Genomic DNA, 280,492 nt, shown 5'->3' with positions numbered 1-280,492 from the left:
GGGTTTCACTGCATTAGCCAGGATGGTCTCAATTTCCTGACCTTGTGATCTGCTTGCCTCGGCCTCCCAAAGTGCTGGGTTTACAGGCGTCAGCCAGAGCACCCAGTCAAGAGAGTAACTTTTACCTCCTTTTCTACAAAAGAAAAAAATTAAGAACCACTAATCATGCTGAGGCAGAGACAGACAGAGATCAATCCACTGCACTCCAGCCTGGGCGAAAGAGAGAGACTCAGCCTCTTAAAAAAAAAAAAGGGTAATCCCCTTTTATCTGCGGGAAGTTGCGGGGGATATGTTCCAAGACCCTCAGTGGATGCCTGAAATCATGGATAGTACTAAACCCTATATATACAATTTTTTTTCTATGCATACGTTCTGTGATAAAGTTTAATTTATAAACTAGACAGATAACAATAAAATAGAATAATTATAACAATATACTGTAATGAAAGTTATGTGAATATGGTGACTCTCTTGAAATACCTGATATTAACAAAAATAACTATGATTTACTGTGGATAACTGAAAACACAGAAAACTAAACCGTGGATAAGGGGCTGGTGCTGTTGTACTCGTGTGAAAATATTACTGTTTAGCACCCTCCAGGGCTTCTCTGTAGCCACATCAGAACGTTAAATTCATTGAACGCAAACAATGACAAGTAAAATTACCCTCTGGCAGGAGGGAAAAGGAGGAAGGACTGTTGGTTTCTTGCTTTTAAAAGAGAAACTTCAGCCAAATTAAATTTAAAGGAGTTTAATGGAACGATGAACAATTCACAAATCAGACAGCCCCCCAGAATCACAGCAGATTTAGAGAGATTTCAGCACAGCCACGTGGTGGAAGAAGATTTATAGACAAAACAACAACAACAACAACAAAAGAAACAGGAAATGATGTACAGAAATCGGAAGGGAGGGACAGAAACAGCTGGATTGGTTACAGGTTGGCATTTGCCTAATTTGAACACCGTTGGAACAGTTGGTTACATTTGATTGGCCAAAACTCACTGACTGGCACATGTGTGGACGGTCAGTTTACACCCCTGCTTATTATAGTTCACAATGTACAGAAAAACCTTTAGGCTGAACTTAAATATGTAAGGAGGCAGCTTTAGGCTAAACTTGGTTAACATTGTCCACCATGACTTTGATGTCTTTGTCTGGCTTAGGCTCACCCAACGCATCCTTTAAAATGCTTTATGAGTTAGTATCATGTCCTAATGTATGAGTGCTTCAGAGAGTACGTTTTTAAAGGTTCCACCTGTTTTATCTTTATGTTTGGATTGGCACTAATTGATGCTCTTCAGCAAATTAAGCAGTCTTTTTTCCCTTTTGTGACCTAGACAAGAAGGCAAAGTGCATTTTAATGATAGGTAGTCTGGTCCACCAGCTTCTTTAACAAGTCGATGCTAGCCCACTCAGTCAGAAGGAGAACGTCTGGGGTTCTTCCTCAATTATACAGAAGAATTGAAACTGCTGGATCTGATGGGGCTTGTCTGCTAGTCTTAACTACCCAATTAAACTACACTGTGCAAGGTAACTGTGCATTTTCTCCAGAATTTTGGAGGAAACTTGCTCTTTTGTGCTTTTACTGGGTGCTATGGTTTGGATATAGTCTGGCCCAGCCAAAACTCATGTTGAAATCTGATCCCTAATATGTAGTGTTGGGAGGTGGTGCTTGATGGGAGATGTTTGGGTCACAGGGCAGAGCAGATTCCTTATGAATAGATGCTCATGCAGGAGTGAGTTCTCACTCTGTGGGAATGGATTAGTTCCTGCGAAAGCAAGAGCAGGATGTTAGAAAGAGTGTGGCTTCCACAGTTGCTCTTGTTTCCTCTCTCACCATGTGATCTCTTTGCATACACCACTCACCTTTCACTTTCCACCACGAAAGGAAGCAATTGAGGCCTTCCCCAGATGCAGCTGTCTAGTTTTGAACTTTCCAGCCACCAGAATCATAAGCCAAATACCCCTCTTTTCCTGATGAATCACCCAGTCTCAGGTATTCTGTTATAGCAATGCTAAATGGACTAAGATGCCTGGAAATGGGGAGATTGAGCTCTTACAGCCAGGCTAAATCTGAATAAGATCCTGGCCTAACCTGGAGGGCACTTCAGTTCTGCTTAGGTTTTTGTTTTGGTCTTTCCTAAGATTCAATTCTGGACAGGAGATTATAAAATAAAAAGATAGGATTTCATATAAGTGTGTAGTACAATAAAAAACAAATTAATCCTACTGGATGCTAACTTAATGTATGATTTTGAGCAAAAAATTCCTCACTTCCATTTTTTTTGTTTCTTTTTCCTGTGAAGTAGGGACAATAATAGTTAATTTCTACAGAAGATTGTAAGGAGATACACAAGGGAATGAAAACACTGAGCAAGTTAATCACTAAGTTTTTACTCGTACATCCGTTTATACCCTCATCAGTCTAAAATTTGGTTCCAAATACAATTTAAAGTTAAAAATCTAGCTCTTCTCAGGTTACAGGTGTAAATCATATAATGAGGGATTATCTTTATCCATTACATGAAGACAAATAAACTAATGCTTAAAAAAAACTGACATTTTTAAACCAGATTGCTCTATCCAAGGAGTTGTTCAACACTAGTTCCATCTATGAGGCCACCTCTGTGTGTCAACAGCAGTGATTGCCAGAGCGTGACCCGTGAGCGTTAACTGGCAGAAAGGTCTTCAGCATGCTGCTCTTGCTGTTTCCCTTCTGCCCTGCTGACCCTGTATCTATCTGCTTCCTGGCATACTTGGAGATCAGAGACTACTGGTACAAAAAATAACGAGAAGAAGAAAAATAGGAGAGGGGAGAAACATCATGAAATTATAATGTTTTAATTTTAAATGCTCAATCATGTCACAGCCTATGTAGGTGTCAGAGGTGTTTGAAGCAGAGCAACTTCAGTTTAAATAGGAGCTGGGTAAAATGAAGCTGAGATCTACTGGGCTGCATTCCCAGATGGTTAAGGCATTGTAAGACACAGGATGACATAGGAGGTCAGCACAAGATACAGATCACAAAGACCTTGCTGATAAACAGGTTGCAGTAACGAAGCAGGCCAAAACCTACTAAAAGTAAAATGGTAATGAGAGTGATCTCTGGTTGTCCTCACTGCTACACTCCCTCCAGCACCATGACAGTTTACAAATGCCATGGCAATGACAGGAAGTTACCCTACATGGTCTAAAAAGGGGAGGCATGAATAATCCAACCCTTGTTTAGCGTATAATCAAGAAATAACCATAAAAATGGGTAACCAGCAGCCCTGAGGGCTGCTTTGTCTGTGGAGTACCCATTCTTTTATTCCTTTACTTTCTTGGTAAACTTGCTTTTGCTTTGCACTCTGTGGACTTGCCCTGAATTCTTTCCTGTGAGAGATCCAGGAATCCTCTCTTGAGGTCTGGATCAGGACCCCTTTCCCCTAACATAGGCATGTGATCATTATAAAAATACATAAAAATATGTTCAAATATATTATTAAATGCATCTAAGTATGGGTCTCAGAACAATCCACTGGGTCCCCTGTTTTAATGCAGAGGTTAAAATCTCAGCCTCCTTGCGAGACCTGGCAGGTAATACCAAAGTTTGAATTTAGTTGAGTACCAGACAATAGTGAGGTACTGAGAGAGTGGCTATGGAACTGAGAAAGTATTTGAAATGCAAAACTTGAAAAAAAACAGGCAAACAGGTAATATGCAACGGACGCTGAAAATGTTCAACATCTTCTCTAAAGTTTACCCATATAATCATGTGGTCAATGGAAATCACTTATGAAACTGATTTTTAAAACCTCAAAAGCTGACTTCCTCATTTGTAACAGGCTTTGTAGATATTTAATTTTCTGTAATATTCCAGTAGTGTATTCCCTTTAAGGTACTGTTTTGCTGATTTTTAAAACAAATAGAAAGCTTAGTGTATATTTCAAAAAAACGACAAAAGTGTATTTCCCATGAGAAACTCTACTTGTTTGTGTGGGAAACTATACAAAGGAGTTTATTAGCAATAAGATTGTGCATGATCATCAAAATGGCAAAGTAATCTTTTTTAACTGAGTGCATATTCTAATCCTCCTGTATGATTTACGTGAATAAAATGTTTGAAGTATTGTTGAGGAGGTAATCTTGACTAAATTGAACTTGACAGGAGCCCTTTATCCAGTTCCAATGTGCTTAGACTTTAAGGCGCATATAGAATCGGAGAGAACACTGGTTTAAAATATGACTCAGTGGGTACATTCCAGCAGTACATAAAGTGCCTCGGGGCAACGAAAACTGCATTGAATAAAATTAGCTTCAACATCCATAGTCTAACATTTCTTTTGGGGCTGGGGAGCACTTGAGTTTGATGGACTGGCTCACTTCATTTTGTATCGTGGTGATGATGTCTAAGGAGATAGATAACCATTTGCAAATGCATGTTGTAAATCCAGTTGTGCCAGAATTCCAGAAGGTTCCAGAAGATGTGGGCTACAGGTTGCAAGTCACCCTTGAGCTATGGAGAATACAACTTAGACAGCCTTATAAGCAGCCTCATCCAGGATCTAAGACTTAGATGAGCTGATCTACATAGGGAAGATTCTCAAAGAAAAGAAATTTGTCCTTCTAAGTATCCAAATTTAAAATGGCTGTGTGTGTGTGTGTGTGTGTGTATATATATGCAAATGTGTTTTAAATGGATTTTAAAGTTTAGTGTACAATTTGAGCCCTCTCAAAGAACATTTTCTTGCATCATTTGCAGAACATTTGCTTGCATCTTTCATTCATGACTATGAGCATGTAAGCAAGTAGACCACTGCTTTGTAGGATGTTATCCCAGCAGTTATTGAAGCGTGTGTGGTGGCTGGGCACTACAACAGTGTTTTTAAAATGGTAACATGCTTTTTAAAGAGAAAACAAAATTTCAAGGACACTGCCTTAGTTTGGGTATTCATAGAGACACTGAAACAAGGATTTGAGTGCAAGAACTTTATTTGGAAGGTGTAAGGGAGCAGGTAACAAAGACAGAGAAGGGAGGGAAGCTCACTCACGAGTAGAAGAGTCTGTTTTCAAGAAAAGCACTGCAAGGACAACTGGAGCTTAACCCTTCTTGAGAACTTTGGAAAACAGTGTGGATCATGTGTCTCGGAGTTAAGTAAGGGTGAGAAAAATGAGATGTTTATACAACAAATTCCATCAGCTTTGGATCAGAGCTTCTTCTGGGAGGTGTTAACTTCTCCAGAACATGGACAAGCGTGCTTTACTGGCCAGAGAAAGTCCCTAGCAAAGGGTCACAGGACATAGTCTTCCCCGCCCTTATAATATCATAGCAACCGTGTATCCTCATTAATCAGGGCTTCTTTATTGCATCTTGGTCAACTGCAATAAGAAGCTGAAAATGCCAAGGGAGAAGATATAACTTTAAATTTGGTGGAAACTTTATTCTAGAAGGATCCCTCTCCCTACCAGGAACCAGAACCTCTGGCCTAGCATGGCCAAAAGTTGTGGAAATGAGAAGCACAAGTTCTCCAAGTGGTTCCTTGACCTGTGCCTTTAAAATACGGACACTATGGTGGGCTAACTTGTTAAATTAACTTAAAATGGGGTATGAAGGGGACCATAGCCCTTGTGTCTGATCATCCTGCCCAAGATGTGATATTACTTTTGTTACTGTGGATGGTGGGGGCATTTTCAGGTGGCTTCCATTTGGCCTTTCATACTATATAGACCAGGGACTAGTGTGAGGTTTGCCAGCTATAAATATAGCCATTTTGATTACACATTTGGGCAACAGAGAAATTTCTCCTTGGCAGTTCCATAGATCTGCTGGATCTACTGTAAGATGAACTTAGGTCAGGACTTCAGACTTCATTTGTCCTCTAGCTGCTGTGTATCCCTTCTTTAAAAAGGGGCCCTGATTTGCCTTAGGTCCACTGCATAACTGTCCTGCATCCAACAAATGGAGCTGCATCCTGCTGAGGAAATGTAGGCAACAGCGTAAATGTGTACCTCAGAATTATTTCACTCACCTGGAGGAAGAGCTGAGGTATTTACACTCCAATTCCCTTCAGTCATAGATTGAGGACTGCTGCCACGAGGGTTAATTCTTTTCAGCTTATCTGGCCTGCTATGTGCACGGTGGCAAAAAAAAACAACGGCCTCAGTTGGAGGCATTGGTAGTTGGAAATTAGTACTGTGTGCGCTACTAAAACAGTAAGAGCCAGGGAGATACGCGTGGAACACTGTCATTACCTGCTATTTTTAATCAATTTAAAAAAATTTTTATTTGAATTTTATTCATTATATTTAAAAAATACCTTGTAAACATAAAACTAATTATTAGCTCTTTTGTTTATATCTCTTAGAAAACTGTAAAACCTACCTACATCATAAATTAAGAGCAAATAAAATTGCAAACCAAGAAATTAACATGAATTTAACGTGAAATCATGGTTTGCTAAAAACTAAAATGCCACATAAAATTATGGATATGATACTGACTACTAAGACTTTTCTTAGTTTGTGTGCTTTCATTATATATGAAGACTCAACTTTTCCTGCCATTTTTCTTTTCTTTTTTTCCCTAACAACTAAAGAACTCTTGTTCTGTAGTGAACCATAAAATCATTTACTTTCACTTGGCTTGAATGCATTATTTATATATTAAGCCCTTCTCTGTTCTTTTCTTCTCCAACAATTAAGGTATTAGAATAACATAAATATAAATTCAAACACTGGAAGAGAAATTTAATAAAAATATGGAAGTTTTACATTTTTATAGATAACTTGCATACTCTAATATGAGAAACAGTGTTGAGTTGAATTGTTAGTGAGAATTATATCCATTCTAAGAATTCTAAGTTGGTCACTACGGAAATTATGGTTACTGAATAGAATATGAACGGTATACTTCTTGACTATATATAACATACATATTATATAATACAATATACAAATTTATTTTAAAATATGTAAATATGAAAACCCTTTTTCATATTAAGAATCTAAAGTTATCTTTAGGTATCTAAAAGTATCTAAATATTAATAAATAAATAATAAGTTATAAATAAGATATCTAAAGATTCCAAGAATATCATAATAATACCATGAAGTTGAATATTACTCAAACCTCTTAAACATTTTATTGTTGGCCGGGCGCGGTGGCTCACGCCTGTAATCCCAGCACTTTGGGAGGCCGAGGCAGGCGGATCACAAGGTCAGGAGATCGAGACCATGGTGAAACCCCGTCTCTACTAAAAATACAAAAAATTAGCTGGGCGCGGTTGTGGGCGCCTGTAGTCCCAGCTACTCGGGAGGCTGAGGCAGGAGAATGGCGTGAACCCGGGAGGCGGAGCTTGCAGTGAGCCGAGATCGCGCCACTGCACTCCAGCCTGGGCGACAGAGCGAGACTCCGTCTCAAAAAAAAAAAAAAAAAAAAAAAGATTTTATTGTTGGCCAGATGCAGTGGCTCATGCCTGTAATCCCAGCACTTTGGGAGGCCAAGGCAGGCGGATCATTGGGTCCAGAGATAGAGACTATTCTGGCCAACATGGTGAAACTCCGTCTCTACTAAAAATACAAAAATTAGCCGAGTGTGGTGACTCACACCTGTAGTCCCAACTACTCAGGAGGCTGAGGCAGGAGAATTGCTTGAACCCAGGAGGTGGAGGTTGCCGTGAGCCAAGATAGAGCTACTGCACTCCAGCCTGGCGACAGAGTGAGACTCCATCTAAAAAAAAAAAAAAAAAGAAGAAAGATTTTATTGTTTTTCTTAATTTTCGCATGATTTTTAAGGAGACATGTTTTACAATAAAGAAATATTAATCTCAAATTTGTTAATCCCTTCCGTTTTACTTCAGTATCTTTTTCATTGGTGGAATTAAAATTAAATTGAATAATATTAATTTTGAAGTAACAGGTACACTGTGATCCCTGGTTTTTGAAAATTTTTTTGTCTTCCTTCCTTCCTTCGTTCCTTCCTTTTTTTGTTTTGGCTGAAATTATATTTACTTCAGGCTATTACTGTTTTGTAATGATGAGAATTGGGGGAATTTTAAATTTTCTTCAGTTTTTATTATTAACACATATTTTTACAAAAATTGGAAAAAGTGTTAGAAAATATAGTGCAATTAAACTTAATTTTCATTATTTTAAAAAATACTTCACAGCCTCTGTACTAATCTAAAGATCTAGACATAGTTTTAAATGAATCCGCCTTATCAACCAATCTGATTTCTAGAAACCAGCTGTTCCAGACACAAGCGATATTGCAAAATACATATCTATTTTATGTATTATGTATATACTTTACATATTTAAAGTAAATATATATATATATGTATTTTGCAAGGGTCAAGAAGGAGGTGTTTAATTAATTGAGAGTTTCTCTCTTCAACCTAAATAAATGGAAGAGTTTCCTTATTATTCTCTACCCATTTATGTTTAAAATCTATAACACCTTTATGGTTAAACCCATGGTTTAGGTCCCTGAAATTTAGGGTTATTATTAGTGCATTTCGAATTAACAAACAAGAGCCAGTGTGACCATGTGACAAGGTGATTATATTAGAAGGCACAGGAAACTAAGAAGTTAATCCTCTGTGTAGTTCTTGAAGTGAAATGGAATGAAAATCAAAACCATAGAGAGAAAAAAGAAACTTTTAGGAAAAATATGACCTAAAACCTTAGATACTAATGATTTCTATTCCATGGGAAATTAACTGCCTTTGAAGTAAGGTTGATGTAAAAGTAATCACGGTTTTTGCATAATGGCAAACCCACAATTACTTTTGCACCAACCTAATATAATGTCCTAATTATTTGCTAATAAATAGGCAACAAGGATCAGGAAACCTTCAACTGACCAACACCTAAAAACTCCATATAACTAAAAGATTATTTTACTCAAAATCTAATGCCAACCTCAGCAACAACTGCAATTCCATCCCTTGGTTCAGCTGATTATGCTAGGTGATATTTAGCCACTGATGTTCACATGTTAGAGCTTACTAAGATTCAGGCCTATTAAAAACAGGCTGGACAGGTTGTCTTGAGTCCGGGAGTTCAAGACCAGCCTTGGTAACACAGAGAGACCCTATCTCAAAAAGCACTCTTTTTTTTTTCCTGAGCAGTAGGTCTCAACACTGGGCTTAAAATATATATTCGGTAAACCATGCTGTAAGTAGATGTGTTTCACTTAGGCTTTATTGTTCCACGAACAGCACAGGCAGAGTAGATTTAAGCATAATTCTTAAGGGCCCTAGAATTTTTGAAATGGTCAATGAGCACTGGCTTCAACTTTAAATCTCCAGCCGCTTTAGCCCCTAACAAGACAGCCTATCCTTTCCAGCTTTGAAGCTAGGCATTGATTTCTATCCATGAAAGTTCTGGATGGCATAGTTTTCCAATAGAAGGCTGTTTCATCTACCTTGAAAATCTGTTGTTTAGTGTAGCCACCTTCATCAGTGGTGATAGCTAGATCTTCTGGAGAACTTACTGTAGCTTCTATATCAGCACTTGCTCTTCACGTTGCACTTTAACGTTATGGCGATGACTTCTTTCCTTAAACCTCACGAACCAGCCTCTGCTAGCTTCCAACTTTTCTCGTGTAGCTTCCTCACCTCTCTCAACCTTCATACAACTAAGGAGAGTTAGGGTGCTTCTGTGGATTAGGCTGTGGCTTAAGAGAATGCTGTAGCTGGTTTGATCTATCCAGACTGCTACAACTTTCTCCATTTCAGCAATAAGGCTGTTTTGCTTTCTTATCCTTTGTGTGTTCACAGGAGTATCACTTTTAATTTCGTTCGAGAAACTTTTCTTTATATTCGAAACTTGGCTAGCTGACACAAGAGGCCTACTTTCGTCCTATCTTGCCTTTCGACATGCTGTCCTCACTAAGTTTAATCATTTCTAGCTTTTGATTTAAAATGGAAGATGTGTGACTCTTCCTTTCACCGGAACGCTTAGAGGCCATGGTAGGGTTATTAAATGGCCTAATTCCAGTATTGTTGTATCTCAGGGAATAGGGAGGCCAAGGAGAGGGAGAAAGATGGGAGAATGGCTGGTTGGTGGAGCATTCAGTACATACATGTATCGATTAAGTTCTCCGCTTTACATGGTTGCCCAAAACAACTACAATAGTGACGTCAAAGATCCCTGATTAGAGACCACCATAACAGATATATTACAATAAAAAAGTTTGAAATATTGAGAGAATTACCAAAATGTGACACAGAGACACAAAGTGAGCAAATGTTGGAAAAATGGTACTGATTGACTTTTTCAATGTAGAGTTGCCAAAACCCTTCAATTTGTAAAAATGTAGTACCTGTGAAGCACAATAAATCACAGTGTAACAATACAAGATATGCCTGTGTTGATACACACATCATCATGGATGAATCTCAGAAATACGCTTTGTGAAAAAAGCCAGATCAAAAAAATGCCTGCATGCTGTACATGGAAAGGAGGTGTGGATAGGGATAGGAGTAAGGAACTACAAGGTGAGAGGAAATTTTTTTTCTTTAATTTTTGAGACAGAGCTTCACTCTGTGGTCCAGGCTGAAGTGCAGTGGTGTGATCATGCTCACCGCAGCCTCAACCTTCTGGGCTCAAGTGATCCTCCCACCTCAGCCTCCACAGTAGCTGAAACTATAGGCACGTGCCACCATGTCTGGATTATGTTTTAAAAATTATTTTATAGAGATGAGATCATACTATGTGGCCCAGGTTGGTCTCAAACTCCTGAGCTCAAGCAATCCTGTCCCCTCGGCCTCCCAAAGTTGTTGGGATTACAGGCATGAGCCACCACACTCGACCTAAGAAGAAACTTTGGAGGGTGATGAATCTATGAAACTATCACCACAATGAAGATAATGAACACCACTCTTTTCAATGTGGTCAGAATATCATGGATGTTTGCACGTGTCAAAGTGTACCAAACCACACACTTTAAACATATGCAGTGCATCATATGCCAATAATACCTCAATACGATGAACCAGACTGAGGCTATAAGGAATGAAATAAAACTGATCTAGTAAGCAAAGTTATTGAAAAGTTATGGGATTAAATTGAGAGAGAGTTAGGAAAGTCCTTTGGGCAGGAATGTGGTGAACTAAGGAATACAGTAAGAACAATCATTATTCATTGTGCTCTAGTGAGTTGAGACTTCACAATGTATCGGTTACAAGAGTAGCCACTCACCTGCAATCAACAAATGCTGTTGCCAACCCAGGAGTTTCATTATCTTTACATGCTATCTTGATTACCAAGTGTGAGTTCCACTAGTGCATTTTAAAGTCTCCTGGCGGCCGGGCGCGGTGGCTCAAGCCTGTAATCCCAGCACTTTGGGAGGCCGAGGCGGGCGGATCACAAGGTCAGGAGATCGAGACCACAGTGAAACCCCGTCTCTACTAAAAATACAAAAAATTAGCCGGGCGCGGTGGCGGGCGCCTGTAGTCCCAGCTACTCAGGAGGCTGAGGCAGGAGAATGGCGGGAACTCGGGAGGCGGAGCTTGCAGTGAGCCGAGATCGCGCCACTGCACTCCAGCCTGGGCAACAGTGTGAGACTCCGTCTCAAAAAAAAAAATAAATAAATAAATAAATAAATAAATAAATAAATAAAGTCTCCTGGCTAAAGCATCATGTGCTTGGGCTTAAGAATTAATCTCATTTCCTTTCCCTCAGAATTCTGAGCCGACTGAGAAATAGACACAGATGTCGGTTGAGTATTAGCTTTGACTTATTGTAACTGATTGGCAGACTTAGAGTCCAACACCTTCTCTTAGGATATAAATGTATCCTACCACCACCTGGATGACTGCAGTTCTTCCCACAGCTCTCCAAAGCAGGGACGGTCGCAGCAAACTCACATTTTAAAAGTAGGTTCAGAGGGAGAGTGACGGAGTCTGTCTGTTCAAGCGGCAAAAATGTCACTGAGAGAGCTGCTTGAAAAAATGTTTGGAATTGTAGTTTATTGTCATTATAGACAGGAAGCTAATGATGAACTAGAAATACTTAGAAAGCACCACTATAGGAAGTGTACTCTAGTGAAAAGAGTTTTACCTTGATTGCTTTTCCTTCGCACAGACAGAAAAGTCACACAGTGAGTGACCACTTCCACACTGAACCAAGATTAGGAGGCATAGTTTTGAATCACCAACTGTTCTCTGTAAATAAATTGGTGAATTAGTATTCAGGTGCAAGTCCTTTCTTTCTTTCTTTCTTTCTTTTTTCTACACTGGTACCAACACTAATCTCAGTACAGTTTTTTCTTTTGATACCTGTTTATAAAATCGTCTTTAACAAACTGAATTGCATCTTCTCCTGTATTTGCAGGACAAATAAAGATGACAAAACTAATTAAACACGTATTATGTATTTACTTTTCTTTTCTTTTCTTTTCTTTTCTTTTTTTTTTTTTTTGAGACAGAGTCTCACTCTGTCACTGGAGCTGGAGTGCAACGGTGCGATCTTGGCTCACTGCAACCTCCACCTCCCAGGTTCAAGCAATTCTCGTGCCTTAGCCTCCTGAGTAGCTGAGACTACAGGCATGCGCCACCATGCCCAGCTAATTTTTGTATTTTTAAGAGAGCCGGGTTTCACCAGGTTAGCCAAGCTGGTCTTAAACTCCTGACCTCAAGTGATCCACTCACCTTGGCCTCCCAAAGTGCTGGGATTACAGGCATGAGCCACTGCACCCAGACCTCACATATTATATACTTCAATTTAAAAATGAGTGTTATGTTTCTGTTTCATAATACAGTGGGATACTTTTGCGTGTCTGCTTATTTTTCCTTAGTAATACTATTCTGATGATAATCATACTCAATGCATCTAAAAAAGCAGGAAAGATAACAGAAAAAATATCAGGCTGGGCGTCGTGGCTCATTCCTGTATTCCTAGCACTTTGAGAGGCTGAGGTGGGTGGATCACTTGAGGCCAGGAGTTCAGGACCAGCCTGGCCAACATGGCAAAACCCTGTCTCTGCTAAAAATACAAAAATTAGCCGGGCTTGATGGCATTACAGCCTGGGCAACAGAGCAAGACTCTGCTTCAAAAACAAAAACAACAAGAAAAAGAACAGATGAAAAATATTAAAAACATTAAACAAGATAGAAAGTTGTTTAAATGATCCATATAAAAGGCAGAGATTATAAATTAGATTAAAATTAAGTCCCAACTATGTGCCGTCTACAAAAAAAATCTACTTTAAATGTGAAAATTCACATATGCTAAAAGTAAAAAGATGAAAAATAATATAGTACATAAACACAAATGACCAAAATATCCAGAATGGCTAGTAATATCAGATAGGATAGAAAGAACAAAAAAATTAGCAGCCATAAAAAGACACGTTCCATAATGAAAACGATGACAGTTTACAAAGAGAGCATAAAACTCCTATGAGCATAATAAAGAGTGTCAAAATACACAAAGCATAAAACCAAGGAGCTGAAAAGTAAAGTACATAAGTCCATAGTTACAGCTGGATATTTCAGCCCTCATTATCTTAAAGAGCAAATAGACAACAAAATCAATAAAGACATAAAAAATTTGAACAAAGCTATAACCTGACCTCAACAACTTTTATGGAATACTCTACCCACAAATTGCAAAGTACACATTCTTTTCCAAGGTACCCAGATATTTTCAAAGATGTGCCGTATTGAAACCATACACATTACATTCTCTGTTAGCAATATAATTAAATTAGTAATAAAGATAAAAATATCTAGAAAATCTTCAAATGTGAAAATTAAAGAGCACAATCATAACTGTAGGTTGAAGAAAAATATCACACAGGAAATTAGAAAGTATTTTTGAATTGTATGAAAATGAAAATACCTGTTAAAAATCATGTGACACAGTTTAGAAAATGCTCAGAGATAAATTCATAGAATTAAATTCTTATATCAGAAAAGAAGAAAGATCTCATACCAAAATTCTATGCCTTTACTACAATAAACTAGAAAATGAAGAAATTAAATTCAAATAATAAAAAATAGAATAATAAAGACAATAGAAGAAACCAATAAAATGAAATTTAGAAAAGAGCAAAAAATAAGAAATAAAACCCAAACTGGCTCTTTGAAAACATAAAAAAATCATTAGTTACAATTATTAGAATAGAGAAGATGGAGAGGGAAAGCAATGGGAAGATAGAAACTGAATACACGATTGCAAATATTAGAAATGAACAAGAGATCAATTCCTACAAATTATAAAATGTTAAAATGATAAGGGACTATTATGAACAACCATATGCCAATAAATTTGTCAGTTTAGCTGTAATAGAATATTTTATATAAGGATTCAAAGTACTGCATGTAAGCAAGACGGCAGACCAGGAGGTCCCAGCCCTTGTAACCCCCAACCTAAAAACAACTTTACAACCATCCACAGATGAGAATCAGTCTGTGAGAGCTCTGGAGTCCAGTAAAGAAGCTGCAGCAACCAGTGAAGCAGAAAAAATTGAGGATAACTGCAGAGAAAGGGGTAGAAAGAACAGTCTAATTTTACTTGTATTACTCCATTCTTCAGACTAACAAAGCTCAGCACTGAGAGGAACCCACCAGCTGCAGGTTCCCCAGTGGGAGAAAAGCAGAGCAAGAAAATCACTGAGGACCTCATCTGGCTTAGCCGTTGCCACTGTGTCCAGAGTTGATTCCTTCCAGTGGGTTCATGGTCTTGTTGACTTCAAGAATGAAACTGCAGATCATCGTGGTGAGTGTTACAGCTCTTAAAAGTGGCAAGGACCCAAGGAGTGAGCAGCAGCAAGATTTGTTGTGAAGAGCAAAAGAACATAGCTCCCACAGCACAAAAGGGGACCCCAGCAGGTTGCCGCTGCTGGCTTGGGTGGCCAGCTTTTATTCCCCTATTTGTCCTCATCTGTGTCCCGCTGATAGGTCCATTTTACAAAGTGCTGATTGGTCCATTTTACAGAGAGTTGATTGGCTCATTTTACAGAGTGCTAATTGGTCTATTTTACAAACCTCTAGCTATCCACAGAGCATTGATTTGTGAGTTTTTACAGAGCACTGACTGGCGCATTTTACAAACCTCTAGCTAGCCACAGAGTGCTGATTGGTGTGTTTTTACAGAGCACTGATTGGTGCATTTTACAAACCTCTTGCTAGCTACAGAGCACTGATTGGTGCCTTTTACAATCCCCTTGTTAGACAGAAAAGTTCTCCAAGCCCCCACTGGACCCAGGAAATCCAGCTGGTTCACCTCTCACCATGGTTCCAGATCCCTGCAGCCCTCACTGCTGAGGGTGCAGTCTTTGCTGATGTGAGCTTAGCTGCTGGAGTCACTCAAAACCCATGTTGCTGCACTTCCCTGACACTGAAGCTCTTGACCTCTCCCTAATTTTGACAGCTGGCCCCACTGTACAACCCCAGAACTACTGACCTTGTGCACCCACTGAACTACCATTGCCATGCGTCTCTGAACCTGCCATCACCACAAAACTTACATAACCTGTGCCCTCAAGTCCATCACAGGTTAAGGTCTTTCTCTACTGAAACTATCTGTAAAGTCTGAAAGAAATGCTTGCTTCTTCTTCATATGTGCAGACACCAACACAAGGCTATAAGTAACACTAAAAATCAGGGAAACATGAAACCACTGAAGGAACATAATACATTTTCAGTAACCAACCTCAAAGAAATGGAGATATATGAATTGCCTGCCTGACAAATAATTCAAAATAATTGTTTTAAAGTTCACCAAGCTGCAATAGAACACAAATAGATAAATCAGCCATTTAAGGGAAACAGTATGTGAACAAAATGATAACTTCTACAAGAGATAAAGGTCATAAAATAGTTCCAAACAGAATTTCTGGAACTAAAAAATACAATGACTGAAATGAAAAATGCAATGGAGCTTCTAAAGCAATCAAGCAGAAGAAAGAAATAGTAAACTTAAAGGCAGGTCATTTGAAATTACTCAGAGAAGAAACAAAAAAATAAAAAAGAGGAAAGAAAGCCTATGGGAGTTAGGTGACATGATAAATAAAATCAGTATATGAATAATGGAGTTCCCAAAGGAGAAGAGAGAGAAAGGAGCAGAAAGCTTATTGAAAGAAATAATGAGGCCGGGCGCGGTGGCTCAAGCCTGTAATCCCAGCACTTTGGGAGGCCGAGACGGGCGGATCATGAGGTCAGGAGATCGACACCATCCTGGCTAACACGGTGAAACCCCGTCTCTACTAAAAAATACAAAAAACTAGCCGGGCGAGGTGGCGGGCGCCTGTAGTCCCAGCTACTCGGGAGGCTGAGGCAGGAGAATGGCGTGAACCCGGGAGGCGGAGCTTGCAGTGAGCCGAGATCGGCCACTGCACTCCAGCCTGGGCTACAGAGTCTCCCTCTGTCTCAAAAAAAAAAAAAAAAAAAAAAAAAAAGAAATAATGACTGAGAACTTCTCAAATTTGGAGAAAGAAATAGACATTCAGATTCAGAAGCCCAAAGGACCCCACACAGGGTTTTTGAATTTTGAAAGCAACAAGAGAAAAGCAACTCCTCATATAGGAAGGAACCGCCATAAGATTATCAGTGGATTTCTCCTGAGAAAGTGGGAGAGAGTTCAAGAGACAGTGGGATGATATATTCAAAGTACTGAATGAAAAACAACCTGCCATCCAAAAGTACTATACCTGGAAAAGCTATCCTTTTAAAATTAAAGAGAAAGAAAATCTTTCCCAGACAACAAAAACGGATGGAATTCATCACCCCTAAACCTTCCTTACAACCTAAGCTGAAGAGAGTTCTTAAAATTGAAATAAAAATATGCTAAATATCATATATGTAAGCATATGAAAGCATACATCTCACAGGTAAAGGTAAATATATAGTAACATAACACTGTAAAAATGGTGCATAAACTAATGTTAACTCTAATATAGAAGTTAAAAGACAAAAGTATTACAAATAACTATAACTATAAAATTAATTCACGGATATGCGATATAAAAGGAAGTGAACTCTAACTGCAATAACACAGACTGGGTGGGTGAAGTGGAAATGTAGAGTTTTTTAACGTGATTGAAGTTGTTATAAATTTATATAGGTGGTTATAATGTAATTACAAGATATTTATGCAAACCTCATGCTAACCACAAAAAACTGTGACATATACACAAATGATAATGAGACAAAAGGAAAATCATTACATATATCATCAAATAGGAAAGGAAGACAACGAGAGAAGAAACCTAACCACTGCAAAACAACTGAATGACACTAGTAAGTCCTTATATATTAATAATTAATTTAAATGTAAATATATTAAACTTCCCAATCAAAAAGCATAGTGTCTATAAATGGATAAAATACAAGATCAAGAGATACACTTTCTATGCGACTCACGTTAGGTGTAGGCACACACAAGCTGACAGTGAAAAAATGGAAAAAGATCTCCTATGCCATTGGTAACCAAAATAAAGCACGAGTGGCTATATTTGTATCATAGAAAATAGACTTTTCCTCAAAAACTGTTACTAGAGACAAAAAAATTATATGGTGATAAAAGGGTCAAATCAGCAGGAAGATATAATAATGTATATACACCCAGTATCAGAACACCTAAAAATATAAAGCAAAGATTGATAGATCTGAAGGGAGTAATAGACAGAAAAACAATAATGTGAGACTACTTCAATACTCCACTTATAATAATGGATAATCTATCTAGACTCAAAAAAATCAGAAATGAAAGAAAAGACATTACAATGGATACCTCAGAAATTAAAAAGATCATAAGGAACTATTATGAATTATACATCAATAATTTAGACAACCTAGAAAAAAATGGATAAATTGCAAGAAATATGAAACATACCAAGACTGAATCAAGAAGAATTGGAAAGTTGGAAGATACCAATAACAAATAAGGAGTTTGAATGAGTAATCAAAAAGCTTTCATAACAAAGAAAAGCCGAGGACCAGGTGGCTTCACTAATAAATTCCATAAAACATTTAAAATATTAACAGCAATCCTTCTCAAACTCTTCCAGAACATGAAAAAAGAAAGATCACTTCCAAACTCATTTTATGAGACTGGCATTACCCTTATACCAAAGACAAACAAAGCCACCACAAGAAAAGAATGCTACAGGCTAGTATCTCCAATGAACTTACATGTAAAAATCCTCAATAAAATACCGCCAATTCCAATTCATCACCATTTTAAAAGAATCATACACTCTGACCAAGTGTGATTCATTGCTAAGATGCAAGGATAGTTCAACTTATGCAAATCAATCAATGTGATATATCCCATTAACAGAGTGAAGGATAAAAATCACATGATCATCTTGATAGATGCAGAAAAAGCTTTTGACAAAATTCAACACCGTTTCATGATAAAACCTCTCAACACACCATATATAGAAGGAATTTACCTAAACATAATAAAGGCCATATAAGAAAAAACTGGAACTCGCGTTACACTTAATGATGAAAGATGGCAACTTGTTTTCTAAAATTAGAAACAAGAAAAGGATGTTCACACTATTCATTTCTATTCAACATAGTACTGGAAGTCCTTGCCAGTGCAATTAGACAAGAAAAAGAAATGAAAGCCTTCTGAATTGTAAAGGAGGAATTAAAATAATCTCTCTTTGCAGACAACATGATCATATATGTACAAAACTCAAAAATTAAACACATATATACACACAGGTTAGAACTAATGAATAAATTCCTCACTGACTCAAGAAGTTTAAACACAGCTTCTTATCAAATGCATGCTATACAAAAAGCCACCTTCAGTATTAATGAAGAGACAGAAATTGTATGTATCAAAGAACTAAATGGAAATTCCTAAAATTAAAAGTATAGTAACCAAAGTAAAAAGTTTCATAGAGGAGAATAGAATATTTGAACAGACAGAAGAAAGAATAAACAAACTTGAAGACAAGTTATTAGAGAGGACACAACGTGGAGAAGGGAAAGAAAAGAAAAATAAAAATTTAAAGTGCCTCTGAGAAATATGTGGCCCACTATCATGCAGTGAATGGCAATATTTTCTCCCTTTTGAAAAAATTGCCAACAAACAGCTGTTTGAATATTATTTCTATTTAGTTATCTCTTTTTGCTTTCTCTGGAACTCCAACATTAGGATTGTTAGAACTGTTCATGTATTCCATACACTTCTTGCTTTCTTATTTTTATGCTTTTTTTCTGTGTGCTTTGGAGTGGGGATTTTTCCACTGGTCTGTCTTCCATTTAAGTTCTGTAATTTGACCTGTACAATCTACGGTTCATCTACTGAGTTCTTATAATAAATTGTGATTTCTAGTTCCAAAATATCCATTTGATAATTTCCAATTCACTGAGGAAACTCTACATTCTCTTTTACATTTTGTACATTTTTCTCTTATTTTAAAATGTATTTATCATAGTCATTTTTTCATGTGTCTGGATTGTCTCGACACTATTAAAAATTTCTCCTTTTTTTCCCTTTTCTCTAATTACAAGTAATAATTATTTTACTCTTAACATGAATATAAGTGTTTTATTGTATGCAGGAAATTGTGTAGAAAAAAAACTGTAGAAGCTCTAGGTGTCTTCACTAGAGATTTTCTCGTCTTTCTTCTGTTAGAAAGATATCATGAGGCGATGATTACCTAAACCAGTCATGGACCGAACTAGGTCACCAGTAAATGAGTTTTTTATTAAGTCTTGGACTAATTCTCTTTTATTAATACTTCTCAGGCCTGGGTCTGCTAGACCCTCATCTAGGAGTCTACCCGACTCTATTTCCTCAGCTTTGAAAGATGATGGGGATGAATCACTATCGCTCAAAGGTTTCCACCCCAGCTGTCCAGCCTTTTGCTACATGAAAGTTCAAAATCAGGTAAGCATCTTAAAGAGACAGTACGTATGCTGGAGACAAACCTGTGCCTTTTGTCCAAAATATAACATGATTTTAGTGAACTATTCTTTTTGAGAAAATGTAAGCTAGCTCACCTGCATCCCACAACATCCTTAAATTCAACAAATGGGACTTGGGGGGAAATCGTTGCAAATTGAAGGTTCCAAAATGTCTAGTGTATGAATTTAATCCTGTGTAGTAATTAAGAGGATTGGTGGGTTCTTTTCTCGGCAGAGGTCCTCCGATTGAGCTAAGCCTAATCCTCACTTCACATCCAACATCAGCAAGCAAACCGGAGGAAGAAACAGCTGGCACACTCAACTCATTTCACAATTGCTTTCTATGCCTGAAATTTAGTTTATCTAGTCCTCCTTGTTGCTACAGCTCTCTGACGGCTTTAAAATATGATTTTTAAAGTTTAATTGGGATTTCCCAGTTTTTTTTTCACCCTAGAGGAAACAGGATTTGCTAAAATTTATTACATCCTACATAGAACTGTAAGCATCTTCTTTATCCTATTTTATAATCAAAGTTGCAAAGGAGTTGAGTGGCAAGTGTTAATAGGCTCTTTTTAGATTTTGAAGAAATAGAAGGGGATGGTGGGAAAAATTCCAAACTTTCTGATGTCTGACTCCTTCCTCTGTTCTCTGCTGTACCAACGTAGGTACTGTATCACGTAGAGTTCAGACACAAAATGGCAAACCACACCACTGAGATAGCCACGGATTACTAACAAGCTGTAGCTCTCATGACTAGAGTGGAGATCAAATGGAAGAGATTGGAGTTACTGGAACCTAAAGCTTTGGAAAAGGTCCCCTGGTTCTAGGACTCCAACCTTGGAGGAGAGGATCCAGCCAACTTGGGGTTGTAACCTTTGAAATTTGGTGTAGGGCTCAAAGGCCTGGGACTCAGAACTCTGAGTGTAAATTGTTTGTAGCTGTGCTGGTATCTCTGGAGCTGGCAATACTGTTGGTTCTGGGAGTTCCTAAATACATACAAAAAATAATGCACAGACTGAAAGCTACTGCTGCTGCCAAGGTGAAAGCTGTTACTGTGGCAATACTGACATAAACAGGAATCAAACCGTTCGCTTAGGTTTCCAGTCTCTCTCATTCCTCTGTTGGCAGAAATGAATACGAAGAGGACTGGCAAAGAATTGCGATTTGTGGGTTCCCATTTTCCATGGGGCGAAGCATGGTAGGGACAGGAAAAGGGCTTAGAATTGAGACCTAGCAAGTTCACACACACACACACGTGCGCGCACACACACACACACCCTCCGCATCCACAAGCCGTGTCTTTGCTCAGAAAAAACAAAGAGACAAGTTCCAAGAAAATTGTTTAAAATGATGAAAACTAGAAATACACTGGGAATTACCTTTCTTTAATGGAGATTGTTAATCCTGAAACATAATAGATCTCTGGGTTTTTCCGTCGGTGGCCTCTGGCATGGGCAATAACATTTCTACTGCTAGGACACTAAAAATTAATACACGGGATATTTCATTAGGGATTGAGTTTCTTTTCTGAAATTGTAAAAATTTCCTATTCTGTCTCAGATGGAGTCTGAATGCTTTTCTTTCTCAGGTGAAGTATGAACATTTTGCTCTCCTTTCTGATGCGGTTTTTGCCTCCTACTAAGCAATATTAACAAATGTAAACACATACAGGAATTAATAAAAGTAGTATCAACAAAATTTTCTTGTGCAACCATAAGTTTTTTCTTTTTCCTAGGGGATGGCATGGCACTGTCAACACTTCCTCCTGTGCCTTTTAACAGGCAGTAGGGTGGGGCCCACTTACAGTTGCAATGAGACTGATGTTTATTGTTGCAGATGCCTCTCATATTACGGATCTTAGGCAAGCAAGTACTTTCCTCAAATGGCAGAGGGACACACTTCCTACGTGTACACACATGTTTTGAACCACAGTCTGTGCCATCTTTCACTTCACCAATATCAGGTATGGTCATTTCAAAATGGTAGTCAGTACTCCAGCAGTTGATGCCATTGAAGTGAGCCCAGTGCATAGTAGAATGAGCTCTCAACATGGGAATCTCTGTCACATTCTCACACTGAACTCTCCCACACAAGATATCTGAAATATTACATCTTACATATTTAGTGTTATCGAAACCATAGTGGCCAAACGGTCACCGTGGGTGTTCACCCTGTAGCAACTCTGATTTGCACTCTTGGCTACCTTGCCAAAAATGTGTCTACACTGTCCATCACGGTTCTTACATCCCTTTTGATAGCAGTAGCCACTGTCTATGCAGTTGAGGCCATCCTGCACACACACATCTTCTGGACAATTATGCGAAGTTCCCTTGTACCATTCTGGAAGATCACGTTCATTGTGCTTTTCTCTACACAAGTGGCCTGATGGAAGGAACTGGCAGTCTTTGCAACAAAGCCCAAAAGCGCAAGCAGCCGCAGGTTTCAGAGTACAGTCTGCCAAACAACACAGAGCTTTTGTACACAAGGATAAGGATCCACAGTCACACTCCTCTCCTTCCTTAACCATACCATTCCCACCGTACTTGTGTGTGAAGATCTTCTCTGGATTTGGCGAACCATGCAAATAGTTCGCTTTCACAGTGGTTGTGAACAACATCTCATAACAGCAGTTGCTGAATCTATATGTGATGTTTACTGTTGGAGACATTATGCATATTTTCTCCCCACATGTACATGGACTTCTATCATGTGGCATACCCAAAGTATGGCCAAACTCACGTGCCGTAATGAATGCAAATCTAAGCATTTGGTCATCCAGGAAACTAACAACTCAACAATTACCAGCAAGAGTACATCCTGTTCCAAGATGGGATAAGCCAGCAAATCTACCATATCCTTTCTTTACAATAAGATGTACAGCATCATATTTTATGCGGGAATTTAAGCTGACCTTCTTCCATTTGCAAAATTCTGGCAGGACTGCATCTAGGTCATTTATTGCTGTGGGGTTTCCTTCAATCCAAATCTTGATTCCAAGTAAAACCATATCAACTTCTACTGAAGAATAAAAGGCATCTACTTCATTGATAATAAGGCTTACATCCCTTTGCACATTTGAAATATTCCTTTTCTGATAAAGGAATCGCGTGTAGTCTACCACCACTGCCAGTTCAAGAAGCCGTCTGTGGGTCCACTAGCCCTCGTAGATGCTTTGCATCAGAGTGGAATTATCACTCTCTTGAAACTTCAATTGTCATGCTATTTCTTCTGTTAATCCACATCTTAAGAGTGGGAATTGCGTCTCCTTGCTATCTAGCTTATATACCAGATGTTCAAATGTGGCAGAAAGCCTTTGGGCTTGATTTCATAAACAACATCATTTACTCGTGCTATTCCTTGAAAGCCCCCAAAACAGGTGCTAAGAGCAACCAGGGACTCTGGGTCCCCTTCCATATAACCACGGTAGTAGCAATCACTTTGGACAAAAGGCTGGTTCTCAAGGAGAGCACCCTCATCAGTGTAGGTGAACACAGAGAGGTATCTAGATACCAGATTGCTCTTGGCCTTCATGTGGACAATGTGTCTCTGTTCTCCAAAGCACAGGCTATATGACAGCCAACCCGGAGCCTTTATGTTTCTACCAATGCCAGTTACCCTGACAGCTATCACCACTTCTGGGGAGCTGTGGTATTGACAGGGCACAATCTGGGGCCATCCAGAAAGGAACAGAAACACTTCCAGCCAGAGCAGCAAGAGAGTGGTCCTCACCTGCACCAGGGGCTCGCCTACAGCCATTGTGGAACCACCATGATGGAGCTATATGGATGAGATCACAGGAGGGCAGGGCAGGAGGCACTGTTGGTGTCTCCCTCTCTTTGAGTCATTTGTATGCAGCACTGACCTTCACAGTCTGTCTTCTGGCAGACTCAACCCATCAGAGCAGCAGCACTAAATGAAAAAACAAGAAGGACAGTGACAATGGTGATGTTATGAACAGGCCATGGTGGAGGACAAAAGCACGGTATGGGAGAAAATGAATTAATGTTTGACTCAAGACATGACTCGATATACTGTCTTGGATTTGCTCTTACATTTTGGGAAGGCAGAGTCAGACTTGGTGGACAAAAGAATGACAACTGGCCACAGGCTGATAATTTCTGAACCTAGACGAAGGGTACATGGATTCATTACGTTGATCTCTAAATCTACATCTGTGTGTGTGTGTGTGTGTGTGTACATTTCCATAATAAATAAAGTACAAGGGTCTTAATGAAAAAAGAAACATATTTCTTGTTTCGAATCTTGATTTTCGGATTCTTCCTTTTGATAATAAATTATGTAGTTACATTATTCAGGAGAGATACATTAAAAAACACATATTTTTATTCGTATAGTCCCTAATACATACTCCCATGCAACAAATCATTACCTGTTCCATCTTCATCTAATCTTGTCAAACTGCAAAGTTTCAAAGTATCAGTTGTCCTTCAAAAATAGTAGCATCACCAGGAGCAGTGGCTCATGCCTGGAATCCCAGCACATTGGGAGGCTGAAGTGGATGGATCACTTGAAGCCAGGAGTTCGAGACCAGCCTGGGCAACATGGCAAAACCTAGTCTCTACAAAAAAAAAAAAAAAAATTACCAGTGCATGGTGGTGTGTGCCTGTGGTCCTAACTTCTCAGGAGGCTGAGGTGGGAAGCTCTCTTGAGCCTGGGAGGCGGATGTTGCAGTGAGCCGAGATCACACCACTGCACTCCAAAAAAAAAAAAAAAAAAAAAATCCATTACCACTGTAATGGATACCCTCATTCAATTCGATAAAACAATAAACAATGGTGGAATTGGAGGGTCGACTACCCTGGGTTGATTATACTTTTAAGGAAAATAATGCTTTTCAAGGCTTCTGGTCATAGAAAATGGAAATGAAGTCAAACTAGCTATGAACATAATAGCTGGAGGGGACAATACTGAAGGCAAAACTAAGTGCCTTCGGAAATGAAAAGGAGCTCACTGAACTCCCAGTGGAGGGAAGAAAGCTTTGGGAAAGTTAATATTGTTGTACCTGGGCAAAGGCATCAACATTTCTAGCACTTTTGGAATTATAAAATGACCAGCTCCTGGGATCCACCCTGAAATGTATTTGTGTCATGAAAAATATAAATATATACAACCTGGACAACATGGTGAAACTCTGTCTGTACAAAAAATACAAAAAATTAGCCAGGTGTGGTGGCGCATGCCTATGGTCTGGCCACTCGGGAGGCTGAGGTGGGAGGATCACCTGAACCTGAGAGGTTGGGGCTGCAGTGAGCCGTGATAACACTATTGCACTCCAGCCTGGGTGACAGAGCAAGACCTTGTGTCAAAAGAAAAAGAAAAAAAAAAAATATATATATATATATATATACCCTTATATCATATAAAATATTATCTCAATAATACAAACGTATTATCACATATTTGTGAAAATGAAAAGCCTGGTTCTAGCACAGTGCCTGGCTAGCAATACTGTTTTGTTGCATTGTTCTTGAATAAAATATTAGTAAAACCACATAATGTGCAGACATTATACTGCACACTTGACAGACATGAATGAATGCTACTCAGCTCAATAAGTTAATGGTCTGGAACATAGGTTTAGGCAGAGTGTTAGGGTGAAGATGCACTTAAGAATTTGTAAAGTTGGCCGGGCGCGGTGGCTCAAGCCTGTAATGCCAGCACTTTGGGAGGCCGAGACGGGCGGATCACGAGGTCAGGAGATCGAGACCATCCTGGCTAACACGGTGAAACCCCGTCTCTATTAAGAAATACAGAAAACTAGCCGGGCGAGGTGGCGGGCACCTGTAGTCCCAGCTACTCGGGAGGCTGAGGCAGGAGAATGGCGTGAACCCGGGAGGCGGAGCTTGCAGTGAGCTGAGATCTGGCCACTGCACTCCAGCCTGGGCCACAGAGCGAGACTCCGTCTCAAAAAAAAAAAAAAAAAAAAAAAGAATCTGTAAAGTTGCCTTCGATATTTTACATATAAAATGCCTATTTTCATTTATCTAGTGAGAGTGTTTACAGTCTTCATCAGATCCCTAAAGTAACGAGATTATTAAAGTAACGAGATTTAAAACTACTAGCCTATTTGAGGGGAATGAAACACAGAGGAAAGTGAAATCTGCTCTGAGAGATCTAAACCACACTGATCAAATACCGTTTCCCATCACAGGTAATACAAAAATGAAAGGTTCCAGATTTAGCACCTATCATCTCCTGGACCCGGACTCCTTTCTCCTTAAATATTCTTTTATCTCGATTCAAAGTTCTTTGACCACTTCTGTCTAGAATCATTTTCCTGGCACTTTATGGAAACTTCCTTTGGTGAAAAACAACAACAATCTCTCCTCTCTTCATGCTTCTTTACAGAGAGCTCATTATTGCTATTTAATTTTACAAAAACGTAGAGCTCAACAATGTGAAACCCAGCAAAAGGGAAGTTTTCCATTCCCAGTATCCCCCTATGCCCCATAGACCAGATGTTTTGTTGTAATTTGACTTGGTTACAGAAGCCACTTCCAAATCACCAAACTGGCAGCCATCTCATTATACCATTATTTACCTTTCTTCCTTATGATACTAATCTCCCAGATCAATCCTGCACTAACCTCAAAGAAAGGCGTGTCTCATTTACTATTTCCTTCTCCACTGGTAATCTCATTCAGTCCTTGCTGTGTTGAACAAGAATGTGGACAACCCATACAGCACCCAATATGTTTCACCTTTACAACTCACCTTCAATGATCTTTAGCCATCGACCTAGAGCCATGACCTGTATTGTATTATCATCTACAACCATCCTGACTCTTACATATTAAACAGAGAACCACAACTTTTATTATGCATCAAATTTATAGAGAACTCAAATAATTTTTTCTTTTCATTTTACCATTTTTCAAGTACCCATTCTTGTTCCTTTTGTTCTGTAACCTGGTTCTGGACTCCATCACTGTAACCACTGTTAACCAAAATCCTCAACCCAATCTAGATTAATCCTTTTGTCTGCCTTTGCCACTCCTATAACACAATGGCAATACTGTGAGGAAAAGAAATCACAGGGTTTATATTTAGAGGGACGCTTAAAAGGCAGAAGTACACAAAATTAGAATAAGATAGCCGATAGTTCAGCATAAAAGATGAAGTCATGAACAGATATTTATTTCAAAGTCTCCTGTACTTCTAATAATCTGCACTTTGTTGTCCACATTATTTCTCTATTTTCAGATTTTCCAAATTTCCTCATCAATACGCAGGACCCTCAGCTGAAGTTGACATTCTCTTGTTTTTTACAGATTGCTGTTATTATCAAATTTCAGTAATGATAGTTTGAATTGGAAAACCAAGAATCCTTCATTTAATGCTTAATACAGTGTGACTTTTTTTTTTTTAATTTGTTTGTTTGTTTGTGGTTTGAGACAGAGTCTTGCTCTGTTGCCCAGGCTGGAGTGCAGTGGTGCGATCTAGGCTCACTGCAAGCTCCACCTCCCGGGTTCATGCCATTCTCTTGCCTCAGCCTCCCAAGTAGTTGGGACTACAGGTGTCCGCCACTACGCCCGGCTAATTTTTTTGTATTTTTTTTTTAGTAGAGACGGGGTTTCACCATGTTAGCCAGGATGGTCTCGATCTCCTGACCTCGTGATCTGTCCGCCTCAGCCTCCCAAAGTGCTGAGATTACAGGTGTGAGCCACCGCGCCTGGCCCTTTCTTAGTCTTTACTTTGTCATTGCAGATTGGTGGCAGGGGACTTGTTTGAGGCTGAACATTATCCTCATCATGAAAGGGATGAGAGTTCCTTGATGGCTTAGGTAAAATAACCAAGTGAAATAAAGGAGAGGCTCACTTCAAAAAATGCTAAGAGCCCACAAGAAGAAAGCAAGATCACTAGAAGAAATCTTTGAGGACAATACTTCTAAATTGTGAGTGAAATCGTATTTGCTGATTTGCTCTTCACGTCTCTCTTGATATATATTTGGTAATTTTTATGGAGTGTGGTTTTTTTTTTTTTTTTGATGAAAAAGGATTATTTATTTATTTATTTATTTATTTATTTTGAGGCGGAGTTTCACTCTTGTTGCCCAGGCTGGAGTGCAATGGCACGATCTCGGCTCACCGCAACCTCCGCCTCCCAGGTTCAAGCAACTCTTCTGCCTCAGCCTCCCTAGTAGCTGGGATTATAGGCATGTGCCACCAGGCCCAGCTAATTTTGTATTTTTAGTAGAGACGGAGTTTCTCCATGTTGGTCAGGCTGGTCTCGAACTCCTGACCTCAGGTGATCCACCCGCCTCGGCCTCCCAAAGTGCTGGGATTACAGGCGTGAGCCACTGCGCCCGGACTAGGATTATTTATTAATAAAATAACACTGTTGAGAATGAACTTGGCCAACATAAACTGGTCAGAATTTGTTCCTAAGACTTCATCTTGTAAGTAGATAATGAGAAAACAAACTTGAAAGACTATTTGGGCCGGGTGCGGTGGCTCACACCTGTAAACCCAGCACTTTGGGAGGCTGAGACAGGTGGATCACTTGAGGTCAGGAGTTCAAGACCGGCCTGGCCAACATGGTGAAACCCTGTCTCTACTAAAAATACAAAAATTAGCCAGGCATGGTGGTGCATGCCTGCAATCCCAGCTACTCAGGAGGCTGAGGCAGGAGGATCGCTTGAACCTGGAAGGGAAAGATTGCAGTGAGCTGAGACCACACCACTGCACTCCAGCCTGGGTGACAGGGTGAGATTCCAGCAAAAGAAAGAAAAGAAGAGAGAAAGAAAGAGAGAAAGAAAGAGAGAAAGAGAGAAAGAAAGAAAGAAAGAGAGAAAGAAAGAAAGAGAGAAAGAAAGAAAGAGAGAGAGAGAGAAAGAGAGAAAGAGAGAGAGAGAAAGAAAGAAAGAAGGAAGGAAGGAAGGAAGGAAGGAAGGAAGGAAGGAAGGAAGGAAGGAAGGAAGGAAGGAAAAGAACGAATGGAAGAAAGGAAGGATATTGAACTGTCTTTGCACTCGTTCTATTATGTTATACAAGGACTCCAGAAACATCTGTTGAGAGGATGTAGCATTTTCATTCATAAAGTGGTAGAATACTATAATTGTACAGAGAATTCAAGATTGACTGTCATACATCATCTTTTATAAATTCTGTTTTCTTCTCTCCCAGCTTCATCAAATTCATCAATATCTGATTACCACCTACCTCTGATTACCACCTACCTCTTACAGCCTAATTCAGTATTTTTTAAACTATGAGTAAAACTCCATTAAAAGCAATTTGGAGGCTCTGAACTAAATAAATGGAATAGGAAATGGTAAAGGACATAGAACTCCTATCTGAACACCTGACAATGATTTGTGTGTGTGTGTGTGTGTGTGTGTGTGTGTGTGTGTGTGTGTGTATTCATGCATGCAGCAGTGCTGGTGTTCCCTTTCTTTAGAGCTAAACTCTTAAATGACTTACTTATAGGTGAATTAGTAATTCCCATGATCCTTTCTACTTATAGTCCTCTTCACAGATCATTTGTTCCACCCACCTCTGTGAACAAAGATTTTTATTTGAGACCTCACATGACACAGAGAAGTGTAAATCCTTTCCTTCATTTGCCTCTCTTTTGAATAGGTTCTAGATTGAGCTGCATGGCAACCTGAATCTCTCAGTTCAATAGAACATGGCAATTGGATAAGGTTCTTCCCCACTCAGCTCCAACATCTCAACTAGACTGTTTTCTAATTATTCTTCAATATGAAAAAACCTGATTTCCTTGGCCGGGCACGGTGGCTCACACCTGTAATCCCAGCACTTTGGGAGGCCGAGACGGGCGGATCACGAGGTCAGGAGATCGAGACCATCCTGGCTAGCACGGTGAAACCCCATCTCTACTAAAAAAATACAAAAAACTAGCCGGGCGAGGTGGCGGGCGCCTGTAGTCCCAGCTACTCGGGAGGCTGAGGCAGGAGAATGGCATAAACCTGGGAGGCGGAGCTTGCAGTGAGCTGAGATCCAGCCACTGCACTCCAGCCTGTGCGACAGAGCGAGACTCCGTCTCAAAAAAAAAAAAAAAAAAAAAAGGAAAAAACCTGATTTCCTTATCCCCATTCTATATGTTCCTTATATACAGTATAACCATTTTACCTTTTGTGCTTTTGCTCAACGGTTTCTTAGCCCCAGATGATTTTCTCAACATTGAACCATACTATGAAACACTGGAAGTATTTCAAGTTGCTGACAAAAAAATTCAAGTTCATTTAAAACATATTCTGAGGAATTCAGACATCAGTAATCATTCGTATCTTTTTCCCTAAGGTAAAGAATATCTCAGAGACATTTCAAATCTGTACTTAGACATGCTTCTGCCCACAGACATGCTTATTATATATTTTTTGAGACATAGTCTCACTGTGACACCCAGGCTGGAGTGCAATGGCAGGATCTTGGCTCACTGCAGCCTCCACCTCCCAGGTTCAAGCGATTCTCCTGTCCCAGTCTACCAAGTATCTGGGACTATAGGCACGTGCCACCGTGCCCAGCTGATTTTTGTATTTTTAGTAGAGACGGGATTTCACCATATTGGCCAGGCCGGTTTTGAACTCCTGACCTCAAGTGATCTGCCCTCTTTGGCAGACTTGGAGTACAAAACTGTCAAAACAGACAAATAATAAAAGATCAATTTGGCCGGGCGCGGTGGCTCACGCCTGTAATCCCAGCACTTTGGGAGGCCGAGGCGGGCGGATCACAAGGTCAGGAGATCGAGACCACAGTGAAACCCCGTCTCTACTAAAAATACAAAAAATTAGCCGGGCGCGGTTGTGGGCGCCTGTAGTCCCAGCTACTCGGGAGGCTGAGGCAGGAGAATGGCGTGAACCCGGGAGGCGGAGCTTGCAGTGAGCCGAGATCGCGCCACTGCACTCCAGCCTGGGCGACAGAGCGAGACTCCGTCTCAAAAAAAATAAATAAATAAAAAATAAAAGATCAATTTATCAGGAAGATATACAATAATTACATATGCACCCAACCTCAGTGCACGTAAATATATAAAACAGTGGCAGATCTGAAGGGAAAAATAGACAGCAATATAATAATAGTAGGAGACTTCAGTACTTCACTTTCAATAGTGAACAGAATAACCGGACAGAAAGTCAATAAGTAAACAGCAGATTTGAACAACACTGTAGAACAAATGAACCCAGCAGACATGTATAGAACATTCTACCCAACAGGAGTAGACTACATAGGCTTCTCTAGTTCATGCAGAACATTCTCCAGGACTGATCATGTTCCATCACAAAACAAGTCATAAATATTTTAAGAAGATTATAGAAGGAATTTACCTCATCATAACAAAGGCCATATATGTAAAGCCCAGAACTAACATTACACTTAGTGATGAAAAGATGCCAGCTTGTTTTCTAAAATCAGAAAGAAGAAAAGGATGTTCACACTCTTCATTTTTATTCAATATAGTACTAGAAGTCTCAGCCAGTGCAATTAGACAAGAAAAAGAAATAAAAGCCTTCTGAATTGGAAAGGAAGAATTTAAATGATCTCTCTTTTCAGATAACATGATCATGTGACCATATATGTAGAAAACCCTAAAGACTCCACAAAAAGAAACCTGTTAGAACTAAAAAGTTCAGTAAGTGGCAGGATACAAAATCAACATACAAAATTCAGTTATATTTCTATACACTAACAAGTAAATTCTTAAAATGAAATTAAAACAAACCCAATCATAATAGCAATAAAAAGAACTGAATTCTTAGGATTAAACTTAACCAAAAGGGTGAAAGAATTTTACATAGAAAATTATAAAGCACTCAAGAAGGACATTAAAAAAGACACAGATAAATGGAAAGATATACCATGTTAATGGATGAGAAGATTTAATACTGTTAAAATGTCCATGCTACCCAAAGTAATCTATGGATTCAATGTGAAGTCCATTAAAAATCTCAATGTCATTTATTATTGAAAAAAATTGAAAAAAATCCTAAAATTTGTAGGTAGCCACAAAAGACTCCAAATAGCCAAAGTATTCTTGAACAAGAAGAGCAAACCTGGAGGCATCACATTTCCTAATTTTAAAATATATTACAAAGTTGCAGTAATCAAAAGATATGATACAAGCATATAAACAGATATATAGAACAATGGAACATAATAGAGAGACTAGAAATAAACCCATGCATTTATGATCAATGACCTTAGATAGAGGTACCAAGAATATATTATGGGGAAAGGATAATCTCTTCAATAAACGGTTTTGGGAAATCTGGATATTCACATGCTAAATATTGAAATTGGACCCTGATCTCACACTACATACAGAAAAATCAATTCAAAGTTGACTAATGACTTAAATGTAAAACCAGAAACTTTGAAATTACTGGAAGAAAACGTACAGAAAAACTTCTTAACATCGGTCTTGGCAATGATTTTTGGATATGACGCCAAAAACACAGGCACAAAAGCAAAAATAGAGAAGTGACATTGCATCAAACTTAAAAGCTTCTGCACAGCAAAGGAAACAATCAATAGATGACAATGAAACTTAGGTTTCTTAGTCACTTTGAGCTGCTATTACAAAGTACCATAGACAGGATGATTATAAGTTGCAAAGACTCACTTTTCACAATCTGGTTAATGGAAGTCAGAGATCAGGATGTCAGCATGTTTGGGTCCTACTGAGAATCCTCTTCCAGGTTGCAGACTTCTGTTTTTTCCTTTATCCTCACAAAGTAGAAAGAGGGCTGTAGAGCTCTCTGGGGTCTCTTTCGTGTGGTTCTAATCCCATTTGTGTGGGCTCCACTGTCACAACCTAAATTGTCCTTCAAAGGCAATACCTCCTAATAACATCACATCAAGGGTTAGGATTTCAAAATATAAATTCTGAGAGAACACAAATATTAGTACATTGTACTAAGGAATGGGTGAAAATATTTGCAAACGGTTTACCTGATAAGAGGTTAATATCCAAAACATATAAAGAACTCACACAACTCAATAGCAAAAAAACCCAAATAACTCAAAAAATGGGCAAAATCCCTGAATAGACATTTCTCCAAAGAAGACATATAAACAGCCATTGGGTATATGAAAAGGTGCTCAGCATCATGAATCATCAGGGAATTGTAAATCAAAACCACAATAAGGTATCACCTCATATCTGTTAGGATGGCTATTACCAAAAAATAAGAGATAAGTGTTGGCAGAGGATGTGGAGAAAAGGGACACTTGCACACTATTATGGGAATATAAATTGGTGCGGCCATTATGGAAAACCAGGATGCAGTTTCCTCAAAAATTAAAAATAGAAATACCATACGATCCAGCAATCCCATGTCTGAGTACATAGCTCCAAAGGAAAAAAGTCACTGTTCCAAGGATCTATCTGCACTCCCTTGTTACTGCAGCATATTCACAAAAGTCAAGACATAGAAACAACCTAAATGTCTGTCAACAAATGAATAGATAAAGAAAAGAAAATGTAAACACACACATGCACACACACATAAACACACACTATTATTCAGCCTTAAGAAAGAAGGACATTTTAATACAAGCCATAAAGATGAACCCAGAGGACATTATACTAAGTGAAATTGCACTTTTTTTTTTTTTTTTGGACAGAATCTCGCTTCATCACCCATGCTGGAGTGCAGTGGTGCGATCTTGGCTTACTGCAACCTCCGCCTCCTGGGTGCAAGCAATTCTCAAGCCTCAGCCTCCAAATAGCATGCACCGCCACACCCGGCTAATTTTTGTATTTTTAGTAGAGATAGGGTTTCACCATGTTGACCAAGCTGGTTTTGAACTCCGGACCTCAAATGATCCATCTGCCTTAGCCTCCCAAAGTGTTGGGATTACAGGCGTGAGCCACCACACCCAGCCTCATCTCACTTTTATGTGAAATCTGTAATAGTCAAACTCATAGAAGAAGATAATAGAAAGCAAGTAGCCAGGAGCTGAGGTGGTGATGGTCAAAGGTTACAAAGACCCAAATGGTTTCACTTGTAAATTCTATCAAACATTTAAGATGCCAATAATTCTAATTCCACACAAATTCTTCCAGAAACTCGTGAGAAAGAAGAGAAAACACCATCCAGTTCTCTTTATCAGGTCTACACTAACTTGTACAGAAAATAAAATGAAAGCATAAAAGCAAACCAACAAATAACCTCCCAACCCATACCTTTCCTGGACATTGACCTAAAACTCCTTAACAAAATATTAGCTAATCAAATCCAGCAATGTATAAAAAGAAAAATGCGGCCAGGCGCGGTGGCTCACGCCTGTAATCCCAGCACTTTGGGAGGCCAAGGCGGGCGGATCACAAGGTCAGGAGATCAAGACCATCCTAGCTAACATGGTGAAACCCCGTCTCTACTAAAAATACAAAAAAATTAGCCGGGCATGGTGGCGGGTGGCTGCAGTCCCAGCTACTCCGGAGGCTGAGGCAAGAGAATGGCGTGAAACCAGGAGGTGGAGCTTGGAGCTTGCAGTGAGGAGATTGCATCACTGCACTCCAGCCTGGGCGACAGAGTGAGACTCCATAAAAAAAATAAAAATAAAAATAAAAATAAAGAAAGAATAAAGAAAGAAAGAAGGGAAGGAAGAGAGAGGGAAAAAAGAAAAATACATTATGACCAAGTATAAATAATCCCAGGAATAAAAGGAGCTTTAAGTTTGAAAATCAATCAATGTAATTCAGCATGTGGACAGACTAAGAAAGGAAAGCCATATGATAGAACGCATTTGAGAAAATGTAAGATCTTTTAATGATCAGCAAACAAGAAACAGAAGGGAATTTCTTCAAACAAATGTGACATCTACAAAAACACACTATATCGTGCTTAAAAGTGAAAGGTTGAATGGTTTAGTCCCACGATCCAATACAAAACAAAGATGTCCACTCTTGTCACTTGTATCAAACATTGGAAGAAGTCAAGAAAAACAAAAGGAACACAAACTGGAAAAAAGTAAAATTCTCCAAATATTATTGCAATGATAAGAAACGCATGAATAATAAACTTTTACTATCTTAACTTCATTATACTATTTCTTATGAAAATTTACCTCTAATTTTGTTCAAGTCAAATAACTAATCTGAATATGTTGATGGATACCATGAATACCTTAACTCTACATTCCCACTCAGACGTCTTTTGTAATAGTTCAAAAGTAAAGTAGGACTGGGCGCAGTAGCTTATTCCTGTAATCCCAGCACTTTGGGAAGCTGAGGCAGGTGAATCACCTGAGGTCAGGAGTTTGAGACCAGCCTGGCCAACATGGCGAAACCCCATCCCTACTAAAAATACAAAAATTAGCTGGGCATGGTGAAGGGCACCTATAATCCCAGCTACTTGGGAGGCTGAAGCAGGAGAATCACTTGAACCCTGGGGGCTGACGTTGCGGTTAGCTGAGATTGTGCCACTTCACTCTAGCCTGGGTGAAAGAGCAAAACTTCGTCTCAAAAAAATAAGTTAAAGTAGGTCCACCATCCTAAACCAAGACGACCTAAAACCAGTTGATCCTGTCTAGAAGCCCTACCTGTTGCTTAATGATTGGTACTTTCTTGTGTTTGGTTGTGTTTTGTGACAAGCCAAGCAGCAAGTCAATATTGAATTACTTTCCAAAGATACTATCGGTGGGGAAAATGTTCTTTGAGGAATATTTAGAGTACAGAACAATTATGCTAATAAACAAAATATACTGATGTTTGTGATACTGCTTTCATTTTGTAGCAACACAATGTACCAATGAACTGTAACTCATATTTTTTTTGTAGCCTAAATTTAACTTTCACTTAATCTTTTTCCTACATGTTGTATTTTAGCTATGAGTACCTCCAAAATGACTATCTGTAGAACAATGGGGTTTTATGTCCTATTTTTTTAAACAGACTAATTGTGATAATTAAGTTTCCTAGTACCTTTAACAACCTGAGAATATTAAAATAAAAAGTGTATAGTCTGACCTCATAGCATATGCTGAAGTGTGAATATAAGACACTGACTTTGAGTGACACCTCAAGAGCCAAAGAGAGCATATGGAAGAAATAGTCAACCCTGCTCTGCAATTTTAAGTGGCTTGTCAAAGTCTTGTAATGTGTAGTTCTTATTGGATTTCCGAGCACCTTCCCTGCCCATCGTTCTCAAAATCCTATTATAGGGTTGATGACTAACATTTGAAAAGTTTTACAGGAAAACTACAGTTCCAAAATGAGGTCACACACAATTAGGTGGCAAAGTATCTTTTCCTTTTTCCCAATCCAGAGTTCTGATTTGTGATCCTGTGACCCCAATTATAGGTTGGTGTGAATAGGTAGGTTTTCTCTAAAGCCCTACATTTAAAACTCTCTTGCTGTTTTCTCTGATTTCAAAGTCAGTGTTCTCTTTGGACTCTGCAACACATGAAATCATGTTCTCCTCTTAGCTGATTTGCAGAACACAGATTTGCTCATGTTCTTCAGTCTATGGCTGAATAAATGTTTTCTAGCTGCATATCAGCCTTCCTCACTTGCTCAGTCACAGACACATCCCTCAGTTAAGTCAAAGGGAATGATATCCACGAAATTTATCAATAGTTTATAATGCCTGAATGTCTTAAACATACAAAGAAAAGCGTACATAGTTTTTTCCAAAGAAAGAGGACAGATAATATTGCAATATCAATCAGCCTGTTCTCACACTTTGCATGTTCTTCCCTTTAGTAAGGTATTCCATAGGTAAAACTCTTAATATTATTTTGTGTATGCCTTTATTTGTTATAAAGTGCCTGCAAATAATACTAGCACTAACTCTGGAATTAGGAGACTAAGATTTTATATTCAAGCAAGATGGCAGAATAGGAATCCTCCAGCTTCACTCCCTCCATACAAATCCACCAGCAACTCCCTGCAGACAACAATGCCCCCATGAGTATCACAGAGTGCAGAAGTGAGGCTGAGACACCCCCTTGAACCACAGAACTGAGAAGAGCAGCGCACAAAGTGTGAGAGGAGTGGCTTCACTTTTCCTTCATTCCCTACCCTGCTCCCAAGCTGGCACAGTGCCGCACACAGTGGATTTCCCAGGATTACAGAGGGAGGACAGAGCTGGAAGTGAACATTCATCTTCCTGACCATTCTGGATGCATTCTGGATGCAACAGGGTTCTTTGTTTCACATCAACCAGCTCAAGGATCTTGGCAATTGCTCTGCATTCTGACCAGTGGAGGCACACTTCCAGAAAAGCTAGCCAACAGCAGCACTGTGTGGGAAGCATGGTGGACAGGTCACCCAGGCTCGGATCCCTGGCCAGCTTCCACCTCCAGTCCCAGTGCTCTCCTTGAAACTTTCCCAGCCTGTGAGGTAGGAGCAGGTTGGCGATTATCTGCAAAGGGAGTATCTGGCCCTGCCTGGTCCAAGCTGCTGAGTTTTGACCCGGCCAAGTCCTTGATATGCTCATTAATCCTTTCTCAAACTGAAAATCAGAGGCGGGGCAGTGATTAACTGCAGAGGGAGTGTCTGGCTCCACCCAGGCCCAGCAGCTCCAATTCTTGGTGATCTGCTTAAGGCTACCCTGGAAAGGCCGGTAAATCCATGTCTATCCATATCTGTGGAGTTTAGCCTCTGGCCCTACCTACCCTGAGTTGTTCAGTAGCCATCCTAGATACCTTGCCCAACCTCAGAGACCAGCACGTGGCCCTGCCCAACTACAGGTCCCAAACTACATTCTGGCCAGCCAGGAAGGACAACCTCCACCACTGCCCAATCAGAGGCACTCAGAGCCCAGTCGGCAGATCTGCCTTGCTACTGAGTTCAGCCAGTGGTCTCACCAAACAACAGACCTCAGAACTAACCTATGAGCAGGTCTCACTGTACCCCAGAGCAGTTCCACTGAACCCCAGAGCGTAAGTAACATCCCAGCCCAACTAGAGAACACAGTAGTAAAGTCCACCTCTCCGAGGTTGCCACCACCTGGCCCCACCAGAATCAAAGACTGGATTAAATAATGAAGGTTTTTCCACCACCAGAGAACACCAGCAAAAGCTGGAAGGGATGGCCATTTCCTCAAATGCACAGGCACCAATGCAAGACATAAAGACTATGAAAAATCAGAGTGAAATGACAACACCAAAAGAAACTAATAAAGTTCCAATATTAGACCCTGAAAAAGCGGAGATCTATGAAATGACAAAGAATTCACAACAGTCCTCTTAAATTCAGAGAACTACAAGAAAATAAAGATAGAAAATTAAAATTTGGAAAATAGCTTATTGGCAAAATGAAAAGTTTGATAAAGAAGCAGAAAGAAAAAAATCCCAGGCATAAAAAAATGCAGTAAACTGAGTTTTTTCAATAAAAAGCTTCAACAGCAGGGTTACTCAAGAAGGAGAAAGAATCAGTGAACTTGAAGATAAGACATTTGAAATTTTCTAGTCAGAGGAGTGAAAAGAAAAAAAGAATGAAAAAAAAGGAGCAGGCCTATGGGATTATGGGAAACTATCAAGAGAACTAACCTATGTACAATAGGAATTCCTGAAGGAGAAGAGAGAGAGAACGCCCCAGAAAGCATGTTTAAGACAATAACGGTGGCCAGGCGCGGTGGCTCACGCCTGTAATCCCAGCACTTTGGGAGGCCGAGGCAGGCGGATCACGAGGTCAGGAGATTGAGACCATCCTGGCTAACATAGTGAAACCCCATCTCTACTAAAAATACAAAAAATTAGCTGGGCATGATGGTGGGCGCCTGTAGTCCCAGCTACTCAGGAGGCTGAGGCAGGAGAATGGCGTGAATCCGGGAGGCAGAGCTTGCGGTGAGCCGAGATTGCACCAATGCACTCCAGCCTGGGCGACAGAGCAAGACTCCGTCTCCAAAAAAAAAAAAAAAAAAAAAAAAAAAACAAAAAACAGCAGCAACAAAAAAGAGAATAATGACTTAAAAGTTTCCAAACCTGGGGAAAGATGACAACTTTCAGGTACAGGAAACTCAGAGGTCTTCCTTTAAATTTAACCCAAAGAGGAATTCACCAAGACATATCATAATCAAATTATCAAAAATCAAAAGACAAGGAAAGAATACTGAAAACAGCAAGACATAAGAAACATAAGGCCAGGTGTGCTGGCTCACACCTGTATCCCAGCACTTTGGGAGGCTGAGGTGGATGGATCACGAGGTCAGGAGTTCATGACCAGCCTGACCAACATGGTGAAACCTTGTCTGTACTAAATACAAAAATTAGCCAGGTGTGGTGGCACGGGCCTGTAATCCCAGCTACTCAGGAGGCTGAGGCAGGAGAATCACTTGAATCAGGGAGGCAGAGGTTGTGATGAGCCAAAATCACGCCATTGCACTCCAGTCTGGGTGACAGAGCGAGACTCTGTCTCAAAAAAAAAGGAAGAAAGAAAGAAAGAAAGAAACATACTACATTCAAGGGAGTCCCTTGATGACATCACTACTCTCATAATGAAGATGGCAGATATCCTGTGGGTCAAGGCTGAAGCACTTGGCAGGAGATTAGCACCTGCCTCAAATATGCTTCCCACTAGATAAATACACTATTTCAGTATTTAGGACAACTTGTCCTTAACTTTGTGATTTCAGAGATGTTAGTGGAAATGTAGGTGGAAACACAGTAAGACAATCATTAGGCATTTGTCAAAACTATTTGTCAATGAGATGAAATGTGTTACAAGCCTGCAAAAATACAGAAGGTAAAATACTTGGGGTACTTACTTTAAAAGGCAAAATTTCTTTTAATTTGTAAAATAAAGTAAATATTTTAAAAGACAGATTTTCTAACTTTGCTTTATGTATTCCTAATATGTTGCCTAATTTTTTCTCCGAAGGGAAAAATTGATTTCCTTATGGTTAGTTTAAAAGAGAATATAATACAAAGGGGGCAAAGATTCAAACAAAATTTAAGAAAAAATAAAGTAAATTTGAACTGTTTGTCCCATCTGGCAGCCCTGTGATTAGTGATACCGAGGGGCGTGTGGAGGGGTGTGACTGGTGAATTGCAATCATTGCTTTCTATCTGGTGTTGACGCGGGTGTCAAAAACCAGTTGACAAGTGATGTGTGTTGGGCAATTCTTTTGATAACTTAGTTCAAGTTTCTGCTCTTAGCAAACACCTAAGTGAAAAACACTGTAAATATCCACTAGCTGGAATGCCTGAAGGCTAATCAGTTCCTGCTCCATGTCCTATATGCACTGCATCCCATCAGATGGTTGAGATGAAGTAGTGCAGGATGGGATATGTGCTCTTATTCAGAGACCCACCAGTGACAAATTCTCTGCTTTAGGCAGTTAAGAGTAGTTTGATGCCATCCTGCAAATAAATGTCAGGCTAATAATAAATAATGTCTCCAGGAAAATCTGTAAGACCTAAACCACTTTCCTTAAAATAAATCTTACTGGTGGTAACTTGATTTTATGAGAGTGAAAGAAACGCTATTGGATTCTGAAAGAAGCTGACATACGCCTGGCGCTTAAAAATTAAACTTTGTAAAAAAGGAATAATGAATTATTGGAGTTTTGGGGTTTTAAAAATAAATATGAGACCTTATGCTTAGAAAATAATCTTAATGTAATTGCATTGGTCATTACTCAATCCATAGAGAACAATGGGTTTTCTAAACACTGTACTGACAGATAAAACTTACACAGTCTCTGCTCTCCAAAAGCTTTCATTTGAAGATTGTTATCAATTAAATCAACATGTAGGACAAAATTTGGATATGAAACTCTATCGCAGACATAGGAAAAACACGGCAAGATCCACGCTCTTGAATCTCCTTTCAAACACAGTAATTGGTTTAATATAAATAAAATGTTTTATTCCCACCCATCCACTTACCCCTAAAGAAAGCAAGCATAAACAACCTCATTTCCATTTAAATCAATAAATCTGAGCACAGAATTTTTTAAGTCTCATGTATTCAATAGAAAATAATAAGCAATGCAGTGGTCACCTACAAAATGTCCATTTTAAAGTGAGGGGTAATCCTCAAATGAAACTTTAAAATAGGAAAGAGTAAAATTCAACGCCATGCCAAGTTATTACTGGAATTCACTAGGAAACAAATGAAAGTAATTTCATTGGGTTTGATTGAGAGAAATACTGTGCCAGGTTTTTCCCAGAAAATGTTTGACAATCACTGTTCCATTTGATTTTTAAGCTCTTATGCATTGCAAAGAAAATGAAATCCATATGTTTCTAATTCACTTACACTCAACTCATCAAATGTGTGCTGTAGGAGTTCTTGAAGTTGGGCAGCTTCTAAACCATATTTCATCCTTCCTAAATAGAGCTCAAAGACAGAACTGACTTATGTTTAACTCTATAATTAATTTTTATGCTATCAGAGGAATGCCACTGAACTCACGTGTTTTAATATGCATTATTATCCTCCTCTCGGATATAGGCAAGGGGTACAAAATGTTTAGCTAAATAAATCCTCACTGTCCTTTTTGCCTGTTGCCTTTTTGTTTCCATTGTTTTTCAAGAGAAACAAAAGGAATTAGACTTGCAAAGAAAAACCTGTTCTTTCCTCAAGGAACAAAATGTATGTGATTACTTTCCTCCCTAAGTCTTCATGTAAATAACAATGCTAGTCGGCAATGGAGCAGAGTCATTCTCATGTCTAGTTCTTGGTCAGACTTTTATTCAGAGGATTTTGGTGAGAGCTCGATTACTGTCTATAATCACTTAGCTGTAATGGTAACAGCATGAAAATAGCGACTGTGTTGTTCAGTTTTGCATTGTCACATCTGGCACGACACCTGGCTGGTCCTTTCAAGGTGGCTGGCACCCTGCCCAGTGTTCTTTGTTACTCAATGGAGTGCGAGTGGGTTTTACCATCCATTTCTTTGAAGCAGGCATGTTTGGGGATAAAATAAAGATGTAACACTAAATCTGACATTGGGTTTTGCAGATTTAAAACATTTTAACTACTCCAGTCATTATAACATAAAAGTTCTTCAGTCTTTCAAAGCTGCTGTATTATAACCCAAATGGGATTCGGGAGAGTTACCAAATGAAAAATCCACTGCACATGTTTACTGTGGCATCAGGAACATTCCAAACTGCCCCCTGAAATAAGTTTCTTTCTCAAATACAGTGTTTCTAAGATCAGGGCTTTCTCTGTCCTTTCTTCCATCACTGGTGGCTGGAATTCAGCCCCAGTCAGCCGTCTCCTAGTACGTGAATCTTTGAAGTAAGGACTTTATAAAATATATATTTACCGCATTAGGCTCTTTTTCTCCATTATACTTATTCCACAGATGACCCCACAATTATTTTCCAGTCCCTTCTAAAGGATATTTTATTATTAATTTTCTTCCAGCAGGGCTTAAGTTGGCAGTAAGATATAGAAAACAAAACAAAACAAAACACCATAAGTACTTAAGGTTAGATATACCTGATAAGATAAGCTGTGCAACCTTGGATAAATAGCTCAACCCCTCTGAACTTTGATTTAGTTATTTCAAAAGCGATCCAAATAGCTAGTTTAGCTGCCGTGCACAGTGGCTCATGCCTTGAATCTTAGCACTTTGGGAGGCTGAGGTGGGTGGATCACTTGCAGCAAGGAGTTCAAGACCAGCCTGGCCAACATGGCGAAACCCCCTCTCTACTAAAAATACAAATATTGGCCAGGCGTGGTGGCACATACCTGTAATCCCAGCTACTCGGGAGGCTGAGGCATGAGAATTGTTTGAACCCTGGAGGTGAAGATTGCAGTGAGCTAAGATGATGCCATTGCACTCCAGCCTGGGCAACAAAGCGAGGCTGTTTATCATAAAAAAACAAAAACAAAAACAAAAACAAAAAACCCTAGTTAAAAGATTGTAACACAGGCTGGGCACGTGGCTCATGCCTGTAATCGCAGCACATTGGGAGGCTGAGGCAGGAGAATTTCTTGAGCCCAGGAGTTTGAGACCAGTCTGGGCAGCATGGGGAGACCCTGTTTCCACAAAAAATTTTTTAAAAAGCCAGGCATGGTGGTGCACACCAGTGCTCGCAGCTACTTGGGAGGCTGAGGGGAAGGTAGCTTGAGTCTGGGAGGTCAAGGCTGCAGTGAGCTGTGTTCACGCAGTTGCACTCCAGCCTAGGTGACAAAGTGAGACTCTGTCTCAAAACAAAACAAACGAACAAAAAAATGAAAAATAAGTGAAGATTGGAGTACAAATTAAATGAGAAAAAACCCACAGTGCCTAACACATAATTGATTCTCATAAATATTAATGTTTTCTCTCTACTCTGACAGCCTGAAGACTATCTCATCTACCTGCACTGTCATTCTTATTCTTTCAGTGCATTTTTGTCAGGTATGAGCAAGGTAGTATATTAGGCGACTCAGACATTGCAGCGAAGAAAAGAGACACGATCACTTTCTTTTCAAATGGAGTGGAGGAGAGAGACATTAAACAATCGCACAAATAAATAAACATTTACAAATTATCACTAACTATAAAGGAAAAGTAGAGTACTATGAGCATTGTTATTACCAGACACATACCTCCTGCTCAGCCAGGTTTTTCCTGGCAAATATCAGGATTCATAACATCCAGTAAATTTTCATCGTCCTGGCTACAGTCACATGGGATGCTTTGAAATCCTATCTGATTTTTTTGAAGTGAGGAGGGATCAATATTTGTGTTTATCAACAATACATGCCACATACAAAAGAGTGTGGGATCCATATTAAAACATCAGTGTAAAGAGAGACTAACATTATCATTAGTATTTATTTATTACAAAACTGTTGAATTATTACTAAGTTCACGTCTAGAAGGCTGTGTGATGCATCTGTTTGCACTAGGGATATCCTATGCACAATATTTTTGTTATCAGTAGAAAGTAGATAGTAGCCTTCATATTTTGCTGCACTGGAATGATTGTGGTCCTGTCAATTTTGTTAACAAAGATTTGGAATTCGGAAACAATGTCATGAGTGGTGATCAGGGACCCAGACCAGCCAAGGCATAGAGTTTCCATCACATAGCTGAATCACGATTGTAAATAATGTGCTCAGCTTGGTTCTGGGCCATGTGAAATAGAACGTAGAAGACAGAGAATACCCACCCTTTCTCCAATATAGGGGTGATCACAGGCCAAATTTAAAAACAGGTAAGAATGATCTGTGTACTTTTCAGCTTGCCCTCTGTGTCTTTTCCCCAAGCTCTCAGAGCCAGGATATTATTTAAAGTTACACACCTGAGCCTGCTCAAAGTGATAAATGTTCTAAAGCAAATGAAGGAGGATTTAATTTTGTTATTTATAGTTGTAAAAATAAACTCATATTTTAAAAATGTAGAACATACAAAAAAGAAAAAAGTCCCAGATTTTCATTATACCAACATACATGTCGTTCTTATATATTTCCTTTTCCCTCTTCCCATATTACGTAAAGATAATACATACTATTTGGTCTCCTGATCTTATACCATTTTACTAACTGAGGCATTTCTCCTCTTGCAATTTTGTATTTTTCAACATCACATTTAATGGCAGCTGGTATTTCACTGGCTAGATGTGCATCTTGATGTCGTTAATCCTTCCACTTGTGCTGGAAAATTAGATTGGATCCAATGTTTTTTGTTACTACAAATAACACCATAAAAATTCCTCTTGTATGTAGCTTGTTTTTCTTATTTAGGATAATATCCTTAGAGGTCCCAAAAGGGAGACTTCCAGGGGAAAAGTTTGGGCAAAAATATGATGCCACGTTGTTTTCCAAAGATTATGTCTCTTTCAGCTGACTTGAGAAAGATTTGAGAGCATCAGCTACACTTCTTTCTTTCTCCTCTTGCTTATTACCTTGTTATTTTATTTTATTAGCTTTCTACTTTGAAATAGTAGATAGAGTCTCAAGAAGTTGCAAAGAAATGGACAGGGAGATACCATTCAACCTTCAGCTAACCTCACCAAATGTTAACATCTTCATAACTATAGCACATTTTGTTATAACCATAGTATTAAAACCAGGAAATTGACTGGCTATAATTCACAGAGCTTTAGATTTCACCAAACATGTAACTCTGTGTGTGTGTTTGTACCCACATCTCTATGCAAATTTATCACGTGTGTAGCTTCACATATCCAATACCACAATCAAGATGCTTTACCGTCACCAGAGGCTCCTTCCTATTACCCCTTACTGGCCACACCCACACCTCTGTTCGCATCCCTAATCCCTGGCAACCATTAACATGTTTTCCATGTCTATAATTATGTCATTTCAGAAATGTTGTGAGTGGCAGGGGGCAGCCAAATGCCTAGGTAGATGGCGTGGGTCCCCAGTGAAACACCGCTCCCAAACTGAAGACAGTTTAAAGCCTGAAAGCCAAGCTACAAGCTAAATCCTCGGACCAGATTGAGAATTTGTCTTCCTGTTTGGGGTGCTTTCCTGATCGATCCCTACCCTTCACCTATTTTACATATACCTACCCTTTCCTAATTGGTTTTCTATTCTGTTGTGCCCACCTTTGAGTGGTGTCTTTGCTTCAACCTTTTTTCCATACTCACAAACCAATCAGCACACACTCCCCATTTAGGGTCCATAAAAGGCCCTGGACCCAGCCCCACAGGGAAGTTTCCCACCATCAGGTAGGGGAAGCCCCCTCACTCCCTGTATGCTCTCTTTGCTGAGAGCTTTCCTTTCACTTAATACATTCTACTCCCCTCATTCTCCTCCACTGTCTGCACATCTAATTCTTCCTGGTTGCAAGACAAGAGCTAGGACCTAGCTGAGCTAAGGAGCAGAAAGATCAAAACAATATTACATAATGGGACATAGCAATATATATCCTTTGAATTGGCCTTTTTTTCACTCCAACATAATTTCCTGGAAGTTCACCCAATTGGTTGCATGAATCAGTAGTTTGTACCTTTTGTTAATGAGTAGTGTTCTATGGCGTGCATGTACCACAGTGTGTTTAGCCAATCACCTCGTAAAGGACACTGGTTAATTTCCAGTTTCAGGCTACAATGAATAAAGCCTCTGTAAACATTTATTTACAAGTTCTTTCTACAAATAAGTTTTCATTTCCGTGGGATAAATGCTGAAGGGTGCAATTGCTGGATCATAGGGTATGTTGTGTGATACGCTTTATAAAACACGGCCAAACTGGTTTCCAAAGGGGTTGTGGCATTAAACACTTCTACCAGCAACCTATGAGTGATCCAGTTTTTCTGCATTCTTGCCAGCAGTTTGTGTTATCACTGTTCTTTATTTTAGCCATTCTCATAGGTATATAGTAATATCTCATGATTTCAATTTGCATATTTCTAATGACTAATGATGTTGAATATCTTTTCATGTGCTTATTTGGCATCTGTAGATGTTCTTTATGAAATATCTATTCAAGCCTTTCCTCCATTTTCTAATGGATATTTTTAAACATTCAGTTTTGAGAATTCTTTATATATTATAGATATAGGTCCTTTGTTGGACACGTGATTTGTAAATATTTTCTCCCAGTTTTTATAATTTTTATTTTCATATTTTTAACAGGGTCTTTCCCAGAAGAAGAGTTTTTAATTTTACTAGACTTCATTTTACAGTTTTAAATTAATGAATTATGTTTTTATTGTCAAGCCTAAAAATCTTTGTGTAGTCCTAGTTCTCAAAGGTTGTCTCGCGTATTTTCTAGAAGTTTTACAGTTTGTTTTGTTTTGTTTTTTCCCCGAGATGGAGTGTTGCTCTTTCGCCCAGGTTGGAGTGCAACGGGGCATGATCTCAGCTCACTGCAACCTCTGCCTCCTGGGTTCAAGCAATTCTTCTACTTCAGCCTCCCGAGTAGCTGGGATTACAAGCACGTGCCACCATGCCCAGGTAATTTTTGTATTCTTAGTAGAGAAGTGGTTTCACCATGTTGGCCGGGCTGGTCTTGAACTCTTGACCTCATGATCCGCCTGCCTCAGCCTCCCAAAGTACTGGGATTACAGGCGTGAGCCACTGTGCCCGGCCCAGTTTTATAGTTTTATATCTTACTTTTAACTTCATGACCTATATTGAGTTACATGTTGTATAAGGTGTGAAGTTCAGGTTGTAGTTTTCTTTCTGTGAACGTCCAATTCTTCCAGTACCATTTATTTAAAATGCTCTGTCTCTTCTATTGAATTGATTTTTTTCCTTTGTTAAAAATAAATTGGATCCATATTTGTGTGGATCTGTTTCTGAATTTTTATTCTGTCCCACTGATATATGTTTATCCTTCTGCCAGAATCACAGTCTTCGTCGATTTAGCTATGTAGTAAGCCGTAGGTTCAGGAAGAGTGATTACTTTCAATTTATCCTTCTTTCTCAAAATTGTTTTGGCTATTCTAGGGCTTTCCCTTTTACATATAAATTTTAGAATCAGCTTGTCTTTGTGTACAAAAAGCCTTGCTAGATTTTGATAGGAATTGTGTTAAACCTATAGATTCATTACTATGTTGAGTTTTCCAATCCATAAACACAGCATGTCTCTCCAAGTATTGAAGTCTTCTTTGATCTCTTTAATGAGCACTGGAATTGTATTATTTAGATCTAGTATGTGTTTTGTTAACTTTATACCCAAGTATTTTGTTTTCTTTGGAGTAATTGTACGTGGTGTTGCATTTTTAATTTGGTTTGTATATAGAAATGCAATTGATTTTTGTGGGGTGATTTTGTAATCTGTTACCCTACTTAACTCATAAATTCTACAATTTTTTGTAAATTCCCTGGTATCTCCTTTATAGACAATCCCCTCATCTGCAAATAGAGACAGCTTAATTTCTTCCTTTTTAAGCTGCATGCCTTTTATTTCTCTTACCTTATTGTCACGGCTAGAACTTTTAGTAAAATGCTGAGTAAGAATGGTGAGAGCGTATATCCTTGCCTTGTTCCCAATCTTACAGAGAAAGCAATCAGTCTTTCACCAATAAGTATTACGTTAGCTATAGATTTTTCAGAGATGCTCTTTATAAGGTTGAGGACATTTCCCTGTATTACCATTGTATAGAAAAGTGTTTTTTATTTTTTTCCTTTTTTTTTGAGGCAGAGTTTCACTCTGTCGCCCAGGTTGGAGTGCCGCGGTGTGATCTCGGCTCACTGCAACCTCCACCTCCTAGGTTCAAGTGATTCTCCTGCCTCAGCTTCCCGAGTAGCTGGGACTACAGGCGCCTGCCACCACGACTGACTAATTTTTGTATTTTTAGTAGCGATGACGTTTCTCCATGTTGTCCAGGCTGGTCTCAAACTCCTGACCTCAAGTGATCCGCCCACCTGGGCCTCCCAAAGTGCTGGGATTACAGGCGTGAGCCACTGCACGTGGCCGAGAGTTTTTTTAAAATCATGAATTGTTGTTGAATTTTTCTTCAAATACTTTTGTTGCATCAATTGATATAATTACGTAAATTTTCTTCTTTAGCCTGTTGATGTGGTGGGTTACATTGATGGATTTTTGAATATTGAACCCACTTTGCATGTCTGGTATAAATTCTACTCTGTCAAGGTGTTTTATTCTTTTTATACATTGTTGAATTGCTGAAATTTTGCTGAAGATTTTTTCATCTAAGTTCGTGAGAGTTATTGGTCTACAGTTTTCTTCTCCATATTGTCTTAGTCTGGTTTTGCTATCAGGGTAAGTATGGCCTTGTAAAAGGAATTAGGAAATACTCCTTCCTCTTTCTGGAAGAGATTGTGTAAAATTGAAGTTAATTATTTAAACATCTGATAAAATTCTCAAGTGAAAGATTTTAAAATACAAATTCAATTTCTTTATGGTTATAGGACTATTTGTGTTCTCTATTTCATTCTTTTTGAGTATTGGTAGTTTTTGGAGTGTGGGAAAGCGAGGAAGGAAAAAGTCTTTGGGTGAAGGTGATATTACTACAGTGGTAGGCAAACTACACTTAGAAATCAGCCCCAGGTTAAACACTCAGGACCAGATTCCACTTGTTACGTTTTTCACCAATAGAGTTTCCAAACTCACAGATTTTCTGAATTATCTTTTTTTTTTTTTTTTTTTTTTTTTTTTTTTTTTGAGACGGAGTCTACCTCTGTCGCCCAGGCTGGAGCGCGGTGGCGCAATCTGGGCTCACTGCAAGCTCCGCCTCCCGGGTTCACACCATTCTCCTGCCTCAGCCTCCCGAGTAGCTGGGACTATAGGCGCCCGCCACCGCGCCCGGCTAATTTTTTGTATTTTTAGTAGAGACAGGGTTTCACTGTGTTAGCCAGTATGGTCTTGATCTTCTCGTGATCCAACCGCCTTGGTCTCCCAAAGTGGTGGGATTATAGGCATGAGCCACCGCGCCTGGCCCTGACGGATCTATTTTTATTCCTGTGTTTCTTTTTCAACAGTACATGTGACTGCAGACAGCTGAGAGTGGGTAACTGTGGCAGTAGCTATCAGTCTATAAGTGTAGTCTGGAAGTCAGTATCTGGTTTTATAATTTTAATGTGTGCTGATACAAGCGCTCCACCGATGGGAATCTGACGCACTGCAAAACTCCCAGTTTTATTGCACTACCCCCTCCAAGGTGCACATAAACTGACTCATGTACAAATACTGGACAGTGACAGAGTAGCCAAGCATCTGCCACACAATAGACTAAGGAGGAAAAATTAAACATCCTTTAAAACCCAATAAGCACTTTAAAAGGCAACTCTAGGAAATTTGCTCTTCATTTTAATTTAAGAATACTGATTACAGGCTGGATGTAATCTCTCACACCTCTAATCCCAGCACTTTGGGAGGCTGATGCAGGAAGATCACTTGAGCCCAGGAGTTCGAGACCAGCCTAGGAAACATGATGAGAACCCGTCTCTATAAAAAATAAACAAAATTAACTGGGTGTGATGGCACACACTTGTAGTCCTAGCTACTCAGGAGGCTGAGGTGAGAGGATCACTTGAGTCTAGGAAGTCAAGGCTGCAGTGAGCCATAGTCACACTACTGCAGTTCAGCCTGGGTGACAGAAGAAGACCTTGTTTCCAAAGGAAAAAAAATACTGATTACAAAAAGAAAAAAAAAAAAAAGGCTGAAATTTCTTTCTCAGGAACCTGATCTAAATGTTGAGAAAACTGTTGCTGGTTTTTGGAAGGGCAGATCCATGTTCCATGTTCCATATCCCTCTTTCAGCAGCATCAGAGCATTCTGGCCAAGAGTTTCTCAGTGCCACACCCTTGGAACCATGGTCAGAGGCTTTTCCAATGTTTCCAGCCTCTGTGGCACCCGTATTCCAGAAACAAGGGTTTGTTTGCTGAAACCTTTGGCTTTTTAATCAGATAGCTGGCAAGGTTGCTATTTGTTGCTCACAAAGAATCCTGTCTTTGTGAAAAGCACACCTGTAGATTTAGAAAGGTCTTTTCCTGTTGGGGTTTCATGTGTAACATGTCTTAGCAAGAATTCACAGCGTAGGTACTCCCCTCCAGAAGTGAATATGACCATCCACATTCATGAGGAATCAATTTTGTTAAGCCTGCTGGAAGAACACAGGACCTAAGGCTGTCAACCATGCTCACGCCTGGTTGTGAGTGGTCATTAGACCATCAAGTGATCAAGGACCCTAGCTGGTCATAAATACCAGCCAGGAGTATCCAAAGTTATCCTGTCTCATTTTACAACTACTTACACATTACTAAGCCAGTTCTTGACCAGAATCCCTTTAAAAATAGAATCTAGCTTTTATAGGCCACCATATTAGAGATTTTATTTTTAGTTTTAGAAGAATAAGACAGTGGTGACTATTGTAATTCCAAACATCACGCATTGTAGGGGTTTGATCCTATAATGTTAAACATTATAGAAATTAGATCACTATAATGCCAGATAATTACCAGAATCTGAAGCTTGTATTTTATTTACCTGTTTGCTATTGTGTTTAAGACATTTACAAAATAAGAATATTTAAATCAGGGATCCACTTCTAACTTTTTCTTTTTTTTTTTTTTTTGAGACAGGGTCTCACTGTGTCACCCAGGATGGAGTGCAGTGGCTTGATCTTGGCTCACTGCAACCTTCACTTCCCGGGTTCAAGTAATCCTTCCACGTTAGCCTCCCCCGTAGCTGGGACTACAGGCACGTGTCACCATCCTGGCTAATTTTTGTATTTTTTGGTAGAGATGGAGTTTCACCATGTTGGCCAAGCTGGTCTCAAACTCCTGACCTCATGCAATCCATCCACCTCGGCCTCCCAGACTGCTGGGATTACAGGTGTGAGCCACTGGGCCAGGCCCTCTAACATTTTTTTTTCAGACTTACTTTTGCTCTTTCCTGGTAGATCTTTTTGGTATTATTTTATAAAGTGAAAGGCAAAATGGTGAGACACCTACTCTTTAATTAATAAGTTTATTAACAGATAAGCTTACAGCAACTGAAAGTGTTTAATATCTGTAGGTATGATGACATGAAAAAGTTTAAATTTATTTCATCTATCACCTTGCACAGTATGACAAGTGAAAAGAGGCACTGTAGGTGCAAACCCAACAATTATAGCTGCTTAAGCCTAAAACTACAAGACAATATTCCCAGTTTCTTCTTCTAGGAACACATGTATCTTGTTTTGGATTATATTTTTCCACTGCATTTTGACCTTCATAAATATTTTTCAAGTCTGCTCTTTCTGTCCATATTATTATGTCTTTCTATTCCATTCTGGGAAGCAATAAGATCTGGAGTAGAAAGATGGCTCTGATTTCCCCAGGCGGAGAGAACACACCAAGGAGAAAGGCTGCGTTAGTGTTTTACCACCCTTTAAAATCGATGCTTCCCAAATGCCTGATCGAGACACTTGTTAAAAATACTAATTCTCAATCTGGGCCTTTGAAGAGTCTGATTTGATAGGCTTAAGGTGGTACCCAGGGACTTCTCTCTCTCTCTTTTTTTTTTTTTTTTTTGAGATGAGGTCGAGCTCTGTCACCCAGGCGAGAGTACGGTGACGCAATCATAACGCACTGCAGCCTTGGCCTCACCAGCTCAAGCAATCCTCTGGCCTCAGCTTCCTGAGTAGCTGGGATTGGAGGTATGTGCCACTAAATCTGGCTAATTATTTTTTATTTTTTATTTTTATTTTTATTTTTAGAGATGTAGTCTTGCTATATTGCCCAGGTTGGTCTTGAACTCCTGGCCTCAAGCAATCCTCCCACCTCGGCTCCCCAAAGTACTGAAATTGCATGTATAAGCCACAGCGCCCAGCTGGACCCCTCATTTATTAAGCTACTGGGACGTTGTTATCATCAGGGCAGTTTAGGGTGAATTAAAGTAGGTTCAAAGAACATCTTTAAAGGATCAGGACCACTGAGGGAGGCTGTGGAGGTTGTACTCTGCCTAGCCAAGTAGGGAGGAGCTGGACTGAAATTTTACCAGCCCTGATGGCCAAAACGTTCTCACTGGCAAGGCTGTGGGGGAACCTGAGAAACAAGGCCTTTTACATTGGTCCACCCACTGGAGGCACGTTTTTCTCAATAGCACCACTCTGCGTGTGTGTCAGCTGCTGGCCTGATCAGAATGGACTACAGCTCTGGTTATGTGCACAGATTCCTGGGTTCTGACCCCAGATCTGTCGAAACACCATCTCTGGATTGGTTGTATTTTAAACCATCTCCTGCCACTCCCCACCACTGTGACTCTCATACGTATAAAAGTTGGAGAACCAGGCCGGGCGCGGTGGCTCAAGCCTGTAATCCCAGCACTTTGGGAGGCCGAGACGGGTGGATCACGAGGTCAGGAGATCGAGAGACGATCCCGGCTAACACGGTGAAACCCCGTCTCTACTAAAAAATACAAAAAAAATAGCCGGGCGAGGTGGCGGGCGCCTGTAGTCCCAGCTACTCGGGAGGCTGAGGCAGGAGAATGGCGTAAACCCGGGAGGCGGAGCTTGCAGTGAGCTGAGATCCGGCCACTGCACTCCAGCCTGGGTGACAGAGCAAGACTCCGTCTCAAAAAAAAAAAAAAAAAAAAGTTGGAGAACCACCAAGTGCTTAGATCCAAAGTCTTTTTTAAAAAAAATTATTTATTTATTTATTTTATTTTGTGACAGAGTCTCGCTCCATCACCCAGGCTGCAGTGCAGTGGCACGATCTCAGCTCGCTGCAACATCTGCCTCCTGAATTCAAGCAATTGTCCTGCCTTAGTCCCCCGAGTAGCTGGGATTACAGGCACCCACCACCACACCCATTTAATTTTTTTTGTATTTTTGGTAGAGATGGGGTTTCACCAGGTTGACCAGGCTGATCTCAAACTCCTGACCTCAGGTGATCCGCCCACCTCTGCCTCCCAAAGTCCTGGGATTACAGGCATGAGCCACCGTGAGATCCAAAGCCTTTAAGTAGCAATCTCTTTGACAGACATGACTTCATATTCTTTTCATCCCTAAGCTTTGTGGACTTTTCAATCCTCATCAGAAGTTGCAGGCTTGAACCCGGAGGTGGAGGTTGCAGTGAGTTGAGATCACGCCATTGCACTCCAACCTGGGCGATGGATGAAACTCCATCTCAAAAAAAAAAAAAAAAAAAAAAAAAAAAAAAAGAAGAAGAAGTTGCAGGTGGCACTGAACAGAAATTAGAAAGGACCTGGGACTCTAGTGCTCTAATAGTACGACCTGAAAAACCAGAGTCCATGGACGCTCAATCCCTTGGACCAAAAGGCACGCTACCAATTCCTAATACCATTAGACCTGGAGCCTACTTATAAGAAACACATAGACCCCAACTGTGACTGTCACTACTGGAGGCCAATGACCACTCCTCCTAACTGCACTTCTATGTCAATGTAGAAGCTACGTCTCCCTCAGTTTCCTCTTAATTTCCACACTGTCCTGGATTCTGTTCCTTATGCTCCAGTCCTACTGCAGCTGATTTCAAAGTTTGTCTCTATTCTCTACAGTTTGCAAGGTCCCTCAACCTCATCTCCTTTGATATTTCATCTTATACCTGCTGCATTGTTTTCCAACCATTGATTCCCTTTGTAGCTTTTCCTCCCCACCTCCCTGACTTTTCACCACCTGATTAACCCTTATCCACCCACAGTATTCAGCTTTGTCCAATAAGTGCCAGGGACATGGCTTCAGGACACACTGGCTTCCTTCCTGTGGGACAGAACAAACAGTTTTGGATACCTACAAAACAGTGAGGCTCCATGGGGGCTACTCAGGTTCAGCTCTCCAAGAAATTGTTTACAATTTATTTATTTAGTTCTCTGACTCGGATATTGTTGTGTCTGAGTCCAACACATTTCACAAGGTGGTCTCTGACTGAAAGCTTAGAGAAATGAGACACCAGAGAAAGGGCAAAATTGAGACTCAAAGCAAAACGAAATGAACATCACTTTAGGTTTGCCTGTGGGTCTTCCACTGTGATTGAAACACCGCTGCCCCTTTCTTCGAATATTTTGTTAGAGTTTTCTTTTGAATCTACATTGCATGGTCCCCCTCAATCCCTGCCTTCTGAAACAGTGAATGCCTGGAAGTGCTTGTGGTTTTAGCCACTTTGAGACGCAGGGAGGAATTTCTTTCCTATTTTCAGACTCGTTTTTTCATATGACTTCAGATTGCTGCTGACTCTGCTAGTGGTAACCAGGTTTCTCCTACTCCAGAGTTTAGACGATTTTACTAGACATGTCTAGAAAGTAAGATACTTCACTTCTGCAATAAACTGGTCTTTAATGTGTTTTTGCTTGACTTTATGTAACAAGAGACATAGTAGGAGATCAAAAATAATTCCTTAATGTTTTTAAATAGCTTTCCAGAGGTTAAAAAAACCCTAGATTTTGTGGAAATCATTGGTGAGGGGGAAAAAAACACCACTGCAATCTACTGATTCGTCCTACAAACAACCATCTTGTCCCCAAGACTGGAAAGAGTGACTCATTATTAGCAAAGGATAATTAGAAAATGGCCATTTCTGAACATGAAAGACTACATATTTCCTATTAAATGTTATTAATGAAGTTCACTGTTTGCTTCTCTAATACAAGTTTTAGTCTTACTAAGCAATTATTTTCCCTAACACTTCCCCCCAGAAAACTGAGTAATGGATGGATAACCGTGCTGATTTTCCATGTAACTGGGCTCAACTGACTATTACCGACTCTCCTTAACAGAGTTAAACATCCTGTGACACAAATTTCCTGAAAAGCTTTGCTACGTGATGCACTTTCAGCGGCCCTGCATGCAGAGAGCAATGAGCAAAAACCAGCCCTTAGACTGAAAGCGAACCTCACCCTGGAACAGAAGCACCGGCCACCAGACAAGGTTCTACGCGTGCTTAAGGGACCAACTCCAGTCACGGGGATGACATACCAGTGCAGGGGGTAACGTTTCAAAGGAAGAGAAGGGTCAGGCCATATCCAGTCACCCTGCCTCAGAAGAAGGGGACTGGCTTATGCAAATTACCAAATTTGGTTCAACTGTTTTCCTCACCTGTAACTGTTTGTCTTTCATTATAGAACTAACGCCACATGTTCTCACTTACAAGTGGGAGCTAAACAATGAGAATTCACAGACACATACAAGGGAACGACAGACACTGGGGCCTTCTTGAGGGTGGAAGGTGGGAGGAGGGAAAGGAACAGAAAAAAATAACTATTAGGGCCTATGCTTGGTACCTGGGTGCTGAAATAATCTGTAGAGCAAACTCCCATGACGTGAGTTGTATATAAGAAACCTGCACTTGTACCCCTGAACCTAAAATAAAAGTTAAAAAAATGTACCCAGAGAATACGTCATGGAAAGGGAATTTCTCTTTTATTTGCAATACAGAAGAAAAGAAAAGCCCTTCTCTTACTTGGATAATGTGAAACATATTTCACTGCTGTCCACACTGTGATAGAGTGGATTGAGGGAGAGGAGAGGCAGGAGACTGGGAAGCCTGGAGGAGTCCATAGAGCATGGCTCCTCCGCCTGGGGTATCACCCAGCCTCGTGTTCTGTCTCGGGGAGAAAGTACATCCATGCTCAAATATTAACAACCATTCTCCAGAGAATGGGCTTCTGAGCAGAATAAGATTTGAAAACTAGAATTGATATTTCGATGACTTTGGAAAAGTGATCTCTTACCTTTCTTTGTTGGTTGAAGGAGAAAGCTAGGAAACCGGTGGGAGTGTTTTGATTAAAAGTTTTGCCAGGGTAATGGGTGGGCTTAGAGTTTTCTTTTCTTCTTTCAGTCTCTGGTATAAAGACACAGCAAGTCAAATCTAGGGGGATGTGAGGAATGAAGCAATGGGGAGTCAGTGCTTAGTGTAACCGTTCTGGTTCAGATAACAATTCAAAGTTTCTAACAAGCCCATAAACATCTGGAATCCATGCAACTGGCCTGGCGGGGTTGCAAGAAAGGCTCTCCTGAGATTTGTCAGTTACTTCCTGCCCTAATCAGGACATGCATGTGTGAATATCTTTTCCCAGTATGTCTCTACTTTCATTTCCAGGGGAAATGGTATATGTAAGTATGACTGGAATGTGGAATGAGAAAACACATTTCCTACATTATTATTAGATGATTATTTCTATAGGCCTCCCCTAGTCAATAAGATCTGTCTGGTAATTTACTTAAAGTGTAATTTTAATAGAGCTCCATTTTTCATATATTTGTACATATATATGTATGTGTATCTTACACACATATGTAATATATATATACTACATATTATATGTGTGTTTAATATATGTGTATTATATATATCATATATAATATACATGTGTAATGTATGCACATATATTTAAAAAAATAAGGAAGAGGCAGGGCACAGTGACTCACATCTGTAATCCCAGCACTTTGGGAGGCTGAAGTGGGTGGATTACCTGGGGTCAGGAGTTCGAGACCAGTTTGGCCAACATGGTGAACCTCCATCTCTACTAAAAACACAAAAATTAGCTGGGCATGGTAGCAGGCATCTGTAACCTCAGGTACTTGGGAGGCTGAGGGAGGGGAATCACTAGAACTCAGGAGGCAGAGTTTGCAGTGAGCCGAGATGGTGCTACTGCACTCCAGCCTGGGCAAACAGAGTGAGACTCTCTCAAAGAAAAAAAAAAAAAAAAAAAGAAAGAAAAAGGAAAAAGAAAGGAAGAGAGCAAAACATTCTTGTGTGCAGAAACACAGATACAAAAATGCTAAAATCTTTTTGTGTTTCAGGAAAAAGAATATGGTAGCCCCATATATGAAAAGACATGATTTTAACTCATGTCAAACTCTTTATAGGAAAGTATACGGTAAAATTTAAAGACTTTTTTTTTTTTTGTATATCTAAAAATCAATTACGGCAACTGGCTTAATGAAGAGAAAAAATAGGTAAGAATAACACTTAGAATTTCTGTACTTTTCTCTAGGGAGCAACTGCTTAGTACTCTAAAGAATTGCAAATGTTAGTATTTTCTATTTATAGGGAAAGCTTGAAAGTTATACCAGAAATTTCAAAGACTGACTTCTGAGCCCTGAGCCTTTGCCAATACACTACATTTATTTTTGGCTCCGTGTGTGCTTACAGTTTGCTTATACCCCAAGTTCTATGTAGCCTTTGATTTTTTTCCCAAAAGATCTGTCCAACACTCCTCAGGAATTCTCCGCTCTGACAGGTTAGTGACCTTTCCATAGAGGCTGAATGCACCAGGTTGGCTCATTTGAAACAAACATATAAAACCAGTGACGGCAATGGAGAGAACACCCAGGAACCCAGTGCTGGGGCCTCCTGTGACAGCAGAAATGATTCATTAGCAATATAGTCAACGTTCCCAGGGCAAATAACTTCCATTTCACCATTGGACTGGAAGACAAAGAGAGAGATGATTTATTGAAATTAAGTTTTAATATTTTAACCTCTTGTACTTGGTAGTACCTTTGACGGAGATATATATACGTGTGTGTGTGTGTGTGTGTGTGTGTGTGTGTGTATACAATCTTAGACTCTATCCTTCCTAGTCCGTAAAATATGTGATGGGAGATTTTATAAGTGAAGGAGTACTCTTCTGGGCCAAATGTGTGGATAAAATAATTACAAAAAGCAACACCCCAATTATGATGCCTAATTATATCTCGTTAATAAAGGACAAAGAAACTTCTAACAAAAAGACAAAAGTAATCAAACTCTAATTTTATTTTACTTTAAACTTGCCCAGCCCAGTGATTAAATTTTTCGAAGGTGAAGTCTGAATGGCCCTGTATGCCTTGAATTTAACAAATAGTAGGTTGCGGTGAATAATTTATTCAGCAAACATATTAAAGAGGCTTGGATATGAGAAAACAAGCTAATATTTAGTTTACTTTTCAAAAGGTGTGAGACTGAGAATGATTATTAAGGTAATGATTTTAATTTAGAGAAGATATGAGAACGTGTAGCCAATCTTTTGGAGGCCAGGAGACGAGTTCTGGCCAATCATTCAATTATCAGTTATTAATTATTTATGTGGCAAGTACTGTGCTAGGCAATGGATATATACAAATAAAGAACTCAAACACTCATAAGCTAGTGAGTAGACATGGAACACATTGTTGTAAGGCACCATGCCAAGTGCCATGGTAGAGATGGCAGCAAAGTACTCTAGGGGAACACAGAGTCACAAGATACTACTGGCCTCAGAGCTGGGAAAGATTTTTTTTTCTTTCTTTTTTTTTTTTTTTTTTTAAAGAGATGGGATCCTGCTCTGTTGCCCAGGCTGTATTGCAGTGGCACCATCACTGCAGTCTCAGACTCCTGGGTTCAAGTATTCTTCCCAGGTTCACCTCCCCAAAGCACTGGGATTACAGGCGTGAGCCACTACATTTGACCAGATGTGATCTTTGAACTGGGTCTTGAAGGAAGAGCAGGCATGTTCACGATGACAGAAGAGCCAGTCCTTCCAGGCAAGAGGAGTTCCCAATGCCAAGACATGGAGTCCTAAAATCACCAGATCTTTTAGAGAAGCTTAATGCTGCTGGAGTGTAATTTGCTTGTAGGTAAGTACAAGGTAAGAGTTGAGCTCTGTGGATAGATTTTCCCACTGTTTCCCTGCATTATCCTTGTCTCCTTACTTAGTTTATAAAGTTAGACAGAAGGGTCTCTAAGTTTCAAAATTTTATGATCCTATCAAATTTGGGGAAAAAAATCTGTTCCTAGTTGGATGAAAAGAACTCTTTGGGGTGAACAAGGGTGTGGGATTGTCTCCATGAAAATAAAGGTTTGCAGCTGCCTCACACAGCTACATTAAACAAAAAAGAACAACAAGACTTTTTTTTTTTATTTTTAGCACATCTTCTTGACATGTGCTTCTAGCACTATTCAGAAGGCAAATAATTTTTCCTCCAATAATGAATAAGTTTCTTTTCAGTTTCTTTAATTAGACTCCCTCAGCAAATGGAAAGTTTTCATCCTGGTATCATTAGATGAAAAAGTGTGTGTTTTAAAAACAGCCAACCTACTTCTAAGAGCAAGATGAATACATATTTATTGTCATTTAACTATAGATATGTACAAATGCAGGAAACTGAGGCTCCAAGTTCTGGGTGGAACTTTCTGATCACAAGTTCTTTGCAGACTTCAGAAACCACAGTGGACCTCAAGTTATTGAGATGAAAGGAATGACCTGTAAAATTGAGCTGCTAATTAATGAAAGAGAAATAAACAGAAAACATCTATTCCACACATAACATATAATCTCAATTAAAAACATAAAAGTTGAAAAAATAAGGTGAGTTTATAAAAGATAGTCTGACATTTGGGATTTTTTTTCAATACTTAATATTGAAAATTATTATGACTTGATTATTTAAGTAATTTCACTTTAACTCATAAATACAGAGATTAGCTAAACTTTAAATTTTAACTCATACACAAAACTCCAGGAAAAGATAACTGCTAGTATTACAAAGTCATTTTTTAAAAAATCAGAAAAAAGCAATTATCTGCTGTTTAAAAATTTTAATTTTAATTTTTTAATTTTTAATTTTTTTATTTTTTGAGACTGCGTCTTGCTCTGTTGCCCAAGCTGGAGTGCAGTGGCACGATCTTGGCTCACTGCAACCTCCACCTCCTGGGTTCAAGTGATTCTCGTGCCTCAGCCTCCCAAGTAGCTGATACTACAAGCATGTGCCACCATCCCTGGCTAATTTTTGGATTTTTAGTAGAGATGGGGTTTTGACATGTTGCCCAGGCTTGTCTTGACCTCATGAGTTCCAGTGATCTGCCCGCCTCGGCCTCCCAAAGGGCTAAGATTACAGGCATGAGCCACTGCACCTGGCCATAATTTGTTTTATTTTCATCTCCAAAGTTTTAAAGAGTACTTGAGAGTTTTTGCTTCTTTGAGATCTGTGATTAAAGACCACTGATTGCTCTGACATAAGCAACTTCACCCCAAACACCTTTTTTACCCTCTCTGAAATGGAAAAATGTGTGTTATATAGGAAACCTTTGCGTTTCCCTGTTCCAACGCTCTCATAGCAACTGGCCCACCTGCCCAAAGCATATCCACCCTTTAACATCAGATTCGAACTATCTCCCCTGTAAAACATCAGCTTGGTCATCTCTGCTTGAATAACCACTACCTTCTGCTCAGAAGTTCATTACCTATTCCCCATCACTTAACTGGTAATTAGACCCATGCTGGCTTTTTAATAATTATCCTCGGCTCTTTCATTGGTGACTCTAAGTAGGTTCTGGTGTTAACGCCTCAGCCTACTCAATAAGGTCATTGATGCTTGGGGACACAGACCTTTTCTTTTTGGCACCTCCACAGAGTTTACCTCAGTAAATATTTGTTGATTTTGAATAACTGGTTAATTCAACAAACATTTGCCAGGCAGCTACCATGTGAAACTAGCATAGGTCCTGTATCTTTTTCCAGGTTTGTCATTAAAGGCTGCCAGCAAACTCAAAGAAATTTAAATGTAAAAATCTGTATCCCTTATAGATGAGTTATTTATGTAAGTTAATGATTTGAAATTTTTTATTTGGCAAAAAAGAGGAAGAAGGAGAAGGAGGAAGAAGAGAAGGAGGAGGAGGAGAAAGAGAAGGAAAAGAAATGGAAACATTTATGGGGCTTTTACAAATCCAAGTGTTTATTTTCTGTATGTTTATTTCACAGCATTACTATTTATGTCATAGGTTTATGGCTAATGGTGTGATGAGAAAAGGAATATATGCTATCTTTCTGAACTCAGGGACCTTCCATGGCTCTCTTGAAAGAGTTGTGAGCCTCCTTCCAAAAACGTCCAATAACCTATGTGATGTCAATATGTCAGCATCCTCAGTGGCATGATGACTGTCTTTGTTCATTTGGTGTTGCTGTAACAGAATATCTGAGACTGGGTAGTTTATAAAGAACAGAGGTTTATTTGGCCTACAATTCTGGTGACTGGAAAATTCAAGATTAAGCTCCTGCAACTGACGAGGGTCTCGGCTGTTTCAATTCACTGCAGAAAGTGGAAGAGGAGCCAGCCATGTGCAGAGATCACATGGTGAGAGAGGAAGCAAGAGAGTAAGGAGAGCTGTGGCAGGCTCTGTTACACAACCAGCTGTAGAAGGAAGTAATAGAGTGACAATTCACTCACTGACCTATGGAGAGTGTTAATTTATTCATCAAGGATCCACGCCCTCCAGGACCCAAACACTTTTCACTGGGCCCTAAGTCCAACATGGGGGATCAAATTTCAAAATTAAGTTTGGAGGGGAAAAAACATCCAAACCATAGAAAATGACCTTATCAATAACCTAGTGGAAATGACAGGGCAGGGGAATTTGAGTTCAAGAACCCATTTTTTAATCTAGCTGTATTGCTTAGCTTAGGCACTCAGCTTCACTTCTTGGAAAATCAGGGAAAATTATTATCATGATAATTATAATAAAGTTATCTTCATAGGGTTGATATAGAAAAAAAGAACATGAGTATGCAAGAAAAAGTATTTGATAGCCTTTGAAAAAGTAGTTAGGCTAACAAATTTCACATTGGCCCATCAGTCCTCTGCAATCATTCAAAAAATATTATTGTCCCATGTTATGATCCAGCCACCACGGATTTTGAAACTTGCTTAATTATGGCACTCAATAACAATATCGCCACATAATCTTGTTTTGTTCCTTCTAGATGAACGTTTTTTCTTAGAGGAACGTGTTTTTCTTTATATGGAGGACAGCTCTGTCTCTTTCATTTCCCTGTATTTTAGGTAAGTTCCAAGGACTTAATAATAGACTTACGTTCCTCATAATTGATGTCAAATCACAGCATTAAATATATTGCAAAAAATTATAAAACAGAGGGCAGCACTTTTTTAAAAAACAAGGAGTTTTAATGCATGTAAGCTATGCTATAAGAGATAAAAGTATTGGATCATGCAGTTCAAATCTGCAAAACCACAAAAAGGAGTTTATTTATCTGGTAATAGAAGGCTATGAACAAAAAGAATTGTGACTAAACACTGTACCCAAGTTGGTAAATTTCTTTCTAACAGGGAGTGGAAATTAGCGCTTCTGAAACTACTTTGCATGTGTCCCAGGTGTGAACAAATGGGTACATATGAGGAACCAGATTTCTCACGGTCAGATATGAAGTTAAAAATAAGGAAGAGGTGAAGCTCAGAATGAACCCTGTGGCTCTAGATTAGAGTCAGAGATATCAATATAAGCTCCTGTTTATGTTTATATATATGCAAATAGATAGAAAAAGAAATAATCTTAGATGTGCATATGTATGAGTTAGTATGCATACGTATGTTGACTCAGCAGCAGTTGCACCCCAATGGCAATAAGCACACTCAGTGCCCAGATTTTGGTTTCCACATATCATTCTCCAGTAAAAGGAAGCAGGGCTCTTTGGAGAAATGGCTGATTCTAGAGCTGGGGCAAGGAAAATACAAGACAGTTGTGGAGCATTTTGTAGTGCCAGAAAGTAAGGAAGTACTAATGAGAAGCAGAAGGAGGAGTGGACGGGTGGGAGGAAGAGGAGAAAGGGGGAAAAGGAAGGATGGAAGGACCAGAAGCAGAAGGAGAAGGGGAAGAATCAGGAGGAAGAGGAGGAGAAAGAGGAGGCGGAGGAAGAAGGGTAAAGAGAGGAAGGAGGAGGAGTGAGGGGCAGGAAGATGAGGGGAAGGATTAGGGGGAGGAGGACTAGGACTAGAAGGAAGAAGAAGAGGAGGAAAAGGAAGAGGAGAAAGAGGAAGAGAAAGAGCCATATTAAAAGGACCAAAAAGCCAACCTGGAAGGGCTCCCTATTGACAAACCTGGAATAATTTGAGCAACCAAATAAATAATGATAGCATTGGATTATAACACAAACAATAAAATAAGTATTGATGAGTCCATACTGGTATAAATGAATGAATGAAGGAGTGAGAAGGGGCATGTCTTTCTTACAGAAGAATTCCAAACAGTATATGTAGATACTCCCAGCTCCAGGAGGTAGACCTTAATTTCCTTATCCTTGAGTGAGGGATCAACTTAGGGACTCAGTGCCAAACACAGAGAATGGAAAGGAAAGACGTAACTTTACAGAGTAGAAACTTGGAAGATACCATCTTAACCAAGCGGTAAGTCATGTGAATATCACCTACCCCCTAATATGATGTGAAGAGAGCTGCAAACCTCATCTCTGAGGTATTCTTATGAAAAACAAACCCTGGGAGCAATCTTTTTTTTTTCTTGAGACAGTCTCATTCTGTCTCCCAGGCTGGAGTCCAGTGATGAAATCTCGGCTCAGTGTAACCTCCACCTCCCGGGTTCAAGCGATTCTCCTGCCTCAGCCTCCTGAGTAGCTGGGACTACAGGCTCACACCACCATGCCCAGCTAATTTTTGTATTTTTAGTAGAGACAGGGTTTCGCCATGTTGGCCAGGCTGGTCTCGAACTCCTGACCTTAGGTGATCTGCCTGCCTTGGCCTCCCCAAGCTGGGATTACAGGTGTGAGCCACCGCACCTGGGCCCCTGGGGGCAATAATGAAGAAAAAACATGGAACTAACCCAAATTGGGGGAAATTCTATAAAATACCTGGCCTATACCCTTCAAAATTTCTGGATCATGAAAAACAAGGAAAAATAAGAAAATGTTATACACCAGAAGAGAAACTAAGGAGACATGACTACTAAAAGCAATGTGGTTTCCTGGATTACATTCTGAAACAGAAAAAAATACATTTTATTTTAAAAAAACACAAATAATGTCTATAGTTTAGTTAAACAGTACTATTCCTTAGTTTTGTCAAATGTACCGTGGTCACGTAAGATGTTAATATTAGGAGAAACTGGGTGAAGAGTATGAATATTATATTTGCAACCTGAAAGTATTACAAAATAAAAAGTTTATTTCAAAATTTTTTTCATTTTGGCAATAAAAAAATGAGGTACTGATACATGCTACAATTTGGATAAATCTTGAAAACATTATGTTAAGTGAAAAAAGTGAGTCAAAAACGACCCTGTATTACATATGAAGTTTCCATTCATATGAAATGGAACCATCCGTTTGTCTGAAACAGGCAAATCTCTAGAGACAGAAAATAGATTAGTGGTTGCCTAGGGCTGGAGGGAGAAGAGGAAGGGGAGTCACACTAATGGGTGCAGGTTTTTCAGAGAGTGATGAAAATGTCCAAAAATCGATGGTGGTTATGGTTCATATTTAAATATGAATATCCTAAAAATCATTGAATTGTAAAGTTTAAAGAGATGAATGATATGATATGTGAATTATACCTCACTAAAGCTGTTTTTAGAACAAATTCTCCTGGGCAGGTTTTTTCTGTGACTGGATGTTGAAGTTCAAACAACATCATTAGACCTAAACTTGATTTTTCTGCATTTCTTGGTTCTACCTTCCTTTATGTTGGTGACCCCTCAGCTCCACATGGCCCCTTCAGGCTCAAATTATATTCACTTCTCAACATTCTGGTGGCATGAGCATGTCTTTCTACCTACAGTCCCAACAAAAATCTCATTTCACTTGATTTTTTATTTTTTGAAGTGAGGGATCTTGCTATGTTGCTCGGGCTGGTCTCAAACTCCTAGAATCAAGCGATCCTCCCACCTCAGTCTCCGGAGTAGCTGGACTACAGGTGCAAGTTCTGATTGGATGATTAGAAACTTTCTAAACCAAACTCCTCCCAAGTTCGTGTAATAGGATAGGGGTGGGAGGGGTGGATAGGTTTGTGTGGCATTGATAGTTACTCAGATGACAAACAAAGAAATAAACAAAACCCATCGTTCTGCTAACAGGAAAAATGTGAGTTAATGCTGAGTAGCATAATAATATTTATCTACCCTTTCTTGGTAGGTATGTAGAACTCAAAAGAAACAAATCTTAACTTAATGAAATGAATGGGTTTCCCTTAAAAAATAAATAAATAAATATTTATGCTGTATTTCTAAATTTTTCTCTTGGTATGCAACAGAAAAAAAGAAAAACCAACAGGAATAGAAAAAAAAATTGTACCCCTTTTGAGATACTCTGAAATACAGTATACAAAAGTACTGGTGCTTTTTCTTTGTAGCAATTTAATTGATTTCTAACTTTACTCAGACGGGGAAACATGATATACCGCCAACTAAAATGCAGACTGTTTCATGACAGGATACAACTGTTCACTATTGCAGCCATTGGCCACAGGTCACTATTCAAATACAAATTGAAATTAGTTACAGTGAAATGCAATTTAAAATTCAGTAACTTAGTTGTGTTAGTCACAGTTTTCAGTGTTCAGTGGTCACATGGGACTAGTGGCTAATGTGTAACAAAGAATATTTCCATCATGAAAAAAAAATTCCACTATTGAACAGCAACAGTTTAAACTATTTTATTTTTTATTTACTCATTCATTCATTCATTTTTTTAGAGATAAGGCTGGAGGGCAGTGGCACAATAGCTCTCTGCAGCCTCAAACTCAAGCGGGTTCAAGCGATCCTCCTGCCTCCGCCTCCTAAGTAACTGGGACTATGGGTGCAAGCTGCCACACTCAGCTATTTTATTTTATTTTATTTTATTTTATTTTATTTTATTTTATTTTATTTTATTTTATTTTTTGTGGAGACAGGGCCTCACTTTGTTGCCCAGGTTGGTCTCAAACTCTTGGCTTCAAGCTATCCTCCCACCTCAGCCTGGCTCTGGGATTTACAGGTATGAACTATCATGCCCGGCCCTGTTATATTTATTTCTAGAGTTTTCTCAGACATCAGGTTCTTGAAAGCATCTCACATACGACAATTTTATTAGGCAGATAAAAACAAAGAAAGATGCACAGTTACCTTCATCTCCTGAATATTCAGATGACTCCACTCTTATGAGGTTAGCTGGATGCCCTTCAGTGGTTACTGTTAACTGTCCATCCCGATGTGGCATTAGAGTCCTTGGTGGCTAGACCCCAGAGTATCTCTGTCTAGCAAGCAGTGAGTATCGCTAGTTCCCTTTCTTACTTCATGCTCTATCCCTTGGTAAGTTCATTTGTGAGGGCGTCGCTCACTGTAGACAGAGCCCCAAAATGCTCCCTAAAGTGGAGCAAAAGACATTTGCTCCTGGTCACAGCTGCTGTCACCACAGATCCACATGGCCCTTTGCATGCCAACATTGCCAGTTCAACCAGCACATTGAATCTTTTATTGAAATTGGCAGAAACACAAAAATCAACACAACACATGCTTGGATCACCTTGATCCCTTTTGCTCTTCTCAGCTTCTCAAGCAGACAGAGGACACCAAGGGTCTCACTGTTGTGGTCTTTGCATGCCCTAGCACAGGGCTTTCTGGTTGTCTTCCCACAAATTAGAAGAGCCAAGCAAACATGCAGTTGGTCGGACAGCGCCCCTCACTCTGTGTAAGTGGATGGGATGAGGAGTGTCGTCAACTCCCGGAAGACTCGGAGAGAATACTGCCAAGGCACTATTTCCATTCCAATATTCCAAGCTACCAGCACCACGTTCTCCTATCTGAGCTTTTCCTTAAGATCCCATCCTCTCTGGAATATGTAAATCTCCTGAGCCCCTAGAGACAATGCCTTTGCACATTTCACCCACGGACCTCTACATAGCACCAGGTTACGCTGAATGATAGCAGATCGTTGTTGACAGAGATTTGCCATCTAGAGACCTTACTGTACAGTTTTACTTCTTTAGTCAGACCATTAAATGTGTAAATGTTCCTCATGCCTGTAATCTGAGCACTTTGGGAGGCCAAGGCAGGGGGATTGCCCCAGCTCAGGAGTTCAAGACCAGCCTGGGCAACATGGTGAAACCCCGTGTGTACTAAAATACAAAAGAAATTAGCTGGGCGTGGCGGTGTGCGCCTGTAGTCCCAGCTACTCTGGAGGGTGAGGCATGAGAATCGCTTGAACCCAGGAGATAGAGGTTGCAGTGAGCCGAGATTGCACCACTGCACTCCAGCCTGGGAGACATAGTGAGACTCTGTCTCCACAAAAAAATAAAAATAAAAAATAAATAAATTTAAAATGTGTAAATGTTCTTGTGAAATTGCCGCTTAAAGCACTTCCAAAAATAACTCAATTTTGGATTTTAAAATATAGGAAATACAAATAGGCCCGTGCGGTGGCTCACGCCTCTAATCCTAGCACTTTGGGAGGCAGAGGCGGGCGGATCACCTGAGGTCAGGAGTTCGAGACCAGCCTGACCAACATGGTGAAACCCCATCTCTACTAAAATAAAAAAAAAAAACCACATTAGCTGGGCGTGGTAGTGGGTGCCTGTAATCCCAGCTACTTGGGAGGCTGAGGCACGAGAATCACTTGAACCCAGGAGATGGAGCTTGAGGTGAGCTGAGATCACACCACTGCACTCCAGCCTGGGCAATAGAGCAAGACTCCATCTCAAAAAAAAAAAAAAAAAAAAAAAAGCAAAAAAGAAATAATCCAGGTCTTTCTCAATTGAATAAATTAAAATCATAAAAAGGTTTTTACATAACAGCTTTACTGAAGTGTAATTGACATACACTACTGCCATGTTCAAAGTATGAATTTGATAGGTTTGGACATATAGGAAACCTTTGCCATAATCAAGATAATGAATTGCCATGCTGCAGTGGTGCAATCACGGCTCACTGCAGCCTCAAACTTCTGGGCTCAAGCAATCCTCCCGCCTTGGCCTCCCATGTAGGTGGGATTACAGGCATATGCCACCATGTCTGGCTTTTTTTTTTTCTTCCATTTTCAGTAGAGATGGGGTCTTGCTGTGTTGCCCAGGCTGGTCTTGAACTCTTGGGCTATAGTGATCCTCCCACCTCGTCCTGTCAAAGTGCTGGGATAACAGGCATGAGCCACTGCAAGCTAGCTCATATGTATTCTTTGGTGAAGTTTCTGTTCAGATTTGACCATCTTTAAAAGTAGGTGTTTATTTTCATATTATTGAGTTTTGAGAGTACTTTATATACAAGTTCTGGACATGAGTCTTTTAACAGATGTGTGATCTGTAAATATTTTCTTCCAGTCAGTGGCTTGTCTTTTTAATCTCTTAAGATGTTTTTGAAAGAGTAGAATTTCTTGACTTTGATGAAGCCCAGTTTATGATGTTTTAGTGCATTGTACTTCTGGTGTTCTAGATAAGAAAAGTTCACTTAGTCCAAGGCTATATAGATTTTCTCCTGTGTTTACTTCTAGAAGCTTTATAGTTTTAGGTTTCACAATTACATCTACTATCTGAGTTAATTTTTGAGTGGTGTGAAGTACAGATCACAGGCTTTTTTTTTTTTTCATCCAAAAATTAACTTTTCTAACACTGTAGTTGGAATGACTCTCTTTTTACCACTGAATTGTTCCTGCGCCTTTGTTGAAAACCAACTGACCATATATGCACAGGTCTGTTTCTAGACTCTGTTTTGTTTAGTTACTCTCAAATAACTGATCTCAGGTCAAAACTACATTGTGTAGGTTACTGCAACTTTGTAAGTCTTACAGTTTGGTAGTGTGTTGTTCTACCTAACCACAAGACTTATTATAAAGTGGTTCTTATTTTTCAAAATTATTTTGCTATTCTAGGTTCTTTGCATTTCCATATTATAAATTCAGTTTGTCAATTCCACAAAAACAGCCTGCTAGAATTTTGACTAGGATTGCACTGTATCTCCTATATGTGGAATACATCATAATAATATTGAATCCTTCAATCCATGAAAATAGTACAACTCTATTTATTTTGGTTTTCTTTAATTTTTCTCAGCGATGTTTATAGTTTGTAGTGTACAAGGGCTGTACTTTTTTGTTAGATTTATCTCTATTTCATATTTTTAACGTTATTATTAAGGCATTTTTAAATTTTCAATTTCCAGTTGTTATTTGCTAGCATACAGAAACATAACTTATTTTTTTGTGTTGATATTGCATCCTACATCTATGCTAAGCTTACTTACTAGTTCTAATAGCATTTGTAGAGTCCATCAGATTTTCTGTGTATGGAATCATGTCTGTCTGAAATAAAGAGAGATTTATGCCTTCCTTTCCAATTTGGACATCTTTAAATTTTTATACTTGCTACTGCATTGGCTAGACCCTCCAGTACAGTGTCAAATAGTAGTAGTGGCATTGGACGTCCTTGACTTGTTTCTGATCTTGGGAAAGCGTTCAGTCTTTCATCATTGAGTATGTTAACTGTAGTTTCCTTGTGGATTGCTTTATCAGATAGAGGAAGTTCCCTTCTGTTCCACATTAGCTGAGAGTTGGTTTTTTTTTTTTTTTAAATCAGGAATGAATGCCAATTGTTGTAAAATAATTTTTCTGTATCTTTTGAGATGACAATGTGGAGGTTTCATTAGTCTGCTAATATGATGAATTACGTTAATTTGCTATTTTTAAATCAACCTGCATTTCTGGGATAAACAAAATGTTTTTTAAAACAGAAAAATCTGGCTGGGCGTGGTGGCTCACACTTATAATCCTAACACTTTGGGAGGCTGAGGCGGGCGGATCACGAGGTCAGGAGATGACAACATCCTGGCTAATATGATGAAATCCCGTCTCTACTAAAAAATACAAAAAAACTAGCCAGGCGTGGTGGCGGGCACCTGTAGTCCCAGCTACTCGGGAGGCTGAGGCATGAGAATGGCGTAAACCCAGGAGGTGGAGCTTGCAGTGAGCCGAGATCGCACCACTGCACTCCAGCCTGGGCGACAGAGCAATACTCCGTCTCAAAAAAAAAAAAAAAAAAAAACAGAAATTCATCGGGTTGGATTTAAGTTAAATTAATCTGACAGTTTGGTTATTGCAGCACAATGTATTAAATCATGTAAGATGAGTTATTTTTCTAGTTATGACTGTTTTCAATAAATCTCAAAAAATTTCTTAACTTTTCAGTGAAGTTATATTAAAATATGTGAAATTTGTAGTAATCATTAGTTTACCAAGGTAAAATGCAATATATTCTTCTCTTCAATCTATTTAGATATTAGAAAATAACTGAAGTGTCTGCTTTTCATGAGATCTTAGGCATTTCCAAATACGTAAGTTTTTAGTCTAGGGCAAAGTATTTTGTGTGGTTCTACCTGTTTACACAACCCTCTCTTTTCCCTATATTTTATGAAACTATTAGTTGAGAACTAGCCTAAATCAACTCCTTTTATGAGGTATCTTCTACAAAGGAGGTTGCAGGATTACTGCCTTGGGTGATCTTGGTAGCCCACGGAGGGACGTGAACATCAATGCTTAATTACTAATACCACCCGTTAGCTACTGCTCATAAGAGAGACGGACAGGAAATATACATGATCAAATTTCACTTTAAACTCAGGGCAGGAAGTGACTATCCTCATCAAAAGGGAATTAAAAGATTCCCTCGGGCCTCAGAAGACAGCGAGGCTGTTTGTACTACCGAGAAAGTTGCCAAAGTGAGAAGGCAGATAATGAGCTCTTCAGATGTGGGGACAGAGCCAAGCAGACATCAGCTCTTTCATTAACCAGTCAATCAGGTGAAGCAGATTGGAAGGAATTCAAGCCTTCAGAAGAAGGAAGACGATCAAGACTTAATCCTCAAGGTTGTTAAGCAAGTACATAAGCAAAGCCAGGAATTTTTGCCTGGTGGCTGGTGGTGCAGGATTTGGGAACAGGGAGACCAGGGTTGAGTGGGGACTGCACAATTTCTTACCCGTCTCTCCTTTCATTTTCTTTCTGGGCCATCCCAGTTTTCTTATTTGTGTTGTTGTGAGATGAAGTAAGTAAAGCAACTCGCGCGCTACTGGTACTTCACATGTAATAGAATAAAGATGCCATTCATAACCCTGACTGGCTTCTAGAAAGGATTCTGTTCAATAGAAGGCCGCTTCATGCTGCTGTAGGCTTAACAGGTTTGTGTGTGCTGAGAGCATGAGCTGGGAAGTGTTGACTTGCTTTGCACATTAAAGAAGCAGAATGTGGAGTTCCCAAGGCAGTCTTGGTGGGAAAGGAGCAGAGAAGTGAGTATGAGTAGAAAAACGCAGTGAGGCTGGGCATAGTGGCTCACGCCTGTAATCCCAGCACTTTGGGAGGCTAAGTTGGGTGGATCTCAAGGTCAGGAGTTCAGAGACCAGCCTGGGCAACATAGGAAACCCCGTCTCTACTAAAATACAAAAAAATTAGCTGGGTGTGGTGGTGTGCGCCTGTAATTCCAGCTACTCAGGAGGCTGAGGCAGGAGAATTGTGTGAACCTGGGAGGCAGAGGTTGCAGTGAGCCAAGATCACACCATTGCACTCCAGCCTGGGCGACAGTGTGAGACTCCATCTCAAAAAAAGAAAAAAAAAAGAAAAAAAAAAAGAGAGAGAGAGAAAGGAAAGCCAGTGAGAGGGAAGGCCAGTGAGTGACAAACCCTCAAGGGTTAGGGCAAGAACACCTCTAACAGCCAAATGCCACATGTTGTGGGTGAAAATGTCATAGACTTTCCCCATATGTTGCAGAGGTATGCAAAATGGAAAGTGTTCATTTCTCTGCAATTGAACTAGAATTTGAGTGCCCCTTTCCACCTGGTAGTGAAAAAAGTAATCTGAGTCAAGGTCAGTTCAGACACTTAGGATTTAAAACTCAGTGAATAATTGCTGTCTTCCCAATCAAGTCCACTTCTTCCTCAGCTCTTCTCTCCCTTCTGCCCAGGAGGTGATATAAATTCCAGAAGGAAAGGATTTTAACTGTCATCCAGGTAAGGGAAGAGAATGCTTTATCCCCAGTCATCTTTTATCCTTCTCTGGCTGCTACTGAGCTGAAACTTATCCCCCCAGGCCGCTGGGCGCATGACCCACTGCTTATGCCAAAATGACCACTGTTCTCCCAAGGACTCTGATTACCTGTTCCATGCAAACCACCTGTGTCCTCCTCACTGGGACATAGAAATCAGATTCGTTCACATCTGTATTAGTCTATTTTGCATTGCTATAAAGGAATTCCTGAGGCTGGATACTTTATAAAGAAAAGAGGTTTATTTAGATCATGGTTCTGAAAGCTGTACAGAAAGCATGGCACTGACATTTGCTCAGCTTCTGGTGAGGCCACAGGAAGCTTTTGCTCAGGGCACAAGGAGAAGGGGGAGCTGGCATGTCATATAGAAAGAGAGGAAGCAATAGAGAGAGCAGGAGGTGTCAGGCTCCTTTAAAAAACCAGCTGTTGCATGAGCTAAGAAAGCAAGAACTCATTCATGACCATGGGGAGGCCATTCTTGAGGAATGCATCCTCATGGCCCACCTCTAACACTGGAAATCATGTGTTTCACATGATTTCAACATGAGAATTAGAGAGAACACACATCCAAATCCTATCAGTGTCCACTAGTCTAGGTGTCATCCCCATCCTCCTCTCGGGGGCCACAAGCAACTTTCTGCCACTGTCCCCTTGTCACCCTGGAGGTCCATGAGGCCAACTGTCAGGGTGTCTCCCTCAGAATTTGCTGGCTGGGATGGATGCTGAGTTTCTCTCTGAAATTCACAGTCTTCCCAGGTTTATCCACTGAGAAGGAAGGCCAAGTCCTTTCTCGTGTTGGCTCCCATAAACCCATCTTAGATTTTCAGTTTTCTTCCCCAATTCAACATGGCCTGGGGGGAGGTGAAGCCAGGGGTCAGAGACACAGGCAAACCCACTCTTTTGTTCTCCTCTCCTCTTTGAAGTTCTTTCCCCAATTCAAGCAAAAGTATTTTATCTTCTTGTGTGGCTGGAAATGGGCTCTTCATCTTTCTCCTTCGCAAGGATTGTTTATGGGTAAACACCGTGTTTTCTGCCTTCAGGCATTGGCTCTTGATAATAAAAGCCATGTTTTTGGAATTCAGAAAACATTTTCGTCTTCAGGTGCCGTGGCTCTCAGCTCAAGTCTCTGCTACTCCAAGGCTTTTTGTCTGTAGCTTCTCTCTGACTCCCTCTGCAGCGTAGATGAAAGATGCTACAGGTGCTGGACCAGTGAGAAGAAAGGGGAAGATCAAAGGAAATGTAAGGAAAGAAAACTTCCACTGGCGTTTCAAACATTATTCACTACACTAATATGTGTTTTTAGGTTGGTAGTACTGTGTGGGATGAAGTGACCCTTCTATGGAAGCTAAACATCTTCGGTATAGTCTATATTTTTGCAAATATTTGGTTCGAATTGTTTTTTATTGGAAATCTAGAAAAAAGCTCGGGTGTAAGTCTGAGATGATATTGTACAGAAGAGCAGCGATGGAAACCTGGAGCCCACACTGACCTTGAGCATATAAGCTCCCCCACACCCATCTCAAAATCTGCAGACGTGTGGACTTTCCAGTGGTATGGACTGTGGACTCAAGCTCATTCTACCTCAGAGTGAAGATTTCCTCGCTGACATCTGGGCTAAATAAGAAATGGCCAAAAAATGTTAGGTAACTGTAGTAGTCATAGCAGAAGTAGGAATTGTGGTGGTAGGAATGTTCCTGAAGAATCAGACACTCCAATGTGGACTGGCTGGGGAAAGAACAACGTGAAACAAGATCAGGACAGGAGGCATCTCTTCAGCAAGGCTGGTGTAGGGACCTAGACAAGAGAAATGGGACCTGATACCCTAACTCGCCTAATGCCACCTGTAACTCATTATCTTCAACAGAAATTAGTGCTCTCAAGGGCCTCAGTTGGTAACCAATCAATGTCTGGTTTGCTGACCTTCCAGGCAAGTGATATCACTGGGCATCTGGGTAGATGTGTTGCTATGAATGAATACTTCGGGGTTGTCTGAAAAAGGATAGGATAAGTGTATTAAACAGGGTTCTCCAGAGAAACAGAACCAATAGGATATATTAGTTTCATATATATAAATGAAATTTATTTTAAGTAATTAGCACACACGATTGTAGGGGCTGGCAAGTATGAAATCTATAAGGCAGGCTTGCTGCAATTCTGGCAAAAGTTGGTGCTGCATTCTTTCCTCCTAAGGCAGTTTTGAGGCTGAATTCTTTCCTTTTTAGGGATCCTCAAGCTTTTCTCTAAAGCCTTTCAACTGATTGAAAGAGGCCCACCCATGTTATAGAGGGTAATCTGTTTTACTCACTGATTTAAATGTTAAACACATCTATAAAAATACCTTCACAGCAACATCTAGACTGGTGTTTGACCCAGCAACAGGGCACCATACCTTGCCCAAGTTGACACATAAAATTAACCACCACAATAAAGGTTTTTATTTTCTTTAGAATAGAAACGTCCGAGTAGGGCAGACTGGGAAGATGAGGACAGGGCTAACATGGCCTAGTGTTTGTCCCCCTCTGGTTACTCGGGTTTCAGCAGCAATGGAAACATGGGTGAGCCCCAAACTAGGAGAGCTTCCTGAGAAATTCTGTGGACTCTGGGCTCAGGCAGAGCTGCACTGAGGCTGAGAGATTAAGATGCGACCTAAAGTCGGGAAGAGAGGCATCCTCCTCACTTCTATAGAAAACCCAGCATGGCACTGGCCCTTCAAAGTGGTCAGTCTGAAAGTTCCAGAAAGCAACACTCTTGGCATGGATGTTAATCTTCTCACTGAAGGGCCCAGTTGCACTGGCAAAGATGAGGTATCCCCCAGTAGGAGTTTCCATATGGTAGAATCTAGAGTGGAGCGTGAGGATAACAGGTGTTCCCGGGCCTGTCTGAGCAAGCTTCTAGGAATGCCTAGATATGCCTGTGAGGAGTTTTTCTGGAGACAGGAATTTGTGTGTTTTTGTTTTGCTTTGTTTTGTTTTGTTTTGTTTTGAGACAGTGTTTCACTCTGTCACCTGGGCTGGAATGCAGTGGTGCCATCTTGGCTCACTACAATCTCTGTCTCCTGGGCTCAAGCGATCCTCCCCCTTCAGCCTTCCTGAGTAGCTGGGACTACAGGTGCATGCCACTATACCTGGCTAATTTTTTGTATTTTTGGTAGAAATGGGGTTTCAGCATTTTGCCCAGGCTGGTCTTGAACTCCTGAGCTCAAGCGATCTGCCCGCCTTGGCCTCCCAAAGTGCTGGGATTACAGGCTGAACCACCTTGCCTGGCCAGAGACAGGAATTTCTGAATGAGCAAGTGGAAACAGTGGGCCAGTGGAAGCCATATCCACAGGTTAGAAAGACCTCAAGACTTTTGGGTTATACTCTCCTTTACAGACTATGAATTCAATTGGGCTCAGTAAAAGTTTTGTGGATTTCATAAGAATTCTTACAAATCTTGTTATCTGTATCTGTCTGATATGCTTTGGTTCTGTGCCGCACCCAAATCTCATCTCCAATTGTAATCCCCACCTGTCAAGGGAGGGAGGGAATTGGATCATGGGGACGATTTCCCCCATGCTCTTCTCATGATAGTGAGTTCTCATGAGAGCTGATGGTTTTTTTTGTTTTGTTTTGTTTGTTTGTTTGTTTGTTTTTGAGACTGAGTCTCGCTCTGTCGCCCAGGCTGGAGTGCGGTGGTGCGATCTCAGCTCACTGCAAGCTCCGCCTCCCGGGTCCACGCCATTCTCCTGCCTCCGCCTCCCGAGTAGCTGGGACTACAGACGCCCGCCACCTCGCCCGGCTAATTTTTTGTATTTTTGGTGGAGATGGGGTTTCACCGTGTTAGCCAGGTCTCAATCTCCTGACGTTGTGATCTGCGTGACTCGGCCTCCCAAAGTGCTGGGATTACAGGCGTGAGCCACTGCGCCCGGACGAGATCTGATGGTTTTATAAGCATCTGGCTCCCTTGCTCGCACTTCTTTCTCCTGCTGCCATGTGAAGAAGATCCTTGCTTCCCCCTCACCCTCGGCCATGATTGTAACAGGCCTCTCCAGCTATGTGGAACTGTGAGTCAATTAGACCTCCTTCCTTATAAATTACCCGGTCTCTGGCAGTATCTTTATAGCAGTGTAAAAACAGACTAATACACCATCTACAAATTGAATTCCACCTAATAATTAAAGTCAAGAGTCCAGGGTACAGGGTGAACAAAACCAGCTCTGTTCAGGTATACCGCATAATTGTATAACTTTATACTTGCCCAACTTTACACTTGCCCATAATTGCAGGTATACTGCATAATTGTATTAACTTTATACTTGCCCAAAATCTGTTCTTCGGTCAAACTGATGGAGCTGTCCTAGTTTAACTTAAAGCAGTAAGTGATTTAGTTTTTATGAACAAGAGCATGTGATTTGGAGTAAGATAACCATGAATTTGAATTCTTGTACCACCTTGACACCTTTGTGACTTGGATTAGTTAATTACTTTTTTCATCTCAGTTTCTTTCTCTCCTTATGAGTCTATTATGAGCCCTGGACTATAGTAAGGACTCAATAAATAGCAGTTGTTAATATCATTGCCTACTTCACCCACTACAATTTCCATTACTTTCCCTTAAACTTTAGTTACCATCAATAAAAAGGAGGGTTAAATATCTGCTGTGGTTCTTAACCTGGGTGGGCATTTGGAACCAAGGGACAGGGCAGGGGGTGGGTTGCTGTTTTTGACTGTCAAAAAGATTGGGGATTTCTGCTGGCAATAATATAATAATAATAATAGTGCCCAGAAATCAAGGATGAGACACAGTCTGCAATTTGTCGGTCAGCTTTGCATAATGAATTAACTGTCTCACCCATCATACCGCTAGGGACCATTAATGAGAAATGCTGTGTTTTTGTTTCTGCCTATTTTGAGCTAGAAAAGAGAAATGAAATGGAAGAGGAGCTGAGCCCAGCAAGAAGGGTTTGTGAGAGCTTACAGTATGTGGCAGGCACTCTTCTATCTGCTTAGGATGCATTACTCTTTGATTCCTCACAACTCAGTTATTAATTCCCACTTTACAAGTGAGGAAACTGAGGCACAGAGATTAAGCACGTTCCAGGCCTGCACAACTGAAATGGGGGAGCCAGTATTCAAGCCCAGGCAGTCTGGCTCCGGAGCCTCTGTGCTATCAAGAGTTAGTGAAATAAAGCAAAACAAAAAGCAAAGATAAATGACATAAAACACTCACTGTGGGTATAAATAGTTTTAGAGTTTCCAATGATAAATGAAAATTCTTTTTTTTAAAGCCCAAAAAGATTAAAATAAAATTATTTTCCTTGGTAGTGCCTCCCATTTCTCTCTCTCTCTCTCTCTCTCTGTGTGTGTGTGTGTGTGTATAAATTTAAGGGGTACAAGTTCAATTTTATTACATGGGTATTTTATTTAGCGGTGAAGTCTGGGCTTTTATGGTGTCCATCTCCCGAATAATGTACATTGCACCCATTAATTTCTTACCATCCACTCACCTGCCACCCCTCCCACCCTCCTGAGTCTCCAATGTCTATCATTTCACATGCTATGGCATGTGCACACATTATTTAGCTCCTAGTTATAAGTGAGAACATGTGGTATTTGCCTTCCTGTTTCTGAGTTGCTTCATTTAAGATAATGGCCTCCAGTTCCATTTGTTTTGCGGCAAAAGATGTTGTTTCACTCTTTCTATGGCTGAATAGTATTCCACTGTGTATATACATCACATATTCTTTATCCGTTCATCCATGAATGGATACTTAGGTTGATTCCATATTTTTCCTATCATGAATAGTTTTGTGATAAACATTCAGGTGCTTATTTTTTAAATAGTTTTGTGACAAACATGCAGGTGTCTTTTTGTATAATAATTTCTTTTGCTCTGAACTGCTATAGAGAAAGCAATTTGAGGAAGTCATTAGTAATCTTAGTGGTAACATATGCACTTTGCTACAATTTGCAAGAGATGTCTCCTCCTCTCAGTGCAGTGAACACTGTGTGTGTGTGTGTGTGTGTGTGTGTGTGTGTGTTTGGGTATGTGTATGTGAACATGTATTTTTATATACTCTATAAAGATAAATTTATATTGAAGGAGTATTCATTCTACATAGCATTCTAACGAAAAGTTTGGTATTAATTTTTTTTAGAAAATAAAAATATACATTATTGATTGAAGCAGAAAATAAAAGTACACTTTATTGATTGAAGGATAAGACAAAAGAGTAAAGGTAATAATGGACTTAAAGCAATCTGCACTTTTATTACATTCTATGATGACCTCAATTTGCAGACTTTGGACTTTTACTTATCAACTGATAAACACACATTTAGAGTTGTCCCATGGTGATCTTGCTGGCCAATTGACATACTACTTTAAACTATATTGCTTCCTTGGTTTGTTCAGAAGTGTTCATGCAATACTTGAATATTGAATATATTTTTGCATTTTGCAATTATTCTTAATAATTAGTAATAGAAAAATGAGACTACTTTTATTAGTCCATTTTCATGCTGCTAACAAAGACATAGCTGAGACTGGGCAATTTACAAATGAAAGAGGTTTAAATGACTGATATGGTTTGTCTCTATATCCCCACTCAGATCTCATCTTGTAGCTCCCATAATTTCCACATGTTATGGGAGGGACCTGGTGGGAGATAATTGAATCATGGGGGTGCCCCTTTTCCATGCTGTTCTCATGATAGTGAATGGGTCTCACAAGATCTGATGGTTTTAAAAATCAGAGTTTCCCTGCACAAGCTCTCTCTTTGCCTGCTGCCATCCATGTAAGACATGACTTGCTCCTCCTTGCCTTCTGCCATGATCGTGAGGCCTCCCAGCCATGTGGAACTGTGAGCTTCCTTCTTTCTTTTGTAAGAACCTCCTTCTTTTGGCTGGGTGCGGTGGCTCATGCCTGTAATCCCAGCACTTTGGGAGGCCGAGGTGGTCAGATCCTGAGGTCAGGAGATTGAGACCATCCTAGCTAACAGGGTGAAACTCCGTCTCTACTAAAAATACCAAAACTTAGCCAGGCGTGGTGGGGGGCACCTGTAGTTCCAGGTAATCGGGAGGCTGAGGCAAGAGAATGGTATGAATCCAGTAGGTGGAGCTTGCAGTGAGCCAAGATTGCACCACTGCACTCCAGGCTGGGAGACAGAGCAAGACTCCATCTCAAAAGAGAAAAAAAAAGGAACCTCCTTCTTTTGTAAATTGCCTAGTCTCGGGTATGTCCTTATCAGCAATGCGAAAATGGACTAATACAATGACTTATAATTCCACATGGCTGGGGAGGTCTCACAGTCATGGTGGAAGGCAAGGAGGAGCATGTCAGGTCTTACATGGATGGCAGGAGGCAAAGGGAGAGAGATTAAGCAGGGAAACTCCCCCTTATGATACCGTCAGATCTCGTGAGACTTATCTGCTATCACGAGAACAGCATGGGAAAGATCTGCCTCCGTGATTCAATTTCCTCCCACTGGGTCCCTCCCACAACACATGGGTATTGAAGATGAGATTTGGGCGGGGACACAGCCAAACCATATCACTAGTGATATGACAATTATAGCAGATATAAATAATTAAACATGATAAGGCATTTAGCTTTAGTTTCAATCACACACTTTTTTGAATTTCCATTTTTCAACTGTGTATTAAATAGTGAGGAAAAAGAAAACAATAAAATGTGCACAATTCTAAAAATAGACTGTTGATGTTTAAGAATCATAGTTGAAGTGTGCTGATGATGGGAATGGAAAAATATTTAAAATTAAGGATTGGGAACTAGCACTGAAGACACTCCAGAAATCGGAAGCTATAGGGAAGCTCACAGAGCCACTGCCAATAAGTTGGCTAGCAGAAGCTTCCTCTTTCAAAGCCCGAAAGAGTCAGGTGTTTGATGTCATTGATAAATATCTTAATACAGTCACTGAGCATTGTCACAGTCTTCTGTTCAAACCTAGGCATTTTCTTCCCTAGCAAGCGTCTCTTCCTAACATTAAAACAAATTGCTTTTATTTTATGTCAGGGTCACTAGTAACCCAAGTGAATGAGAATCAAGGTAAGAAATTACTGTAGAAAACTATTTTTCTTTATACATTTAACTTACTTTTTGGGATTTATAAGCATTATGTGTCCTGCAAAGAGACAAATACTATTCATTATACCACTATTAAGGATATTGTAATTTGAAAACTTTTCTAGTAATGGAAGTTCTATTGCCCAGTTTATTGTCCATCCCATTGTCCTACTTTGGTTTTCAGGGCTTCTGGACATACAAAGGTGAGTCTCTAAATATAAGGTCATGGGGAAATCATTGTTGAGTGAGTCCCTTCTCATTTCTCTTCTCTTTTATTCTTTAATTCAAAACTTTTAAAGTTTAAAACAATGATTTCAAAAGTGGACAAGAATATTATCAGTTAAACTACAGTAAGATCCATTTTTCTCAATATTCTAAAAAAGTTCATATAATTATCTCTATTTAATATTTTACTCTTGTAAATTTTCTTAAAATCTTTTGTGTTCACTGTTTCCAAGACCAAAATGAATACAAAAATGCTGACAAACATGACCATGAAAATCAGGAGCGGTAAGCTAAGGAAATGGATCCTTCATTGACACATTATTGTGTTGACATGATTATATTCTATATATAACTATAAAAACAGTGAGATACATGTATTTATATTTGATATATATATGGATACAGGGTTATGTGTATGTGTGTATATATATGAATATGGATATACATATATGGAGATATATATATGGATATGGATATACATATATAGGTATGTATATGAATATAGGGTTACATATATATGCATAGGAACTGGCTTGATCTTGCATTTTAGGAACAGACCTCCTCCTTCTACCTTAGAAATAAGAGGAGCCACTTCTTATATATATACGTAACCCCATATCCTGGTAGGATAGTGTTTCACAGTCTGCACAGACCATGGAATCTAAAGAGCTTTATGACTCTGTTAGCCTACAATGTAAAGATAAAGAGTTGTTGTAGGTCTTCAAGAGAAGCCACCTCTAATGGCACCCCTCCCACTTGAGAGCTGCCCAGTCCACCACCACTCTGGAGTTTGCAGAAGTGCCTCCTCTTGTTTCAAAGATAGAGGGAGGAAGTCTGTTCCTAAAATGCAAGGTCATGCCAGTTCCTATGCATTTTGCTGTAGACATATTATAAATTGGAGTTAGACACAGTGTAAGTAGTAGCAGGATTAGTACCATTGTTTGCAGGAGGACCTAGGAACAGCCATCGTTTGTGAAGCTGGAGCAGTGAACAAGCTTTTTACAACATAACTTTTGCAATATAATTCATTTATAAGTTAATTCTTTCTCCTTCTTATTGTTATAAGTCCATTTTGTGCTGCTATAATAGAATGCCTCAGACTTGGTAATTCATAAAGAACAGAAATTTATTCTCTCACAGTTCTGGAGGCTGGGAAGTCCAAGATCAAGATGCCGGCAGATTGGGACCTAGTCTCTCCATTTCTAAAATATTGCCTTGAATGCTGTGTCCTCCATAGGGGAGGAATGATGTGTCCTTACATGGCAGAAGAGCAGGAGAGAGAGAGAACCTACTCCCACAAGCCCCTTTAATAGCAGCATTGATCCATTCATGAGAGGGGAAGCCTCATGACCTAAACATCATCATTAGGCCCCATCTCTCAACACTGTTGCATTGAGGATTATGTTTCTAACACCTGAATTTTGGGGATACATTCAAACCACAGTATCGATTATCCTTGCAAAATGGCTGAATCATGAGGAACAAAACACTGAAAATAAACTTGATCTGCCCTACCAAAAAATAATGGGATTTGTGCCATGTTAAGTGCTTTAAGAATGTCTTTGCAGTGGCAATAGTCAGTAGCTACCGCCTAATCCAAATGCAAACATTTGGTGGTTCTCAGTAAGTTAGATCCAAATAAAATAGTTATGTTATTTCACCATTTTGAACAAATCTTCTTCACTGCTTTTGTTTACAGAAATATTCTCTCTGCCAAATAAGAGAAGAAAGAATATTTTTGCAGAGCCAGCATTTGAAATTACTCATTATCTCTACAAGAAAACCCTAATATAACCCAAGAATAACTTTAAACATCTGTTTATTAAAAATCTGAGCTTGTCCTGGTGAAAAGATCCATATTCATATACATTTTCCCAATACTTAGAATCTATATCAAAATTAAAAAGATGGTAGGGTTAAGGTAAGGCTTTATTAATTACATAAATTCTATTTTCTTAAATATCAAATATATATTCGTTACCCAAATACCAAAGATGCATTTCAGATGTATTACTAAAAGTTAATTTGAGTAATTTTAATAGAATATTGTCTTTAAAGCACCATAAAACATTCCTTTAAATCCAATTGGACTCATAGAAAAATCTTTTTTTTTTTTTTTTATTGTGGTGTTATAAAAACAGCCTTGCCAAGAGCTTGACAAATCAGGAGGAAACGCCCTCCTCTTTTCTTTTTCCAGCTATTGTTATACATTTGGGATATTTGCTTTTATTGTTTCCTCATGGCAAATATGCCTGATTTTGTTCTTGAAAAATAACTGCTCAGAAAGATTATTTTTGAATTGAAATTTTCGGAGGGTCTATCAACTAATCAGTGTCTAATTTGTGATTTGCTAAAAACAGTATTCTCTACAAAAATTTTTGTTTTGACTCATGACATTATGTTGTGATTAATATGATTGGTTTTTATTTTGAGATGCCTTTTTTAATATATTTTTTTTGAGATGAAGTCTCGCCTCGCTCTGGTGCCCAGGCTGGAGTGCAGTGGCAGTATCTTGGCTCACTGCAACCTCTGCCTCCCGGGTTCAAGCGATTCTCCTGCCTCAGCCTCCCTAGTAGCTGGGATTACAGGCGCCTGCCACCACCAGCTAATTTTTGTATTTTTGGTAGAGATGGGGTTTCACCATGTTGCCCGGGCTGATCTTGAACTCCTGATCTCAAATAATTTGCCCACCTCAGCCTCCCAAAATGCTGGGATTACAGGCATGAGCCACTGTGCCCGGCTTGAAATTACTTTTTAAAAATACTTGTTCTTTATAATTATTAAAATATGCAATGTGAATATTTGTAAAATATTTTTTAAAACTTAAAATTAAAATCAACCATAAACCCACCACCCAGATGTAATTGTTGTATCTGTTTATTCCTTTTTCTATTTTCTCTCTTTACACATACACACACATGCACACACATTTTGAAACAGAACTTAGGTCATATTGTATATACACTATTGTATCCAGGTTTTTGGCTTAAAATTTTGCTATGAGCATTTTTCTAAGTCATTATGTACTTTTTTTTTTTTTTTTTTTTGACACAGAGTCTTGCTCTGTCACCCAGGCTGAAGTGCAATGGTGCCATCTCCGCTCACTGCAAGCTCCACCTCCCGGGTTCACGCCATTTTCCTGTCTCAGCCTCCTGAGTAGCTGGGACTACAGGCACCCACCACCACTCCCAGCTAATTTTTTGTATTTTTTGTAGAGACGGGATTTCATCTTGTTAGCCAGAATGGTCTCGATCTCCTGACCTCGTGATCTGCCCACCTTGGCCTCCCAAAGTCCTGGGATTACAGGCATGAGCCACCAAGCCCGGCCAGTCATTGAGTATTCTTTGAAAAAATTGTAACGGCTATATAATATTGTGTATATGGCCACACCACGCTTTATTTAATAATTCCATTTATTTTTGCTATTGTTTCTAATCTTTCACTATTCAAAATGTGACAGGAAGTCTTAACTGGACTAGAGCTGGGATTCAGATGCTTCCAGAATGTTAGGAAAAATCCTGCCTCCCCCACCACCCCACCATGGGCCTATTGGAATACAATTATTTTTACAGGAGCTGAAGAACTTTCTGAATTTATAAAACTTGACGCTGAACAGATATTTGCAATTATCTGAAGAACTAGACAGTCTGTAGTGCAGGCTGCATATCATCTGCCCCACAAAGGTCCTGACTCCACCCAAAGAATGTGATAAACTCATCACAACTGCAAATAGGATAACCATGAAAAGCAAATTCTAGCATCAAGTTTTGATGTCAGAGGGAGAGTGGAGGCTCTAGTACAATGGGCTTACTGATTTTAGAATGCATCCCACTGATGCACCTCATGGGGAATCACTATGTGCATGAATGGAAGGCCTACGGACTCTGACACTTTGGTGACCCAGAAACTCTGCTGTGGGGCAAACCCTTACTTAAGAATGTCCTAACTTTCGCTTCTCAAGAATATCTGCAGTGGGCATATCTCTGGCACTGGGGTACAGTGGTAGCTTTGCGATTTCACAGGCATTGAGGAGAGCATGTTTTCAGCACTATTAATGACTATAACCACAGTGAAAGCAACAATATTGGCAATGGCAGTGACTAACCACAATGGAAGCTAAGTCCCAGTCAAGAGTTTGCACAGAATAGAGCTGTCATGGTGGGCCCAGCTTGGATCACCATGATGGGAAAAGACAAAACTCTTATACTTTAGGAAGTGAACATCATTGGATGGGGAATTCTCCAAAATGAGTGTGAGTTTGATTCTTGAGTCATGAGCTGAGACAGCCTTTTAGCTTCCCTGACATTACGTCCTGCAAATTCCCCACAGCTACAGAGGCAGTAGAGAGGAGCAGCATATTTTAGGTCTTTCTGTGACTACTGCAATGGAATCCTGAGCCAGCTGACAAAACTGCAGGGACCCACCAGGATTGGCTTGTGTATACATGTTGGAAATATTTATTAGGGAATATTAGGAAGAACAGGACTTTGTCATGAAGATGGAGGCTTCGGGCTGGTGAGATTTTAGGTGTTAATATTCATGTGACTGTCTTTGTACTCATAAATTCATGAAATCTAAAGTATTTAGATTTCATAAAAGCTATATTGTGATATATGTCTGTGTCAGGTCAAAATCAGTACAAGGAAGAAAATCCACTCTAAGTATTTATATTAGTCACCTAGGGCTGCCATAACAAAATGCCACAGACTGAGTGGCTTAAACAACAACAATTTATTTCTCACAGTTCTGGAGGCTGGGAAGTCCAAGATCAAGGTCCGGCAGAGTTCAGTTTCTGGCAAGCTCCCTTCCTGGCTTGCAGACAGCCACCTTCTTGCTGTCTGCTCACATGACCGAGAGAGAGAGCTCTGTTGTCCCTTCCTCATCTTATAAGGGTACCAATCCTATGGGATTAAGACCTGACCCTTATGACATTATTTAACCTCTATCACCTCCTAGCAGGTCCTATCTCCCAATACAGTCATACTGGAGGTTAGAGTTTCAAAAAATGAATTTTGGGGGAATATCCATAACAGTATTTTAAACCAACAGAATTTATTGCAAGAGATTAGCTTACAAAATTAATGAGAGGGCAAGAAGAAGAAGAAGAAGAAAGCTTAATAGTAAGAGGTGCCATAAAATGGATCATCTGTCTCTATAGTTATTGAGAATGTCACTACATCACTGAAGCAATGCCGTATGGTGAGTCTTTACATGGGACACAAGTATTTTCATACTCTGGGCTCTTTTGAAAGATCCATGCCTAAATATTTTCCTTATTTCTCATTGCCAATCTCAAATTTTGTTCCTTCCAAGTCCTGGGCATTGAACAAAATGCTGGTCACCCACTTCTAATTGGCATCAATCTGTATATGTGACCATCTATCCTTCAAGGTATTGAAGTTTCTAGAAAAACTGCACAGTTCTGCCCACCTGGAGAAGTTCCGCCCCCTCCATCCTTGGTGGCTACTCCTGAGCAGAGCTGTAATGCTGCAGCATTCCACTTCTGGCTGCTTTGAGTTTATTTTGCAGAAACATATGTAAACCAGGCTGGAACTTTTTCTTCTTTTGTGAACTAGGTGCATTAAATGCCCTATAACACTAAGTATGAATCGAGGGAGAGGTGGCATTGATCAACACTGGAAGAAGACATGGGAATCTGAACCAACTTCTCATGCAACTCAGTTGGACCTTTAGCATATGCTTCAGTGGGAGCTCTCTCTCTCTTTATTGTTTTTGGGACAGGGTTGCCTCTGTCACCAAGGCTGAAGTGCAGTGGTGTGATCATGGCTCACTGCAGCCTCGACTTTCCAGGGGGATCTCTTATGTCCCACTTCTGATGTTTGAGTGCTTCTGGGCTATGCAGAAGATGCATCCTCTGCATCTTTTTAACATGAGCACAGTGAACCACCTCATACCCATTAAGATGACTGCTATATTAAAAAAAAAAAAACTAAAAAATTCCTCCAGAAAAATCATGTATTTGTGATGATGCAGAGAAATTGGAACACTTTTGCACTGTTAGTGGGAATGTAAAACGCTGCAACCACCATTAAAAACAGTATAAGGTTTCCTCAAAAAATTAAAAATGGAATTACCATATGACCCAGCAATTCCATCTCGGGGTGTGTATTCAAAAGAATTGAAAGCAGGTGTCAAGGAGATTTTTGCACACTCATGTTCAAAGCAGCATTATTCACAATAGCCAAAATGTATGAGCAACCCAACTGTCCACTGGAGAATGAATGGATAAACAAAATGTGGTCTATCCATACAATGGAATATTATTCAGCCTTCAAGAGGCAAAAAATTCTGACATATGCTACAACATGGATGCACCTGAAGAAAATTATGCCAAGTGACATAAGCCATTCACGAAAGGACAAATACTATATGATCATATGGTATTTATGTGAGGTACCTAGAGTTGTCATATTCATAGCATTAGAATGTAGAATGATGATCGCCAGGGGCCAAGGGTAGGGAAAAATCAGGAGTTATTGTTGTGTGGGTAAAGAGATTCAGTTTTGCAAGATGAAAAGCGTTCTGGAGATGGATAGTGGTGATGATTGCAGAACAATGTAAATATGCTTAACACCACTGAACTATACACTTAAAATGGTTGAAATGGTAAATTTTATGTATATTTTACCATATTTTGAAATATCTTAAAGGTTAGCACAAGGGCACTGTATGGTTGGTGGTGGGCCATGCAGTAACCAACTATGAGTCTTCAATCAGAGCTTACAAGAGGCTCCATATCAACCTCTATCTGCTGCATTCATCTTGAGTTTATCTGGATCTGCTGAGGTCAAAAGGCCACTGTGGTAGATATGTATCCACTACAACCCAAACCAGCTGGAGAGCCTTTTTGTGCTCTTGGCTGTGTGCAGAGCTGGTAGCCTTTCTGGATAGCTCAGGAATAGGTTACATCATGTATTAGTAGGGGTGCAAAGCGAAGCAACTTGCCTTTCACATTGGAGAGGCTATTTTAACATGCTCCAGACTACTGCAGATCTCTAGAAATTCACTGAGATGTCATGACCCTGAATTTTCCCAGAGTGCATCTCCCACCCTCTGATATGCATGTGCCTTAGTTAGACATCTGCCACTTTCAGTTCAACAGGTCTAATCAGCACGTTATTATCAACGTAGTGGACGGTGTAGTATTCTTAGCGTAACGTACTGATCAAGGTCCTTGTGGATGAGTTGTGACAGATGAAAATAAACTGCTTTTGATAATCTCTGCTCATTGAAATGAACAGACAAGAGTTACTTTGGAAGAACCGCATCTGGTGGCAATGTTCAAATGAATTTTAACATGAACCTCAGAGAATTTGATAGAGGTGGAACAGCATGAGTGAAGACATAGAAATAATTTGTAAGCGCAGGTTATAGAAAGGGATTGGTTGACTAATTGATACATTTAAAAATATGTATGGAGGCTGGGTGCGGTGGCTCACGCCTGTAATCCCAGCATTTTGGGAGGCCAAGGTGGGCAGATCACGAGATCAGGAGATCAAGATCATCCTGGCTAACATGGTGAAACCCTGTGTCTCCTAAAAATACAAAAAAAAAAAAAAAAAAAAAATTAGCGGGGTGTGGTACCGGGCACCTGTAGTCCCAGCTACTCAGGAGGCTGAGGCAGGAGAATGGTGTGAACCCGGGAGGTGGAGCTTGCAGTGAGCCGAGATCACACCACTGCACTCCAGCCTGGGCGACAAAGTGAGATGCCGTTCCCCACCAAAAAATTAAATAAAAAATAAAAAATGTATTGAGCACCTACTAAATGCTAGTGACTTAATTGGCTGAGTTTGTAAAAGACAGTAGTCTGAGCCTTAAGTGACAGAATAAGGAAATAATTCACAGGGCAATTATAAACCACTTGAAGGTTTTTAAGCTGAAGAGTGATATGGTTAGGGTGGTTTTTCATGAAGATTAATCTGGCAGCAGAGGCTAATATTTCAGCCAGGAAGAAGCAGTAGGTTATGACCTAGAGTCTGAACTAGAGTTGAACTAGAGGATCTGAACTAGAGTCCTGACAGTGAAAAAGGAAGAGAAGAATGGGATAGAGAAATGCTGTAGAAGAGGAGACTACATCTGTCCTGATACGGGGGCCAGTAGGAGAGAGGAGCCAAAACAACTCCCAGGCTTTGAGCTTGAGTAATCGAGATCAATAAAAGAAATAATGAAATCAAGAGGAGGAGCTAGTAATAGGCAGGAGATAATAATAAGGCTGACATTATTACACTGAAAAACCTTGAGGGCAGGGACTGTAATTGTTTTGTTCATACTTTTGTCTCCAGTGCTTGGCATAAGATGAACACTCAATAAATATTTGTCATGCAATATGTCATATGCTCAATTTCAGTAAATTGACATGTCTACCCTTAATAAGGAAGTATAATGATCCCTCATTTTGGCTAATCTATTTTCATTTTGACCTACCTAAGGCATGTATAAAAATATAGGAAATACTATGATGAATACCCATATATAAGCCAACTATTCAACCTGAGGAACAGATTATTATTATTTTTACAGATACTATCATTACAGATATTATCTTAGTCCATTCAGGCTGCTGTAACAAAATATCATACACAGAATGGCTTATAAAGAATAGAAATTTATTTCTCATGGTTCTGGAGGCTGGGAAGTCCAAAATCAAGGTGCTGGCCAATTCAGTGTCTGATGAGAGCCTGCTTCTGGATTCATAGATGGCGGTCTTTTCACTGTAGCTTCACATGGTGGAATATGTAAGAGGTTTTTCTCAGGCCACTTTTTAAAAGGGCACTAATCTCATTCACGAGGGAAGATTAGTGAATCCCAAAGACCCCACCTCCCAAAGATCTCATCTCTTAATATCATCACCTTGGCAATTAACATTTTAACATTTGCATTTTGGGGAAACACAAACATTCAGACCACAGCATTTTTCTTGTCCCCATCCCTCCTGAAGGTTCCACTTCCCAAAGGTCCCATCTCCTGATACCATCCCCTTGGTTGTTACGATTTCAACATGTGCATTTTGGGGAGACACAAACATAGCATTATCATTATTCCATCTTATAGGCAAGAAGCCTAAAACTGAGAGTGGTTAAATAACTTGGTTCAGGTCACACAGCTAATACATGCCAGAGTGGTGATTTGAATATAGGTCTTTCTGCCTTCAGAGCCTATGTTCTTCATTTTATCTGGTTTGTAACATTAGAGTTATTGATGGGACATCCAAGTAGAGGTACTCAGCAGGTAGATGGAAATATAATATGGCATGTAGGAAGAGAATCCAGGACTGGAAATACTGATACGGGAGTTATCTGCATCCAAGTGATGATTGAAGAATAGAAGTGGGAAGGGATTAAGAAAATAAGTGTCCTGGGTGGGTGCGGTGACTTATACCTGCAATCCCAGCACTTTGGGAGGCCGAGGTGGGTGGATAACTTGAGGTCAGCAGTTTGAGAGCAGCCTGGCCAACATGGTGTAAACCTGTCTCTACTAAAAAATACAAAAATTAGCTGGGCGTGGTGGCAGGTGCCTGTAACCCAGCTACTTGGGAAGCTGAGGCACGAGAATTGCTTGAACCTGGGAGGCGGAGGTTGCAGTAAGCCTACATTGTGTTACTGCACTCTAGCCTGGAAAACAGTGAGACTCATCTCAAAAAAAAAAAAAAAAAAAAAGGAAAATACGTGTCCTGAAGACACAGACTTGAACTTGAGTGGTGTGCCTTCCTGGAGGGAGAACAAAATACAGGAGACTATTTTATTGCTATTTTAATTATTTTTAAATGTTAAAATATTTTATTATTAAAGGTTTTATTCTTATATTTAATCAACATATAATTGCACATATTTATGGGATACAGTGTGATATTTTGATACACGTATATACTATGTAATGAGCATATCAGGGTAATTAGCATATCCATCACCTCAAACATTGATCATTTCTTTGTGGTGAGAACATTCAAAGACCTCTTTTCTAGTTATTTTCAGACATACAATACAATATTGTTAACTACAGTCACCATACTATGGAATGAAACACCAGAACTTATTCCTTCCATCTAACTGTAACTTTGTACTCACTGACCAATCTCTTCACATACCCACTTCTCCCCTATTTTCCCTAGCCTCTGGTAGCCAGTATTTCACTCGGGACGTCCATGAGATCAGCTTTCCAAGATTCCACAAATGAATGGGATCACATGGTATGCGTCTTTCTGTGTCCTGCTTATTTCACTTATAATGTCCTCAAGGTTTGTCCATATTGTCACAAATGACAGGGTTTCATTCTTTAAGGCTGGATAGTATTTCACTAAGTAGCTCTACAACATTTTCTGTATCTACTCATCCATTGATGGATACTTAGGTTGATTTCATATTTGGCTATTGTGAATAGTGCTGCAATAAACATGGGAGTGCAGATATCTCTTCAACATAGTGATTTCATTTCCTTTGGATAAATACCCACTAGTGAGATTGCTGGATCATACGGTAGTTCTATTTTTAATTTTTAATTTTTTTCATAGACCTGTTTGTAGATCTCATTTTGAGAATTCTCTGTTCAGGTTTTTTGCCCATTTTTTAAATCAGACTATTTGGTTTTTCTGCTGTTGAGTTGTTTGAATTCCTTTTATATTCTGGATGTTAACCCTGTGGCAAATGCGTAGTTTGCAAATATTTTCTCCCCTTCTGTAGGTTGCCTCTTTACTCTGTCGTTTCCTTTGTTGTATAGAAGCTTTTAAATTTAATGTAATCCCATTTGTCTCTTTCTGCGTTTGTTGCCTATGCTTTTGAGTTCTTATCCCAAAAATCTTCGACCAGACCAATGTTTTGAAGAGTTTCCCCTGTGTTTTATTCCAGCAGTTTCACAGTTTTGGGAGGAGGCTATTTTAAAGCCTTGACTGTTCACAGAGTAAATACTCTTTTCATGCTGCCCTAGAATTTCCCTTTTGGCTCCTAGAAAAAGGGCAGAGCTGACTGCAATCCACTGAGTGTTTTTCCTCCACATCTTTGTTATAGGGCAAGACCAACAGAGACACTGATACATTGCATCATCGAGTTCATAAAAATCCTGAAGGAAGAGATGCTGCTTTTACTTTTCGCCAGGCAGAACCCCACATGCAGCTCTGACCCTGTCACACTGAGTGACTTCAGATGAGGCTGAGTTTGTTCAGAGATGTGTTCCCTCCTCCACTTTTAATATGGTCCGTTTGGGTTTAATTACGCCGAATAGGATCGTTTTGAGTTTGTAATCATCGGCAACACCATCCCGAAGGAAACAAGTTGTGGTTTCACTGCCAAATCAGAAGTTTGAGTTGCCTCAGGAGAAATGGAAGTATTTTGGAAAAAGTCTTACGAGTGTTTTTGATAAGAATTCAAATCTCCTCAGGCCATTGAAGATCACAGGATTTTGGGAAAGTGCCCAGTTGAAATCAAGTTTTTATTTTAAAATTCTTTTAGCAATAGTATTTGCAACTGAATTATCTATGTGATAAAAGTTGCATAAGAAGAATTCTCTAGAAGACGTTTTGTAACATGCAATCAAGTCGTTTAGGTCTTGCATATGGTTAGGTGTCCTTAGAGATCTTTAAAGGCATTATCAACTCCCTCTTTAAAAAAATCAGAAACACAAAGGTAGAGACAGTGTATTATTTTGACTGTCAAATTCCCTTTCCACTTCAACAAAGTATAGGCTAAATTGAGCGTTAAAGTTCAGTGGCTTTATGTGACAACAACAACAAAAGTGTTCTTTTCACTCACAAAAGAATCAGCTGTGGCTTTCCATAGTAGTTCTTGCAATAATGTAAGCTAATGGTAATAGAGATACAGGCTGTTTCTCTCTTGTCTCATTTCATTCGAATACTGAATAGTTTGGGGCCACAGTTACTTCAAACATGAAGAGCAAATTCTTTATTTTTTCATTTTTTTTTGTTTTTTTGTTTTTGTTTTTGACAGAGTTTTGTGCTATCACCCAGGCTGGAGCACAGTGGCATGATATTGGCTCACTGCAACATCCGCCTCCTCGTTCAAGTGATTCTCCCGCCTCAGTCTCCTGAGCAGCTGGTATTACAGGTGCCCACGACCACACTCGGCTAATTTTCATATTTTTAGTAGAGACGGGGTTTCACCACATTGGCCACGCTGATCTCGAACTCGTGAGCTCAGGTGATCTGTCCGCCTCGGCCTTCCAAAGTGCTAGGGTTACAGGCAGGAGCCACCACACCCGGTCTTTTCTCTTTAATCTCAACATGTGACCTCCATGTCATCAAGACAGGAGATGAGAGAACTGAAGGGCCACACAGGGGCTTCGTAGGGGTTTGGCCCGGAAGTGACATAAACCGCTTCCGCAGTCCATTGGCCAGAACCAGTCACATGGCCCCATTTAATAGCAATGGGGTTGAGAAGTGTAGTCCCTGTGTTCCCAGGTAGCATAGGAGAGTTAAATATTGATGTGCACAGTAATATCTACCATTTCACAAGGCAAAAAATCCCAGACACTGATGATAAAATGAGGACAACTACAATGTGCCCTGGCAAGGGAAAAAGCAGTTTGGTGCATGCAGATAACTAGATCTTAACTCTATTGTCTGACATTTGGTTGATGGTAAACATAGTTTTGTTGAATACACTTATTTTCCATCCAAGAGTCACAAATAGTAGAGAAAAAAATAGCCATTTTCCAATTCTGTGGACATAGGCTGATTTAGTGTAAATTTGAGTGTGGCTCCATCTGCAAATTACATAGTGTTGGAAGAATAAGCTTTTTTTCCCCCCTTCCCTTCTTATTTCTTGGCCTGGGGCCAGATGGAGAGATTTCTGCTCTGTGAAGACTCAGACTCACAGATGCAATATTCATCCTACTGGACTACGGTTCACTCCAGACACATCAAATACCAAACTTCAAGAAGTACCTGATTGTAAGTCTATTCACTGATTTTTCTCGAAGTAACAGGGAAAATGCAGTAAGTAGATCATTCTTCTTGAGGCTTCCTTTAGCATTGCCACATACTCTGTCACCACCTTAGTTGGTCTACCTTTTATTTCCTTGGTGTTGGCCACATCACAATGACAGGATCTAGTGTCCTTCTTACCTGGACTCCCCTATATCTTCCAGCATTTGCCATGATACCTTGATTATGACCAATAGTTAAATCATAGCAATATTTTCTGAGTAAATGAATGGCTAGTTTTCCTTTTCTCTCTAGTTAGGATTAATATAGCCAGACATTTCAACAACATACTCTCGGTTCCCTCACCTTACTGCCCTCCAATTCTTGCTACTTTTTCAGTCTCTTCTGCTCTGCTAGGTGGTGCTGGAACAGCAGTGAAGCTTAGGGGGCTATATGACACGGTAAGTACCAGAAAATTCTTTGTGGTTGTTAGGGATCAACACAGTTTGTGATCTAATATCTTAACATTAGGCTACTTAAATTGTTCAGACTTACCTCCCTTCAGCTGCCAATTAGTGTTTTTTTTTAAACCTAGTAAAAGCCACAGGTCAGAAACACTTTCATGCAAAAATTACCAAGTAGACTTTTAATGAGCTCACCAGTAGAATAGAACCCTGAAAGCACATAATTTCAATATCATTTGCCTATTTAGAATGTTCCCCTCCACAAAACTATGTAAGATTCTTTGTATTAATGGAATTTGGAGATGACGGCTAACTTTGAGATCATCTAAGCAGGCGACTTTCTCGTTTTATAAATGAGGAGGCTGAGGCCAGTGTGTGAGTTGGCAACAGAGCGTTCTTGACTCTATTCCCGGTCTTCTTCGGTAAACAAGAAATTATGCCCTGGGTCAATCATGACATATGCAAATGGTGGTTTATGGTACTTATTCTAATTGCCTCCCAAAGCAGTAGGAGGATGAAATGGTAGAAGACATGTAAAAGAGGGATCTGGAATTTTTAAAATAGGTTCAACACTGTATTAATTATTTGTTGGAAGGCTGTAATGTGTTCAGGCATTGGATAAAAAGAGGTAAGCAGAGTCTCTATGGTCAAACAAACAAACAAACAAAAATCACAATCCAGCCTGAAAGATGAGCAAGAGCGAGGAAAAAATTTAACAGAACTATGGAGAGTTCTACAAAATTTTACTTATGGTGGATCATTGGACTCTTAGGGCTGCAAGAGAAAAAACAAACAAAACAAAACAAAACAAAAAACTGGAGGGTGTTCTTCTCTTTGGCTTTTACCAAGGCGCCTAACACTAACAATGGCACCAACTACTGATAATATCATAAATAGGGAAATGGTACCGCATAATGGATGTTTTGTATCTCTCTCTCTCAGTTCAGTTGGAGCTAAAGATGGCAAATGCGCACCCAACACCGTGCCAAGGGAAAAGTCGCCTCCAACAGTGAAGTCGCAGGTGGATGTGAGATGCCTGACTTAGTAGCACACTTACCAGGGTGCTAACACTGCTGCTATTATTTCCACCCGCACCCCCCGTGCTATGCCGGCCGCGCCTGGGATGAAACACACACATCGAGCTCACGAGACCGTCCTGGGTCTGGAGTGTCTGTGGCAGCCTTTTCCGCCCCACCCTGAAATCCTACCTATCCTGGGACGCCCTGGAAGGAAGCCTAAGGGCGGTGTGGAGCAGCGTGTACTCCCCATCTCTCTTCCAGGAGGCCACACCCAAAACAAGGCCCTCTTTGTGTCTAGGGGAACAGTAGCCGTATAGTGCTTCGCCGACTGCCCCTCTTAAGAGAGAGCTACCAGCCCTCGCCCCGGCAACCCCAGGCAGAGGCCAGTCGCGGCGGCGGCGCAGGTGGGCGCAGGCGCAGAGGTGCGCTCTCTAGGGCCGCGCGGGAGCCCAGGCTCCGCACGCCGCGAGCGAGGCACCTGGGGGCGGAGCCAAGCCCGCGTCCCGCCCACGCCCGGGCGCGAAGCCCCCTCCCCGCGCCCCTCTTGTAGCGCCGCAGACGCGCGCAGGTGCGTCAGGCCGCGCCCGCCCGGGACCCTGCAGACGTGGGCCCGCCATGGAGCACATCCGCACGCCCAAGGTTGGTGGCACCAGCCCGGGCGGAGGAGGCACGGGAGGAGACGGTGGAGGACGAGGGATGCTGAGCGCGGGAGGCCGACTGCTCTGCGGGGTGCCGGCGGAGCCTGGACCGCGGGCTAGGGAGGAGCAGGCAGTGCCTGAGCATCCCGGGGTCTCTGCGAGCCCGGTTGTTCTCTTGCTACCTCCCAGGCCTAGCGTTAGCTGCTGCTGGGCCTGCCCTCTTGGTTTTGGGGGTGCACAGTGGACACAGGGGTGGACGGGAGGGAACCTCAGTTGTCTGCTAATAACTGGGTGTAGATCATCGCTTCTTTCTCCTGGCACGAGGCTTTCTCTTTTAGCTGTTGGCGGCTCAGAGTAGTTGAAAGGGAAATAAGCCGTTCGGTGACAGGTGCAAGGAAAACGAGCTGAATGCAGATGGGCTCCTGCGCTTGGAGGCTTCTTAAATCTAGGGTGTCAGGCCCACCCGATTCGGCCTTCCCAGTCCCCATCCCCATCCTTAGCGTAGCAGCTGCAAGGGGCCTTATACAGAACGGATGATCAATATTCATTGTAGATTGAATGATGGTGTGCTTTTGCCTTTTCCAGTCTGTTTTGTTCGTTAGAGAAAAGGATGCAGCTTATGGATTCGTCACGCACTGGTGTGTTTTAAACAACACGAGCTTTTGCTAATCAACAAAAGCAAATGGTCCCTGATCACTCCAGTAAATTAACATTGGAAACGTTGACCGCTGTACCAAATCTTCCTACTCATTTGTACTGATAATCTAATTTAGAACGAAAATGATGATCGACGTTACTGCCTGATAACCCTAAACGAGTGAAAGAATATCTTTACAAACCCTATTGGCTGTCTGTTGTTACTACCACCACAGCTCCTTGCGTTTTTGCAGGATGAACTTCCATTCAAAATGTAGGCCCCTGACAGGTCAAAGCTAGGTCAGAGTGGCCATAGCTCAGGTGGCTCCAGGGATCCCACACATTTAAGAGGGGTGGAGTCAGTTGCTTTATGTCCAGAAAGAATTCATTCCAAGATTTTGGACTGGTTCCTGAGTACCTTTTTGTAAAAGCAGATTAAAATGATCTCTTGTCATTGGAAGAAGAAATCTTTTAGTTTGCTGGAGAATGTCAGTTCCGACAGTAAATTTAAACTGTATTGATTTTGCACTAGGGAATTAAATTGTCGCTTCACAATCAGCAAATTGGAAACTTAGAAGACAGTGCTGTAAACCACAGGATAGGTAACTCAAAGCTTTCAGAGTTTAAGTGATACTAAATAATTTATTCCAGACGGATGAATTTAACTCATGGACTCTGCCCTTGCCAAGGGCATTCTTCCTCCTTCCATAATAAAGGGGGCCCTTTGTAAAAGTGATATCTGATGTGGATGTCGATAGCAAGAATGATAGGGTGATATGGCAGTGGATGCCACTTTGTTATAGAATATGAATTTGGGGGAGTCAAGGCCATTTCTGTTCTGTATACAAAGACACCTGGTACAAAGTCACATGTAAACCTGGGTCTCAAGCAATGTTCTTACTCTTAAAATTGGCATTTATAGATACCCTCTAAGCAGTGCAGTACTCGAAGTCAGAAATCGTTATTTATCTGAAAGTGGGAAGAAATTGGGGGAAAATGGAAAATTGTCAGAAGTGTTATTGAATTGAGTGGGTCATTCACATTTGGGATAATGCCGGTGAAAAAAATAAGAAATTACAGAGGTTGGATGGATCAGATTCATTTATTCATTTATTTTATTCCTCAAGCATTTAGAACCTTTCATGTGCCAGGCTCTGTGTTAAGTGCTGGGAGCATCCAGGAACTCACAGTCTGGAAGGGGAGGCAGTTGTAAATATGTCAGTGTATGATAGAGACATGTGCCAGGTGTGGTGGGTAGAGAGGGAGACTGGATAGAGGATCAGCTTTGCTCTCAAGGTCAGGGGAAGTCTTCTTGGAAGAGCCCTCTTAACCTGGAAGGACTTAAGAAGGACTAGGAGCATTTTCAACAGTGGTCATGTAGTTGTATAAATATATATTGTAATAAATAATGACAACCTAAAGAAGCTGAAAATAATAACAGCGGTCAAAGATAAATGATTCCTTGAGGTTAAATAGCATCCTTCTTTTGTTTTATATTTTTAAGGGCAATATTAATTTTCACAGTCTAAAAGAAAAAGAGAACAAGATTACTTCCAGAGCATGCGGAGTTAAATACATAGTTGTTACCGGTCATATCCATCTTTATTATTTGCTTACATCGTACCTGGTGAAACTATACGTAAATTTCCTTCGATTTCATGGTTTCATGTCTTGGGTTTGCCAGGAGTATATACAAAGTTTGATTATCTGGCCCATTGTGGATTTAAAGCAATATTTACCATGTGGGTAGGTAGAGTTTTAAGAGGAAAAGAATTGTATGCGTGTATAATGTACAGTTGCTTTTCTGTTACAATGGAAGTCATTCACTCGCTGTAGACTGTGTACTATCCATGACAGCCTCTGTGATCTGCTTGAGTCTCTGGAGTGCAGTTTAAGGAGACAGATGCACGTGCATAATCTGGAATGCTTTGCACATATTTCTTTCTGGGGGTGCATGTGTGTTTAACTGAAGCCTTTAACAGAGCATATGCTAAGCAGAGTGCCTCTCTTCCAGAATGGTTCCTTTAGAGGGAAAAAAAAGTTCCAAGGACAAGCTGGTTTGCAGTTGGGTTAAACGGGGGACACCAACTATTACCTGTGCTCATCCCAGTGAACTTCTAGGTTTCTACTTCACTATCTGGCTTTATTTACCGCTCTGAAAACTTGCTGGAAGCTTGGGCATAATTTGGGTTCAAGTACTGCTTAATTAAATGAAAAGACTTCAGGGCTCCTGGAAGTAGCTTGAAGTGTTTGTAGGATTTAGTTTGGTACTAGATTGAGGCAAAAGTTTCCAGGACCTGGTAAATGATCTCTACTTTATATGCTTTGGTCTTTCTGGAAGGCGTTTTTCCCACTTGTGTAAATTTGAATTATGAAATAGAATATGTGATAACCTCCAAAACAGACCTTGCAAGTGTCTTCTCTTCCTTTCTACGCCTACCCGCTAGTCTGACACTGACTGATCTCCTGATTTATTTTTTTTGCCCTTCTCTAATCCCTTTCTCACAGAGGGGCCTGGATGATGCTTTTATGTCTCAAATTGATCATGCTACTTCCCTTCTAAAATTCTTGAGTGGCTTCCCTTTTTACCCAGGATGTAAGGTCAGAATCCCCAGAATGGCTTGTAATGCCCTGTGTAGACTGAGTCCTTCCTACTTCTCCAGCCTCGTTTTGTGAGTCTTCTCATCCACAACCCTCTGACCACAGCTTGTCTTCACAGAGTTCTCCAGTGGGACCGATTCTTTCCTGCCTCAGGACTTTTGCACTGCTGTTCCATCTGGGGGGACATTAGTTCTCACTCTTCACCTGGCTAAATACATCATCTTTCTAGTTTCAAATTGTGATTTCTCAGGCTATTGTCCAGCTCCCCATCTAAGTCAGATCTGCCTGTTGTGTTTTATCATAAGACCTTGTGTTTTCCCCTTAGGATCCTCATTACAATTGTTACATTTATTTGAGTTATGTTCATTTAATGTCAACCTCCCCTGCTTGATGGAAGTCCTACGATGGTAGGGATTATATCTTGTTCGCCCTTTGTAGCTATAGCACCTAACACAGTGCTTGGGACCAACTAAGCATGCAGTAAATAAATTAATTGAATTAGTGAAGAATGCATAATTAATTCATTACTTTTTGTTTGTTTGTTTTTGAGACGGAGTCTTGCTGTGTTGCCCAGGCTGGAGTGCAGTAGTGTGATTTTGGCTCACTGAAACCTCCACCTCCTGGGTTCAAGTGATTCTCCTGCCTCATCCTCCCGAGTAGCTGGGACTACAGGCACGTGCCACTACACCCAGCTAATTTTTTTTTTTTTGAGATGGAGTCTTGCTCTGTCGCCCAGGCTGGAGTGCAGTGACGAGATCTGGGCTCACTGCAAGCTCCGCCTCCCGGGTTCACGCCATTCTCCTGCCTTGGCCTCCCGAGTAGCTGGGACTACAGGTGCCCGCCACCGCGCCCGGCTCATTTTTTGTATTTTTAGTAGAGATGGAGTTTCACCGTGGTCTCAATCTCCTGACCTTGTGATCCGCCCACCTCGGCCTCCCAAAGTGCTGGGATTACAGGCGTGAGCCACCGCGCCGGGCCCACCCAGGTAATTTTTATATTGTTAGTAGAGACGGGGATTTCACTATGTTGGTCAGACTGGTCTTGAACTCCTGACCTCAGGTGATCCACTTGCCTCAGCCTCCCAAAGTGTTGGGATTACAGGTGTGAGCCACTAGTGCCCAGCCTCATTACTTTATTTTTAAGAATTTGCTTTGTTGATCCAGGCCTCTTGTGCATTGTACAGTTGTATACAATTTTACTTGACAGTATAGTGAATCTTATAGTATTAGTGTTAAATATTTGTGGATGTCAGTGTATCTGACATGTGAGATATATATGAAACATATTTTGCAATTATATATATTTTAATGAGATAAAATTGAAATGCAAAATTCACAATTTTTATTAAAGTGCACAATTCAGTGGTTTTAGTATATTTACATATTATGCAACCATCACCACCGTCTACTTCTAGAACACTGTCATCACCCCCAAAAGAAATCCATTAGTAGTTAGCCCATTAGTAGTTAAACTGATGATGTCCATCGAATTACCCCTTAGTAGTTAGACTTGATGATAATATCTTATACTTATCTGTGTTGAATATTATCTCACTGAATTTAGACTTTTGCTTATCTCTTAGTCTTTTTTGGTTGCTGATACACGTCTGCTGTTCCTGTCAGTTTGGTACCGTCCACTATTTAATCAACTTGCTTTCTATTACCTCATTCATTATCTCATCCAAGAGCAGAAGTGACTTCTTAAGCCACTTGCCCCCTTCTCTCAGAGTCTTGATCCTGATAGCAGATTCACTAGTTCTCTCAGTTTGATGTCATCTAGCAGTTGATAAGTTTGTCCTTCATCATGTCGCCAAAGAGCTCATCCAAGAAAGAAAGGAAGTCTTCTGAAATGATGACAGCGAATCCATGATATTCTTGCTGATGGATGGTTTCCAGTTTTTAGGTTCGTACAAAGTTCCAGTAAATAACTCATTTTAGAACCCTGCCAGAATTAATGTTGAACTCACTGACTTACAATTATATAATGCTGTATTCACCATGGGAAAATAGTGGTCTCATTTTCAAGTTCTGTCTGTGATGGAGGGACATCAGTAGATCCATGAGGCTTGCTTTTTCTTGATCATTCACTGTCAGTATGCCATCAGCTCCAAGGGCTAGCTCTTCTTTTCTCTTCCTTTAGCAAATAATAATTTTCTGGTTATAAAGGTAATATGGACTGCATGTGGAAATTAACCGCTGTTAATATTTGGGTACATTTTCTTCTGGTGTTTTTTTCTTTGCATACACTAAACATTGTTTGCTTAGAAATTTAGGACCACCCATTCAATTTTGCGGTTTGCTTCTTTAAACGTACCATATTGCAGTGTTCAAAACTTACTTTTAGAAGATTATGTGGGGCTCTTTTTTTAATCCTATGGAAATTTCATCATATTTACCGTTTCCCCATTTTAAGGCTACTATAAGACTGTCATGATGAACATCTGATTGTTATCAGCATGTGATTTCTTCCCTAGAATAGAACCCTAGATGGAATTACTGTGTCAAATAAGATGAATGGTTTTATAGTAGTTATATATTACCAAATGACTTTCCAAAAATGTTATGTCATTTAACACTTTCAGTAATAGAATATAGACTGTCTTTCTTACTATACCATTGCTTTATTATTTAAGGTTGTTTTTCGCTAATTTAAAGGGGAGAATAGCACTTCATTCTTTTAGTGTATTTTTTTTTTTTTTTTTACTAGTGAGGTTGAAGCTTTTCCAAAAATATGTTTACTGACCCTTTTGTTACTTTTTGAATTATCTATATTTTCCCCATTTTAATAATGGGTGATTTAGTGTATATGTATAGTGTATGTATTTCAATAGTTTTATTGAAGTATAATATAATTTATGTAGCATAAAATTTACCTTTCTAAAGTATGCAATTCTGTGATTTTTTTGTATATTCACAGAGTTGTATCACTGTCATCATTATCTAATTTCAGAACATTTTCATTACTCCAAAAAGAAACCCTATCCCTATTAGCAATCAGTCTCCATTTCTCCCTCTCCCCACCCAAGGTAACCACTAAATATACATTCTGTCTCTATATATGCTTGTTTTTCTGGACATTTTAAATTTAATCATATAATATGTGGCCTTTTGTGACCTCTTATTTTCACTTAATGTTTTTAAGGTTTGTCTAAGTTGTAGCATGTACCAGTACTTCATTTCGTTTGATCTGTTCTGTGGCCAATACTGCATTTTGTTTATACATTTATCAGTTGAGGGAGATTCGTGTAACTGTTTTTTGGCAATTATGAATAATGCTGCTGTGAACTTCGGTGATAAGTTTTGTGTGGACATATGTTTGTATTTCTCTTGGATAGAATTTCATTTCTCTAAGAACAGAATTGCTGAATCGTATAGCAACTTTGTGCTTATCATTTTAAGGCACTGCCAAATTATTTTCTGAAGTGGCTGCACCATTTTAGAACCCTGAGAATGATGTGTAAGGGTTCCAGTTTTTCCATGTCATCACCAGCTCTGGTCATTGTTTTTTATTTTAGCCATTCAGGTGGGTGTGAAGTGGTATCTCGTCCTGGTTTTGATTTGTGTTTTTCTAATGACTAATGATATTGAGCATGTTTTCATGTGCTTATCAACCATTTTCCTGTCGTTTTTGGAGAACTGCTTATTCAATTCCTTTGTTTCTTTCTTAATTGAGTTTTTTGTCTTAAATTATTGGGTTGCAAAATTATATAATCTGGATACAAATCCTTAGTTATATGACTTGTAAATGTTTCCTCCCATTCTGTGGGTTTTCTTTTCACTGTTTTTATGTTCCTTGAAGCACAAAAAGTTTTTAAGTTTGATCAAGTCCAACTTATTTTTTCTTTTGTCACTTGTGCTTTTGGTGTCATATCTATGTATATTTTCTAGAAAGCCTTTTTCTGATTATAAAAGTCATACATTACAGGAAATTTAGTTCAAAGGAGCAGAAAGAAAATAGCAATTCTGCATAATTTCAAAATCTGGAAAAAATTGCTGTGTATATATTGGCATTTTTCTTTATATATATAAAGCAGTGCAACTTAAAAGAGAATCATGTCCATTTTCTCTGTGGGGGGTGTGTGTGTGCATAGTTTTGGGGAATGAGAGCTTGGTTTTTAGTATGTCAAAATATTTTTCTCATGTTATTAAACCTTCTGAAAAGTAATTTTTTTTGTAACCACATAGTCCACATTGTAATGATGACCATACGTTATTTAGTGTCTGGAGGCAATTCTCCATGGCCTTTTGCAGTTTTGCACTTTTGTTCTGAACTATCTTTTTCAAGGATGACTTTAGAGTGAACAGCCTTGAAAGAGAGGAATAGCTTCTCCCTTAGTAGCGGAGGGCAGGTTTATTTGCTGTCCAGGGTAATAAAGATAATGTTATCCTCAGGGACAAAGGATTACTTGCATCCTGTTTATGTGATGGGCATTTCTTAACTCTGAGTCTCTAAGGTTCCTTATCTAGGATGCAGAGCCCTGCTGTGTGCAGCATCCATATGGACTGCTCCATATTGCCCCTTAGACTAGGGAGGAGGAACATGGAGACGTAATATGAAGATAAAGCTTATCCCTCCTGGTGCACAGAATACTAATGTCCTTTGTCTCTGACCCAGAAGTCTTGTGTCTTCTGCCAGCAATGAAACACTGGGAGGCTATTTGTTAGGTTGTAAGCAGGCTAAAATTTCAAACACTTCCTAGTTCTTGACAGTTAATCCCCTAGTATTTGATACTTAATTTATCTCTATATTGTCACTATAATAAATAACTGATAGGCCGGACGCCGTGACTCACGCCTGTAATCCCAACATTTTGGGAGGCCAAGGCGAGAGGATCATTTGAGGTCAGAAGTTCAAGGCCAGCCTGGCCAACATGGCGAAACCCTGTCTCTACTAATATACAAACCTGTCTCTACTAATATAAAATACAAAAATTAGCCAGTCATAGTGGCAGGTGCCTGTAATCCTAGCTACTCGAGAGGCTGAGGCAGGAGAATCACTTTAACCTGGGAGGCAGAGGTAGCACTGAGCCGAGATCACGCTGCTACACTGCAGCCTGGGCCAGAGAGCAAGACTCTGTCTCAGAAAAAAACAAAACAAAACTAAAAACCTGATAAACATCAGTGTATTTGAATTGTTGTGTAAATCTCTATTACCTCAGATTAAATTTCTCAGGTATATTTTCTGGTTCCATTTCTATATATATTTTAAGGATTTTTGATGCTGTTTGTATGTTTTCCTCTAGGATAGTGTCTGCTAGTATGGCAGAGGAATACCCTTTAAAACATTCTTGAGAATTATAGATGAAGTATGGTTTCTCATCAATTTATGTTTATTTATTTACTGTTGAGATTGAATTTATTTTTTGCAATTATTTATAACAAGAGCAATACAACAGTAGCACTGATAATACGGATAAGATCCATAATATCCATAAGATTCATAGTACCTGGATCTTATTAAGAAAATAATTTATCTAATAGGTACCTCAGTTTCACTATGTCCCAAACTGACCTGATTCCCTCTCGCCTCACACCCAATTTTCTCCTCTTGTACTCTTTCCAGTCTCGGTGATCCACCCTTCCAGTGCTGGAGCCAGTAACTTTGGAGTTATCCTTCACTCCTCTTTTTCTCTCCTCCCGTATCTATTCTAATAGTAAATCCTCAGCACTCTACTTTCAAAATATATCCAGGTTATCCTACCTCCATTCCTACCACCCTGTTCTGAAATACTGTCAACTCTTGCCTGGTCCCCTTTCCATTTTTGCCGCTCCCCCACCAGTTTATTTTTGCCAGAGATACTGTTAAATATAATTTGGAGCTTGGACTTCTTTCGTGAGTCTCCTTACACCGAGAGCATCCAAACTGGAAAGGAAAAAGTCAAATTATCCTTATTTGCAGATGATAGGATCTTATATTTGGAAAAACCTAAAGACTCCACCAGAAAACTATTGGAACTGACAAAGAATTCTGTCAAGTTGCAAGATACGAAATCAAAATACAAAAAACAGTAGCGTTCATGTGTGCCAACAGTGAACAATGTGAAGAAATCAAGACAGCAATCCTATTTATAATGCTACAAATAATATAAAATACCTAGGAAACAATTTAACCTAAGAAGTAAAAGATCTCTAAAAGGCAAACTATAAAACACTGATGAAAGAAATTGAAGAGGACACACAAAAATGGAAAGATATTCCCTGTTCATGGATTGGAAGAATAAATATTGTTAAAATGTCCATACTACCCAAAGCAGTCTACAAATTCAGTACAACCCCTATCAAAATGCCAATGCTATTCTTGACAGAAATAGAAAAAAAACCTAAAAGTTATATAGAATAACAAAAGACCCAGAATAGCCAAATGTATTATGTGAGAAAAGAACAAAACTGGAGGAATCACATTACCTAAAAGGAAATCAGTATGTCCAAGAGATACCTGCACTCCCATGCCTATGGCAGCATTATTCACAGTAGTCGAGATTTGGAAGTAACTAAGTGGCCATCAACATGTATAAAGAATGTATAAAGAAAACATAGTACATATATACAATGGAGCAAGACTCTGTCTCAAAAAAAAAAAAAAAACCAAAAAAAAAAAAAACCCTGATAAACATCAATGTATTTAAATTGTTGTGTAAGTCTCTATTACCTCCGATTAAAGTTCTCAGGTATATTTTCTGGTTCCATTTCTATATATATTTTAAAGATTTTTGATTATGTTTATATGTCTTCCTCTAGGATTGTGTCTGCTAGTATGGCAAAGGAATACCCTTTAAAAAATTATTGAGAATTATAGATGACATGTGGTTTCTCATCAATTTATGTTTATTTGTTTACCTTTGAGATTGAATTTATTTTTTGCAATTATTTATAACAAGAGCAATACAACAATAGTACTGATAGCACTGATAGAAGAAAATCCTGAAATAACACTATAGCTATTGTGATAGGCACCATTCTATAGATTTACATTAAGACGCTTAGACCTCACAATCACCCTAAGAGTTGAGTGCTGTTGTTATCCCCATTTCACAGATGAGGAAACCAAAGTTAAATAAGTTAGTGAGCTGTAAGAGGCAGAGTGAGGATTCAAAACCAGGCAGTGTGGCCCCAGAGTGTGTGTTCTTAACAACTCTACCATTTTGCATTTTGATGTTGAGAACAGGAAAGAAAATGCAGTTTAGGTTCCCAGTGGCCTTAAAATGCTATTTCCAGGCCCTCTGGAGTCCTGTTTGCATCCTTGTCTCTAGAGTAATGGGCTGCCTCTATATTATCAAGCATTACCCTTGGTTTTTCTTGTCGTTGCAATTTGATTTTATCAAAAGAACAAACCTCAGTATTGTTTTGATTTAGATCTGTTTAAAGATGGATTATTATCTAATTGTCAGACTTTTATTGCACAGTATTTAACAGCTGTTGAGGAGGTGGTCACTGTAATCAAATATGCTCTTACTCCAAAGACAAGGCTGATACGTTTGTTGGAATGAAGCCATCCACTTAAAAGTGTAGCTGTGGCAGTATTTTTTTTTTTTTTAAAGTTTTCCAGGTAAGAATAGATTGTCTAAGCCAAGTAATCACAAGTTGTGATTAAACATTCCTCCAAAATCACCCACATTTCATGAAATCCTCACTTCTAACAAGTCTAGCAAAAGTTGAAGTCTGGTTGTCTTGCGTGGAGGCTTGGGTGTACAGAACACACGGTCTGTTATAGAACTTAATAATTCTCATTCATTCATTCATTCGTTCAGTGTTATATATAAATGCAGCTAGCTGTCAGTTACCTTTCTAATTCGGGGGATATGGACTGTTTCCATGTATGTGGTATGTGTATGTATGTTACAGAGAAAATGCTATGGAGAAAAATATAAAGAGATAAAGTATGGTGGTTGGGGTGAGTTAGGATTGTTATTTTATATGTGATGATAACTTGGCTTTCTTGATAAAATAACTTTTGAGCAAAGACCTAAAAAAGTGTGGGAACAAACCATCTGCATATTTAAGGAAAGCAAGTTCCAGGCACGGGAAACATCTCATGCAAAGGTGTTGAAAAAAGAGTGTGCCTGGGTATCCAGGGAGTAGTGGTCACGCAGTGAGGTCCAGGAGCAGGGAGTGGGGTAGTTGTGGGAAATGAGATTGGAGAGGGAGAAAGGGCAGATCATGTACAGAATTTCCCTCTGGGTGTGAGGAGACCCACAAAAGAAGTCCAAGTTCCAAATTATGTTTTAACAGTATCTCTGGCAAAAATAAACTGGTGGGGGAGCAGCAAACATGGAAAGGGGACCAGGCAAGAGCTGACAGTATTTCAGAACAGGGTGGTAGGAATGGAGGTAGGATAACCTGGATATATTTTAAAAGTAGAGTACTGAGGATTTACTGTTGGAATAGATATGGGAAGAGAGAAAAAGAAGAGTGAAGGATAACTCTAAAGTTATTGGCTCCAGCACTGGAAGAGTGGATCGCCGAGATTGGAAAGAGTACAAGAGGAGAAAATTGGGTGTGAGGCCAGACAGAATCAGCTCAGTTTGGGACATAGTGAAATTGAGGTACTTACTAGATATACAAATTATTTTCTTAATAAGATCCAGGTACTACGAATCTTACGGATCTTATGGATAAGTTCCTTATCTTAAGGAACTATGGAATGACAATACAAGACATATTTTATAGGATTATTTTCAAAATCATGTATACTTTACAAAGGTCTCAAATTCTTTTGAAAGTAGTCTGATATAAATAAGTCATAATAAATTCAGTCAACCAATGAAATTCTGGAAAATTCTTTAAAAATTTTTTTAAAAACTTTTGTGAGCACATAGTAGATCTGTATATTTATGGAGTACATGAGATACTTAGATACAGGAATGCATTGTGTAATAATCACATCATGGTAAATGGGGTATCTAGCTCCTCAAACATTTATCCTTTGTGTTACAAACAATCCAGTTATACTCTTTTAGTTACTTTAAAATGCTAAATTATTATTATTTAGTAAATTATTATTCACCCTGTTGTGCTATCAAATACTAGGTCTTACTCATTCTTTCTAACTACTTTCTGTACCTGTTAACATTTGCCACTCTCTGCCCTCACCTGCCCCAGACCCCACTCCCTTCCCCAGCCTCTGGTAACCATCCTTCTACCCTCTGTCTCCATGAGTTTGCTTGTTTTAATTTTTAGCTCCCACTAATAAGTGAGAATATGTGAAGTTTGTCTTTCTTTAGCTGGCTTATTTCACTTAGCATAATGACCTTCACTCCCATCCATGTTATTGCAAATGACAGGATCTCCTCCTTTTTTAATGGCTGAATAGTACAGCATTGTTTACGTGTACTACGTTTTCTTTATACATTCGTCTGTTGATGGCCACTTAGTTTGCTTCCAAATCTTGACTACTGTGAATAATGCTGCCATAAACATGGGAGTGCAGTTATCTCTTGGACATACTGATATATAACCAGCAGTGGGCTTGCTGGATTGTAGCCTAGCTCTAATTTTAGTTTTTTGAGGAACCTCCAAACGGTTCTCCATAGTGATTATACTAATTTACATTCCCACCAACAGTGTATGAGAGTTCCCTTTTCTTCTTAACCTTGCCAGCATTTGTTATTGCCTGTCTTTTGGATAAAAGCCATTTTAACTGGGGTGAGATAGTATCTCATTGTAGTTTTGATTTGCACTTCTCTAGTGATTCCTGATGTTGAGGACCTTTTCATATACCTGCTTGCCATTTGTATGTCTTCCTCTGAGAAATGTCTATTCAGAAATTTTGTCTATTTTTAAATCAGATTATTAGATTTTTTCCTATAGAGTTGTTTGAGCTCCTTATATATTCTGGTTATTACTCCCTTGTCAGATGGGTAGTTTACAAATATTTTCTCCCATTCTGTGGGTTGTCTTTTTGCTTTGTTGGTCGTTTCCTTTGCTGTGAAGAAGCTTTTTAACTTGGTAGGGCAAGAGATATGGGTCTAGTTTCATTCTTCTGCATATGGATATCCAGTTTTCCCAGCACCATTTATTGAAGAGACTGTCTTTTTCCCAGTATATGTCATTGGCACCATTTTCAAAAACAAATCCACTGTAGATGTGTGGATTTGTTTCTGGTTTCTTACTCCGTTCCAGTGATCTACATGTCTGTTTTTATGCCAATACCATACTGTTTTGGTTACTGTAGCTCTGTAGTATAATTTGAAGTCAGTTAATGTGATTCCTCCAGTTTTGTTCTTTTCTCACAGAATACATTTGGTTATTCTGGGTCTTTTGTTATTCTATATAACTTTTAGGATTTTTTTCTATTTCTGTCAATAATGGCATTGGCATTTTGATAGGGATTGTATTGAATTTGTAGATTGCTTTGGATTGTGTGGACATTTTAACAATATTCTTCCAATCCATGAACAGGGAATATCTTTCCATTTTTTGTGTGTCCTCTTCAATTTCTTTCATCAGTGTTTTATAGTTTGCCTTTTAGAGATCTTTTACTTCTTAGGTTAAATTGTTTCCTACAAATTTTATATTATTTGTAGCTATTATAAATAGGATTGCTTTCTTGATTTCTTTTTCACATTGTTCACTGTTGGCATACGTGAACGCTACTGTTTTTTTGTATTTTGATTTCGTATCTTGCAACTTGACAGAATTCTTTGTCAGTTCCAATAGTTTTTTGGTGGAGTCTTTACGTTTTTCCAAATATAAGATAATATCATCTGCAAACAAGGATAATTTGACTTTTTCTTTTCCAGTTTGAATGCTCTTTATTTTTTTTTCTGTTGTCTGATTGCTCTAGCTAGGACTTATAGTACTATGTTGAATAATAGTAGTGACAATGGGCATGCTTGACAATGGGCACACTAGCACTGACTGCTTGAGCAAACAGATGTGCAAAAAGAAAACTAATAAAAACTCTACACTTTCACTTCATACTCCCCTCTTTTTAACTTTTTGTTGAATCTCTTGATGTCTTATTGTACTATGTCTTGAAAAGTTGTAGTTACCATTTTTGATTGGTTCATCATTTAATCTTTCTACTTAAGAGTAGTTCACATACCATAGTTCTTTAGGTTGGGACGTTCTTTGTTGTTATCCCTTTGAATACACTTTATATTCCCATTTCTTTCTCTGCCTCCTCTGAGACCAATAACTCTTAGATTTACCCTTTTGAGGCTTTCTAGATCTTGTAGGCATGCTTCATTGTTTTTTACCCTTTTTTCTTTTATCCCCTCTGTGTATTTTCAAATAGCTTGTCTTCAAGCCCACTAATTTTTTTTTTTTTGAGTTGGAGTCTCGCTCTGTCGCCTAGGCTGGAGTGCAGTGGCCGGATCTCAGCTCACTGCAAGCTCTGCCTCCCGGGTTTACGCCATTCTCCTGCCTCAGCCTCCCGAGTAGGTGGGACTACAGGCGCCCGCCACCTCGCCCGGCTAGTTTTTTGTATTTTTTTTAGTAGAGACGGGGTTTCACCGGGTTAGCCAGGATGGTCTCGATCTCCTGACCTCGTGATCCGCCCATCTCGGCCTCCCAAAGTGCTGGGATTACAGGCTTGAGCCACTGCGCCCGGCCGTTAATTTTTTTCTTCTACTTGATCCATTCTGATATTAAGAGTTCTGATGCATTCTTCAATATAGCAATTGCATTTTTCAACTCCAGAATTTCTGCTTGATGCTTTTTAATTATTTCAATCTATTTGTTAAATTCATCTGGTAGAATTTTGAATCCCTTCCCTGTTAATTTGAATTTCTTTGAGTTTCCTCAACACTGCAATTTTGAATTTTCTGTCTGAAAGGTCACATACGTCTGTTTCTCCAGGATTGTTTCCTGGTGCCTTAGTTCATTTGGTGAGGTCATGTTTTCCTGGATGGTCTTGATGCTTGTGGATGTTTGCTGGTATCTGGGCAGTGAAGAGTTAGGTATCTATTGTAGTCTTTACACTCTGGGCTTGTTTGTTGTCATATTTATTGGAACTTTCCAGGTATTCAAAGGGACTTGGTACCAAAGCCCAATAATGCTGTGGTTTTTGCAGACTCACAGAGGTACTGTTTTGGTGGTTTTAGATAAGATCCTGAAGAATTATCTGGATTATCAGAGAGAGAGAGAGAGAGAGTCTTTTTCTCTTCCTTTATTTTTTCCCAAACAGATGGAGTCTCTCTGTGCTGAACTATCTGGAGCTGGGAATGGGGTGACACAAGTACCCCTGTGGCCACCACTACTGGGACTGCACTGGGTTAGACTTGAAGCCAGCACAGTACTGGGTCTTGCCCAGGACCCACTGTAACCACTACCTGGCTACTTCCAATGTTCAGTTAAGGCCCGAGGGCTCCACCATTAGCAGGTGGGGAAGCCAGTTAGGCGTGTGTCGTTCCCTTCAGGGTGATGAGTTCCCTCAGGCCCTGGGCAGGTCCAGAGATGTTGTCTGGGAGCCAAGGATTGGAGTCAGAAACCTTAAAAACCTACCTCATGTTATATTGTACTGCAGGAAAGTTGGCCTTCAAAACCCAAGATGAAGTCTTTCCTGCTCTTCCCTCTCCTTTCTGTAGGCAGAGGAGCCTCTTCCGGTAGCCACCACCACCATTGGTCCGTGGAGTTTCTGCTGGCCACCACCAGTGTTCACTTAAAGCCCAAGGGCTCTTCGGTCAGCCTGTGGTGAATGCTGCCAGGCTTGGAACCCACCCTTCAGGGCAGTGTGCCCCCCCGGCCCAGGGCAGGTCCAGAAAGGATGTCAAGAGCCTTGGCCTGGAATCAGGGAACCCAAGGGCCCACGTAGTGCTGTATCCCGCTATGGCTGAGCTGGTACCTAAGGTGCAAGACAAAGTCCCCTTTACTTTTCCCTCTGTTTTTTTCAAGCACAAGGAGTCTCTCCCCATAGCCCCCACAGCTGCAAATATATGCTGGGCTCACCTGAAGCCAGCACACCTCAGTCTCACCCAAGGCCCACTGCGTACTACCTGGGTATCACTGCTCATTATTCAGGGCCCAAGAGCTCTTTTGTCAGCAGATGATGAATCCTGCTAGGACTGAGTTCTGCTCTTCCATTGAGCAGGTTTCCTTCTGTCCCAAGGTGTGTCTAGAAATGTCATCTGGGAGCTAAGGCCTGGAATGGGGGCCTCACAACTAACTCTGCGTCGTGCCTGATCCTTTTGTAGCTGAGTTGTTATCCAAGATGCAAAACCATCCTTTTTACTCTTTGCTCTCTTCTCCTCAAGCAGAAGGAAGGAGTCACTTCCATGAGGCACTGCCTGGGGTTGTGAGAGGGGTGGCACAAGCATTCCCTTAGCCACCCCAGCTTGTGTCTCCCTAGGCTACATGCTACCCCAATCTACTGACTCTAAAACCAGCCCAGCACTAGGACTTGCCTAGGAGTTGCAGTCCTTGTGTCCTGGATTGCCTTTCAAATTTACTGAGGACCTGGGAGCACTTTAGCCTGCAGTAGTGAGGCTTGCCAGAATTCAAGTTCTAACCACTGGGACAGGCGATTTCCCTGTAACTAAGGCTGGTCCACATGCTCACTGAGCCCAACACAGCTTTGCTCTGCTATGATAGGGTGGCACTGAATTGAATGCCGAGTCCCCAAGTAGCTGTGCTCTCCTCCCTGCAAGTGCACAGATTCTTTTTCCACATAGGAGAAACGATCTGTGGACTTCACTGCCAGGGGATGGGGGACAGGTTGCCTTGGCAATTCAAGACTGTCTTTCTTGCCCTTGTCAGTGCCTTTTTCAGCAATACGAAGTTAAAACCAGGTACTTTAATAGCTCACCTGATTTTTGGTTCATATGACAGTGCTTTTGTGTGTGTGCGTGTAGTTGTTAAAACTTGGTGTTCCTGCAAGCAGGATGATCTGTGGAGGCTTCTATTTGGCCATCTCTCCTTCCATCCCCATAGTTTCTCTGGAATTTTTTTTTTATGGTATGATCAGCCATATCTCCTGATGGATATTATTATATTATTTAACATTGAATATTTTATTCTATATCATGTACATAAATATACTTATTTCCAGTAGTTTAATCTTTGGTCTTTGTCATCTTCCCCTATCATCTATTAAGATTGAAGTCATAGAGTCTAAATACGTTTCCCAGTATGAGAAAAGTGTTGTATTTAAGAGTATACTGGATGGCTCCTTTGTAATATGAAAGATTCTGCTTTGCTTTTTCTGGTTTCTATGTTTAGGTGTTTGCATCTGTTTAAAAAAGCAAACAAATATATATTTGTATACTTACGTACAGCACCACAACCAACCCAATTTAAACAATGGGCAAAGGACTTGAATAGACATTTCTCCAAAGAAAATATACAAATGGCCAATAAGTACATCAACAGATGAATAAACAGAATGTGATATGTACATGCACTGGAATATTATTCAGCCATGAAAAGGAATGAAATTGTGATACATGCTACAATATGGGTGAACCTTGAAGACATGATGCTAAGTGAAATAAGCCAGACAAAAAAAGGACAGATAATATATGATTCTACTTATATGAGGTATATAGAATTCTTAGAAATAAAAAGTAAAATAAAAGTTATGAGGAACTGAGAGTAGGAGAAAATAAGGGTTTTTGCTTAATAGTTACAGAGTTTTTGTTTCAGGGATTGAGAAAGTTTTGGAAATTGATAGTGGTGATGGTTACACAACAGTGAATGTACTTAATGCCACCGAATTATGAAGGGGTGGCCTGCCCCTCCACACCTGTGGGCGTTTCTCATTAGGTGGAACGAGAGACTTGAGAAAAGAAATGAGACACAGAGACAAAGTATAGAGAAAGAAAAAGTGGGCCCAGGCGACCGGCGCTCAGCATACAGAGGACCCACGCCGGCACCGGTCTCTGAGTTCCCTTAGTATTTATTGATAATTATCTTTACCATCTTAAAGAAAAGGAAGTGGCAGGATAATAGGATCATTATAGGGAGAAAGTCAGCAGTAAGACATATGAATAAAGATCTCTGTGACATAAGTTTAAGGAAAAGTGCTGTGCCTTGATATGCATATGTAAACATCTCCATAAACCTTTTTAGTGCATAAAGAGCAACATTGCGCTAGCAAGTCCCCACTTTTAACAGCAAGCTGCCTTCAGGCACTTGTTTAACAAAGCACACCCTGCACAGCCCAAAATCCTTTAAACCTTGAGTCACCACAGCACATGTCTCTTGCAAGGACAAGGTTGGGGGTAGGGTCACAGATTAACAGCATCTCAAATACAGAACAAAATGGAGTCTCTTATGTCTACTTCTTTCTATGTAGACACAGTAATAGTCTGATCTTTCTTTCTTTTCCCCACAGAATTATACACTCAAAATGGTGTATAGGATATCTTTTATGTGTATTTTGTGACATTAAAAAAATACATTTCCTGGCACATAACCAGTGCTCAGTAAATACTTATTAACTGAATAAATTTGTCGAATGAACTAATACTTAATTTGGCAAATGTATATCAACTATTAGCCTGATAGTGGGTGGCATTGTGGGTCTGAAGTCAGATACTCAGTTAAAATTCTTACTCTGCCACATATGTATATTTTTGATTTTGACATAATTAAAACACTAACATATTTACATATTATAAAATTCATTTAAAAGTATATAGTTAAATTGTTTTTGATATATTCACAACATTATGTAACCGTCACTACTATCTATGTAATTTCTGAACATTTTCATCACCCCAAAAAAGAAATCTGGTGTTTACTAGCAGTCATCCCTCCTTTCTCTCTCCCTACACCGTGGACAATCTCTAGAGATTTGCTTATCCAGGACATTTTATATAAATGGAATCATACAATTTATGGTCCGTTGTGACTGGTTTCTTTCAGTTAAGCATAACTTAAGGTTTTCAGGGTTCATCCATGTTGTAGCATGTATCGGTAGTTCATTACTTTTTATTGCTGAATAATATTCCATTGCATGGATATACCCCACATTTGTTTATGCATTCATCAGTTGATGGATATTCGAATTGTTTCTACTTTTTATTAGGAATAGTGCTGCTATGAACATTTATGTATAAGTTTTTTTGTGTGTGAAAATATGTTTTCAGTTCTCTTGGGTATATACTCAGGAAATTGTTACATCATATATGAATGTATGCTTAACCTTTTGAGAGGCTAACAGTTTTTCCAAAGAGACTGCACCATTTTATATTCCCAACAGTGTTGTGTGAAGGTTCCAGTATCTCCATATCCTCAACAACACTTGTTATTATCTCTTCTGATTATAGCTATCCTAATGGGTGTGAAGCGGTATCTCATGGTAGTTTGAGTTGTATGTCCCTGGTGGCTAATTATGTTGAGCATCTTTTTGTGTGCTTATTAGCTATTCGTATGTCTTCTTTGGAGAAATGTCTATTAAGATCCTTTGTTCATTTTTATTTCATTATCTTCAACTTTTGTGTTAAGGTCCGGGTTACATGTGTAAAATGTGCAGGTTTGTTACATTAATAAACGTGTCAGAGTGGTTTGTTGTAAAGATCATCTCATCATCTAGGTATGAAGTCCAGCATCCATTAGCTTTTATTCCTGATATTCTCCCTCCCCTTACCACCCCTCTGACAGGCCCCAGTGTGTGTTGTTCCCAATGATGTGTCCACGTGTTCTCATTGTTCAGTTTCCGCTTATAAGTGAAGACATGGAATGTTTGGTTTTCTGTTCCTGCGTTAGTTTGCTGAGGATGACAGCTTCTAGCTCCTGTTCGTTTTGTAAATTGGGTTATCTATCTTTTTAATGTTGAGTTGTAAATGTTCTTTATACATTTTGGGTACTAAATAATTAGATATATGGCTTGCAAATGTTTTCTTTCATTCTGTAGGGTGTCTTTCTCATTGTTATCTTTGAAATACAGGTTTTTAATCCTAATGAACTACAATTTATCTATTTTTCTTTGGTTGCTCATACTTTAGGTGTCATGTCTAAGAAATTACCTAATCCAAGGTCACAAAGATTTACACTGTTTAGGTCTTTGATCTGTGTTGAGTTAATTTTTGTATATGGTGTGAGATAGAGGTCCAGATGCATTCTTTTGCATGTGGAATTCCAGTTGTCGCAGCAGCATTTTTTGAAAATAATTTTCCTATTCCATTTAATTGTCTTCGTACCTTTGTTGAAAATTGATTCTCTGTAGATGCATGGATTTATTTCTGGACTCTCAGTTCTATTCCTTTAATATCTATGTCTATCCTTAGGCAATACCACATAATCTTGATTATTATAGCTAGGTATATGATCTTGAAAGCTTTGGTTTTCTCATGTATAGCTTGTTAGAGACTAAACAGAATACATTTAAAGCACTAAATAAAATGGCACATAGTACATTTTAGCTGTTTTTAAGTTATTTTTATAATCATCATCATTGCAAAAGGATGTGGCCACAAGTTTGTATGCTGAAAGAACTTCCATGAAATTTGAGAATAAAAAGAATTTTCTAAATCCAAACATTTCATTTGACCTACTCATTCACTGCCCGCTGCACAATGAGTTTGAATATTTTTTCCTCTGGAGGTTCTCTGTAAAGAATGCCTCCCTGTAACCCAACTCTAGTTCACACCCAGACTTTGGAGCACATTGTTCTGTAATAAAAACATTGATCTCATCAAACACATGGATTTTAGGAAAGGTGTCAGGTTTCACTCAGGAAGCCTCTGCAGTGGCCTATGAGACAAAGCCTCAGTGACATCGCCCTAGATTCCTGAAGGAGGGTTTTTTTGGAATGGAAGTATGGAGAAGAAACTGGGAAACACACTTTGACTTTTTAGTGGAGGAAAGTAAGAGGGTAACATTTGTGCTGCCATGAAAGTTTTAAAAAGGGATGCAATTAAGGCACTATTCACCTTGAAACATTTATAGGCTTGTAAGGAATGATAAAGACATGAAACCGTAACCTCCTATGTAAGTCTACTTGAGCCATTATTTATTTATTAGTAAATTTCGACATTTCCCTGTTGAACTCACGTTATTAACTGATTAGGTTTGGTTATCACTTCTGTCTTACATCTGGAGGCAAAACAGCATTTGGAGTGCTTGTTTTCACAGATGTACATATATTTTCTCATCCTTATTTAAAGCTTATTTTTATTGCTCTTTTTTTCCATTCTGAACAGGACAAGCTGTGAAGTATGCTTGAAATTAAACCTCTTGACCAGACACCCAAGATTCCGTGACTTTGTCCGTGTGATGGTTCAGTTTTATATTCTCATACTGCACTCAGAGGGAGTCCAAGAAGCTCATTTTGTACCATATTTCTTAGGCCAGGAAAAGTCTAAACTATTTTTCGTAATGCCCTTTCCCCTGGTGGACAGCTAGTTGAAGCCTCTGGGAGTAAAAGTACTTCCCAGGACATAAACCCAACCCTTCCTCCCACAACCATTTAAAATGGTTTAAAAATAACCCCCACTTAATGTTTTGTGGCAGGCTATGACAACTTTATAAAAATTGTATGTTTACTTTTCTCCACTTTTTCATTTATTAAAACACTGCTTATCATAGATTCCCGGAGAAATAAATTTATTGCCAAGCTGTGAAAGTAAATTTTATTCCTCATGTAACAAAGCACACATTATTTAGAACATTCAAGGTACAGTTGAACTGTGCAAGTTGCAGTGAACCATTCACCCAGTTTGAGTAGTGGTAGTTTAAGGAAGGGATTCTGCCTTTTAAGCTAAACAGATACATTTAAAGACACTATTGATGTGTATATTCATTCACTTGTACATTCAGCAAGTATTCCTTGAGTGCTTTCTATATGCCAGATACTGTTTTAGGCCCTGGAGATCCAATGGTGAATAAGACAGACAGGGGCCCTAGTTTCATGGAACTTACAGTGTAGTAAAGAATTAAACAAAAATAATATTGCAGTTCTTTAAAACAATATACATGTCATAACTGTAAGCCAAGATTTTGGAAAGTCTCCCATTTTTAGAAGATTTTCCCCAGATCCTGCCATCCTCCCCCTATAAACCTTCCAGTTGCTCCCACCCTACTTGGAGTGAAAGTCAAAGTCGTAACATTGTCCCAGAAGGCCCTACAAAGTTTATCCATTTAGTAGGCACCTCATTTCCTACTCCTTTCCCCTCACAGATGCTGATCCAGAAGTCCACACCTCCTTGTAGACCCTTGACCATATCCACCTGTTCCTGCCCAGGGTCTTGTCATTTGTTGTTCCCTCTGCCTGGGATGCTCTCCCCAGATATCCCCATTGCTGGCTCTCTCGCTCACTCTGGTCCCTACTGAAGTATCTAATTATGTTATTAGAGAAGACTTCCCTGGGCACCTGATATGGCTCCATGTCCCCACCCAAATCCCATCTTGGATTGTAATCTGAATTGTAATCCTCACATGTTGGGGGAGGGACCTCATGGGAGGTGATTGGATCATAGGATGGTTTCCCCTTTTCTCCTAAGTGATAGTGAGTTCTCGTAAGAGAAGACTTCCCTGGGCACCTGATATGGTCTGGCTCCATGTCCCCACCCAAATCCCATCTTGGATTGTAATCTGAATTGTAATCCTCACATGTTGGGGGAGGGACCTCATGGGAGGTGATTGGATCATAGGGGTGGTTTCCCCTTACTTTTCTCGTAAGTGATAGTGAGTTCTTGTAAGAGCTGATGATTTTATAAGGGGCTCTTCCCTTTCCTTCTGTACTTCTCTCTGTTGCTGCCTTGTGAAGAAGGATGTGTTTGCTTCCTCACCTGCCATGATTGTAAGTTTCCTGAGGCCTCCCCAGCCATGCAGAACTGTGAGGCAATTAAACCTCTTTCCTTTATAAATTACCCAATCTTGGGTACTATCTTATAGTAGTCTGAGAAGGGACTAATACAGCATCCTGCTGACCCTCCTCACCCAACTGCTTATCCTGCTTTAATTTCCTCTCTAGGAATCTTCTGGCACACATACGTGGTGATGTGGTTCCACCGTATCTTATGCCAAGTTGTAATCCCCAATGTTAGAGGTGAGGCCTGGTGGGAGATGGTTGCATTATGGGGGTGGATTTCATATGAATGGTTTAGCACCATCGCCTTGGTGCTGCTCTTGTGATAGTGAGTTCTTTTGAGATCTGGTTGTTTAAAAGAGCGTGGCACCTCCTCCCTCCCTCTTTCTTGTTCCTGCTCCCACCATGTGAGAAGCTTTACTCCCCCTTTGCCTTCCACCATGATTGGAAGCTTCCTGAGGCCTTCCCAGAAGCAAAAGCCACTCTGCTTCCTGTACAGCCTGCAGAACCATGAGCTGATTCAACCTCTTCTCTTTATAAATTACCCAGCCTTAGGTATTTCTTTATAGCAATGTAAGAACAGACTAATACATGAGGGATTTCTTTTCTTTTCTTTTTTTCTTATTTTACATATTTATTCCCTGTTTCCCTGCTTTCCCACCTTCAAGTAGAATACAAACTCCATGTGAGCAGTGACTTTATCTTCCCAATTCATGTGTCCCTAGCACTCAGAACACTCTATGTCTGGTCCAGAGTAAAGGTGCACAATAAATATTTGTTGTATGAATGAATAAAGGAAACGGTTTAATGTGACTTGGTGTCGACGCTTCAGTATCTTTCAATATCTTTCAACAGCCATGTTTTTTCTTCTCCTCCAGTATTCTCCATTTTAGTTATATGGCCCTACTTTTCACATTTGCAGATGAAGTTTTGTTTTATTTTTTTTCTTGTCTCTGCTCTGTTTCCTGTATGTGCAACATCTTTCACAGCTGAATCTTAACTTCCTGTCTGAAAAGTCAAATTCAATAATAAAGCATTCTGGGTTAATCATACTTGATTCTACCTACAAGCCATCACATAATTTATTTTTACCATAGTACTGTTAATTTTCATTCATTGGACAAATACTTAGCATCTGTGCTTGGTGTCACGCTACAAAGATGGACAAAAACCTTAGTGCCAATCTTTAAGGATCCTGCCATCAAGGGTTACTGTGATGTTCTGAAATGTGATCATTGTTGTTTCAGGAAACCAGTAAGCCAAGGACCGTGTGTCCCTTTCCTTTCTTCCCACAGTTCTAGTATGAGTGTTTGCCTAGCATTGTTCATTGTGCTGCAGGGAATATTAGGAATAAAATAACTTGGGTTCCCATGAGAATATGATTTTGGTAATGATTAGAGTGTACAATAAAGATAGTATGTAATGAAGTAGTGTAGGATAAGTAGAAACCAAGTAGTGATCAGAGATGTCACAGCGATTCAGAGGGCAGTGAATGATCCCAGTGGACTGGGGTAGTTGAGGAAAGGTGTTGCTAAGGAGGTGGATCTTGGGTGTCAGGCTGGAGGGGAGTATGTTGCGCTAGGTAGGTGACAGTGTCCTTTTCTTACTGTTCTTGCTGACCTCAGAGTGCACTGTGACAGGCAGTCGTGCAGCTTTGCTTATTGGGCCTCAGAAGAGGCCTCCACATCATTGGGTCTGCGAGGCATTCTGCTTTATACTCATTTCCCAGAGTGGGAATGAGGGACACTTTGGGGCCGGACTGTAAGAGGAGAAAGAGAAAAATATGATGCCAATTATGCAGTCTGTCCTTGGGGGCTTCGAAGCCGAGGAGGGAGGCATGGGAATGTGTAAATGAGCTGGAACCTGTCCTTGGCCTGGGTGGACGGAGTGTACCCCTTCGTCTTCTGGCACTGGCACTTGCCAGGGGTTGGTGGGAGGGAGAGCATGAGACTTGGGTCTCTCTGTGCCTGGGCTGTCTCCTCCCTTTGGACCAGTAGTTAGTTAGTTCTATTTGGCACAGCTTGCCCTTGGAAAAATGTTTCCCCATAGTTCCCAAAGAGCTATATAAGTAGATGGTTTCGTCCTTTCTGTTAGTGCCTTTGTCAAAAATAAGTCAAATTCAGAATCATTTTAGAATTTTAGAAATATTGTTAAAGGAAAATCATAATCAAATAAGCCTTTGACTTCCTGTATTGCTTCAAAGCAAGGTCTTATTCTCCCAATACTAGTATATGTTTTTAAAATGACTTTATTGTTTTGAACCCAACTATCTTTGGTAGGTCATTCCATACATTTACTCTTTGAGATACAAAGCATCGTGTATTCACTGAGTTACAAAGAACCAGCATCTGTTCTGAATTTATTTTTCTTTTAACCTCTTTTTTCTTCTTTTTCTCTTCTTTGTGCTTGTTGAAAATGGTATTTTTGGTTGGGGTTATTTTAAGGTGGTGTTGAAATAAATCCTGGGACTTTGCTCTTGTTCAACAGTGCATGTTCTTTTAAGCCTACATATCCAGGGTCATCCTATCAAAATAAATTATATGGGCCCTTTGCAAAATTCTCAAGTGCCTGAATTTTTATTTATGAGCGTTGGCTGCTGGCATAACATTTGTAATTTCCCCTGAGCAAAAATCGGCGCTTTTTGCTTTGTTCTGCCTTTTCTAAGAATTTCTTTCACTCTTACTTCTTATGTAGCTATGGCTGTGTTACTGTTTTAGCTTAATTATTCCCCTAGTAGAATGTTTAAAATTTCCTTAAATGTCAGTCAAATCTACTGTTTTAACAATTGTATAGGTAGATGGAACTCAACAACCTGCCCATTTATAACCACTCAGGGTTATCCAAAGTCATCAAGATATTTTCTTTACTTTTACCTAAACTAGATACAATAATCCTTATGTGTATAGGAAGTTCGGATGATTTATTTTTCTCCTTTTAAATGCAAATTTCTCAAAGCCCATATTTTTCTCTGATGAGTATAATTTTACATATAGAATTAGAGATTTTAAGTGGCTCAAAAATCGATAGAAATGTGTGTATCAAGTACCCCATTTCCCATGTGGAGGAAGGACTTAAATTTTCCGTCAAATTGGGAAATACATAGATTCTTCACTTTGGACACTGATATACTAACAATCCTTCTGACATGCATAGAATTACAAGATCTTTATTCATCTTTAATGTCTTTTTGTGCAACCAGCATAACAAAACAGTCTAGATTTATTCATTTATCCTTTCCCCCTTTTCAAAGTTGTGTCAAGATTACTGGGATGAACTTTTCTACCAGTAGCTCCACCTGGGTCTGTCTAAACTTCTTGGAATGTGAGTCTATTTGAAACTGGGTCTTAGTCTTCAAATCTATACCTTCGTACTTCACTTAACCTGGCTGAAACTGGCTCTGTCCAGAGTTTGAAGTATGATGATATGGGCTCTCCAGGCTAAATAGATATTGGTAGAGGAAGAAACAGATGCTGGTACATCAGAATACCTGGGATATCTGGGATATCAGAATACCTGGGATATCTTCACATGCACAGATGCTGGTACATCAGAATACCTTGGAAGAATGATCAGTGATGTCTATCATATGAGACTGGTGACTGCTTTGGGAATGAAAGGAGGAACCTGTTTAGCAGGTAAGGTGGGGCCAGGTTGTGGAAGGCCCCGTCAGCAGCAGGGGGAGACCCTGTAGCGCTGAACACAGAGTGACTGTTTGAGTGCCAACCTGGGGACTAGACTGTGTGGCAGGATGTGCTGGGCTTTGGCTACCCATCATCTACTCTCCCGGGCTCCCTCTGAGGAGCCATGCCTGCTCTATGCTCAGTTTGTATGTTTTTTTGGTGCGTGGCGTACTGCCAATCCAGCTACCCAAATCATGTCGTTTCATGACCACACTGAATGGTTTCAGGATAAATGTATGACCAAGTGAGATGCAATGAGACTTGGCTTGGACTCCAAGGAGGGCAACTGGTGCTTTTCTTCATGGCCATGAATGTGGCAGGAGATGGGACAGGGGTAGCTGGAGCCATCATGAGCAGAGCCTGCTGAAAGCCAGCACTGAGGGCCCAGCCAAGAATTTGAGGGTGAGGAGCTAAGTGTTTTCAGCCCCCCTGCCCTTCTGAAGCCAGCCCTATCACTGACCTTTATAGACATATGATCCAATAAAAACCCTTTTGGCTCAAGCCATATGAGGTTGAGATTTCTGTCTCTTGCTCCTAGAAGAGTGCTAGGAGATAGAGGTGGAATGAGATCATCTGTGGGCAGTATTACCAGTTAGGAAGTTTTTGTTTTATTTTTGAGACAAGGTCTCACTCTGCTGCCCAGGCTGCAATACAGTGGCACTGCACCCTTGACCTCCCCGGCTCAAATGATCTGCCCACCTTAGCTCTCTGAGTAGCTGGCACTACAGGCCTGTGCCACCATGCTTGGCTAATTTTTAAAAATTTTTGGTAGAGACAGGGTCTCACTGCATGGTCTGAGCTGGTCTCTGACTCCTGGGCTCAAGCAGTCCTCCTGTCTCAGGCTTCCAAAATACAGGTGTGAGCCACTGCTCCTGGCCAGGAGAGTCTGATAAATAGTCTGGGTTCCTGGCACAGAGCAGGCATTCCACAATTTAGCAGATTTAATTATTTAATTAATTAAATTAGATTTAATTAATTAAATTAAAAGGGCCTAAACTGGTGGGCAGCAGCTCTCTAATTTTCACAAGGTTCTTTCACAAGTAGCTTGCCTTGTATTGTATTTGACTATTAGGCCATTCTTACATTGGTATAAAGAAATATCTGAGACTGGGTAATTTACAAAGAAAAGAGGTTTAATTGACTCATGGTTCCACAGTTTGTACAGGAAACATGGTGGCATCTGCTGCTGGGAGGCCACAGGAAACACAATCATGGCGAAAGGCTAAGAGGGAGCAGACACTTCTTACATGGTAGGAGCAGGAGCAAGACAGAGACAGGGTAGGTGCCGTATACTTTTAAACAACCAGATCTCATGAGAATGAACTCACTGTCGTGAGGACAGTACTCTATGAGTGTTTTCTCATGCTCCTAATTAAGACATACCCGAGACTGGGTAATTTATAAAGGGAAGAGGCTTAATGGACTCACAGTTCTACATGGCTGAGAAAGCCTCACAATCATGACAGAAGACGAAGGAAGAGCAAAAGAGACTTCTTACATGGTGGTGGGCAAGAGAGAAGGCTTCTGCAGGGAAACTCCCTTTATAAAACCGTCAGATCGCATGAGGCATATTCACTCTCACGAGAACAGCACAGAAATGACCCACCCCCATGATACAGTTACCTCCCACCAGGTCCCTCCCACGACATGTGGGAAGTGGGAGAGCTACAATTCAAGATGAGATTTGGGTGGGGACACAGCCAGACCATATCAAGTACCAAGAGGGATGGTGCTGAGCCATTCAGGAGAAACCACCCCATGATCGAGTCACCTCCCACCAGGCCCTACCTCCAACATTGGGGATTACAATTTGACATGAAATTTGGATGGGGACACAGATCCAAACTATAACGACTATATTAACTGTGTTTTTGAAAGAACTTAATTTCGCAGCAGAATGCATTTTTTAAAGAGTTAATTGTTTTAGGCAGCTGGAGAATAGAATATTCCTGTGTGTGCATCCCACCAGCATTTTTCTTCATTTTACTAGAGGTATCTAAGGATTTCATGAAAGGTAGAGTCTCTGTTTCTTCTGGTTATGTGTCATGTATTTTCTTGGATTATGCTCAATTCTTCTCTAATCTCTGACCTCTGAATAAAATAGTTCTGGGAAAAGACTTTCAATGGTTTTATAGTTGTAGACAGATTAAATACTCCTTTTGGAAAAACAGTTGATGTTCTTTATTTCTCTACCAAAAGGCTGAATTTAAAAACTCCTGAAGCTTCATGGTTACCACCTCTTGTTTCAGTAACTTTATGTAAATAGGAAAAAAGTGCTTTATTTTTAAATTGGAAAAACAGAATGCTTTTTTTCTGTAATTATAAGAGATTGTGGCAATTCTACATTGTTTGGAGAATTTGCTATAGCTTCAGTTTTTCTTCTTGTATGTCAGAGTACTTTGCCAGCTGTAATTGGGTAGTTTATGTTTTTTGCATACTCTGTTGTTTCTATGAGTTTAACACAGGAGAAATGAAGTCGTGGACATGAGGTGGGAGCAAGAAGTAAAACTCTGAAGTCTGTGTTATGGATATGTTTGCTAATAATTATTTTATTTATTTATTAATTTTTAGAGATAGAGTCTTACTCTGTCATCCAGGCTGGAAGGCATGGCATGATCATGTCTGACTATAACCTCAAACTCCTGGGCTCAAACCATCTGCCCACTTCAGCCTCCTAAGTAGCTGGGACTACAGGTGCCTGCCACTATGCCTAGATATTTTTTTATTTTTTATTTTTTGTGGAGATGGGACTCTCATCTTGTTTCCCAGGCCGGTCTCGAACTGCTGGCCTGAAGTGATCTTCCTGCCTCAGCCTCCTAAAGTTCTGGGATTATGGCTATGAGCCACTGTGCCCAGCCAATAACAATTATTTTTTATTAACTACTGAGATGTATGCTTTTTTCCCCTCTCTCACACGTGCCGTTCCTTATAGATGGGATCATTTGTCCAGGAACTCTGAACTCAGACTTGAAACATCTTTTTTTAGCAACCATTATACAGACAGTGACACCTGTCATAAATAAAAGCGGCTGGAGAATTTCTATATGGTAGATGTTTCTATAATTACTGCATGGCTGGTTAGCAGTGGGACTTGGTTCCTGAATGGTTCCTCCAAAGCTGCAGGAGGCCATTGCACCTTTTGATGTGAAACATGCTGGTGCATACCTCAAATCTCTGCCCAAAGAATCCCTGGACCACTGGGAGAACCAGGCCTTTCAGGTTGAGCATGGGGGTTTGCCCCTGCAGACAAGAGAAATGAGCAAGCAGGGAGGTCAAATGGCCAACCACGCTGCTCTGTACCAGATGATCAAATCTTTTGGCTGTAGCCAGAGCATTTAACTTGTTAAACATACTACTCTCTAACTGAAATCTCAGGGATGACGGAGGAGAGACTTTTGAACCAGGATATTTTTCCTTCATTTGCAGTATTAGACCCAGACTGAAGAGGTCAGCTATGGGAGAGATCCAGGGAAGAGGACACTTCTGGTTTGAAATCTGGCTGTGCCACTTTCTAGCTGCGAGGCTTGGGCAGTTGATTGACTTTTCATGCACTTCAATTTTAGCACCTGTGAAATGGAGTAACCATGTCTTTGTCTCAGCTAAGGTTAGAAATAGCATATGGATAATATGTAGCACAGTATCTGATGCTCAGTAGTTGTGTGGTCAGTGGTAAAAGTATTTTCGTTGTTGTTATTACCCTTCCTCTTGCTCCCTCTGCTCGAGGGAAAGGTTAAAAGGAACGCACCCCAGTTCTGCTGCCTCCTTTGCCATAAGCTTTTCTGAAAAACTCATCCTGGATTGCCTGGATTTGGCATCAGCACTTAGTTAAGTAGGAACTGAGGGGGTAGGCACTGTTTAAAGGTAAAACAGCCTCCATGCCCAGAACCATCCTCCCAACCTTGGTATCTAAGGGCGACTCCCTTCCCTGGGAGTTTCCACATCCCCCGGGTGGTGGATGTGTCTTATCTGAGCTGCCAATAGGCCCTGGATCCCGGTCCCCATATCTCGGAACAACACCAGCCGCTTGCACATCGTTCTGTCCTAACAGTTTGGTGCCCTGTGAGTGCTTCTTACAGTCAATGTGCTGCGCCCTCGTTACATTCTCCTAATCACTGTGCTAATTATTGCACAATGTAGTAGAACTACTGTGTATTTTACCTGCTGTGTATTTTAAAGTGCAATATTAATGTACATTTTTGTGCTTTACACCTGCACATTTTGTGGCTCATATAACATGTTCTGCTCACAGTGGAAGAACATTGAGAACAAAAGGACTTTGCCTGCATTTTTAGCTTCTCATTACTGTAGTGGTCTCAAATTTTGTTTCCACACAAGCTCTCCTTATCACTCAGGCACTTTCTGACCAAGGATTGGGTATTTCATGTGAGACACTAAGATTGTTCCACATGCCATGTAGCCTGAATATCAACATTAAAGACTGCAAAAAGAAAAGAAGATGGGTGGATGGATGTGCTAAATATATAGATTTTAAAATAAAGTCAAATGAAAGTCTTTATTTTTAAGAGTACAGCAAGACACTTCATCAATTCAGTTTTAAATCCAAATGATACTTAATTATGAGAGATAGAAATAACTCAGGAAATCTTCCCAAGTGCTCTGGGGTTTCTAGCCAGTGATTTCCTAACTCTCCAACAAAAGCAAAAAAGAAGAAGAGCTGGAGATGGGGAAGGAATCTGGAGAATGAAAAAGAGCCACCGTGGCCGGGCAGCTTGTTCCTCCAGGCTGGTGGACTGGGTACCCTTGGCCTTGGGATGCTTATCTCAGTCCTTTGGGACCAGAACACTGGATATCAGTGCAGCCTCTGGACCAGCTTCAGAGGCTGTTATAGCATCATTGCTGCTGTGGCTGATGCTTCCTTTCCTCAGTAAATCACAAAAGTCGTCTTGGCCACCCAGGTTACTGAGTGGCTTAATTTCCAGAAAATTTAATATTGAGTCATTATTGTATGCATTTTCACTGTTGCCATTTTGTATCCTTGTAGGTAGTCTATAAAGTACCACTGGGTCACAACTGCAGTCTGCTAGAATGGAGAGAGACATTAAAGACCTTTTAGGTCCCTTATAGAAGTCAGAATGCAAGGATAATGTCTAAACTGCCTACTCCCAGCAGTTCCATTTCAGAACCAGAACCAGAGCCCAGGCCTTTTGACTCACAAATACTTTTCTTTTCATGTTGGTAGAGTTAGAAAATGTCATGATACCAAATTTAGCACAACAAACTATTTATCTAGCTGCTTTTCTTAGATTAGAACATAAACTTGTCTTTGGTTTTGGCTGCTGCAGAGATTTTGATTTCTCTATGTTAAACAGTCCCTGGATCTCTTCCCCCAGATGATTGACATTGATCTGGAGCCTAATTTATATGGTTTTGAGGACTTGGTCTTCGGCCTGAGAGAAGCCGGTAGCCAGTGCCACTGCTTTGTGTCCTTTTCAATGACGGGCACCCCGGCCCTGCACTTTGGATTCCTCGTCCTACAGAGCAACTTTACTTACCCAAATAGTCTGAGATGATTCTGGAACCCTCAATGTTCATCACTTCAATATTTGACCTGCAGGATAGAAAGACCCACATTTTACTAAGATTGAAATTCGAAGGTGGCACAATAGAGGACCACTGAAGAAAGGCTGTGTCTCTCGGTGATTTATGAGGTGTTGCTGATGCCCAGGCAGTGAAGGGAAGGCCAAGAAGGACCTGTGTTGGGTGGCTGGGGTGGCCTCTTCAGACCTGGCCGTGTGCTGGTGGCGCCCAGGGTTTTGACTGAACATTTTCAGCCTTGGCCTAGAAAAGATGATGAAACCTTTGTTTCCTCTCAGTCTAACCCCAACAGAGGAGGGATGGGAATTCAAAAAAGCCATTAAACTGGGGCACAGTCTTTTCCATTGAATCCGTAAGATTCTTGAAGATAGACAAAGACTCTACCTTATTTACCCTTTTGCTTTTTTTTTTTTTTTTTTTTTTTTTGCAGAACCTGACACAGTGCCACACGTAGGCATCTTTTTGAATGGAATTAGATGTTTAGTGTTCTCTCTCTTTTATTAGTTCTGAGAATCCCCAAAGTCTGCTAGTGCCAATCTTTGGGCTCTTATATCCATTACCAAGCTTTTTGTCTTTGGGTTTATCTAAAAGAATAATATTGTGATAGTGATTTGTGAATATAGTTTTACAGTATAATTTTGTCTTACAACATTCTATTTTCAAATACTGATTTCATGTATAAGATTTCTTACAATAATTATTAACTGACTGTGCTAAACATATTAATTTTGAATAACAATTCTAGAATGACCTCGAAGGCATTTACAAGTGCCCACGGCAGCCATGGTGAAGGATGAACATGGCTTTGAAGTTAGACAGACTTTGGTTCTAGTCCGGGTGTCCTGCCCTTTGAATGTGAGGATGTTTTTGCCTATCTGTGGTGTCAGATATCACGAAAATTATGCATGGACCTTTTTTTCTCTTAAGCTCATCAGCTGTTGTTAGTGTATTTTATGTGTATGGTACGGCCCAAGACAATTCATCTTCTTCCATTGTAGCCCAGGGAAGCCAAAAGGTTGGAGACCCATGCCGGCTAGGCCACGCCACCTGTTCCCTGCAAGACCTGGGAGAGTTTATCAAATCTCAAGTTCAACAGAACTATGAAATGGGGATTATGCAAGAACCTGTAATTCAGGAGGTTACTATGGGGATTAACTTCAGCTCAGGTATATAAAGTAATTGTACAGCGTATGGATATCAAATATCGAAAAATATTTGTTATTGTTTTTATTGTTATTTGGTGATTTTTTCATAAACAAACTGACAACTGGGGTTGGCCCGATTCATGAGATATTGGTGGAGTTCTTTGACATAGTTCTTTGAAATGCCTCAGTTCTTTTTTCTTTAGAAGTCCAAAGCTTTCCCCAGAATTACTGCCAGTTCCCATGGAGGTTTGCATTTTCACAGTCCCCTCTGGCATAATCATTTGCTTCTGAATTAGTTCAGGTTGCAGATCAAGTCACCATCCATTTATGTGTCCTTGGCTTGTGGCACAGCTCTTCCTTAATTACCTACCTCTTCCTTAATTACTCTCCCCTCCTCCAAACCGTCAGTGCATTATGGTATATGGCCAACTGTTCTGAAGATTTTGGCAAAGGAAGGGTGGATACTGCAATGAAACGGTGCCATCAGACAATTTAGATTAGTTTTATTCACTCCATCCTTGGGGATTATTTCCTGTGGTGCTTCACTACCTAATTAAAACAAAACAAAACAAAACCAAAAAAAACACTTAAAATGAGGTATAGGCGTTTTTCCCAAAAGACGAACCGTGCTCGTGTTGGATTATGGTCCTAGGGGTCATTTTCTTTTCTTCCTGTTACATTTCCGAATCTTTAAACATTAAATGAGTAAGTACATGTTTCCTAATTTTTAAAAAGGCAAGTTCTAAAAGCTGGGGGTGAAAGTTTGTTAGGACTGGAGAGACAACATAAGCAGGATAAATCTTTGCTCAGTGATCCCCATCTCCTTCTAATCCGTTAAAATGTATTTCTCAATCCCGCCTAATGGAGTGATTTTATTTCCTGTGTGTATCACAAGTGCAGATGGCCTGGTTGGTAGCACTCATAGGCATCTTTCCTTAAAATGTCTTGACATGCCAGTTGCTTCTGAAAAGCTAACATGGCTCTTGCTGCTCCGGGGTGGGGTTCGAGTGGTCAGACTATCTGCTTCTGCCCACTCAAACCCCACTTTGGCAAAGAGTGGTATCTACTTTCTCAGTGCCTGGGAGTTGGCACCTCAAGCTGCTCTTTCATGGCTTCTGATCCTCGTGCTCCTCCTGCTAAGAGACCACCAGTGACCCCCATGTTCCTGAATCCAGTGGGCAACTTAAAGTTCTTGCGCTACTCTGTCTCTCAGCAGCATTTGACATGGACACTCCCTCTCTCTTAAAATATTCCCTCTGCTTTCCTCTTGACAACAGAATCTCCTGATTTTCCTGCTACCTGTCCATTTCTTTGTTTCTGTCCTTTGCTGATTCCTTTTCTTTATTTAGACCTTTAAACACTGGGTTTTCCTCAGATCTCTTCTCACTCTGCCTGCTCGCCCTGGGTAACCTTTTTTAGTCCATGGCTTCAATTATTCTCTTTTATGTGCTAAAGACTAAAATTTATCATATTTCAGCAAATCTAAGACATCAGTGATGCTGAGAGGCAGCAAGATTTCATGTACCACAAAAGAAGAAAGAAGCACTGCCAACGAAGTGACACAATAGCTTCTTACACATCAATCATCAGATGTGTCCCATTTTTAGAAATACCGGAATGTAAAAAAGTACATCCAAGAATTAATAATATATTGTAATATCTTTTGCATAGATTTGCATAGCCTTTTTCAGAGTACAGATACCTCCTGTGTCTTAAGCATAGTGCTCCTGGGAGCATGCAAATGAGTTGCAACAGTTTTGTTTTGAGAAGCTGGTGGTTTCCTAAGTCTTAGCTCCCCCTAAGTATAAAACTGGCCTTATTACTTTGTACTGTGTACAGCATATTATATGTATAGATGAGATAGAATTAAGTTAGCCCAATGGTAAGGCTGAATTAATGAGTCAGTGGGTCTTCAAGATGGTGCCCAAACTCTGAATTTATTTCATTTTAGATCATTTTCATCGTCTTAGTATAAACTGTGAGGTAGTCCCTGAACAGTGCTTTCTGACTTCATAACGTGTCTAAGACAACTGAATTTTAATTTTTGTAACTCATTTTTAATTGTTAGTGTCTCTGGGAACTCATACCACTGCTGTTCCCCTCCTCATTTCTTTTTTCTTCCTCTGTATCTTGAAAATTGCTTTTGACAGCTCTGGGACCTGTAGGAACTATTGCCAAATTTTGGAAAGCATTACTAAAGAATTATTTCTGTATAAAGAAGTACTATACTTGTTTCAACTAATAAATACTTTGTATCTTGAAAGCTTCCTGATTAATTGAAGTAATCATAACCATGGTTAATTCACTTGATAAAAGCAGCGTGAATAGGCTAGGGCATGCAGGTTCTCTCTTAAAAGTATAGATGCAACAGAAAAAAAAAACAGATCAAAATAACAACTATGGCAGGGAAAATAAAAGTAATATTAAAATATCAATACATAATGACTATGTATAAATTACATAGTTGTGATTCCAAGTTGGCCATATACCAGGAACACAAGACTCCTTGAAAGATTAAGAAATCTATTACTATTATTGATAATTTAGGACTAGAGTTAAAAAAGCAAATATTTATCCAAGTACATATCAAAAAGGCATAACATTCACTTCTGATTTTTAAAAATCAAAATTCTTAGTAAACTAGGATCAGGTCAGTTTCACAATGCAATAATAAATATCAGCATCAAACTCAACGGTAAAAGATGATAAGTGTTCTATTAAAAATGGGTGCACATAAAGAGATGCTCAGTATTGTTAGCTATCAGGGAAATGAAAATCAAAACCACTATGAGATCACATGCTAGGATGACTGTCATCAAAAAGAGAGATTGTAATAGTGTTAGCAAGGATGTGGAGAAATTGGAACCCTTGTATATTGGTGGGGAATATTAAATGGCACAGCTGCTTTGGGAAATAGTCCAGAAGCTCTTCAAAAGCCTTACTATATGAGTTACCAAATGACCCAGCAATTCCACTTCTAAGTATGGCCAAAATAAATGAAAACATATGTCCACATGAGAACTTACGCTCAAAAGTACATAGCAGCATTATTCATGGTAGTCAAAAGGTAGATGCAACCAAAATGTCTATCAACTGATGAATGGGTAAATGAAATATGATATATCCATATAATAGTATATCATTGGGCAACAAAAACTAAAGCACTAATACATTCTACAAATAGATGAACTTGGATTGAAACATAGATTGAGAACATGATTGCTAAGTGAAAGAAACCAGTATCAAAGTATGACAGGTTGCATGATTCCGTTTGTACGAAATGTTCAGAATAGGCAAATCTAAAGAGACAGAGGGTAAATTGATTTTTTAGGGCTGGAGTGCTAGGGGGAATAACTGGGATGTGACTGGTAATGGGTGCAGGGTTTCTTTTTGCGGTGATGGAAATGTTTTAAAATAGGTGTGTTGTTTGCACAATGATGGTGTATACAGTGCTGTGAATATGCTGAAAACCATTGACTAGTACATTTAAATGGGGGAATTATATGGTATATGAGTTGTATCTCAACAAAGCTGTTACTAAACAAGTGAAAAACAATGCAAGAGTGACTGTGGTCTCCCAGCTATTTATAGTTACTCTGAAGTTTCTAATTAATGCTATTATACAAGGAAAAAAGATAAATACTGGAAAGGAAGCAACAAATTATTACAGAAAATATTTGTCTACTCAGAACATTCAACAGATTTATACTAGAATTAATTAAAAAAAAAAGTTTGCTAAGGAGGCAGTTATAAAAACTCGTTGGGCCTTGGGCTACTATCCTTACTATATAAACAGTTCTTATAAATATGTAAGAAATGCTGATCATTCGGTAGGAAAGTAAACCAGTGATATGAACACCATTTGCAAAAAATACACTGTGATGGATAACCATACAAAAGAACGTGCAGCATATCTGTAACAAAAGAATACTTGTAAAAAAAAAAATCATAAGCTCGTAGGTGAGGGGCACTGTTGTTGAATGAATGTCTTTAACATACATAGACTTTCACAAGTCTTCAGGAATTTCACAATGCTCTGGAGTAAATTGCATGACTGCAAATATTTATAATACCTAATTCTTTATTGACCTCAGTAGATCTCTGAAAATTGGGAGGAAGTGAGATGGGACCCTCTAGAGTTACGCCTAGAGGGCTGGCTTGGCTCTAAGGGCTTAAAGGAGACGGAGGTCTTGGGTCCTGTTTGCTCTTCGTGTTCCCAGGAATGTTCACGAGGTCTGCTACTCCCCTGGGTCTCCCCTGGCTCTCCCCTGGAGTAGATGGGAAGTCTGAGACTCCTAAACTAGATCAGGACCACAGCTTCTATTATTTATTTATTTATTTATTTTTGAGACGGAGTTTCCCTCTTGTTGCCCAGGCTGGGATGTAGTGGCGCCATCTTGGCTCACTGCAGCTTCCGCCTTCCGGTTTCAAGCGATTCTCCTGCCGCAGACCCCCGAGTAGCCGGGATTACAGGTGCCCGCTACCACGCCCAGCTAAATTTTGTATTTTTAGTAGAGACAGGGTTTCGCCATGTTGGCCAGGCTGGTCTCGAACTCCTGACCTCGTGATCAAAGTGCTGGGATTACAGGCGTGAGCCACTGTGCCTGGCCTATTTATTTTTTTTGAGATGGAGTCTCGCTCTGTCACCCAGGCTGGAGTTCAGTGGCACAATCTCGGCTCACTGCAACCTCTGCCTCCAGAGTTCAAGTAATTTTCCTGCCTCAGCCTCCCGAGTAGCTGGAATTGCAGGTGCCCGCCACCACCCCAGGCTAATATATGTAGTTTTAGTAGAGACATGGGGTTTCACCATGTTGGCCAGGCTGGTCTTGAGCTCCTCACCTCTAGTGATCCACTTGCCTCGGCCTCCCAAAGTGCTAGGATTATAGGCATGAGCCACCGCACCAGCCCACAGCTTCTATTTAAACTGAAGAATGGAGCGAAAACAATGTATTAGTTCCTAAGCTGCCTCATGGAAGCAAATACCATTTTGACTTGAGGGATGAGTCAGTGTTTCTCTGCAGGTGGTTGATCCTTAGCAGTGGTAGGACTGCTGTGCCCTGTGGTCATTACAGGAATGTTCCTGCGGTGGTTATGGTGGATGTGTCTTACTAGAGTCATCATTGCTTCAGTTTTCTCTGGCCGGGTAGAGATTGTCTTGTCATTTCCATTGCATTTCATGTTAGGATGATCTCGGTGCACATATCCTTGAAATTACTCTGCATATAAGAGATGTATGCTTGATAAAAATTGTTTCTAGAAATCTCTTCTAGCAGTTTGGATTTTAGCTGAGTGGTGATAATGCCATTCATTAGAAAGATTGTAAGGATCTTGAAATGGTATGTTTTCCTTATATACACTTCTCTGATACTTTTTTCTCCCATATGTTTGTTTATACTTCCTACTAGTTTATATGGAAGCAAACAGCCTTAAGGCCATTTCTACAACTTAGAAACACATAGGAACATGTGCTGTTTTCTTTTTCATAGAATGTCATTCATACATAGTGTAAACTCAGAACTTTAACACATACGCTTTCTGCTTTAAATTAAAAATGTTATACAATTACAATGGAATGAAAGTGTTGACCATTGTAAAACTCAGACAGGGTATTTTTAATAGGGTCTACAAATCTTTTGTGGTACCTTTAAAGTCATATTTTCATAATTGGTGAATTTTCATCTTTTAATATACAGAATGATACTCTGAGATCCAGTTAACTTAAGGGAACATTTTTTGGCTTTTATTATTGGGGGAATTCTCAAAAAATTGTATTTTGGAGTAAGTATGGGTTTACCCTCTTATTTATTTCGTGATTTGCTCTTCTGCTTTATGGTAACTCTTTTCATCTTGCCGATTTCTCTAGGTTGAAAATGTCCGCTTGGTAGATCGAGTGTCTCCTAAAAAAGCAGCTCTAGGTACTTTGTATTTGACGGCTACTCACGTCATATTCGTGGAAAATTCACCTGACACAAGAAAAGAAACATGGGTATGCTTTCTTTATTTTTAGCTTTCCTTGTTTTGCGTTGTTTGAAGTAAAAAGTTTTTGCCCTCCATTCGTTTTTCCTCGGGGTGAGATGAGTGGGCTTTTGGTGATTGGGTGTTAGGGAACTGTTTCTGGAATGTGTGTTTGGCCTTTTTCTGTATAGTCATATCTACTTGATCTACTTACTCATTTTAAACCCGAATTATTTGAACATCACTAAAGAGAGACTTAGAAATAGCCAGAAGATACAAGTGCTTCCTGTCACAGCTGTCAAGGAGAGATTGAATAATGTCAGTAGGCCAGATTCAGCATTGCCATCCTCTGGTGCTCCATTTGCAATGTTCTCTATTTGTACGGTTGTATGATGCAGCCATTTGGTCATTTTATTATGTTGTCTCAACTTTTCTGGTAATTTTAAAAAGAAAAGCTAGAGGAGTTTCATCATCAGGTATTTCTGCTACTTATTAATGAAACCATTAGATATTTATTATTATTATTATTGAGATGGAGTTTCACTCTGTTACCCAGGCTGGAGTGCAGTGGTGCGATCGATCTTGGCTCACTGCAACCTCGACCTCTTGGGTTCAAGCGATTTGCCTGCCTCAGCCTCCTGAATAGCTGGGACTACAGTCACGTGCCACCATGCCTGGCTGACTTTTTGTATTTTTAGTAGAGACAGGGTTTCACCATGTTGTCCAGGCTGGTCTCAAACTCCTGACCTCAAGTGATCTGCCCACCTTGGCCTTCCAAAGTGCTGGGATTACAGGCATGAGCCACTGTGCCTGGCCTTATTATTTTTTCAGCAACCCAATGGTGATATCCCTGAATTGTAGATTTCCCTTTTCTATATTCTGTGCACAGTGGTACATTTTTAGCAGAAGGTGGCAGGCACTTATTAGTGGAGGGGAAACTTATAAAATAAAATGCTGCCATTGAAGACTGAGCAGAGAGCCTCCTGTAACACCAGAGATGCACTTCAGTATGATTTCCTTTAAAGTAAATCTCCTCTTTAGAGAGTAGAATGATGGTTTTACTAGACACTGGGAGTGCAGAGGAGAGGGCGGGAATGAGGAGATACTGATCAAAGGGCACAAAGTTTCCAATGAACAGTAGGAATAGTCTGGAAAATGTATTGCACAGCAAGGTGTCCATACTCAATGTATATTTCAAAATCATTATGAGAGTAAATTTCAAGGGTCTCATTGTTTAAAAAAAAAAAAACAACTATAGGTAAGTGATGGCTATGTTAATTGGCTTGATTTAATCATCCACATGATGTTCATATATCACAGCATCACGTTTTAGCCCATAAATGTGTACAGCTATGATTTGCAATAAAAATACTAATTTAAAAAATAAAAAGATAAATAAATTCCTTCTTTTGCAGCCTGCCTGACCACCAACAGCTTAGAAAACAACAGTCCCATGTTGATACAGAACTCGAACATTCCATGTGGAATTAAGGAGCATGGTGGCACCTCCCAGCGGAGCCATCTCTAACTTGTATTGACTGCAGAAGTTTATTTTACTGACTTCTCATGACCTTGTTTGATTTTAGCTATAAAGTGCATTCCACATCTGACCACCAAAATGTTTCCTTACCTGGACGTGTACAAATTTATATGCTGAATGGTTTGCTTCAAAGTAACTATCCTGGATATCAGGAAGCTTGGTATTGAAAAATAAAATTATAAATTTAGGAAGTTGGTTGTTACCTGGAACATCTCAGTACTTGTCATCTGAATGCAAGGGTTGAGCTAGCTAGAGGTTGGGGAGTACGTCTTGTCATTGTTTGAGCCACAACGAAATGTTAGTCCTTGTCATATTCATTAGTTATTTGTGCTTAGCTTATGCAAATTAACATTTGGTTCTAGATTCTTCACAGTCAGATTTCCACCATTGAGAAACAGGCAACGACTGCTACCGGATGCCCTCTGCTGATTCGCTGCAAGAACTTTCAGATAATACAGCTCATCATACCTCAGGAAAGAGATTGCCACGACGTGTACATCTCCCTGATACGCCTTGCAAGGCCAGGTAGGGTAGAGGAACTCGGCGTTTAATACGGAACCTCTCTTAAAAATTCGCAAATCCCATTCAAGAATTTGTTTGGTGCTTAGGAATGATAGGGGTTTAGGGATTGTGTCAGTCTGGTTCTCAGATGAGGACAAGCCTGAATAATCATCTGATACAGAGTTGCTTGTTTTTTAGAGTCTCCCTCGAGTTATTTACTATGTGGGTCTCTTTCATGAATCTTAGTATTCGCTTAATCTTGGTGGGGGTTATAGGATGTTTTCCTTTTGGGGTGAAATTGCGTTTAAGTTATACCCTTATGTTGTGGTACTCAAGCCACCTTGAATGGGGCCAGTGACAGAACTGACCAGTTGTTTTGTGTGGGAAATGTTATTAGACAGTTCTAGTGCAGTTTTCTCCCTCTTGAGGCTTTTAAGGCTTAGTCTCCATTGCTTTTTTGTTTGTTGGGGTTTGTTTGTTTTTTTTTTCCAGACACTATTGCTCCATTGCCCAGACTGGAGTGCAGTGGCACGATCTCAGCCCACTGCAACCTCTGCCTGCCGGGTTCAAGCAATTCTCATGCCTCAGCCTCCCAAGTGGCTGGACTACAGGTGCCCGCCACCACACCCTGCTAATTTTAGTATTTTTAGTAGAGATGGGATTTTGCCATGTTGGCCAGGCTGGTCTTGAACTCGTGGCCTCAAGTGATCCACCTGCCTCAGCCTCAAGTGCTGGGATTACAGGCATGAACTACCATGCCTGCCCCTCCATTGCTTTTTGATAATAATTTATTTTTTCCAAGGTTGGTACAACTAGACTAGCATCAGTGCCTATTCAGAGTGTGGATCTGCTGATTCTCCTGAAAAAAGAAAAACAAGACTTGATGTAGTAGAAGAACATTTGGATTTGAAAAATATGTTCTCGCCATTGCTATCTTGTTCTAGCCATCATCTTGGGCTCTTCAGATTTATAGCTTACTGTTCGCTTCAAAAGAAGTGTTTCTTGCCTCTCTGTGTGGCTTGTGTGAGTTGTGGTGTTGTTTTCCTTAAAAGAAATATACTCTAAGTTTCTTGGAAGAATACAGTGAAAAGAGATCATTTATATAACAGTTGTGTTACACAGAAGTAGTTAATAAAGGAAATAAGATATGTGCTGATAACTGCTTTGCCAAATATGTTTTGATTCAGGACAAGAAGTTCAATTATAAACTTTTCAAGGCATTTGGTTGGATCATGATTTGTCCATATTCTTTGTAGGTAGCTAAGAGCTAAAGTTACTGAATGGAAATGATGCCAGGGAGCTGTCAAAATCTGGTAATTTTTACTTTACACTGTTTCCCTCTAAAGGCAGTTGGTTGAGGCTTTTTCATCCAAGTGCACTACAGGAATGGCAGAGTAAGCCAGAAAAGCAGTTGAACTTCTTGGAGGGTGCACTAAAATTGGAACAGAAGTTCTGGGAAGATGTACACTAGGTTGCACGCAGCAGAGGATGTGAGGAGAATTCTGTGCAACAGTTTCTGTGTCACTGATTAATGGAAGTACTGAGCGATAAATGTGCTCTGAGCAGATTAATGGGATTTAGGGATAGCCCAGCGAACCAGGAAAGGGCTGAGCAGCTGGAAGAGTGAATCACAGGGACCAGGAGGGTCACGGCCCAGAGGCAGCGAGTGCCAGGACTCTTGCTGTGAGGATCCATGAGGGGGAAATTACTATGTTCCCCCATTTTCGAAAGGGATACTTTTTCCTTAAAAGATGAAGTTTTGGGAGTTAGGTGTTAGATGTAGCCAGAGATCTGACTGGCTACCTTTTCTAAAAGAAATCATAGTAATTCATTGAATCAAAGCCATCACCTAAGAGGAGTTAAAAAGAATCGCCAGCATTTTGAAACATGGGCATTAGAAACACCAGTTTGCCTAAAATGTAGTGCTTTAGTAAGTGAGGGAAGGCAAAATAGAACACAAGCAGTTCACAGTGCCATGTTAAAGGCAATGCTAAAATTAGGGCATATTATAGGCTGTAACTTTGGAAGCAGGACTTTGACTCTAGAGGGAGATGGGGAAATGTGGAAGGGGTTTGACATGAAACAGTGGCCTTCAGCTGGGGAATGGGGTGGCCTTTCAGAACCATCTGAAGCTATTTTATAAAATACACCCTCCACTGCCTCTAAGGATATGAGAATAAGGGTGTATGTGTGTGGTTGGTGAGGGAGGTGTACTTTGAATTCTAGTCATACAATGTAGCTCTGTCGATATTCTGGTTAGTCACCAACAAAGTTCACATATTTTCAGTTTCTTTATGGACACCCAGCTAACTGTAAGGTTCTATAGAGCAGGGGTCCCCGACCCCTGGGCCGCAGACAGGTACCAGTCTATGGCCGGTTAGGAAGCGGGCAGCACAGCACAGCAGGAGGTGAGTGGCGGGCATGCAAGCATGAGCTCCACCTCCTGTCAGATCAGCGGTGGCATTAGTTCTTTTAGGAGCATGAACTCTATTGTGAACCGTACATGCGAGGGATCTAGGTTGTGTGCTCCTAATGAGAATCTAATGCCTGATGATCTGAGGTGGAAGTTTCATCCTGAAACCATCCCCCAACCACACCCCCATCCACGGAAAAATTGTCTTCCACAAAACTGGTCCCTGGTACCAAAAAGGTTGTAGACTGCTGCTATAGAGGAGAAAACAGTTGTTTTTACATAAGAAGAAATGTTTGGGAATTCATTTAAGTCCAGGTTTCTGAAGGAGATATTTTCAAAGCTGCTGTTATTTAATATTAAAATCAAAAGTACTTTAAAAATAGAAAAAAAAAAAAAAAAGAAAAAACCCTGAACTTTAGCATCAGCAGAATGCAAAGGGTGGGGAAGGGAAGAGAAAAGTTTCCAGTTGTTAGCAGAGGGACACAGAGGTGTGAGGTGTTTTAGAACCCGTGTAACTATTGAAAGCGAAATTGCTTCAGACATTCTGCTGAATTCAGGCAACTTAAAGTGAATGTCGAGATTCTCTCTTTACTGAGTTAGGATTTCTGGTATAAGGGTAAATCAAATTATTAAAAAAATTAGAGATTTTATTGGTTTGCTCTTTATGTGAATAAAGATTGATAAGAATTTGGTCATGGACTATAGAAGATCTCAGGCAAAACATAACATGTCCAAATGCAGGAAGCTCTTTCATTCTTGGTAAAGAACTAACTTAGGTTAAAATAAGGGTTGTGGCTCAAATGAGATCAGTTAACCTTGTAGATCGCATGTATTAATAAGGATCTCAGCTTTTCTGATGAAAAGACCCCTGTTTCTCAGGGGGCTTCAGCTTTTCCCATGTCCTCTCTCCTCTCTTCCCTCCAATTTGCCTCCTGCTGTTTATTTTTTGTATCAATTATCTTTCCTTCTTTAGTGTTTGTGGGCACTTCAACACTTAAATAATTTCTTTTGTTTATTTTCCCCCTTTTCCTAAACTAGTATCTTTTTCGAATCTCACTCCTCAATTCTTTTGGATATTTTTTATTTTAAAAAAATCTCATGATTGAAGTAGTCTCATGTGCTTAATTGGTAACTTTTTATATTCCTTATCTAAGTCATTGATGTTTAAGCAATTTTTGCAGTGGTAATTTCTTTTTTATCAGAGTGTAGCACCTTTTTCCGCTGTTAGCTTTAACAGTCCTAATATTTAATTTCAACACTTGTTTGTTTACAATAGACAGATAAGGTGAGGCACCCTCATTTTTATTTTAAATATGCAAAATCCAATAATGGCTGTATTGTCTTCTCACCCCACTCTAAATGGTTTTTCAACTACAGTTATTTTAAGTTGCCTGAATTCAGCATAATGTTTGATGCAATTTAGCTTTCAGTAGTTACTTTGGTTATTAAAAAAACGCTCACATCTCTGTGTCCTCATGACTATTGGTAAGTTTTCCCTTCCCTTTCCCACCCTTCACATTCTGCTGATGCTGATTCATGTTTGTTTTTTCTCTTCATTTTTAAAATACTTTTGATTTTAATGTTACATTATTTGTTGCTTCTCCCAGTTAGTCTGTAATGAGAGGCAATTCCTCCATATATTTATCCTAAATATTCTGTTTTTATAACCTTTAACCCGGTACCTAGGGAACAAGCTAGGTTATTTTCCTTCCTTCCCTAATGTTTTGTTGTACCCACATCTCTCCCTTATTTTGGCAGAAGGAGCACCCTTTCCTTTATATGGGAGAGAAGGAGCAAAGGTTGTGTACGGACGCAGCCCCATTTATTCGCCTGGTGGTTCCAAGTTGGGAGTTTCCACCTGATGTCTTGCATTTTCTGTGGGAAGTAGGAAGTGGGGTTTTCTGAGAGTAAAGGAGCCAGGGACGGCAGTAGAGACTGAGCTGCACTGTAGTGCCACAGGCTTCCCTAGGTTAAGGGGAGCACAGTGAACACCGGTGCTAGAATAAAATCAGCAAAAACTTGGATCTCTATGCTTGGATTGAGCTCTGCTTTCAACTGAAACACTGATTTGGTCTTCCTAGAAACAGCCAAAATGTTACTCATCCTTAATTTCGTGTAGTGTTTTAGAAATTACCATTTTGCTTTCTGGGTAGAGAAACATTAAAGCTGGACTCCTGTTTCATTAGTTATAGGATTTAAGTAGATAATATACGATACTGTAAATACCAAGATTTCCACATTAACTTTTTCTGAATTTTTAAAAAAATTAAACATGCACATTCAGTTTACTCCCACAATCCAAAGGCATTTTGAGTATTTGCTTCTTATTGGAGGAGCTCTTGTGTAATGGGGCCCCTTAGGGTGAGGCCTTCGGTGCACTTCCTGCTGAAAGCTGCTGGTCACTAATAGCAAAAGATGTTTTATGTTGGGTCTGTTGGCTCAGACTGTGATGGGAAAAGCCAGTGGAACTTTTAACATGCCTGTTTTAAGAGTGGGTAGAAAATCAGCTGAGGGATATGACCTTCCTAGAGTAGGCAAATACTTTCTCTCTGTTCAGATTCTGTAAATATTAAAGATTTGTCTAAAATATAAAAAACTTCTGCATAACAAAGGAAATGGGAGAAAATATTTGGAAGCCATATACCTGATAAGGGATTAATACCCAAAATACATCAGGAACTCCGACAACTCTATAGGAAAAAAAAAAAAAACCCAAGTACTCTGATTAAGAAAAGGACAAGGGACCTCAAGAGAGTACATAAAAGAAGACGTAGATAGCTAACAGATACATGAGCAAATGCTCAACCTCAATAATCATTAGGAAGATGCAAATTAAAACCACAGTGAGATATCGCCTCGCAACTGTTAGAATGGTCTTTACCAAAAAGATGGAAGATAACACGCTTTGGCAAGGGCGCGGAGGAAAGAGAATGCTTGTGCACTGTTGGTGGGAATGTAAATTAGTACAGAAAACAGATGGAGGTTCCACAAAAAATAAAAAATAGAATTATATGATTCAATAATCCCACTTCTGAGTGCTTACTGGAAAGATTGAAATCTATAAGTCAAAGAAACATCTGCTCTCACGTGTTTTCACATGTTCATTGCAGCACTATTCGCAGTAGCCAAGTTGTGGAATCCACTTAAGTATCCGTCATTGGATGAAGAGATAAAGAAAACATGGGATATACAAATAATGGAATGCTATTCAGCCTTAAAAAGCAAGACATTTTGTTATTTGTGACAACATGGATGGAATTAGAGAGCATTATGCTGAGTGAAAAAAGCCCAACATAACAAATACCACATGTTCTCACTTACATGTGGGATCTATGACAGTTAAACTCCCAGACGCAGAGAGTAGAATGGTGGTTACCAGAGGCTGGGGGTGGGGGAAATGGGGAGATGATGGTCAAAGGGTGCAAAAGCCTCAGGAAGGAGGAATAAGTCTTATTATTTTGAGATCTGTTGCACAGTGTGTTGAGTATAGGTAATAGTTCAGAAGTGTAAATTTCAAAACGCTGAGAGTAAATTTCAGATGTTCTCGTTACAAAAAATGTGAAACACTTGAGGCAATGTATATGTTAATTAGCTTGAGTTAATCATTCTACATTGTAGTCAAAAATCATACCATTACTTTTTACCCCAGAAACATACACAACTATCATTTGTCAATGTATTATGTAAAAGTCTGTAAGCAAAAAAATAAAGATTCTCAAGTCCTAGTTTTGTTTTTTTTTTTTTTAAACTTACCTCCCAGCTAATTGCTGAACATTCTGCTATGTATTTGGCAAAAGTAGAGAGTGAAAGGAACAGAAAATTATGGCATGGGAACAATTCAGTAAAATTTTCATCTGTGCTAGTGGCCCTTTTTGATTTCTTAGAGTAGGCACAGTCTGCAGGCTGCTTCTGGGCTTGCCTGTGGGTAAGAAGCTCACATGACTCAGTGTTGACTGACAAAAATGGGCTTTTCCTGGCCCTCATGTAGAATTTTCCTTAAATTGGGCATGAGGATTGGTTGATCACCCTTTTCCTTAAAAAAGAGAAAATTTCATAATTTCAGTGTCAACCCATCCTGTTGTCTCCTAGTTCAAGAGTGATCTGCTTAATGTCTGTTATAAATTATTCTTGCTGTAATTTATGGATAATTTCATTGCCTCTTCCCAGTGGAAGCAGGTATCAGCCCACACACAGAACACTGTCATAGTCACAGGATGTTTTTCTTCTTCTGCCTTTAAAGCTATTTGTAAATATTTAACAAAGAGATCTTAACTGCCATTATTACCCCGTATTCAGTAGCGCTTCTTTGACTGAGGGAACTGAGGCTTTCTCAAGAGACTCTTCTGGCATCCTAAACAACTAGCATTTGTGGTTAACATTATGGTAGCAGAAGCCTGAGTCATGAAAATGGTACTTAGAGATGGAAAAGACATGTCAGTGTTGAGCCAGCTGTTCCCAGAACAGGATCTGAAGTTTCACATGCTGTCTGCAACATAGCTAAGATGAAAAGAAATTGATCTGACAGAAAGCATCTGCTCTGGTTTGTGTGTGAGCGTACCTGGATGCGCGTATTTTGTTAGTTGTCCAAATAGTCTGTATTCTAAGCTTTGAAGTTTAGAAACATGACATGGAGAAAGACTGAAATAGAACATAATTTATCTCACTGACATACCACAGTTGCTTCTTACAAGAAACATGAAGAAATCTGGTGCTTAAAATATGACCCTTATCTTTCCTCTTCCATGTGGATGAGTCATCTCAAAAGCAATCAAAACAAGTTTGAAACCTGAGTTTTCATGTCAGGCTGCCTGTGTGTTGCTGCAGCCTCTTGCTGGTGGTGAGATCCTATAATGGGCTGCACATACATGTGTTTAGGAAACTTACATTCTTCACACTGACTGCTATCAGTATGCTAAGGACATAGGAGGACCTAGGAAAGCTATGAGAAAGAAATGTATTGGAGAAAAAACAGGAAGATGAAGGGACAGGAACAAGGAAGGAAGAAGAAGAAGAGAGAAGGATCTGCCTTTGAGGAGGGTGTGTTACAATTAGGAGCAGGCCTTCCGCAGCCAGATGTCTCATTTAAACCCGGACTTCCCAGTTACTAGCTGTGTGACTCTGAGTGAGGGAATGTGCCTCTCGTTTGCCTCAGATTTCTCGTAGGTAAAATGAGGACCATCAGTATTGCCTGCTAACTGGATTAATGCTCTTAATTGCAGCAGAATCTGGAACAAAACAAGGTCTGAGTATCAGCTATCCTTTATTATCATTAGAAATGCTTAGATCTGCACTGTCCAAGATGGTAGCCACTGGCCACAGATAGCTGTTCAGCGCTACTCCGAACTGAGATAGGCGGTTAAGTGTGAAATACACATGAAATTTCAAAGACAGTACAAAACAAAATGTATCAAATATTAATAAGTTTTATATCATGCAGATGTTAAAGTGATAATGATTTGGGGTATATTGGGTTGAATAAAATAGATGGTTAAATTAATTTAACTCTTTTTTAATGCGGCTACAAGGACATTTAAAATGATATAGATAGTTCACATTATGTTTCTGTTGGATAGCGCTGGTCTCTACACTTCCCTTAAATGGCAAGACCGGAGCAAGAAAATCAAATCCTAGATTTTACTGGCGAAAGGGAAACAGTGGGGCTATTGGGCTTCACAAGCATCAAAGGCAATCTATAAAGACAGAGATAACATGGCATGATTGAAAGAAGCCGCATCACGATGCGGCCTTCAATTCGCATCCCATGAGCACAGCGCTGTGCACTATGAATTGGTTTTTTTTAATGACTCCTATGCAAATGAGCAGCACAATTATGATATTTATGTAGTTGTTTAAAGTTCAGATGTTTCTGATGCAAATGTTTAATATATTCCAGAGTTTTTTCAACTTGGTTATTTTTTCTTTTTTAACACTGTGAGCATGAAAATGTGCAGTTGGCCTGGGCCCGGGCCTGCCTCTGAGAGGCCACCCCAAATCCAAGCTTGATAGGCATTACAAAAATAGAATCTTGATGCCTAATAAATGCATGTGTTCTGAATTTTTATGTTCCATGTTTTGTGTGGTCTGGAAAATATATTTGCTTTTAAAGCAACAACAACAGCAAAAGCACAAAACGGTGATGTCCCTGTGTTCTAAAAGGAAAGAAGGTACTGCCGAGTTCACATACCCCAAGGTCATCTCGTCATTGCTGGGAGGAGGTGGGGGGCCCTGTCCACTGCACACAGGTTGCTCCGAGGAGTGTGCTGGAGGTGGGGGTTGGGATGGCCTCTCAGGGCACTCCAGATGGGACAGAATGTTTTCGGGGAGATTTGCTCTGGTTTTGACTAAGCTTGATTTAACTTCATCCTCCCTTTTCTTGCAGTGAAATATGAGGAATTATACTGCTTTTCATTCAACCCCATGCTGGATAAAGAAGAAAGAGAGCAAGGCTGGGTGCTGATTGATCTTAGTGAAGAATACAAGCGGATGGGCCTCCCTAATCATCACTGGCAGCTCAGCGATGTGAATAGAGACTACAGAGTGAGTGCGTGAAACCCAAACGCTGAAGGCACATGAAATTAGGATTTCAGTTAGCTTAGCATACCTTTATTTTTATCTCCTTTAGGTTTTAGAGCTCTTTGTAGATATCCATGTGCGGATTTCCAGGTGTCTCTTGGTTAGTGCCAGCTGTATGTCCAACCTGGACCTAGAATTAAAACGTTTGAGCCAGAGAAGCATAGAGATCACCCCTTCTAGACCCTTCATCTCATGGTTGCAGAACTTGAAACCCAGAGAGGCCAGGGGGCAGCCCTTGTGGACAGGCAGTTGGTGGGAGAGCTGGCCAGGATCTCATTCTCCCATCAGGTCTTTTTATAGTGTAGTGAGTGATTAGTGGGCAAGTCAGGGAGACTCTGATGGCAGTTTGGCACCAGCTCCTCTGTGTGCTCACTGAACCCTTGCTTGGTACACAAGGTCAGCAAGAGGCTTCCCTAGAGCAATATGGCTACACTCACAGGAAGGAATACGGAGAGGCAGGGAAGCTACAGTGGCAGAATTAATCCTCCTTAATGACAGGCTTACAGATCAGGGGTGGTTTCACTATTAATAACATTTTAAGATATTTAAGTAACAAAAGTATTGTGAGAACATCCTAGAGAGTTTCCAAAAGGCAAAAAACAAAACAAAAAACAACAAAAAAAACCCCACCATCCCATTTTCACAACATTCTTATGTTTTAAAATTTCCTTCAGTTGTTTTCTCTTCTGTATAGTTTGATAACTTTTTTCTTATGTAAGTAATGCATATTCATTTATTAAAAATTGGAAAACATAGAGCAAAAGGATATTAAATCACCTAAAACTGCCATCATTCAGAGATAGCCACTGTTATTATATCTGGCCAATAGGCTTCTGGGATTTTAATGTATATATACATTTTTTATGTATGCACACACAAACCTGCTTAAACATACATAACAAAAATGGAATCATTACATGTGCCTTATATTCTGCTTTTCTTCACATACATATTGCGACATTTTTCTGTCAGTAATTATATTTTATAATATATTTAAAACACTGCATAGTATTATCTAAATATGACTGTATCAACTAATATCTACCTGCACTCTAATTTTTAGACATTTAGATTGTCATTACTTATTACTATTTTAAATAATGGAGAACATCCTGGTAACTATACCTTTGCCCATATTTTAATTTTTTAAAAGATAGAATTTTAATATAATTTTTATGTCAAAACACCTACACAAAGTTTTGTACCTGTTGTCAAAAATAATTGTGGAAAGGTTGCACCAATTTCTATAAATTCTCAGTTGTGAATGCTTGATTCCTTATACCCTCACCAGCAAAGAGTTAAAGTTTTTAAGAATCTTTTGATACCTTGATGGTGGGATGAGTGATTTCTTATTTTAATTTAATCTTTGTATCTTGATTTCTTGAGTTGTAGCTTTTTATATATTGATTGACAATTTGTATTTTATGTCCCGATAAATGACCATTTCCAGTTGCATATTTTGAATTCTGATTATTTTCTTGACCTTGTTACAGGGATTTTCTTGCGGTTCTTTTTTTGTTGGTTTGTTTGTTTGTTTTTTTAAAGAAACAGGGTTTCACTCTCTTACCCAGGCTAGAGTACCGTACGGTATAGCTCACTGCAGTCTCAAACTCCGGATCCCAAGCAGTCCTCCTTAGTAGCTAAGATTACAGGCATCTGCTGCCATAATTGCTTACTTTTTCAAAATTTTTATAGGAACAAGTTCTCCCTATGTTGCCCAGGCTGGTCTCGAATTCCTGGGCTCAAGCAATCCTTCTGCCTTGGCCTCCCAAAGTGCTATAATTATAAGTGTGAGTCATTATGCCCGGTCTCATGAGGATTTGCTACATTGCTATATGGTACTTATAACAGTCAATGAAATGATTGTACAGTAGTCCATCAAATGAATGTACTGTAAGGTACTAAAGTATTTCTTTATTAATACGCATTTAGGCCAGGCATGGTGACTCATGCCTGTAATCCCAACAATTTGTGAAGCCACGGCGAGAGGATTGCTTGAGCCCAGGAGTTTGAGACCAGCCTGGACAACATAGGGAGAACCTCATTCCCACAAAAACATTTTAAAAAATTAGCTAGGCATGGAGGTGTGCACCTGTAGTCCCAGCTACCTGGGAGGCCGAGGCTGGAGGATTGCTTGAGCCTGGGAGGTTGAGGCAGCAGTGAGCCATGATTGCGCCATGCACTCTAGCTTGGGCAACAAAATACTTTGTCACAAATTTTTAAAAAAGGGCATTTAGATTATTACTTAGACTTTTTTTTTTGCCATATGAATAATTCTTGATGTAATATCTTTATGCGTATAATTTCCCCCAATTTTAAATTATTTTATAAGAAAAATCTTTCCAGAATCTATCAAAAGGCATAAAGGGCCTAAATTGTTTTAAAAATTTCAGGCAGGTGGGACATTGATGTTTTAGTTTTTGATCAGTATTTGTTAGTTTCTAGTGCCTTATATTGCATTCAGAACACATGGCGTATGGAATTCATATTTGGGGAATGTTTTGAAGACTTATATCTTCATAAAACACAGTATTCTGTTAATTTTTAATAAATATTTTGAGTCTGGAGAAAATGTGTATTCTCTATTTAGGCGTGAAATTTTCCTTTTATCTAAATTGAATTTCTTATTATTTTGGTCCCTTTGGTCAGTTGATTTCTGATAGAGGTATGTGAAAAAATTCCTGTTATGATTGTGATTGGACATTTTCTCCTTAAGTTCTAACATGTTTGCATTATATATTTTAAAGTTACATGGTTTAGTACGTAATGATTAAGGACATCTTAGTGTGTTCTTTATGTCAATTTCACATATCCCCTTTTCCTGTGAATTATTTAAACTTTTAATTCTATTTTTTTTTTTTTTGAGATGGAGTCTCGCTATGTCGTCCAGGCTGGAGTGCAGTGGCTCAATCTCAGCTCACTGCAAGCTCCTCCTCCCAGGTTCATGCCATTCTCCTGCCTCAGCCTCCCCAGTAGCTGGGACTACAGGCGCCCACCGCCATGCCTGGCTAATTTTTTGTATTTTTACTAGAAACGGGGTTTCACCATGTTAGCCAGGATGATCTTGATCTCCTGACCTCGTGATCCATCTGCCTCGGCCTCCCAAAGTGCTAGGATTACAGGCGTGAGCCACCGTGCCGGCATTTAATTCTATTTTATATGATTATATTTCCACTGTTTCTTTCTCTTTGTCAGAATTTGCTTGGTGGAGCTTTGTTTAACCCCTTCTTTTTAACCTTCCTATGTAAATGTTTTATCTTTTTAAGCTGAGTTTGGTTAGATTGTTTTTTACTCAACCTGAAAATCTTTTTTTGTGGTGAAATATTATCTGTGATATTGTTCTAGATATCATGTATTGTGTGTTCTGTCAATTATGCTTTTTCCTTTTTCATGTCTATCACTGGATGGTTTTTCCCTGTATTTGCTTATAATTATTTCAGAAGTATATATCATATTGCTTTTCCTCCACTGTGTATCTTTCATTTAGAAAAAAAGTTAGTTAAATCATCCCACAAAGTAGAGAAGGAAAAAAAGAAAAAAAGTTATTTATTATGGCACACTTATGACACACACAGGACTTTGAAGAATAATGGAATGAATGCTTGGGACCTGTGTGCTGTATAAGAATGAACATTGCCAGTGCTAGTTAATTTCCCAGATGTTCCTTCCAAATTGTCTCTCGCTCCAGCATCAATGTCTGCAATTTGGCATTGCCATTCCCTTGCCTTTATTATAGCATTTCTACATTTCTAAATATAGAAAGTTCTCACTTAATGTCAGCAGGTTCTTGGAAACCATGACTTTGAGTGAAACGATGTACAGCAGATCCTCAAATAACATCATTTTGCTCGACATCATTTTGTGATATCTATGAGGGAAAAAAGGTGTTGTTTTATGTTCCTTTGCTTAAAGTTGCAATTGCCAACAGCCTGTGAGCATTGTTGAGCAAGGACTTACTGTAGTAGTATGTGGTATTGTTTTGCATGTTTTTATACTGTCTGTACTTGGTCTGCATATGCTGTATAGAGTTCTCTGAAACTTGGCTTTTCACTCAACATGGTAACATTTGTATTTGTGATCCATTTCATTTGACAAATATGTACATAGTTACTACATGCCAGGTGCTGTTCTAAAAACTTGATAAATATTAGCAAATATTAATTCTATGAATAGTATTATTATTATTTCTACTTTACAAATGGAGAAAGTATGACAGAGAGATTAAGTAATTGCCTAAAGCACAGAGAGATTAATAACTGTTGATACCAACAGCTCAGATTCCTTCGTTCTTCACTAGTGGGTTGTATTCCATTTCACAAATATACCATAGTTTTAAAAATTACTCATCCTTCCCTCTTTCTTTTTTTCTTTTATTTGGTGTATTTTGTTGTCATGAATAAAGCTGTTAAGTGGCTGTATATGTCTTGTACTATATTGTGTTTCTACTTAGGAGTAGAGTTTATGAGGTAAAGAGTATATAGATTTGAATTTTACTAGATTCTGGAAAATTCTTTTCTAAAGTGTTTGCATGGACATATTGACCTGCTTGCAAGATATGAGTTCTCGTTACTCCACAGACTCCCCAACAGTTGGTAGTGATGTGATATGCGCTGGTACTCTTCTTTGTTGACCCCACATTGCACTTCTGAGTATTTACTCTATGGATTTAATAGCATACACACACACTGATACCCAAGGTTATTTTATTTTATTTTATTTAGTTTTTTTTAGTTTTATTGAGACAGGGCCTCACTCTGTTGCCCAAGCTAGAGTACAGTGGGGCGATCTCAGCTCACTGTAACCTCTGCCTCCTGGGTTCAAGCAGTTTTCCTCCCAAGTAGCTGGGATTACAGACACCCACCACCACAACCGGCTAATGTTTGTATTATTATTATTATTATTATTATTATTATTTGTAGAGATGGGGTTTCACCATGTTGGCCAGGTTGGTCTTGAACTCCTGACCTTAAGTGATCTGCCTGCCTCTGCCTCCCAAAATGTTGGGATTACAGGCGAGCCACCATGCCTGGCCCCCAAGGTTATTTTTTTGAAGCATTGTTTGTAATAGCAAATATTAGAAGAAACCCAAATATCTTTAATGGGAGTCAGCTAAATAATTTTTGCTCTATCCATGTGATTAAGTTAGTGTATAACCATTAAAGGAAATGTGGAAGATTCCTATGTGCTGATAAAGACTGCTAAAGTACATTGCTAGGTTAGAAAAAGCAAGGCACAATATGGTGAATATAGTATAATACCTTTTGGCTTAACAAAGGAGGGAGAATAATAACACGTTTGCCCAAAAGTGATAACCTAGACTGGTGTTGGTAATGGAGTGGATAGGACACTAGGATGAAAGTGGGATTTCTTCTTCTTCAGCACCACTGGATGCGATTTGGCATTGTTGTTCCTTTGCTTTTATTTATAGCATTTTATGCACCTTTTTGTATTGTTTCATTTATATAACCATGTGGATTTATTAACTGATCTTAACTTTGAGCCAAACTGATTTGTATGAATTGGATCTTTTCTTTTTTTTTTTTTTTTTTTTTTGAGACGGAGTCTCGCTTTGTCACCCAGGCTGGCGTGCAGTGGCCGGATCTCAGCTCACTGCAAGCTCCGCCTCCCGGGTTTACGCCATTCTCCTGCCTCAGCCTCCCAAGTAGCTGGGACTACAGGCGCCCACCACCTCGCCCGGCTAGTTTTTTGTATTTTTAGTAGAGACGGGGTTTCACCATATTAGCCAGGATGGTCTCGATCTCCTGACCTCGTGATCCGCCCGTCTCGGCCTCCCAAAGTGCTGGGATTACAGGCTTGAGCCACCGCGCCCGGCCATGAATTGGATCTTAATGTGGTTTTTGCACTGACCTGATCAGCTAGGGAGGTTGAGCTTGTGTTTCTTGGCCATTCATGTTGACTCTTCTGTGAATTATCTACTCACATTTTTGCTCTTTTTTTTCTATAAGATTATTTGTCTTTTTCTTGTTGATTTGTAGTTCTTTCTATAATATAGCCAATAATTTGTTATAATTTATAGCTCTTGCAGATATCATCTCTCAGGAGATTCTGATACACCGTTCCAGTGTCTTCAGAAGTTTTGAGTTGTCAGTCTTTCTTACTATGTTTTGTTTTTTAGCATACTGTTTTTTTTTTTTTTTTTTAATCCTGGTCTGTTTGCTAAACTTTGTCCCAATTCGACACTGTATAAATCCTACAATTACATTTTTACCAGTTGTGATTATTATGGCTTTATAATCTTGATATCTTAAAAGTCAGTTCCTTTGACATAATTCCTCAGGATATCTTGAATTTATAGATTATTTGGGCCAGAATGGACACTTTCATGATGCTGAATCTTCTTCATAATTACACTTAAATTTAACAACCATAGCGTTAATCATTATAAAGTATCGGGCTCATGTAATCAGACTAATTTGTTCGCATACTAAAGCTAACTTTTGCAGTGAATTTTTAGCCTTGAAATGAAAGAAAGGAAAATCCAAGTTGAGTAAAGAAAATTGGATACCCTTTTTGTTAATATGACACATCCTTGGGCAAGGAAGAAAATGAGGCTGAACCACATCTTGTGGAATAACGTCTCCTTGGAAATACAGGTTCTTCCTATTTTTGATGAGATTTCCTTGTAGAATTAGGGCATAAACATGACTCATATTCAGTCACTGAAGTCCTACATTGCACAAACTGCAAAACATGAGTTACTCAGCTTTTCTTTTCGGAAGCAACACACAGCAAAACAAAACTAACAAGGAACAAACTGTTTTGAAGCAGAAAAGGTAAAATCCTGCAGGATTTTCTGATTTTGCAAATGTCACTGAAATGGGGGGAAGATGATGTACCCTGATTTGTCACTAACTTAGCAAGAGAATAGAAGTTGTCTTATTTCAGAAAATTTTTGACTGATAATCCGTGGAGAGAGAGAGATCCAAATCCATTCCTTTTGCTTTTGACCTCATGGCTGAGAAAATGTTTACTTTTTCCTCCCTTATTTTACAAGTTATCTTATTTCTTCTCACAAATCATTTGAGGTTGGTGGGTCAAGAAGTGTCATTTGGTGGAAAAGAAACCATTGCCCACGGTGGAAATCGCAGCAGACGCAGAATACAAAACTTAGATTCTAGAACCAATTCTGCTGTTTTCTTTAAGTGTGGCCTTGGGCAGGCTAATTATTATTATTATCTGTATCATCTTACTACCATCGCTATTTATCAGACACTTTCTTATGGTAGTCTAAGTCTCTAAGCTCAGATTTCTTTTTATACCTAACCCTTGTGAAATGGTCTTTATTTAAATAAAGTAATTGGTATTCATTGCTAGGTTAAAGTTTTAATCTATCTTGGAATAAAATATAAAATACAACCCAAACCAGTGATTTTATTAAAGCTCATTTATTTCAGTTATCCACAGCTGTATTTTATGTATCGTGCATTATTTTGTTTTGTTCACGTATACGTCATTTTATCCTGTTCAAAACGTCCTCCTCCTCCCTGTTCATCATAAATTCCTTGAAATAAATTTTAGCACTGAAATGTTTAAGAAGATTGTCTGCGTAGATATCTTTCAGTTTCTGACAACTCTTACCCCAAAGCTCTCAGTCGAGTGATTGGTCCTTGGAGGTCTGCGTGAAACTTTTGGATTGCATCTTAGATGGCTAGTAGCCTGCAATGATACTGGAAGATTCTATCCAGGTTAACAAAGATCAGCTGTCCTGGGCGTGTGAAATCTTCAAGGCCAAAAACTCTTCTTCATTTCTGCCCTTGCAACTAAGAGTAATGCCTGGCATATAGTAAGTACTCAGTAAAAGCTTGTCGAATAAGTGAAAGAATTACCAAAAGATTCCTCTTGCCAGGACAGTACCAAGGGATGTGGGCACTCCAGGAGGGTCAATTAATTTAGTGGAGCACAAAGAAAATTGGTTTGCTTATTCATTTTAAAAAATGGTAAAATGATTAACTTACTAATCCACTTTCATTAACTAAGGCAGAGTCCATGGGAAGAAAATTCAGGAGAAAAACATTTTCCATTCCTCTGAACTTCTCATTTTCTCTCCAAATTTTGTCAGGTGGTTTTCCAAACCAGACAAAATCTTGAGAGGCATACTGAGGTGTTTGAAAATTAGTGACATATGTTTCATCATTGTGTGCATTATTTATTGTCAGAATTTTGACTACAACTCTGTGAGCTTGTTGCAAAAATGACAGCAGGCAATGTTAAGATTGTTTTACTTTTTTCATTGTGATTAAAAAATGCATAACATAAAGTTTGCCATCTTAGTCATTTTTAAGGTATAGTTTAGGAGTGGTAAGTATATTGACATTGCTGTACTATAGATATCTGGAACTTTTCATCTCCAGAACTGAAACTCTGTACCCATTAAATAACTCCCCATTCCCACTTCCCACAGCCCCTGGCAACCATCATTCTACTTCTTGTTTCTATGAATTTTACTACTTTAGATTCCTCATATAAGTGGAATCATACAGTATTTTCTTTTTGTGACAGGCTTATGTCACTTAATATCCTCAAGGTTCATCTGTGTTGTAGCACGTAATAGGATTTCCTTCCTTTTTAGGGCTGAAGAGTATTTCATTGTATTGACATACCACATTTTGCTTATCTGTTCATCACTTGATGGACATTTGGGTTGCTTCCACCTCTTAGCTCTGAATAATGCTCTGTGAACATAGTTGTGCAAATATTTCCTTGAGATTCTGCTTTCAAGTCTTTTGGACATACATCCAGAAGTGGGATTGCTGGATCATGTAGGAATTGTATTTTTCAATTTCTGAAGAGCCTCCGTACTGTTTTCCATAGTGGCTGCATAATTTTACATCCCCACCCGCAGTGCACTAGTGTTTCATTTTATCTGCATGCTCACCAATACTTGTGTTATTATGTTTTCATTCTTTCATTTTTTAATAGTGGCCATCCTAACAACTGTGAGTTAGTATTTTGTGGTTTTGATTTTGATTTTCCTAAGATAAGCAATTTACTGATAGTTTCTCCCATTCTGTAGGTTGCTTTTTCACTTTTGGTTGTGTCCTTTGATGTATAAAAGTATTTAAGTTTGATATAGTTCCATTTGTCTAGTATTTTGTTTCCTCTGCTTTTGCTGTCATACATAAGAAATCAGTGCCAACTCCAGTATCATAAAGCTTGTCCCTTATGTTCTTTTCTAGGAGTTTAATACTTTTGGGTCTTACGTTTAGGTCTTTAGTCCATTTTGAGTTAATTTTTTTATGTAATACAAGATATGACCCATCTTTATTTCATTTTTGCATGTGGATATCCAGTTTTCCCAGTACCATTTGTTGAAGAGACTAACCTTTCCCCATTGAGTAGTCTTGGCACCCATGTTGAGGAACATTTGAACATACACGTGAAGGTTTACTTCTGGATTCTCTATTCCATTGGCCTGTTAGTCTGTCTTTATTCCAGTACCACACTGTTTGATTGCTGCAAAATAGATATGGCTTTGTACTATATTTTGAAGTTATGAAGTGTAAGTCCTCTAACTTTGTTCTTTTTCAAAATTGTTTTTTGCTATTTGGGGTCCCTGGTGAATCCACATGAATTTTAGGATGAATTTTTCTACTTCTGCAAAAAATGCCATTGAGATTTTGAGAAGGATTGCCTTGTGTCTGTAGGTTGCTTTGCATAGGATGGACATCTTCACAATCTTAAGTCTTCCAGTGCATGAACACAAGGTATCTTACCATTTACTTGTGTATTTAATTCCTTTCAGTGGTGTTTTATATTTTCAAAGTAGGATTGTTATGTTAATTTCCACTTGAGAGTGCTGTCTACTTTGATGAAATCAGGACAAATATCCATGCTTCTAGTTTGGTAAGAGGTTGTATCTTCATGTGTTAACTGACATCCTGAATCTGCTCTTCCCAAAGGCATTTTAGCTTCTTAGAGTTTTCCAAGCAAGTGTGCGTCAGAATGCCTCATAACTTAAGCCCTGACCCATGGAACTTTTTCCGCTAAACCCAGTGCTCTGGGGAAGGCAGAAATCCTCATGACTGGTATTGTGTTCTTAGAGGGGAGGCCTCCACCCCTGATGCAAGCCTGGCCACTGGTGACTGGGCGCAGGTTGTTGAGCTCTTGGTCCTGGCACATGCCAAGCCATCAAAGTCTACAAATCTCTACCCTGTAGAGTGAGAGCTCTGGTGCTCTTAGAGGTCAGGAGGTGGTCTTCCTTGCTCCTTTGTGAATCAAGAGGGCCATGAATTGGGGCCAAGGAGAGCGGGCTCTGGGTGTTGATTTTCTCTATTTGGTCTCATTCCAGCTATGGTGCACACAGGGCCACGATGCCAGTGAACCTAGGTGTTTATTTAGCCTTAGAAGGCCATAAAAGGGCCTGGCAGGAGCTCCTACGTTCCCAGCTTACCTCTTGCTCTTCAAAGAGGCTGTGTGAAATAAGCATGTTGACAAATCTTGCATGTTGCTTACTCTTACTTAATCATGAAACTTTGCAATTCCTTAGTGTTGTTACAAGGAAGAATGTAGGTAATTTCCAACTTACTGAAAACCTACTTATTTCCTTTTAAAAACTGTTGTTTTAGGAAAATGTTGTTGGTCTGGTGCAATGACTACATGTCTCTGGAACCTCAGACAAACAGGTGTGGTCCATGTCATAGTGTTCTAGCTGGCTGACTTCATGGAGGTTCAGACACCAGATTGGCATGGGGGAGGGAGTGCAGTGTTTTATGGCAGTACTCCCAGCTAAAGCTCTCTGGGTCCAAGTTGGTTGAGCCTTCTGTTCTTGGCAGATTTTCCTTCAGAGTGTCAGTGCCACAGCCCATGTTAAACTCTTTGGTAATCTTGTTTCCTAAAATGTCTGGTAGAACCCTGAAATTACACTTCGGGCCTGTGAACATCTCTTCTGTGGCCCTTTTATTTCCTGCTCTATGTTGTTCCCCATTCTGGTAACAAAGACAGTGGAGGCCAGCAAGGGAGGCATCATCACAGAAGACTTTATAAGAGGCTTGGATTTCAGTTGTGGGTTTTCAATCCCTGCAACCCCATCTTCCAGAGTGATAAAGGTGAGTGGAGATGGACACAGGACCTGCAGCTAAAGTATTTCCCCTTGATATGGGTTGCTGTGTCCCTACCCAAATCTCATCTTGAATGGTAGCTCCCATAATCCCGACGTGTCATGGGAGGGACCCGGTAGGAGGTAATTGCATCATGGGGACCGGTCTTTCCCATGCTGTTCTCATGATAGTGAATAAGTCTCACGAGATCTAATGGCTTTACAAAGGGCAGTTCCCCTGCACACGCTTTCTTGCCTGCCACTATGTAAGACGTGCCTCTGCTCCTCCTTCACCTTTTGCCATGCTCGTGAGGCCTCCCAGCCATGTGGAACTGTGAGTCCATTAAACAATATAAATTACCCAGTCTCAGGTATTTCTTTATAATAGTATGAAAATGGACTGGTACATCCCTGTTGTTACACCTACTTGAGGACTCCCTTGATATGCCTAGGAAGATGTTTGACATCCAGGAAGTAAAGAGGTGCTTGACATATCCCAGGAAACTGCCATGTGGGTGATCTTCACATTGCGAAAAGATGGATGGACTGATGTGAAAGCAAAATGTTTTGAGCAACAGTAGGCTCAACTGCTATCACTGTTGCTACCACTAACATTTGTTTTGGATTTAGTGGTTTATAAAGTGCTTTGCCATTGGTGTTACGGGATTTGATCCATCTGTCAACCCCATGAGATATTGTTGCTGCAGTATCACTTCTAGAGATTAGCAGACCACAGTGCATCGTGTAGTTTGGCTTCCCCAGGGTCATGAAGTTGCTCAATCAGAGCCAGGTTCTAAACTGCTGATTTCTGGTTCTGAATTGCAAGATCCTTCCAAGGCACCATTCCGCTGTGGTAATCAATCTCAGGGTTGCGTAGAAAGAGTACATCTATTCTTACCACTTATCAAATCAACACATAAGAAACAAAAATCCAGCTGCTACATTGCGTGGTAACGTGCGGCACATTAGGAAATCTGCATGGACCGAAAGGTCAAGGAAGAAGCTTCCCGAAGGAGGTGGAACCTGGATTGGTCCTTGAAGAACAGATGGGATTTGGGAAGGTCGGGGGCAGGAGTGTCTGGGGAGGCATCAGCTTGCGTGGTGTGTCAGGGCCAGGAATGCACACTGGCCGTGTCAGAGCCACAGAGGTAACCTGCTGGCTTAACCAGTGTGCTTATGTGTTAGGAAAACTGTCTCCCGGGGTCATTCTTTCAACCAAATCCTGGCAGCTCAGGTTTTCTCAGCCAGGATGCAGCATCGCAATTTGTCTCTTGTTGATGAAAAGAAGGCTTCATTGTCACTGGTCTTGCACAAAGAGCCCTTGGCGAGAGGGGACAGTGCATGGGGACAACACTAAGGGTATCTTGCATTCCTTCAGAATGATTACATGGAATCAGCAGCACTTCATTCCTCTAAAGTGGCTTTGACGTTCCTCGAAATAACCTCCTCTGTAACATGGTTAAGAGAACTTAAGGATGTACCTATAAGCGTGGTGAAGTGGAATTTCTGGGGGCAGTTCGCAGGGCATTACTAGATGGCCTAAAAATCCCTTTGTATTTTCTGGTGACAGGTTTGTGACTCTTATCCTACTGAACTGTACGTTCCCAAATCGGCCACAGCACACATCATAGTGGGGAGTTCCAAATTCCGGAGCAGACGGCGATTTCCTGTCCTTTCTTACTATTATAAAGATAACCACGTAAGTCTCGAGGCATGTTTTTGTTTGACGCTTTGCTTTACTTGTTTGATCATAAGCAGGCATTTTCTAGCTGCCTTCTGCTGTGCGTGTGTGTGTGTTTGAATTCTTCAGAAGGTATGTGGATATTCCTGTGCGTGGTATGACATGACACAGCTATGCTAAGTCCTTATCTCGTGTAGCCCTCCCATGTTTATTTGACAGTAACGTAATGATTCAGAAAATGACTCAATAGATTCAGAAAATCCCTAAAGCTAATCATCCAAGTGAATACTGTCCTCTTCTAAGTGGGCACCTTGGGAGGCTCATTGCTTATAATTCAGTTCTGGAGATCTGTGGCAGGCCTATTTTAGAAAAGCCCCTGAAGTCCACTGCCCATTCTTTTTCTCTCTCTCTTTTTTTTTTTTTTCTGAGGCAGAGTCTCACTCTGTTGCCCAGGCTGGAGTGCAGTGGTGCAGTCTCAGTTCCCTGCAACCTCTGCCTCCCAGGTTCAAGCAATTCTCCTGCCTCAGCCTCCTGAGTAGCTGGGATTACAGGCACTTGCCAACATGCCTAGCTAATTTTTGTGTGTGTTTTTTTGTATTTTTAGTAAAGAAGGGGTTTCACCACGTTGGCCAGGCTGGTCTCGAACTCCCGACCACAGGTGACCCGGCCTGCCTCAGCCTCACAAAGTGCTGGGATTACAGGCATGAGCCACTGTGCATGGCCTTATTACCTGTTTTTACCTGTGTTCTTTTGAGTATCTTCAGTATAAAAAATCTTTGATTATAGAGAGCGTGGGTTTTACTTTTTAAATATTATTTATAAAAGCCAGAATTGGGTTTGTCTGTAAAAGGGACTCTAAGTAACAGTGGCTCTAATAGGATAGAAGTTTTTTCTCTTGCATAAAATTCCCAGGGTGGGCAGTCCTGGCCTGGTAGCCTGGCCCCACCCCACTTAGCCTTCAGGTACTCAAGCTCCTTCTCCCTTTCTACTCTGCCATCCCCTGGATTTGGACATGGCCTGCCTGGTGCAAGAGCTTGCTTCAGTACAGTCAGCACCCACACATTGCAGGTGGCAGGTGACGGAGGGCTAATGGTGTGTGCCCAGCGTTTTGAGGAAGGCTTCCAGAAACTGCCACATGACACCTCCCTTTCGTCAGAACTGCACAGGACACGTATGAAAGTACAGCGTTTTGGATGGCCGTTAAAACAGCTAAAACTCAGAGTTCCATTACTGCGGAGGATAGGAAAACAGATTTGGACGAGCAAGAATGCTCTTTGCCACCCACTTTCAAAAGGTAGCAAAAAAGTACCTTTAAAAAAGGTGGTTTTAAAAAACAAAATGTTATTCGGCTCTGGCCAGGTGAGAGAGAAGCTTCAGTTTTTAAGCGAGATAATACCGTTCTGGATTCAAAGCAAGTGAGGCTGTAAACAAAGAGAGGGGAGCACGTGAGTGTGCATCCACGCGCCTGCACCTACAGTCAGGGGGCAGAGCAGGGTCTCAGTCAGATTCTACAGGCTTCCAAAAATATCTTGAGCCATGCCAGCTTCATCAGAGCGAGCACATAGCCTTCTCTGTTGGCTACTTTGAAGGAAAATATTCATTTAGTGGCGAAAGTTCTGTGAATTGGTAGGATAAAAATTATCTTATTTTTAGTTACATTCATTGCTCTTCTTCTTTTTCTAGCCCTGAATTAGGGTTTAAAGTATTTTATTAACTCCAAATATATTTCAGCCTGCACAGAGCTGGAGCACTGGTTAGAGGCAAAGGAAGATGTGATTTTTTTTTTTTTTTTTGAGACAGGGTCTCACTGTCACCCAGGCTGGAGTGCAGTGGCACGATCATAGCAAACTCTTGAGAGCTCAAGGGCTCCTCGTGCCTCATCCCCACAAGCAGTTGGAACTGTAGGTACATACCACCACACCTGCTAAGTTTAAAAAAATGTTTTTGTGGAGAAGATAATTTTTTTTGTGGAGAAGATAATTTTTTGTAGAGACAGGGTCTTGCTGTGTTGCCTGGGCTGGCTTTTTTATATTTTATTTTATTTTATTTTTTGAGACAAGGTCTCACTCTGTCTCCCAGGCTGGAGTGCCGTGGCACAATCTTGGCTCACTGCAGCCTTGACCTCCCCAGGCTCAAGTGATCTTCCCATCTCAGGCTCCCGAGTCACTGGGACCACGTGTGTGCCCCCCTGCCCAGATAATTTTTTTTGCATTTTTTTGTAGAGACAAGGAAAGCCATGTCGCCCAGACTGGTCTCAAGCTCCTGTGCTCAAGTGATCTACCTGCCTCGGCCTCCCAAAGTCCTGGGATTACAGGCGTGAGCCACTACGCCTGGCTTCTTTTTTAAAGATAGAATAAATAGAGATATGAAATTTCATGATGTTGCACTTGAAATTAGGATACTAGTAACATGCACTTTTTTTTTTTTTGTAGCATGCATTGATTACAGAAGTAAGAGAGAAGACGAATCCAGGACAGGGAGAGAGGATCTTTTATTGTTGTTTCAGAGGTGTTTTATTGTTGTCTGTAGAATATTTAAAAAGTGAGCACAGTGTGTGTAGCACCTCCCTTTTTATATTCTTGAGACAAGGGACCTTTTGCTTTTTGTCAGTGTGAGTAGCATCAGGATTAAACGTGTATTGTCTGGGAAAGGACAGAGTTTTTAGCAATTAGACCTCAGAAGCGGCTTCTTCCCCGGTGACCTCAGACTCACATAGCTCCATGCCTTCTCCCCCAAGTTATTCTTTACTGAACCTCCAGGCCTGAAAATGAACTCACACAGCATAGTTAGAGCTTATGAGTATTCATTTCCCATATTTAAGATTTTAAAGCAGAAACGACTTGAAGCTCTAGCTTCAAGTACTTCTTCTGTACTTCTTCCAAGGTACAGAACAGAGATGTGTTTCGTAGCAGTGCTGCGTATCGATCGGGTTACCCCAGGGAAGTCCTGAGTGAGCACACACTTGCCCACCCACTCTCCTACCCCGTGAACTGAAATCTATTTTGCAGGTAGAATAATGATCAAATTTGTGTTTTGTAACAATGTTTACATTTTAATATCAAGGTTACTTATATAAATGCTTCTGACTTGACTAGGGCTTTTCCTAAAGGGAAGTTTTATTACCAAAGGTGTGGATTTCTGCGCTCATGGAAGACACTGAAACACCAGAGTAGTTATCTGTGCTGCCATTGCTCAGGGATGGCCGAATAGAAAACAGATAGTCTCCCAGAAACAGTGAACAGGTACATATTCCACACATTTGCTGATCTTTCTTTCTTCTCTTTGGTTATTTGAGACATTTTAGGCTGATGAGTATGTATTCCTACCCCAAAAGAATTTATGCTTATGAATAAGGATGCTACATTTTATAGTGAAGATACTGTTTCCCGCGTACGTTACCAAAGGTACCCTTTTGATTGTGGTGGTGAGATGACGTGCCTAATGTTGGCCACTGGGAATTGACTAGATTAGGAGAAGTTTGAAGTTTACATGATTTTATGAACCTCAAGTTCTGTTTGATATAAAGGCCCCTGCTGAGGGTCCATCTTTCCCTTAGCATCAGCTGTTACCATACATAGTGTGAGGTTGGTGCAAAAGTAATTGCAGTTTTTGCCATTATTTTTAATGGATATGATCACATTCTTTCACCCCCGTGGTGAGGGAGGGATTCCTGCTCTAGGTTATAGGGACAGCCAGACACAGCACTTGACACTGGGCAGATGAGATGAACAGCAATTTTACTGGTCACATATACTCACTGCCAAGGGGAGGAGGACACCACAGTCCATGAAGGGGCACATGAGGTTGCACTGAGGAGTAGAGTGACAGCCAGGGGCTGTGAGAGGCAGGCTGGGTAGTATCGGGAGCATGGGGTCACCCTTGGTTTCTGCAGGAGGATGCAATTAGCTTGTGTGCATCATTCCATGGCTGGCGGGGAACTGAAACCTGCTACCGAGGGACGGGCAGGAGCTGCACCTGGTCTGCTAGATAAGAATTGTTTCACTCGAGAACCTTATCTGCAGGAGCAGAGCGTGGCAGGGAACTTGCAGTGAAGCCATTTGAGACCCTCTCAGTTTTACCAGATGTCGAAGCAACCCATAATACTCATTTTAGGCCTTACCGCACGGGTTATGTAGAGCCATGTGGGCTCCCTTTGAATGTCCAGTTATTAATAGCTTTACAGATCATGGTTAGAGATGCTTAGTCATGTGTGTTCAGAATTCTGTGTATCTTTCTATGATAGTTCCTAGAATTGCTATATCCTTTGTTCTTTATTATGTTACGATTTTTTTTTTTTAAGTTTTGCTTTAACATGGTATGCAGCATGGTCTCCCAAATTTACAGTACGCATTTCTAGGAAACAAAACTCTAGAAGATTTCCAGTGAGGCAACTTTCCTTAGGAAAAATACAGACCTTCTTGGTCTCTTTTTATATGCCAGGAGTTTTACAGTGTTATGCCCCTTATCACACCCTGTAGTTTTAATATTTGACCCGTTTTATAGATGAGAAAACTGAGGATCAGAGAAGACATAAATTACCCAAGATCATACAGTGAGTGAGAGCACAACTGGGACTGAAAGCCAGGTCTTCATGCTGCATCTTTGTGTTTTGAGATGGAGTCTCACTCTTGTCATCCAGGCTGGAGTGCAGTGGCGTGATCTCAGCTCACTGCAGCCTCGACCTCCCGGGTTCAAGCGATTCTCCTGCCTCAGCCTCCCAAGCAGCTGGGATTACAGGCGTGCACCACTATGTCTGGCTAATTTTTGTATTTTCAGTAGAGATGGGTTTCACCATGTTGGCCAGGCTGGTCTCGAACTGCTGACCTCTGGTGATTCACCTGCCTCGGCCTCCAGAAGTGCTGGGATTACAGGCATGAGCCACTGCGCCCGGCTTTATGCTGTATCTTAATGTTGTATTGTGCTGCCTGACCTATTTCCCCCCATTGGGGCTTATGTTACTTTGTTAAGAATTCAGAATCAGGAAATACTCTGGATTCAAATCTTGGCTTCCCTATTTATTAACTGCGTGACCTTGAATATGTTACTTAACCTTTCCATGCCGTGGTAACTTCATGTGTAAAGTGGAGCAAATAATAGGTCTTACTGTATATGATAATTAGGCTAATTAAATAAAAATATGCAAAGTTCTTATAATAGTGCCTATCATATAAACACTCAAGAGCAGTAGTAAGCCATCAAAAATGTTGAATATTTTAATCATTAGTAGCATTGTAAATGAGTGCTATCCTTTATGGTTTACATCTGAAGAGTTTTTAATCTGGGCTCCAACATCAGTAAGAAATGCTGCTGAGCAGTAGTAATACTCGTTGGATAATCTGTGTAGGGTGTGTATAGGGGCACAAAAGCATTGAGACTGCTTACCGTTTTGCACAAAATTGAAAACCACATGTTAGCAATGACTGAGTCAATGAAAAATTCCATTTAGAGCATATCTTTATTAAGAAAATCTAACTACAAAATACCAAAAATGTAGTCTGTTTAATATGTGTGTTTTAATTAATCGACCACATTCCATAGTATAACAGTTCCAATATAGTTCCTCATTTAAAAGTAGCTGTTCTAAACCAGAAGATAATTTGAAATAGTTGTTGTCCCTAAATTGCTTCATTTCATAATTGGTGTCTCACTACTTTAGTGAGTTGTGGTGTGTGCGTTCTCAGATTCTCACCATTTAAATATGTCCCCATCCCCATCTAACCCTTCTGATGGAATCTAAGATTGTCTGGTGGCAGCTGTCCTTAACTAATATTTCTTTTTTTTTCTTTCTTTCTTTTTTATTTTTTTTATTTTAATTTTTGAGATGAAGTTTCACTGTCGCCCAGGCTGGAGTACAGTGGTGTGATCTCGGTGCACTGCAAACTCCACCTCTCGGGTTCAAGCGATTCCCCTGCCTCAGCCTCCTGAGTAACTGGGACTACAGGTGCCCGCCACCTCGCCCGGCTAGTTTTTTGTATTTTTTAGTAGAGATGGGGTTTCACCGTGTTAGCCAGGATGGTCTCCATCTCCTGACCTCGTGATCCGCCCGTCTCGGCCTCCCAAAGTGCTGGGATTACAGGCTTGAGCCACCGCGCCCAGCCTCTTCCTCTCTTTTTAATTTTTTTTATTTTAATTTTTGAGATGCAGTTTCACTGTCGCCCAGGCTGGGGTGCAGTGGTGCGATCTCGGCGCACTGCAAACTCCACCTCTCGGGTTCAAGCGATTCCCCTGCCTCAGCCTCCTGGGTAGCTGACATTGCGTGTGTGCATCATCACGCCCAGCTAATGTTTGTATTTTTAGTAGCAACATGTTGGCCAGGCTGGTCTCAAACTCCTGCCCTCAAGTTCTCCGCCTGCCTCGGCCTCCCAAAGTGCTGGGATTACAGGCGTGAGCCACCACACCGGGCCAACTAATATTTCTTTAACCTGGATAAAGTATCATCTAAAGCCAACTCAGAATTATTCTCTTTCCAGGCAGAATTCCCTCTGAGCAGGTGGCAGACCCTGACCCCTTAAAGATCAAAGCAAACAGGACCCCCGTGAAAGCCATGTGTGTCACTTGCTTTCTGGTCCTCGGACATAGCTTGCCTTCTGCTCGCCAAGTCCCTCTTGATCCCCACCTTCACTTCCCCTTGCTCCTGGCCTCGCTGTTGCTTGCTGTTCTCTCTGCCGTGCTCACACCCTCTCATCTTTTTCTCTTCCCCACCAGTCAGGAGTGAGCCACCCTGGAGTGACTCTGCTGCTCCTTTGCTTTGCTTCCCACTCCCACACCTTGTCCCCCTGAATTCTGAACCTGGCTGTAGGCCTCAGGCTTCCTTTAACCCGCTCAGTGATTGTCCGTCTCTGCAGAATGGTGCTGGCGCCCTCAGACAATGGCCCTGTAATATGTCCAGCCATTCTGTGGTTCTCCAGCTTCAGAGCTAGTGAGAAATGTCCCCACCTTTTCCAACAAGGAGCACCCAAGCCCTTTGGAGAGATCCAAACCCATGTTAAGTTGTCCTGGGTTGGGCTTTAAAGACAATTAAGCTATGGTTGGACTAAGAGTTGGGGTGCCCCTTCACGGATGGAACCCTGCAGTGCAAGCACCCTGAACAGGCTGTGACATGACAGGACTATTTGCAGTGAAACTTTCCCCTCCGTATTATCTTGCGTGGAGGGGTTCTGTCACTGCCTGCATTCTTTCACACGGTGGACTTACAGTCTCAGTGTAGATGCTTTGAGTCATTCATGCATTTTATTGGGTGTTTTGTGTTTAATTTAAATGTTAAAACCTAGATTTGGCCGGGCGCAGTGGCTCACGCCTGTAATCCCAGCACCTTGGGAGGCCGAGGTGGGCGGATCACAAAGTTAGAAGATCGAGACCATCCTGGCTAACACGGTGAAACCCCTTCTATACTAAAAATACAAAAAATTAGCCGGGCGTGGTGGCGGGCGCCTGTAGTCCCAGCTACTCGGGAGGCTGAGGCAGGAGAATGGCGTGAATCCAGAAGGCGGAGCTTGCAGTGAACCGAGATCACGCCACAGCACTCCAGCCTGGGTGACAGTGCAAGACTCCATCTCAAAAACAAACAAACAAACAAACAAACAAAAAACCTAGATCCGTAAAAGTACTTTGCCACAAAAGCCTAAGTTTTATAGCTGCAAGGTCAGATTTGTGCACCTGTTCATAACTCAGGGAAATGTTTCTGCTCTTCTAGATACCATCTGACAGTGCAGTATACTCTTCAGAATTGCAGGGTAGGGGACTTACAGCAGAGAATGCAGACTGATTCCAAAAAAAATCCCCCTTATTCTAAATAGACTTGGTCAGCATAGGTATGTATGTGCCTGCTGTCCTTCGGTATCAAACCTAGAAGCAACCTGGGCTCTCGTCACCGTGAAAGTTTCCTGTTTAGAAGTAGAATTGGTTTTTGGTGTTTGTGATGTTTCTAGATGGGCTAGTAAAACAAAAAAAAATAAAAGGTTGGAAAGCATTAAAAAATAATTTTTATTCTACTAATCTCGCCATTAATAGTATCCTGTACATTTGAGGAGAATGGTTATTTATTTTGTATTTCTTCTTTCAGCAGGAAAATGAAACAATACCAGTGAAAAGGAAAGTAGGTTATTTAAATGGTTTTGAATGTCATAACTTAGATCCTATCTAAACATCTCTACACATTCCTAATATTTTGCACAGAGAGACCCTTTGTATTGTTGGCCCATTAGTGGTTTCTTTGACTTGAATTAAAAATAAACAACGCTTGATTTCCAGAAAGCTGTATCACGTTTTCATAAGCCGAGGTGGACTATCAGTGAGCCAAGGGCTCTTTGTTCTGGAGACACACATAGAGCGTCTCTCATGGGTACAGTTACCTGATGGTGCTGTGTTGCTGTGACCTCTCCCCCTAGGCCTCCATCTGCCGGAGCAGCCAGCCCCTGTCCGGCTTCAGTGCTCGGTGCCTAGAGGACGAGCAGATGCTCCAGGCCATTAGGAAAGCCAATCCAGGAAGTGACTTCGTTTATGTCGTGGACACCCGGCCTAAAGTAAGTGTCACCATTGCGATGCATGTCTTTGCACCTGAGTTGTGAAACTGGAGACGGGCAAAGGCTAGCTGACTGCCATCTCTTGTGCGAAGGAGCGGTTCCTCTGGGCATAGTCAGTGTCTGGGCACCCTGCTGGCTGCTGCCTGGTGGTCTAGTGCTCCTGAAGCCTCTGACTATGCAAGTCCATTTTATATTTCTCCTGCCCCTAGTGTTGTGCTGGGCACACAGGGGCACCCAAATGAATGTGGCTTCATTTTGGAGATTGTGCTCCTAAGTATACCGTATTAGTACTTGGTTTCTTTCTAAAACAACCCTCTCTGCTCTGACAATACAATTCAGTTTGGAGCTCCAGCAGTTCAGTTGTTGCAAAGTACTCACCTATTATTTTTTCAAATTCAACTTGTAGTAATCTAGACGTATGACTTGGAAAGATTTATAAAAGAAAAGGTAAATTAAAAAATGTATTTTTTTCATAAAAAGTTCCAGGTGTGTAAAAAGGTGGGTGTAGAAAAAGATCTGAAAAGTTAAACTCTGAACTTGTAAAATTCCACGGAGAAGGGAGTAGGATTTGGGGAGGTAGAAGGCTTTCTACTTGTTGATTGTTAGAAAATTATTATTTTACAATTACATATGTATTAATATATTGATTTTCTAATTTAAGAAAACCACTAGGAAATAATAGATCTAGACATAAAGGGGTGACCCATGTTGATCTTACACTTACCTCCTATTCAGCCTTTTTTTTTTTTTTTTAAAGGAGAATCAGTGTTAAGTCCAGTAAAATTTCTAGTTTTTCTCCTTAGACCCAAGTCTTCTAAAACTCATCAACAAGTGAAGTCCCCAGAGGGATAGACACAAAATCACCTACAAGTGCATTGACTACAGTGGACAGAGGGAGATGACAGAATGAAACATCCCTTAGTCAGCTTGTTTGGCATTGCACTTTTCTAGCCAGTAATGAAAATGTGCCTGGACCTATGACTGAGGAGAAAGATGAACGTCCAGTTCTTTCTCCTCATATGGTAAGCGGAGGAGTCCAGGATGTCCTGTTAAGCAACAAGAGGGGATAGGGAAATTATGTTTAATGTAATCCCATTAAAAAAATTGGGGCTGGGCGTGGTGGCTTACACCTGTAATCCCAGCACTTTGGGAGGCCAAGGCAGTTGGATCACCTGAGGTCGGGAGTTTGAGACCAGCCTGACCAACATGGTGAAACCTCGTCTCTACTAAAAATACAAAAATTAGCTGGGTGTGGTGGTGCATGCCTGTAATCCTAGCTACTGGGGAGGCTGAGGCAGGAGAATTACTTGAACCCGGGAGGCAGAGGTTATGGTGAGCTGAGATCGTGCCATTGCACTCCAGCTTGGGCAACAAGAGCGAAACTCCATCTCAAAAAAAAAAAAAAAAAAAAGAAAAAAAATTTGGAGACTGTATACCACACACTGTTTACAGTGGTTTCTCCTGTGGGGTGAGAAGTTCATTTTAAGAATCTTTTCACTTCCTAAGTCAGAGTTTGAAATTTTTTTTCAATAAAAAAAGGTAAAAGAGCATAAGGACCTTAAATTTAGTTAAACATAGAGTTACTATATGAATCAGCATCTCCTTCCTAGGTATATAACCAAGAGAAATGAAAACTTATATCCACATAAAAACTTGTATGTGAATACTTCTTCATTATTAGTGATAGCCTAAAATGTAAATAACCAAATGTTCATCAATGGAGAATAGATTTATAAAATATGGTATGTCCATTCAATGGAATATTATTCAGCTATAAAAAGGAATGGACTATGGATATATACTGCAACATGGATGAACTTTGAAAGTGTTATACTAAGAGGAAGAAGTCAGTCACAAAGGAATCATGAAATGCTTTAAACAGGCAAATTCAGAGCTATTGAAAGTAAACTGATGGTTGCCTAGGGCTGTGAGAAGGGAGAGAAATGGTGGGTAGTGGATTTCTCTTTGGGGTGATGGAAATGTTCTAAAAATGAGATCATGGTGATGGTTGCACAACTCTATGGCTATAACAAACACCATTGAGTCATATGCTTTAAATGGGTGAATGGTATTACATGTCAGTGAAGGTATTTAAAAAATAACATAGGAACTAAACGTTACAACAGGAAGGGTAAAATAGAACCAGCAGCTCACATCATTTAAAAGTGTACACCATTGGGAAGAGGTAATTATAGACACGGTCTACACTCATTGGTGATACGAGAAATCATGAGAACTGAATCCTGTCCTTTGTGTGGGTACTCAGGCCTTGGTGATTTTCTTTTTTTTTTTTTTTTTTTTTTTTTGAGATGGAGTCTCGCTCTGTTGCCCAGCCCAGGCTGGAGTGCAGTGGCGCGATCTTGGCTCACTGCAAGCTCCGCCCTGGGTTCACGCCATTCTCCTGCCTCAGCCTCCCGAGTAGCTGGGACTACAGGCGCCCACAACCGCGCCCGGCTAATTTTTTGTAATTTTTAGTAGAGACGGGGTTTCACTGTGGTCTCGATCTCCTGACCTTGTGATCCGCCCGCCTCGGCCTCCCAAAGTGCTGGGATTACAGGCGTGAGCCACCGCGCCCGGCCGCCTTGGTGATTTTCACGGATTCTCTGAACCTCATGTCACCAAGTGTTATGATTTGTGTCCAGGATAATAGAATGTGATGTTTTCCTAGAATGAGATCAGTGCCCTACTCCTCCCCTCACCTCAGAACCATCCTGTCTTCTTCGGAGCAAAGCACACAGCGGGAGAGATGTGTGTGGAGTAGTGAGGATGGAGTTCCTGCTCACGGGTGCCAGATGAGCGAATCCTTCACGGAGATGAGTGATGAAACTGACATCACAGCTAGATCACACTCACATTCTACTAGATTATAAGTAAAGGATCCTTTCCTTTTAGATTCTTAGAGTGTGACACACAGATAAAAGTTTCAAACTGGGGGAAAAAAAAAGTTCCTTTGCTGGAAGATTTTCACTGAAACATACCAGAAAATCTGTGGCTTTTACTGTGCTCTTTCAATTTGTGCCTTTCTCTCTGGCTCATTGTGTTGAAACCCTTCCTTCTAATGTGACTGCCTTCCCACCTGTTCTTCGTACCCTTTGTTTAAGCAAGGTGGGGCGTTTGGAATCTCCTGATAGTTACAGATGATTTAATGATTAGCCACTTAGATATACTGAAGACAAGATAAGAAAAGGAAGAGAAAAGACAGGGGCTCTACTGAGGAGAGATTGAGAAGCCCGTTTCTTATCCTGGTTTTTTTTTTCAGATTTAAATAAAGCCAGACAGATTCACCTACTAATTTTAGGAGCAGTGATCCAGATATGTACTGTGTTGTGTAAACCTTCTAGGAAACGTGGCAGCTGTAGAGCCAGGCATATTCCAGATTTAAAATAAATTAATCCAAAGGATTTGATTCGAAGGATATATTTAGTGCTAAGTGTGTTTACTCTCCGCGATGAGTTTGACACTGATCCATTAAAGAAAAGTGGGGTTTCGTACAAGCCATGCCCTCTTCTCATGTTTATCCATGCATGCATACTTCATGTGAGTTTTAAACTGTTTGCTTAGAGCTTTTATTCTTTTAAAGATTGTGTTTGTTGATTTTTGTTCCAGAGTGTGTTAGGCCTCCTTGGTAGCCAGGAGACTGAGTTTGCTCTAGAAGGTGTGGACCATGGCAAGCAGGCACTTCCAGGTTTGCTCACAGGTTCCGTTAAAAAGAAAAAGGATTAGGAGGTGACCTGGATCGTTTTTGGCCTTTGAGCAAGGCTAGCCCCACATGGGAACTTCCAGAGCTGCCTGTTCAGATGAAAGCCTCTGAACTGCTTGTTGACATTAAGATTTGGGGAGACACCAGCCTGGGCAACATAGTGAGATCCCCATCTCTACAAAAAACAGAAAAAGAATAGCTGGATGTGGTGTCATGGGCCTGTAGTCCCAGCTGCTTGGGAGGCTGAGGTGGGAGGATTGCTTAAGCCCAGGAGTGGGAGTCTGTACTGACCTGTGATTGTACCACTGCACTCCAGCTTGGGGTACAGAGTGAGACCCTGTCTTGAAAGAAAAAGAAAAAATTGGGAGACAAAGTTAGTGAAGTCTTCAAGCATGTATTGAATGGCAATTCAAAAAAAAAGTATGCTCTGCAGGGCACATATTACTGCTAGGGTCTGGTGCTTTAAGAACATATGAAAGTGTTGATGCAGTATTCGTTGAATTTTCAAATGAGGGCTAACTCATTTTATTGCATCCTTGTTCATTACTTTATGATTAATTTGTTCTGGGACTTTGCTGAGCTTGCAAAAATGCCAGGCACTTTCTTTTTTTTCTCTTTCTTTCTTTTTTTTTTTTTTTTTTTGAGACAGTTTTACTTTTGCCCAGGCTGGAGTGTAGTGGCATGATCTTGGATCACTGCAACCTCCACCTCACAGGTTCAAGCAATTCTCCTGCCTCAGCATCCCTAGTAGCTGAGATTACAGGCACCAGCCACCATGCCCGGCTGATTTTTTTGGTAATTTTAGTAGAGACGGGGTTTCACCATGTTGGTCAGGTTGGTCTGAAACTCCTGACCTCAGGTGATCCACCGTCTGGGCCTCCCCAAGTGCTAGGATTACAGGCGTGAGCCACGGCGCCCGGCCAAGACACTTTCTCATTTAGTTCTTTCAAGAATCCTGGCAAGTTGTGAGGGTTTTGTTTTGTTTTGTTTCTTTTCATGGATAAGGGCTAGAACTTAAAGAGGTTCAGTAATTTGCCCAGGGTCTCTCAGTTCAGGGCAGAACCCAGATTCACATCCAGGCTTATCTAACCCCAGAGCCCACGCTTGCTCCGTTTGACCCAAGGTGTTTTTTCTGTTTACGAAAATTCTCCGGCAGAGCCTCATTACCACGTGGAGGCTCTGTGGGGGTTACCACCTCTGAGCACACACCTGATGAGGCCGGAGAAAGCCCCAACAGCTCCTCTGACGTAGCCAGGGCCAGCGGAGGGGGTGCTGAGGCATGAAGAGAAGGCACTTGCCTCCGTGACGCCCAGCCTTTTGTCCTTGCTGCTTCTCCAGAGACTGCGCTGTGGTTCTGCCCCCTGATTTCACCAGGTCAGTGAGTTTGTAGTTGTGTAACAGGATGTCATGTGGGATGTTTTTCTTTTTCTCTGGAATTAGTGAGTGGGTGGTTCCTACTTGCTGAGTCCTGGGAGGGGTCAGTGGTAGAGATGAGGGTGCCTGAGAGAGGGGAATCTGGGGTCTCACACTTGCTGATGGCCGTCATGGCAGCAACCAGAGTGAAGAGAACTGAGGCGAGGGCAGTGTCCAGTGGCCGTGGAGCAGTCTGTGCTCCCTTCTTTTGGCAGGGCAAGGGTGGAGAAGTTTCCTGTGGGTCAAGTGGACCCTGAGGAAGGAAGTTGAGCATGAACCATCTTGCTTCAATGTTCTTAAAAGGGCTCAGCCGCCAGGCATCTTCAGCTCTGGGTGACTTGGGGTGGGTATGCTGGTGAGGGAAGTTGAGCGGATTGGAGTAGGATCAAGCCAAGGTGGATCTCCCATGTCAGTGAGATGTGTACTCTCCACCTCCAAAAACCTGCATCTATACCTGGGGAGATTCAGCGCTTGGACACTATGCCAGAGAGGGAAGTGGTGACCAACTCACGTCAGCCAATGAAGAGAACTGCAACCCTGCCTAGCTTTCCAAAGAGAAATTTACCTCTTCTCTTATCCCTTCTCTGCACCCATCCTCCCAGTCCACAGATAGGGCCTACAAGAAAGACGAGAGGGAGGGAGGCCCGGAGCAAACCCCTCCCCAGTCCAAACAGCCTGTAAGGCGGTGGTGGGGGAGGAACTAATTTTGCATCATACACGGGACTGGAATTCTAAGTTAGGCTGGATAGAGATTTTCCATCTGAATATACGCCTGATGCTATTGAATCTGCCCAAGAGGTCCTTAGCGGGTAGAAAGGAGGATTTTGACTAGCACAGTTGTAGAGAATAGTTGCAAGGAATAAAATCAACTCACAAGTTTGTATTTGCACCACAAGTGAAGTTTTTTCCTTTAACCAGTTATATAGGAGGGAGAGAGAAAGACCATCATTTGACAGCCTGTGTTAGGGCAAGACCAAGTCCCCCTCCTGCCAAGATCAGCTTTTATGGTCATTTCCCAACCATGTCAGCTTAGGCACTGTCATTATTCAGGCATAAAATGTAGCTGTGGAAATGGCAGACTCCAGGACTAAGGCAGTGACCACGCTGATAACACGATGAACACAGAGTGAGTTTTCCTATGCTTGATTGATTCAGGGTTAGGGTGAGAATCTGATGCTGTTTCTTCAGTCTTGGCCTGCTCTCCCCTGACCTCATTCTGTTATCCGGTCATTTATGCAGTTGCTCAGCCGGTCAGTAAATCTTCCTTGAGTGCCTGTTCTGTGCCAGTTTGAAGGATAGGGATATGGCCATAAATGAGAGGCTCAGGGCCTCTCGTGGAGCCTGCATTCTCCATCCCTCCTCTCTTTCAGCGCCGAGGTTTTCAGCGCCCACCCCTCTCTGCTCGCTCCTTATTCCTGTGCATCTTCTCTGTTGTGGACACTAAATCAGCCTCCAGTTTTTCAGTTAGACTTGTTCAAACTCCTGGAGTTGCTCTCCGCTGCCACAGGCGAAGCCTCAGTTCCTTGCTGGGCCTGTTGTAGTGGACCCTCAGTGCTTTCTAGCCTTCCCTCTTGCTGTAGCTGCCACACAGGAACCTTCGTCTTCACTTGGAGTGGTTAGCTCACTGGTCATCTAGAATGCCCTCCCCCCTCTCTCCATCCTTCCGGATTATGTTCAAGTCCAGCTCTAGCTTTCTCTCTGTCACAAAACGTTACCCCTGATCCCCGGGCCAGACAGTTGCCTTAGATTCCAACTCCTGTCGCTGTCACTGTGTCTACCTTTTGCTCAGCTCTTGCCCAGTCCTGGTGGACGTCATCTGTGACCACTGGGTGCCATGTGCTTTCCCTTCCATTGCCAGTTCTAAGCGGAAGGCCACAGGAACAGCTTCGTTTGATTCCACTTAACGCCTGGCCTTAGTAGGTGTCCACAGAGTGTTGACTTTGCTTCATTTATTAACTTCTCTGCACCCAAAGACACTGATATTATCAAACAGCAAAAGAACCTTGTGTTAGGAAACGGTACTTTTCCAGTCCTACTTTTCACCTGTCCCTTGTGTTTCTTAAACATACATTGAAACCGAAGTGGCTTCCTTTATTGCTTTATCTACTTGAGAACTTTTAGGACCTGAAATCAATAGTTTTTCTTTAGTTGTGAAATGGAGTTCTCAGTCAAAGGGACAGAGGGCCGTATTTACTGTAGTAATAGCGATTTGTTTATGTAAGGGATGCTATATCTTACCGCACACACATACGCATGAAATGTGCAAGATAACTTACTGAATTTTTATTAATTGTAAAACCGTATCTCCTGCTTTAAGGGTCCAGCTTTTGCTGCACTATATGATAGGTCCTGTAAAAGAGGTGGAAATCCTAAGAAATTACACTTTAGATGGTAGATAAATATTGCCACCTTCTGTTCATTCAGAGAAGTGCACATTGATGTTCAGGAGGTTATTTGTGTTGCTACTTTGCTTTTAAGGAAGACTACCAATCAATTCTCCAAGATCAGAGATAATCAGCTATTTCATAATGTGTACGTGGAGTCTTAATTATAGATTAAAATAATAATATTTTAATATTTGTTTATTTTTAAAAAATCGATTCCACATTCTAACTTTTGTAGACTATGTATTTTTTTTTTTTGTTTTTAAATCTCTGCTTGGGATAGCCCTCGTGTCTTTGTGGGTAGAGGAGGAGAATGGTCAGTAACATGGGGTCTCGCTCTGTCACCTAGGCTGGAGTTCAGTGGCACGATCACAGCTCACTGCAGCCTTGACCTCCCAGGCTCAAGCAGTCCTCCCACCTCTGCCTCCCAAGTAGCTGGGACTAGTCACATGCCACCACATCTGGCTAATTGTTGCATTTTTTGTAGAAATGGGGTTTTGCCATGTTGCGCAGGCTGATCTTGAACTGAGCTCAAGACATCTGCCCACCTCTGCCTCCCAGAATGCTGGAATTCCAGGCATGAGACACTGTGCCTGGCTGGTTTTTGTTTGTTATGGTTTTAAAAAAGAGTATCTCTGGGCCGGGCGTGGTGGCTCAAGCCTGTAATCCCAGCACTTTGGGAGGCCAAGACGGGTGGATCACGAGGTCAGGCGATCGAGACCATCCTGGCTAACACGGTGAAACCCCGTCTCTACTAAGAAATACAAAAAACTAGCCGGGCGAGGTGGCGGGCGCCTGTAGTCCCAGCTACTGGGGAGGCTGAGGCCGGAGAATGGTGTGAACCCAGGAGGTGGAGCTTGCAGTGAGCTGAGATCCGGCCACTGCACTCCAGCCTGGGCTACAGAGCGAGACTCCATCTCAAAAAAAAAAAAAAAAAAAAGTATCTCTGTGGTATGTGGTGAAAAGGCTTAACCTGAATTAGTCAAGATACAGCATAAATGTAAAGTTCATGTCACATAAGGATACTTGCAAGTATCCTATTAATTCTATTTATGATGCTTGTTATAAAAGATAAACCAACATCTTTGAAAAATTATACAAAGCAGTGATATTTTATAATAGTTTTGGAAGAACAATGTCTACAGGTAATTTTAGAAAAGTTTTCCCTACAAACTATTTATACTTTTTAAAGTGTGAACATAAGTTGTTTTGAAATGCATTATTTTAATATTTTTTCTTGATTAAGGCCAGGCTCTTTATTCTCACAGCATGCCTGGGAGAAAGATGACGCCCTTTTGTAGATGGGAGCAGTGTCCTGAGGGGCTGATGTGCCCCAGCTGATGTCACATGAGCCAAGTCATGGAGCAGGGCTACTACTGAAATGTGAGGTGTCTGCCAGCCTGGGCCCCTATGGCAGCGGCTTGTCCTCTGCTGTTTTCACTTCTAATGCACTTCATTTCTATTCAATTACAAACTTCATATATGCTCTCGGTATCAATGAAAGATTACGGGGGCGTCCAAAGTAGTACTGATGGCATTCCCCTGTCACCTGCCACGCTGTCTTTCTGCTGTGATTGCTGCCAAATTGCTACTGTTTTCTATACATTTTAATCCTGCTTGATTAACATGCAAAAACTTAAAGACATATTTGTAAGTTGGTTTTATAAAAATGGATGACTGTATGAATATTATTCTGTAGCTTACTCTTTTCAGTTGTCATGGGCCAGTGCCAAGTCTATGCACAGAGGGTCCCTGACTTAATGGTTCAACCTACATGATTTTCTGACTTTTTACAATGGTGCAAAAGCAACAGACATTCAGAAACTGTACTTCTCTTGTGATGCTGGGCAGCAGCAGCGGGCGCAGCTCCCAGTTTGCCACGCACTTTTGACTTAACGGCATTTTCAACTTACATCATGACATAACCTCATCATAAGCCTCAGAACTTCTATGTGTCTGCTGTGTGATCTGTGCCCTCCTTCTTGGTCACTGCTCGCAGTCCAGGGCGTGATAAACCTTCGTGTATACTGCTATTGCCCTATTGAGATAGTCATGGGTTTTCAGCTTTTTTCAATAAATATTCTTGGGCATCTATTTTTATGTGCTGGTACTTTTAATTTTGTGAGATGTTTAGAAGATTTGTGTCAAGAACATAAGTGTCTTTAACTTTAAACTTAGGTCTTTTGGCTTCTTAAAAAGTACTATGGTGCATTGTGGTTTCAAAAGCAGACATTTTTTCCGGTGGTGAGTTCCTAGCTTAGGTTCTGTGCCTGGCACAGCTCTCCTGTCCTTGGTGGGTGCAGGAGAGTGGTCAGTGAGTACTGTTTGCTAGGATGTGATGACCTGCTTAATAAAATAGCAAGAATGTTCACCCATTCTAGAAACCGATGTATTTCCCAGCTAAAGTAGGACTTGTCCCCTTCTTGATTTTAGCCACACAGGGCTAGGACAGTGTTTGCATTAAATACATTTCTTCTAAGACCACTATGACTTAACCTAGTTTGCACTTGGAGACCCCACCTTCCCATATGCAAAATTATAATAAAGTGATCAAAAAGCCCAAAAGATCTCTAGATTTAAATAAGGTGGCTGGTGGAAACGTCTCTGGAGACGTGGTTGCATTCCTTCTCTTCATTTTATTCAGTAATTCCTGCTCAAGGTTTAATTGGGCATCTGAGGGATCTTGTGGGCTGATTAGAATGATGCAGCCATTCCTATTTGATAACATGTTTATTGGTCATATAATACAAGAGGATATAACAATATATAGAGCCTTATTCTGACAGCTGTTTCTGCTGATATTCTTCTGCCAACCTACGGGTTATATGTGGTATTAAAATGGACTACGTGGTTCCATCACAGAATTCCACATTCAGTGTGGCATCTCTGACGGGGACTGCAAGAGACACCTCCAGAAGGGTTTATCAGTAGACTGCTTTCCAGCTAAGAAAATGTGACCAACACTGACAAATTCCTGCTGTTGAATATAAGCTCAGCAGGAGTGCCTGAAGCTATGTAGCTCAGTGCAAGGTTGCAGTGATTCAAATAAGCATATTACGTTTCCGCACATCATTCTGAATGCTTTGATTGGGTATCCATGAAATGTTTTGGTTGTTTCTTCATTGTTTAATCAATGTAATTGATGACTGTTCTGTTTTGCTGACCACTGCAGCTTAATGCAATGGCAAATCGCGCTGCAGGGAAAGGCTATGAGAATGAAGACAATTATTCCAATATCAAGTTTCAGTTTATCGGGATAGAGAACATCCATGTCATGAGGAACAGTCTGCAGAAAATGCTGGAAGGTAAACCATTTCCTTATGCACAGCATTAAAATGCAGTTAAGTATTTTGATGCCAAAAGGGAATAAGATAGTGTTGATTTTCAAATGTTTTTTTGTTTTTTTCACATAGGTGTGATAATTTGGGAAGAATACCATGTTACAATGGCTTTGTAAACACTGAAGAACCTTTCTCTTATTTTGTAAGCATCACTGTGAGGTGGCTTTGTCATTTGGTGGTTAGCAGTCAGGACTCTACAATGATACTTAACATCTAAGGTCAAAGTGCACAGGGATGTTTTTGTTTCTTCTTCATAATGTTAGTGTGATCCACATTCAAGGCCATTTAGGAATAAGATACTCCTACATTTAAAGCAATAACCTTGTATGGAGATCAGGTTCAAAAACTGTATCCTTGCTGAATGGCCATCCGAAGGGACCCTCATTTCTAAACAGCAGCCACCACAATACACATGCATGTAACCTCCTGATGCCTCCACACACACTTCGACATGTACGGCAAACACTATAAGACATGTACCCACAGACTTACATACTCGTGTGGACAGGAAGTTAAAGAGATGGATTATGTAACAGAGAAGAGTTATTCATGTAGCCAAGCCAGCCATAGGCTGATGAGCAGAAATTCTGCATTTCAAGCAAAACCAGCTTAGTCTGCTGCTTCTGCTCCTTGTGATCGCAGTGACCCCGCTAGGAATCTGTCACTGTAGTCTACCACTTCCGGCTCTGTGAACTGGGAAAAGACAGAGGATGCAGAAACCATGGCCTTGTGCCTTGGCTGTCCATGCAGTGTCTGCGCTTCTGGGGGAAGCCCTGGAGAGCTGGAGCTGGGAGCCAGGGAAGTGGGCTGTCTTGATTGGAAATGCAGGCTCTGGAATGAAGAGGGACAAAGGAGGTGCTGAATTATTTTTTCCAGGAGTCCACGTTTGCTCTCAGTTACCTATGCTGTTCTTCGTTTAATGAGAACACCCTAACGTTGGGGTGGGAGAAATCTGAGTGTCACAAACAGGCCTAATTTCCATTCTGTTTCCTGGACTTTCTGGTTCATCTCAGTCATTATGAAACTTTGAACACATCATTTAACTTGTTTGGGGCTCCATCACCTGCTGCAGAATGACAGGATTAGGCCAGTACTTTCTATGGGTCTTGCAGCTGTGACAATTTGATGCCCCTCTTCAGCAGAAATCCCTTCCTACATCTGAAAACATCTCAGCCCCAGAGCCATTTCCATCTTCTGTACATAGTTGGCAGTCAGTCTCTCAGGTCACAGTGACAATACCTGGATATTGTCTCAGGTCACAGTGATCATATCCTGGGCATGATTATTTGAGCAACTTAAACTTTTAGAGATTATCATGCACAGTTTGGCTGTTCCTGCTATAAACTATGTTTTTTATGTGTTGAAAAACTGGACTAGCTTGGTACTATGATAGGAAAGGTAGTCTGACTTTAGTCTGAAGACTGTTCATCATTTATCAGGATCATAAAGTTACGCTTCAAAGTTTTTATTTAGTCATTTCATAGGATGACTTGGAGAACATAAATATTCTTCTATACAGAGAGTTGCTCCTACCAGTGCTGACAGCATATACATTTGGCTTTTGTTTTTAAATGGGTAATTCTATGGTTTCTTGTTAGGAGCCATTTCTCCTGCCTTTACGCCTGTGGTCTGACTCACTACTGTTTTCTAAAGGACATGCAAACTGACCAAGTTCCGGAGGGCAGCTGTCTGTTTCATAAGGGAACATGGTGCTTTCACATAGCTTTTCCAGCTACGTGCAGTGCAGTAGGCAAGGATATCTTTCTGGATGCCTGTACGTGGTCTTGACCAATGTTTGACTACCTGTTTTTACCGAGTAAATTATAAACCACTGCGGAGGCTGAGCCAATGAGGAAGTGTTGCAATCAGACCCACCTTCTAAGGCTTTCCCTCCTTCAAACAGCTATCCTTGGCATCAGAGAGATATGAAGGTTCGTACTGCTGGTCACTTGGTAGGCAGAGGAATGAATGATGCATTTCATTCATGATTATTATTTTCTGAATGATTATTATTATTTTTTTACCATTGTTATGGATATAATCAGAATAGATTCTGAATAACAGAAAAGTAAAATTGTTTGCATTCTGGTTTCAAACAGCTCTCTGTGAGCAAGACCTGGAAGATATTTCATCAGAAACTGAAATCTAGGACCAAGTTCACATCCTGTGTAGGTCTGCTGTAGAGATGATTTAATTTTAACTTTGATTTGTAGGTTTCAACCAAACTATTTTTATGGGATCTATACTTCCTAAGGAGAGAAAATGATGCCTTTCAGTCACATAGCAAGCAGTTTTGTAATTTAATGAAATGATTTTCACAATAGTTTGCCTTTTGATAATATAGATGATGGCTTTTCCCTCAAGTAATAAGAAGATACCCTGTATTTTCTTTTCTTTTTTTATTTTAAATTTTTAAGTTCTGGGGTACGTGTGCAGGATGTACAGGTTTGTTCCATAGGTAAATGTGTGCCATGGTGTTTTGCTGCACCTGTCAACCCATCACCTAAGTATTAAGTCCAGCAGGCATTAGCTATTTTTCCTAATGCTCTCCCTCTGTCCCCCACCTCCTCCCAAGCCCCATCCGTCACCCCTACCCCCCACCTCCCCTTTTACCCCCACCCCCCAACTCCCAACTTCCACTGACAGGCCCCAGTGTGTGTTATTCCCCTCCCTGTGTCCATGTGTTCTCATTGTTCAGCTCCCACTTTTAAGTGACAACACATGGTGCTTGGTTTTCTGTTCCTGAGTTAGTTTACTGAGGATAATGGCTTCCGGCTCCATCCATTAAAACAGTCCATAGAAGAGCCTGGAATAGTCGCTTTCCAAGGCCAGGGTATTGTTATCAGCAGAGGTGGAGCTTTTACCTCTTCGGCATCCTGGGTGTTGGGGAGGAAGCGGTGAAGAGGAAGGTGGAAAGGTGCATGGAGTTACCTGCATGTCTCCACTTGTTGAGGTTGTGCGCCATTGGGACACCTCTTCATATCTGCTCTGAAGGTCGGCAAGCACTGATAGGAAAGACACAGCTGGGACATCTTCCTCCTCTTCCAATCAACTTGCCATCTTTCGGAGGTCACCTAGAAAATATCACTTTCTCCCCACGAGTAGCTTTGTGCCTGCCTACCTTCCACATGACTGTTAGATTAATACTGTTGGCCGCAGTGTCACTGACCACTTATTCATCAATGTATTCATTAAACTAAAAATTGAGCAACTGCCCTTTGCCACACTTCATAAATATTTTCATTTAAATGATTGTATCTCATTTTCACAACAGTTGTGTGCAGTACGTGGTATTATCTGTAGTCTATAGATGAAGTAGCATAATTTTTAAAAGAGTAAACAGTAAGTTGAAACGAACATGTAGATAAACATGTAAACTTGCTCTGGTAATTAGAGAAATGTAAGTTAAAACCTCAAAGTACCATTTGTCACCCAAGTTTTTACAAATTAAGATATTCACTACTCAAAAGAATGTGGTAAAACTAGTACCTAAATATTTATAGTATTATTTAAATTGGCTTAGATAGACATAATGTGTTTTGTTTAGAGATAGTTTTTTACCAGGTTGCTGCTGCTTAGGGAGTAATCCAAAATATGTTTTCAAAAAATAAAAAGACAGGAAGGGCATGGAGACTCATGCCTGTAATTCCAGCACTTTGGGAGGCTGAGACATTGAGGATCACTTGAGCCGCAGGAGTTTGAGACCAGCCTGGGCAACACAGTGAGACCCTGTCTCTACAGAAAATTTAGAAAATGAAAAAAAGTCAACCAGGTGTGGTGGTGTGTGCCTGTAGTCCCACCTGCTCAGGAAGCTGATGTGGGAGGATCACTTGGGCCTGGGAGGTTGAGGCTGCAGTGATCCATGATCGTGCCACTGCCCTCCAGCCTGGGTGACAAAGACTGAGGTCCTGTCTCAAAAATAAAAATAAGATACAGACATGCCCGTGTTAATAGTGGTGTTTATTTATAATAATAGAATATTGGAAGCCGAATGAATGTCTAACAGTAGTACTGATTAATTTTACTTCACCTTCTTGATAGAAAAGTTTGCATCCATGAAAAATACTAAATGTGAAGACTATATGTACTAACACGGGAGAATGTGTACAATGTAAGTGAAAAATTCAGGTCGTAAAATTGTTTGCATATTCTTATTCACTCTACAGTAAATCACATGTCTGAAGAAAGACTAGGAGAGCATGTCCGGAATGATCATTGGATTAGCAAGGAAAGATAAGAGTGATGTTTTTCCCTTTTTCCCTCTGTATTTACAAACTGTGTGCTATGGTTGGTATATTCCTTTTTTAAAAAACGATATTTATTATCTCATGGTTTCTGTAGGGCAGGTGGATGTGTCTCAAGCATAAATGAGAACCCAGGGACCCTCTTAGCATCTTTCAAGGCTGCAGTCAAAGTGGCAGCTGGGCTGCGTTCTCTTCAGGAAGTTTGAACGGGGAAGAATCTACTTGTAAGCACTTATGGTTGCTGGCAGAATTCAGCTGAGGGCCCCACATGTGGGCTGTTCACAGCATGGCATCCTGTTTCTTCAAGGCCAGCAGGAGTGCCTCTCTCCAGTTACAGAGTCTGGTGTATTACACTTTTAAATTGTTTTTTAAAACATCCTTTCCAGTGTCACATTACAAAGCAGTATTTTAACCTAGCACTTTTTATCACATCACAGTGATCCTTGTTGAGTAGTGGTTCTGGTGTAAGACAAGCTCACAGCTTGTGACCACAAGGATCATTATATGAACCGCAAGGATCATTATAACCACTTCACATAGTAATGAAGATACATTTATGGAAGGTTTACTATGTATTGGACACTGTTCAAAATTTTTAAGCTGTATTTACTCAAGTAAACCTTATTGCACTTGTTGTTGCTACTTTTACCTTCATTTTACAGATGAGGAAATTGAGGCACAGAGCCTGAGAAACTTGTTTCAGCTCAAAATAGTAAGTGGTAGAATCACCATTTTTACCTACTTAGTGTGAGTTCAGATGCCTCACTCTTAACCCCTAGGCTTTTCTGCCTCTCGAGATAGTGGGTTAGTGTGGAAGGTGCCCTGGCCTCAGTGTGTGAAGTCCTAGGTTTGGGTTCTTGATTTAGTTTCTGGGTAAACTTGAACAAATCTCATTTTCTGTATTTGTAAAGCAATAAGCAACATATCTTGCCCACTTTAACTCATGATCATTAAAAGGATTTCTTGCAAACTATAAAGTGCTTTCCATTGTAAGGTGGGTATACTTTCTCTTGGGAAGCAGTCATGTCTTTGAAAATAAGCACTCAATGAAATGGATACGTTGATGGGTTTAGGTGAATTCGGTCAGCCAGGCAAGTATTTGGTAGGCCCCATGCCTTCCTGTGGGTGCATTTTCTCAATTTCTTTATTCAGAAGTCACGGAGTAAGAGCACAGTTTTCAGAAGCACAGAAACGTTTGTCTCGTGATAGGGCCTGTGGGCAATCACGCACGTTCACCAAAAATGATTTAATAAACAGCACATCAGGCCTTCAGGCATTTTCTCAGCAAGTTGTTCTACGGACTTGCACATCTTAGCCTGACAGCGGAGCAGGGGAAGCGAGCCCAGAGCATGTGGGACGCAGGCCCCATGTCAGCTCAGTTCTGTGGGCAATCGTGCAGTCAGGGACTGTATGAAAGGGGGCCAGGCAGATCCATTCTAAAAGACTGGAATCTTTTTAGCAGGCCTCAAAATAGAACCACTTAAAAAAATATTCCCTGACATGATGAGCATTGACAGTGGAGGATGTTTTGTGGCAAAGTCAGGGTGCTCTAGAGATGATACCCGATCTTTTCTTTCATGCAAAGGTTTTTGAGTCCTGATTGATTGGAATCTTCGTTCAGTGTGGAAAGGGTGGTCGGAGGCAGAGCACTTGGAGTTGTCGTGGGAGGCACCATGGTGGGTACGACAGTCACGTGTTGGATGCCTGCTCTGGTCTCCCTGCCAGGTTGCCTTGGAGGCAGTCTAAAAGGAACGGCCCCGGACACACCCAGCTCCAGGGTTTCTCTGATAGTTCTCTCTGCTCGGAGAGGAGAGGTGGTGGCTCTCGGTCCCATTGTCCCTTCTGCTCGACACGTTCTTCCGTACCTCATGTCTTTAGGAGTGCTGGCTAATTCAACCTTGAGGAAACGGATGATGGATTCAGCCCTTTGTAGATATTGCAAATTTAAGCTTTTCATTTTGAAGTATTTCCTTTATCACATTACCTGCAAATTTATGCTGTGACGTTCTACCAGATGTGAGCTAATGAAAAAGCTGTAAAGGTTGGTTCTTCTCCAGCTTTCTATAGTCTCAGTTTTTAACCATTATTAATTTCCTCAGATTACTTAGCTATTGGAGGAGATAACCACTAATAACCTGAAGATCTAGTCATTTTTTTCTCAGAACTTGGCATCCTGGACTAGGTTTCCACATAGAAAAATCATTTTCCCATTAAAGTGGAAACAGGTCGCTCTACAGGGAAAGAGCAGTTTTGTACGGCTTTTTAACAAGTGTTCTGCTAGACCAGAAGCCTGGCAGGCTTCACTGGCTATCGGCGTGGTCATTTAGAGGAAAGAAGTGGATCAAGCATGTGTGCTTTGCCTCTCTGGTGTTGTATGAGGATTTCAAACACAGCTGCTCAAGTGCTGGATGGGATCTGCCCATCTGGACCATCATACACTAAGCACAGAGACATAGGCTACAGCGAGAGTATGGATGCATGTGCGGCGGAATGGATTCCAGCTCAGTGGTTTACTGGCTATGTAACCATGATGGCCTGGTAAACCTCTTGAAGCCACTCTTTCCAATCTGAAAATCGAGAGTGAATCTACCCAGTAGGCAGATTATGCAGAGCCTCAGGCACAATACCTGCTTGTAGTAAGTACTTAACACACAGGAGCCGGGATGGTTATCACAGACGCTCATATATTCATCAGTGTTGGAGTGTTCTCTATGCCAGGCATGGGATAGGCAAATGCTTCATTCATTCATTCTGAAAGAAGTAACCAGTTTTGACCTAGAACAGAAATCATGGCAGGAAGAAAAGATCATGCTTGTTTATTAGTGATCTCACTGAGGGCCTTCCCTGGGTAAGTCATGGTTGAGTGTTTTAACTGGATGTCAAAGCCAAAGCATTTGACATTATCAAAGGGACAAAAGAAAAGAAGGTTTTATTTAATGAGAGAATAGTAGTTAAATTTCTCCAAGCGATGCTTTATTTTGCAGTTCACTGAGACAATTCAAAGATTAATTTTAAAATGTTCACCCTCAGAATTATTGTTCTGTTAACTGTGATGGCAGATTTTCAGAGAACTAGGAGAGTTTCAAAATGAGTGCTTGTAGAAGAAAGCGTAGCCCATCAAACTCAAGACAGATGTGGCTAATGTTAGTGATAAGAGGAGCTGTTTTTCTATAAGGCTCTAGGTGGGGTTTGGCAGTTCAGTTTGCTTGCCAGTGACAATACAGTCTCGAAGTTCCTAAGAGTGTTGGTCCTGGAAGCTTTCTCAGCTGGCATGAGGCGTGCGGAACGACCCCCACCCCTGCATCCTCTACTGCATGTGCTGCTCATTTTACCACTTGAGTTATTGGCAGCCACCATCTCAGTCTTCCGGGATTCCTGGCCTTCTCTCTAGTGCCTACTGCTTTACATGCACGCCAGACTTTCCAGCCTGTCAACCCCCATCTTTTCCCAGTCTCGACTTCTCTTGTGCCATTTGCTTGGAGTTCCCTATTTAGATTTTAGCATCCCTTAAACCCTACCTTCAGTTCAATTCCTGTTCATCCTGGCTCAGTTTGTATATTTTCTTTTAATTATTCTCAATTTTTTTAGTGAAAATAATATGGAAAGTAGAGTCGAGGGATTTAGATTTCTATCCCAGTGTATTTGCTGCATTGCTAGCATTACTCATGAGCATTAGCTCATAAATGAGCCCATTACTCCTTAATAAATCAAGATAATTCTGTCAGCTGGGCGTGGTGGCTTATACCTGTAATCCCAGCACTTTGGGAGGCTGAGGCATGCGGATCACCTGAGGTCAGGAGTTTGAGACCTGCCTGGCCAACATGGCGAAACCCCGTCTCTACTGAAAATACAAAAATTAGCCTGGCGTGGTGGTGTGTGCCTGTAGTCCCGGCTACTCAGGAAGCTGAAGCAGGAGAATTGCTTGAATCCAGGAGGTGGAGGTTACAGTGAGCCGAGATCACACCATTGCACTCCAGCCTTGGCGACTGAGCAAGACTCTGTCTCAAAATAAATAAATACATAAATAAAATAAAATAAAAAATAGATAATTCTATCCACTCTAGATGGGAAGTTGTGAAGGTTCATTGAGAGGAAAGCACCAAGCCCCATTACATATGGCAGATGTAACAGAAATGGGCACACACATATATTTTTAAAATAAGAGAGAGGGTCTCCTTATGTTGCCCAGGTTGAAGTGCAGTGGTGCAATTGTAGCTCACAGCAGCCTCCGACCCCTGGGTTCAAGTGATCCTCCTACCTCAGCCTCCTGAGTATCTGGGACTACAGGCGTGCACCTCCACACCCAGCTAATTTTTTATTTTTATTTTTGTAGAGATGGGGTCTTGCTACATTGCCCAGGTTGGTGTTGAACTCCTGGTCTCAAGCAATCCTACTGTCTTGGCCTCCCAAATTTCTGGCATTACAGGCACAACCCACTGCACCCAGCCACATGTTTTTTATTTGCTGCAAAGTTTTACACACCTCTGCAGTTAATATTCACATCTTACTGTCCTTAGCACGTGTTAAACCTAAGATAGTACCGGTTACCACCATATACTGTGAATCTGTCGTTAGACACAAAATTCACATTCATAAATACTAATAGCACATTATCCTATGAACTTGCTGCTTGATTTTCTTTAGGCCAGTGGTAGTTAGTATTTTGGAACATATGGTGATGGGCTCGTGTAGGCTAAACACTTTGATTGTACAGGCCATAATTAAGTCCTCTTTGAATGGCTTCACCTGGTGGATGTTCAGTGGAGGGACATTATCATCATTTTGCCAGTTCTCTGAAGACTCTTACAGATCTTGGCTTCATGACTCCAAAATGGGAAAAGGACACAGCCAACATTGGCGGAACTCAGACCACTGTTGGGCTGGTAATCAAGGGAGGGCCATGTACCATTTCAACTTTAGATCTCAGGATACAGGAAAGACCAACTCCACTGGGTTCAAATGGAGACTTTTTTCGCACCCTCACTGACCCCACCCAGCAATTGTATAGGAGAAAATAAGAGTGATATAGGAAATACCTAAGGCAGATTATCTGAGGCTGATTTTCTTCTAAGTAAATTCCACATGTGCAGAGGTCCTAAAATTATATCTGTTGTCTTTGCTTTTTAATTTTTTTCCTGTAGTTTATATATATTTGTGACATATAGTAGTCCTGTTATATAAAGCAAATATCACTAGACCTGGGCATGAAACTCTGATTAGTGAGTCCCGTTCTCTGCAGTTTGTGGCATATGTCTCTGATGTCAGCCGAAATGAACTTTGTTCAGCAAAATGGTTTGTAAATATTGGTTTGGGTTTGGCAACAAGAGTGAACAAATAAGTATTTCTACCTTATCCTGAGTTTATCCAAACAAACCCAACAGTTTTATATTTAAAAATCCAGGCGCTAATCGTTTTGGTCTCGAGTGTACCCCCATCTGCCCACGTCTGTTAATCACCCGCAGACCTCTTTGCTTTTCACGCTGCCACTCAGCGCACGGGGAAGAAAACACCCGCTCAGTGGTTAACTTTGCTTGAGAACCTGGTGAGGTTATTTTACTTAGCGCACGCAATGTTAATGCTCCTGAAAGCAGAAATGTTAAACAAGGAGCCTTCTTAGTGCTGACGTGGTGAGAGCCACAGCAGCCTGTCCCGTTGCTGAGAGCTAACTGGACACAGAAGCGTGGGGACGTTCCCTCTGGCAGGACATTCTAGGCCTGGTCCTGTGGCCATCCATTCCTCTCTCGCTTTTGGCGCAGGCCATCTCCAGGTTAGCTGGCAAGCCCGGTGTCTTTATTTTTAAACTCGCAGTCATTTCCATGCCTTGTGGGAAGAGAAGGTGGTGTAAAGGATCTTTTGTTCCCGGGCTACGCGTCAGAGCTTGGATGCCAAGATATTCTTCAGGCCCCCTGAACTTAATAATCAACAAAAATGCTAACTAGCCCTAAGCCCTGTAATGACTGGAAAGTTTGGCCTGTTCAGTGAAAAAAAGACTGCAAGAGAATGTTATCTGTGGAAGGCTTGGAGGAATCAGTTGCATCCTCAGACTTCACGCAGTGGAATGTGTGTATTTTAGGATTAACTCGAACACTTTGGGGCATGGCCTGGAGTTGAACAGAAAGCCCAAGCAGCACGCGCCCAGGGAGTGGTGAGAGCTCATGGACGGTGCTGGAATTTGCCATGCTTCCCACTGGGCCGTGTTTCAGGGCCGTGTGCACAGGCAGAAGTGAGCCTGATGCTTGGAGGGCCCGTCGGTATTGCTGGGCACTGTCATAAGGCGACACATCTCCAGAAGGGCCGGGCTTGCTCAGTGTTACCTCAGGGCTGGCATTTGGCCTTTGTATCAGATTGTGCTGTCTGTCTTCCAGTTGGGTCCATGCACCGAGTTCACAGAAAGACTTTTTAAGTACACCCTGGGTACATTTCTTTATGGAAACTGGCTTCTAGATCATCAACTTCTGTATGTCCTCCTTACGATTATATGACCTGCCTCTCAGAATGCTCCTGGGGCCAGCTTTAAGCCATCTCTCCCTTCCCAGCTCCCTTCCTAATTGCCTTGTTGCCACCTTACAAAAAAAAAACATTACCACCTCCTCAGTCTTGCAATGATGCATCATCTCAGGGTGTATGAGGGAATATGTAGTTTTATATTTTATTTTAGAGATACATATGCAAAAATGTTTGAAGACTTCTGATCAGATTAAGCTTCCTTGAGCAATCTAAGTTAATACTGTGCATAGAAGTAAAATGCAGGACACAAGTGCAGAAAATATTTGGAATTTTAAACTTTCTGGTGGCCACATTAAAAGTAAAAAGAAAATTTCATATGTTATATAAATATGTATATGTATATTAATTTTAATAACGTATTTTATTTAACCCAGTATATCCCAAATGTTATTTCAATGTTACCAGTATAAAAAGCTGGTAATGGGGTGTTTTTGCATTTTTTGTGTGTACCATGCCTTTAAAATTTGATTCATATTTGACACTTACAGCGTATCTATCTCAATTCCGATTGGACATATTTCAAGTGTTTCGTAGCCACGTGTGACTAGTGATTACTATAACAGGGCAGCACTGTTGTAAGTGTTAGAAAGCATAACCTTTAAGCTGATGATACTTGGGAACCAAGATTGGTTCATGTTGAATTATGAAAAAAAACAACCTGAGGTTGAGAGGCATTAAGAGCATGAACTCTGGAGCCAGACTGGAGCCTCGTCTCACCACGTATCCATCAGCTGGGAGACGCTGGACAAGCACTTAGCCTCTGTTTGCACTGGTTTCCACAATCAAGAATGAGAATAGTAAGTGCCTTCCTCAGAATGATTGAGGATTGAAAAGCTAAAGCTAATCTATATAAAGCACTTAGTGTCTGGTACCTGGTATGTAAGTGTTACTATTATTATTATTTCTGGTAAAACCTACCAAGGTAGCCATGCTGTGGTGGCAAAAACTCTAGGTTTGTCTCTCAGAAGACTTGCATTTGGGATGTCTTTCTACCATTGATCACTTCATGCCTTAACTGTTCGGAGCTTCAGCGTTGACATGTTTGAGTGAGTCTAACACCTCCTTCCTCCAAGGACACCTGTGCTGGAGAAACAGATAATAAAATGTGTATCATAGCTACCATTTTCGGGAATCTTCTTTATGCCAGTGTAATGCTTATTTGTATTATTTCAGCTTTACAACAACTGTTTGAGGAAGGTGTTTTATTCCCATTTTATATTTGAAGGCAGCGAGGCTCAGTAACTAACCCTGGTTACCATGTTGAGCGTGGGTAGAGCTGGAGTTTCAGTGCAGCTGTGTCTGCCTCTGAAGCCCTTAAACATTGCTACATGCTATTGCCCATGCATATGTCATGATTATTACTCAGATGTACAGTACATTACTAAACTGTACATCTGAGTAATAATTTTACACTGTTTAAAATCTAAGTTAAACAAAGAGGCCTTCCTGTTTCCCCAAGAGGGCAGAGTAAGCTAATGTGAAATCCCTGCTGATGAAAACATGTGGAAGTGTCAGCGAGTTTGATCAGGGAAGCAGGCCAGTGAGCAGGGCTTTGGAAAAGGAGCCTTGTTTTCAGGAGACGTTGGGGATGTAAAGGTGCAGAGCTGGGTGCCTGGAAGAGCAGAGGACAAGTCACTTGTGAAGGCCTGCAGCAGGGGCTGGAGGGGACGCCTATGGAGGCTGCTGCTTCTGTGTCAGGTGTCCCTGTGGGGCACAGAACTGGCCATCAGAGGCGGGGGAGTGAGGACAGATGGGAGTAGGCAGGGATAGCTTCGTCAGCTGCCACTTCACGTCACCTTCCACTGCATGTCACCTTCCAAACATGCAAAATACCTGTAGCAGACCCTAACCGGGAACCATCCAGACAAGAGGATCTCAGGAAGCCTGGCTGTAGGACCTTACTGCAGTGGCCAACAGTGATTCCTCCTGGAACCACGGGAAGAGTGAGTCCAGACACATCAGGACCACCATCTGTTATGCTGGTGGGAGCCTTCCTTCCTCCTGCTCCACTTCCAGTAACCTAAAGCCTGTTTCACATGACTGTTCTATCATATCGGGTTCTTGGGGCACTCATCCTGTAATCTTTTTTCCTCTGCCTGCTAGCCATTAGCATGAGCGCTGTTCCCTGGTGTGTTGTAAACTTGTCTTCAGCCCCGCTATTTCTGTGGGATTCCACAGAATTGTGGAAGTGTTGCTCCTAAGCAGCGTTTGGTGTAAGTCTGCTGGGTGTCCGTGAGATTCCCAGCCCAAACATGATAATTCCTTATCTTGGGGGCTTCCGTGCATAAGGAAGATGTGTTTGGATCCCAAATATGTGTGCGACTAGGCCCAGGGTTTCAGCATCTCAGGAGAGATTTTTGTTCTCCTCATGCAGGGTCCAGGCAGAGATTGGCTTCCCATCATCATCCTGACGCATGAGTGGATTTTTTTTAACAGCTCAGTTTGCTGTAGGGAATCTTAGTTCCAGCTTCTGCCTTGCACAGGCCCAAAGTAATTTCTTGTTTCTGTTCCAGTTAAATACAATATATAATAACTTACCCACTTCCTCCTGACTTCCCACTAAAATGAGAATGAAGTGGAAAAAAAAAAAGCAAAAATACAAAAGGATGAGAGATTGAAAGAAGAGGGGATGGAAACAAAAATATAAAAGCTGCAAAATAAATGGATGAGTGATAAGTAATGACACAGACTAGAAAAAAAAAAAAGCTGCAATTTATGGCAGAAGTATGAGAAACCCCAAAGGAAGCCAAACAGAAGTACAGATCCTTTGACAGTCTCTGGAATTCGAGCCATCAGGTGTCTCTGAAAGAAGAGTACTAGCCGAACATTTGCACAAGAAGTTGATTGGATCCCAGCCTCCTTCCTCCCCTGCACTGCTTAGTGAAGCCTCTTTCCACACTTCCACAAGAGAAGATGGTGATGCACTTTCTGGAAAGTCAACCTTTCTGGAAACGTTTACTACAGGGACTCTGGGATCAGGAGTACCAGACAAAGCTGGAAAAGGGGATGGGGAATGCCAGGCCAAAGACAGGGGTTAAGTGAAAAGTGTAAGTATGGAAGAATGAGACCCATGGTTACTGCCCCAGCTGTCCTCTTAGGACACTGGCATCCAACGTGATGCACTCAGGTGTTCAGAAGATTCCATGCTGGGGCCTGCAAACATCCAAGACAAAGGACTTGCAGATGTCACATCGGCTAAATCCCCCACAGCAAAGCCCAGCAGCTAAGAAAGCCTGCCTATGCACACAGCACACGGCACTGTCAACCAGCCTCCTGTGTCTTGCTCTTACATGTGAATGGATAGGCAAAAATTAGCAGAAAATTGAGGAAAGCTCAACATGCATGACAGAGACCACACCCCCCTAACACACACACACGAGCAAGCAAATTTTAAAAAGTCTAGAAAACAACATTCCATTCAGAGAGGAAAACAAAAACTGCCATTAATATTTTTAGAGAAATAGTATAAGATTGGCAAAACGTAAAGCATCAGCAATACCAAGTATTAGTTGGGATATGGGGACAGGAACTTTCCTACCCTGCTGGTGGGAGCATAAACCACTGCAGCCCTTTTCAAGAGCAATTTGGCAGTAAAGTCATCCCTTAGTATCCAAGGGGAATTGTTTCTAGCACCCCCACCCCGGCCCCCACAGATTCCCAAATCCACACACGCCCAAGTCCCTTACATAGTAACATGGTGTATTTGCATATAACCTATGCACATCCTCCCATATATTTAAAATCATCTCTACATTACTTGCAATACTTAATACAATGTAAATGCTCTGTAAATAGTTGTTACACTGTATTGTTTTTCTATTACCATTATTTTTTGTTGTACTGTTATTTTTATTTTTTTCAAATATTTGTACTCTGTGGTTGGTTGATTCCAAGGATGTGGAACCCAAGGATACAGAGGGCCAACTATGCATGATAGAGCTGAAGATTCAGGAACTCTGTGACCCAGCCCATTTCACTTATAGAAATCCAGGTACAGGGAGACTTTCCACAATGAGACTGTAGAAAGATTTTTTTTTTTTTTTTTTTTTTACTGTACTATTTATAACTATTGAAAAAGAGGAAACAATTGTCAACAGTAGGGGGATGGATAAATAATTTGCAATATAGAGTGGAATATTATATAGCTGTTAAAATTAATGAAGTTTATTTACATAATATGGATATCTAAAAGTTGGATAAAAATTGCAAAGACTGATATATATGTAAATTTTAATACCTATAAAATATATACTATTTGAGGATAATAATAGCAATAAGGGCTAACTGAAATAATAACACTTTGATACAGAGGCTATTATTACCATTTTACAGTTGAGGAAACTGAAGCACAGAGAGGCTAAGTAATCTGCCCAAGTCCACACACCTAGTATGTAAGTAGTGAAAGGACAAAAAGTTCTTGGGAATATTAACAGTCTTCAAAGGAAAGAAGCAGGATGACATGAAAACATGAGGCTTTATTTGTAACTTTATTTTTTTAGAGAGAGGATCTGGCTCTGTCATCACCCAGGATGGAGTGCAGTGGCCAGATCCTGGCTCACTGCAGCCTCAAACTCCTGGGTTCAAGTGATCTCTCGACTCAGCCTCCCAAGTAGCTGGGACAACAGGCATGTGCCACCAAGTCTCACTAATTTCTTCTCTTTTTTTGTAGAGACTGAATCTCACTACTTGATGCAGGCTGGTCTTGAACTCCTTGGCTCAAATGATCCTTCTGCCTTGGCGTCTCAAAGTGCTGGGACTGCAGGTGTGAGGCACTGTGCCCAGGCTTTTTTCTATTTTGTTTTCTTAAGAGACATCTGGAGCAGTTGTGGCCAATCTGGATGTCTGTTACATTATCATGTTTTTAAAGACTCTTTTTTTTTTAAGACCAGTTTTAGATTCACAGCAAAATTGAGCAGAAGGTACAGAGCGTCCCAAGTAGCCCTGCCTGCACACATGCACAGCCACCTCCATTATTAACATCCCCTACAGAGTGGTACATTGTTGCGATCAGTGCACCTACATTGGCACATCAGTATCACTCAAAGTCCACCATATGGTTCCCTCTTGCTGTTGGACATTCTGTGGGTTTTGACAAATGTTTAATAATGAATGTAACCACTGTCACAGTGGACAGAATAGTTTTCTGCCGTAAACATTCTTGTGCCCACCTATTTATTCCTCTCACAACCCTAACCTCTGGCAGCCACTGATTTTTTTGCTGTCTCCATCGTTTTCCATTTTCTAGGTCATATAGTTGACATCATATAATATGTAGCCTTTTCAAGGAAAAGTTGGCTTCTTTCCCTTAGCACTGTGCATTTAACTTCCCTCTGTGTCTTTTCATAGCTCATCTCATTTTATCACTGAATAGTATTTCATTGTCAGGTTATATTACATTTTAATCTTTATATGTTTAAATATTTTATAATTTAATGATTAAAACTGTAAGCTTGGGCACTCTCAGCCCATGGCTGACTACCCAGGGCTACAGGGCTAATAGAACCATAGATGCTGTGACTCAGTCTGTGTATTCTTCACTGGCCTTCCACTAAGTACCCTCTCCTTTACCATTCTGCATGTACTTTATCAGACACATAGCGTCTTCCTGCCTGTGACGCTTGGCCTGGGGTGCAGAAGGGGCAACACTGTGACCTTAGACAGGCAGTGCTTCGAACCAGAGCAAATTCAGAGGGCTGTCACTTTACCAACTGCATATTAGGTCTTCAGAGCTATGCTTCCAGCTCAGGGCAGGCATTTGGAAGGAAGATTTTGGAATCTTGCCTGAACATATTCATAATACGGTTTTCTTAGGTTGGGTTTTTTCTGGGAATTTCAGTGTTATTTTCTTCAACATTGTTGTCATCTATGACTCAGAATTTAACTACTTGTGCTTTTTTGTGTGTGGCTTTTATGTTGCAGGAAATCACAGTGAATCCTCTTATCTGCATTCTTGGAGGCAGGGCATCTGATAAATTAGTATTTTTGTTAATGCTGCTATGTGTCCCATATGCACAGAAATTTCAAAGAGTTCACAAAGTTGAAGTTGGAAGGATATAATTTAGTACACCTTCCCCATTTTAAAAAATGAAGAAATTGAGGTTCAGATAGTGGAATAACATGTGCAAGACTACACAGCTCATTGCTCATGGAGTTGGGGGTAGGAAAAAGGGCTCCCTGTTCCCTATGTGTGTTTACTGCATCACAGAGAACAATAAAATAAACAGAAATCTATAGATCATGATTGAATTTCATTGGTTGATTGATAAGACTCCTGAATAGGGTTTTCTACGTCTAAACCTCCACTTTGGATTGCAGTATTTGTGATATGTACTCAGCACACTAGCTCTAAAGCTTTTTAATGCTTTACATTAAATAAAAGAAGCTCCTGAGGTGAAAGTTGATGGTTTATAATATTATAGAGGTGTTTATACACCTGCCTTAGTTGTGTAAATATATATTTCATTGGGATCCTAGGTTTTCTTCATTTTCACTCAATGGGAAAGTCCCTACCCTGATGCTCTAGAATTGGATCAGAGGTATATGTTATTTCTAAGCTTACAGGCCTTACTCCCATTGGGTGGGGGTTACTGGCAAGACGCGTTTGATCATTTCCATTTAAGAAATTTAGGATTGCTCTGTCTTGTGTTTTTACAACAGTCCTAATCTGAAGTGGTTGGGTGATGGAAACTTCTAAGTGGGTAGGTGCTACAATTACATGATTTTTTTCCCCATTGCACTCCTAATTCAATTATTCCTTAGTAGCCCATTTTTAATTACTTTGCTGGAAAGGCAAATACATGTTTTCTGCCAGAACTCTTAATGATTTTCATTAATATTAGGATTTAAACTTTACATATATAATAGTTGTAAACAAGTGCTGTATTCCCTGTGACCGAAGAAAGTAGAAAAGTCTTACTTGAAATGGTTCCATAGAATCAAGTTTAGTAAACATGGGTATTTATTTTGACTTAAGTCTTCCAGAAAATACCCATTACAACAAAGAAATCATTAGCAAACTACCTATAAAACATGATCATATGTAAAACGAGAGAGTACCTTAATTTTGCTTTTATAACATGATTTATCTTGCAGTGTGTGAACTTAAATCTCCCTCCATGAGTGATTTCCTGTGGGGTCTGGAGAACTCTGGCTGGTTAAGGCACATTAAAGCCATCATGGATGCAGGAATCTTCATTGCAAAGGTATGCAATTGCAGAGAAAATAAATTAAGGGACAGATGAGAAAACCACTGACTTCAAAATGGGTATCCCTCTGCCATGGGCTTCCCTGTCCTAAGCTGCACTGCATTGACTGGGTAGCCAGCTTTGTAGAGCTCCATAAATCTGTGCACTGAAGATGCGATTTTGCTAAAGAATATAGTGCTTAGCTGATAGTATGTCAGCACTGTGATCAAATGGTAGAATATTTCCAGAGTATTCTCTTCCATTAAGCTTAATCCTGGATGGAGAAAAGACTTTTCTGTAGAATACAACCAAATGTGAGTTACTTCAGTGGTGGGGCTTAGGGCTTACATCCCATAGATCCTTCTTTTTAGTCATGGCATAAGCAAAAGTCACATTCCTGTAGCTGGAAGGTAGAGTCCATTCTGCCATAGGAAAATGTTGCTGCAACTTTCATACAAGCTGTTTTGGAATGCAGTGTCTTTTGTGCTGTTAGGTTTTTTTTAAAAAAATAAACTCCTCGGATTTATACCTAAAGAGAACCGTATCTTCCCTGATGCCATGGTATGTTCCCCATTTTGAGGTAATCATTTATTGAAGAAATCTTTATTTAGTGCCAGGTACTATTCTAGATTTTACAGATGCGACATGAATGAGGCAGATTAAGTCTCTTCCCTCACAGAGCTTACATTCTGCTGTGGGAGACAGAGTTGTTGTTGTTATTTTGAGAGGGAGTCTTGCTCTGTCACCCAGGCTGGAGTGCAATGGCGCGATCTCAGCTCACTGCAACCTCTGCCTCCCGGGTTGAAGCGATTCTTCTGTCTCAGCCTCCCAAGCAGCTGGGATTACTGGCATGCGCCGCTATGCCCAGCTAATTTTTGTATTTTTACTAGAGACGGGGTTTCACCATATTGGTCAGACTGGTCACAAACTTCTGACCTCAGGTGATCCACCTGCCTCGGCCTCCCAAAGCGCTGGGATTACATGTGTGAGCCACTGCCCCCAGCTGAGACAGAGTATTAATAAATTAATAAAACTAGAATTTTAGGTAGTGATAAATGCTATGATGAAATCTCTCCCATGTTTCGCAGCGTATGTTTCCTGCCAAGATATTTAGCAAAAAATGATGTGCATTTGCAATAGCAAATAGATACTCTTCTTAGTGGAGATTTTCTGGTGTCATTTTTACTTTTGTTTTTTCTTCCTTTCCTCAACCTTGGATCCATTACTTGACTCTTACCTTTTATCTATAACTTCTTAGATTTGTAACTTACAATTTTTTTGCCTTTTCCTTTTTGGAAATGGTTGGGGCCAGTAGCAACTCCAGAATTTCAGTAAGGCTTAATGTGGAAACTCAGAGTGGAGGGAAGAAGTTGAAGGTCCGTTTGCATAGGACGAATGCTCATATTTAGTAAGTACATATGCTTATTGGAGATGACTTGAGTGGTGGCTTCTGGATAGAATGGGAAGGGAAAGCTTTAGCTGCCAGCACCAGGCCACTCTGGCTCTGCCCTAATTAGGTAGGGCCCTAAATACATGAACGAACAAGTGTTTCGTTTTGGCTGTTTCTTTCTGTAGATATACAGTCAAACCTGGCTCTGATGAGAGGTTCTGCCTTTTTACAGCCATTCTTTGTGACTCTTTGCGGATTGTGTGTTTTCTAGGCAGTTTCAGAGGAAGGGGCAAGTGTGCTTGTTCACTGTTCGGATGGCTGGGACAGGACTGCTCAGGTGTGCTCGGTGGCAAGCCTGCTGCTGGACCCGCACTACCGGACTCTGAAGGGCTTCATGGTGAGTGTGGCCACTGGGCCATTCCCACAGGCGGTGCCTTGACCATGGACCCCTGTTTTTGCAACTACTGGCAGCTGCTCTTTTTTTTTGCCAGCATTATTTTTCTTTTAGTAGCTCAGCAAGATTAAAGGGGAAGAGATCAAATAGGCTTGGAATAAAGAGATGAATTTCTGGGACATTGAAACCATTTCAAGTCAATGCTACTGAATGACTTTTGGGGCAAATATAAAATATATTTGGTAGTTTGTAAGACAATTTTATACATCATTTGCTCATAAGTATTTCAAGTTTGAGGTAATGTGAATACATAACAGAAAACTTTTTAGAAAAAATATCTGCGGAAAAATTTTTCTATATTGTGTATGCCAGAAGTCCTTGGTAGGCAAAACTGTTTTCACTTCCAGGGTTTGTTTTTTAAGTAGTCCTTCACACCCCTGGATGAGAATACTGAAAATTTCACAGCCTTTTGTTGTTGTTGTTCTTTGCAAAATGATGAGTGTATCCTGTAGAGTTTGAACTTTTTAGGTGGACATCAAAACCTAACAAGTTGCTTTCACCTGCAGAGTATTGATAGTTGCCTGGGATGGTGATGTTTTCGCTAATCTGGTGTAAGTTCCTTAAAATGAATTAACCTCTTAACCATGATTTGGTAGAAAGTGCTTCAGTGAATCATGAATCTGTGCTACCGAAGATGCTGACAAAGGAGTCCTAATGGGACGTCTTTACTGCTGGGTCTCCATTATTGAGTAGTATCAGCAACACCCTCGGACAAGAGCGAAGAGGCGGCCTCCCTCTCTGGGACGTCTTTCTTTTTTTGGAAGTGTCTGAGAACTTCCAGTGACCTGTGATAGCATTGACACCTTGAAGTGATACTCCTGCTTCAGACCCCTGCTGGACTGAGGTCAGGAGGGCTGGATTCCTTCATCTGCATTTGGAGAGTGAAGAGGTTGCCAGTCACACACTGCCCTCAGGCTCTTCTCTTGCACACATCCTTTTCCACCATCAACTCATTCTCATTGTGCCCCATTAAACTTACAACCCAAAGAAAATGTCTCGAGTTGTCAAGAACAGACTTCAACCAGTCCATATTTCTTTGTAGGGGGAAATCTCTGGTCACTTTAGAGCACTGGGGATATTGATCAGACTATCCATATTACTTGACTAAACATTTTTTAAAATCCAGGCTGGGTGCGGTGTGTAATCCCAGCATTTTGGGTGGTTGAGGAAGGAGGATTGCTAGAGCCCCAGAGTTCGAGATCAGTCTGGGCAATATGGCGAGACCTCATCTCTACAAAAATTTTTAAAAAATTAGCCAGGTAGAGCCCACCTGTGGTCCCAGCTACTTAGGCTGAGGTGGGAGGATCGCTTGAGCTCGGGAGGTCAAGGGTGTAGTGAGCCATGATTGCGTCAGTACACTCCAGCCTATGTGACTGAGTGACATCCTGTCTCAAAAATAAATTTTAAAATATAAGACAATATAAAATGTAAAATACAAAACCAAAACAAAATTAAAAAAAAAATAATCTGGACTGCTTCAGACTTAGAAATTCATGTTAACCCTAATTTCAAAGCAGGGCTGAAGCTCCAAATATATGCCAAACCCCATCATTTTAGAATTCTTCTAATGTGTAGAGAAGATCACTGAAAAACCAACTGTTTTTTTGTAAAGAGGTTGGTAATTTACATTATACTGAGAGGCAGCATCACACATTGGCTGAGATGGGGTTTGGAGTGGAGAGAGCTGGGCTGTGAAGTGGTGTCTGCTTCCTAGTAGCATGATCTTGGGTGAATATGAAATCTCTTTCCTTCAGTTTCCCTTTCTAAAAGAGTGAGAATACCATCCCACAGTTAAATGAGATCATACGTAAAGCAATGTGAACAGTGCCTGGCACATAGGAAGCATTCAGTGGGTGGGGTTCCTGCATTTTTTTTTTTTTTTTTTTTTTTGAGACGGAGTCTCGCTCTGTCGCCCAGGCTGGAGTGCAGTGGCCTGATCTCAGCTCACTGCAAGCTCCGCCTCCCGGGTTCACGCCATTCTCCTGCCTCAGCCTCCCGAGTAGCTGGGACTACAGGCGCCCGCCACCTCGCCCGGCTAGTTTTTTGTAGTTTTAGTAGAGACGGGGTTTCACTGTGTTCACCAGGATGGTCTCGATCTCCTGACCTCGTGATCCACCCGTCTCGGCCTCCCAAAGTGCTGGGATTACAGGCTTGAGCCACCGCGCCCGGTCGGTTCCTGCATTTTTATACATCCATTTACACTTACTGTTCCTATGGATGACCTTCAACTTTGCCCTTGCCATGCGCATCTCTATATCGGTGGATAATGCCTGTTCACGCATTTGCAGGTTGCTCGAGGATGGGGACTTCTGCAAGTGCCTCTAAATTCCTCAACATTATTGGTATGTGGTCTCTTATTTTTTGTTTGCTTCTCTCCATGATATTTATATTCTTTCTTGTGTAGGTATTAATTGAAAAGGACTGGATTTCCTTTGGTCATAAGTTTAATCACCGGTAAGTAATATTTAAGACTGTTGTTTTGAATGTTTAGAATAAAAGCACTATTTCTGAAATTTTCAATTGAATATTTAGGGGAAAATATTCTTGCTTTTGAAGAGTTTGTGTCTTATTCAGAAAGCTAAAATTTTGTTGTATATGTCATATCATAGATAAATGAAGTTATAACTCTGATTCCTCTTGGTAACATTTGGGCAGAACTAACGTTAAATTATTCTAGAACAGATAGAGAATGCTTGTTCATTAGTTGTCCTAGTGAGGATCAGCCCTCCCTTCCTCCTGCCATTCGCATGTGACTTACTAAATTATTCCATTTTAGAAGTCCAGAGATTCACTTTAAGCTGCAAGTTGTGAACTGCCTGTGGAACAGTTTCTCTTTGATCTTCTATAATCCTAAGGCATTTGTATCAGAGTGCATTTTGTCCCAGATGTCTCTGGAGAGGTGATGAAGGCTTCAGAGCCAGATATGTCCAAGTCTAGATCTAGGCCGTGGTATTCACTGTCTGACCTTTGGTCTCTCATCTGTGGAATGGGGATGCCTTCTTTTCACAGGGTTGTAGCATGGATATTTAAAAAATGTAACTAGGCCAGCTGCAGGACTGACCTGTGTAGTAGGCTTTCAATAACTACAAGCTATTGCTTTTGGAGCCACCAGCCTCCTTTTGTCAGTGTTGATGATGCCTGTACTGTGTTCTGGCGTTCTCTACTCTTTGAATCTTAAATGGTATAGCTGTACTTAGTTTAGTCTTTGGTGATAAAATTTAAATTTAGGCAGCAAGTTTCATTAGATAGTTTGATATATATTTTCAGATGTTTTACTGTGTTTTGGTAAAATTCTAAATGCATGCAACTGCTCAAGTATATTTTTGTAGTTTTTTGCTTTTAGCATGAATCGATCACTAATTCTGTGATTTTCAGGAAGTCTATTTTTATAATTTTTTCCAGGAAAGCATAGGAACTCCATTTACAAATGAGAAAATTAAAGCACTCAATTATTAGATAAACTTCTTAACATGGCATTATTTTCAGTTTGGGGTTCTATTAATATTATATGCTAGGCAGTTAGGATCTTCAAGATAGGAGACAGATGACAGAGAGAATATGGAAATGACTGAAGATCAGCTGGATAATTGTTTGATGACAAAAAAATATTAATATTAGGCAACCCTTTTTAAAGCTACTAAACGTGAGAAACTGTAACATCTGAGAAGTTTCTAGACAATTTCCAATGTTCCCACTCTTGGGAAAACTCTGCAACTGATCATTGCTTATTTCTCTTCCTCAAGGTGATGATCCCTTACTAACATGAGGTTCTATATTGTTATTTTGTCTTTGATGACACCAAAACATCCTATTGGATTCTCTGTAAAATTCGCACAATAGTGTAAAGGGCTAAGGAGTCATTTTAAAATCAATACACATTTGAGGAAGAAGATTCTGATGTGCTCTTGAAAAGCAAAGCAAAGGGAGATAAATATACATGTGGAATCTGTGGTCACATGGAGATAAATCATGTGACAAGCTTTAACTGCTTTCAAAATGGGAATATTCCTGGCAACTTGGGAAACCACTATTTTTTTCAAGTTGTCTTTCTTCCTCATCCCTTCCCAACTAGACAGTGCAAAAAATGAAGAGCCCTAAAGTTGTGTGGACTCATAAAGTGCAACATTTATTTTAGAAGTTCTAATGTACTTTTAAGGAATCAATTTAAAAATGCCTTTTCTGTGGGAAGTGTTTTCGGATTTTATTTCTTACACTAACACTTTCTTTTGTAACTATAACATGAACACATCCCTTCTATCTAGACCTTCACTACAAAGTGGCTCTGGAAATTTGAATTTAAAAACTTACGTTTCTACTTTTTTTTGTTATTGCAAGTTTGTAAGGTAAGATTTATTTAGGAACTAGGGCTGCTTTTATGATTGTTCTTGCATTTATGGCTTTCTAATTTAAAAATAAATCTGTCTTAAAAAGTCTCTAATGCTTTGTTTTATAGGTATGGCAATCTAGATGGTGATCCAAAAGAAATCTCTCCAGTTATTGACCAGTTCATTGAGTGTGTCTGGCAGTTAATGGAACAATTTCCCTGTGCCTTTGAGTTCAATGAGAGGTTTCTGATTCACATTCAACATCATATTTATTCCTGCCAGTTTGGAAACTTCCTATGTAACAGCCAAAAGGAGAGACGAGAACTCAAGTAAGTGTTTTGGTGTTTAACTTTTATTTAAAGATTTTGGTGACTGAGAATTTTAGATGGTCTTTCATAATTTTGAAGACTTTTTTCATTTAGTCACATACCTATACTGACAGATTAAGGTTATTTTCTTTTTCCTGGCATCATTTCAGAAATGGTTTAAATGTCATCAACTGACAGATACATACAGTTTCATTTTTCCCCTCAGTTTCTGCCTGATATACACAGACAGCTTGATAGACTTGATGCACGAATACCGAAAAGGAATTTTCTGGAGTCAGAAAAAGTGGTTTTTGCATTTGAAAGGAAAAGGTTAGATACCTTTGGTGGCTATGCTACCATAATAAAAACTGCAAATTTAATTGGGAAAGCAAATATAAAACTAAAGCCATCACTTATTCAGATTAAAACTGTACTGCTTTATCCAAGGGTAAAAGTAGCTAAAATGTGGACTTTAAAATAAGTGATAGTAAAAAACTTAACAATAAAGCGATTTAGGCAGTATAAATGAGAGAACATTTTTTAAATTTTCATAAAATGAAATGATTTTAACTCTGGTGTATACAACATTATCAGATTTAATCTGGGGAATGGTCAGTTCAAATGAAATGGACTCCAGTGGTTTTATACGGAGTTGAACATAAAGAAAATTAGTTTTTGTAGTGGATACTAGTTTGTTTTCTCTAAGGAAGCTCAAGTGTGATTCCTGGCAAATGGAGACGATTTTAGAAGGAGCAGAGTGTATCATTTAGGGTCACCTGTTTTCCTATACAGTTTTGTGGTTTCTTGTATCTGACTAGCCAATTCTAACAGTATCTGCTTGGGTCTGAATATGGCTTTTCCACTTACTAGCTATAGGACTTTGGGAAACCACTTTCTCTATTCCTCAGTTTCCTCATCTGTAAATTAAGACATATCTCACAGCAATTCAGTGAGGATTAAATGAGAGAAAACATGTGAAACACTTAGAATTGTGTCTGACAAATTATAAATGTCCAATGACTATTTGGGGGAAAAACTTCCCCCAAAAGAACAGCTTAAAACACACACACACAAAAGGAACAAACAAACAAACAAACAAACAAACAAACAAACCACTTAAAGGAATCGAACACCTTGTCAAGGCCAGTACAGATGGTGGTGAAGTTGAGATTATTACAGTGTTCTCCCTCTGTACCATGAAGCCACCAAGATGATACATTTACCTGCTGTCGAACAGACACGTGGTTTTCAGGTTACAATTATTAGTTCCTTTCCAGCTTTAATATAACATATCTACTATGTGTAAACACCAAAATAGGTCATTTAGAGACTTATTTTCTTTATAAAACAGGATTCAAGAAAGAACATATTCATTATGGGCTCACCTGTGGAAGAATCGGGCCGACTACCTGAATCCTCTGTTTAGAGCTGATCACAGCCAGACTCAGGGAACCCTTCATCTCCCTACAGCACCATGCAACTTCATGTACAAGTATGTAAACCCTTGAGAACTTTGTAGCTATGGTATGAACTTAGATTTTGGTACCGTTTAACAATCAGAGGTCAAAATTTATGAAACACTGATCTTTGAGGCTTTTGTTGGACACAGAAGACACCAGAGGGAGATGCTTACTCAAGCATCTGATCTGGTATTTTTGCCAGTGTCTCCTCTGCCTCTTTATTCCTCCTAATTGTGGAATTTTCTTCAGGAGTTGATGTTTTATAATAATGATATCATAAAAGGTAAGTTCCACCGTATTAGCCAGGATGGTCTCGATCTCCTGACCTCGTGATCCGCCCGTCTCGGTCTCCCAAAGTGCTGGGATTACAGGCTGGAGCCACTGCGCCCACAGAGCGAGACTCCGTCTCAAAAAAAAAAAAAAAAAAAAAAAAAAAAAAGGTAAGTTCCAATTTTTTAAAAAGCAAATGAAAGAGAATAATGCACATGCCTTAAGTCAAATGTGGAATCACAAGTTTCAACAGTGATCATGACTTATTAAGGTTGGAACAAAAGTAACTGCGGTTTTTGCATTAGTTTAAACAACAAAAAGGCAAAAACTGCAGTTACTTTTGCACCAACATAATACCTTGCCTTTTTGTCTCCACTGAATTAAGTCCTAGTGGAAATACTTCCCTTGTGGAAATTACGTTAAGAGTGTATGTATCACGATGGGGAGAGCAGGGTGGCATCCTACAGGTTCTACTAGGTATGTGCTAGATACATATGTTTTTTCCCTTGGCTTCCTTGCTAGGCTTGTATAATATGAAAAAACTCAAAGGTCAACAACAACAAAAAAACTCACGCAGAATAAACAGAAACCCCATCTCTTTCTTCCTACTCACTCCCAACACAGACTTGATGGCTTTTCTTCCTGTATAGATTTCGTTTCTCAAGGTTTTTTTCCCTCAATTATTTCAATCTAATTATTTCCTCAGAATTTATAGCAGAATATTCCATCATACTAAACAAAAGCCTCCATAGTGCACATAAAACAAGTTTTAAGAGCTGTTGAGATATGACCAATTGGATTGCAACTGATTTATTATTAACAGCTAGTCAACACATATTTTATTGAGGAGCAAACACTGTTCTGGGCACTGCAGATAAAACAATGACACCAAGTTCTTGGCCTCAAAGTACTTTTCTACATAAATAGTGGGTCTAAGGATAACTCTATGATAACACCATTTTTCTCATTTGCACTCCAGTATGCTTTTCTGTGTAGGATAAAAAGGGATTTATTGGTCGGGCGTGGTGGCTACCACCCGTAATCCTAGCACTTTGGGAGGCTGAGGCAGGTGGATCACCTGAGGTCAGGAGTTCGTGACCAACCTGATCAACATGGTGAAACCCCGTCTCTACTAAAAAATATATAAACTTAGCCGGGTGTGGTGGTGCATGCCTGTAATCCCAGCTACTTGGGAGGCTGAGGCAGGAGAATCGCTTGAACCCGGGAGGTGGAGGTTGCAGTGAGCCAATATCACACCACTGTACTCTGGTTTGGGTGACAAGAATGAAACTCTGCCATAAAATAAAAAGAGGGGTTTATTACAAATGTAGATGTCAACTTTTAGTGGTAGTGATAAAAAAGATAAAAGCTGCAAGTTGAAGATTCCCTTTGTAGCTGAAAGATTCTAAATATACAATTTTTTTTTTAAATTTATTATTATTATTATACTTTAAGTTCTAGGGTACATGTGCATAACGTGCAGGTTTGTTACATGTGTATACTTGTGCCATGTTGGTGTGCTGCACCCATAAATACACAATTTCAAAGTTCAAAACTAACAGCCATTTTCTTAAAAGAAAATGGTTACATGTGCTATTTCAATTTTAGAAAAATGTATTCTGTGTTTTCTAATTCATATATACAAGTAGACTTTTCATAAACTTACTCTCCCCAAAGGCATTTGCTGACCCAAGGAAAAAAACATCAACATGAAACTATTACCTTAAGCAGTGGCTTTTTTGAGGCTGAAATTTGCATTTGGTTATTATTAAGACTGTGGTATCACAGATAACTTAGAAGATTTGAAATGTGAATTTTCAGATTGTGATAAGGTGGTAATGACGCTTTGCCGTCCTTTCCAGGTTTTGGAGTGGAATGTATAACCGCTTTGAAAAAGGGATGCAGCCCCGACAGTCAGTTACAGATTACCTGATGGCAGTGAAGGAGGAAACTCAGCAGCTAGAGGAAGAACTAGAGGCCCTGGAAGAAGTAAGACATACTTGCTTTGTTAATCTATTTTCTGTGCTTATTTCTAGAAGAGCAAGGCTTCATGAAAGCCTCTTAAGATTCAGTGCAACACAACCATTTCTCATGTTTAGCCAGTAGAACACCTGAAACACAACCCCATCCAGGTGAGGACTCAGATAACCGAAGCCCAAACCTAGGCATTTAATGCATTTCACACATCTGGCTTGTGGCTCAGTTCCACAAATTTTTGGTTGTTCCTTATTTTTAGGTCAACTTTTTTGATTACTGTTATTTGGGAGTAGTAAAATTAAATCTTTCTGGCAAAGTGAAAAAGTAAAAGAATAAAATCAAATATATGTACTTATAAAGATCTTTCTCCACTTTTAAAAATTATGTAACTATTATATTAATCTATAATTGGTAATAGGGGAGACTGACTATAAAGTCTATCCTTTGGCTTCTAATAACTTCCCTATACTTGGACAGGGAGGTTATAATAAAATGCTTTTCCTAATTGGATAACTTTGTTTCCAGCGGTACTACTGTAGTTTATGAAAATCTTAGGATTCTGTTAGTCTATTCCAGCAGTCTGGCTCTTTAAAACTGGCTCTTCATTATTACAAAGTCAAAATTCCTTAGGCTAGCATTTGAGATTTTCTCTTTTCAACTTTATTTTCCATGCTAACATTTAACGGTTTCTGCTGCTTATATACAATTTAGACCTTCCTACGTTTGTGTTTTTTCCTCTCACTGTCCCTCCACCTGCCAGGAATGCTTACTAGCCATGAGCAGAATGTCCAAGTTTAAATCTTTCACAGTCCTGTTAAAATGTTCCTTCCTCCCTGAAACTTAGTCTGTTCTCTTACTTCTAACTTTACCACTCCATCCCTCTTCAAGAACTTTTGCCTTTCTGAAATTCTTACATTGCATGAACTCTGCCTCTCTCTGCTCCACTACTCCATGTTTCTTAGGGCTGGGTCTGTATTTATCTCTGTTCCTCACACTACCCAGCACAGTGCTTTTGCACATAACCCAAATGAATGCTTTTTGAATGACTACATAATACTTGATCTTCTAACACCTCCTCTAACTTCAAAACACGAAATCTGGTGAAATGTACTCTGAACCCAGGTGTTCATGACATGAATGGAAAAACAAAATGTGGTATATCCACGTAATGGAATACTCTTCAGCCAGAAAAAGGAATGAAGTACTGATACATGCTATACCATGAATGAACTTTGAGAACATAGGCTAAGTGAAAGAAGCCAGATACAAAAAGCCACATACTGTATTATTCCATTCTCAATTTATATAAAACATCTAAACTAGGCAAATCCATAGAGATAGAATGTTGTAGCCAGGGGCTGTGGGGAGATAGGAATGGGGAATGACTGTAATGAGTATGGGGTTTTCTTCTGGCAGGGTAGGTGATGACAGTGTTTTACAATTACTAGTGCTCGTTGCACAACCTTGTGAATATAAAAACCACTGAACTGTATACTTTGAAAGGGTGAGTTTCATGGTAAGTGAATTGTAAAAGTGTAAAAGTGTAAAAGTCAGATGATAAACACTTCATTCTTGATTTCTAAAAAATGTTTTTTTGAGTTCATGGGATGAGAATCACCACGTGAAACCATGTAGGTATAGAAAGGAGGGAGACTAGGGCTCACTGGGTGCTTCAACTGTGCTCTATTGTTTAAGATTATAGAAAACCTATGTCAAGGCAGGTATTATCCTTACATTAGAGATAAAGAAAGCAGGCCCCACAGGTTTTGTCCAAGGTCGTAAAGCCCAGGTTTGAACTCACATCCCTCTGAGTCCCATGTTCTTAACATTATACCCACTTGGGAGGTAACAAATGCTAAAGGCATGCATATATAGAAAAAGATAAATTATTCATGATTTTTTCCCCTGAAATTGTTATTTCTTTCTTAGAGGCTGGAAAAAATTCAGAAGGTCCAGTTAAATTGCACTAAGGTGAAGAGTAAGCAAAGTGAGCCCAGCAAGCACTCAGGGTTTTCTACCTCAGACAACAGCATAGCCAACACTCCCCAGGATTACAGTGGGAATATGAAATCATTTCCATCCCGGAGCCCTTCACAAGGCGATGAAGATTCTGCTCTGATTCTAACCCAAGATAATTTGAAAAGTTCAGATCCAGATCTGTCAGCCAACAGTGACCAAGAGTCCGGGGTGGAGGACTTGAGCTGTCGGTCTCCAAGTGGTGGTGAGCATGCACCAAGTGAAGACAGTGGCAAGGACCGCGATTCTGATGAAGCCGTGTTTCTCACTGCCTGAAGTTTCCCTTTGGAGTCCCAAAGTAAAGGACACACAAGCAACACTTCCAAAAAGAAGGGAACAAGGTAGTTTATCATAAAAATAAGAAATGGTACATGTCATTGACAACTATTTTAATGCAGCTATGAAAAGGGAAAAAAGTGCCCAGTTCTTGATTTCTTAGATACTGAAGAGGATATAGTAATTTTATTTACCAAATATAAGGAAAATTTTTCACCATTTTGAAGCTCATCCTAGACTATGAAAATTTTATTCACTGCAGAGCAATTACTTCTGTCATTACCTGAAGTGATCAGTATATATCTTCCTTGTCATAGCATGCATCCCTCAAAAAGCCTCCACTCCTTTCCCTCACATCTGTGATCATCATCAATCTTATGATTCACTTCCAGATGCATATTTTGTGTTTTCTAAAGCATCTGACGTTATCTTCCTTTTTGACCCTCTTACACATATTTCTAAAAACAGGCACATTGTTGAGATGGACCCTTTTTGGTTAATAGATATATTCCTAAGGAGCTTTTAATTGCTTATCTTTCAGGAATAATCATCACTTTAACTTTTCCTGAGATCATATATTTTGAATTGTTAGAATAATTGTGTTGCCTTTCTCTGAGATCTAGAGTCTGTTTCTCCTCATAAAATGTTAAACCTTGTATATCACTTTTTCTCTAACACTAATTTAATAGCTAACAAGGTAGAAGCAACATTCATTCTCTTGGTCTTGTATATGAATTTAAGTATTAGCTTTCTCATAATAACCTTTTATTACTATTGTAGAGACTACACTATCGACAGTGTGGGCCAGCCGCCAGCCTGATCTCAAAGTATAACATTATAAAGTTAGTAGGGTAAAACATACGTGAGGGAAAATCCAGTTTCAAAGAACTAGAGAATTGGGTTGTCATGTCTGTTTAATGAAAGGAATAGGTTTTGTAATCTATTATTTTAGAAATTATGTAACTCGCTAACATGGTTTAATTAACATTAGTAACATCTCATGACCACTGACTGCTGAAAGTTCTGAAAATAATTTTTTTTTTTTTGTAAAACTGCACATTTGAGGGAGAGTTCCTCCCCTGTCTTATGAGTAAAAAAAAACTTCACTAGGCGACCTAAATGAAACTTAGTGGAGAAAAGTGGCCATGTTTGGACAGAAATAAATGGTATTCACAATGTATGGTTTTAATATATTAGTACATTCTAGAATGTAAAGGATTAATTTAAACTTTACATCAATATTTTGAATACGTGAATTTTTTTATGGGAGAATGTATTACATTTCACTGAAATGACGACAAAGTAAAGAGGGCAAGAAAGCAACACTGCTAATCTCTCTAGTATGAAAGATTTGGAGGGAGTGCTGCAATATATATAAATGAAAAAATGTAATTGTGTTCATCATATTTAAAAATAGAATATATTAGAGAACTGTGATATAAAAGTACTGTTAATGTAAAAAATAAAGCAAGTGGAATTCTTTTAGAATATAAAATTTGGGCATTCTCTGCTGAGCAGTTCCCAAATTAAGTACAAGGAATGTTTATTCATTTTCTGCAGTATACTGTATGTAGTAGGGAATACCTTGCTAAAAGGAAACTTAGGATATAGTGGTAATGGCTTTCACATTTTTATAACATAACTCACTTCACAACCTTTTTGGAGCTGTCCACTCTTAGAAACTCTGTTGCCTAATATTGAGGATGCGGCTTTAATTTCTTCCATGTGGCAATGTATGTCTATAAAAACAATAAAAAATTTTTTAAAAATGACAGAGTATGCAAACAGCACTATGCATTTATTTGAAAAGCAAATAGTATAAATATTTGATGTTTTAAAATGCAGTTTTTAATATGACATCTTCCACATCAGAGTCATAAACTTTTAGTCCCAACTTTTTTACAAGACATTATAATTTATGTAACATGTTTGTCTACTTATTAGAAGTTAACCTAGCACTGAGATTTATATAAAATGTTGCATTTATTGCTTATTAAAACTTTACTTTCAGATGCTTCAAAGAGCATGGCTAACCCAACGAGACTAAAATATCTAATAATCAAACATTTATCAGGAAGTGTTTTATTGAGAGCAGTGGTTTAAAGCATAGGGAATAATCCAGTATAAAATTGATTTGAGGCATATTACTTCCCATTTAGTAATATTTAGAACGCAAATATTTTTTAAATTTGATATTAAATGAGTAAGAATTTTGACTATGACCCAGAAAATCAGTAACTGAACTTTTTATAGAATGGAAGGTGACGATAGAGACAGAAACCGTAGAATAAATTTTTATTCTTTAAGAGCACATTAGTTTACTTTCTTCTAAAAATGAATCTGAGCTGTCCTTCAATTTAAGCATATATATGTGTCATGCACCCTCTATTCCAATATCTCAATTTATGCCTAGAAATTTCTTTCAACTTTGAAGTGGGTCTCTTTAATTTATATCTCACTGATTTAGAATTTTCTTCTATTTTGAGATATTAACCATTAAATTTCCTCCTATGACAAATTCCTACACTGATTAGTAACTCCTAAGTATTCCTCTCTAATTCTGATTTCCATCTCATTTTTCCTGTGGCACTGCTTCTCCAATGTGGCCAATTCATAAGAAAAAATATATAGCCATAAAATTAGAAAAAATGGTCACTTAATCTCTGTTGCAAAAACAGAACCCACATTCATACGGGCATATTCAAATGCAGATTCTTTTCATCCTGGGTGACATATATAACCTTTATGTGAACTGATTTATCTATTTGTTAAATGCAGATAATTGTAATCTAACTCCTGTTTAATGACTGGGTTGTAACAAGGTTATCTAATGAATGAATTTTGAAGGAGAACCTAAGCTGTGTTAACTGGTATAGAATGAAACTGGCATGATAGTTCAACTTAAAAAAAAACACAGAGATGAACTACTCATGTGATTATGTAGAAGATATTTACTCCGTAAGAAAATGTTTCGGGTTTTTTTTGTTTGTTTTTGGTGAAAAGGAAAGCAGATAAGCATCTAAGCAATATTTATCTTTGTATAGTATTTCCACAGTGCCTTATTCTTAGTAGGTACTTAATCAAATAGATAGATCAAATGAATTAATCAAATGAAGGGCTGTGGTATGCTCCTCCCTTGTTATGCGATACACCTGATTTCTAGGAACCTGATTGTTGGCAAAAGATTGAGACTATTATTCCATTGCTGTAATTGCTGGGAAAATTAAGCTGTGGTGGCCAGTGCAGTAAGGAAAGGTTTCTGAATACCCAAAAGACTATCATAAATTTGAAACACTCTTACCTCAGTTATCTATAAATCAGGAGTAATAATTATTCCTTCCTCATCTGGTCATTTTGAAGATTTAACAGCATGCCCTTAGCACAGTGCCAGGGAGACAAGGAGAGTTATTTTCTGTATCCAACATTATATCTTAGTCCACGTGAATACTTGTCCTCCACAAACAGACTAAATATTAAGCATGTTTTAATTCCAACAAAATAATTTTGTTTTTCCTATAACTTTATTGCCAAAAACATGTACAGGAAGAACTGAAAAATATAAAAAAGAAAATCTATATTGTATGCTGGTGTTGGGAAGACAAATCATACTGGGATGACATTTAAGCGAAATTATGCATTAGTCTGTTGTGTACTTTAGATGGTACCTTACCAAGCCAGAGCTACACAGTTCACGGCATTTTCCTGTATGAGCTTTTAGGACTACTCAAGAAATATGTTAATTTTGTGACACGGTATAGAAGCAAATTGCTGAACATAGTACACAAGAACACTCAATTAAATTCATTAAAAATCAGGATTGCCTAAAAATTAAATTTTATTTATTACTATAGCTTTTCTCTTAGGAAAAGCTAACTCACAGTAAAGGTCAGAAAAGTTCATTGACTCTTTTGTGTATAGATTTACTGTTTATTAACATTAGGAATTTAGGAAACCTATCCAGCCACAAACCTACCGGATACTTATTTTTTTAAAAATTAGCATGAGAGTTTGTGTTGGACTGGTTTAAATGAAAGGCAACTTTTTTTTTTCTATTAAATATTTACTTGTATTGCTTCTTAAATGCATCTTTAGTTTTAAAAATGAAACAATATATAAGAATAGCTGGTTTATTCTTTTGATTTATTGTAGGTATTAAAAGTTTCTTTTGTGAGATGGCACATAGGCAGGTTTGGTGTTTCCTAATACTATGAATATCTTAAATTGCTTTTGAAAGTTTTATCTAGAAAGAAAGAAAAATAAGGGTTTCCTCACAGTTGAAAATAGTTTTTCAAAAAAGGTTAAGAGGAAAAAAATCTAAATACCACTCTTGATAAAGAAATGGAGCTTCAAGTTAAAAATACAAATTTAAATGAAGTTTTATAAAATATTAAAAACTAGCTAAAATTACATGCATAGGCATTTAATCAAGGTAAGAGGAACAGCAATGGAACTTAAATATGATAGGATTTATCAACAATAAATAAACATTTCAGTGCAAATAGTGCAGAAAAATTTCTCAAAGTAAAGATCATAGCAATCATTCTAATCTGTACAAAATCAGTCTCAGTTCTGTATACAATCTATACAGGATATCTGTGAATTTAGCCACTGATGAAATGCCAGTTTGCAAACCATAAATATAAAATGGTGTTTAGTTTTGTGTCCCATTCCTCTCTTGGCAGTTCATGTTTCCAGGAAAATCTAGAAATAAAACAATAAAAAAAAGCCTTAAGATTTAAGAAGATAAATATGTATCTCTTTACGTTATCTTCCAATTAAGATTTGCCCATAGTGGCTCCCAGGCAAGATGGCCGAATAGGAACAGCTCCAGTCTGCAGCTCCCAGGGAGACCAACACAGAAGGCAGGCATTTCTGCATTTCCAACTAAGGTACCTGGTTCCTCTCATTGGGACTGGTTAGACAGCGGGTGTAGCCCACAGAGGGTGAGCAGAAGCAGGGTGGGGCGTTGCCTCGCCTGGTAAGCGCATGGGGTTAGGGAACTGCCTCCCCTAGCCAAGGGAAGCCTTGAGGGACCATGCAGTGAGGGATTGCGCTATCCAGCCCAGATACTACGCTTTTCCCATGGTCTTCGCAACCCGCAGACCAGCAGATTCCCTCAGGTGCCTACACCACCAGGGCCCTGGGTTTCAACCACAAAACTAGGTGGCCGTTTGGCCAGACACTGAGCTAGCTGCAGGAATTTTTTTTCATACCCCATTGGTGCCTGGAACGCCAGCCAGAGAGAACCTTTCACTCCCCTGTAAAGGGGGCTGACGCCAGGGAGCCAAATGGTCTTGCTCAGCGGATCCCACCCCCATGGAGTCTAACAAGCTAAGATCCACTGGCTTGAAATTTTCACTGCCAGCATAGCAGTCTGAAGTTGACCTAGAACATTCAAGCTTGGTGGGGGAAGGGGCATCTGCCATTACTGAGGTTTGAGTAGTCCGTTTTCCCCTCACAGTGCAAACAAAGCCTCCGGGAAGTTCGGACTGGGTAGAGCCCACCTCAGCTCCACAAAGTCACTGTAGCCAGACTGCCTCTCTAGATTCCTCCTCTCTGGACAGGGCATCTCTGAAAGAAAGGCAGAAGCCCCAGTCAGGGGCTTATAGATAAAACTCCCATCTCCCTGCAACAGAGCACCTGGGGGAAGGGGCTACTGTGGGCACAGCTTCTGCACACTCAAACGTTCCTGCCTGCTGGCTCTGAAGAGAGCAGCAGATCACCCAGCACCGAGTTCTAGCTCTGCTAAGGGACAGACTGCCTCCTCAAGTGGGTCCCTGTCCACCGTGCCTCCTGATGGGGAGACACCTCCCAGCAGGGGTCGACAGACACCTCATACAGAAGAGCTCTGGCTGGCACTTTGCAGGTGCCCCTCTGGGACAAAGCTTCCAGAGGAAGGAGCAGGCAGCAATCTTTGCTGTTCTGCAGCCTCCACTGGTGATACCCAGGCAAACAGGATCTGGAGTAGACCCCCAGCAAACTCCAGCAGACCTGCAGAAGAAGGGCCTGTTAGAAAGAAAACTAACAAAAAGAAAGCAATAGCATCAACATCAACAAAAAGGATGACCACGCAAAAATTCCGTCTGAAGGTCACCAACAGTAAAGACCAAAGGTAGATAAATCCATGAAGATGAGGAAAAACCAGTGCAAAAAGGCTGAAAATTAAAAAAACCAGAATGCCTCTTCTTCTCCAAAGGATCACAACTCCTCGCCAGCAAGGGAAAAAAACTGGACTGAGAATGAGTTTGATGCACTGACAGAAGTAGGCTTCAAAATAAAACTCCTCAGAGCTCAAGGAGCATGTTCTAACCCAATGCAAGGAAGCTAAGAACCTATAAAAGGTTAGAGGAGCTGCTAACTGGAATAACCAGTTTAGAGGAGGACATAAACGACCTACCTGATGGAGCTGAAAAACACAGCACAAGAACTTCATGAAGCATACATAGTATCAACAGCCAAATCGATCAAGTGGAAGAAAGGATATCAGAGACTGAAGATCAACTTTATGGAAAAAAGCGTGAAGACAAGATTAGAGAAAAAAGAATGAAAAGGAATAAACAAAGCCTCCAAGAAACATGGGACTATGTGAAAAGACAAAGCCTATGTTTGATTGGTGTACCTGGAAGTGACAGAGAGACTGGAACCAAGTTGGAAAACACACTTCAGGATATCCAGGAGAACTTCCTCAACCTAGCAAGACGGCCTAATATTCAAATTCAGGAAACATAGATAACAGCACAAAGATACTCCTTGAGAAGAGCAAACCCAAGACACATAATTGTCAGATTCACCTAGGCTGAAATGAAGGAAAACATGTTAAGGGCAGCCAGAGAGAAAGGTTGGGTTACCCACAAAGGGAAGCCCATCAGACTAACAGCAGATCTCTCTGCAGAAACCCTACAAGCCAGAAAAGAGTGGGGGCCAGTATTCAACATTCTTAAAGAAAAGAATTTTCAACCCAGAATTTCATATCCAACCAAACTAAGCTTAGTAAGTGAAGAAGAAATAAAATCCTTTACAGACAAGCAAATGCCGAGGGATTTTGTCACCACCAGGCCTGCCTTACAAGAACTCCTGAAGGAAGCATTAACTATGGAAAAGAACAACCGGGGCTAGCCACTGCAAAAACAAACCAAAATGTAAAGACCATCAACACTATGAAGAAACTGCGTCAACTAATGGGCAGAATAACCAGCTAGCATCATAATGACGGGATCAAATTCACACGTAACAATATTAACCTGAAATGGGCTAAATGCCCCAAGTAAAAGGCACAGACTGGCAAATTGGATACAGAGTCAAGACCCATCAGTATGCTGTATTCAGGAGACCCATTTCATGTGCAAAGACACACAGAGGCTCAAAGTAAAGGGATGGAGGAAGATTTACCAAGCAAATGGAAAGTGAAAAAAAGCAGGGTTGCAATCCTAGTCTCTGATAAAACAGATGTTAAACCAAGAAAAATCAAAAAAGACAAAGAAGGGCATTACATAATGGAAAAGGGATCAATGCAACAAGAAGAGCTAACTATCCTTATATGTACCCAATACAGGAGCACCCAGATTCATAAAGCAAGTTCCTAGAGACCTCAAAGAGACTTAGACTCCCACACAATAGTGGTAGACTTTAACACCCCACTGTCAATATTAGATCAATGAGACAGAAAATTATCAAGGATATTCAGGACTTGAACTCAGCTTCAGCTCTGGACCAAACGGACCTAACAGACATCTACAGAACTATCCCCCAAAAATCAATATACATTCTTCTCAGCATGACATAGCACTTATTCTAAAATTGACCACATAATTGGAAGTAAAACACCCCTCAGCAAATGCAAAAGAATGGAAATCGGAATAGTCTCCCAGACCACAGTGCAATCAAATTACAATTCAGGATTAAGAAACTCACTCAAAACCACACAACTACATGGAAACTGAATAACCTGCTCCTCAATGACTACTTGGTAAATAACGAAATTAGGACAGAAATAAGTAAGTTCTTTAAAACCAACAAGAACAAAGACACATTGTACCAGAATCTCTGGAACAGAGCTAAAGCTGTGTTTAGAGGTAAATTTATAGCACTAAATGCCCTCAGGAGAAGCAGGAAAGATCTAAAATCAACACTCTAACATCACAATTAAAAGAACTAGAGAAGGAGGAGCAAACAAATTCAAAAGCTAGCAGAAGACAAGAAATAACCAAGATCAGAGCAGAACTTAAGGAGATAGAGACATGAAAAACCCTTCAAAAAAATCAATGAATCCAGGAGCTGTTTTGAAAAGATTAGCAAAATAGATAGACTGCTAGCCAGACTAATAAAGAAGAAAAGAGAGAAGAATCAAATAGACACAATAAAAAATGATAAAGGGGAGATTGTACAGGCGTGGTAGGTCACACCTGTAATCCCAGTACTTTGGGGAGGCCGAGGTGGGTAAATTACCTGAGGTCAGGAGTTCAAGACTAGCCTGGCCAACATGGTGAAACCCCATCTCTACGAAAAATACAAAACTTAGCTGGGTGCGGTGGTGCATGCCTGTAATCCCAGCTACTTGGGAGGCTGAGGCAGAGAACTGCTTAAAACCGGGAGGCAGAGGCTACAGTGAGCCACTGAAGTCCAGCCTGGGCAACAGAGTGAGAGTCTATCTCAAAAAAAAAAAAAAAAAAAAAAAAAAAAAAAAATCACCACTGATCCCACAGAAATACAAACTACCATCAGAGAATACTATAAACACCTCTACGCAAATAAACTAGAAAATCTAGAAGAAATGGATAAATTCTTGAACACATACATCCTCCCAACCAGGAAGAAGTCAAATCCCTGAATAGACCAGTAATAAGTTCTGAAATTGAGGCAGTAATAGCCAACCAACAAAAAAAAAAGCCCAGTACTAGACCGATTCATAGCCACATTCTACCAGAGATACAAAGAGGAGCTGGTACCATTACTTCTGAAACTATTCCAAACAACAGAAAAAGAGGGACTCCTCCCTAACTCATTTTATAAGGCCAGCATCATCCTGATACCAAAACCTGGCAGAGACACAACAAAAAATGAAAATTTCAGGCCAATATCCCTGATGAACACCGATGCAAAAATCCTCATTAACATACTGGCAAACCAAATCCAGCAGCACATTAAAAAGCTTATCCATGACAATTAAGTTGGCTTCATTCCTGGGATGCAAGGCTGGTTCAACATATGCAAATCAATACATGTAATCATCACATAAACAGAACCAATGACAAAAACCACGATTATCTCAATAGATGCAGAAAAGGCCTTTGATAAAACTCAACACCCCTTCATGCTAAAAACACTGAATAAACTAGGTACTGATGGAAGGTATCTCAAAATAATAAGAGCTATTTATGACAAACCCACAGCCAGTATCATACTGAATGGGCAAAAGCTGGAAGCATTCCCTTTGAAAACTGGCACAAGACAACTCCTATTCAACGTAGTATTGGAAGTTCTGGCCAGTGCAATCAGGCAAGAAAAATAAATAAAAGTATTCAAATAGGAAGAGAGGAAGTCAAATTTTCTCTGTTTGGAGATGACCTGATTGTATATTTAGGAAACCCCACTGACTCAGCCCCGAATCTCCTTAAGCTGATAAGCAACTTCAGCAGCCTCAGGATACAAAATCAATGTGCAAAAATCACAAGCATTCCTATACACCAATAACAGACAAACAGAGAACCAAATCATGAGTCAACTCCCATTCATAATTGCTGCAAAGAGAATAAAATATCTAGGAATCCAACTAACAAGGGATGTGAAGGACCTCTTCAAGGAGAACTACAAACCAACTGCTCAAGGAAATAAGAGAGGACACAAACAAATGGAAAAACATTCCATGCTCATGGATAGGAAAAAACAATATTGTGATAACGGCCATACTGACCAAAGTAATTTATAGATTCTATGCTGTTCCCATCCAGCTACCATTGACTTTCTTCACAGAATTAGAAAAAATACTTTAAATTTCATATGGAACCAAAAACAGCCCTTATAGCCAAGACAATCCTAAGCAAAAAGAACAAAGCTGGTGGCAGGCATCACACTACCTGACTTCAAACTATACTACAAGGCTACAGTAACTAAAACAGTATGGTACTGGTACCAAAACAGACATACAGACCAATGGAACAGAACAGAGGTCTCAGAAATAACACCACACATCTACAACCATCTGATCTTTGACAAATCTGACAAAAGCAATGGGGAAACGATTCCCTATTTAATAAATGGTGTTGGGAAAACTGTCTAGCCATATGCAGAAAACTAAAAATGGACCCTTACCTAACCTTATACAAAAATTAACTCAAGATGGATTAAAGATTTAAACGTTAAGACCTAAAACCTTAAAAACCCTAGAAAAAAACCTAGGCAACACCATTCAGGACATAGGCATGGGCAAAGACTTCATGTCTAAAACACCAAAAGCAATGGCAACAAAAGCCAAAATAGACAAATGGGATCTAATTAAACTAGACGTTCTGCACAGCAAATAAACTATCATCAGAGTAAACAGGCCACCTACAGAATGGGACAATTTTTGGAATCTATCCATCTGACAAAGGGCTAATATCCAGAATCTACATGGAACTTAAATTTACAAGAAAAACACAACCCCATCAAAAAGTGGGCAAAGGATATGAACACTTTCAAAAGAAGACATTTATGCGGCCAACCAACATGAAAAAAAGCTCATCATCACTGGTCACTAGAGACATGCAATCAAAACCACAATGAGATACCATCTCATGCCAGTTAGAATGGCAATTATTAAAGTCAGGAAACAACAGATGCTAGAGAGGATGTGGAGAAATAGGAACACCTTTACACTGTTGGTGGGAGTGTAAATTAGTTCAACCATTGTGGAAGACACTGTGGCAATTCCTCAAGAATCTAGAACTAGAAATGCCATTTGACCCAGATTCCATTACTGGGTATATACTCAAATTATTATAAATCATTCTATTATAAAGGCACATGCACAAGTATCTTTATTGCAGCACTATTCACAATAGCAAAGACTTGGAACCAACCCACATGCCTGTCAATGATAGACTGGATAAAGAAAATGTGGCACATATATACCATGGAATACTATGAAGCCATAAAAAAGAATGAGTTCATGTCCTTTGCAGGGACACAGACGAGGCTGGAAACCACAATTCTCGGGAAACTAACACAGTAACAGAAAACCAAATAACGCATGTTCTCACTCATAAGTGGGAGTTGTAATGAGAACATATGGGCACAGGGAGGGGAACACCACATACTGGGGTCTGTCGGGGAGTCGGGGACAAGGAGAGGAATAGCATTAGAAGAAATACCTAATGTAGATGACAGGCTGATGGGTGCAGCAAATCACCATGGCTATGTAACAAACCTGTACGTTCTGCACATGTATCCCAGAACTTAAAGCATAATAATAATAAAAAAGATTTGCCTATAAAATAACTTGACTATGAGGGAATAGAGGTAAGGAATGGATTCTAGTATGTTCATATAAATGAGCAACTACTCTGTGTCTACTTCTTCCTAAGCTGGCAGATACGCAAAGTTGGTATCAAAAATCAGCCCCTACCCTTAAGGAATTTATATTATGATTTGGAAAGTAACATATAAAACAATTCATTGTGAGCACTAATGTTATAAGGAGCAGTAGTTTAACTGGACATAAGAAATGCCTGTCATTTCTTTTCCTATACCCCAGTCCTTGTTTTAGGGAACCTCTCATGCCCCCTTCTCATAATCCACTCCCTCAGCCCAGTCGACTGGGCAGAGGACATAGGATACCAGTTGCCAGGCCAAATTGACTACACTAGGATGGATAGCTTGCCCATACTGGTTCAGTTACTTTCCCAGAGAATGTTCTGGAACTCCAGGGACTCTTGTTTATCTCCATTTGCTGCTTGAACTGTCAGATGATATAATTAGGAATGGGTGAAGGACAAGTAAGAAAAAAAATCTTTTTTTTGAGATGCAGTCTCGCTCTCTCGCCCAGGCTGGAGTGCAGTGGTGCGATCTCGGCTCACTGCAAGCTCTGGCTCCCGGGTTTATGCCATTCTCTTGCCTCAGCCTCCCAAGTAGCTGGGACGACAGGTGCCCGCCACCATGCCTGGCTAATATTGTTTTGTATTTTTAGTAGAGACGGGGTTTCACCGTGTTAGCCAGGATGGTGTCTATCCCCTGACCTTGTGATCCGCCCGCCTTGGCCTCCCAAAGTGCTGGGATTACAGGCGTGAGCCACCGCGCCCAGCCAGAAAAAATTTTAAAAAAGAACAGAGATGCAGAAATAAGATATAAGCCAACAAGCAGTCTCAAAAAAGGTGTGAGAAGAGCTGTTTCGGTCACTGAGTGGCTGTTTTCACTCTCAGGTGACTGTACTTTCCTTCATTTTAACCCTATAATAAATCCCTGTCCTATCCAGTAACATAAGCTTTTACTTAAGTTTGTTGGGGTGGGAACTATTCTTGCAAACAAATGATTCCTAAAACAAAACAGATGCAGAGGAAAAGGAAAGGCATCTTGACATCAGGTAAGAGCACAACCAAAGATACTGTGGTAGAAGAAGAATGTGCCCTGTAAGACAATGCAATGTAAGGGGAAAATGCAGAGTTAAAATGGATGATCTGAAATATATGCAAGATTATGGAAATCTTAAAACCAGAGGAATTTGCCATGGATACTGTCATTACTAGGGATTCATTATAGGTTCTGGAGTAGAGGCAATTTTATCATAAAAGTGGTATTTTAGGAAGATCATTCTGTCAGTGCTGCATAGGAAGAGAACCCTCAAGTCATGGGGACGGGCAAATTATTAGAGTAATCATGGTGTGGGATGGAAATAGAGACTGGCTGGAAGTTCACTTTAGAGGAAGAAATGACAAAGGAGCCTTCTGAGAAATGTTAGCCACGTGATAAGGTATACTCTACACACCAGGTGAGAGAAAGGAACTGACTATAACTTACAATTCTATATTAGGAGGTAATGTTAAAAAAATTTCATTCATGCCAAGATCATAGAAAATATCCAAAAGATTTCTACTAGTTGTATGTTTATATTATGCTTATTATATAATACAAAGCATTCTATGTTACATAGCACAATAGGTATAATGAGAGAATTATGCTTAAGGCTGATGAACAGGCACCATTAACAACATGTTTATTTAAAGAATACTGATGCAATAACCTTGAAACTCAAAACTGAAATACAATTTACCTATAGTGGAGCATGAAATTGGCTGTGCATTGCTATTGCCTGCTGAAGTTTCTCTTCCTTGGCTCTTCTACAGTGGCAAATCTAGAAAATAAATTTTTAAAAATACCAGTCACTTTTACAAAGATATGCCTATTACTTTACTTCCTACAGTATGACAGGAACCTTTTAACTTGTTGGCACTATTTTATGTTTTGAATGTTGAAGATAGCTAATAATTCAATAGCTAAAATTATTAGATTATGAGCAAATTCATTTCATTAGCACTAATGTTACAAGGCGCAGATAATAGTTTGAATGGGACAGAAGTGCCTGTCATTTTGTTTCCTGCACGCCAGTCTGTTTTAGGGAACCTCTCATGCTCCCTTCTCATAATCCACTCCCTCAGCCCAGTCGACTGAGCAGAGGACCACATGACACCAATTCATTCTGAATTAGCTAGTAATCTAATAATTGAATGTTGAAGATAGCTAATGTTGAAGACAGCTAAGACTTTAAGAATCAAAAAAACCTCTTGCTTGGGAGGCAGCCTTTGCCTGCAAGCTTCTAGAATGTAAAACAAACACTGATCCTTTATATCAATTATCTGACTATGTAACTTTAAATATCTGTGTTTTAAAAATATGGATGTAAATTCTGCTGTTAACCAGGAAGATTAACAGATACAAGCTTCAAGGCACAGTTATATATCATTAAAGAGTAACGGACCAGAAATCAATGCCTTACTAACACTATAACCATGTCAGTCACTAACATCTCTGAACTTCAATTTCGCCTCATGAAAAATGGGAATGATAAAATCCACCCCATCTGCCTTAACAGGAGTGTGTGTGTGTTTGTGTGTGTGTGTGTCTCACAGATGTTTCATAAAGTTTACTAACGAAAGATTATTTTTAAAATGTGATTATTTCAGACAACTTACGTAAATATTTTGGACTGTATTAAAAGGCAACAAACTATTAAGCAGACTGTTTTGGATTTTTCTTTAAATATAACAAATATCAGAACAGAACAGGAACTGTGTCTCAATTTTTAAAAATTATTTTATAATCCCTATAGATCATTCTCTCTTTCAACAAGTGGTAAAACAAGTCATTAAGGAGTATGTTTCAACTATTCGGACTAGATTTACCAGCTGTATTACACAATGATATAGATATTACCATTTCTGAAACAACTATTTTATTTACCTGCTTGTATACTCAGATAAATCAAGTCTAAAGTGATAGGAGGATGATGCTATTATTCTTACGAGGCTTTTCAGGTTCCTCTCACAGCACTCAAAACTCCACTTCAGTAACGTGCTAATGTTTTTCACTCATGAGTATGCTAAATTAATTTGATATTATGCTGTCAAAAAAATTTTTTTTCCCCAGATCAGCACAAAGTTTATTAGCAATTTCTGCTCAGACGAGCCCCTTTCTGACCAGGACTGTTCCTCTGACATACCAGACAGGGAACAGCCACACATACAGGCCCTCACTCTCATTTACTTCTCAAGTCACATCAAAAGGACATCTTAGAGCAATGGCACTTGCCCCCCATGGGGTTCCCTGGGAATAGCTAAGGTGTGTGGCTGTCCAGAGTTCTATGACAGACCTTCAAAATTTTAAGTTCCAGGTACCTGGTTTTTGCCCAAGTCCACACCCAAGAAATAGAAACCTTCCTTTCGGGTAAATAATATATTGTACAAAAAAAGGGAGATGACAGCATAATAGAGAAATAGCTAAGACCCAGTGCTTCTCCTCCCTATAAAAATACCAAACTTTATCCAATACTTGTCCTCAATTGACGAGTATTACATACTGTTCTCTTTTCCATGAAGCTACTGAGAAAATCATCTATTTCCATCTTTCCCTCCAAGAAGTCTTCTGCAATATTATCAGATTCTTCCTCAGCTTCATGTGCAGCTACTTTCAATCTTGCCTGTAGGGCACTTGCACTACAGCTCTGAAAAAGAAAAATCAGGCACTACTTTAATTTATGATACTCACAAGAACTCCTCACAGGGAATGGAAGGAAAGTAGTGGTATGGAGAGGCAATTTATTATGTGCCCTATATAGCCTCTTTTTGAGAAAATCTGCTATCTTATAATGACCCACCCAGGTCCTTAGCTACTGGCTGCAAACTATTAAATGAGAGAAACGGAGAAAATCATTGTTCTCTCCTAAGGATTTACAAATTAAATCACTGTGGTAGATATCTGCGAAGGAGACTCTCCACTAATGACCTCACCTCCTGGCATTCCTGCCCTTGCATAATCCCACCCTTGAGTGTGGGCTGAACTTGATGACTCATTTCAATGGAATAAGGCAAAAATGATGGGATTAAATTTCACTAAAGCAATGAAAGACTGGTACACAGAAAACTGTAAGATACTGCTATAAGAAACTGAAGACATAAATTACTGGAATACATCCCATGTTTATGGGTTGAAAGATTTAATATTCTTGAGAAGACATTACTAATCAAAGCAACCTACAGACTCGATGCAATCCCTATCAAAATCTCAATGGTATTTTTTGCAAAAATAGAAAAACCCATCCTAGAATTCATATGGAATCTCAAGAGATCCCAAATAGCCAAAACAATCTTAAACAAAGATGACTAATATTTCCTGATTTCAAGTTACTACAAAGTTACAGTAATCAAAACTGTGGTACTGGCATAAAAATATAAAGAACAATGGAACAGAATAGAGAACGCAGAAATAAACCCTCACATAAATGGCCAAATGATTTTCAACAAGGGGGCCCAGTCCAGTTAATGGAGAAAGGAGTCTTTTCAACAAATGGTGCTTGAAAAAACTGGATATATCGACAGGCAAAGGAACAAAGTTGGCCCCTTACCTTACTTAAATACAAAAATTGATCCAAATGGATCACAGACCTAAATGTAGGTACTAAAACTAATGGCCATCCTGCTCAGTGTGGTGGCTCATGCCTGTAATGCCAGCACTGTGGGAGGCTGAGGCAGGCATATGGCTTGAGCCTGGCAGTTCATGACCAGGCTGGGCAACATAGCAAGACCCCATCTCTACAAAAAATACAAAAATTAGCCAGGTGTGGTGGCACACACCTGTAGCCTTGGCTACTTGGGAGGCTGAGTCAGGAGGATCACTTGAGCCTGAGAGGTCAAGGCTGCAGTGAGCTGTAACTGCGGCACTGCACTCCAGCCTGGATGACAGAATAAGAAAAAAATAAAATAAAATAATGGCCATCCTAATGCATGTGGGGTAGTATCTCTTTGTGACACATCATACACAAAAATGAACTGTAATGCACCATTTTCTTATTGCCCTCGCCAAAACTGGTTATCTATCTTTACAAGTATGGCTCACGTGGATGTTTTATTTGGCTATTATGTGCCAACCACCGAACCAGGTACATAATAGGTACTCAATAAATATTTAATGAATAAGTAACTGGAAACTTTTGAAAATATGTTCAGCTTTACCATAATTTTTTTAAAAGCCAAATAAAACATCCACATGAGCCATACTTGTAAAGACAGATAACCAGTTTTGGCGAGGGCAATAAGAAAATGGTGCATTACAGTTCATTTTTGTGTATGATGTGTCACAAAGAGATACTACCCCACATGCATTAGGATGGCTATTATTTTATTTTAGGAATGAAACAGAACAGATTCCTCCATCACGGAACCAACGGTCTACTGAAAGTGGATTCCATATGTTAGAGTGTAGAAGATTCATCATCCCCCCAAAAATTGACTGAGAACATCTAGAAAGAAACCTAGGAATCAGTGTTTGGTGTGTGTCTGTCTTTTTTAAGTGTTTCAAGAATTGCTTCCAGCAATTCTTATATGAATGTTTAAGGATCAGAGTAACTGTTAAAGCAGAATCTTTATTGGACATTTATCTTTCTCCTTTTGTCAGTTTCCTGTTTTTTTCCTTTTCCAATAGACCACTGGCATTAGTATTTGTTGTATATGCTAAAAATATCTGTACCTTTTTTAACTTCACTTTTGATTTCATGATTTTTTAATATATCCAAATTTTCAATCTGTATAGCTAAATATGTCGAGTTTTTCCTTTATACTCATATCTGTTTTATTATGCTTAGACTTTTCCCACCATAATCTTAAAGAAAAAATCCTAGAAGCTAGTTGACTTTTTATGGTTTCCACTGAAGTTGTTTATCTGTAATACCTTTCTGTGTATTGTATGATACGATGATCTAGCCTTTTTCTAAATGGATACTAAATAGCCAGTTTTATAATTTACTGAATCCTCAATTTTTTCCAACTGATTTATAGAATAAATTATTCTATTCCATAGAAATAATTTTCTCTTCCTATAAAATTACTATACTGTTTTAAATAATGAAGATTTACAGTGTATTCTGACACTGGGAAGGGGAGTTTTGTTCATTTTTTCTTTTTGTTCAAGCTCTTCCTGACTACTTTTACTTTTACCCAGCTGAAAAAATAAAGTTTCAGATGAACTTTTGAATAAATCTGTTAAGATTTAAAAACAAAACAAAACAAAACAAAACAAAAAAAAACCTCTTGGCATTTTGATTAGAACTGTATTAAGTTTCTAAGTTATTTTGGGGAGAATGAAATCTTTTTAATACTGGATCTTTCATTCAATGAATATATTCTATGCTGCTCTAAACAGTCTTAGAAAACAGAAAACTCAACTCTTCTTTTATTGAATGCCAATTCAATAAAGGTTCCTAACTTACTTCATTGGATTCACTTCTAAGTACTTTACAGTTTTGTTTAATGAGTTGTTTTCTGTACTTCATTTTGCAGTAATTGCTGCAGCAAACAGGAAAAAGTTTCTCAGTTCTCTAGAATTTTTGATTGTTTATTTTTGGTAAACAACTGTTTCATTTCTTATTTTATACTATACCACTTTTTGTGGTCTTGTTGCAGTACTCAGAACCTCCCAAGCAATGTTAAACAGCAGTGATCATGAGGCATTACTCTCTTATTCCTAACATTAATAGGATCCTAGACATGTTTAGTCATTAAGTGTGATGTTTACTGCTGGTTTCTAGTATTCTTTTTCAAGTAAGAAATTTCTAGTTTTAGTTTACTATGAGTTTATATAAAGAATGATGTTGAGTACTATGAAAGCTTCTTCAACATTTACAAGGTCCAGTATATATCTAACAGTACTTCAGTTGAGTCTCACAGATTTTCTGTGAAGGAGGACTGCTTAGGTTAGACTCCTAACTAATGTTTCTACTTGTATGACCTCAAGGAAGTTATTTCATCTCACTGTGCCTGTTTCCCTATCTGTAAAATGTAAAATGGGAAAAAGTAACAATACCTATTTCACAGGACTTGGTGTAATAACAGGCCATATATGTAAATAGCTTCATGCAGCACAAGACATATTAATTGCTCAATGTTAGCTATTATTTCCTTATTCTGACAAATGACCATATTATCTGAAATCATTATAAATTTATATTCTCCTTTACCATCTTTTTTGCTGTTGTTGGTTTATATCTATTTTATGTTTTATTTCACTGACTTTATCCAAAGTTCCTGATGTTATAGGAAACAGAGTATTAACTATGAGGTTACTGGTATAATACAAAGATTATGTCCTCTGTTTCCTTTTCATTTTTAAAGATTCCTTTTTTTCAGAAATATAGGTTGAATTTTATAAAATTCTTTCGATTTTCACATAACTGGATTTCTAACAAAACTTATTTGTAGCAGATAATACTATATATTTTTCCTATATTATTCTTTTTAATTTGCAAACTTTTCATTTAAGGTATTTGTAGATAAGTTTACAAGTGAGTCAAAAGTTTTTGTTGTTGTTGTTGCTAGGTTTCACTACAGGGGTTGCAATGGTTTCATAACTTACTCAGAAAAGTTATTTGTCTGGGCCTGTCATAATTTTGTTTTGGAAACAAAGACGCTCTTACATGAGCACAAATAATGTATGATGCCTCATCGAGAGCTGTTCATCTACGTTTAACGGTATCATGTCTTAAAAGGTCAGATACCTCATAAATGGTTTCTGATGATAATGAAAATAAGATCATGACTCATGCACATAAGATTAAAAAAATCTATGGCAAAGGAAAAAAACTAAACAGTCTTACCTCACTAAGTTCATGCTGCCTTTGCATCTTCTTTTCGAAAGTAGACTTCATTTGTGTAAGCAATTCATACTAAAAGAGAAAATGAAAAGGATGTTTTATTCTATTTTTAAATTATATACATTTCTACAAAATGATCACTAACTCACCTTATCTAAAACAGTTTGCCTTTTGGCTTCCAAGCTGGGCTCCAAAAGGAGATTTTTTCCTGTAAGATAAATCTCTAGATTACTTCTAGGTAAAGATCAGATTTTTTCCAGGAAATGTGAGCTGAGGAGAGGGAAAACATACTTGCTAGTTCCTCAATACTTTTTACTAAGTCATCTTTGTCAGTAATAATTTGTTTTAGTTGAGGCAAAGTCAGAAACTGTTCTAGTAATACCTCCTCTTGTTCATTCATATCTGTGAGTTGTGTCACACTAGAAACACAAAAGAAAAAATGTTAATAAATATCAGACATCAAGTTTTTCTCCCTGACAACTATTTACAATTTTTCAGCTTTATTTTGGTTGATAGGGTTCTAAATAATTTTTACATATACACCTAAGGCTGCCAATTTTAACCTTAAAATCATATAAAACATCAACCACAATGGAACATAAAGCAGTCTGTAATATATTCTCAACAGAATCTGTAAAAGTAAATTCTGGTCCAATGGATATGTTGATATATCTCCTCTCTTTAAAAATCACAACTGTGGGGAAGTGTTCACAGTTATCCAGTGACCTGAAATTAAAAATAAAGTCAACTTAACTCAGGTAAAGAAAAATGTATGAAACTAAGAGCTTATTCAGCTTAGGTTTCTTAAAATAGGACAGCAGTAATACAGTTCAGTATTTTTTTCTTGTTCTTAATTCTGTTTAACTTAATTGCTTGAGAATATCACTTATTTCTTAAATTTCCCTGATAGGAACCAGACTGACTGATATATAAAATTTAAGCTATTTATTTCTTCCAAGCATAATGTTGAACATGCTAGTACTATAGTAAATTCAGATGAGTAAAAGTTCACAGACAAGCTAGCATTAGAAGAATTTCTTCCTAGTCATTTCATTGTATGTATTGACGAGAGGGAAACAGAACTGAAAAGAGGCCAGAGTAGTTACTGTAACATTTTGGCTTGTGAAAAACTTTTATGGGAAACTATTCTATCTAGTCAGCTTTAGACCAGGTCAGTGCATGATTCCAAGGATGTGTTGGCCAAAATGCAGTCAGTAAAATCTCCCAAGACTCTACAAGTTACATAGTCTCTGCTAGTGCATAATGTCAATTACTGTAGGACCAGTAAGATAGGGTGCATAAGCAGTCACAACTCCGTTTTAACCTCTCTGCCTATTTAGCTTACAGATGTGTGGCTATCACAATAAGAGTTATAGATATGTTTATGTGTGTTTATGTATATGTGTGTATAGATATTCATAAAATATTTAAAGAAAAGAAATAATGGAGGGCTAAACCAAAAACAAAAATGGGTATCTGTAGGGTGAAAGAACTAGGTGGAGCGGATATGGATGGAAGCAAAAACTTTTCTGAACGTATCTTAGTTTTGACTATGGAGCCATATAAAAACGTTGGATAATTTAAAAATAAAGAAGAAAAGAAAAAGCAGTCTTTAAAATTCCGAGAAAATGGACTGCTTTGAAAATAAGTAAACCTGTATATTCTAAGTTATATCAACACCCAGAGAAAAATTATTTGAAGAGATTAAAAAAACAACAACAACAGTATATTCTGGCATGTCATAATCCTAAAGATGACAGAACTGTAAAAAACAAAAACAAAAATTTAACCTGCATTCAATAATCTTAGTAACAATACTGGTATTGTTATTTTGGAAAAGAACAAGGGCCCTTCAGAGAAATGGCTGACTCTAGGTCTGGGAGAAGAAATGTTCATGATGAGCCCATTGCATCTTCAACTTTGCCAGAAACGATACAGAAGGCAACTTGAGTTTCTCACCCATCAGAGCAACTTTTGGAGATGGATAGCGCATCAACTCATTATTGTGAAAGCTGATACTATAAGGGGAAAAATTAAGCATTTTTCTTGGTCCTGTATGAAGCCTATTTTAGTATAACTAAATATGTAATTGATTAAGTCAGGTTCTTCATAGAGTAATTCTGGTTAATAAATTCTGGTGGTAATGATAAAATTATTAAATCATATTTACGACCCTTGCTGAATTAATGATGGTCAATGATTTCAGGTGCTTTAACCTGATATAATCTTAATGTCACTAAAAAAAGGGCAACCAGACCTCACTGCTGCCTCATGGGATGTAATAGGAAGCATGCACTAATTATGACATAAGTATTGGCAAAAGAATTGAACCTTGTCTACTTCTAGCCACCAGCAGCATAGACTATGGGAAATAGAGAAACGCCCTTCAATGGTACCACAAGGAGGGAATAAGGAAAAAACAGGATATGGAAGATTTCATAGGACAAATAACCAATTTAATAAACACACACTATGTTTAATATATATGTATGCATATATATACATGGATATGTATTTATTTCCATATTTGTGTACATATATATGAGCATATGTAAATACAAATATGTATATGTCGAAGTGTGTGTGTGTGTGTGTGTGTGTGTGTGTGTGCGTATAAAAGAGAAAAGTTGGGGAGAAATGGTTCATTATTAAAAGGAACTTAAGAGATCCACTATCCAAATGCAATAGGTGGAACCTGTTTTGAATCCTGATTCAAAGAAACTACCAACAAAAAGATTAATTACTGAGACACTGGAGAAAGAAGGTAATATTAAAGAATTACCATTGTGTTAGGTATGATGATGATGGTGACTGAGGTTATGGTTTAAAAAAAGGAAAGAAAATCCTTACCTGGTAGAAAAATTTACTGAAGAATTGATGGGTAAAAAGGATGTATTATCTGGGATTTGCTTTAAATAACGGTGACTCATACCTATAGCCCTCCAAGAAAGCTGGACAGAAGGAGGCATGAAGCACGGTGAGCAAAAGGGTTCATGGCTACTGTTGCCACATGATGGATACATGGTGGCTCATTATACTAGTTTCTTCACCTTTTTTGTATTTTTGATGTTTTCATAACAATTATTTAAAAAAATTTAAAGCAAAAAAGATAACTTTAATAAATTAGAACTACCTTATGGGTTATTGTAACCATTACAATGCATATTAACCTTTAACACGCATGCAGTATATTGCAAATATTCATTAATTTATTATAACAGAAGATAATAAATCACTATTTCCTTAAAATGACTGTAAAACACTGGTGCAAGTAAATTTAAACTTTTTAAACTATAGGATTTCTCATGGGCACCTTTGATGAGATATATCCTAAAGAAAAAAAGAACTGCAAAAAAAGAAAAAAAAAGTTTAACTGCATTCAGTAGTCTTATTAATAAGAGCCTTATGAGTATCATGAACTCTCAATGGGGGTATAAAGGGTGCAATGCTTCCCAAAACTGGCCAAAAACCATTTTCTTCATGAAGCATTTTAGAGAAGCAAAGTTCCATGAAAAATGGCACCTTAATTGAAAAAAAGTTTGGCTCTGTAAAAACATCTAATACTTTATAACTTTATTTCTCTATATGTAAAGTTTATCTACTAAAGGAACAATGGGAGGTCTAAAACAGGCCAAGATATATTTTGAAACTATCAGGAATAATGTATTCAAAAATACTTTTCAAAGAATGCAGGCCACATGAGAGAAAGGATCTTGTTATCTTGGTAACTATTTACATCATTATAAAAATCCTATAAAAATCCGAGTATGTACTAGTTACTCAATAAATACAACCTATAGGACCTAAAATTGATTTTTAAAACTTTCCCACTAAGACAACTACAGTACTGTCTAGGAATAGTGAAGATTTTAAAATTTAATTTAATATGGATATGAAATAATGATCTGGTGTATGCTTACAAATAAAACAGACAATGTCACCAACTTTACTCTCCAGGTTTACCTTAGTTCTGAAAGTTCTGGAAATGCATCAGGGACATCTGGCATCTTGTAACCAAAACCATTTTGGCTTGTCTAAAGAAAAGTTTTAAATGATATTAAATTTCAGCCATTTTTTGACTGCTCTCAATTACTAATAAATGTAATCTTTAATGTACTATATCCCATAACTGTTTGCATTATCATATTTTCATCTTCACATCTCACACTGCCTTAGTCTCCCCTTCTTCCTGCAGTCTATCTTTTTTTCAGTGTGGTATACATAGGATTACTTTTTTTTGTTGCTGTTGAGGGCCATGTGAGTACCTGTGTTAGGTAGAGAACTGGTAGTTCTCTTTCTTGTCTAAGTATATGGCTGTAGATTTCACTGGTATATATGAATATTTCTCTCAAGTGAAAGGCATTAAATATAGAAAAGCAATAATTTGGCAACAGTCTGAATAGTTACATGCCTCAGTCAGATGAGACGGTAGGGTAGATGAGTAACTGAGCCATGTTTGATATATATGACTTTTTATCCTTGAGGACCCTTGAAAAGCCCTCTTGTAATTTTGTTCATACTACTAACTGTAATTTGTTCATAACATTCATTAACACAATAAATGAAAGGTTTTGGAAAAAACCAAGTCCACTTGGGTCTATGTATTCTAAATGATTATAAACTCTGAAATTAGTAATGTTGGATATAGTATGGTTTTATACTTGAGTAATGCTATGGGTGATATTTACTGAGGGTTGTAATTGAAAGGCTTTATACTCCTTTAAATGTTTTATGCCGAAAGTATTAGTTTCTTCCTCAGTAACATTCCACATAGCAACAGTTAAGAACAGCTTAAGAACATACAAGTTTTTAAGCCAATGGAACACTTGAAGCCCTCAGCATACATTAGCAGACCCATCATGTGACATCTGCTGCTCCCACATGATCATTCTTCTGCCTTTGCCCACACTCTATATGTCAGCCAGAGAGATCTACTATAGGCAGCCTCACAAAAATGCCATCTGCTTTATACCTCAATGCCTTTGACAATGTTACGGCCTCTCAAAGAATGCCTTATGTATCCCCTTGTTATTCTGGCAAATTAATAATGATCTTTCAAAATCTGGCCTCGAGCATAATAAATGCATGCATTTGTTTAGCTGCCTCATTTTTACTGAGTACCCACTATATTTATCAGTACGTTTGAGGCACTAAGAAAGTGGTGAAAAAACCCAGAATCGCATTTTTTGTAAAGGTAACCTACTAGTTCTACCTTGGTCCCTAGGAGCACTGACCATTCCCCTAACTGTGTCTCTACCAAAACTCTAGCTGTGTCTTCTACTACACTAGAATTATAAGCTCCACACTTAAAATTATTATTTGTTGGTTACCTCTCTGTTACTTGAATTGAAAAACGTGATTTAATCTTTTCATATTTTGTCTAACTTATTGTCTGGCACACGGAGGCATGTAATAAATGTGTGTTGACTGAATGAATGTTTCAGTGGCACAAAATATAGATAACTGACGATACCAACCGGTATTGAAGCATCCATTGTGGGAATGGGTAATGGCAGATTTGAAAGGACACCAAATGAAGGAGCGGCAGGCTTGGCTGTGGTATAACTTGTTGTTGAAGAAGAAACAGTGTCAGCAACAGATAAAGAAGTGATATTCCTGTTTGCTTCTTGTGGAGGATATGGAGGAAGAAATGGAAAACCCTGAGAAGCATAAGGAGGCATCCCACTTGGGTTACTGTATAGACTGAAGAGAAAAAGAGAAGATCATTAGATTAGATTTTATGGATACAACATGTCAAATTATTTCTAAATTGCTCTAAATAACAAAGGTCAAGCACTATATAGATGAAATCTTATAATGGCAGGTGATATTTATTAAATTATATAATGGAATTAAATATTATATAATATTTAATATATAAAGTGATATATATAAAAAAAGTGATAAAGTATGACCCCCTTCCAAAAAAAAGAATTGTAGAATTGTGGTTTCTACAAAAAAGATGATGAATGCTTTAGAAAGCAAGCAATTCAACTTGTGAGAGTAGAAATGGATAGACAGGCCATTTTTGAGTTTTCAGCATTCCAGTGGTATCAATCAGTATCTCCATAGAGGGAATGGAGAGCAATATGTAATCCAGGACATTTATTGAAGTAGAGGCTAACAGCTTTCTCCGTATTTGTCAAAATCTGACTGAAAGTCAAGACTGCTTTTCTAGAACATTTTAAAGTAAAATTAAGTATGCAGATGAGCTTTTAAAATGTTGAAATATTAAAAACAGATGGATATATAAACATGCATGTATATTAGAGTTACATAGCATTATGTACTTGGGATTCAATCGTAGAACAATGTAGTCAATGTTTATTTTTGCAAGATAACAAATATTTTACATTTAAAATATTTTTCCCCTTAGCAAAGTTTAGAGAACCAGATCATAAAAGCATTAGAGTAATTCAGACCTAGATGCAGACTGAAAATCATCTAAATACAATATATGAATCATACAGTGAGTTAATATGGATCAGGCACTCTAGTGTAAAGGATAAGGGCCTTACAGTTATGTTTTAAATATTAATATACTACTACTAAAATGTTTCCCTTTATATTGAAACATGTTTCAAAATGTAAAATTTTTTATGAGAGTACTATTATTTCATTTAATGATATAACCTGAGTTGGAAATTTTGTGGGAAGAAAACATTTTTTTTTTTTTTTTGAAATGTACATGAATGACACTGAAGTGTAGATGGAAAAATAAGCCAGAGTAGAAAGAAAAAAGCCTGAAAAAGGAAGGTACAGAAATATTAGCCCTGTAATAAAGCAAAACAAATCATAAAACCCTAATAACCCAACAAAATTTAAAGCATAGTACTACTGAATGGACAGGTAGATCAATAGAACCAGATATAAAATCCAGAAAAAGCTCAAACACCTATAGGAATTGGGATATAATAAAGATAGAATCTCAAATAAATGAAAAATAGAACAGTCAAAAAGTAGTATTGAGACATCTGCCAAAAAGAGGTTGGAGTCAGATCCTCATTTTTACAATAGTGTAACAATCTAATGGATCACAGTTTAAGTTTTTTTTAAAGAACCTCAGAAGAACTAGAAGACATCATCAAAAAATTATAACCTTGAGGCAGGAAAGGACTTTCTGTGAACCCAAATTCAGAAGCCATTACATAAATAATGATAAATCTGGCCGGGCGCGGTGGCTCATGCCTGTAATCCCAACACTTTGGGAGGCTGAGGTGGGTGGATCATGAGGTCAAGAGAATGAGAATCCTGGCCAACATGGTGAAACTCCATCTCTACTAAAAATACAAAAATTAGCTGCGCATGGTGGCAAGTGCCTGTAGTCCCAGCTACTCGGGAGGCTAAGGCAGGAGAATTGCTTAAACCTGGGAGGAAGGGGGTGCAGTGAGCTGAGGCTGTGTCACTGCACTCCAGCCTGGCGAGACAGCAAGACTCTGTCACACACACACACACACAAAAGAGAAAATAATAAATCTGACAACACCGAAAAAAATGTACATGACAAAGTCCTTTATGAAACAAATAGCAAATTTGGGGGAAAACTTCTATCACAGAGAGAGGTATAATTTCTCTAATACATAAAGAATTCCTATAAATTGATAAAAAGACAAAAAACTCAAGAGCAAAATAGAGACTAGGATAGTATATACAGATTACAGAAAAGTAAAAGAAAAAATCTCTGAAGTACAGGAAAAAATGTTCAGTTTAGCTATTACTAGTAAGATAAATAGAACTAAAATTATACTAATGTATTGTTTTCTGCCTATCAATTGGCAAAGATCCATTTGATAACATACTATTTTGGCAAAGGGTATTGGGAAATAGGGATTGTATAGGAACAGAAACTGGTACAACTACTCTGGAGGGCAAGTTTGCAGTATTTGTCAAAACTACAAATGTGCATTACACTTCTAGAATTTATCCAACAAGTAAGCTCACATTTAGGCAAAATATTATATTAAAGATTATTTACTGGAGCAGCACTGACAGCAATGAAGAAGGATGGGTTTTTTAGGGAAGATTAGAAAAAATGAAAATATCTGTCAAAGACTTGCTAAAGAAATTATAATACATCCATAAAACAAATACTTTGTGGCCATAAGGAATAATGAGGAAGTGCCTTAGTACTAACATGAAAAACTTTCCAAAGCCTTATCATTTAGTGACCACCCCCCCTGCAAAAAAAAAAAAAAAAAAAAAGACAAGGGCATAATATGCTACCATTCATACAAAAAAAGGGGGAAAATACAATATTACACATACTTTCTTGTAGATGAATACAACAGCTCAGGAATTATATATACACAAACCCAAACAAATAACTTGAGATGTTAATGAGGAAAAATACTGAGCTGCAAGGGAAAAAGAAGTGGCATGGAGATTTTCACTGTATACTCCTTTATACTTTTTGAGCCAGGTGAATGTATGACCCATACAAAAAATTAAGTTTTCTGATCGACTTGTTCATTTCAAAAGATGGCTCATTTTTATCTTAAAATTACTTTTATCTAAAGAAATCAGTGATATGTATGTGAATATAACAAGCTATTTAGAAACAATATAATCTACATGAGAGAGTATTTATAATATCTGTGAATTTAAATCAATAATTCTGAACCAATCTGCTTTGTTTTGAACTCAGTAGCAGGTACAACCCACAAAATAAGAAATGCATCAAACTTGATTTTTAATAATGTGTACTATATCCCGGAACTTATCTGAAATGAAAACAAGTAAACGTGTTGGTTTGTATTTTCAAATAAGGTGAATGAGTTTATATCCAACCCTATCACTACAGAAGATAGGAAGTATGGTTTTTGAATATACTTTTTATCTGAAAATAAGGACTGAGGACTCTAGAACATAGATAACAGAAAGACAAAGATGAAGGGAGAGAGCTGAGGTACCTGGAAGTGGAATGTTGCTATGACAACAACAACAACAAAAATCTAAAATGTGGGAGGAGCTTTTGGACCAAGCAGAGGTCTAGGCTGGAAGTTCCCTCAGAAGATTACGGAGGACTAATGGGCCTCAAAGAGGCTGTTAGGAGGAGCCTGGTGGGCCTTTGAGCAGATTGTCATTGCAAGGAGAACTTTATATTAGTGGAAAGTTTACCAATACTGTTGCCCGCAATAATATGGAAAACAGAAAATGTACCTAGTGAAATGGATGATCCAGCTAAGGAGATTTCCGGGCCATGCTGAAGGTGCCACCTGATTTCTAGCTGCCTGTAGTATAAAATGTGAGAAGAGAGAAAGTAAAGAACTGCGAAATATAAAAGATGAGATTTCCTGGATTTGAAAATAAATTTCTCTCTCATTCCTAGCTTCCCTAAGATTCTCAAATTAAGAAACATCTCTAAAGCAAAGTTCAAACTCAGCATGGGCTAGAAGATCCTTTGTTAACACCTCTGAAAGAGCCAAGGCAGTGCCTCAGAGAACTGTCGAGTAAGAAAAACAGCCATTTAGGGCTTCAAAGATTCTTAAAGACATTGTCTCTCAGCAGCCTCACTGGAAGCCCAATAGCATATTTGGCAGAGCTTAGTGGGTGTTGCTTTTGTTTAATGAAATGAATGAAAAATGGATTCATAAGAAAATCATAAGGATTTTAAAGGAATTGTGTCATCTTGGGTCTAAAAGGGACACAGGGAGTACCAAATGAAAAAGAGGCTATCAGACCCTTAATTTCTATAGGCAGGAAGCAGGCTGAAAAAAACTACGCACTTGGAAACAAGGGCTACATTTTACAGAAAGGAAGAATGACACAGATGGCAGAACCAAGAACCAAGAATTATTCTGTGCAGAATCATTTCCACGAACTAAGTCTTAATAAAAAAAAATGTGCCCAGTTGGATTTCAGTACTGCTACGAACCAGTGGCTCCTGTGTGCTTTCTACTTTCTCTCTTTTGGAATCTATAGTGGTTACCTGAGGCTTGTTCTACCACTGTAAAACGGGTGTGTGAGGGGCAGCTACCTTGTCTCTTTAATTCTCTTGTCTTCAGATCAAGAGGAATTGTTCTTCAGGAACACAAGTGAGAAACCTCATCTGTACTTGAATCTTAGATGAAAGAACACAAGCCTGATTTTGTAATATGATGAACTCTGCAAGTTCTTGGGGGAAAGAGGAGAGTGCCTATTCACATATAGGAAAGAGGTGAATTATTATGGCTAGGAGGAAGAATGTGACAGATTGTATTTTCCAAAATGGCCACAACCAGATTTCCAGTCCCATATGCACTTCTTGAACTTTGCTACCCCACTGAGAGCTGAAGTCTACTTTCCCTCCCCTTTCAATCTGGGCAGGTCTAGGTGACTAACTTTACAAAACGCAGCAGAAATGATGCTGAATAACATTCAGGACTAAACCAAAAAAGATAATACAGCTTCCGTTTGGCTGGAATACTCTCTCTCTCGGGATCCTGACCCTCAGAACTCACTCTTGCCACGCAATGAGGAAGCGCAGGTCACATGGAGACGCCACATATAGATGTATCAGCACTAAAGTCTAAGCATTAAGCCAACATTAACGGCCAGACGACACCAGCTAATGCAAAAAGTGGAGCAAAAATAAGCGATTGCCACTGGTCCCTAACCAAATGGTAGATTCTTAAAAAAACATAAATGTCATTATTTCAACCACAAGTTCTTAGGGTAATCTGTTATTCATGTGATACAGTTTGGATGTTGTCCCCTCTAAATCACATACTGAACTGTAATCCCCAATGCTGGAGGTGGCGCCTGCTGGGAGGTGACAGGATCATGCGGGTGTATTTCTCATGAATACTTTAATGCCATGCTCTTGGTGCTGTCCTTGCCATACTGAGTTCTCATGAGATCTGACTGTTTAAAAGGATATGGTACCTACCGCCTCCTCACTCTTGCTCTCATCATGTAATGTGCCTCTACCCGTTTTACCTTCTACCAGGAGTAAAAGCTCCTCATATGCCAAGCAGATGACAATGCCATGCTTCCTGTATAGCCTGCAGAACCCTGAGCCAATTAAACTTCTTTTCTTTATATATTACCTAGTCTCAGGTATTCCTTTATAGCAATGCAAGAACAAGACTAAAACAGCATCCTCAGTACGAGAACGTGACTTTATTAAGGAAGCTACTAGAAGGCAGTAAATCAAGAAACTAGGAAATGGCCTGAGAAAGGGAAAAACAAAATCTAAGAAACGGAGAATCCAATACAAGAAAGGGAAAATCCCAGGATGACAACAAAGGAAATTCCTTGCTGAGAGTTATGCAAACGTCAGAGAGAGTAACTCAGAATGAGGGAAGAAGTGGAGCACTGAATGTGAAGGAAAAAATGAAACCTAGATATTACCTTACTGGTTTGATTATGTGAAAAAAACGTTTAAAGCATATTTTTCAGAGTTGCTAAAAGCTCTGTGGAAATTTAGTAAGATCTTAAAATTTAAGATGATGTGGAAAATGAAGATGATCTAAAACAAAACCAAACCAAATACAAAATGTAGGTAATTATTAACTCCAGAAAAAAGGCAAAAAATTACACCATAAGGGAAATGTAAACATGGTAACATACTTGGCTCAGGAATGGACAGTATTTAGAGTCACAATAACAAATATGCCAAATATGGAATTACATTAAAAATCATGATATAATTTCACTGAGACAATGAGGAGAAAGGAAGTTCAGTGATAAACAGCTGAAATCTTCATCTATTACAATAGGAGGCCAATAGAATATCTAAAATGAAAGAATCAAGAGATAGAAGTATGCACACATTATTCAGAAAGATGTAGGTAAACATTAAAAGAAACAGCTAAAAGAGTAAAACAGTTGCCTCTGAAAGTGTGAATGTATTTGTGGGGATGTAGAAATCAGAGGACTGATTTTTAACATCATTTGAATTTTTAAACTATATTTTGATTACTTTAATGTTAAAATACATGCAGACTTTTTTATTTATTAGAAATATACTTACTAAGGAAATGCTGTTGAAGTAGGAGCTAAAACTGGAGGGTTCTTCCAAAACTCATCCAACAGACTTTGAATAATTTTTCCAAGATCTGAGTGCATGGTAAACTGAAAGTAATAATACATGATGCTTAAAATCACTTTCAGAAAAAGATTATAAAGTCTCCTTAGGATAATGTCACTCTAAATAGTAACTTACTTTTGCAGGTCAAGAATTAAATGAAAAAGGATATTAGCAATTCACAAGTTATAACATTTTCTCATAAAATCGATAACATAAATATCTGGTAATTAGTAAACAGGTTAAAAGTCCATTGAATCAAAAATGGAGCCAAAATATTTCCTTGTTTGACTATTTACCATAATTTGAGGGTTCAAAGGTAAATAATAGAGTATATGTAAGTTACAATCTCACAATCAACCATATCATATTGTAAGAACTTTAAGGTATGCCTTAAATATTCAACTTTTTAAAAAATTACTCATGACAAAGTGAAACTTTAAATGCATTTCAGATTTCTAAAATATTTAGTAGAAAAGTAATACACCTATTATATTACCCTGAAATAAATTATCCCATATACATACATTGTTTACTAATGGAGAGGTAACATACACTCCTTGTTTATCCATTAAGTGATGTCGTATCGGTGGATAAACACTGATCACTGGTTTTTCCTGAGGAAATTGTGGAGGAAGCAATCTGGTAGAGCAGATGAAAAACAAAAACAAAGATAACAAAGGTATATTATAAAGTCAAAATCTTAAAATAAAGCTATTTAAAAGTAAATTAAATTTTCACACTTCGATATGGGTTATTTGTAATAAGTGCTCTTTTATGGTGTTGTCTGAAAATATATATAAGAATAAAATTTGGTAACAAGACTAGTCATTCAACACAGTAAAATCTTCATGTGAAACATGGACATGAATTATAGAATATTCTTCATATCATGCCAGTTAGCTGCTTTCAAACACAATGTTCCAAGCTACACAAAATCTTAGGTAAAAATTAAATAAGGCATTTTTATCAGGTGAACCATACTAGTCCAGTCTGGCTATTTATTGGACCACAGGTTCTAGCCGTACAATTTTCTGTGGTTTTTCTACTTTGAGAATGCTGTCACGTCTGGGCATGGTGGTGCATGCCTGTAGTCCCAGCTCCTTGGGAGGCTGAGGCAGGAAAGTCACTCGAGCACAGTAGTTCAAGTCCAGCCTGGGCAACACAGTGAGACCCCATCTTTAAAAAAACTAAAGAAGCATTATTTCACTATTTACTGTATTTCTAAAGAGTAAGAGGTTAAAATGGAAAGTAGGAGGATTGAAACATTCTAGCTGTCATCAAGACTTGATTCTATAAGGCTCCCTTCTAAATGCCCAAAATGACATATCTCTCCCAAGTTAGAGGTCAATCACATGGTTTCAAGCAAAGAACAGTAAATTTTCAATACCAAAAAAAAAAGCAGAAAATTTAACTTTTGAACTACCCACAAAACCAAGAATATTGAGTGAAATCTTAAAAAGGAGAGTTTACTAGACATGAAACCCTGTTTCCAAATCTCTAAAACTCAAGAATATTTTACTTTGAATTGCCTCTTTGTTCCCCTGTTGGTTCGAAAACTATTTGTTGGTGGTACTTTTGAAAAGAAAACTGGGTCCTTGTTCGCCTCTCCTGCTTAGCTCTACCTGGGCATTTGATGAGAGATAAAACTACTTCATTTACAAAGCTGAAGATTTTAAAACTAGTTTGGTAAAAAGGGCATTAAATGGCCTTGGGAGTCCAGTTTGTATCTTGACTATGCTACTTACTAACCATGTTTCTGTAATTTGCCCTAATTTGCAGGGCTGCTGTGAGTATTCAAAAAGCTCACATACGCTTGTAATCCCAGTACTTTGGGAAGCCGAGGTGGGCAGATCACGAGGTCAGGAGTTCAAGACTAGCCTGAACAATATGGTGAAATCTCATCTCTACTAAAAATTCAAAAATTAGCCAGGCGTGATGGCACACGCCTGCAATCCCAGCTTCTCCAGAGGCTGAGGCAGGAGAATCGCTTGAATCTGGGAGGCAGAGGTTGCAGTGAGCCAAGATTGTGCCACTGAGCTCCAGTCTAGGTGACAGAGGGAGACTCTGTCTCAAAAAAAAAAGGCTCATAAATATCAAGTTAAAGTAGCAGTTATATACTCATGCTTTAATTCACTCATTCAATTAGTATTTAATAAGGCCTCCTACAGACAGGCACTATGTGAGGCAAGGAGAATGTGAAGGTGAGTAAGATAAGGCTCCTGTCTTCAAGTTAGGTGCCTTCTTACGTGGCTCAAACACTTGATCTAGCAGCAGCCACTTAATGCAACCTGAAGTAATCACAATCTTTTCATACTACAGCGCCTCATAGCTGCGTTTAAGGCTAAATTGCTACTTCAGCAATCACTTTGTCCAACTTCTGTAACTTAAGTAAAAATCTCATATTTTTAACTTTTTTTCTTTTTCTTAAAAATGATCAGCAAATCAAATCTAGCTTTGAACTTTCTGGTTGATGTAGTGTATCTGTTGCTGAAATTTGGAATATTTTAACTTGTTTCTGATTTAAAGATGAATCTATCTCTAATGCTTTATATATATAACCCCTTTGTTTTTTATTATCATTTTTCAGCATACCTCCAGCTAAGATTTTAGTGCTAATCAATAAAAACAATTACAGTACTAAGAACTAGTATTGCACATTTCTATTGCATTTTCTCTTTTCTAGGTTTTTTCTTATAGCACTATAACTTATAGTGATAGCTTTCGAATATTTTTATTTCACTGAATTGTGCACTATTTTATAAATTATAGTTACTTGAAATAAGTTCACCTTAAAAACTTATTTCTAATAATTAAGAAACAAAACAATAAAAAACTGTTAACTCCTTTTACATGAAAAAGTAAGATACAATTCTACTCACATATTAATGTTAATTGTCAGGTTGTTTATGGTGAATGGCAATCTGTATTCCACATCTTTCTGTATTTCGGCTATACTGCAGGAGAAAATAAAAAAAAATTTACCCAAAGTCATGAAAACATTATTGTTAAAAACGAATGTTAAGTGCTAGTATCTACTAAAACTACCTTTATTTTTAATCACAGAATCTGGATAGCCAGCATAACTTGTATCTTGAGGGGAAGGAAAATGATCATAGTTAGAAAGGCCCATCAACTAAGCACACAGTAATATTCTGAACCATCCAGGGGGAGGGGGATGATGAGGTAAAGAGGAAAGAAAAAACTCTTCATTAATGCTAGATTCATTTATTATCACTCTATCCAATTTACCATTAGCAGAAGCAATTGTGTGCTCTCTGGTTATTACAGGTCAGGAAGCCATATGGGTTTTAACTGCCACCATCCAGCAACATCGGCAGCTGGGGAAGTCTGGGTCTTAACAGCTTGAACTTAAAAGTCTAGATGAGATGCGTCCTACAATCTTATGACAGAGGATGCTGGCTGCTTTCCAAAAACAAATATCCCCTTTTTTCTAAGAAGCCTGATTTTATTCTGGGTAGCAATATTCTAGTTAGTTCTTATAGCTAGTTGTTGCTATAGACTTAAATCCCAGCCAAAAGAATGTACAGGAAACTTGCAGGGAGAAATTATAGGAAAATATCTTAAAGGGAACAAAATAATAGACAACTGATACGAGCCCATTTTGCCCTTCCTGTTTTCCTTCTACTTCCTCCTTGGATCTAGGAACTAGACTTCTAATAGCCATTCTGTACCATGAGTGACCGTGAGAATTGAAGCCACACACTAAGGAAAGTTAGACAGAAAGAAAGAAGTAGTTTGGGTCCTTGATGAAGATGAAATTGTCAAACTATGAATTTCTTTTAAGTGCGAGAAAAATAAACATTTATCTTGTCTTAGCCACCATTCTTGGGTCTTTGGTATTGGCAGCTAATATAATTCTTGGCTTGTAAGTCCCTGATACTTTAACATTCTACATTTATAATTTTGTTTTATTGTTATTTGCAGGCATACATTATTACAACTATAATACACTAGGCAAGTCTTTTGGGGACTCACTTGAAATTCTAACCAATATTCATGATATTTCCAAGGGGGAAAATGCTAAGTATTATCAATGAGGTGAGGTTGCAGAGGAAGCTTAATACTGAAATGGACATGAAACTTCTTCAAGCATGAATACCCTTCAAAGGCTTAGCGTATGAAAAACGATTTGCCTTTTGTTCTTTTGGATGATTCCTCTAACAACTTTATAAAACCTCTATTTCCCTCCGTTTTTGGTCCTTTGATAAAAACCCAGCCTCTAGGATATATAAATCTTAAGATAGCTTCAAAGATTCAAAAATGTTGGGATGGAGCTACAGAAAAACTGCAGATGTAGATAAGCTTTCCTCTTTGATATCCTAAGGAATGGAGTTATCATTTAGAAGAAACAATTAAGAAAAGACTCAAGTGGATACTCAGTATTAGGACTTGAACAATTTTTCTGGAAGTTTTTCTTTGGGAATTAGATTTGGACTGAAAAGCCTCCTCCCTTGTATGAAAACCACATAATCAATAGAATGGGCTAAGTTTTTTATTCCTCTACATTATTTTAGAACCTGAAGAGGTTATTGCTCAAGGAAATAAATAGTGGTCACAAAAGCATCCACCAGTTCAAAGCCAAGTAGAGCATCTTAGTGATTAAGTGCATTGCCTCTCAAGTCAGGCTTCCTGGGTTCCAATCGTGTCTTTGCCATTTATTTACTGTCAAGGGTAAGTTAAGCCTTTTCTCTCAAATGGGAAAGGGAGATGTTAAAAAAAAATCTGTCTACCTAAAAGATTTGTTAGATTATGCAAAATAATGCATGTAAATTCTCCAACATAGTACCGGGCAAACAAGTGTTCAATAAATGTTAGCTATTATTAAACAGGAATTTAGAACATGCAAGTTGGTCCCTCTCTAGATTTACAGTGTTAAAATTTTTTGTTTGTTTTTTGACAGAGAGTCTTGCTCTGTTGCCCAGGCTGGAGTGTGGTGGCATGATCTTGGCTCACTGTAATCTCTGCCTCCTGGGTTCAAGCAATTCTCTTGCCTCAGCATCGTGAGTAGCTGGGACTACAGGTGCATGCCACCACGGCCAGTTATATATATATATATATATATATATATATATTTTTTTTTTTTTTTTTTTTTCCAGACAAGGGGTTTTGCCATGCTGGCTAGGCATGGAGTTTGAGGTCTCGAACTCCTGACCTCAAGTGATCCGCCTGCCTTGGCCTTCCATTGAAGTTTTAACTCCTCAGTTTTTTAGATGCTGTTTAGATTTTTACAGAAATTTTTCACTGAAAACATATTAAAATAAATTTGATTTAAATAATTTTTACTTAAATAATTGGTTAAAAATGTCCAATTCATTTTCTCCAGTTATGTTGACAGTTACTAAAAATTTTTTATGAGTTTTTCTTCACAAACTAGGTATCACAAATAATAAAAGGTAATACTTATAATATTAATGAGAGTTGAACCATCAAATTCCAAAACAAGTTAATCACATAATCTAGAAATGCATTTTGATTAGCTGCATTAGATAAAACAACAGATATATAATTGTTTTACCTAATTAAAACAGGAATAATTCCCTAAATATTCATCACAAATGTGATTTTGAATATGTTGCTACTTTAATAACTTTTTAAAAACTTATTCCAAAACATTCATTCTCATTAAAGTTATCACCAAAAAAACACTGTTAACATATTGCTGTATAATCTTCTAAACTTCTTTGTACATTCATAGCCTTATTTAAAATAAAAACATAATTACACGGTCCATCAATTTTATAAGTTACTCTTTTGTCACTCAATTGTGATTATCTTTCCAAATCAGTAAATATTATTTTACAATATCTTTTCTTTTCTTTTTTTTTTTGAGACATGGTTTCACCCAGTCATCAGGCTGCAGTGCAATGGTGAGATCTCGGCTCACTGCAACCTCTGCCTCCCAGGTTCAAGAGATTCTCCTGCCTCAGTCTCCCGAGTAGCTGGGACTACAGGTGCGAGCCACCATACCCAGCTAATCTTTGTATTTTTAGTCGAGACGAGGTTTCACCATGTTGGCCAGGATGGTCTCGATCTCTTGACCTCGTGATCCGCCCGCCTCGGCCTCCCAAAGTGCTAGGATTACAGGCATGAGCCATCGCACCTGGCCTACAATATTATTTTTAATGGCCGCATAATTTTCTAGTATATGGTCATACTATTATTTAAGCTATTTTCTACTATTAGATATTTAGCTTGTTTGCAGTTTTTATTCTTATAAACCGTGCTTTGATAAACATTCTTAAAGCCATATCTTTATGCTGACAGTGGTACTATTTACAATGTAAATACACACACACATATATTTTAAAGTAATATTTTAATCACACCACAAGAGAAAATTTAAATGACCTATAAATTAATAATTTCATTTTCTAGTTTCTCTGGGAGAAGAGAATTACTATGGTTTTACCTCAGTGGCTCTGAATTTGTTGGGGCTAAATAAAGCTGTAATAATATATAACTTTGTTAATAAGAATATAGATTAATTGGCATCCTCATTTCTTTGATAGTCCCCCAAATAGAAACAAATAGATCTTAATATGCAATAGAGATTTCAATTTCCAAAATGGTGTCATAGAAGCAAGCTGGCTTCACTTGATGTCACAGAAAACAACAAATACGTAACACTAAGATTAACACCAGCATCCCAGAACTCAAATATGAGGGTCAGTCACTTCTCAGGGCCACAGAGAAGTGAAAAAACTCTGAGCAGATGGTAAGAGAACTGGACTTCCATATCTGTGATGACTCTCCCCATAATCTTCCCAGCACCAAGCATGCGAAAAATTTCCCCTCAACTCGCAGTTTCTACAGAGGAAAAAGTAAGACCGAGGTGGACAATCAGCTTCCCCACCGTTTTGGTTCCCTGGCAGGAGACTCATCCCTGCCTCAACTCACTGGAAGCATCATAGGACTGAAGGGAGAAACATTCCTGAGGACAGTCAGAGACAAAGGGGAGAGGCAAGACTACCATCCTCAACCCTGAAAACTGCTCTGTCGGCAGCCAAAGAAAACACCAAATCAGAGTGCCTATTCCGCAGCTCCATGTTGTAGGAGATATGTTCCACAGATCCCCTGGGCAGGAACCCTTTGCCAGCCTTCCCACACTGTTGGGATATCCCCTTTGGGAGCTACCCCATTAGAGATGGGCAGTGCTCCAAGTATTTACTAGAGCCAAGGCAAATCTGGGTTTAAAGTGCCACTGAGAACCAAAAAGGAGGCAGCAACCTAACAGTAAAGAGTCTTTAAGCAAATATATTAAATAAAGCCAAAACAAGTCAGAGAGAGCAGACCAGAATAAACAACTAATTCTTCAAAGTAAATACACAGATGCACATCCACAGGAAACAAGAGCTAAGAGGGAGCCTGACTTCCCTAAGTGGACAAAGCAAAGAACAAATGACTGACCTTAATGAGATAATCATATGTGAGCTCTCTGAAAAAGAATTTAAAATGAGTTTTAAGCAAACTCAGTGATCTTCAAGATAAAACAAAAAATTCAGAAATTTACCAGAGAAATTTAACAAAGAGATTTAAGTAATAATAAAAAATTAAACGAAATGTTGGAACTGAGAAATACGTTTGTTGAACTGAAATATATTAGAGGCTCTCCAGGGCAGAATGGATTAGGCAGAAGAATCAGTAAGCCTGAAGACAGGTTATTAGAAAACACACAGAGAAAGAAGAAAAAATACTGAAAAGAAATGAAGACCACCTACAAAATAGAGAAAACTGCCTCAGAAGACCGAACCTAAAAATTACTGGTATTCAAAAGGAAGTTGAGCCAGAACAATGGGTAGAAAGCTTATTCCAAGAAATAGTCACAGAAAAACTTCCAAAGCTTGAGAAAGACATAAATATCTAGGTACCAGAAGGTCAGATACACTAAACAAATCTGACACAAACAAGCCTACTCCCAGGCATGTAATCATCAACTCTCAATGGTGAAGCACAAAGAGAGAATCCTAAAAGCAGCAAGAGAAAAGAAACAAATAACATAAAAAGGAGCTCTAATTTGTCTGGCAACAGACTTCTCAATGAAAACCATATAGGCCAGAAGGGAGTGGAACAACATTTTCCAAATGCTGAAAGGAAAAAACAAACGAACAAGCAAACAAAAACTTGCCATCCAAAAATACTGTATCCAGTAAAGTTATCTTTCAACTATGAAGGAGAGTCAAAGTCTTTCCCACACAAACAAAAGCATGGAGAATTCACCCCAAGACCCATCTTATAAGAAATGCTAAAGGGAGTTCATCAGTCTGAAAGAAAAACACATTAACGTGCAAAGAGAAATGTGCATTTGGAGGCATGAAATCCACTGGTAAAATTAAGTACACAGAGAAACCCAGAATTCTCTAATACTGTAATTATGGTGTGCAATCCACTTGTAACTCCAGTATGAGGCCCAAAACACAAATCTATCAAAAACAACAATAGCTACGACAACCTGTTAGGAGACAGATAACATAAAGATCTGTACATTGAGACAATTAAAAGTCAAAATGTTGGGGAGAAGGAGTTAAAGCATAAATAGTTTTTGTTTCTATTCTTTTTTTTGTGATCTAAGCTATCGTCTCTTTGAAATAACTTGTTACATATATGTTTTTTATAAGCCTCATAAAAACCACAATGCAAAAACCTATAGTAGATCCACGAAAAATAAAAAAGCAACAAATTAAAACATACTACCAAAGAAAGTCACTTAACTACAAAGGAAGACAGTAAGAAAGGAAGAGGGGAGATTAAAAACAACCAGAAAACAAGCAACAAAATGGAAGAAGTCCTTACGTACCAATAATTAACGTAATAGACTAAATTCTCCAATTAAAAGGCATGAAGTGGCTGAATGGATAAAGCAACAAGACCCAAGAATATGTTGCCTACAAGAAAACCCACTTCATATACAAAGATACATGTAGACTGAAAGCGAAGGAGTAGAAAAAGATACTTCATGCAACTGGAAACCAAAAGGAGCAGGAGTAGCTATGCTAATATCAAATAAAAGAGACTACAAATCAAAGACTATAAAAAGAATCAAAGGTCACTATACAAAATGATAAAGGGGTTAATTCAGCAAACAGATATAACAATTACAAATATCTATGCACCCAAAACCAGAGCTCCAAAGTACATAAAGCAATCATTAATGAACCTAAAGAGAAAGATAGATTGCAATACAATAACAAAAGGGGACTTTCACCCTACTATGAGTAATGCAAAGATCATCCAGACAGAAAATCAATAAAGAAACACCAAAGTTAAACTTCACGTTGGACCTAACAGGCCTAACTGACATTCACAGAACACTGCACTCACTTGCTGCAGAATATGTTCTTTTCATCAGCACACGGAACATTCTCCAGAACAGAACATATCTTAGGCCACAAAACAAGTCTGAACAAATTCAAAGAAATCAGAAATCATATCAAGTATGTTTTCTGACCACAATGGAATAAATCTAGAAATGAATAACAAGAGGAACTTCAGAAACTACACAACCACATGGAAATTAACCATGCTGCTGAACAACCAATGGGTCTACAAAGAAATTAAGAAGGAAATTTTTAAAGTTCTTCAAACAAATGAAAATGCAAATAGAACATACCAAAATATATGGCATAAAGCAAAAGTGGTACAAAGAAGAAAGTTTACATCAATAAATGACTATATCAAAAAAGCAGAAAGACTTCAAATAAACAACCTAACTATGCACTTCAATGAACTAGAGAAGCAAGAACCAAACCTAAAAGAAGAAAAAATATAAATAGCAGAGCAGAAATCAATCAAGTTGAGACTAAAAAGTAATACAAAAGATCAAGAAAATGAAAAGTTGATTATATGAAAAGATAAACAAAATCATCAAGCCTTTAGCTAGATGAACCAAGAGAGAAGACCCAAATTAATGAAGTCAGAATGAAAAAGGAGATGCGACAACTGAGACCACAGAACTATAATCACTAGACACTACTATGAATTATATGCTAAAAAACTGGAAAACCTAAAAGAAAGGAATACACTGCTGGACATATACAACCTGCCAAGATTAAACCATGACAAAATAGAAAACTTCAATAAGCCAATAATAATGAGATTAAAGCTATAACAAAAAGTCTCCCATCAAAGAAAAGCTGAGGACCTGATAGCTTCACTGGTGAATTCTACCAAACATGTAAAGAACTAATAACAATTCTACTCATGCTTCAAAAAAACTGAAGAGGGACTACTTCCAAACTCATTCTACAAGAGCAGCATTACCCAAAGAAACAAGAAAAAAGAAAACTACCGGCCAATATTACAAATTAACATACATGCAAAACTCCTGAACAAAATACTAGCAAATCAAATTCAACAAAACATTAAAAAGATCATTCACCATTATCAGGCGAGATTACCCCAGGAATACAAGGACAGTGCAATATATACGCAAATCAATAAATGTGATATATCCATTAATAGAACCAAGAACAAAAACCATATAATTGTTTCAACAGTTGATGAAAAAGCACTCGATAAAATCCTTTGTGATTACAACCCTCATCAAACTGGGTATGGAAGGAACATACATCAAAATAATAAAGGCTATATATGACAAACCATAGTTGACATCATAGTGAATGGCGAAAAACTGAAGGCCTTTCCTCTAAGATCTAGAACAAGACAAGCACGCCCACTTTCAAATTTTTATCCAATATAATAGTGGAAGTCCTGGCCAGAGCAGTTAGGCAAGAGACAGAAATAAAGGGCATCTAAAACGGAAAACAGAAGTTAAATTTGCCTTGTTTGCAGATGACATAATGTTTGATTGGAAAAACCCAAACACTCCACCAAAAAAACAGACAAACAAAAAACCCTGTTAGAACTGATAAACCAATTCAGTAAAGTCGCAGAATACAAAATTAATATATAAAAATCAGTGGCATTTACATACGCTAACAATGAACAATCTAAAAAAAAGTAATTCTAGTTACAATAGTTACAAAGAATATAAAATACCTAGGAAACAATTTTACCTAAGAAGTGAAAGATCTAAACAAGGAAAACTATAGAACACTGATGAAAGAAATTGAAGAGAACATGTACAAAAAAAATGGAAAGATATTCCATGCTTGTGGCTGGAGGAATAAGTACTATTAAAACGACAATACTACCCAAAGCAAATTACAGATTTGGTGCAATCCCTAACAAAATACCAATGACATTAATCACAGAAATAGAAACAATCCTAATGTTTTTAAAATTATATTTTAGGTTAAGGGGTACATGTGCAGAACGTGCAGTTTTGTTACATAGGTATACACGTGCCATGGTGGTCTGCTGCACCCATCAACCCGTCACCTACATTAGGTATTTCTCCTAATGCTCTCCCTCCCCTAGACCCCAGGCCCTGGTGTGTGATGTTCCCCTCCCTGTATCCATGTGTTTTCACTGTTCAAAATCCTAATCTTTATATGGACCCATAAAACTCTGAATAGCTGAAGCAACTCTGAGCAAAAAGAACAAGGCTGGAGGCATCACACTACCTGGCTTCAAAATTTACTGCAAAGTTATAGTAACCAAATCACATGGTACTGGCCTAAAAACAAACACACAGACCAATGGAACAAAACAAGGAACCCGAATATAATTTACAGCCAACTCATCTCAACAAAAACACCAAGAACATACAATGGAGAAAGGATGATGTTTTTGATAAATGGTGCTGGGAAAACCAGGTAACTGTATGCTGAAGAATGAAACTAGACCCTATCTCCTACCATACACAAAATCAAGTAAGAATCGATTAACGACTTATATCTAAGACCTTAAACTATGAAACTACTAGAAGAAAACATTGAGGAAACGCTTCAGGACATTGTTCTAGGCAAATAATTTTTGTGTAAGACCTCAAAAGCACAGGCATCTAAAGCAGAAACAGATAAATGGGATTACATCAAGCTAAAAACCTACAGAGTGAGGCCAAGGCAGGTAGATCACCTGAGGTCCGGAGTTTGAGACCAGCCTGACCAACATGGTGAAACCCTGTCTCTACTAAAAATACAAAATTAGCTGGGCGTGGTGGTGCATGCCTGTAATCCCAGCTACTCAGAAGGCGGAGGCAGGAAAATCACTTGAACCTGGGAGGCGTAGGCTGTGGTGAGCCTGGGCAACAAAAGCGAACCTCCATTTCAAATAAATAAATAAATAAATAAATAAATAAGTAAATAAAACCTACACAGCAAAGGAACAATCAACAAAGTGAAGAGACAACCCTAAAAATGGGAGAAAACATTTGTAAACTATCCATCTGATGAGGAATTAATAAGCAGAATACATGAGAGGTTCAAACAACTCAAAAGCAGAAAAACAAATAATGTGATTTAAAAATTGGCAAAAGATCTCAACAAACATTCCTCAAACGCAGCATCCAGGGTGTGGTGGCGTGCGCCTATAAACCCAGTTACGTGCAAGACTGAAGTGGGACTGCTTGAGCCCAGGAGTTCCAGATCAGTCTGGGCAACGCAGTGAGACTGTCTCCAAAAAAGAAAAAAAAAATCATTTTACCCCAGTTAAAATGGCTTTTACCAAAAAGCCAGGCAATAGCGAATGTTGGCAAGGATATGGAGAAAGAGGAACCTTGATACACTGCTGGTGGGAATGTAAATTAGTACAACTAATTTGGAGTTTGCTATGGAGAACAGTATGGAGGTTCCTCAAAAGACTAACAATATCTCTGCAACTTTAGAATCTTAAAAAAAAAAAATGAAACTACCATATGATTCAGCAATACTGCTACTGGGTATATTGCCAAAATAAAGAAAAAAAAAATCAAAGAGATAGCTGAACTCCCACGTTTATTGCAGCACTATTCACAACAGCCAAAATATGTAATAAACTTAAGTACACATCAACAAATGAATTGATAAAGAAAACATGGCATAATACACAACAGAATATTATCCCACCATAAAAAGGGATGAAATCCTGTCACATGCAGCAACATGAGTGGAACTGGAAGTCATTATGTTAGGTGACATAAACCAAACACAAAAAGACAAACATTGCATACGTGAAAGCTAAAAAAGGAGATAGATCCACAAAGAAAGAAAGTAGCCTGATGATTACAGACGCCAGGAAGGGTAAACAGGAGGGGAAATGAAATGAGTGAGTTTAAATATACAGTTGATAAAAGAAATAAGACCTAGTGTTTGTACACCTATCATGTATCAATTTTAAAAGATGTAAAAATGCAATCGAGGCATTAGTTATGGTTAAGCTTCCTTTTACTGAATAAACAGTAATTTATCACTTTGTTCATATCTATACACATACACACATATACATATACACATATATACACACACACACACATATATTTAAGACAAAGTCTCACTCTTGTTGCCCAGGCTGGAGTGCAATGTTGCAATCTCAGCTCACTGCAACCTCCGCCTCCTGTCTCAGCCTCTTGAGTAGCTAGGATTACAGGCGCCTGCCACCACGGCTGGCTAATATTTTATTTTTGGTAGAGACAGGGTTTCACCATCTTGGCCAGGCTGGTCTCAAACTCCTGACCTCAGGCGATCCACCCGCCTCAGTCTCCCAAAGTGCTCAGATTATAGGCACTCAGTGAGCTACTGCGCCCAGCCCACTTAGTTTATATTTTGTATAAACTTTGATTTCATAAGACTCAGTTTAATTGAACACCAACCATATATCCAGCATCTTGCAAGGAAATGGAAATACAGAGTGAATATGGGGTGGTTTGTGCTCTGAATGAGCATACAGTGTGACGAGAAACTCAAGCTACTAAAAAGACCAATTCAAGATAATGATGTCATGCATTTCCCTTAGTGTTGGGTAACTCAAGTGATGTTTATAGGTGAATCTTGCAAATAAAAGATTCAAGTGCTTAGAATAGATGGAGAACAGACAAACATCCTATCTAAATCTCCATGATTTAGATTAAAAAAAAAACAGATTTTTTTGTTTTTAATTATTATGGATACATAATAGTTATACATATTTATGGGGTACTTGTGATGTTTTGACAGAAGTACAAAACAGATTTTTAAAAAGCAAATCCGAAACAGTGCTGAAAAGCAAAAGCTACCACATACAGATAAATTTTGAGGAAACTGACAAACAAAAAGGATTAAATGTAAGGAAACAAGTGAACATTAAAAAAGAAGAAAAGAAAAAGAAAGTAAACAAGGAAAACAATCACAATCCAAAACATAAGACCAATATAAAGTCTGGAGCAGTTTGAGGGTCCTCTAAGCCCTTGAACCAAGTCAATGCAAACCAAGAGTTTGCGGGGAAGAGGGCAGATCAGGAGCATTTCTCAGAATAATGAATGAACAGGGTGACATCTGTGGAGCAGCAGGTAGGCTAGGGAACCAGCCTCTTTTCCTAGCTTGTTCCCAGCTTGTTACTGGTAAACAGCAGTAATATTTGCACTCAGATTAACACAGAGATAGCCTCTAAGCTAGACCAGACTCCTCAGGAAGTTACTAGCAACTGACTCCCCAGGAAGCCTCCTTTAACATAAGATAACTATTCCAAGACTCCTCAGGAAGTTACTAACCCCATGGAAGCGACTGACTCCCCAGGAAGCCCCCTTTTCCAGAAGATAACTATCAGCTTGCCCTGCCTAAGGACTCATTCTTATTCTTCATCACCAGAAGCAGACTATGGTAAACAGAGTAACTATTCACAAACAAGTCAACAGGGAACCTCAAATACAGAAATAAGAATGTCATAAAGGTTTGAATAAAACAAAACCATGCAAACTATGCACCAAATTCAAGAAACTAAAACATAAAAACTCAAGGAAACAGTTAACAGAGCAAAGACGACTGTAAATGTATGTAATTAATATCCTCAGAACAACAAAAGAAAATAGCACTTGCACACACACACATACATACACAGTCGATATAAGAATGAAAAAATTAGAAACTGGAAATTTAAAACAAACAGCTTTAAAAATCGTTCAGTGTTATTTGGAAAATCCTTCATACTACAGCTGTCCTTTGGAGAATGCTGATCCACTTTAGCACAGTAAAGACTTTGAGAAATTCCAAAATAAATTGCGTTTGTTTTCTAAATCTGTGTGACACGGACCACTTACTTTATATTTTTTTAATAGAATACTTGATAATGACTGAGATGTACAAAGAGCTATGAAAACACAGAAGAAAGAACCTAACCTAGTGGCAGTGGGGTTTTCTGGAGAAAAATAATATCTGGGTTACATTTAAAAGTGTTAATACTCAGAAAAGTGAATCAGGGAAATAAAGTGTACATTTTAAATGGAGAAACACTATCAGAAAAGCTTCAGATACAGTTCTCTAAAAGTCTCCACAGCCTTTGCCATACATAAAACGTTACTTTGTTTGTTGATATGTTTCCACTAGTCACATCACCATCTTCTGTGACAACCAGGAATCAAGTTAAGGTGGCTGGCCTTTTTTTGACAAGAGTTAGGAAACTACTGAAAGGAGTTACACGGTCAAATTTGAATTTTAGAAAGATGACTCTAGCAGCAACGTGGAAGAAAAGATAGAGGGAACAAGGCTGGAGGCAGAGAAAACTGTTAGAACCTCCTGGTAGTAGACATGGAAGACCGAATGGAAATGGAAGAGGGCACAGGTTTTTTCGGCTTAGGTGAGCAAACAGTAGAAATGGTTTGGAAGGAGTTCAGGTTGGGGGGAGGGGCAGATGTGGCTGATTTAACTAACAATGCAGAAATGACTGCCTCATCATAACTTTTTTTTAAAGCAGTTACGGACTAATATTTCTAATGAGAAAATTAACTGAAGATAGCACTTGAGCTGTGTGATATTTCTTAAATGGTAGCATGTTTTATTGCATCATACGCTCTGCAATTATACCTCTTAATCACTGGTTACAAATAGACAATATAATTTAATGTGTCAAATTAAAGTTTTCACTTAATTACAGGATTGTTTGATACACATCATTTTAAAGTTCACTATATAGAGGTCAAAGTGCATTTACAGAGTCAAAATGTTGATATTTTGTAGATTTCTGTAGCTTCAATGGGCTAAGGCATAATAGATGCTTGTAGAATCTTTTATTGCAAAAAGTTAATGTTATTTCCTTCCATAAAGAAGTTTTAGTACCAAATAAGTACACGAACTAAGTAATACACATTAAGGAAGGCAGCTGCTTGTAGTCTAACAGGGAGTGAATTGCAAACCAGTGAAATGGGTAGTGGGCAGCCCAGCAAAGGAGACAGCTACTCTTCAGCTTGAAGCAAATGTTGCTATGTGGAAACCAATCTCTCCAGATTTTCCATTTTAAAAGAAGAGTTGGAGAGGACAGGGGGTATAGGGGAAATCTTCTGCCTTTTAATTTTGCTGTGAACATAAAACTACAGCAAAAATAACGTCTATTAAATAAAGAAAAATTGGGCTGAGTGTGGCAGCTCATGCCTGTCATCCTAGTACTTTGGGAGGCCAAGCCAGGCAGAGTGATTGAGCCCAGGAGTTTGAGAGACAAGCCTGGGTAACACGGCAAAACCCCATCTCTATCAAAAAAAAAAAAAAAAAAAAATTATTAGCTGAGCATGATGGTGTGTGCCTGTAGTTCCAGCTACTTGGGAAGCTGAGGTGGGAGGATTGCTGAAATGAGCTCTGACTGTGCCACTGCACTGTAGCCTGGTGACAGAGTGAGACCCTGTCTCAAAAAATAAATAAATAAAAAAGGAAACTTGGAAATCTTAATATAAAAATCTCAAATTTTGACTGTTGATAATCCTTTTCATAAAAATATATAACATGAGACGGGTTAAAACACACACATACATATCCTCTCATCACAATATCTCTTGTGTTACCAAGTTTGTATATGAGTTATTATGAGCTGAGAGTCAATTATATAAAAACAAGAGCATGGAATTTGAGTTTACACAGAATCTCATGAGATGGGGGGGACAAAGTCTTATAGCTGTGATCAAGAGGTTAAGCTTAGCAACTGTAGGGGAGAACTATCCAAGACCTGACTCTACAAAAAGTTTTAAGGCTAAACATTTAGGCAATTAGAAAGAACAATGGAATCCGGAGACAGGCAGCAAAAGAAAATACTAAACAAATTTTAAAGACTATGGAGAATAGCACTATTATTTTAAAGATATGGACAAGAACAAAATACAGTAACAATTGCTGTTTACATCTCCTGTGTGCAAGATAATATTTTAGGTTATTTACCCGCATCATGCCTAATTTTATGAACAAACTAACTCTCTGGAATGGACTTGCTTTCTAAATGGAAAGTAAGAAGTAGTCCTGCCAGAGACAAATGAGTTGTAGGTAGGCTTATGAGAGATCCATAAACAATATGCTGGCTAGAAGCTTATAGGCTAAGAGGCAAATATTTCAAGCACACTGATTCTATGCAGTGGAAAGAAGGAATGTAATTTGTCATATGCCTACTATGTGTTGGATACTCTTCCAAATGTCTTACATATATTAGTTATCAAAAATCCTGCATGACAGCAATCACAATTCTTGATCTTACAGATAGGAATTGGAGGATCAGGGTTGTTTCATGTAACAATATCCAAAACATGAGACATTTTCTTCCTCCCAGACATTTCTTACTATTACTGAGAAAACATTTTGAGCAGCTCCCCAGCATACTTCGCCTCCAACTCCCACTGACCAAGAGTCCCGCTTCCACAGTAACTTGGGGGGAAGGGTAATGAGACCACCATTATTGGTGAAAATGATCCTTATTCACCTCCAGTGGAGGCTGGGTTGAAAGATCCCAGCCTTCACAAAGTATGGGCCCTACAAAGGGAAAAACCAACAGTGTCCATAAAGTCAGCTTCCTTGGGAAATATAAGAAACAGAAGAATTAGTTCTACTCCTGTCCATAAAGTCAGGAATTTTGGTGATAAACCGAATACTGTGATAACTGTTACTCAGAAGAGAGAACATGTTACTTGAGCCCAGCCTACATAATTTCTAGTTTCTGTTTTCACAGCTGACTTAAACACTTTGGTTAAACACTTTTTTTGTCACCTACGACAGTTATCTCATTTGCCCTGCATATTGGTGAGACTTAGACGAAGAAATTTACATAAAATTCACCTATTTTTTTATAGAGGGCTGAGGAAGATGAGGAGATAAGAATTTAAGGCAACTAAAAAGTTCACAATCATTAGAGAAAGGGACTTAAAAAGACTGCTGAAATGAAATTTTCAGAATTATAAGGGGTTAAAAATAGTAAGAGTTGGAAGGGAGATGAGAATGGGGTAAAGAAAGGTTACTCAGTAGAGCAGAAGAAAACATACTTTCATTGCCAAAAAAAGATATTTATCTAATGTCCTTACATTTGGAGAAGAGACATAAAATGAAACATGAGGGAGGTGGGCAGCATGTAACAAGATATTGATATTCCTCATGTAACAAGTTTTTGTACTGTTGATAAAAAAAAAAAAACCCACTGGAAACTCCTTCAACTTTTACACACCACACCTTAAGATATTGATATTCCTCATGTAAGAAGTTTTTGTACTGTTGATAAAAAAAAAAAAAAAAAAACCACTGGAAACTCCTTCAACTTTTACACACCACACCTTAAGATATTGATATTCCTCATGTAACAAGTTTTTGCACTATTAAAAAAAAAAAAAAAAAACACTGGAAATTTCCAACTTTTACACACCACACCTCTAGAATAACCAATCAGTGTCTGCACAAAAATCTTTTCAGTGTAAGTTGTACCACTAATTTAGGTAAATCAGGCAACATATTGCCAGTATTGGGGCTCAGAATACAATACCCCAAAATATCGCACTTTGGCAGGCTGATTACTTTGAATTAAAAGAGTCTGGAGGACCTCAGAAGTAAAGCTCTCTGGTCTGACCACCTCCTGCTCCTCTTTCTCCCTTGAAGAAGTCATAGAAACGAGAATTCCTTTTCCCCTGGGCAGTATGTTACAAACTAGAACCTTTCTTCCCTACAAAGAGACATAAATCTAGAAAGGTCCCTTTCCCTTCCGCCCTGAAGACCCTCATTCCATAGGACTCCAGGCTGGTACACTAGAGGAGGAGGTTATACAGAGAAGCCAAGAAAAATCTGAACAAACAGGCCTTGCTGGGTTTTCCCCACTTAGCTATTACCATTACCATACTCTTTTTGTCCAATCACATTTCTACATGGCTGTCCATTCTTCATTGAACCTAATCACAAATATAGACAGTTTTCCTTGGGTCTTTGGGACTTCATTTCTGAAGGCTCCCATGGAGGGTAAAACTTTGATTAAATAAATCTGTTATGCTTTTATCTTGTTAACCTGTCTTTTGTTATAGGAGTGTCAGCTGTGCCCCTTATGACTGATGAGGAAAGTTACCACACCTTTTCCATCTTTAACATCAGATTCCATAGAGATACATTATTTTTTACCTCCTAGCTTAAAAATATATGTCATTATTTAAAAGGGTGGACTAACAAGAATAGGTGAATGGCATTTTCCAGGATTGGGCCATTCTTTGAAAACTGGAAGCATATGACCTACTTAAACGTCTCCAGAGTTAGTCAAGTATAATCTGTAAATGTAAAACATCTCAATTAAATAAAACTTCCAGTGTTTTTATAAAAGAACTTAAAACAATAAAGTTATTTGTTCGTAACACTACAAAATATATTACATTATGTAATGTAATCATATCCAATCATATGTTCATAATTTCTGGTTCAAAAAATAATACATAAAATGAATCTGTATCCAATTCAGGGTATTTACTGATTCTCTTAAGTCAATTTCAGAACTTTTTATATTAACAATTCCTGCTATAGAATCTCACTTTATCTGGGAGGCCAAAATTATAAATTTCAGATCAATTACTTCCCTTACTTACCAGCCTTAGCAGCAAGAGACTCTGGAGTATTTAAAAAATTAAACTCCAACCTCGAAGAAAAAAATTAGTCAGCAATGAAAATATTTAACATAATACTACATACTAAGGTTTAAAACCAATTAATTCCAAAAGTGTGATTCTAAAAAAGTCTTTCTGCCATAGCAGGACTGGTATAGCATATACATAGTTTATCAAGGTAACAACTTCTAAGGGAACAAACATGTCAAAAATGAGTCACCTTATTTTATAAGCATACCTTGTGAGAGTAGCTCTTAAAGGTCAGTGCAGAATATGACTTGGAGTAAGACTGACTTGTAAGAACTTTGTGAAGTTAATTTTCCAATACGAAAGCCACCAATAATAGTCTGCCATTCTTTTCTATTAAATAGCATAAAATTTCACCTTTTGAAAGTTCTGAACAAACAGAACAATTGAGACAAGGAACCAATAAACACCTAAAGTTCATTCAGTCAGCATCAGGCCTTATTTCAGTCAAACTGATTTTGCAGTGAATTTTTCTATTAACAAGACCATCTAATTTAAAAGTATTCCATTTTAGATAGGAATTATTCGATTTTATTATCTCAGGATATATATTTTTTAACTACGAAAATAATGTTTTCAAAAGCGTTAGGGGCCCGATGAGGTGGCTCATTCCTGTAATTCCATCCCTTTGGGAGGCCGAAGCGGGTGGATAACCTGAGGTCGTCAGGAGTTCGAGACCAGCCTGACTAACATGGTGAAACCCCGTCTCTACTAAAAATACAAAAAATTAGCGGGGCATGGTGGTGTGCACCTGAAACCCCAGCTACTCCGGGGGCTGAGGCAGGAGGGCTGCTTGAACCCAGGAAACGGAGGTTGCAGTGAGCCGAGATCACACCACTGCACTCCAGCCTGGGCAACAGAACGAGAGTCCGTCCCGTCCCCCCACCCTCAAAAAAAAAAAAGGGTTAGGGACTTAACAATGTTAACACTTAACAATGTTAAGTTTTAAATCTTTATTTAAATCTTTATTTAAAACAGTGTGAAACTGTTCAGTAAATATACTTGCAAAATGCATATAAAGAAGTAGTTCTCATTTTTTAAAACCATTAGAGGCCATAGACATAGGCAATGTAAAAGGCTGCAGCAAACCAATATACAGTAAGAGTTGAAATAATATGAATTGTAAAAACATTTCTAAACTGACCACGATAAAATGAAAAACTCATAGGAAGACAACAGAACAATCAAGACGAACATAAGGTAATTCTTGAGCGTGGGGACTGCACTATGAAAGAAGTGAGAAATGTACAGGCACCGGCAGCTGTGAGATGGGGAGAGGCTGCTGGAACTGGGTAAATCTTAAGAGACTCAAGACTGACTACGTGATACGTGACTCTCAGACGAGAAGTATTCACTGAAGAAAACTCTGGCTTCCCTTTCCTTTGATGTTGCAAGAGTTCTATTTCCCATTCTTTGTGAAACCTGGAGATTACTCTTCACAATCGTATTTTAACAATTCTGCCGACGCGGCAATCAGGTGGGCAACAGGAAAGATTAGTGGGGAAGCCGGGGCAGCAGGGATACTGGAAATAGACTATCAGAGAGATTACAGTCAGCACCGATGTGTCAGGAGGGATGAAGAAATCCGAGTTAGAAGCGCTGAGCAGTGGTGCGGCAGGAGGCAGGGAGGGTCCGGAGGAAAACAGTAAAAGGGGGCAGGAGTGGCAGAGCAAACGTGAGACCCAGAACCAAGGGAGGTAAACCACATGAGGAGCTGGTGGGGAGCAGACCTGAGGCGCTGCGAGGTGGTTAGGACAAGCCCGCCCTCCCACCCTACTTTTTCCTCCGGTGGAGAGGCAGCGACCAGTCACCTGGAGTGTGAGTTCCGGAGGGACTCGATCAGGCGCTGTTTCTGCTGCTGGAGGCTGGTAAGGCCACCGGGGGACCCAGCTGCGGACGAGGAGGCGCTCTTGCTCAGGGGAAAGAGCCAGCTCATTCTCCTCGGGTCCCCGGGCCGGAGGCCCTGGAAGGCTCTGGCCTGCTTCTCCCAGCGGCTCGGCCCGGCGGTTCTCCAGCGACAGAGGAGCGGGGTGGCACGTCCGTGGTCCAAGCGCTAGGGACCGCGTCTTCTCTAAGCCAGTCCTACCTGCGCTCCCCGGGTTCTGGGGGACATGCTACGAACGGCGGAAGGCTGGAGAGGGGAACTTGCCGCCCACAACCGGCGGTCCCACCTTCACGGCCCAGACGCCCAAGCCGGCCAGTCAGGCAGCCTGGCCACTCAGCGCTCCACAACCCACCCCGCCGTCAGCTGCGTGCTCCGCCCCCTCTGCGTCTCGCGTCATCATCTAGCGCCCCCGCCAGGACGTGCGAAAAGCGACGGCGCAGCACGGTACGGCGCAGCTCTTGCTCGCCTTTCCCCTTGCTGGGCGAGAGGTGTCTATGGGGCACCCGCTGCCGCCGCCGCTACCGCCACCGCCACCGCCGCCGGGTGCTGTCTCTATGGCGAGGAGGAGGAGGAGGAGCGCGAGCTCAGCGACACAAGTAGATCTTGCATCCGCCGCCGCCTTGCGGGGGGAGGGGCGGGTTAGGGAAGTAGAAAGGGGGCGGGGACGATGAACCTGAGAGGGTGCGCGATGGCGCCAGCTGGAGTGCGGCTGGCGGAGGAAGGAGTCTGGCGGCGGGTGGGGGGCTGGGTAACTGGGGCTGGGGGTTTGTCAAGGGGTTGGCGCGTGGTGATGACGCAAAGGCTTTGTACCTGGGGCTTCGAAGTGGGACGGAAATTGGGAGTGGAGGGCGGTGGCCTAGATCCTCAGCTCTTCGTATTCTTTCACGCAGCAGTGCTTGGGAGTCAGTGTAGCTCCAGTCAGTGTTATCAGCACCTTCGCACTGGCGCTCTGCCAGGGAAGAGAGTTATCTATGACTTGAATGCGTCGGTGCCGTCCTCTCGTTTCTCTGGGAACCTGCAGTACGGAGATGCTATCTCCAGTAATGAGAAGGCCTTTGGTGCCTCTTCGGGGCTTCTGGGACTGCAGTAGAGAGAGAGGTGGAGGAAAGCAATGTTAAACTACAGGGTGTTTCCAAATCTGTGTGTTTGTGTGCTTATGTGTGTGTGTATCGGGGTGGGAGAGTTATGAAGGAGGGGTGTCCTGGATTTCCTTTCGTTACTTTCATTTGGAGAATTCGAAGTTACATTTCTGATTCTTCAGAGTTTAGAAGACAGTCATAAAACCCTCTTTTTACCTTTTTTTTTTTTCAAATTTATGTGGAAAATGCAGAAGAATTTGAAATTTCCCTGCCCAAGAATCAACACGAACTCTGTTTATAGAGCAGAAATGTGAGCTGTATCTTTGGTAACCAGGGAATATGCTCTGAGTTTTAGACGTTCTATTGTGTTCTTTTTCCCTTCTGCAACTGCGAACATTCAGATAGTTTTCTGTGGCTGTTACTTTTTCTGAGAGCATTTACAAACATTTTTGACCCCTCTAGTCTAGTTTGAATAAATGCCAGTAAAGTAGATCTTGTAATCAAGTCGGATTTTGGTTGTATTGTTAATGAGGAATAAAAGTAAATACCACCTTTGGCATGGTAGCATCTGATCTTGTCACATGTGTATAAGTAATTTTTCATTTTTGTCTGGAAATGGATGGCTTTATAAAGTTTTATGCAGAGTAGCTGAACTCAGATAATTATCTTCAGCGGAAAGTTATAAAAATATGATTAGTATGTATGCATAAAAAAGTTATTTTAAAATAGCTGAAATCAGGACCAGGAAATCTGTGCTGTAGTCCTTTTTTTCCTACAGGCTAGCTGTGTGACCTTAAGTTACTTTCTAAACTTTGATTTTTTTTTATGAGTCAAGAACTTTGAATAAATAATCTCTTAGGTTCCTGCCAGATCATTCTGTGATTCAGGTTTGATATATCTGGTCTTTATATTGTTTTTTTTGTTTTGTTTTGTTTTGACAGGTACATAAATAAAGGATAAAATATTTTATGAAACAAATCTTCAATCAAGTATAACATTTTGATGCTTGGCATCTAGACTCCCTTGTGCCCTCACTATGCCAGCGGCAACTGTAGATCATAGCCAAAGAATTTGTGAAGTTTGGGCTTGCAACTTGGATGAAGAGATGAAGAAAATTCGTCAAGTTATCCGAAAATATAATTACGTTGCTATGGTATGCCCACAAGCAGGTCTTTAAAACGCTTCATATAAAGGAGGAAAAGGAAACTTTAAAGTCTTGAGTTCAGCCCTTTTGGTTGATATTTTTAGGGATTAATTTCACCCTGAAAAGAAAAATTTGTCACTGCCCTCTAGCCAAAAACCATCAGGAATACACCTGTGATTTGACAGGTTGGGTTTATCCCTCACTGCAGTGAGGGAAAACGCACTGGAATTCCTGGGAACCATGGGCCATTTGAATAAGAGGGCGTTAGAAAGGATTTGGGCTTGTGTCAGGTGGTCTTGGGGAAGGTAAGGGAAGCAGGGCTTTACTGTGGATTGGATGTGGTCAGGAAGCCAGGGTAATTCTGTGATTGGATATCTTACTAAGTCTTAAATGAGAGACTAGAATGAGGTTAAAGCTGCAGAGAAGGAACAGTCATTCATTTAGCCAGGATGGAGATACTTGGTCATTTTGTGGTTTGACATTGTTTATTTTTTTGTCCTTGTTTGGACATGATTACAGAGTAGCCTTATTTGAGGTTGAACTTCTGTGAAATTATGTTCAACAGGAGAACATTAGGGCCTAGCTGTGAGTGCCAGATCTGCTCCAAGCAACACCAAAGCCTAGCTGGTAGTACCACATGAGCTCCCAGAAGCTAGGGAGCTCTTTCTCAAACAAAAAAAAATCAAATGTGCCAGTGAAATGTTGTTGGTCTGCAATTTGTTTTCATAATTAACACTGGAGTTCCGTGAATATACTGTGTTACTAAGCAACTCTGCTTTTGCACGTGCTGTTTAGTCTGCCTAGATTGTCTAACCAGTTAATGATTTTTCTTCTTTACCTTTACACTATTTCTGTTAGCTACCTGTTTTCTGCATCCACTAGATTATTATTAGCTCCATAAAGCAAGTGCTTTAATCGTCCTTTCTCTCCCAGCACCTAGCATAACACATATAGTATCCAATAAAGTGACTGTTGAATTGCACTGAATTTAGAGAAATAGTGATTTCTTTACTATTTCATAGTGACTTGATAGGTAGTTTTTATTCTTAGCCCTAGTTTGAATTCTAACTGATGTATCTTTGTCTCAGTATTTTTAATAAAAATAAACAAATGGATTACTTTGGGGAGGAGCAGGTTGATTGGTTAAAACATGAATGTTTGTAGGTAACATACTGTTTAATAAAGGTATACTTAGCCATGATTAGAACTAAAATTGTTTTCTTAACCAGTGGAAATTCATAGTGATCATTGATTTCTCAGATAATAAAGAGTGGCAACATAGAGAAGTGATAACATCCTACAAGAGTGAGTGGGTAGCATGCTATTCTTGACAACATGCTTTCTGTGGACTATAGAGAGAATATTGTTTCAGCCGGAGAAATTAGGAAGCTAATGATGTTTTTCTTAGGATTTTGGTGTTGAGAAAAACCTTGTCTCAGAGAAGCAATTGGAAAGTACAGGGCGTTTTCCATTCTTTTGAACCAGTTATTCAAGAAACTTGGTTTTAGCATTGGAATACTGTGAGCATCATTTCACGTATCTTTTGGGAGATAGGCATTTATGATTTTCCCCCCTTTCTTGGGTATAGAGTAAGTATTTGGTTACGTTTATCACATGTATCTCATACGTAGTAATTTTTTTGATACATTTAAGAAAAGGTTATTAAGTCTATAGAGTTTTATGGTTCTAAAAAGTGAGGTTCTTTCTAGTTAAAAGATACTTTGTAATTGAATATAAATGTGTAGAATATCATCTGTAGGATTCTTTGATTTGCATCAAAAGTTAAGAATGTGTGGACTGTAGTTTTGACTGTTCAGTACATAATGAATCTTAAAACTATTTTACAGGACACCGAGTTTCCAGGTGTGGTTGCAAGACCCATTGGAGAATTCAGGAGCAATGCTGACTATCAATACCAACTATTGCGGTGTAATGTAGACTTATTAAAGATAATTCAGCTAGGACTGACATTTATGAATGAGCAAGGAGAATACCCTCCAGGAACTTCAACTTGGCAGTTTAATTTTAAATTTAATTTGACGTAAGTGGGAAATAACTGTATAACCCAGACTTTTTTTTTCTTTAATCTTAGGAATTGATTTTCCTCAAGTATGGTGACATGCTAGGTGAATTTGGTGTAGTTGTACTGAAAATATGTAAAACTTAACATTTCAAAAGCATGGTTTTCTTTTTTACTATGGGAACAAAAAATACTTTTGATGTTAAAGATTTTACATTTAAAATATGACTGCAACTTTTTTTGTATTTGGAAAACTTTGGGTATTGAAAGTACTTCTGATAGAAAAAATAATCTTACCACATTAGTTTAGTTTTACTTTGAAAAATTTTGTGTGCAGTTTGAAATATAGCCTTTTATAATATTTATCCTTCTTGTAAAGATTTTTATTGCAGTCATATTCCAGTTTATGAGTAGATTACATGTCAAATGCAGTAAGACGTTTTTTGGAACCTTGGGTACGTTTTCCTTTCAAGTCAGTACTATATAATCATTATGTTGCCACTTCAGCCCACAAAAGCTCTCTTAATTTACATATAGTAGAAATAGTAGTGTCCTTGACCTGGTGTTTATCATATGTCAGAATCTGCATTCTAACTCAAGCCCTGGGTCTCCACCCAGTTTCCTTAGTTTTAATATTTCTATATTATTATTAGAAGTAGTCTTGATAGCTGAGGGAAGTTTTAAGAGTGTTTTTGGAGAAGGGCAGATTATTTGCAAACTGTAAGTTGGGTGAATAAAATATTTAATACATTCTCAGTATAGCAGGACCTCAAATGTCATTTTTTTCAGCATTGTTTCATGGTAACATTCAGAAAAAATAAAATTGATTTCTGACCCGGGCCACTACCTGTGTGGAGTTTTCCACGTTCTCGTATGTATATGGATTTTCTCCCGGGTCCTCTGATTTCCTCCCACATCCCAAGGCTGTGCACGTTAGGTGAAGTGGTGTGGCTAAGTTGTCCCAGTGTGAGTGAGTAGGTGTATCTTTGTGAGTGCACCGTGCCACGGAATGACATGTTGACCAACGTTGGTTCCCACATTGCGCCCTGAGCTGCCAGAATAGGCTCTGGCTTTCTTCACCACTCAGCTGAATAATGGAGCAAATAATTATCTTACTTGTTTTTATTTATTGTTCTTAAATTTACATACAGCTCACATTTATTTCAGTATTTAATATTAGAAGTATTTTGGTCTTTATCTAGAAGTTTGGTGATTTTTTTTGTGACCAGCAATAGGCCATAGGAACTTAACTTTTGTTTTTATCAATTAGCCTGTGGTAAAAATTGGTTTCGTTATCCATCTTTTGGCTTAAAGTTGCAGTTTCCAAGAACTTACTGATAACGTTGAGTGAGTACTTAACTGTATGTTGCAATGTTGCATTGTTCTTCTATTTGACATCCCACATTTGTGCCATATATCGTAATATCTGATAGGAAAAATAGTAAAAGAAGCTGTAGGCAATTAATGGTAGTGCCAATATATGAATTCTTTCTTCCTGTTCTTTGTCGAATAAACAAAGATATTTAATATACACAATTTTACGAAAGTAGGGCTTAGGAAAAGCAGAGTAATGATGTCTGTGTTATAGTAATATGGCTTATAATTACACTGTGTTTAGCCTGACTCTCCATTTCATTCTTTTGGGTTTAATAATATACTCTCTGTTCGGAGACCAAGGCAGGAGGATTGCTTGAGGCCAAGAGTTCTAGACCAGCCTGGTCAACATAGACTCTGTCTCTACAAAAAAAAAATTAGCCAGGCATGGTGGCTGTGTATCTGTCGTTGTAGCAGTAGGGAGGCTGAACCAAGTGGATTGCTTGAACTGAGGAGTTCAAGGCTGTAGTGAGCTAGATTGCACCACTGCACTCCAGCCTGGGCAACAGGGTGATACTTTGTCTTTAAAAATATCTATATCTATCTTTACACACATACAGACTACAGAACCTTATAAAGTAAACTTTTCCAACCCGTGGCCCAGGATGGCTTTGAATGCAGCCCAACACAAATTCATAAACTTTCTTAAAACATTACGAGATTTTTTGTTGTTGTTACTTTATTTAATGTGTGGCCTAAGACAGTTATTTCAGTGTGGCCCAAGGGAAGCCAAAAGATTGGACACCCTGGTTATAAAGGGTGAAAAGTACTCCACTCAGACTGATAACCTTTTATAAGAACTACGGCTCTGAAACACTGAAAATTGCCTGCTCTCCTTTTTCTCAAATGATAAACCTTTATTAAAATTAGTTCTTTACCATTTCATTTGCTCCATGTTACTTTTTTTTCAAATGAATTAGTACATTGTTTTTAAATTAGATACTATTGTGATCTCAGTACATGAGAAGGAGGTAACCCATCAGCTTCTCAGTTTGAGTAAAATTGAGTTTCCTTTTCTAGAAACACCTTTGTTCTGGTAACAACTGCTTTCTTAGTACAGCATCTAAGTGACATTTTTTCTTTCTTACTCAGAAAGGACTGCTAAAGTTTACTGCCAAGTTTTGCTACCATTTACACCAGGGGTGTCTAATGTTTTGGTTTCCCTGGCCCACATTGGAGGAAGAATTGTCTTGGGCCACACGTAAAATACACTAATGCTAACAATAGCTGATGAGCTAAAAAAAAAAAAAAATTCACAAAAAAGAAAATTCTCAGAATGTTTTAAGAGACTTTACGAATTTGTATTGGGCTGTGTTCACAGCCACGCTGGGCACCCACTGGCTGCAGGTTGGACAGGCTTGATTTACACTGATGTTAGGAGATGTTTACGGAGAAGGATACAGTGAAAAACATTAGGTAGAAGAAGTCATTTGGAAGATAAACCAGTAGTGCCTAATATAGAGAGAGCACCATGAAGAGATTCTTGGAAATTTTGAAGAAAGAGAAAATTGGCTTCTTAATGGGGTGGCTAGAATGCGTGTCAGTTACAGTGCTAAGACACTAGGGATTTAGTACTGAGGAAAGTTGGTCATGGCCTTTATAACTCAGTGTTTTGTAACTCTTCTGTTTTCTCTCTATTGCCAAAGTCTAAGAATTAGAATTATTAATACTGATCAATGTATGGGAATTCTCTCCAAACTGAATTTGGAGTTGATATATCTATGAAAATTGAAGTGGAATACTGATGAGCTGTGAAGAAGAAAAGCAACCCATGGAAATAATGTCACTGATGAGTCAAAGAGGGTTAAAAATAAATTTTTAAAAAATCACTTTGAGGCTGGGCACGGTGGCTCACGCCTGTAATCTCAGCACTTTGGGAGGCCGAGGTGGGCGGATCACGAGGTCAGGAGATTGAGACCATCCTGGCTAACACGGTGAAACCCTGTCTCTACTAAAAATACAAAAAAAAATTAGCTGGGCGTGGTGGTGGGCGCCTGAAGTCCCAGCTACTTGGGAGACTGAGGCAGGAGAATGGCATGAACCCGGGAGGCGGAGCTTACAGTGAGCCGAGATCATGCCATTGACTCCAGCCTGGACGATAGAGTGAGACTCCGTCTCTAAATAAATAAAAAGTAATCACTTTTGGTGATTGCAGTATTTCTTGATATTTGAGAGAATTATTTAATAGGATAGTAGAAATTACAGGGCATCTTGGGTTCAGTGGTAACAGAAAGGATGCTGATGCGTCATTTAAGGAAAGTGGCAGTGTAAAGAAGGAGATGGAGAGTGCCATAAGAAGGGAGGCTGGATGCAGTAGCCCATTCCTGTAATCCCAGCACTTTGGGAGGCCAGTTGGAAGCCAAGGCGGACAGGTCACTTGAGCTCAGAAGTTCAAAACCAGCTTGGGCAACATGGCAAACCCTTGTCTCTACAAAAATAGAAAAATTAGCCAGGCATGGTGACGCATATCTGTAATCCCAGCTACTTGGGAGGCTGCAGAAGGAGGATTGCTTGAGTCTGGGAGGTCAAGGCTGCAGTGAGCCGTGTTCAAGCCACTGCTTCCAGGATGATGGCCAGACCCTGTCTCAAGAATGGAAAGCAGAATCAACAGAATAGTGGTTTTTATTTTGTTTTACAGATAATACACAGACACAGTTGAGTGTTCACGAGTTAAGGAGTTGTATGTTAGGATAAAGATAGGCACTTTAGAAGTCCTTTGAGGAATGGCATGGAATAGCATCTAAGGCATTGGTAGCAGTTAGCTTCGGCGATGAGGCAAGCTGTCTTTGGAGTCTAAAGGAGAACAATCTTCACATAGGTAGATGTAAAGAAAGACAGGAATATTGGTCTGATATTTCTTTGTAAAGCAAGTGTGGGGTGAAGCCATATGCTGCAAGGAAACCGGTGAAGGGTGTTACTAGAAACTTGGAGAAAAAGGGCTAAACCACTTGCATACCTATACCTTGGCAAGTGGCCAAGAATGATGTGAGCCTGTAGAAGAATCTGTTTTTTATTGGTTGCTTATAGTTGCTAAGGCATGCCTCAGTGTGAGCATTGGGACCTGATGAGTGAGATTCTAATTTTTTGAGGTACATATTTTTAGCATAGGAAAGCTATGGTGTCACTAGAAAAAAACCAAAAACCAAAAAACTACTTCATTGGGTTTATTCTGTTACTCTTCCTAAAGGATATTCCAGGGGAGACTGACTTTTAAGTGATGTGGTTTCCTTCTGTTTTAAAGTATTTCCATTGTTAGCTTTGTAATTTTTCAGACCTAGAAATAAGTTGATTTCCAAAGGACTAACCATAAGGATACTTTTTGGCCCAAGTGAAATATACCCTATGGTTTAGTTTTGTCAAAAGTGTTTAATAGGAATTCCTTTTGCCAAGAGGTAGAATCCGGTATTCTTACAATTTGAAAAGTAAGTAAAAAAATACTTTTTCCCATATTCTCAAAAATATATCTGTATTTTGGTAGCTTTTTTGTTTTAATATTTCAGATACAGATATACTGTATTTTGGGAACTTTTAATATTTCAGATACACATATATTTGTGGTTGGAAATATATTTGTGGTTGGAGATGGCTTTCTTTTTGGCTTAAGTGAAGTCTTGAAGAATTGGTTTATATTTAGATTGCCTGGCTTGATTTTATAAGGCAGTCATTTAGGAATCGGATTGTTGGCAGAAGAAATTATTGCTGTTACAGCACAGTCCTTAACTTTAAACAGTGTTACTTATTGGAGCCATTTGCAAGGCTCATCATTTGTGAAAGGAGGCATCTCCTTCTTTAAGATGAAGTGTAGTTTAACTCGTCCACATGAGACGTTTTCTACCGGGTCTCCTTCCTGGTGCTGCTGAGAGCATGGGAGATGGGCATGTGCCCCGCAGCTATGGCTGCAGCTCCATGTGGCAGCCTTACAGTGGCTGCTGAGACTGAGAGTCTCTGAGAAAACTTGTCTGTTACTTTGTGATGGTAGCCCCTGGTGAGTAGAAGACCCTTTTCCAAACCCAGTTAAATGTATTTAAGTATGAAAGGCTAATAGAGTTAATAGTAAAGATTAAAATTGCACCTTTGGACTCTTTGAATGATTTTTTATTATTTGAAACACTTTTCTGAAATAATGACCCTTGTATTTAAATTGCATTTTTCTTGCATATATGTAAAGCATTGGAACAGCTGGACTCAAGCCAGTCCTCTGTCTCTTTTCCGGCACTGTAGTTATAGATGTAAGCAGAAGAACAGCTTGTTTGAAGTAATGGCATGTTTGAATGTTGTCTTTCTCTTTCTTCTGCCAGGGAGGATATGTATGCCCAGGACTCTATAGAGCTACTAACAACATCTGGTATCCAGTTTAAAAAACATGAGGAGGAAGGAATTGAGACCCAGTACTTTGCAGAACTTCTTATGACTTCTGGAGTGGTCCTCTGTGAAGGGGTCAAATGGTTGTCATTTCATAGGTAAAACGACTACATTGAAAATGCCTTTTGTTTTTCCATCTCATACTTGCTCCACACTTACCTGGGGCACTGTGTTAGCAATTTCAGGTTTAATTCTAGAAAGAGTTGACTGCCATATAGAGTTGTCTCCTGACTCTGAGGAGGCTAGTGTTGGTCTACTTAAAGGTTAATTTAAACTATGGGATCCATTTTTGCCTGTGAGAAGCATGTTGCATAGTGGAAACAGTACGGGTTCTCTACAAAGTGAAAGACCCCGGTTTAAATCCAGCAGTGCCTTTGGAATTGGTGTTACCTAGGGTTTTCTTTTACTGTTTCTACACCTTAGTTTTTAATGTTCTACAGGGGAAACCATTTATTTACATTTACAAAAATTTATTGAGTATTTACCATATGGCAGGCACTGAGATGAGATTCTAGGAATTAAGCTGTGAATAAAACAGACAACAATTATTTTCCTCATGGAGTTTATATTCTCATGGGGGTGGGCAGACAGTTTTTAAAAATGGAGTTCACATTGATTTGTTAGATAGTGATAAGTACTATCACAAAACAGCATAGAAAATGCTAGGGATGGGTGTGGAGGTAGATTTTAATTTTTTAAAAAATAAAGTGATAAGGCATCCCTTTGAAGAAATACATTGAAGACTTGTTTTAATGGTCACTAAGATAACTTTATAAACAGTAAATTCTCAATAACTGGTGGTTTTAAGTTCTTTATTGTTATGAAACTAGATTTTTTAAGAGTGTTTCTGGTAAGGAAACTAGTTCCGATTTTGTGAAATAGACTTCCATGTATGAGAAAGAGTTTTCCCATCTAAGTAGACTAAACTGACCACCCAGGGACTAAAAGTAACCTTCAGAATGGTTACTTTCATTAGGTTTTGAAAAAGCTTTATGTTACATAGATGTTAATACTCTTACACTTGATCCACTTCACACATTTATTTTAAATCTGAGTCTCCTTGGTTTAGTTTGTATCTCTGATCTGTGGGATGTTTATAGTGAAGGATTTCATGTGGGCAACTTTGATGTGTACTAAGCAGAAACTGTTGAGTTGTAGGTAGTGAACACACTGATTCTTACTTATCATCTTTTTTTGTCTCTTTTCTACTTGAACCCATACCTTAGGAGACACAACTTAAGACTCTTGATACAAATAACTGTTTTTTAGTCATTTTTTCTTCCCTAGATATGAAGATGTAAAAGAACTGGAAAGTATTGTCCTATCCTTTTACTATATATGACATACTTTTTCATTTAAAAAATACTCCGACAAAATACAGTGCACTAGGCACTGGGGTATTAAGATGAATGAAAACAAACAGGTTTCATTCATGTCGTCTTGGAGTTTAGAATCTAAGTTAGACTGATATATTTAAATATTTATTAAGATACAAGATTTTATTCCATTAAATATCATTAGCTGTTTTCCTCATGTTCTAATCTATTTCAAGTAATAAGGAATAGTTTAGGAAGTTTATAAATCCTAAGTGCTAATATGATCTTAAACTTTTAATGTTAGTAAGCAGATGCCTTATAGGCTTCCTGTCAGAGGTCCTGTAAGGAAAAGTAGACGAGGGATGGATGTGTCTACGTGGCCTGGAAGTGTAGGGAGACAGAAAGCTGTGAAAAAAGGCCAAAGGGAGAAGAGGTCTGGATTTGAGAATGTAGGAGTTTGCATTTTATGATGAGGAGAGTAGTTATTTTTTTACTACCCTTCACTTCTTCCATGTGCAACATTTCCATTAATAATGACTCTTAGGGAGCCACACTGAGAGGAAGAGAATTGTGACGGAAGAGAGGGAGAGACTACTTAATAACATAGTCATTTAAGAGAAGTGAAAATACCTTGTTACAGTCTTATTCTTTGGATAATATATATGACCACCTTATGAAAAAGATGGGATGTCTTGCATTACTTTTGCCTATCGAATGCCAGTTGTCTTGCTACATTTGCTAACTCCTCTGGCCAAGTTTCCATACATCTTTATTTCTCCATTTCCATAGTTATTTAAAAAAGTATTTTGAGACATCTATGGGCAGCTTGATGCTCTTTTGGTGTTCTCAATTCAAATATCAACAAACTAGTATTTTCGTGACCACAGGCTTGGTTTGATAGTGTAGATCTGTGTTGATATCTCTGAATAATAAAGTGATAAAGTTCTTAATACTGTAAAATGACAGCATTTTCCCATTATAGTTCTCAATGTTTGTTTTCTCTGTTCTTGTGTGCACTTCTCTTTAATGTTTTTGGAAGGACTATAGTGTGACTTGCTTAAATTTGAATCAGATAAACTTTTTTTTTTTTAATCTTTATGGTATTTATGTGTCCCTCTTCTCTATTCTTTTAACCCTTTTATAGTGGTTACGACTTTGGCTACTTAATCAAAATCCTAACCAACTCTAACTTGCCTGAAGAAGAACTTGACTTCTTTGAGATCCTTCGATTGTTTTTTCCTGTAATTTATGATGTGAAGTACCTCATGAAGAGCTGCAAAAATCTCAAAGTAAGGCTTCAGGTGGCATTATCTATAGCAGCATGCTGTTCAGACCAAGGGACTGTCATGAGAGCCTAGGCTGGGATGTTGTTTTAAACCATATTTTACAGTATTACATTAAATGCAATTATATTATCTGGTCATGTGATTTTTTTTTCTTGCATACATGGTAATTTATAGGGAATTGTTTTTTCAGAGCTTCAGTATGTCTTGGCAGAAGGCAGAATATTCAACAGATTTCTAGCTTAGGTCAGATTCTTGTCATTGCTTGCCAGATTGAAAATCACAAACAAAAACAAACATCAGAGGACAGTGAGGCTCTCATATGCACACCAGTGTGAGTTCTTTCTTTCTCCCAGCACGCATAGAATATCTTCTTACAAGATAGAATCTAAGGTGGCCAGAGATGTGCAGATGTATTCAGTAATGTGGCAAAAGAGTTTTTCTTTCCTTTTGGCTTATCTTGGCTAGAAATTATTGTGTCAGTTCTAGTGATAGGATAATGTTCCTAGGATAAAACTACATAGCTAAAAGGTTCTTTTTCTGGCCAAAAGATGTCAGCTTCTTACAGTTAAGTATGATGGGAAATGTGTAGGTCCTGCCTAGATAGTAGTAACAGTCTGACGCTGCATAATGTGTATTTTTAAACTCTAAACATTAATTTTTTTGTTTTTGAGATGGAGTCTCGCTCTGTCACCCAGGCTGGAGTGCAGTGGGGTGATCTCAGCTCACTGCAACCTCTGCCTCCTAGGTTCAAGTGATTCTCCTGCCTCAGCCTCCTGTGTAGCTGGAATTACAACTGCCCATGACCACGCCCAGCTAATTATTGTATTTTTAGTAGAGATAGGGTTTCACCACGTTGGTTACACTGGTCTTAACAGATAAGATGAGAAGCTTTCTTTTGGCCAGTGTTTACCTTTAACAAGGGATATGGTCAGCATATGACTAGAGAAATTTTCAAGAAAGGTTAGTTTATGTTTGTAGCAGTAGACTTCTGTGTAATTTGAGGGGACTTCCAGTAAGTGAACTTGCAGTAGGGTGTCCCTTACTTGAGAAACAGTCCACCCTGTGAAAGCACACTGCATGCTGAGGCCTACATGTTTTCACTTGACTTTTTTTTTTTATTGACATGTCTGTATAATGACAGTTTTCAGGAACAGGGGACCAAATTATTGCTCGTTACGTGGTTGTTACTGGGAAGTTTCTAAGTACAGATATTCTCAATGTGTCCTGAGTAAGCTGCTATGTTAAAATTCAGGTTAACAACAAAGGTGCTTTTTGACCTATAGTCAGCCATGCTGTTCTATTCAGTTCTATTCTGTGTTCTCCTGAGCAGCTGCTAATGATACCTAATCCTCGTGCTATTTTTAGCACAGAAGCAACTGCTGTGTAAAGCATTGTTTCAAGCTGTGATGCACAGAAGGGCCATTTTGCTGGTGGAGGCCTTAACAATTTAGAGAAGAATTTTTGTTTTGTTGTTGGTGTTTCTTTACTTCACTCTCTATCCTCATTCTCCCCTCCCTTTACTCTCCTTCCCTCTCCTCCCACTTTCTTTCCTTCTGTTACTGTCTTTCCCTTCCTTTCTTTTCACTCTCATCTTTCTTTTTTAATCTTAGCAGTATTAACATAGGTGCATTATAGCAGACCACTCTAAGGAGTTGTGTGCATATACGCATCTTAACAAACAAAACCATAGTTAAGCATTTAGCATATTCTTAATGATTTGGTTATTCATAATGGCTTTGTTTTGTAAAAATTAAGTGAAAACTACAAATGGATGGTGGGAAGTTTAAGAAAATATGGAAACAATGGTGTTATACTAGCTATGCAGTTTTACAATTATTACAGGATTGATAGACCATGAGTGTACTTGATAAATATTACCCTATATATGGTCTGCTTCCCTCCCATATCTAGGAAAGTTATTTACTTGTCATACACCTTGAAACATAATGAAGATACATTTTCCCAATTAGGATCTTGTTTTCTATTAAATGATACTGTTTCCACATTCAACAAATACATTAGTAATTCACATTCTCTGTTTCTTCCCCCCAATCTTTATAAAATTCACCTTTACATACTAAAGTTTATTTTTATTTTGGTCAGTGTCTAAGTTTGTAATTTGTGAAAGTAGGCGTTGCAGTATTTTCCTCTTTGACAAGCAATTTTTATTTCTTCTAGGGTGGATTACAGGAGGTGGCAGAACAGTTAGAGCTGGAACGGATAGGACCACAACATCAGGCAGGATCTGATTCATTGCTCACAGGAATGGCCTTTTTCAAAATGAGAGAAGTATGAAGACATCACTGCCTTTTTCTCAGTTGGTTGTTAGGTTGAGAACATTAAAAATCTTATGGCCAAAGATTTTGGGCAACAAGTACCTACTAAGTAAAGATATATTTAGAGATACCATATGAGTCACATCCACTACACTTAAAAGTATTCAAAAATAAGTCATCTTGAAATGTAGTTCAGAAGGAACTGGGAGAACATGTTCATCATAGAACCAAAAATTTTAAAACATAAACTACCTGAGAAATCATGTAGGTCCAACCATATTATTTCTCAGGTGAGAAAACAGGCTAATAACTTCCATGATCAAACACATTACTAGTGGGAAAACTCCGGAGTTCTAACTCCCATTGGTGCTGCTTCTACAAGGCAAGGAATCTTTGTATTAGGTTTCTTCTAGCATGGCCCTCTTTTAGGCTTTAAATTGGTGATAAATATGTTATTTGCTCATGTCATTCTTCAGTGCTTTGAAGATTTTATAGAGAAGGACTCAGGCTTTTTACTGGATTGAGTCTTAAGAGGGGAGTTGAATTCTGAAGGGATAAAATAAATCCAACGTCCTAGTTGAATCAGAAACCCCATTAGGAAAACCCTCCTTAAATGGCAAAAGGCATGTTAGGTATGGAAGAATGGAACTTAATGAACCCATTATTCACTCTTAAGTAATTAAGTGATATGCACAGATACACCTAGCTATAGGTAAACAGGAAAATTGTGCAAAAACAAGTGAGGTTTTTCTTGGCTCTAAGTTTTCCTTTTTGCAAAAATTCTCTGTGGATTTGAGTATATTTTCTCTTAGACATGAAAGAATTGACTGAGACTGAGAATTTAAAAACTTTTTGGAGCAATGTATTGATAATAGAAAGCATTAAAGCTGTTTTGCTAAGTAGTGTTGATTCAGAAGTGATTTGGACTATCCATTCATGACACGTAAACATTTTGTTTTGGAGTCCTTCCCATTGTTTCATTAGATAATTGAAATAACCTTTTAGATTTTTTAGCTTTGCATTTTAAAAATGTCTTAATGGTTTATTTAACTAAAGGTGGATTTCTGGCACTAATTTATTTTTATTTTTCTTGGCTTCTTCAATGACAGTAAAGTAATAGAGTGTGAATGTTTGGATTTTACTGTCCATGACTTTACAGTTTATTTATAGCCAGCTCAGCCTTGCCTGTAGATTTAAGACAGCTTATGAACCTAAACTTTTTTTTCCCCACCATCATTGGCTTTCTTCATTCTTACTCGAGTATTGTTAATTAATGGAATAAATATTTATTTATCCACGATGACAAATTCTTATAAAAATGGTCTAAATGGAAAAGACATGCATTTGTACATTTTTTTCATAGTCTCTTACTTTGGTTTCTGAGCTCTGTACTTTTGAGGACATTAGTTTTACTCATTGAACTGAAATGTGTAGCCTCAAAGGAACACCATAGAAAAGAGCCATCATTATCTCAGTGAACAGTCAGTACTTACATTGCTGAAATATAAATTACAAGTGGTTCCCTTTGGTTAAAATTATCTTTTTTTTTCTTCAAAATTCCTTTTTAGATGTTCTTTGAAGATCATATTGATGATGCCAAATATTGTGGTCATTTGTATGGCCTTGGTTCTGGTTCATCCTATGTACAGAATGGCACAGGGAATGCATATGAAGAGGAAGCCAACAAGCAGTCATGACATGAAATAGTCTTTTTATTTTATTTTGAGCTACACACATGCTTGTATATAGGTTTTATCTCTGGTTGAATCCCTTGAACAATAGACAGTACCTTTCCCCCCCCCTTTCATGGCCCATTTTATTGTCTACCTTTCACTACTAAGTATGACCGTTCCTATCTCAGATCTTAATAAAAAACAAAACAAAACAAAAAACCAAAACAAAAACTCATTCAGGTTAAATTTGGCCTTAATTTAATATACTTGTTAGCAAGCGTGTGTGACAGAGAGTGGGGAAAGCTACATCACTGAATATTTTGATAAACTTTACCTACTTGAGTTTGGTTTATTTTTCCCTTTTCCTAAATTGACTAGCACTGACTGTAATTTATTTCCCTGTTTCATGTCTCTCTCTTCCATTCTGCAGGAGTTTTAGCTATTTGAGATTGTGGACCATCAGTTTTGCACTTTAGAGAGCGTTTCTGACTCAAAACCTCTGTTTTATCAAAAATTTTGTTTTTTCTTGATCTTAGCTGGAAAAATGACCATCTGCCACCTTGACACAGTATTTACTTGGTTTTGACTCACAGAATATAGCATATTCATTGTGCAAACTGTCGATTCAGCGAAACTAAAAAAAAAAGGACAAGAAACTACTGAGGAGCTTAGTAACTGCTGTTTCTGTACGTAGTGTTTAATCTTCCAAGCACATCTAGTGTCTGTCAGTTTCTAATTGGCATGTGTAGGCTGCTCTGTGACTGAAGAATTTTCAAACCAGCTTTACACCCTTCAGGAAAAATCCCTTGTGATTGGATGTTTAGTATCTGCCAGGAAACTGGTACTCAAGATGTTGAAGCTACAGTTATTTTATGATAGCACACTTCCCTTGATCTGCTTATTTTTATTCCATCACCATTTACCCTTGTCTTTTTTTAAAATTTTATTTTGTAGCCATACTTATGATGCTTTTGATTTGTTGGTTACACAAATCAATTTTATTAAAATCCAAAGATAACAAGTCTTTAGGTATATTTTGTACCAGATTAAATTAGAAGACAAAAATTGCGCTTTCATAGTTGCTACAAAGGTAAATAATGGAGAGATTTGGTACAAAACAACAAATTATATATATATATATATTCTCATATATATATATAGCTAATAAAATTACCTGAGGAGTGTAATGCTTGTTTATTTTTTTGTGTATATCTTTGCAATCTATTTTATATATATTGACAAAAGAGACTGTGAAATATTTAGCCATGCAGAATATGTGACCAGACCAGAGCATGTGTAGGAAGACTTTGGTAATCATTAACTGTACCCTGAAATGATGGACTACAAGTTATAATGTGTGTTACCTACACTTCAATCAGTAATATTAGCAAATCTTCAAATGTTAGTCACATTGGTTTGTCTCCCTTGTACATTCTTTATTCATGATATTACAGTGCTGTAACTGGGTGGTCCTTTTTAAACAAAACATTATTTGCAAAACAGAGGGTATTATTTGTTTTTAAAGCTTTTGTAAATAAAGGCTTCAAAATGTTTTCTTATAAATGTTGATGACTGGTGATTTTGTTTTGGAAATACTCATTTGGGGGATATTGTTCATTTTTATTTGGGCAACTCAACAGAATTCAGTAACTTCCTTCATTAACCCTAGATGATTATTAGTCCATTAATTGAAAAATCAGTCTGAGTTTTCTGCATTTCAAGTGTTGGCTTATTCTTGTTCTTTATGAGTACCTCAACTAGCTAAGTAAGGATTTCTATTTCTCCTTTCCAGGAATGCATTTATTCATAAGGATATACTTAAAAGGAAATACATCTGGTGTAACTGTGGCTCTTTAAAAAATCTAACACAATGTAGCAAGTTTCTGACTGGCTGCTTTTCATTTTGTCTTTGCTAAAAAGGAAGTGAAACTTCTTTTCGCTTGTGATTTCAGTGTTAGTTTTTATTGAGAAAACTAACATTTATAGTTACCTATTCTTTGAGAAATCAATGTGAAACCTTTTTAGTAGCCACATCGTTGCTCAATCTCATAACTTGTATCAGTTCTGGCTCTGTCCCTAAAAAGTATAGATAATCCCTAACTTAACTATCTTTCAACTTAATGATTTTTCAACTTTACAGTGGGTGTATTGTAACCCCATCAAAAGTTTAGGAGCTCCTTAGGACCTATGATGGGGTTACAGTTTCTACTGAATGTGTATTGCTTTTGCACCATCGCAAAGTCAAAGTTTGTAAGTTGAACCATTGTAAATTGGGGGACTGTATGCTGTTGTCTGCATTAAATGAATGTTAGTATTTTTTCAGATGTAACCTCATTGTAGGTTGAGTACCTGTATAGTATTTTATAACTTCTGTAGAGGAACATTTTGACTTTTACTGGGTCTAAGCTTTACTTTATTTTGTTCCAGACAGTCTGAATGTTTGTAGAGTCTAGGTTTTAGATGTAAGATATTTGGATAATTTTTTTAGTGTTCCTGAACCATTAATTACAGACTCATACAGTCTGTTAAGTCTACTAGAGCAAGGGTTGTCAAACTATGGCCCGCAGCCAGAATCAGCTTGCTGCCTGTTTTTGTGTGGCCCATGAACTGAAAATGGCTTTTAGTTTTAAGTGGTTGGGAAAAATATTCAAAAGATTATTTCCTGACATCAGACAATTACATGAAATTCAATTTTTAGTGTCTATAAGTTTTTATAGGAATGCAGCCACAATCATTTACATATTATCTATGGATACTTTTTTGCTATAATGGAAAAGTTGAGTAGCTGCTACAGAACCTGTTTAAGTCTGTCTTGTTTCACATTG

The 280,492-nt window shown here is 39.4% G+C and overlaps 3 protein-coding genes across 12 annotated transcripts; 2 read left to right on the top strand and 1 right to left on the bottom strand.

Moving 5' to 3' along the window:
* The first annotated feature begins 95,081 nt into the window (after positions 1–95,081).
* On the top strand, positions 95,082–209,748 carry MTMR7 (myotubularin related protein 7). Of its 3 annotated transcripts, XM_005562660.5 has the most exons (14): positions 95,082–95,183; positions 134,353–134,475; positions 136,347–136,509; positions 145,278–145,435; positions 158,098–158,226; positions 166,596–166,730; positions 177,400–177,532; positions 195,412–195,521; positions 197,165–197,290; positions 199,752–199,801; positions 201,801–202,001; positions 203,332–203,472; positions 205,573–205,699; positions 207,617–209,748. In XM_005562660.5, exons 1-14 carry the CDS (start codon positions 95,160–95,162, stop codon positions 207,977–207,979), a joined length of 1,983 nt encoding a protein of 660 aa, XP_005562717.1. In that variant the 5' UTR covers positions 95,082–95,159; the 3' UTR covers positions 207,980–209,748. The 3 variants fall into 3 exon arrangements, with proteins under 3 accessions (XP_005562717.1, XP_073856428.1, XP_065374980.1); XM_074000327.1 differs by lacking the exon at positions 177,400–177,532; XM_065518908.2 differs by lacking the exon at positions 197,165–197,290.
* A 1,733-nt stretch (positions 209,749–211,481) lies between these two features.
* Positions 211,482–261,482, bottom strand: VPS37A (VPS37A subunit of ESCRT-I). Of its 5 annotated transcripts, none has more exons than XM_005562663.5 (12): positions 261,064–261,482; positions 242,199–242,273; positions 239,844–239,958; positions 239,263–239,363; positions 232,787–233,012; positions 231,273–231,343; positions 227,601–227,728; positions 227,459–227,517; positions 227,313–227,381; positions 223,026–223,169; positions 221,223–221,303; positions 211,482–213,550 (listed from the first exon to the last, which is right to left on the bottom strand). In XM_005562663.5, exons 1-11 carry the CDS (start codon positions 261,186–261,188, stop codon positions 221,223–221,225), a joined length of 1,194 nt encoding a protein of 397 aa, XP_005562720.1. In that variant the 5' UTR covers positions 261,189–261,482; the 3' UTR covers positions 211,482–213,550. The 5 variants fall into 5 exon arrangements, 4 of the variants coding, with proteins under 4 accessions (XP_005562720.1, XP_005562719.1, XP_073856431.1 ...); XM_005562662.5 differs by having other exon boundaries at positions 211,482–212,680; XM_074000330.1 differs by lacking the exon at positions 261,064–261,482 and adding an exon at positions 242,365–242,409 and having other exon boundaries at positions 211,482–212,680.
* A 60-nt stretch (positions 261,483–261,542) lies between these two features.
* Positions 261,543–279,230, top strand: CNOT7 (CCR4-NOT transcription complex subunit 7). 4 transcript variants are annotated; one of them, XM_045398993.2, is made up of 7 exons: positions 261,543–261,581; positions 263,158–263,369; positions 265,208–265,401; positions 271,053–271,214; positions 273,577–273,721; positions 275,897–276,007; positions 277,563–279,230. In XM_045398993.2, the coding sequence occupies exons 2-7, from the start codon at positions 263,253–263,255 to the stop codon at positions 277,689–277,691; spliced, it is 858 nt and encodes a 285-aa protein (XP_045254928.1). In that variant the 5' UTR covers positions 261,543–261,581; positions 263,158–263,252; the 3' UTR covers positions 277,692–279,230. The 4 variants fall into 4 exon arrangements, with proteins under 4 accessions (XP_045254928.1, XP_005562721.1, XP_045254927.1 ...); XM_005562664.4 differs by having other exon boundaries at positions 261,557–261,733; XM_045398992.2 differs by lacking the exon at positions 261,543–261,581 and adding an exon at positions 261,813–262,177.
* Positions 279,231–280,492: the final 1,262 nt, after the last annotated feature.

Source organism: Macaca fascicularis, chromosome 8, assembly GCF_037993035.2.
Source record: "Macaca fascicularis isolate 582-1 chromosome 8, T2T-MFA8v1.1".
Taxonomy (NCBI): Eukaryota; Metazoa; Chordata; class Mammalia; order Primates; family Cercopithecidae; genus Macaca; species Macaca fascicularis.
Note: the sequence above shows the minus strand (reverse complement) of the source record. Positions and strands in the feature narration are given on the sequence as shown.

Bases quoted from the DNA above. Each gene is read 5' to 3' on its own strand.
- MTMR7 (XM_005562660.5), top strand. From the start codon at position 95,160: ATGGAGCACATCCGCACGCCCAAG. The intron at 197,291-199,751 runs GTGAGTGTGGCC...TTTCTTGTGTAG, and splicing joins GGACTCTGAAGGGCTTCATG to GTATTAATTGAAAAGGACTG. The intron at 205,700-207,616 runs GTAAGACATACT...TTTCTTTCTTAG, and splicing joins AACTAGAGGCCCTGGAAGAA to AGGCTGGAAAAAATTCAGAA.
- VPS37A (XM_005562663.5), bottom strand. From the start codon at position 261,188: ATGAGCTGGCTCTTTCCCCTGAGCAAGAGCGCCTCCTCGTCCGCAGCT. The intron at 233,013-239,262 runs GTAAGTATATTT...TTTTCTCTTCAG, and splicing joins ACTTCAACAGCATTTCCTTA to TCTATACAGTAACCCAAGTG. The intron at 227,518-227,600 runs GTATGTTTTCCC...TTTATCTTACAG, and splicing joins AAGTATTGAGGAACTAGCAA to GAAAAAATCTCCTTTTGGAG.
- CNOT7 (XM_045398993.2), top strand. From the start codon at position 263,253: ATGCCAGCGGCAACTGTAGATCATAGCCAAAGAATTTGTGAAGTTTGG. The intron at 263,370-265,207 runs GTATGCCCACAA...ACTATTTTACAG, and splicing joins AATATAATTACGTTGCTATG to GACACCGAGTTTCCAGGTGT. The intron at 271,215-273,576 runs GTAAAACGACTA...ACCCTTTTATAG, and splicing joins AAATGGTTGTCATTTCATAG to TGGTTACGACTTTGGCTACT.